This window comes from Acanthochromis polyacanthus, chromosome 14 (assembly GCF_021347895.1).
Source record: "Acanthochromis polyacanthus isolate Apoly-LR-REF ecotype Palm Island chromosome 14, KAUST_Apoly_ChrSc, whole genome shotgun sequence".
NCBI classification, from domain to species: domain Eukaryota; kingdom Metazoa; phylum Chordata; class Actinopteri; family Pomacentridae; genus Acanthochromis; species Acanthochromis polyacanthus.
In genome coordinates, this window is record NC_067126.1 from 7,930,855 (window position 1) to 8,198,039 (window position 267,185).

Sequence of the window (267,185 nt, forward strand, 5' to 3'; positions counted from 1 at the left end):
ATCGGTGTTGTTGCTGTCCACGTGTGAAAGTGTGACAGCTGAATGCAGCTCAGTGCGGCTGGATATGAAACGAACATCTGTGGAATTTATTCCTGTCTGACTGCAGCTTCGGTGTCTCCGGCTCTAAATTCATCACACAGCAAACACACAACAGACTCTCAGTGTGGACTTTTCCAAACAGGCTGCAAACAGCAAACACTGCGTCCGTCCTCGGAGCTTCCTCAGCCTACAAACGCACAAAAACGACAGCAATGACGCACAACTCAAAGTTCAAGCGACCATCAGACTCATAGAAGTTTAGCTTGTCATCTGTACAGATTCACTTCCTCATTTCCACTTCATTTAACAGTCAGACTTCAGGTAGAAACTAAACTGCTGCTACTACTGTCTTAACCCTCTGGACGTCAAGCAGTTTCTGGGTGTTTTATTATTTGCTTCTGTCACATTTTTCCTCAATTTTTTGCTGCAGTATAAAGTCCTGCACCTCTATGGAAAGAGCACAACCTTGACTAGGAGTAGAGAGAACTCAGGAATGTCTTTTGTTCAGCAGGACAAAGTTAGAATGTGATAAATCAGAATAACAGAAAAATGTGAGCTGAATTTCTTCTTTTATTGCACAAAAACGGGGTTACCAAAAAATGTGACTCTACGCACTAAAAATGTTTATAATGTCTGCAATCTCTGCATTTTTCTCTCTACTCTGTTCATCAACTCTACAAAGATGTTTCACCATGCAGGATGTATCTTCCAACAGCTTCCTTCTCTGTTTGCTGCTTTGAGCCATGCTACATTTATCTTATTGATCCAGTATGTTTTATTTTGCTTTAGTTTGTTTCCATACTTGTCTCCTCCTTTACTCTGTAAAAACACAGCCTGCAGTTCAGTTGAATAATCTTGTCACACGACTGTCGATCACAGCTGAATCACAAGTTTGTTTGTTTTTTGCAGAATTTAGTGCAAATGGTAAACTTTTGATGTTTCTTTTAAAATAAGACATGTAGAATAAATAGATTTTGTTGAAATATCATAATTTTAGTCTTAGATTTGGTTATTTTTCCAGACAGAACAGTAAACCACATATAATTAATTCAAGACTGTTGGAAAGTTTAAAATGCAGAGATTTTTTGAGTTTTTACAGTTTCTGGTTCTGATAAATGGCATAACTTTGGCGTATTTTTAATAAAATATAAAATGCCTTTCAAATCTACTGGTGTTTTTTGCAGTTTCAGAATGTTGAAGTGTTGACTCAAATCCATTTCTAATTACTACTTAGTTGCTATGAGGTATTAAATTAAATGAATATATATGCACATTTGGACATATCATTAAATAAAGTAAGTAAAAATCATAATATTTATATTTCTCTGCTCTTGTTATTTGATTTTGGGTCCTGAAATTATATAAAAGTAACATTAAAGCTACATGATTTTCATATTGTGATGCTGGGATAAGGTTAATGACTATATTTCTGAACAGTAAATGTGCCAGAATCCATTTTTAAAGCAGCACTCCAAGCTTTGTCGATACCACGTCATGATATTTTGGCTTCAGTGAGAGTAGATAAAGGTGCATCATCCATCTTTATGCACAGTGTGTGCTTCTGAACTGTTTTCTTGCATTGTGATTAGTTTTATTTCCATATTACAATGTTCTTTTTGTGCTGTGGTGTACCCACTTTGTGATTTTCAGGGCATTTCTTGGTCTTTCTCGTGGCATCTTGTTGAAAAGGTGACGTCGATGGGAGCCCACAGAGTGTGATGTGTTATAATGTTTACACTGGAAGTTGGATAAAGACTGAATGAGTTCCAGACGTGGTGGAGGGTTTTGGGTGTATGAACTCCACTGGTGGGTCCATCAGGGCGATATGAGAGTACACAGCATTAAAGCCCAACATAATGAAATACCTTTTTATTCTCTCCTGCTGCTCCGACAGACGGAGCCGGAGAGAGGAGGCTGTCAATCACACAAACAGGAGTGTGTGTGTGTGTGTGTGTGTGCGTGCATTAGAGAGAGCAAACACAACCATCTGACAGTCTGCGCTCATGTAAATCCACATCGTGAGCATGTGTGGTACAGTGTTTCTGCAGAGACTCGAGTCCGCCGGGTTTAGATGTGGCGTTTGGCTGCCGTGGCAACAGCCGCTGAGTGACACTGATTGGCTCTGATTGGCTGCTCGAATATCTGTCTGACGAGCAGGAAGCAGCTGTAATTGGCTGCGACGCGACGCCGATGGAAGCCAGACGGACTGAAAGGTCAGCTGCTCACTGGGTCTGCATGTTCTGGTGGAAGTCCATCCTTATGAGGACCAAGCTGAGCCCAGAGAGTGAGGATGTACTGTGATTTGTTGGAGGATGGCATCTTAGGAACGTTGTGATGATGCATTTTGCTGAAATACAACTGTTTATAACCGAGTGTTGTCAATAGAAGTGCAAATCATCGTAATCTCTAAACAACAGATTACCAGAAGATGGATTTATGTCAGCAATGCCTAATAATAAGGACAGAGATGAAAATTCCAAGCCTGATACAAAGATTGAGGACTGAAGTTCTTGAATTAAACCCTTTCTGGGTCCAGTCTTCATGTAGATAAAGATGGTAATTTAATTCTCTCATTATTATACCATAATGTTTGTAGCTTTAAGCCTCAGAGAAAGAGGACAAACTCCATAGATTAATTGATGAGTGCAAATATGTGTATTACACATGCAGTTTATTGGGCATTGAAGCTCACTTATTGCTATTTGTTGTACTTATTATTATAGATTCTTCCAACCTATTGAGGATTAAGCAGTGTGTAGATGAATGAATGGGTTTCTACAGCTAAATGTTTTGCACTTAACTCGTCCAGCTGTCAAGGTATCAGGGGTCTGGACCCGAGCAGAGAGCCACACAACCAGAGCTGGGTGAATGAAACAGTTTTTATTGTACGGTGAATGATTTGTGGATAAGGGGGAGTTCCAGACAGCTGACGGCAGATGAAGGAGGGAAGCCGATGGGGAGACAGATGCAGGGAAAGCGGAGCCGGGAGTCCAGGAGAGAAAAGAGTGGGTTGAAAGGGTTCCGGGGGTGTTCAGAGGTGATGGAGCTGGTGAGAGCCAGGACAGCAGGAGTCTGGGCAGAAGAGAGACAAAAACCGTTAGAAACCTCCAGATTTGCAACGTACCTTTTGTTGGCCTAGAAAGTACTGACTGGTAGTCAAGTGCGACGATCTGGCAGGGTGTGGATGGTTCAGCTGGTCTTTATTGAGGCAGGTGTAATCTTGGCAAACAGTTTCAGCTGTCCGGGTCTCCTGCTGAAGCTAATCACCTGAGTGGTAGCAGCTGTGAGGCCACACCCACTCAGGTGAAGCACTGAGGAGGGAGAGCAGAGAGAGAGAGAGAGGAGAACATGAGAGGGAGAAAAAAAAGGAGGGAAACACAGAGGAGAGAAAAAGAGGGAGAAAAACAGACAGGAGACAGATGGAATATTAGGACTGTCAGGTAGGAATCGGGTGAGGAGAGGATCCTGACACCAGCAGCTTTGAGAAAACCCATAAAAATTATATATCAGAACATGCGGCTCGATCGAGAAAGTTGTGCTATAACTTTTGTTAGCGATTCATTGTATGTTTTTTTTTTTTAACGAAATTCAGAAAAACTGCATGAAAAATTCCAGTTGAAATAAATCTTCAACTTCTAAACCCAACCGTCTTTGGAACCCTGTAGCTCTATCGTACTTTTATCATTTTATCCTTATCATTTTTACAATTTTTCATTTTTAAGTTGTATGAATATTTCAAAACTCTAGAATCTTTCTTCAGCTGGAGTCGAGCTCTAAATGTTGACTTTATTCAAAAAAAATGTGCAGTTAACCTTGTCTCCCTCTCATAATTTCTCCTCTATGTGAACAAATTATGCAAAAAAAAAAAGATATTTCCAAGCTGAAACCATGATTTTTATCCACAAGGGCAAAAAAACGTAAAGAGCAAGGACCAAATCTGCTTTGCTCCATAGAATCCAAAGCTCTGCAGTCTGTTGGAGCGTCCTCCATCAATAGGAAGCATCTAAATTCAAAAGCATAGTTAATAACTAGGTTAAACCTCAGACAGTATCTCCAGGTGCTGTAAACAGGCTTCTGGAAAGCACAGACGTCACGTTTTGTCTGTTGAACGTTTCCTCCATTTGGCTGATTTCCTCACCAGCAGCTTTCACCGGCTCCTCAGCTGAAACCCAATCTACCATCTGGAGCCATTTTGTTTCCTCCAGATAGAATCGAGCTGAATACAGATGGCCGACGGAAAAAGGTCGCCAAAGGTCAGAGCTCTTATTGAAAGTGTTGCAGCGTACAGATGATGCCATTTGATGTCGCTTTATTTTCTCATTCCTGCTTCCTGCTCCTCCGTCCACAGGAGAAACCGGTCATTTGAGATTTTCGGTGGCATTTGGAGCAAAACATGACAACACAAAGCTGACGCCAATCCTACTCTGCTGATAGTGTTTGATTTAACGGTTTGGTTTCAGCAGGAGAAGATTTTCATCGGCAGAATTCAGAAACAAGAAAACAGCTCACAGTCTCCTATGGTTCATAAATAAAAATATAGCTGGATGGACGTGTACAGGAAAAAGAACAAGAAAGATTTCTACCTAAGTGACTTAAAGTTTAATCCCATGTCAAATTAGAGTGAACAGTTTTTCAGTTTACTTCTTCAAAGGTACAAATATATTCTGCAGGTTTAAAGTCAGAAAGGAAGGGATAAAGGAATTAAAAAGGAGGCAAAGACAAAAATGGGGAGAAAAGAAGGAAGGAGCAAAGAGAAAAGAGGAAAGAAGAAGAAGGAAGGGGCAAAAGAGGAAGGAAAAAGAAGGAAGGGCCAAAGACAAAGAGGAAGGAAAAATGTGGAAGGGGCAAAGACGAAAGAGAAGCAAACATAGGGAAGGGTCAAAGACAAAAGAGGACTGGAAAAAATGGAAGGGGCAAAGATGAAAGAGGTAGGAAAATAAGGACGGGCAAGAACAAATAAGACAGGAAAAAGAAGGAAGGGGCAAAAGAGGAAAGAAAAAGGAAAGGGACAAAGACAAAAGAGGATGGAAAGAGATGAAATGAAGGAAGGAAGAGGAAATGGAGATAAAGAGCTGGCGAAAGAAGAATGAAGAGAAGAAACAGGATGAGGAAACAGAAAGAAAGAGAAAAATGAGAAAAGAAAGGCAGAATGATAGCAGTAAACAGAAAGAAATCTTTTGGTTTAGAAGTCTGATTTACGTCTCAGAGCGAGTTGGTAAATTTCAATCTGCTCAAACTGCTGGAGGAAAGTGACTGATGGAAACTGGAGTCAGATCATCCCAGAATCTACTTTTATCCCCAATTCCTCCTTAAAAGTGAAGCTGCCAGGAAGCAGAGATTCCCTGGAATTCAGGAAACACGCAACTTGCTGCGTCTGTTTTCTCTGGAAATCACCAGAGAAAAAATGCCCCCTTTAAATGCATTTAACATTTCTCAGCTTTGACCTCACTGACACAGAAAATAACAATTAAAATATGCGTAAAAACAGTTTTCAGTGTATTAAAACATGACAGCTCTACTTCAGATAGTAGAAAACCATCATCAGCACTGTCTTTGATAAACTCATAATTTAATTTGTGCCTCAGCTGTCACTTTCTTCTTGCCATTTCTCAGTGAAATTCTGCTTCATGGTGCTGCAGCATTTATTAATCACCGAACATCAGACAGAAACGTCTGCAGCAGCAGCTGGATGTTCAGTAATGACTTAAGAAGAGTATGTTGGATATAACAAGCCTCTGAGGACCAGAGTCTCTGCAGTTCATTAGGACGCTGTCAGCGTCCTTTAGACGCTCTGAAGTGAATCAGAAGGAAACAAGAGATAAACGAGGGCAGAGACAGAAGAAGAGGAAATGAACTGCTTTATTAACAGTTAGTGTTTCTTTTCACCATCTTCCATATTTCCTAGAAACTGGTCAAACACCGGCGGTTTCACATGTTTTCACGCCTTCGCAACCTCAGAAACAATCCATCACGCCAGTCGACCAAAAGGAATTCAAACCGAGCAGATGTTCGGAAATAAATTCAGTCTGGTAGCTTTTTGTGGAAAACCACGTCCGGTCGTACATTTTCTGAACCACTAATGTTACTTCATGTCTGATCTTCATATAGCTGCACACTGTTACATTTCCCTAAGAACATACCCCAAACTTATTCATCTAGGATTAAATAAAATGAATGTTTCAATGAATTTTACTGGAGAGTAATGCATCAGATATGTTGAGACAGCTCATGTTTCATTGGAATGTATGGTCTTGTTTCACAGATTAAATTGTTAACCTTCTCTTTATTTAGTGTTTCTGAGTGGAAAGCTGCTGTTTTAATCCCTGAACAGGTGGTCACGCACCTATGATAAATGATTCTAAACTCTCCTTTAACACCTCTGTTTGAAAGGCATTTTGTCTTGAAAAAAATACCTCTTTTTGCTTGTTGTATCTCTTTGCAGTCATTCTCAAGTCATTTACGTGTCTGAATTTGCATTTCGTTGTCGTTGCCGCTTCTTTTTGGTTGGTTCAGGTCGCTTAGTGGTTGTGTCACATCTACTTTGTAGTCATTTAACTCGCCTTTTTAGCATGTTTTTGTAAGTTGGTCATCAACTTTCCAGTGAGAAATGTTGAAAAGTCACTTCACACCTGTAAAGACCCCAGATTCTTTGGACTCCTGGTCCTGCTGCACCTTTTTTTAATGGGTGTCAGGGTCATGGTCTTTGTGGTCTTTTTTACATGTTGTTGTGTCATTTAAGTTCCTGTTCAGTCATATTTTGCTTTCTCTGCCTCTTTGCAGTTTCTCTTGAGTCATTTGCGTGTCTGAATTTTCATTGCTTTGTAGTTGCTTCTTTATGGTTGGTTCAAGTCACTTAACGGTTGTGTCACATCTACTTTGTAGTCATTTAATATGTCTTTTTAGTATGTTTTTGTAGGTCTGCAATTGACTTTCCAACAAGAAAAGTTTAAAAAGTCATCTCAAACCTGTAAAGACCCCTAACCTGTTAGGTCCTTCATCCTGCTGTGACTTTTTCACGAGTGTCGGGGTCAGGTTCTTTATGGTCTTTGAGGTCTTTAAAGCATGTTTTTGTTGTCATTTAAGTTCTCGTTCAGTCTCTTTTTGCTTGTTTTGCCTCTTTGCAGTCATTCTGAAGTTATATGTGTGTCCGAATTTGCATTTCTTTGTACTTCTTCTTTGTTGTTGGTTCAGATCACTTTGGACGTCTGTCACATCTACTTTGTTGTCATTGAACATGTCTTTTTAGCATGTTTGTGTAGGTCTGTAATTAACTGTACAACAAGAAATGTATCATCATTTAGTATTACAATCCTAACAGTTGTTTGGTTTATTGTAAAATGTCGAAAAAAATGTCTTGAAATATCTTGAATATCATGAAATATGATAAATCTGGGAAAGTTGTGCCAAAAGATTCCTGCTTTTGTGACCAAGTTTAACTCAAAATCTTGCACAAAAGTTGTTCTGTATACATAATCCTCACACACCCAAATTAAAGACATTTTAAGTGCAGATCTCATCAGCGCATGTATTTTTACTGACCATACAACCTAGTGGTTCTCCTGGTTCAGCTCCAAACTTCCCACAGCACTTTGATACTGTATGCATGACTTGTTTCTGCAAAGCAATAAAGACTGTTAACTTTGTCTGCAGCGAAATGTGAAATTGGAAACGAGCCTACAAATTAATTTGAAAAGCACAGTGTCAAGAAACAGAACAGTGTGAGTCACTGCAGGGAACGGGATCGGGGAAGAATAGGATTTGTGATCTGTGTGAAACTAATTCATTCATCAAAGAACAACAACTGTGAAGAGTTGAGTGGTGAAGTTGAAATCTGGACAGTTGTAAAGCAGACAATGAAAATGTAATGACACAAAGTTCTCAGCTCTTCTATTCATCGAATCTATGAACTGGATGATCACTTTTTTGATGAGATCAGTTTTAAATACTCTACTTAAATACAATTTCCACCGCATTATAGGTCATTTCAAGTGTCTTTGTAGTTGTTTTGCATCTTTAGGTAGCATCTCTGTGGCTGTTTTAAATCACTGTTGTAGTTTTCCAGAACTATTTAGTTGTTTTGCATCTCCTTGTTGTCACTTTGAGACTCTATTTTGTCATTTTGTGTTTCTTTGCATCTATTTGTTGCTATGTTGCATCGTTTTGTAGTCACTGGATTGACTACAAAACAACAAATGTTACCAGGACCAACCAATGATGATAACCAAGGAAATAATTTTTCAAACACTTTCACCTGGTCCCTTACATCCTTATTTCTAAGATGACTACCAGAGTGTCTGTTACAGCTGAAATCAAAGACTTTAAAAATACAGGCCCCATAGTAGTAACTCAATGCAACTTTTATTTTTTCATTGCTTTGTACGTCTGCCTTAATTTTTCATGAATGACTCGATCCTCATCCTCCTCAGCTTGAAGGATACCAGTGTTACGCTAATCTCTAGAGAGATGCTCTGCTTTTCTTCAGAAAGGATTTTTTTTCCAGCTGCTGTTTGCTGTAACGTTGTTCTGTCTTCCACTTTTAAACACCCCAAAAGTGGAATATTCCTTCTCAGTCAAGCTTCTGCAGCCCGGGAGTCATCTAGTCGGCCAGTGTTTTGGTTTATCCACAGACATTAAGGATGCATATGATCCATACTATCACATTCCCGCTTCTGTGCTTCACTGTCAGGACTATGTGTTCACTGTGTTGGCTTGCACCAAACTTTCTGGACTACATCCGAGTCAGACAACATTATTTTAGTCTCGTCTGACCAAAGAGTATGCTCACAATACGTGTAGTATCTGATCTGTGATGCCAGACTGTCGTTAGACGTGACTCTTATGACCTGAGACATGTGATGTTGGACGTGCTGCTAGGCATGTGCTGTATGTTAGAATGAATTGTATCTTCTTGCTGAAAGAACTCAGTGTTGTATTAGTAGTTCCTGTGTCTACGGAATTATCCTATGGATTCTGCAACAGGGTTTATCAATGAGGCTCTTGTTTTTTGGTCTTCTGATACAAATCACATGTTGTGACAATGGTTCCGCTTGTTTAAAACGTATAAAAGTGACCTCCGTTTGCTGTTCAGGGAGATTCATTTGACCAGATCCTCCCAGACAGTCTCTCTGTCTGATCGATGCTGTAATTCCTTATAATAAACTTATTATTAAGCAAGTCAGTGTCAACGGACGTTTCTTCTCCGCATGCACATCACAGACATCGCTGCAAACTACGATATAAGCATCAGGCTTTTTTTCATGGTCCTTTGCAAATTTCATCTTGCAGTTTAGCACTGAAGGGCACATAAAGGTCTTTTTCTTGGATGCTGACATTATGCACGGCCTTTGACACTGTCTTAGCTGTCACAGAAATTCTGAATTCCATTGATGTGTCAAGTCTGAAACACCTGTCCACTTGTTTAGAGCTAAATAGTACAATCAGTGCACTGTATGTGGTGTCATTTTAAGAGGACAACTACAGCCACTCAGATTAGTGGAATTATGGTTCCTTCAGTACCTCCTGATTACTGCTGCAGCCATGTTGTAACTGATTTTTCATGCTCACAAATTCTCCCTGGATCCTTTTCCAACTTTGTGAAGTCCCACCATCATTTTTTCTTTTTACATTTCTCTAATAATCCTTTATCATGTGGAGCCATGATGCAGACATGCAGGCAGACACAACTGATAGGATCAAAATCGAGAAAGTTCTGTTGTTTTGTAACCATCCATCCACCCATTCTCTATACACCGCTTTATCCCCATCAGGGTCGCGGGGGGTTAATTGGTTACTCTAAATTGCCCGTAGGTGTGAATGTGAGTGTGATTGTGTGTCTGTATATGAAGCCCTGCGACAGACTGGTGACCTGTCCAGGGTGTCCCCTGCCTTCTCCCGAGTCAGCTGGGATAGACTCCAGCACCCCCCACGACCCTAGTGAGGATAAAGCGGTGTATAGAGAATGGATAGATGGATGTTTTTGGACTGTGGGAGGAAGCTGGAGTGCCTGGACATGCACAGGGAGAACATGCAAACTCCATGCAGAAAGATCCTGGGAAAGCCGGGGCGCGAACCAGGGATCTTCTCGCTGCAAGGCGAAAGTGCTAACCACTACTGCACTGTGCAGCCCTGTTTTGTAACCATGTTCATGCAGAAACATTGATTGGAAATCACAGGGTTTTTTTCACTTTTGTTGTATTGAGTTCTACTTTGGAGCCTGAGTTCTCAATATAGTCTTGTTTTCAATAGTATACATGTATTCTGATATTCTATTTTTAAACTTAGAAAAACAAATGCAATTTCTGAGAGATGATATAACTTTGCATCACATTTAAGTCAAATTGCACAGGAGTGTTCTCACTTCTATTCTATATAAAACGCACAAATGCAGTAAATACACAGCTTGTTTGTTGACGCAGATCTTTAAAATGCTCACTGAATGACTATGTGAGTGAAAATTGTATTCCTTTTCTTCTTTTTCTTTGAAGTGATATTGTTTGGAGTCTGGAAGAAGTTATTTGATGCACTGATAGGGCAATTTCATGTCAGTGGTTTTGAAGTCACACTCATTTGGCTTTGACAGAACATACATGTCACGCTCACTGTGGTGGCTAAACCCTGCCAGAAGTATTTATAAGCTCATATATATTCATGTTCTGCCTCGTCGCAGATCCACTAGTGTGAGTTCAACCATTCACTCCAGCTGATCCCAGTGTGCACGTCCCCCTTCAACTGTTAGAAAATGTGAAAAAAAATCTAATCAAGTCAAATCAAACATCTACAGAGTAAGCATATATAAAGACGCCTTAGGGGGAATGATGACCCACTAATGTGACCAAGACATACAGCGTTTTAAAAATGGTTTATAGGGGGCCACCGATCATCTCCCAACAGCTCCAACTCCAGCGTCGCTCACATTAATCCTGTTTGTCAGCCAACTGACAGAGCTGTAATCAGTTCAAATGAGCTTCTAAGGATCGTCCTCAGCTGCTGACCTCGGGTGACACCACCGATCAATTATCTCAGCATTGATTAGAACAGACACATCGGCTCCTGTTGCATCTTATGAGGATTAACCTCCTCTTCAGCATTATAATTCATTGTCAGTCTTTTGGCAGACGAACGTGACGAAACAAATCCTCAAGACGTCATCTGCATATGTATGGAGACACGCTGGACTGTGGGTTAAAGGAGAGTTTCAAGTGTAGCTGATGGCTCCATTTGAGCCAAACAAATTCAAGACCTTGCTCCCAATAATCATCAAGCTTCTTTTCAGGTTTATTTTCAAAGTGTGGCACTATGGAACACACAAGGTTTTTTTTTTTCTGACCCATCCATCAACCCCATCCTCCTCCCTCTGCAGACTTTTAATATTTCCGTCAAAGAGCCATAATTTTTGGAGTCATCAGAGGCCATCTGTGCATAACCTTGAAGGGATTGTTTCTTGAGGACCAGTTTACTTCTACCTTCTTCTGAACTTTATTCTCAACTTATTCCCAAATAATAACTTTGGTTGTGGTTAACCACAATTTAACTTCCAATCCTGACCATGAAAGCACGACGGGAAACAAAATTCGACACGGAACTATAACATTCATGCTGGGAACTGTGCGGTTTTGTGACTCGCTCCTCCACAAAGCAGGAGTGGTTCCCAACACAGACAAAGAGAACACAGATTTTTCCAATAAATAACAACTTTGTGGAGCCTTCTGCTTCTCATACTGGGCGCAGACTTGACTGTAAACATGCCTCCACTTCAATAAATACAAAGAAAGACTACAGAAATTGACCACCAGGTGACCCTGCTATGTGGAGTGAAACTGCAGCATCCTCTACTGATTCAGCCAAGGACCTGATGAACTGTTCTTGACTGTATTTTTAGTCTGAAATATTGATGTAGCCATATTTACAAGCACTTTCTAGTGCAACAGTACCTCTGTCATTGAGAAATTTTGTGCTTTTTTCAATTTTCAAGAACCAATTATTAAAGATTTCACCTCTGACTGGGCCATTTATTAATTTAGATCTGCTGGAAACAGTTTTATCAGTGTCCTCACCAAACTTCACAGCTGTGGGAGTTCTATTTTTGGAGATATTGAAGCTTTACAATGGTTTCCAGGGAATGATGTGTTTTTAAGGGTGAGGATACAAGAATGTTCAGGTCTGAAAACATGTGAAAATCTCAAAATTAATCCAAAAAATATTTGCAGAACTTTGTTTTGTGTGCCAAATAGCAAAGTAAACCCTGAACCAAAGGTCAGACAGTGCAGCAGCATATTTTCTGAATTCTATCTGAATTTTTGTGTACTGACCTCACTGTAACCTCATCTCATACAAGAGAAAAAATGAGCTAGCATTTGTTGTGATGGTTTGAGGTTGTTTTTGGAGGACAGTTTCATTTGTCCACATCAGAATGGACAGAATTTCAGTGTTTAGAGCTCTGTAAAGTTCCTTCAGCTGGAAACAAGGTTGATGTTTTCCTGGCCCATCCATCCACCCCATCCTCCTCCCTCTGCAGACTTTTCAGAGTTCCATGTGAGAGTCGTGATTATTGGAATCATTAGAGGTCACCTGAGCATAAATTTGTAAGGACTGTTTTTTGTAAGGACATGGGGACCATTTCCCTTGTCCTTTTACCTCAACCTAATCTTCAACTTATCACCAAAAATAAGTTTACTTGTATTTAACCATTTTGTTTTAGAGACAGACAGGGATTGGGATAGGGGCAGTTGTAGTTGCTATTAGAATAGAGGTACATAACAAAAATTCCACAACAAAAAGAAGCCAGTGTTGAACATGAGTGCCGCTGGGAACAAGGTTAATGTTTTAATGACCCATCCATCAACCCCATCCTCCTCCCCCTTCATGTTTGCATAGAAGAACCATAATTATTGGAGCCATGACGGGTCATCTGAGAATAAACTTAATTTATCTTCATCTTCAGCTTATCCCCAAATAGTAATTTTGGTCATGGTAAACCACAATTAACTGGATAGCAGAAGCTGTAGTTGCTATTCAGATGTTTACCCTCTAAATAATCATGTTGTTAATACAAAGTGCTTTACAGACATGCCAAAAAAAGCAATAAAACCATAAAGACAAGGCTAAAAAACTACAATAACAATAGCAATAACAGTAAACAAGTAAATACAAAAATAAGTTAGAGAATAAAATGAACAAAAAAAATTAAATCCAATTAAATGGTAAAAATATATGATACCTAATAAATGAAAATAGAAATAGACACTTTGGATATGCCTTTATTCCAAAAAAGCTTCAGTTTGTTATTATGTTGTAACTATTAAAGTATCATTACTTTATTTATAATACTATGTAACCTTACCCTGTCTAACTAATGTGCAAAATCCTACTGTAAGTGTGAATAAAATGTATTTATGCTGCTCAAAGCTCATCCTCTTTGGTCAGCCGTCCTCTGGTCTTCATTGAAATATGAGCAGAGTTCAGATGGCCTGGGGGGAATGAAGTCAGTGATAATAGCATGTGTAGTGTCCTAATAAATGAGGCAGGTGAACATGAATGTGAAACCCTCGTCCCCTCGTTCCCCTTTGGTTCCTGCTGGCGAAGCGATAGCGCGTTATTCGATTAACATGGTGGAACATGTAATTAGCGGGCCGGGCCGAGCGCTCAGACAGGCCTCTCAATCCATTTACCATTGGCTCCAATCTGATTAGCGCCGCGTGCTGCATCGGAGGCTCGGTGACTTTACAACATGGTGACACGACGCATCCTGTTCCAGCCCAGAGCTCCAGTCATCAATCACGTCAATCCCAGTCGCCCCGATTAAAGGTTTATCTCAGAATACAGCGCTTTTTTTCCCTCCATTTTCTGCTCCCTGGTGTGGCTCAGTGACTCACATATCTCTGCAGGTCGACAAATCTAATGTTCAGTCTGGCGTTCATTATGACGTAATGTCCCCAGGATCCATGTAGGACCATCAACACCTCAGCAGCAACACACAGACCGAAGCCTGATGTGTGATTTCAAGCTGTTTTGTGGTGTTTTGTGTGTTTCTGTGGCTGTTTCATTGCACGTGTCTTTGTATTGTTTCAGTGTCACTTTACATTCATTTGTGTCACTTTGTAGTTGTTTGTATCACTTTACAGTCATTTTGAGTCTCTTTGTAGACATTTTGTGTCTCTTTTTTGTGAGTTTGTGTTGTCAGTCATTTTTATGCCCCGTTGTGGCCATTTTATGTATCTTTGCAGTCAATTTATGTCTCTTTGAAGTTATTTTGTGTCTTTGTAGTCATTTTGTGTCTCCTTGTAGTCATTTTGTGTCTCCTTGTGGTCATTTTGTATCTCTTTACATTGATTTGAGGCCATCTGTAATGTTTTTGTGCCACTTTGTAGTTGTTTGTTTCACTTTACAGTCATTCTGCATCTCTTTTGTTTTGTTGCAGATATTTTTATGCCTTGTGGCCATTTTCCGTCTCTTTGAAGTCATTACGAACTCTTTGTGGTCAGTCTGTACCCCTTTGTAGTTATTTTCTGTCTCTGTGTAATCATTTTGGATGCTTTTACGTTCATTTGTGTCTGTGTCTGTTTGTCCATTTATGTCTCTGCCCGTTGTCACTGATGGGTTTGTCTCTGCAGTTATTCTGTGAGTCTTTATAGTCTTTTGGTTCTCTTTGTAGTCATTTTGTGACTCTTAGCGCCTATTGTGCAATGCATTCTAATATTTTTGTGTGCTTTTGTGATAATTCAGAGCCTATTTGTGGTTATTCAGTGCATTTTTTGTATCAGTTTGTTATCATTTTGTGTCTCTTTGTTGTCGTTTTTCAGCATTTTGCGTCCATCATTTTGAGTTGTTTAGCATTTGTTTCTTTTTGTTTTCTCTGTGGTTGTCTTGCATCTCTTTATAATTATTTTAAATCTCTTTGTGGCTGATTAGCATCACTACCCTCTTAAATGTAAAATCTTGAGGGTGCTACTGGAATAATTAGAATCTATCACAGTGTTCGGTTATAATCAGCTAATGAAGTGATCCTGTTTTGAAGTAATTACAAACTGATTAATTACATTTGCATTTAAATGAACAAATTAAAGAGACAGTTATTAATAAATGATTTATAGACAGAGTAAGGATTTTGGCACACTTAATTATGTATTTACTTCTCATGAGTTTTTAATGTGTCATTTATATGAAAACATTTAAACAGTCGGCAGTTATTCTACATGAAGTAGAATTAAAATTAATCACAGTAATGATACCAAACAGAGCACATTAAAGGCAGTTTAAAAGCTGCAGGGACTGGATGATTTTTAGTGTTTTTGATGTGTTCTCACTTGTTTTATATTTGAGTTGTTATTGTGTTAGCATGCTGAACTAACATGATGATCCCTGATGTCTTTTAGTAGTTGTTTATGCATATCTGATGTAAACTTTTTGTCACTTTTTTGTGATTTTGTGTCTCTTTAATGTCTTTTAGTGTCACTTTGTAGTTGTTTGTATGACTTTATAGTTTTTTTGTGTTTCTTTGTCTTCATTTTATATCTCTTTACAGTAGTTTGAGTCCATATGCAGTTTTTTTGTGTCACTCTTAAGTTGTTTGTATTACTTTACACTGATATTGTGTCCATTTATAGCCATTTTGTGTGTCTTTATGGTAATTTTCTGACTCTTTATATTCATTTTGTGTCTCTTTGAAGTCATTTTTTGTCCCTTTATAGTAATTTTGTATCTCTTTATAGTCATTTTGTGTCTTTTTAGTCTTTTAGTGTCACTTTGCAGTTTCTTGTATCACTTTATAGTTATTGTATGTCCCTCTGTTGTCATTTTGCATCTTTTTACATTCATTTTTGTCATTTTGTAGTTGTTTGTATCATTTTACAGTCATTTTGTCTCCTTGAAATCATTTTGTGTTCCTTTACAGTCATTGCATGTCTCTTTATAGACAATTTGCATCTGTCTGTAGTTATTTTGTATCTCTTCATAGACATTTTAAATCTCTTTACGCTAATTTGAGCCCATATGTAGTTTTTTGTCACTTTGAAGTTGTTTGAAGGTGTACAGAGACTTTGTGTCCATTTATACTTACGTCGTGTCTCTATAGTGTCTCTATAGTGTCTCTATAGTCATTCTGTGTCTCTTTATAGTCATTTTGTGATTCTATCTAGTCTTGTTCTATCACTTTGCAGTTGTTTATATCATTTTTGCTATCATTTTGTGCCTCTTTATAGACAATTTGCCTCTGTTTGTAGTCATTTTGTATGTCTTTATAGTCATTTTGTGTCTCCTTTTCTTGTGTTTTAGTATCACTTTGTAGTTGTTTGTATCATTTTACGGTCGTTTGGTGTCAATTTCCATCTCTTTGTAGTTATTTTGTGTCTCTTCATAGTCATTTTAAATCTGTTTATGCTAGTTTGAGTCCATATGTAGTTTTCGTGTCACTTGAAGTTGTTTGAAGTTGTACAGTGATTTTGTGTCAATTTATAGTCATTTTGTGTCCCTTTGCAGTAATTTTGTATCTCTTTATAGTAATTTTGCATCTCTTCGTAGTCATTCTGTGTCTCTTTCTGGTCTTATAGTGTCACTTTGTAATTGTTTGTATCGCTTCATAGTAATTTCTGTCCCTTTGTCGTCATTTTGTATCTTTTTGCCTTCATTTTTGTCAATTTGTAATCTTTTTGTCACTTTGTAGTTGTTTGTATCATCTTACAGTAATTTTGTGTCTCTTTCTAGTCATCTTCTGTCTCCTTGATCTAAATTTGTGTCATTTTCTGGTTGTTTTGTGTCTCTATGTCACTGTTTGTGTCACTTTGTTGTAATTCTGTGTATTTTCATATTCAGTTTGTGTCTCTTTGGATTTGATTTGTGTCTGTTTACATCCATTTGTGTCCATTTGTAATCTCTATGTACCACATTTTGGTGATTTTGTGTTTCTTTGTCGTCCTTTCTGTCCCTTTGCCGTCTTTTTGTGTGACTTTGGAGTTGTCTTTTGTCATTTTGAAATGCCTTTGTGGTCTTTTGTATCTCACTGTCATACTTATTTGTCTAATTGTAGTCAGTGCTGTTTGTCACCCAGAGTCTGTGCAGTATTGTGTAAACACAGTTATGTCCCCACAAAATGTGTGATAAAAGTAAACACACATACAGTATGTGATAAATGGGAGGATTCAGTCATTAGTCTGTCAGTTCATGTCAGGACGTCGGAATTTAATCAGACTGAAGCAGAATCCAATAAGCTGCTTCAGAAAATGTGTTTATCCAGAGCAGAGAGAAGACAGGGATGGAAACAAAGTGAGAGACTGAGAGGACAACAAATTCATGTAAAATAATTTAAAAAAAGATTTATGGCATTATAATTGTGTTAGTCTGCAGGGGAGACATTTATGACACTTTATTCTGCAAATATAGAACTTATGTGTGGCTATATTCTCATAAAAACACTTTTATTCAAAAAATGCTCACCCTCTTTCTATCAAAATGTTTAATTTTTCATTAAAAAATTAAAACTTCACTCCTAATGATAAAGGCATCATAATAATCTGACTTCAGTCTCGAAATATTGCAATTATTTTCTAAATATTAAGATTTAATTTCACAAAAATATTATGAAAAAATAAGATTTTTTTTCGTATATAAAAAGCTGCAACTTTATTTTTGAATTTTTTACAGCTTTTTCTTAAAATGTTTTCTCAAAATTATGACTCTTTTTTTTCTCAGAATACTTGGCCTCCACTTCCCAAAGTGTATTAAATACAAATGTAGTAATCATAACTATTAGCAGTTATTATCCTTTTGTACATTTCAAAAGATACTCACTATGTTCTTAACATAATATGCCTTCATTCTATTTATTTAAATACATGTTGTATTGTTTGTTATATGGAATGGCTAGCAAGAGTCATTCATATAATATGAAGTCCAAATAATGTGCTTTAAATTCTAAAATATTATGCCTTAATTCTGAAAAAAATTACAGCATTCTTCAAAATAAATATTCAGGTAATACAAAGTGCAATAATTTTGTGTTTTACAAAGAGGGTGAAAAAAAAGCAAAAAAAAAAAAGAGGAAGCCAGAAAACCATAAAAACAAGGGTAAAATTAATTATAATAGCAGTAATCGTAAATAGGTGAAATAAATAAATACAAAGTAAAAGAAATAAAATAAACTCACAAAATAAAGAAATTTTAAACAATCCAGTTAAGTGATAAAATTAAATAAATATGGTTAGATAATAATATAAATAAATTAAAAAATAATAATCATAGAAATAGATGCCTTTGATATGTCTTTATTCCAAAGAAATGTCACAGTATAATGTCTTATATGTATATATCTTTTAAATTACTTTTATGTTTTTAATCCTTTTGCACATTTTAAAAGCAACATGCTATGTAACCTTACTTATTCTCAGGTGAAAAGTTTGCACATTCCTGAATACCGCAAATATTTCTTTTCCTTTTTATTATTTTAATCTTCTATCTTTATCACACAGGTTTGACTTGTGTGTAGAAAAAAAAATAAAAAACATCCATTTATTCTTTTCTACATGTCAGTGTTCACTGCAAAGCACCAAAACACCATATCAATTTCTTCCTATGTGAAAACCTTTTGTCAATAAAAAATGATTCAGATTCACAGACTGGAAGGTCATCTAGAACAGCAGCACTGGAGCAGAGCAGGTTTTTCCAACTCTACATGCTTATTATTGCTCATTATTGTCAGTTTTTTATTGTTATACTGCTCAGTAGTCTTGATATTATGAAATACCAGCGCCATTTTGCACCTTCTTTTTTCTACGAGCATGACTTGCATGTTATTTTGCACATTATAGTTCTTTTTTTCCACATAAATGTGACATTAATGAGCTGCTGGAAACCTTGAATCATTATTCTCTCTGTCTGTGCGTGCAGGGCCTCCACTGCCACCTGATGGACTGTGCAGGCCACACAACTGATGAGCAAGAAAACAGTGATGTGTGACAAATTCTCTTCTAAATGGAGTCCTCCAGCGCACATGGCTGCTTGGCTGCAGGCGGAACCATAATCATGTTGAGAGCAGGGAGTGTATTTGAGGATGCTGAGTGAATTTAATCTGTTTTTTTTTAGGGGGGTGGGCGGACGTGGGGGCGGCGGACGATTCGAAATGGTCTAATTTAGGAAGCAGCTGCAGAGACAGACAGGACACTAGTATTGCTGTACTCTGTGTGTGTTAATAAATCATTTAAAACCCAAATTGTGCTCCACAGACACGGCGAAGATTGCCTAAGATGATGAGGACAGAAAAGTAGAGGAGATGCAGACTGACAGGTGGTGTAAAAACAGAATAAAACAGAGTTATTGGAGAGAAAAGATGCATCTGCAGAAGATAAACAGTCGCAACAGGAGTGTAATTTAATTTTCCACTGTTGTATTTGCTTCACAAAGTGAGATTTTTTCTTTGGGAAGTGGTTACCAATGGTTACAGGTGACCATGTGTGAGGACAGACTGTTTCAAAACAAGAGTCCAGACACAAACAGGCCGATAATAAAGGAGGCAGGGCGGCTAACTGCAGGTTCACTTCAGGTCGACACAGACTGACTCACTGCAGGTTGGTTGGAAATATTCACCTCTGAGCAACAACATCGACCGGAGCAGGTTCTCCATGTTCTGCCCTTACCATACAGAGGTTATAGCACTTTAATTTAGTTTATTTTGACCTCATTAGTCATATTTATTTAAAAATGTATTTCAGCGTTTGTTTTGTGAAACAGTTATCAAGAGTCATGACTATAATATGACTTTATTCTCAAAATAATGTGCCTTTATTCATAAAATATTATTAAGTTACTTCTGGCAGTATGACAGATTTGCTCTCAAAATAACTATAGTAACTATAATAACGGATTTAAGCCAACAATATTACTTTAAAAAACAATATTACTTTATTCATGATATAATATGTTATTCCTAAATTATTTTCCCTTTATTCTGGTAACTGTATGACTCAAAGTAATATGTAGTTAATCTAAAAATATTATAGCTTCAAAGTGTTGTTTTATTGTTATTATTTTTATTAATGTTATTCTTAAACTAACAGGACTTTTGCTTGGAAATGTAGCAATTTTATTCTCAAAATAATATGATTTTAATGCAAATGATTCACTTTATATTTCAAAATATTATTACTTCTTTCCCAAAATTATATGATTTAAATCCTAAAATCCTATATTTACATTCTTAAAATATTTTGACTGTATTTTCAAAATACTGTTATTGTATTCATGGTTTATTATGACTTTATTCTGGAAATATTTCAGTTTTAATCTTAAAATGTTATGATTTTACTCTCAAAATATTAAATCTAAATGTGTTTAATGTCTGTTGAACAGTGAAAAGACAACCAACAAACAAAAAGACTAAGAAATATTATGTTTATTTGCACTGATCTGATCGTTTAAAATGAAAAAGGAATTTACTGTATTACAATTTCTTGCATTTTAACTTTTTATTCTATGATTAGTTTGTCTGGTTTCTCCTGTTTCACACCTCATATGTTTAGCTTTTGTTTTTATTAGATTTATTATTATTATTTATTGATTGATTTTAATTTGTGCAAATGTAACATTTGGTGTGTAAAATTTGTACATGAACTTTGATTTTTGTCTATGTGCATTCCAACTGGGGAAAAAATGAAAACAATAAAATAAAATTTATTTTTGCTTCATGCAGGATATAAAGTGATAAATAAGTAAAAAATAATTAGAATATATTATAGTTTGGCAAGGCATTTACTTGCATCAAAAGCAACGTTTTAATTGCTGGTTTGACGCTTATTTATTTAGAATTATTTATTAAGTTATTTGTTCTAACAGTAAATGTAGTCTAATTTCATATAATCTATGTTTTTGTAGAAACTGTGAAGAAACTGTTTTATTTTACTTTAACACCAGCGCCATCCTGTGTCTGATTACGTACGTTACGTCTCGTACGTAAACCCTTGAAGGGGGCCGCTCCTCTGACGTCACCACGTTTCCACTGACGCCGCTGGACTTCGGACGCTCTGTGCTGCACCAGCGGGGAAGTTAGCAAACCAGCGACAGAAACACTTTTACCCGCAAACTACAGCTATTCAGAAAGGTTTGTTCCCTGCATTACACGTTTAACTTGTCTTTTAGATTTACTAAAACGTCTAAATTCAAGCTGGCTGTCGTTAACAGCAGTTAACGGTGTGTACTATCCACATTAGCTAACTTTACTTGCTAGCCCCTGCACGCCCCCCATTTATGCTGCACGCCAAACTCTATTTTAATTTTGACACTTTTGGATTGCATGTGTTTGTGATTTATGTGCAAAGTGTGTTGAGCGTAAAAGACTGTGTATTTTTAAGGATGGAAAGCTGCTGTGTGTAATTCAGCATGTAGAAGATGCATTTTGCAGGACTTATTAGGATTAATAGGCGCACTTGTGTGTGACTCACCACTTACGGTAGCCGTAAAGAGTTGTGTGATTGTAGTCTGCAGTGTTGTGTGTGCCAGAGTGAACATATGCTGCAGGCTGTGGCTTATTTGAGGCATATTTTAAAAGACACGTAGCTGCTTTTTTTTTTTTTTTTTTTTAAAAAAGGTGAATTAGGATGTTTTTAGTAGAGTTTTGCAAATGTCAACAATGGGAGCAGCTTAATTTGAATGAATGAACATTATGTCTTGCCTCAACTGCCCCGTTATTAATGAGAGGACATTAAATGCACTAATTAAAGCATTAGTGCTGTTTAAAACATACTTAAATGATTTGTAAAATCTCTATTTGTAATAGAAAATCCCCTGCATGCGTGCATAACTTATAGATTAAAATAACTCTTTACTTTGTGAAATCATTATTGTGTTTGTGACAACTCTCCCAAAAAGGCTGATTTTTACTTCCTTTTATTTATTTACATATTCAATTTATATCTAAACTTCAACAGATCAGGTCCTGATCAAGTGACACTCTACTCAGACTTGTCAAACCCAGACGAGATATATCTGGGAGAGCATAAAAGCAGAATTAAAGATAATTTGAGAATTGTAAAACATTGGTGTAGTTTTGGGAAAGCCAAAAACACAGATTGCACTGCTTTCTTAAAACACTTAGCCCTCATCAGACCCAGTCCAAATCAGAAACTATTTGACTAGATTGTACCAGAACAGTTACAGACTGCATGACATGTTGAAATTTCTGAAGCTTTTCTTCTTTTTGTTTATTTATAGAGCACTTTTCATGCAAAAAATGCAGCCCAAAGTGCTTGAACAAAGTGATATAAAATATAACAGTTAAAAAAAACCCCGAATAAAACAAGGAATAGAACAATAAAAACATAAAACAAGAAAAATGCTAGGGCTGGCCCGAATAGTGGTTTCTGACCTCCGAATATTCGGGCCCTATTAAAGACGAGGAGGGAGGGGGGCGACGAATATTCGGGATATTTGGGTCCAGCCCTAAAAAATGCTAAAACAAAACAATAGCCGTGACAAATCAACCAGAATAAAAAGCCAAATTAAAGAAATAGGTTTTCAGTTTCTTTTTAAAAATAGCCAAGGATTTTGCTGTTCTCAGATCTGGAGGGAGAGCGTTGCATAATTTAGGGCCATAAAAAGAAAAAGCAGCTTCACCCATTCTTTTGTGGGACACCTTGGGGACCGCTAAAAGACAGGCAGTAGAAGATCTGAGAGGTCTGGTTGGGACATAAGAAGAAAGGCAGTCACTGATATAAACAGGCGATAAATTATTAAAAGCTTTGTAGACAAATAAAAGAACCTTAAAATCAATACTAAAAGAAACAGGTAACCAGTGCAGTGTTGCACTAAAGTAGTATCTGTCCAGCTTTTTTCAAGTCTAGGTCACATCAAAGACCAATTGACATAAATCTAGACTAAGTTAACTGCGTAAAGATCATCATGTATTTATTTATTTTTTGCTTGTAAACCACATAAGACCAGAAGTACGTCATATTACGTTTCATTTTATTTTCTCCGTACCTGCATGATTGGAATGTGTTAAGTGGAAACTCACATCTGCATTTTCATTCTGTTTAAAGTTCAGCTTTAGTTCCTTTTAGCTAAAAAAGCTATCCAACTTAATAATGGCTGCTTTGCTGTTGTGTGTGGATCTGAAAACTGAGTAATTTACTGATATTATATGAATATGACTGTGCAAGAAGTTTTCTACAACAGTACAGTCGATATGAACCAGTGATGTTATTTCATTAATCCAGTTTTTACCCTGCAAAAATCCACTGTAACAGGTTATTTAAGCTGCCGGATGCATGTTTGAGCTCTTTCGTATTTCATTATTTAGCTTGATTGTCCAGAATCTTGTTAAAAACTGCATTTATTTATTAAATTATTGTTCTCAGAAAGTGTCCTGAGTAACAGAAACATCAAAAAGTGCGCTGCATTTTGTTAAATAATCCACAAAGCGTTGCTTCACCTTTGCTCCTGAGATAACAGACGTGCAGATTACCGTCCTGTAACTCCTTCTCACACCGTTGGTTTCTGTGCTGTATTAAAAGTTCTGAACTATTTGAGATGTTTAAGTGGATGTTTGTTGTAACTGTATTTTAGAAATGTGACGACACAAACTGGGATAAGAAAAGTGAACCATGTGGGACAGTTTTAGTTCTAGTTGATCATAGTTTTACCAGACATGAATAGAATAGAATAGCTGTAGTGTCATCATACATGTGGGCGTGTTGAAAATATAAATAGCTGCTACTGTACAGAGCATCGATACCAAGCTAAATTAACAACTATATATAATAAAATCAAATGTACATATAAAGCAAGACTATGTTAAGAATTACAACATATTCAAAACATAAAATACAGTGTGTGAGGTAAATTAAATCTATTAAAATAGAATAATTATAGGCAGCAGATTGCATGTAATCAGCAGTAGAACCTTTAGAAATGACTGTTTTCATGACATTTAAGCATCTGAGTGTCCTCCTGATGGCAGCAGGCTGAACAGCTGCTGTCTGTCCACATCTTTAAACTGTTATGACCGTTGTGTTGACGCTGCTGTTGTCCGTCTGCAGATCAGACATGGCCCTCACTCAAGTGTCCTCCAACAAATGTGCCGGTGGCTTCCAGAAGGTTTTCGAACATGAAAGGTGAGAATCGTTTTTCAGGTCGTCCGGTGGATTAATTGCTTGATTTGTTCTCATCCACAGACAGAATGTCAAAAAAAAAAGGCTTCAGAGATGCTGTGAAACTCAAATAGTTTAACTTTTCAACACATTTTCTGTACAGTGAACATTAGTGTAATGTTATTTATTCAATGTGTGGAGGGAAAATAAGGGTCGTAATGAGCAGAAATGTTGCTGCAGCTCGAACAAAAGGCTGCATTAAACTCATCTGAAGCTACAGAATGTAAAGCTGCATCATCTGCAACTTATTTAGCAAAATAAGAGCGTACCCAGTCAGAAAGTGACATATTTGGTATTGGGTGGATTTTTAAAGCTTTTACTTCTGTGATAAAGTCAACCATTTGTTGTCAGATTTCAAAGATGGTCTAGGAAGTTTGTAGAAGGGTGTGTTACCTTGTAGAAATAACTTTCATGAAAGCCTTTATGAAAGGTGCATTCATGTGTTTCTGTGACTTGATGTGTTTGCGTTTGTTTGTGCAGCACCGAGCTGAAGTGTAAGATGAAGTTTGCCGTTTTTCTGCCTCCCAAAGCTGAGACCGACAAATGCCCCGTCATGTACTGGCTGTCTGGTGAGTCTGCAGCTGATATCAGGACGTTTGGTGATGAATGGGAGCAGGAGTGATTAAAAAAGAAAGACAGACAGAAAGACTAATGCTTCATCTTAATTTGTGTGTTTTATTGTTAATAAATCCCATTAAAAGCTGCTCTCTGTGGTGGTGGAAATCTTTAAAAAAAACACATCAATTTATTTTTAAATGATTGAAAAATAACTTTACTTTGCCTTAAAATTGTACTTTTTAGCATTTTTACCCCAAATTATTCCACTTTTCTTGCTCTACTGCAGTGATTCCTAACCACAGGTGCTTCTGCAGTATCCAAAGAGTTAATTTTTTAAAAGAACAGAAAGTCTGCATTACGCGAGCTTTTCCTGTGTTGATTATGAATGGCAACTACTTTGCAAAAAGCAGAGAAGTCTTGTAACAGCTAAAAGGAGTAAATTAAAAGCAGAATATAAGCTAAAAGGGAGCCAGGAGAAGCTCGTCTCTTAATAATCCATGAGCTCCACTGAAGATGTGATTCGTGAATTCTCCCTAGTGTTGCCCGTGTGCTGTTTTTTGTCGTGCTTTTCCATTTTTCTGTGTCTTCACCATCATGGGTCACGCACACAGTGAGGCTATTATTGGATGTGGGATTCATGCATGAGGAGTTTCATCTTCACTGCGTGCTGTTCTTGATGTCGCCATCGAATTTCACTCACTTTTACTCAGAGTTTAGAAAAAACCCCTCCAAACTTTCTTGATGCCAGAAGAACAAACTGAACGTTTTGAGAGGCATCATGCAGACAGCAGTGGCTACTTATACTAATAATGAGAAATACGGGCAATAAATGCAAAATCAAGTGCTTTCTGATTGTGATAAAAAAAATAGCAAAGAGGCAGTAGAAGCAGCAGTTAACATAGAAATGGTTGAAATGATTCACTAAATATGAGATAAATGGTCAATATATAGAGAGCTAGATGAATGGTAAAGGTAATGACTGAATGGCTGCAGTAGATATAGTATGGTTACACAATGTAAAGCAGCTGGCTGTAACAAGATATGTGATTAAAACATGGCAGTGGTTTCTATAAATGCAGACTTTTACCAAACATTCACTGTTCTGTGGTATCAAAAATATCATTTCAGGTCAGTTTCTGGTCATTCAGACGTATTAAAAACACGAAGGAATGAAATTTGTCGTGCAGCATACAGAATAAAAACATTATGATTTAAAATGCTAAAATAAAAAATAAACAGGAAGTGTAGATACACCTATACCAGCCTAGTCCTAAGAATACAGACTATTTTAATAATAATGTAAACCTTCAGTGTGAAATGAACATGGCGACTGTTTGTGATATTTTTTTGTGCATTTTTAAAAGTTTTCTGATCATAATGGAACATTCTGGGACAAATTAATGCATGTTTCTGAGGTTTATCAACACAATTAAAAATGGAAAATATTGTCTTAATCTTCAACAGATATTTGGGATGTGAGTGTGACACCAGTGCAGCACATTTTCTGCATGTTTTTCTTCATCAAAGTTCATAATCTGTTTTAATAACATTAAAATTAGGTTTTATGTGTTTTTAGCTCAGTGTCATCAGTTGTCGTCATCAGTTTATTGTCGTTTCTCTGCAGGCCTGACGTGCACGGAGCAGAACTTCATCACCAAAGCCGGCAGTCAGCTCGCCGCTGCAGAACACGGCATCATCATCGTAGCTCCAGACACCAGCCCACGTATGTGCAGACACATGAGCATGACTGATGTTACCCTTACAGAGAAATGATGAAGTCTGTGTGTCAAATAAATAAGATGTGGCAGCAGGAGAGTCAGAGCAGAAAGTTCTACAGTTAGAGGAACAATGAAAATAAACTGTGTGTTTTGTACAATAATGGAGATGCTTCAATAGTAATTTTATTCTGAATATCTTCTTATATAATAACTAATTTAATTTAAAACTCACTCAGACAGCCTGTGATTGGTTTAAAAGAGATTATTGGACATTGAGGACATTATTGAGCTACTAGAATATCTAGATATTAACTCCCCAACAATTCAGCTGTTAGCAAGTCTAGTCATAAAGATAAACTTAATTCACAGCCTAACATTTGCCTAAAACTGTCTATTTAATAGTATATTAGCACCGCCTTTCGGTACCTGGTTATATTGCATTTTTTATAGGGACTTTGGGTATCTCTCTTTTCACCACACATCTGTTTGCATCCCTGTTATTGATAACTGATTAATAAAAATAAAAAGATTTTAAAAAATCTGTCTTTATTGTGACCGATCGTACCGAGTATTAGTATCGCTAGTTTTTATCGACCAACTATCGATAAATGTAATGCCTGTCTGTCGTACCTCTGTGGTCTCACAAATGTCTCTCAAACCACAAATCAGGAAATCAGCTTCTCTCACAGCGGCTAATGCTACGCTAGCTGCTAGCAGCTAAGTTAAAAGGCTGCAACAGCTGAACCTGAAACAGAGTCTGAAAAAGAATAATTAATAAAGCTTTAAGATCTGGATCCTAGTGGTAATAAAGGTGATAAAACAGAGAAGGGTTAAGACAATAGAGGAGGAGCAGGAGACAAACTGATGAGTTGATCGCATGTAAACAGAGAAAAGCATCCTAATTTAATCACTCCTGTTTCTATTTGACTTATTCAGTTATAGTCTCCCTTATTGGTGAAGAAGTGTAGTTATTATTGTCAGGTTCTCTACTATCACGTGCTGTAAAAACATGTCGGCTCCACATATCCGTTATCGTTTTTTCTCGATGGCCAATAAACCCTGGAAAGCCCCGCATCGTTCGATCGCTACGCTTTAATCCTTTGCTCTGACCTGACCGGTCTTTGTGTATCTTTCTTCAGGCGGCTGTAACATTGAAGGTGAAGATGAAAACTGGGATTTTGGCACCGGAGCCGGTTTCTACGTCAACGCCACCCAGGACCCCTGGAAGACCAACTACCGCATGTACGCCTACGTCACTGAGGAGGTGAGACGGCTTTATGTCGCCTGCTCGCCAAAACAAACTTTACTTTCAGCTGATCGGCGTTGTTTACGATCTGCTTCCTCAGCTCCCTAAACTGATCAACGCTAACTTCCCCACCGACCCAGACAGGATGTCGGTCTCCGGTCACTCCATGGGCGGCCACGGGGCGCTTATCTGTGCCCTGAAGAACCCTGGGAAATACAAGGTATGATAGAATGTCATCGCTCTGTACAGATTAAAGAAACAAGCTGTGGCTGGTGTTCATGGGTCGTTCCACCTGAATTCCTGAACGCCTCACACCCGACAGTCCTCCATTTGACAGATTTTCTGATTTAAAGTGTTGACTGTTGATTGAGTTGACTGTGTGAAATCTGGCTCATGGGTAACGTTAGTTTGGGATTTTTTTTCTTAAAGACGGTAGGGTCGTGTCAGTTTATGCTGCGCATGGTGGTGGCGGTATCACGCTGTGGATCAGTGTTTCAAGAGCCATAACTTGAGAAATAATGTGTCTGGAGCCCTGACGTTTTGCAGGTTAATTGATATATGCGTATAGTATTTAATGGTGTAACCCTGCTTTGACAGAATAACACAAACCACAGATATGATGATGCAAATTTGGTTAAAAAATGTCAACATTTCAGCTATCAAACCTTTCTTTTTCCCCTGTTATTGGCACCAATAGGAGCTTTAAAATTGTAGAGTCAGAAGCAAGCTTTATGGGAAATAAATGATTGAAATTCAGCTTTTTTTTTTTTTTACATTAATGGCCAATATTTGAAAATGCCCTGAGCAGGTATGATGGTGGAACCACTCCAATAGTGTCCCAACTGCAGGGATTATGTAATATTATTACTGGGCTAAAAGGAAAATCATTGCTTCAAAAACTAATGCAAACTATAACACCATATTTTATGTGTTTTATTTATTATCATACGTACTACTGTTAAACTCAGTATCTCTGTGGTTAATGTACTGTTGGAGCTCATTTTCTTCAGTTTCCGTACGTACTAGAAGAAAGGTTGTAGCATCCTCTAATAGGTGAGACTTTTTCAAGAAAGTTCCAGATGATTAACAGCTGGTGTTTGTATGAAATTTGGAGTTTAAGGACTGAGTTTTTGATCTTCCAGTGAGGGTAAGTGACCAGCAGTTGATGTTTGTAGTCTGGGAGACCTGACTCACTTTTCTCTTCCCTTTCTGTCAGTAGTATGATGCTCCATTTGTAACTTGGGCTGCTGATTTTCATTTGCTCAGGCTGTTTCTGCATTCGCCCCCATCTGTAACCCGATGCAGTGCCCCTGGGGACAGAAAGCCTTCGCCGGATACCTGGGATCTGACCGGTCCACGTGGGAGGTGAGACGGCAGGAAAACCTTTGAGTTATTTAAAACCAGTTCATTTAATCAACCGATCTCAGTCTCAGTCAGACTGTGTGCTCTCGGCGACAGCATTTAGTTCCAACATATTTACAGCACACAGTCTGACCAGTGGCCTGTCTGCAGACTGAGATCGGTTGATTAAATGAGTCAGGTCTGGTGTGATGCTGCTTAGTTGGAACAAAAACCTGCAGCCACGCCGGCCCTTTGTGGAATGAGTTTGACATCCCTGATCTAAAACATGGAGCCTTGCAAAGTCCCATAGCTCTACTCCAAGCACTTTCTGAGTTGTGAATCTTTGAGAACTGAAGCATCACGACCTCTTTGTCTGTTCAGGCGTATGACGCCACCGTGCTGGCGGCTTCCTACTCCGGTCCTCAGCTCAACATCCTCATCGATCAGGGCCAGGATGACCAGTTCCTGTCAGCCAGTCAGCTGCTGCCCGACAACCTGATCGCTGTCTGCTCCGAGAAGAAGATCCCCGTCGTCTTCAGGCTGCAGCCGGTCAGTTCTTTTCAGAGTCTTCACAGAAAAACCACAGATCCTCCACGCAAAAATCACAAATCTCTAAAAGCTTATTTGTATAGATTTACAATGTACAGCACCATTCAAAAGTTTGTGGTCACCCAGATAACTTAATGTTTTCCATGAAAACTCACACTTTTATTAATGTGCTAACATAACTGCACAAGGGTTTTCTAATCATCAATGAGCCTTTCAACACCATGAGCTAACACAATGTAGCATTAGAACACAGGAGTGATGGTTGCTGGAAATGTTCCTCTGTGGAGATATTCCATTAAAAGTCAGACGTTTCCAGCTAAAATAATCATTTACCACATTAACAATGACTAGACCAATGGTCCCCGACCACCGGGCTGCACAGAAATAATAAAAACTTAGTTTTTATTTTAGTTCCTGCAGAGTCGACATTGTGTTTTATTTTGAAAATGATTAGATCGTCTTCCTGTCTGTCCATCTGTACTTGTTTCCCACATTTAACTCTGTCAGTCTAACTCCTGCCAAAATTAATAAAAAAAAAAAAAACCTGTTTGGAGAGTTACTTTGAAAAGAGGGAGAAGCTGAGACAGAAATAAGTAAGAAGTAAATACGTATTAGTAAAAAATAAAGGAATTTTATTCATTAGACTATTATATCATAATTATATTATATCATACCATTAGATCATAATGTTTTATTGGAACACTTCATCAATTTAAAAAAAAACACGATTATTATTATTTATGTGTGCGATGACCGGTCCACGGTGCAAAAACGGTTGGAGACCTCTTGTCTAGACTGTATTTATGATTCATTTAATGTTATCTTCACTGAAAAAAACGCTTTTCTTTCACAGATAAGGACATTTCTAAGTGGTCCCAAACACTTGAATGGTAGTGTAGACATTATGGAAGTGATTTAAAGGCATCGACTGAGATCTCTGTTAAGGAGACGTATTCAAGTATTTTAGGCTAACATGAACTAATTGATTATCCACAGTCAGTGTTTTAACTGCAGTAGATGGAGATCAGAAAAAGAAGCAGACAACAATTCTAGCATGAAAGTTATGAGCCACAGAGTAAAACACGTTAGTGAATGTCGTATTTAGAATATTTTCACTGCTTCGTCATCTTGTGAGACATCTCCTTCTGACAGGGAACTTTTCCGATCTGTGCTTTATTCTACACCACCAGACTCCACTGACAAAAACACAGTTTTATCTCGTAGAGCTCAGAAGTCACTGCTTCAGTTGCTTTAATGTTCAACACGTTCATTTGAATCTGAACCGATGTGATAAAACACAAAACCAGCAGCTCCTACAAGGCAAAATTCTGTTTGTTTCTCCATGAATTCCAGTGGTTTTTCAGAACAGCTGTGTACAGCTGTCTGACAGGTAAAGTGGTGAAAATGTTCTGAAAGTAGCGTACACTTAAAGTAAGGCAGATTTTAGGTTTAACTTCTGGTCTTGTTCACTGCATTTCATAATTTAGCTTTTCCAAACTGACCGTCATCGACTGTAGCTGATAAACTGACTGAATGAGGAGTTTGTACAATCCTAATGCAAAGAAACCAAACCCTTCCTTTAACTGATCCCATTTTTCTTCAAATTATTCAATCAGAATAATTATTTTTCATTCGAGGAAGTACCATTCTGGCCTAAATTTCAGGTATTTGCTGTATTTAATGTCAGATTTGAGGATCTTCTGCTTTTTCTTGTCTCCCATGAGAATAAACTGATCATTTACATTCATTTCAGCTCTAATATGTTTTTTGAAAGCCTTTATTTAAGTTATATTGTCCGTTCTCTGTACTTGTGAGGTGTGATTCTGTTTAAATTTATCGTGCTGGTTTGACTTTCTTCTGTAAAACACACACAAGTTAATTCATATAGAACATAAATGTGTTGTTTGGCTGACTAACAGTCCAAAACAAGAAGAGATTCAATTCAAGAATGTAATTTACAGTTCAATTTATAGAATGTCCTTGTGGAGATCAATCAAATTTATCTGTTTTATTTGATTTTATTCAGTTCTATTGTCAAGATTATTCATATCTCTATACATATAAAGAACCTGGATAAGGGCTAGAATTTAATGTGTCATTTATAAAAGTTGTACTTAATAACTGTTCCCTGACAAAATACCTGGATTCATGTGTATTTAAAGCTCAGTAAATTGAGATAAATGGTTGGGTTAAAGTGTGTTTTGTCCTGCAGGGCTACGACCACAGCTACTTCTTCATGTACTCCTTCATGAACGACCACATCAAGCATCACGCCAAGTACCTGAACGCCTGAAGCAGCAGCACAGCTTCACTTCCACTCGCTGCCTTCAGTCTCAGATGGAAAGTTTTGTAATGTTTCTGGGTTACAGAGATCATGTGGAGTTTCCTCAGAATAAATAAAATCAAATCTTTGGTTATTCAGTTTGGTGTTTCGTCTTCATTGAAGCTGCTTAGAAGTTCAACAACGTCTTGTTCAGTTCAGTCACTGCTCGAAGAACGTACCTGAACACATGCACAAATACTGTATGTACATCTGTAACACTTCTACTGTAGATCACCGCCTGGATCCTACTCATCATGGCATCCATGTCCAGAGCAGTGATGACATCGTACTGCTTAAAGCCGTCTTCACCAACTTTAATCTGATCTTGGGGCTTGAAGAAGTCATCCTGATGGACATGCAGCAGTTCGGCAGGTTCCTGATCAGGCGGTTGGTGAGGGTGGATTTCCCTCCATTGGTTACACCACCGATGCCGATGATGTACTTCATGTTCTCGGATTGGTGAAAGCTCGTAAAAAGGGTCAAAAACATCAACAAAAACCGGGTCTGGAGCGATCGGACGTGGAACAAAGCTGAAAAAGTAAAGGTTGCAGCTGGAAATGTCAACTACTAGAGTCCTCCATGACACTTGAGTTTAGTGAGTAAGGTAAGAGCAGAAAGGGAGCTGCTCATCGGACGCTGTTCTTCCACCCAGAGAGGACCTCTTTCTGCTGTCGCTGCTACACATACTGCCCTAGTGGAGGTTTTAGGTGGAATATTCCTTTTAACCAGCCCCTCAGGTCTCTGAGGATTTTGGATGGAATACTCGGTTAAACCAACATTTTAGGTGCATGTCCAGGGATTTTTGGTGGAATGTTACTTTAAGGTGGATGTATGAGGACCTTGTAGGTGGAATACTTCCTGAAACCAACCTTTTAGGTCAACGTTCAAAGATTGGTTTAAATCAACCTAAATTTCATATTTTGATCATTATCAAGTGAGAAACCTCAATCCAGACTCCTCATAAAGACGTTTGAGATTTATACTGCTGTTATTTGTTTAGTCCAGACTAAAGCTACATTCAGACTGCAGGGCTTAATACTCAATTCCGATTTTTTTGTTCGTTCACATTTCCAATTAAATGCGACTTGTATGTGATCTCCTGTGTGAACCTCACACGACCCAAAAGGTTCCCGCATGTGCAGAAGAGGACACAACAACGACACGCAGAGAGCGTGTTCAGTGTTTACGGAAGTAAACATGGACGCTAACAGTAGAGCATGTCTGGCCATTTTAAAGTTGCTGTCCAGCCGCAGCCAGCATATTTATAACTTAATTGTTTTTAGGAGAAGGTCAAGAAGGAAGAGAGCCAGGATTTTGGCCCTGGCATTTTGTGAGGCAGTGGCAGCAACGTCTGTCCAGAGAACTGGACAGACTGCGGAGTCGCAGCCAGGAGTGGTGGATAGTGATGTGAGAGGCTTCACCATTCAGAATTTTCGAATGACAAGGGCGACCTTTACGTACATATGTGAGCGCCTCTTTTTAACACTCTCATGGCAAGACACGTCTTCAGCAGCCCGAAAACGTGTTTTGCTTGAACGCAGAATAGTGACGTTTGTCGTGTACCAACGACGTATAGGTCGGATAAACGCGACCTGGCCGTTCAGACTGAAGTTGCATGGCAAAAGATCCGATACGTATCGGAATTAGGACCACATATCCAAGTGGCCTGGGTCGCATTTGAAAGAAATCGGATCTGTGTCGTTCAGACTGTAATGAAAAGATCAGATACAGGTCGCATAGGGACAAAAAAAATCGGATTTGGGTCACTTTAGCCTGCAGTCTGAACGTAGCCTTAATGACAGAAATCCACAACTGTAATTTTATTTCAAGACTCGGTTATTAAATGTAAAAACAACCCATGTGACTCTAAAAACTCAGCTTTACAAACTAAACTCTCCACAAGGATCCAAACGAAGTTGGACTTCTACATCAGAGCTTTAGTTATTCTTCATCTACTTCCTGAAAAGTTTGATCAATAAAAAAGACAAAAACTAATATTTTCAGCTAAACTAAAGACAGACTTTGTGATTTTTCTGCTCACATGTTGTGTTGTTGTAAACTTACTCTTTCAAACAAATACCTCCTTCCCTGGAAACCAGCATTTGTCCTGTTTTTGTGTCACTCCTCGACGACCCTAGACAGCCGGTCATAATGTTTTTTGAGCAACACACCATACTACGATGTTTTTACAGTGAAGGTTCTACTATGAAACCAGTCTGACATGTTCAGGTGTTCTATGAGTGAAAACTCAGAGATTTCAGGTATCAGAAGGTGGTTTTCAACTTTCTCTGTTAACTTTCTGCTTCAACTTTAAACTAAGGCTCCATCCACACGAAGACAAAACGCTTAACAGTTTCAAAAATGATCGCCATAAAGACGAAGGCGTCTCAGAAAAGGTTGATGCTCGAGGTACGGACCCGTACCCGTAGCATCTGTACTAGAGATACGGACCCGTTAAGGTCACTGAAGAGCTGGCGCCGGTTAACTACTATTTGCTGCACATTACAGGCAGTTTATATGAATGACTTTGACGGTGAACATTGTATAATTTAACTAAAAATACACCGTCTCCTCTCACACTTCACGTAGACAATGTAGTTTTTACGCTTTTAGACGCCGTGTCTAAATTGTTTGAAGTCCAGTTCCTATTCATTAGTTTACCGCGTTCAGTGGTGGAAGCGGCTGACGAACTCCATTGCAAATGTTCCCATTTAATTTCGGACGCTAATTTACAAGATAAAATTAAGGATGTCGAATATGAAACAAACACTCGTGAATGGTGAGAAGCAGCTCTTTAATTCGGCATGAATTAAAAAAAACACAAACTCGATTTACTGTGATATTGTCAGATTTGTTTGTGGTGATGTAAATTAGCCATTCAACAGAGTCCGCTAACATTAAAGTGACTGTGACAGGGTCTGTGTTTCCAGACGCAGAAAATACGTCAGGGTTTTGTTTAGGTTGTTAATATGTAATAGTCTGTTGCTACTTTTGAAGGTAAAAAAATACTTGTAGTTTGCTGGCTGTTAGTTCCGCCATTTGTTTTGTTTGCTGTTTGTGCTTTATTAGAACAGGGTCACGTGAATAAAAAGTTTTGCTATTTTTAATAGTAGTGCTGATTTCAACCCCAAAATGTCCGTGAAAAAGACTGACATGACAGGCTCCGCACGCAGATTCACCTCGAATCAGGAAGCGCCTTCATCAGCCTAGCCGGCTCATTAATATTTATGTCCGTCGGATTACCAGCCAATCACGAAGCGCGTTCATCAGCCGGCTCATTAATATTTATGTACGGCTCATTATTATTTATGATAAGGGAAAGTTCCGTATCCGTAGGCCACAGGCTACGGGTACGGGTCCGTATCTGTAGACACTACCCTCAGAAAATGTGTGCGTCTAGGTTGTTGCTAGAGGTACGGACCCGTACCCGTAGCCTGTGGACTACGGATACGGCACTTGCCATTTGAATGCACTCGATACACATGGAAACGCTGTAAAACACATGCCGGACCTCTCGGGGCACGGTAATGATATGACGGAAACACGCGCAAACAGAAGAAAAAACAGTGGGCATGCGCACTTGCGGCAAAAGTTGTAAACAGAGACCAAGCATGAGTGGGCCGTAATGTGTCCTCGATAATTGTTTGTTCAACTCGGTGGTGATTGAGAAGAAGGAGATTTTGCTGCAACAGGGACAGTAGGGTCACTAGCTTTGTTGCCGCGTGTGGCGCATGCGTGTCAGTGAAGATACGAAACTATGATGCAAGCGTATCTGAAAAATAGCGGATATCTTTCCACTCTGAAACCTGGTTTCAAAAATGATCGTTTACACACCCCCAAAACGCCGTCTTCGTGTGGATGATACGCAGATTCTGCAAGAAACTTAAGCGTTTAGACCTCGTTTTGTCTTCCAGTAAGCTGTATTCCTATTGGCTGTCCAGGTGGCTGCTTGGTGTTATCAGGAACACCTGAGCAGCTCAGTGTCTTCCTGCTTTATGTCTGCAGTCAAACATTTCCTCTGCTTCTCTTCACTGAACCGGGTTTGGTTCTGTTGCTTTAGTTTGTTGTTTAGGCATTGGCTTGCAGTTTCCAGCAGTAAAATCCTTTTTAATGTGTTTCTTGGTGTGTTTTAGGGCTTTGTACTGGATAGTTGTCTTGGTAAATGTGGTTCTTTAGCCACACGTAGCACATGGTGCTAATGTGTGCAGTGATTAGTGGATTTGGTGCAGCTGAGTTGTGTCTTTATCTTGGCTGTAGTGAGTCTCTAGAGGTTTTGATCAGACACATTCTGTATTCTTGTTTGTGAACCAACGTTGGTTGTCCAGAAGGTAAGAGTTCCTGTCCTCATTCTCTGTTTAAAGAGCTTCTCTGGTAGGCTGGAGGAGACTTTAGCGTTTGGGTTGTGCTAGTTTGGTTTTTGTGGTCATGAGCTCTGGGTAGTGACTAGAGGGTTGGAGTGTAGATGGGCTGGTAAATTGAGAGACCCACATGCTCCCTTCTGCACTTGCTCTGTTCCGTTGAGGTCAAAACTGGATGTTTCAACAAGATAATGCCCCTTGAACACATCTAGGACCAGAAGAACGTGACTGCAGGAGCTCAGTATCCAGAATGTCCAGTTCAATCCTTGGACATGAACCCCATTGAAAATCTGTGGTGGATTATTAAAAAGTCTGATTCAAAGCAGTAGTTTAAGAAGAATGGGATATGATTATCCCTCAACAGCGTGAAAGGCTCGTGGAGAACATCCAGCCAAGACTTGAGCTCTACTGCTGCTAATGGAAGGACTACTAAATATTAATTTGATGGTGTGATGGTTTGTTTTTGTTCAGTTCTGAACACATTCTGTTATTTACTGACTTTGACACTGACAGTGTTGAGAACTGACATGTTGGAACTGTCATGAATTTAGTTTATTTAGTTTATATGTTTGTGTCTCTCTAATGCAGCCATGCCTTTTGAAATGCAAAAAATATTTTTCCACAAATATTTCATGATAATATTTGAGATTGTTTAAAATTTTAAGGGTGTCTGAAAACTTTTTTCACCACTGTAGATGTATAGATTGGATCAAATTTGATTTGAAGTTTTATGAAAGTTGGTAATTTACTTTGATCATGCACAGATTTTCTATTTTTACTGTTTTCTTAAGTCGATTTGTCTTTAAAATTCAGATTTGTTTCAGAAACTAAAGTGCAATTTTCTAGTTTTTTTAGCAGGACTTTGACATAAATGAAGCTCTGATGACTGTAAATGTAAAAACTGAAACACAAACAGGCGAGTTGTTTTCGACAGGTGACGTCTTTACTGATAAAGTGATGAGAAATACAGTAAACTATTTACAGTATTCACAGCAGTTAAGGCGACGTTACAGAGACGCTTCATGCACATAGATTTAAGTTGCTGTACAACAAAATTACACAAAAGGTTTCACAAAGAGTTACAAAAGGGTTCCGTTACATCGAAAAAAGTCCAACAAACCCGAAAAGAATCACAGAAAAATAAAATTTGCTCCCAAAGTCAGAAAAAGTACAAAACTGTGAAATACAGGCGGGTATCTTTATACAAAAAAGGAGACATTACAAAATGACACGACACTGCTTCAGCAGGCACATTTACACAATTTACAACCAGCATCACATTTAAACTCTGTTCAAACGTTGCTTTCAGATCCTCTCAGTTGCCAAAACAAAGATATAAATAGATTAAAGTGCAGATTCTGTCTGGAAGCAGCCAGTTTGATTTTATTGCTTTTTAAAAATCTGAAACACTGTGGCGATGTGGAAACTATGAGCAAAAATCTAGAATTAAATGCACATTTATTTATCTCGCAGCACAAAAACCAACAGTTTAACCCTCAGAAATGTTATTTAATGATGTAATTTGGGATTATTTTTATAAATCTGACATCAGAGATGTGTGTATAATCATTTGTTGCTCTTTACTGAGGAATATTAATACTGTCTTGTAGAAAATACCAGCACATATACATCAGAATATGCTGCTTTTTGTTTTTTTTTCTTCTCCCAGCTGCCATAGTGTTGAAATATGTGAACATTTCTGTATTTTTTATGCGTGATTATGACGGACAGGCGCTTAAAGTTTGCTGATGTGAGTGTTTTATGGTGAATGTACAGTACAGGAACAAACAGCAAACCCTCGTGATAAATAATATGTACACAGATTAATAGTACATTTAAATAAAGCCTTTAACGCCGCAGGGAAAAGGTTTGTTTTGGCAACTGTCGAATCTCTCCAGTGGAAGCATTTCTTTATCTACTCGTTGGTTTGTTTCTTTCTTTTTTTGATCCTTTTTATTCATATTTTACTGCTGAATCTTTAAGTAGCTCAAGCTTTGGATACGAAGCTGCACAAAAACAACAACAACTTTGAACACTCATTCACACAAACCTGCAAGTTGAACACTTCATGTGGTCAAATTCTAGTTTTAAGACTTTGGCTTTAAAGAGACAATAGATTTGTGATTTAAAAAAAATACAACTACAGCAACGTTTATTAGGGGAAAATTAGTCTAAAAGTAAAGAATTTTCACTTCTTTCTGCTTCACAGTTTAACTTGTGGTGTAAAGTCCTTGTTTTCCTCTGCTCCTGTAGTTCCTCCTCGCTGCCTGTAGAGGGCGGCGTTGATTTTTTTTTTTGTATTAGTTTCAACTCAAATTGTTATTTTTTGACTTCGGTCAGTATTATTTCATTTGGGTGTTATTTCATATTAATCCTCTGAACACCAAACATGCCACAGGGTTAAAAAAAAATAATCTTTCTATAAAAAAGGCGAAAAAGCCACCATTTATCAGCAAGAAACTGTAAAAAGAGAGATTTTTTTAAAAACTTTCTGATGATCTTTGCACTAATCATGTCTGATATAAAGATCTGACACCATTTGGGGTCATCCATCCATCCATCCATCCATCCATCCATCGCTTTATCCTCACTAGGGTCGCCAGTCTGTCTCAGGGCTACATATACAGACACACAATCACACTCACATTCACACCTACGGGCAATTTAGAGTAACCAATTAATCTCAGCATATTTTTGGACTGTGGGAGGAAATGTTTATTCAATTTTTATTAAAACTTGAAGTAATTAAAAGTTTTATTTAAAGTAAAGGTGTTATTTTAAAACAAATATGGATAGATTTAGTAAAATTTCTTTTTTTTTATTACTTTCTGAACGGGATATTTTTCAAAAATCATTTATTCACATTCATTAATATGAGTTATGTCAGAATTTAATCAGTTTTTATCTTCCGTAAAGTGCAAAAACTACCTCAAGTGAGTGTAAAATATTTATTTTTGGCTATTTTCTTATGTTTTTTTGTAGTTGTATTAACTTTTCTGCTGCCAAACTTGAAAATGTTCATAAAAATGTATTTAAAACTGATCTCACAGTAGAAAAATAAAGGTGAATAACTACCTACTGTCCCTTTAAAGTCTTGGTTTGTGCCACATAATTTGAACTTTCCCGTTTTCACACACTTTCTCACACTTGCATACCAATACTGTTGACGTAGCAGGTTGGAAATGAGACATCAACAGTGGAATAAAAACCTGATCTGAGTCACATCATCTGCCACCTCACAGCCACAACGCTGGATGAAACCTCAGAGTCTGAACAGACTCAGAGGAACTTTAGCTAGAAGATAATCGGACGAGTTTTTGAAAGTCAGTTGATTTTTAAAAAAAAGTAGTTTTAAAAACGTGTAAAAGTTCCTCCTGAGTCCAGACTGATTTAGCCGGAGATGGAGCTACGTGAGTGTTTACCGACCCAACAGGCGTCATAATAATCCAGACCGACTCTGCAGGTGTTCAGGCAGAAATACAGGTGATGCATCATGAGTCATGGATGGATTCATGAACAAAGGGCTCCTGGTACCGACATGGAAGATGGACACATGTTGGTGTCAGTTTGTGATTTGTTTTTGTGGTTTACAGTAATCTTCCGTGTCTTTGTGGTCATTGTGTGTGTCTCCACGGTCCTGTTCCATTTTGATGTGGTCATGTTGAGCTTTAGGGGATGTTATGCATCTTTTTTTTGGTAATCTTGCATCTCTTTGGGGTCATTCTGAGGTTCTTTTCAATTACTTTGTCGCCACATTCAGCTCCTTTGTGGTCACTTTCTGTCTCTTCATGATACCTTTCCATCTTGTTATAGACATGTTGAGCTTCTGTGGTTGTTTTGTGTCTTTTTGTGGTAATTTACCATTTCTTTAAGGTCATGTTGAATTTCTGAGGCTATTTTGTGTCCATTTGTGGTACTTTTTGTTGAAAACTTTGTGTCTCTGAGGCCCTTTTCAATCTTTGTAGGTGAGTATCTTGTGGTTTTTTTTTTTTGGGTCTGTTTAGGGTATTTTTGTATGTCTTTGTAGTCCCTTTTGCTTTGTGGTAATTTTTCATGTCTATCATTATTTTCTATCTCCTTGTTGTCATGTTGAGTCTCTGTGGCTGTTTTTGTGTTCATTTTGTGGTAGTTCGCAATGTTTTTCCAATCAGGTTGAGTCCTGCTTTGGTAGTTTTGTGTCTTTGTGGTAATTTTTTCACGTGATTGTGGTCACAATGAGTCTTTGTCGTCATGTTGAGTCATGCTGGGGTAGTTTAGAGACTCTTTGTTGTCTTTTGTGGTCATTTAGTTTCTATACGTTTTTTTATCTCTTTGCAGTCACTTTGTGTCTCTTTGTGGCCACTGTAGTCCATCCATCATCATAGTCAAATTGAGTATCTGTTGTCGTTTTCTGTCCTTTTGTGGGATTTTTATTTCTCTCTTTTTGTGGTCATTTTCAATCTCTTTTCAATCATGTCAAGTCTTGCTTGGTAGTTTTGCGTCTTTGTGGTCATTTCCCATCTGATTGTGGTCATATTGAGTCTCTGTGGTTGTTTTCTGTCTATGTAAGATCTTTTTCTGTCTTTTTGTGGTCAGTTTGTGTCTCTGAGGTTGTTTATAGCTCTTTGTCGAGTCTTGCTGGGATAGTTTAGAGACTCTTTGAGGTCTTTCCCTTCTCTCTGTAGTTCCATTGTGTTGTTCTGTTGTCATTCTCCATCTTTGTAGTCATACTGAGTATCTGTTGTTGTTTTCTGTCCTTTTGTGGTATTTTTATCTCTTTTTGGTCATTTTGTGTTAGTATGTGGTCATTTCCAATTTCTTTGCAATCATGTTGAGTCTTGGTTTGGTCATGTGTTGGTTTGTGGCCATTTTCTGTCTGACTGTTGTCATATCGAGTCTCTGGTTGTTTTCTGTCTCTTTATGATCTTTTTCAGTTTTTTTGTGGTTCTTAGTGTTTCTGGGGTCTTTTATATTTCTTTGCTGTCATGTTGAGTATTGTTGGAGTAGTTTGGTGTTTCTTTGTTGTCTTTTTTTGTCTCTTTTTAGTAACTTTGTGTCTCTGAGATCTTCATCTCTTTGTGGTTAATTACTCATCTTTATCACCTTTGTTGAGTATCTGTGGTTGTTTTTGCAACTCTTTGTTGTATTATGTGTCTCATTGTGGTCACTTTCCATCTTTTTGTAGTCTTGTTGAGTCTGTGTGGTTTATTTTTGTGGTAATTTTGTTTCTCTGAGGTCTTTTCCATCTTGTTTTGGTCACATTGAGTCTCTGCCATTGTTTTGTATCTCTTTGTGGTCACTTTCTGTCTTTTTGGGGTCTTTTCCAACTCTTTGTAGTCAAATTTAGTATCTGTGGGTTCTCTGTGTCTCTTTTTGTCTTTTTTAGCCATTTTCCAGATCTTTGCAGTCTTTTCTTTGTCTCTTGGTGGTCGCTTAAAGTTGCTTTCAGATTTCTTGTTTGACTTATTGTCAAGAAATCTTTACCAATCACTGACCCCTTCGGCCCCTGTAGCCCCTGTTCAATCATCCATCCATGACTTTCCATGTTTAAAAGTGATATTTGCCCTTGAAACTTGGTGACTTGTGTTTTGCTTGTGTTCGCTCTTATCACCACCACACGTGTTTTGGCACATTAGCAAACTGCATCTCATACAAACATCAAGTAGAAGCTTCCCCGTGAACACCGAGTGATGGGATGCAGGTGAAAGAAACGACCAAACTAACGTTACCTGGACTGGCTTCGACCGATTACTGAGGATTAGTGTCCCCACACCGACCTGCTGCAGGGACGTGCACAGAGCTCCACACAGTCATAGCAAAACCTTAGAAAACATACAGCTCTACCTAAAATATATTAGAGAAAAATACTTCTGGGCTATTTCTTTCTGACTGTATACATCGACTCATAAATATCTTCCTGTTTAAATATAAATCGTGGTTAAAAGCCATCTACGTTAAGACTATAGTATTTTGGTTTTATTCTCTTCTGAGAGTGAAAATACTCAACACAGTCCAGAAACTCGTCACTCAGTAGAAGAAATTCTAAGATCTGCAGACAGAAAACTGACGGTTATCAAAGTTATTGTAGAGATTTGTCAAGTGTGCATAGACAGCATGAAATAAACCGGTGAAGTCGGTGCTTTTACACTGAAATAAATGGTTCAGAATGAAAAAAAAACTTCATAAACTGCATCGAATTTGGAGGAAAATCGCAGATTATTAGAGAGCCACACTTAGGGAATGAAAATATGGAGATTTTGAGAATAAAGTCGCATATTCTGAGACAGAATAAAGCTAAAATCTTTGCAAAATAAGTTATATACAACAATAAAGTTGTAATTTTACGAAAAATGTAGTTTTTACAGTGAAAGATAAAGCCCTGCTTTGTAAAATTACAACTTTGCATCATAATCTTAAAACTTTTTCAAGTAAAATCATACACATTCCCAAAATAATTCTGAATAATCCCATAAAAAGACACCATTTTATCCCATTTATCGATTTTTTTCCAGAATTATTTTGACTTTATTCTCAAAATCAGACTTCTCTTCCAGTCAGCATTTCTTTTAAATGTTTGGTACCAGCCAGTGTAAGAATTTTGGAATCAAGTCCAGAACAAAACAGTTGGATTTATGCCCTTCAGTTTGTGTTTCTTGTGTTTACCTGAATAAACAGGATCCCATCAGGCTCTCTAATGAATTAGTAAATAAATCCATTTCTGATGAGTTTTAGTTCCCTTAACACCACTTTGCACCCTTAAATATACTAAAAACACTCGAAGGAGGATGCCGTAGCGTCGTGTGAACTCAGTGTTAGGATCCAGGTGTGTTTGTTGTACGTGTCGGCCGCTGGAAGCTCCGTTTGCCGTCGCTCACGTCAGCAGGGAGAGTTTGGGTGACGCCTCGTCCACCAGAGCGTGAACCGTGACGCAAACCTTCATCAGACCTTTCTCCTCCAGGATGTGGTGAGGGAGACACAGTTTGTCCTGAAGAAAGGAAGAAGTGTGGGAGAAGACGAAGAGGCAGAAAAGAGACAAAAGCAGCAAAAGATTTAGACACAATGGATGGAAAATGGGAGGGAAGTTTCTGCAAGTGAAGTGTGTGAAGAGCAGGAGTGGTACGATCTGCTTCCAGGAAATAGTCACAGCCACAAGACCATTATGTGCAACCCACATCTCATTTTTTTCTAAATTTTGAAGCATCTTTGTTGGTAAAAACAACTTCAGGACCTGAAGATGTTTGCTGATATTTCAGTGATTTTAAAGTTTTTATATAAAACTGGACTGGAAAGATCCCCAATGCTGGTCTTGAAAAAGTCGTGCTATCATTTTACTACTCCTGATGGGAATAGAACTCGGCATAAAGGGTTGTTCTTGTTGTTTTGTATTTTACTTACAAAGTGCTCAAGCTTTCATTTTCAGTTACCAAAAGAAGAAAAAAATCAAACAAAAATCATCAAAATTAAACGATCTATCACAGGCAGAAACCATAAAAGCACGAGAATTTTCATCTTTTTTCAACTTTCCAAAAGTCTTTGAACTCATCAAGTATGTCCGACGGGTTGATTGGGGAAAATTCACCAAATCTCAGATTAAAATCTTGATATTTTCACCAAAATTCTACATGTTTCATTTATTTCACATAACATTTTCAATTTTCCAAAGGTCCTAGACTGGGGAAAATTCACCAAATCTCTTTAAAAAATTGCCAAAATTAACTACTTGCTGTGTAAAGATTCTGACTCAACGCTGGGTTCGAAAAAGCTGTACCATCAGCTCCTGATGGGAATATAAGTTGGTGTAAAGGGTTACTCCTGTGTTTTCATATTTAACTTACATAAAGTTTGTGCTTGAGTTTTCACTTGAAGCTAGGTTTAACTGACCCTCTGAATCCTAAACCCACTGGTGGGTTTCAAACATTTTTTTATTTTAAAAATCATCAAAATGACACCACCTATTATAGCCAGAAACTGCGAAAGCAGAAAAAATTGTAATATTTTCAACTTTCCAACATTCTTTATACTAATCAAGGGTGTCGTACGGGTCGATTAGGAAAATTCCCCAAATCTTACATTAAAAGCACAATATTTCATCAAAATAAACCATGTGCACTGTAATTATTCTGCAGAAAATATAAATTTGACACTCATTGGAGCAATCAAGAAGCCACGACTGACGCCGCTGCGACCAACAGTTGGCTGAACTGCAGGCTGTGTATTCAGTGGATTGGAAACAAATTAGAGAATAAAACGAAGTGGATCAATATTAGAAATGTAGCGCAGCTCAAAAACAGTAAAGAGAGGAGCAAGCTGTTGGAAGATACATTCAGCATAGTGAAACATCTTTATATGGAAAAGGTTCTAGTGGTTTTTAGAAAGCAAGCTGCAAAATAGTGCTTGTGGAGCCACATGGTGAAATATATTTAAAAAAGAATTTATTCTACATGTCTCATTTTGAAAATTTTCTGAAAAAATTGTTTTGTTTAGCTGGATGCTTTGAAAAACAAAAAGAAAATCTGCAGTCCTTGGTGCAAATGCCAAGCCATTTTTACATGAACTGCAGGCGATACTTAGATGGAGCAGATAGAAAAGTTGCATTAAAACGTCTACAGAATGTAGAGACTCCATTTTTCAGTGTTTGTACAGTTGTAGACAAAATCTGACCCTTGTTGATTCTATTTTTTCATGTTTTGTGAGATAAGTAATCAAATAAATTCAATCTTTTTATGATTTATGGCATAATAACTGACAAAACACATTTCTGAGCTCTTCCTACTTCCATTCATGGCTGTTCTGCTTCCATACAGGTGCAGGATATTAGAGTGAGAAATGAACCTACAGTGAGTAAAAATGTGACAAAGCAGGAAAAATGCCCACAAACTGCCCACCACAGAGGAGAAAACATCCCTAAACTGCATTTATTACCTCAGTCTTCAACAACAATCACACAAGTCGTAAAAATAATCCGCCTCACAGGAAAACTGTGCAGAGAATCAACAGCAGCCGACCGTCTGAATCGTTTCACAGAACATGAATAAACCATGAATGAAGTAAAAATAAAACACATCGTGGAGGCTGAATGTCAGAATACTCTAAGCACACCTCATTCCACCAGCCTTCATTCAGTTTCTGTGAATTATTCCAACAGCTGACAGGCAGAACTGTGTTTCTAAAGTAGCAGTGGGGAAGGCAAATATCCACATTCCTTTAATTCTGTTACAAACACAGCCATGTGCTAACCCCTTATATATCAAACCCTCTAAAATAAACTGCTTAAGAGGACTAACAGATACAGAATGAACTTCCTAAACTGCTCTGGTGTCTGTAGCCCTTCAGATTTTCTCCAAAAACAGTCACATTGCATATCAGGGTGCAGTGGAGGTGGATTCAAACCAAATTAAAACCAGTTTGTTCTTGCAAAATACATTGTTTCTCTCAAGTTTCCAAACATCAAGTATCCGATTTAAATAAATATTCAGGCAAATAAAGACACGAAAATACATCCAGCTGATCTGAGCGACAGTGAGATATGGCTTCCTTTATGATCACACGTTAGAAAAACGCTGTTTGTGCAGGAACCGTGTGCTTCTGCAGTTCACTCGGTTTGCTGGGTTCAAGTCTTTAACTCCGACTGTGCAGGAGATTCTAATGAAGCTGATTAAAGGGGCCTTCAGCAGAACATCTGGCAGCCATTGTGGAGGTCTGAGGAGTTTCTGAGCTTCCTCTGACTGGACGGTTTATTCTGCAAAGCGTTGTAAAATGACAAAACTCTCATCAGGCAGATTTTGGCTCAATGAATTTGCAATTTGCAGCAAAATAATATGAATGAATCCATCTGAAATCATCATCACCTTCTGCTCAACCGTCTCTGATGTACTAAAAATCTTTTTTTGTATCAAACTCTGGATATTTATAAAGATAGTTGTGAAATTATAGCTTGACATATTAAAAACTACAAGATAAATAAAAATAAAAATTATATATATGTTTATGTACATATATATTTATATGTACAAATAGATAATTCAATAATTATATATGTATAATATATATATTACACACATACATACATATATTATATGATATATTATATATAATAACTCAATATATAATAATAAATTATAGCTTGATGTATTGAAGACTACAAGATAAATATATATAAATGTGAAAAATCTACTCAGAGGAAAGTTTTTCTGCAACATTAATTTAAATATGAAGCTAAAGTTAATCTTAAAACCTGAGGACATATTATAACAAACAGGAAGCATCTTCAGCCAATGGTAGCAAAGGAACTGATTTAACTAGATTAACACATCTCTAAAAACCCGAACCCACAGCAACAGTCACTGCAGATTCTTACTTTATATTTATTTACAAATAATATTTTATTCGAATCGATTTCACACCAGACATCCATAACGGTGCCAAATGTCTGCTGAGAGGTTTTACATCCTAGTCTTAGTAACATCAGGCTGCTCTGTGCTAAATACTGCACTCTACATACAGAAATAATGTACAAATACATCATTCCCCTCGACACCAACACCGTTTTCTGAATTGGCTCCCTCACAGACTGTGGTTTTGTTCCACTCTGAGAACTCTGCGATTCCTTCGTATTCGTAAGACATCAGTGACTTTAGGAAACCTGCTGCTCCACACGTCCTGCTTCTGCTCAGAGTTTCTGCGTCGCTTTTATTGCAAAGACACAAACACGTCAACCAAGGAGAGGCGGCGAGGGGAGAGGCGTCGGCTCATGCTGGTGATGCATTTGTGTCACGTGGGACGATTAAAGAAGGGAAAGTCTCACTGAGGGTTCTTTCAGCTTGCTGCTTCATTTGTTCTGTCCACAAACTTCAGTAAAGACTCTGATCGGCCTGCAGGATTGTTGAACTTTTCTGTTTCTGCTGCTGATGCTGTTTAGTACGACACCAGGGCTGCATCATGTTGGACATAAAACTGACACTGTGGTATTAATTTGCTCTCTGTGACATAAGAAAACATGCATGGATTTAACCAGACGACTTGAATTTTGACAGAAATAATCCTTCTAGAATGAATAAATGGGCTGATTTTGTATGAGAATGCATCCGCAAAGAAAAAAAATTAATACACACTACCGCTCTAAAGTTTGGGGTCACCCAGGTAATTTCATGTTTTCCATGAAAACTCACACTTTTATCCATGTGCTAACATAACTGCACAAGGGTTTTCTAATCATCAATGAGCCTTTCAACACCATTAGCTAACACAATGTAGCATTAGAACACAGGAAATGTTCGTCTGTACCTCTATGCAGATATTCCACTTAGAAATGTCCTTAGTTTTTGAAACAAAAGCATTTTTTTAATGTAGATAACATTAAATTAGTCATAAATCCAGTCTAGACATTGTTAATGTGTTGACATGTCTGTGAAGGTTCTCAGTCGTCCAGGTCATCTTAAGGTGAAGGGTTTAGTTCAGCCAACTGGACTTATTCTTGTGATCTTGAAGTCCAAGAGTCCATAAATCCAGTTGCCTGAAATAAACCCTTCACGTTAATGTGGTAAATGACTATTTTAGCTGGAATCAGCTGATTTCTAATGGAATATCTCCATAGGGGTACAGAGGAACATTTCCAGCAACCATCACTCCTGTGTTCTAATGTACGTATGCCCAGAAAAAACATATCACAGATAGATATGAGATGGTCCGACGTCAACTTTTGAAAAATTTGGTGAGTTGAGGTGGAATGACCCTTATGCTAAGCTATGCTAACCAGCTGCTTGCCATTTAGACTGAGTCATGATGTCCAAAATGTGCATCTCTTCCTATATATCCTGGATTTACTGTACTATATGAGAAAGAAATTATTGACATTTGCATTTATGGCCAATTTTAGGACAATCATTAAGCAGGTTTGATGGTGAAACCACTCCTATAGTGTATCAAATGGAAGAGTTAGTGGGCTAAAAGGAAAATCATCCAACTCCTAGTGTTTCAAAGATTTGAGAAGTGAAATCACTGGAGCAATCTACACTGCTAAAAAAATTAAAGGAACACTTAATCATCACATTATAACAACAGCTAAATTTCTGGGATATCGATCTGTCCAGTTAGGAAGTGTAACAAGAAAGCAGTGTCCAATGTTCATTTTTACTTCATTAAGTGTATATCAATGATTTAAGTGTTCCCTTAACATTTATGAGCAGTCTATGTTCTGTCAGACAGACTTCTCTTGTAGAAGAACTATGAGTTTTCCATTTGTCGCAAAAGAAGCAAAAAAAACTCGTTGCATGATGTGCTTGACTTAATTTGCGGTTTGAATCCTATTTCCTGCAGCTTGACTGTTGGAAAAATCGCAGTATCAATGAAAAAACAAGATATTGTGCACACAGAACCACAGAGAACAACTTCACAGTTCCAAAAGGTATGACTAAACCATTACAGCCACTCAGTGAGTCATCCGAGTGCCATTTTTCCCACGTGACATAAATGCAGCACAAATAAGAGGGAGGAGCCTGGGCGTAAGGAGAGAGGGGCTGGCAGATGACTGACAGGAGGCTGTCGTCATGGTTACGTCAGCTCGCTCCAACTATAGGCCACGAACAGGAGAACCAGGCAGAGGATGTGAACCAGGCTCGAGCCAATGAGGTCCCAGATCTGCCAGGCGGGAGGCGGGGTTTGAGTGGTGACAGAGACCAATGAGGGAGTCTCTGGCGCCCTGGAGGAGGTGGGGTTTGCGGCCGGGACCGTCTCGTCCCGTTTCCTGTCGGCAGAGGTCGTATCCAAGGCAACCAGCGCCCGAACTGTGGCGCGAACTGGCTGTAGACGGCACTGGATGATGTCGTAGGGCGAACAGAGGGAAGACTGGCGGCCCCGTGAGGAAGGGAAACGAAGGAGGGAAGAAGAAGGAAACAAGGAGGGAGGAGGTGGGAATGAAAGAACAAAGGAGGAGGAGGGGAAGTAAGCAAAGAAAGGAAGGACCAAATGGAAAAAAAGAGGTGTAAAGGAAGGAAGGAAGAAGGGACAAAAAGAAACGGAAGTGGAGGTGGAAATGAAAAAAGAAAATGGAAGGGAGGGAAGCATGTCCAAATAAAGGCCAAGGTGAAAAGGAAACAAGAAAGGAAGGACAAAAACAAAGCGGAGGGAAAAGGACACAAGGAGGGAATGGAAAAAAGGAAAAGGAAGCAAAAAGGAAGTACAGAAAAGTGTAAAAGAGGAACAAAAGAAAAGAAGTGAGGAGGTAGAAAGGAAAGACAGAAACAAGAAAGGAAGGAATGAGTAGATGAAAAAGAAGGAAGGACGCAAAAGAAAAAGGAAAGTCCGAGGGGAAAAGGAAGTAAGGAAGGTGAGATAAAAGAAGAGAGGAAATAGGAAGGAAGGAAGGAAGGAAGGAAGGAAGGAAGGATAGAAGGAAGGATGGAAGGAAGGAAGGAAGAATAGAAGGCACGATGGAAGTAACAATGGAGGAAAGGATGGAAAGATGGAAGGAACAACGGAAAGAATGATGGAAGGAATGATAAAAGGAATGATGGATGGAAAGAAGGAGGGAGGGAAGGAAGGAAGGATGAATGGATGGAAGGACAGAAGGAAATAAGGATGGAAGGATGAATGGATGAAAGAAGGGAAGGAAGGAAGGAAGGATGGAACAAAGGATGGAAGGAAAGAAGGATGGAAGGGTGAATGGATGGAAGGAAGGAAGGAAGGAAGGAAGGAAGGAAGGAAGGAAGATACAAGAGAAAAATGTGAAAAGTAAGCAAAGAAGGTCAAACAAAAGGAAAAAAGAAAGAGCAAAGTGAAAATAAAGGAAGGAAGGAAGGAGAAGGGCAAGTGATGAAAGAGAAGTAATGAAAACATAATAGAGGAATGAAAGAAATGAGAAAAAAAGAAATGAAGAAACAAGGCAGCAAGTGGAGAAAAAAAGTCATGAAACGTTTGGAGAAGATGTGTACAGAGGATGATGGTGAAATATTTTCCGCAAAAGAAAGTCAAGGAAAAAAGCAAAAAAATGAGAAGGAAACGGAAAAAATAAGACGTAAAAGAATGAAGTTTAGGAAGCAAAAACAGAACATTTGAGATGGGAAGCGATGGAGGGAACACGACAAAAACCAAAAGTTCCAAAAATTGACGGGAACGAGAAGAAAAACGGGGGAGAGGAGGAAAAGGGAAAAGGAAGACGAAGTGCGATCCAGCCGGAAGAAAGTAAAAAAGAGAAAGAAAAGGCAGGAAGTTAACCAATGGACACAGAGGTCAGAGTGTAGAGGCGGTGAGGTGGAGGAGGGAGGGAGGCAGGCGGGAGTTACCATGGCAACGGGCGAGGATGCTTACTGAGAGGATGGCGATAAACAAAAAGAGAAAAAGGCCCTCTAGTCCTTCCCAGTAAGCATGAACCCGGCGATGGTGGCGGTGAGGCGGCTGCAGCAGGCCAGCACGTTAGCACAGAAGCTGTTAGCGTGTTAGCTCGGAGGGAAGCGTTGCAGGAAGCGTTGCAGAAGCGTTGTCAGTAAAAGCGTTCAGGCTGCGAGTGGGCGGCTCAGCTAGCAAACGTCCACGCAGAGGCTGGAGGCAGTCAGCAAAGCAGCGATGGAAAGTTGCAAGTCAAACAGAGAAAAAAGGCTCAGAGCAGCAATATAGGAAATAAACCTTGAAACACTTTTTCGTATAGAGAAAAGCAACCAAACAGTAAAAAAGTAACAAACAAATCAATATGACATCAAAAATCAAACAAAAGTCTAAACAAGTACAATAAAACAATCACACCTAAAGAAAAAAAACAACATCAAATAATCCCACTGGTGCTTCTGTTTTACAACATTTACCATCATTTAAGTTCTGGTTTATTGGTGGATGATAGGGGTGTAACAGTACACTTATTTGTACCGAAAGGTTCGATAAAGGCCCGTTTGGTTCGGTACAGAGCTGTACCGCGGTACGAAAATTTTAAGACTATTAAGAATGGCCAATGTACAGAATTGTTTTAATTCCAAAACCTAAAATTTCGTAGTGTCTACAGTTGTGGTGGACTTTCTCTGGCTCACAGTCACGCAGTATTGCAAAACTAAAAACAAGTAGGAGTTTCCAGGGAACCACAGGATGTGACGGATCATTATTCCTCTGCCGGCGCCTCATGGCTAATGCTAGCAACAATGAGACGAAGCTAGAGCTGGAAGACGCTCCGGCGTCATTAAAATCGCCCGTTTGGGATCACTTCGGTTTCCCAGTGAAGTACGAAAAAGTAGAAAAACAAGCGGACAAGACGAAAGCCGTATGCCGACATTGTGAAGCGGTCCTCAACTATGCATCCAGCAACACATGAAACTCAGTCACACATTCGAAAAAGCACCATCCACACGTAACTATCCCCGCTGCTAGGAAAAAACAGCGAACTGTGTAAACGACGCTCCCAACAATATTTCATCAAACCCTGCCTCGTATTTCAGAACGGGGTAAAGCAATAACCAAGTCCATTGGTGTTTTCATAGCAGCAGATCTATACTCCGTGGTTGAGAACTGAGGTTTTAAACTTATGATGAAGGTCAGCTTACATTAACTTTACATTATTGCTGTGCTCTTTGCTGTAGATAAATGACTAGATTGTGCTTTTTTTTTTGCCTATTAATACATTTATGCTGGTAAACAAGAGCCTAACTAAATGGTTTTGTTTTTTAAAAAAAGCAATTACATTTAAATATATTTCCTATTTTAGATGATAGAGCTCCGTTATAAAGTTCCTTCTCGTCCACACTTCAGCCAGAAAGTCATACCAGCTCTTATATCAGCAGATTTTTTTCCCTTAACTGCGAACCGAACCGAGATTTCCGTACCGAAATGTGTACCGTTACACCTCTAGAGGATGATGTAAACAAAATCCAACATGACTCACAAATTCCATCTTTGCCAATTAAGCTTCCATTGGCAGAATGGCAATTGCCATTGCCATTTTGAAATAAAAACACTGTCCAAACTTGTCCCACCTGGAATTCACACTTAAGTGCTTGTCGGAGGTCATTAAGCCTCAGCGAAGACCTTTGTCATGGTGCCCTTTACTACTTTACAGTGCTCTCTGCTTGCCAACATGGAACTGCCTGCCTCCTCTGGCCACTAAAACCTAAAAGGGTAGTGCAACAAGGTACTACAGCTAACCTACAGTCAATTTTCTCACTCATGTCCTGATGTGAATGTGAAATGAAAACACTGACCAAAATTGTCTCAACTTTAATTCACACTTGAGATCAGAGGTCATTAATCCTCAGAGGAGACTTTGTCATGGTGTCCCTGTACTAGCCAAAGCAAAACCATTATCTCTAACTGGTAGCAATGCCAGATTAGCTTGTAAATGCTGCATTAAAGGTCTGGTAATTTGCAGTTTTTCCCTGTTTGTGGTTTTTATGCTAAGCTAAGCAGTTGCTAGATGAGATCCTAAAGATTTGAGATCCATGTGAACATTAAGCCTCTGCCAGGAAAACAAAACATCCAAAAGCTTTTAATGTAAGACTTAAATTATTTCAGTTTTTTCCCCTCGTGGTGCTGTTTTTCCCAGAATCCACCAGTCAGAGTGTAACTGGACAGATTCAGGACACTTGTTTAGCTGCAACCAAATGCTGTATTCTTCTTTTACACAATCAGTCTGAATGCTAAAAGCCCTTAAATGCTGTGAAGTTGGAAAAATCATTTCCAGAAACATTCTGAATGTTTAATAAATGCAGTTTTTAACAAAGACACAGCAAAACCCAGCAGCTCAGTCGACTCTTCCAGACTGAAGCTGCTGATCTGACCGACTCCTGTCATGATGGAGGAAGCTGCAGGCAGCGATGACAGCGGCGATGAATTCAGCGTTAAACGTTAAAAGACCTTGTTTAAAAGCCATGAGAACAAAAATGAGGCAAGTAGGAAATTAAACCAGTCCAGGGAAGAAGGCTGAGTGGTTCTCCAGTTTAAAGTTAAAGACAGAAACATGATTTGAGAAGAATTCCTTTTAAATGCAAAAGTATCTGTAGTTAAGTGCTATAATTAATTCTGACTGCAGGAAGATGACATGACAAAGAAGAACCAGTGGCCTTCCTCCCACATCTGGTTTACAGTTTAATGTCCTGCAAAAATCAGTCAATAACTCCAGTTTTCACCTCATTAATGGGCATAAATCTGAAGAAAATGTAAGCTGCTGATGTTGTGTTGCCATAAATGTAAATAAAAAGTGCAGCTCTGTTGAAGAGAAGGTAGTTTTTGCAGGACACCTTCACAGTTCCTTTCACTTCTCTTGTCAACAACAAGTCAACAACCGAGGCAGCTGTTCCAGGCTGATATGGACTCAGCAGGGAGCTTCTCTGATGAACTGAGGCTGTTTTCAGGTTCAGAACGTCCTTCGGCAGCAGGAAGTTTGTTAATAAGCTGTACAGGCAGCTTCCTGTAGATTAAGTATATGTAATATTGTGGACCATAAACTGTCTGAAATTTCCAGTTTGTGACAGCATGTAAGAATAGTCTCAGGTTTTGAAGGACATGAGCAGAAACTTGAAATCCACGCCCAGTTCATCAAGGCCACGTTTTGTTCTCAGGACACCTACAGCTTTAGTTACCATATAAAATGATGTGTCTTACCTCTGGTACACCTATTTTTCTGCAGGCATCCAGGAAGTTCTCCACATTCCTCCGACACTTGGCCATGCTGAGTTTGGGCTGGAAGCACAAGCAAAAGACATGACACAAAAATAACAAAAGATAAGATTCGACTTTGCACAGGAAGTTGGGGTCAGAACGCTTTCAAACAACTTTTACTGCTATGAATGTCTTAACCCTAAAACCTACCACTGCAGGTGAGGGGACGTGGATGCTGGCGACGGACCGCGGGCGAATGTGATTGGCCAGATGGCAGAGGACGACGCCGTCCATCAGAGACGAGCCGAGGTCTTCAGGGAGGACGACCTTCAGTCTGCTCTCAATGCTCTGAGGAGGAATAAGTAACAGACATGTGAGCTTGACAGTGGGTTAAAGCTCAAAACCAAAAGCATCACCGAGTCCCGACGCCACACTTCTGACAGTCCACGATACTGTAATGTGTAAGACGAAGTTTTTTCTGCAAAATTCAAACCATCCGGAACAGGATTAACATCACAGACGAGGATGAAGAAAGAAAAAATAACTCTGCTTTTCTGTTACTTCATGAGAAACTACGGCCAAATCTTTGTTTACTACCATTGTAACACAAGTTGCAAACATGACTATTTCAAATGCCCCTCAGAATGAGAACATTATCCTAATCTATCCCACCTTAAATTCACACTTGAGTGCAGGTCAGAGGTCATTAAACCTTAGATAAGACTTTGCCATGGTGACCCTTTACTAGCTACAACAATAATGCTTCCTGCTTGTCAAAGAAGAACTGCTGCCTCCTCCGGTCGCTACAGAGTCAAAAGGTAAGAAGCACCACCTGGTGGTGCAAACAGGTACTACAGCTAACCTACAATGCAGTTTCTGACATGTAAGCCCTTATCTTCTGCCTAGTAGATACTTCAAGGTATACTTGAAGTGTGTCTTATCTAGGAAAATGTTATCCGATTGAAATGCAGCACAGGCAGATATTAAACATTAAATTACTCACATTAGATCAGGGTCTAAAACTGTCATGAGAAAGGCGTTTCTGAATCCATGAAAACACTTCAAAGTGCTTTTTTGCAAAATTGAGTCTGTCTTTTTTAATTCCAGTCTCCATTACCATTTAGAAAGCACAAAAAAATGAAAAAAATGTGGAAACATACTTATGTACACACAGTGTGAGTAGGTACACACACTGCTATAGTACTATAAGTATGTATTGTGTACAAAAATGTCACTGAATATTTCATTACTGATAATTGATTTAGTCGAGACATAACTAATTGCAAGTATTTGTCTGTAAATCTGCTGAGAAACTAAAGAAAAAATGGTCGATTTTACTGTATAAATTGCAGACTTTTCCCAAGAATCATCAGGTGATTCTTGGCAGTAAAGTTTTACTTAATATCACAGTAATCCAGGGGTAGCAGGTAGTACATGCATGTTTACACTGCAAACAAGAACTAGTAATAGTGAGTTTAATGGAGCTAATTTTAATTCAATAATTCTTTTGACCTTCATTTAAACTCACTGATGTATGAAGGCCTTATTTCTAATAATAGATAATTCTTGGCACTCCAATGAGAAAATCAGATACCAATTAAATAATATTTTGAGCATTTAAGTTTAAAAAAACAAATGAACTAAACTAAAACAAGAGCAGTCAATCATTCAATCAGAGGCAACATTAAAAGATAGTAATGATGTTTTGTAATGAGGTAAATAAGCCAGTAAGAGCCTAATAAATAAATAAATTCAGTGTTTTTTTGAGGCACCTGTATGCTGTTCATAGCAAGATAAGTAGAATTATTTCTGATTTCTGACATTTTCAACCAAAAGTCAGATTTAATTTGGGTTGATAGGGTGCACAAGAAGGAAAAAAGTTTCAAATTCAAGGATTCCGGATTTAAATTAGTGGAGAGGCAGCAAAAAATGTAAGTTTTTAGTCTTATTGGGTGAAAATTTTAAAGATATCTGTTCCAGAGGGGATTAAAACCAGGGAAGGAAAGCTCTCAGAGACAAAAATCCAGTCAGAAAATGGCTCAAACCCTGCTACAAGTCAGCTTCTAGTATAAAAATGAGGTTCGATGGATGTTTGGGTGACACAGTTGAAGTTTAACATCATCGTTTGAAGTCATGCCTCCAGATTTCAGGAGAGACGTGAAGTAAAATTAGCATCCAGGCCAGAGAGGAACAGCAGAGGTCTGGTCTAATCCTTCTGACAGATGAAGGTAAACAATAGATCAGAGATTCTCACGTCTCTCAGCTGCTCCATGAGCTCCAGCTCCTCTCGCAGCTGCTCCATCTTCCTCCTCATCGTGAACTGAGGATCCACCGACTCCAGACTCTTGTGGCTCCGCAGGAAAACTGCACAAAAAACAAGAAGAAGAAGAAGGCAGAGTTTCACATGAGCTCTTCTCTGACAGCGACGGCTCTCAGAGACAAGAAAAACTTTGATGAATCACGACTGCTTTGAGATCTTTTTAATTTCAGTTTGATGCTAAAAATACCTTCAATCCACGCCGAAAAAACAAGCAAAGACAGTTCCAGTGTTTAAGCTCTTAATGCTTGGGCTTCAGTGTGCAGCTAGACGTTTCTTTACACTGACATTAAGTGATTTAAATTCTGGTAACCGATAATAACAAACTGTATATCTGTAGCAGCTTTCTAAACTGGAGGCACTTTACAGCACATTCACACACATAAAGAAATAGAAAGTGTTCATAAAACATCAAGTAAAGACAGTGAAATTTTCAAAAAAGCAATGACAATCCATCATAAGAGGTTAAAATGATCAGTTCCGATTGTGTTGGAGCTACAACAGCAAAAACACGACTCTGATTCGTTTTAAACTTCGACTTTAAACAACCGATTCCCTGATCTGAGGAGTCCAAGAGGAGAAAAAAGGGGCTAAAAGTTCAGAGATTTGAGGTGGAGGCGATGTAGAAATTAAAAAATAACCAGGAGAATCTTAAATTCTCTTCTGTACAGAAAAAGGAAGCTGTATCCAGGTGACTGCTGCAATGAAAAGCAATATATGAACATAACAATAATACATACAGTGAATGAAAGTAAAGGAGTGGATCAGCTGTTTTACAGGCTTTCTGAGGAAGTTTTATTTGACTTTTGCCGTGTTTCTTATTTGTAGGTGTCAGGATCAAACCAGAGTCTTAATGTGTTGATTAAAAATGAGCTTTTGATAGAAAATGACTCCTATGACTGCTTCATGTTCACTGACAGCGGTCCAAGGTTCCTCAAAATCACAACATCAGCGCTTACTGACAAAGCAAAGCAGCTTAAACATGACTCCAAATGAGACTTTTAAGAGACAGAGTTCATATTATGCATGTGTACAGCTGAAAATTTCAATTCTGTGATCTAGCAGAAGATGTTTATATGCGTTTAATGTTCCAAATACTCATTATATTTTGGCTACAAACCAGAGGATCAAATCACTTAAATAAATAAAAAAAATCTGTATGAAAAATCTAAAAAAAACGCTAAAAAATAATGAGATACTGTAATGTTTAAAAACTGTAAATTTGTTAAAATAACAAAAAAATATCTGTAAAACAATAACATTTTTAGTAGAACTGTGGACTTGATGGCCGCACATTGTACCCAAACCCACACAAGAATAAATGATTGATGACCTCATCAAGCATTATCTGAAGGGAAAAGTTCCTCTGTGATGTGGTAAGCAGAAGTCTGAGATGTTTTCAGTGACGTACGAGGAAACTTCTGACAGGAAATCTGATCGTATGATCTCGGATTTTCCCATTAGGGGCAAAGATTGTGTTAATCTAAGAACTTTAAACAAGTTAATTTAACTTTTTGTGCCTAAAAAACACATCAGACCCAAATAGTTCAAAGTTGTTTTTAACGCATCCAGATCTTTAATTTAAAGCTTCTTGACAGATGCAAGAGAGTTTTAGAGGAATGAATACAAACAAAGAATCCGTATTTATGAACTAAATAACAGATGTGGTGAGCAGAAACACAAAGTCCAGTGTTCAGATCTTCACTGACACAGAAGAAAAACAGACTTTCTCGCGTAAAAGATGCAAAAATTTGACAAAAAAAAAAAGCAACAATCACAGGCAGTCGGAGCACTTTAGGCTCATTTACTTCATCGCAGAATTAAAACCTCCTGCAGACGAACAGCCTGAAATCTCACAAATGAAGAGTCTGCAGAAGAATGTGTGTCTCTGAAACACAGGTCAGATACTTCAGGATGTCTTATGTGCTGCACTATTTCTCCAAATCAGACAGCTTTGATGATAAGAAAACAAATGAGACATAAAATGTCATTTAACGGATTTTGACGGAGCCTTTTCAAGTCTATTTTACTGTTTGCTTGCTTTCAAATAAGCATATTTTCCTAAATGTGGAATATTTTCCTTTAAAATACTTCATGATTGCTAAATAATTTATTTGATTCATTGTTAAGCTCAAAAAATGTTCAAAAATTGTCAAAAAAAATAAATTACTTAATTAGTGGTCAACTATTTTGATGACCAGTTGACCAGTGTGAGTGAGTTTGTAAACAATAAAGTCTAAATTGTCTAGTTCCAGCTTCTTAAATGTGAATATTTTCTGGTTTCTTTCCTTGTGGTCAAAAAGAGACATTAACAACGTTATCTTGGACATTTTTCTCCATTTTCTGACATTTTATTTTACCAAACAGTTAATCAAATAATCCAGAAAATAACCAACAAGTTATTCAACAATGAAAATAGTCATTAGTTGCAGCTCTATTTGACTAAAAATTCCACAAAAAGTAAGTATTGAGGGGCTAAAATCTTCAAATATTTGCCATTTTCTGCTTGTTTTTGTAATAGAAGCCTCTTAAATTTGATTATTCTGTGGTTTCTTTCCTCCTTTATGACAGTAAAGTGAATATCTTTGGGTTGTGGACAGAACAAGACACTGAGGACGTTGTCCTGTTCTATGATACAGTGATTTTTCACCATTTTCTGACATTTTATAGACCAAGCAGCTAATTGATCAATACAGAAAATATCCAACTGATTATTCAATGATGAATATATCCAATAGTTGCAGCCCTACACGACATATTCTGAATTGTTTGACTAAAAATTCCACAAAAACTAAATATTGAGAGGGTAAAATCCTATAATATTTTCAGATTTTCCTGGAAATATGACTGCAAGGAATAATTCATGTTCAAAAATAACCATTTTTTCTTCATTCTAATTAGTTGTCAACTATTTTGAAGATCAATTGATCATTTTGAGTGATTTCATTAAGAAAAAAATGACTAAATTGTCTAATTCTAGCTTTAGAAATGTGAATATTTTCTGGCTTCTTTCCTCCTTTATGACAGTAAAGTGAGTATCTTTGAGTTGGTGACAAAACAAGACATTGAGGACATAGTCTTGGGCTTTGAGAAACAGTGATTTTTCATCATTTTCTGACATTTTATAGACCAAACAGCTAATCAATCAACACAGAAAACAACCAACAGATTATTCAGCAATGAAAAAAGCTGTTAGTTGCAGCCCTGCATGACATGTTTTGTTTCGCTGGACTAAAATACTGAGACTCTAAAATCTTCAAATATCCGGCGTTTTTTGCTTGAAGTATGACTGAAAGGAAAAAAGCAATGCTGTGTCCAGCTCTAAACAGATCTATAAATACCCATTTGTGTCTCCTACAGATCAATCAGAGCAGGAACTTGACAGAATCTGGGTTTGACGATAAGAAATGCAGATGATTTCTCGACTCTCCTCCTGACAGTGTGTAGGAGGATTCGGTGTGAAAGCTGCTTTGGCCTCTTCATGCACCCTCAATCAAAACACAAACCCACACACATGTAACACGCTGCTGAGGGCTGAATCATTCACCTCGTCACTGTGCTGTTTTCTACATGCCTAAATCGGCCTTTCATAGCTGAATGAAGCAGGTGTAGTTCCTCTGAGCGGCCACCAGAGGGAGCTACAGAACCTCTGCTGCAGGATGTTTTTACACAAACCAGCATTTTAACACCATGTTCTCCTCAGTTAACAGAACTCACTGTCCTGAAACTGAAAAAGGATCCTCACTAAACATTAGTAAGCATTAGTAAACTACTTCAACTCACATCTAAAGAATTGTTTGTCTTTTAAGAATGCTCTTTATTAAACTCATGGATCAACTACTGGACTCCAAACCCTTCAGTTAAAAGTAATAATAAATAATAATAATAATAATAACAATAATAATAATACATTTTATTTGTATAGCGCTTTTCAAAATCCTGAAATACGCGTAACTGACTTAAAGGTCCCAAATTGTTCCCCATTTCAGCAAATTAATCTAGCATGTTCCCAAGTTGTGTTTTTTTAGTTGCTTTTGTTTTTTTTCCTCAACGTACTGCAAAGTGGGCTTATTTTACCTTGACTGTCAAATCCTGGTTTTACCGCTCTTCTAAACAGGCTGTTAAGCCCTGAAAACCAAGCAGGTGCTGCTGTTCCCACCCCTTCAGGAAGAAAACTCTCCTTGTTTTTAGTTGTTCAACTCAAAATACTACAAAGACAGTCCATTTCACTATTACTGTATAAATTCTGGGTTTAGGAGTCTTTTAAATGGGCTGCCTGCCCCCTTCAGGAAGAAAACTCTCTCTGTGGTTGACCTGGGAGACTATTGGTTAGTTAGGGTTACACAGAGCCTGGGTTGAATTCTTACTGACTGGTAATGCTGGGAGGTTCATTACTTATGGTAGATCCCTTAAGTTCCTGGAGTTCCTGCAAGAAATGAGACTTTGTGCGATAAAACTGTCTCCCTGGACCTCCTTTCAGACCTCTGGTGGAATCGCAGGTAGAAGAATCGAGGTTCTCTAAAGGCTCTCAGTCTCTTTGTAAAAGTCCTTGCAGTGGAAACGGTCTTCGGCTCAGAGACACAACAGACTCTGTAATGAGCCGTTTGTCTTCCTCTCAGGATAATCCTGACTGGCGTGCCGTCTCAGCGGGAGACGCAGACAGAAAGAGCGGAGATAACGAAGGGCAAATAGTTTTATCTCCTCAGCTTTATCTTCCACGCCGAGTCGCTTTACAAGCTGCTGAATGCTGCTTCCTCTCCATCTTCTTCTTCATCTTCCGCCTTCTCTCGTGAAACATCTCACTGCCATCTGGACCGTCGGCTCTGCTGGCTTATTAAAAGGTTTCGGGTGGAATTTAAGCCCCTGCTGGCTGGTGTTTCTTCACAAATATTCTTCTCACTGAATGTAAGAACTTGCAGAACCGAAGACGAGAAGATAAACCGCTCAGCAGGTGGGAAGGGAAAGTCCTCTCTGGTCGGATTAACAAGCTGTGAGCGTCGCATGTCAGATAAATAAACTGTGGTAACTGGAGGATTAATGAAGCGAGGTTCATTAGCTTCTGTTTAATTAGACGTGAAACCTGAGTAATTAATGCAAAATGTGCCGGGATTACAGTGGAGTGAAGGATTTGGGTGCACATCATGAAGTCAACAAATATTCTCTCTGGTTTCCATTTACTGCTATTGCAGACTGTTTGAACAAATGAAAGTTTCAGATTCAGTGTTAGCCTTTATCTTCTATTAGCCACACGTTTTCAGCTGCAAACAGTCTGTTGGACTTTCAACAGGGTTTCACCGCATTTATTAATTTGTCAGACTCCCTTTTGGTGTCTTAATTGCCCCAGTCAGCTGGATGCAGGATAGAAAGTGCAAGTTGTGGTTTTTCCAGTGTACTTTTTCCAGCTGTTGGCAATGAGAGTGTTACGTTTTTACAAGATGCTTAAAAACAAGTGCTGAACAACAACGGAGAAGAGGCTAACACTGCTGTTCCTCTGTTTGTTCTAGATGACGTCCTCAACCACCAGAATATTGACATGAAAAAATGCATACAAACGTTGTTTTTCTCACAGATGTTAGAGATATATTTCTGTACATACACTGCCATTCAAAAGTGAGAGGTCACTAACTATATTTTTGAAAGAACAGCAGTCGTTTTTCCAGTGAAGAACATTAAATGAATCAGAAATCAGTCTAGACATCGTTAATGTGGTAAATGACTATTTTAGCTGGAAACAGATGATTTTTAATGGAATATCTCCATAGGGGTACAGAGGAACATTTTCATCTACATTGTGTTAGCTAATGGTGCTGAAAGGCTAAATGATGATTAGAAAACCCTTGTGCAATATGGTAGCACATGGATAAAAGTGTGGGTTTTCATGGAAAACATGAAATTGTCTGAGTGACCCCAAACTTTTGAACGATGGTGTATATTCGTAGACAATTTTCAGTTGAGATTTTTAAACATCATTTTTGCACATTACACATTTTTTTATTACATGTCTGCTATCCTACTGGGCTGCACAGTGGAGTAGTGGTTAGTACTTTCGCTTACTTACTTTTTTTTTTGGGGGGGGGGGGGGGGGGGGGTTCTTCTCACTATCACCAAGTGCTGGTCAAAAATAGAAAAAAACCTGGACTCAACTTGTTGAGCATTTTTTCAGGCACTAATAGATATTACCTAGACTGAAACAACTGTAGTTTTAATTACAATAGATATTTTACTATTTGTGTTTTTAACTTGTCTCCACACTTGCCTCCCATCTGCCAGATTTTTTGTGACATGTTTGCAGGTCGCTGATGATTGACTAATGACTTCACAGCTGATCCAAGCAGGCCAGAATTGTTTTGTTTTACACGGAATCTTGTAAGTGAAAACTGTTTATTTTTGGCAAATTTCTATATGCGATGTGAAGAATAAAGTCGTAAATTATTCTGATTTGGTTACTTTTTCAAAGTAACACTGTGTCATGGACATGTAGTTGAATCAGCATTGGAGAGTTTAAGTCATTTTTACACACTACACTTTTTACATTACATATCCTGCTCTATCCGTCCTCCACCCTCACCCCAACCGGTTGAGGCAGATGTCTGCCCTCCCTGAGCCTGGTTCTGCTGGAGGTTTTTCATTTTTGTCCTCCTAGTTTCATTTTTCTTTTTTGTCCTTTTTCACTGTTGCCAAATGCTGCTACCTTGATTCTGTTGCGTTTCTATGTATATTGAATTAAATAGCATATATTTTTTGCCTTTTTGCACACTGTATACTAATTACCCTGCATATTAAATATTAGAAATATTTTATTACTTCCTTCAGTGCAATTTAATACTACTGTGAATAGATTTTGTGCCTGAATGTTTTATGATTAGTGGTATATGTGGGGTAATTTCCTGCAAAGGATCAATGAAATATATATCTATGTATCAGCAGTTGGAGCAGCTTCTAGCAGCCAAGCTGTCTCGGCTGGAAAAGCGTCTCCAAACTCTCCCAGCTGGGCGTTTTCAGATTAATGTTTGGAGCTTTTTCAGCTTTGTGGACACGCAGCCTTAATGACCCTCAACTGAATAATGAATGCAAGCAGGAAGAACACCGACATGGGAGTTCATATTTCCTCTTAGTATAAAACTATAAAATGCACTGATGCGGTTGTGAACTAACCTGCAAAACACCATGAAAACCACTCCATAGTACAATTAAAATGCAGTACTGGAGTGGGGCACAGCGGGGGAAATGATCATAACGATGTTTATCAGTGTTTTTCCTGAAAATAAGCACGAAACTGGACATTATTTAGCATCTTTTTCCAGTGAAAACTGGATTATCACCACAGCAACACCTTGCTTCTCTACCTCCCCCCTTCCCTGCACAGCAACAGCTGACAGATAATATCTCAGATCCAGGAGCTGATCTGGCTGAAAATGAACCTGTGTGTGAGAACGAGAGGCTTTCTCACAGCGCAGACTGTTTGTTTCGACCCTGAGATCTCTGAGATATGAGTTTCTGTACGAATCTGCAGGCAGAGCAAAATGCAGCCACGGTTCAAGTCACAGGTTCAATTTCCTCCCAGACACAGCGGCCGGCAGCTTCACACATATGCTTTCTACAGTTTAAGGTAGGGCAATGTATGCAGCTTTAACATTAATTCTTCTAATATCGCATTATTTATTTGTTGTTAGGTTAAGCTTCAGTCACATTTTTATTCACTCTGGCTCATTTTTCACTGCAATATAAAGTCATGTACCTCTATGGAAACAGAAAAACAATGACTAGAAGTAGATAAAACTCTGTGGGCAGTATAAAACTCATAATGTCATAAATTCTAAAAAAGAAAACTACATTTCTTTGATTTTTTATTTTACAAAAACTGACTCAAATTGCGCATTATTTTTCCCAAGTGCTCACAGATGTTACCGATATTTGAAAAAAATGGTTCTACATACTGTGAGATAATTTAGTATTTATACACTGCTCAAAAAAATTAAGGGAACACTTTTAAAAAAACATCGTATTTCAATGTGGGGGGAAAACAAACTGGATATTAGCATTGATATGGACTGGTTAGTGTGTTAGGAATGAAAAGTGCCACATTGTTTGATGGAAATGAAAATTATCAACCCCCCAGGAGGGCTAAATTCAAGACACCCCAAAATCAAAGTGAAAAACTGATGTGGCAGGCTGGTCCATCTTGCAGAAATCCCTTGGCAGCAACTCAAAATGGTATTCAGTAGTTTGTATGTCCTCCATGTGCTTGTATGCATGACTGACGATGCCGGGACAAGCTCTGAATGAGACGATGGATGGTGTCCTGGTATTTCCTCCCAGAACTGGACCAGGGCATCGCTGAGCTCCTGGACAGTCTGAGGAGCAACCTGATGGTGTCTGATGGAACAAAACATAATGTTCCAAAGGTGTTCTATTGGATTCAGGTCAGGTGAGCATGGGGGCCAGCTAATGGTATCAGTTCCTTCATCCTCCAGGAACTGCATGAGTTCTCTTACCACATAAGACTGGGCATTGTGCACCAGAAGGAATCCAGGACCACTGCACCAATGTAGGGTCTGACAATGGATCAAAGGATTTCATCCTGATACCTAAAGGCAGTCAGAATGCCATTGTCCAGCCTGTAGAGGTCGGTGCGTCCCTCCATGGATATGCCTCCCCACACCATCACTGACCCACCACCAAACCGGTCATGCTGAACAATGTTACAGGCAGCAGAACGTTCTCCACGGCTTCTACAGACCCTTTCATGTCTGTCACATGTGCTCAGGGTGAACCTGCTCTCATCTGTGAAAAGCACAGGGCACCAGTGGTGGACTTGCAAATTCCTGTGTTCTATGGCAAATGCCAGCCGAGCTCCATGGTGCGGGTCAGCGAGCACAGCGGGCACTAGAGGACGTCAGGCCCTCAGACCACTCTCATTACATCTCTTTCTGATTGCTTGGTCAGAGACATTCACATCAGTGGTCTGCTGGAGCTCATTTTGTAGAGCTATTGCAGTGCTCATCCTGGTCCTCCATGCACAAAGGAGCAGATACCTGTCCTGCTGATCAGTTGAGGACCTTCTACGGTCCTGTCCAGCTCTCTTACACTAACTGCCTGTCTCCTGGAATCTCCTCCATGCGCTTGAGAATGTGCTGGGAGACACAGCAAACCTTCTGGCAATGGCACGCATTGATGTGCCATCCTGGAGGAGTTGGACTGTCTGTGGAACCTCTGTAGGGTCCAGGTATCGCCTCATGCTACCAGAAGTGACTCTGACCCTAGCCAAATGCAAAACTAGTGAAAAACAGTCAGAAAAGATTAGGAAGGAAAACAATGTCAGTGGCCTTCACCTGTAAACTCATTCCTGTTTTGGGGGTTGTCTCATTGTTACCCCTCTAGTGCATCTGTTGTTAATTTTATGAACACCAAAGCAGCTGAAACTGACTAAAAACCTCCTCAGTTACTTACTTGACCAGATCAGTATCCCACGTTTCACTGATTTGATGCAATACTTAGATTAAAAAGTGTTCCTTTAATTTTTTTGAGCAGTGTATTTTTAATTTATCTCTGTATTTTCCTAATTTTTGTCATGTGACCACTTGTTGGTGATGAGCCACTGATGGCTTCACAGTTGCAACAAAGAGTGAAGAATTTTTAGGTTTTTACAGAATTTCGTAAGCGCAAACTGTTCATTATTGGCAAATTTTTATATATTGTAAAGTTCTAAAACTATAAAGCACCATAGTAATGCTATTTTTGCAGCAAAAATAATGCTGCTATATGTTTAATTTTATGTTTTTTATAAAAAGCCTTAAAATGAAATATTTGCCAAATAATATAAGTTTATGACAACATTACAAAATTTATTAGAAATAGAGAATAAAGCTTCATGATGTTAACAATGCTAGAAAAAATGTTATAATTTCTCTTTATATGGACAAAAGAACCCATGGAACGTACAGGGTATATTATGTTTTTAAAAAATACACAATAAATTCAAAATTCAACTGTTTCAAATGCACTACATGTGAATGTATATGGGTTTTGAGTCATTTAGGACATGATTAAACTTATTTTGGGAAAATTCTGAGTCTTTTACGACATTGTTTCCCATTTATTACAATTCTTAGTAATTTGAGAACATGTTTCAAGTAATTCTGGATAAATTTCAAGTCATTTTGACAAATTTTAGGTATTCGTGTAGAATAAATTAATTGTGACATATCAGTGCATCACAAATGTGGAGTTCAAGGAACACTGGAAAGTTGAAACTTAGACAATCATGTGTGTTTTACAGTTTATGGTTCTAAATAGAGAAGCACGTTTGGTGATTTATTTTAAAGAAGACATGGTGTTCAGAGGGTTACCATATCTCCTGTCAGCTTCCTTGTGCTGCTACAGCATATAAAATGTCATTATTAATTAATTTCAGCTGTAGCTTTGGGAACAATATTCGATGCAACATGTTTTTTTGTCAAACAATGTGTAGATTTGTCATCTGCCTGCATCACAGCGGAGTTTTAGTGTATTTTAAAATGTTTTAATGGTGTTCATGAGCTTTAAGACACTCCTCTGAAGTATTGCAGACCAGCGTAAAACACACACAAATAAGATACTTTACATACAAAGCCCAGTAACCACATGCCTACAAATACAAACGCTGAATGACTGACCACACAGTTCGTTTCCACTCACACTCTCAGGGTGACGATTGGCTGCTAATGAGGTCAGGAGAAGTGATGATGGCGGCGTGATGTCGCTCTCCCTGAGGCCTGAACCCATTACAGACCATTAGTCATAATCGTATCACACATAAGCCGCTCATGTACAGTAGAAACACACAGCACTTCACAGGGGGAGTTTCTGTAGAACATCGAAAACGAAAAAAAAAAATCATGTTTTTATCGCTGTTTTTACCTCGGGCTGATGTGAACTGATTTATACGAGCAAAACTCTGCTCTTTACTGCAGCAGCTCAACTCTTTGTGAGTAAAAAAGTACAGCAACACTATGAGGCTGTAATGTTCCGTACAAACCAGAAAAGTTTTCAACAACAACCTGCCATATATAAGTTTAGCATCAACGCTCCGAAAATGTTTCATCACACAAACGTCAAGCTAACATACTGCTGCGCTCCCAGTTAGCTGAGCTAGCTGGAAGTCAATTAAAGTGCCCACGTTAAGCTCAGTTACAGGTTCATAATTGTATTTTTTTGGCCGTGTTGATTCTGTCAATAAAAGCGGTTATGAAAAATATTCACTGACAATCTATTTTATATGATAAAACTAACAAACTAGAGAAAAAGTCGTATTTTAAGGCAGGAGCTAAGTCGAATTGAACACATAAATCACCGTTTTTACACATTTTTTTTCCAGAGAGCTGCAGCATCCGTGGATTCATACAAGCAGATGTGGCCTTAAACTGCTCGTGTAAAAATGTCATCAATGAAAACTAGGCTAAAATTAAAGAGGCTAATTTTTTTTTATTTTTACAGAAACTGCAAATTGTTTATTCTTGACAATTTTTCTATGGGACATGAAGAAAGAAATGAAAAATAAAGTGTAATTAAGTATTACAATTTCAGGCTTAGATATGTTTTACATTTTCGTAACAGTGCATCATGTATGTGTAGTTCAGGGAACTAAACTAACTGTTTTTACAGTTTCTGGCTCAGAATAACTGACGTGATTTTTTAAAAAGTCTAAATAGATGATAAAAAATGCAAAATTTAGATTAAAGTGTCACCAACTAAAACTGGTTTTAGATTTTGTCACTAAACCTTTTTCAAAATGCACACAAAAAAAATCAGATGCTAAAATTTATACCATTTTTGGGATTTAGTAGAGTATGTTTACATTATTTAATGTTCAAAAACATATTATTTTCCTCAGACTGTACATTTGGCATTTGTCTCTTTAAAGCACCTCCTCCTACACAGCCAGGTCTGTTCTGATTGGTCAGCTGGATCAAAAAAGATGAGGTAACATTTGTTATAAACTGTTAACTCAGATCTCTGAGCAAAAGAACACAGACATAGTTCTTGAAAATGCAGCTTTAGTGAGGAATTAATGGAAACAACTTTGTCTGAGGATCAAACTAGCTGTTCAGCAGGAGTTATGGAAATGTGTGACATGATGATGTAAATAAGTGAGAGAAGTGAAGCCTGGACTTCAAACGAGGCGTTTCTGGTAGGTCGGAAACTGAATTTTTTTTTTTTTTTTTTTTTTTGGGAGAATGACTCCGGTTGGTGTGGATGTTTGCAGACATAAACATGCACAGGAAAGCCATAACACATGCTCTTTCATCTACAGGAGATTTCAAGGTAGACAAACTGAATGTTCCAGCTCTGAGGAATTACTATATGGCTGTTTGAACCAATCACTACCAAGAGTTTGACTGAAGTTCTGTCTGAAACGCTCCGTTTTAGCTTCTGTCTCTTGAAGACCACCCTTCTAAAATGCCCTGTTTGTTCTGATTAGTCAAGTAGATCGAAGAAGGTGAGATAACGTTTGTTACATAGGGTTAGGGAACCTTTGAGTCGGACATAGTTCGAGGAAAAGCAGCTTTAGTGAGGAAATAATGGAAACAACTTTGAGGGTTAAATTGCTTGGCAGGAGTTACGTAAATATATTACATGATGATGTAGGTAAGTGACAGAAGTAATGCCTGAACTTCAAACGAAGAGTTTCAGACAGAAAATACGTCCTAATGGTGTGGACTTTTGGATTTTTGAGTTTCATTTTACATTCACAGCAGAGCTAGAACATGCTAGAGGGGAAAAAGAAAAAAATAAAAGAAAAAAGAACATGGGCTCTTTAATGTTCTCGGTAACGTTGCTCTAAGGATGTTCTTTTATCTACAGCAGTTATAAAGGTGGACGCACTGAATGTTCAAGCTATTATAAGGTCATTTGAACCACTCAAGATCCAGAGTTCTGACTAGAGCTTAAACCCAAAAAGGTCAACAATGAGCCAATATTCAAAGTTAAAACAATTAACTGAACTGACAATGAACTGAGAAAGTCTGAGTGAAGTTTGTTAACATTCAGAAGTCATTACAGGGAGAGTGTGAACAGTTCAGAGCCTTTTATGGACCAACTGACTCAAGGACACTCTAGATGACATAATACATTCCCTCATTGCTTAACCCAACTTTAACCATCACAACTGAGCGAATAACCCAAACCTAAACCCTCAAAGAGCATGGTAAAAGTCAGTTTTAAGGCAGAAACAGCCTCACAAACACAGACGTACAACACACGGCTGTGATTCATCTAAAATCCTGGACTCTGCTCCAGAGGAAGTAGGATAGTCCTTTAGGGACCATTATCTAACACTTAAAATATAGCCGCTAAAAATAGACCCAAACGTGCACAGACAAAAGCCAGACTCATTCATAGTGCAGATGTTACACACAACTGGATCAGACTCTCCTAATATGGCCTTCGATGTCTCCGGCTGTCTGATGGTTGGATTTAAGACCTTCTAATGTGCAACACATGCGGGGCGTCGTGACAGTGCAGCAGGAGCAATAAAATTGATGTTTTCTGAAGTTCTGACACGACGCTGACGACGGGAAACAAGACAACAGAAGCGAGAACAAACAATTCTGAGACTGAAATACTAAAAAAAAGTACTTAAAATAGGCATATTAAAATTGGATCTGCCACATTCAAAGCACAAAAACAACTGAGCACAGGACCAGACACTCAAAACATCGAGCTTAGTTGGCTGCAGAAGTTGCTAAATAAAGACTCGGATGATAACTGAATACGGAAACAAAAAGTGTTTAAATTATCTCCTCTGTTTATGTTTCCAAAATGTCAAATTTAGATGAACTGACATAAAATTCTCTGAAATGACTCAAAACTCAAGAAGTGAGTCAAGATTCTCCATAACGACTAAAAACTTTTCTAAATTGACTGAACAAATCTTCATAATGGTGTTCTTCTGTTTTCTTAATATTTCACAGTTTTGTCATATTTATCGTTCACTAAGGTCCAGGGGCCTCATTTATAAAACATTGCGTAGGATCCATACTGAAGTTTGCGTACGCCGAAAATACGAAAAGGGCGTATGCCCCTCGCCCCTGATTTATAAAACTTTGCGTAAGCACAGCTGCATGCAATTTCTTGATAAATCACACACCAGCTGGAAGATTGCACAGGTGGATCCACCTCACATTCTGCCCACAACACACCCACATTTTACCATGAATGGTCAATGCAAAGTAACTCATGAATGTATCTGTATATAAATAAGCTGCTGATCCACGGCATTTTACGCAGCGCCGGCCGGCAGTCTTTTCAGTGCTGTGCGTCAGGATGAATGAGTCATGTGTTGACCCAGGCCATCCTGCCACTAAATTTGCTATGATCATGTCCGATGTACAAATAATTTGTACACTGATTGAATGTGCATTTTTTCGGTTCACATAGACAAATTCATTTTCACTCAGGGGTTGTGGTGTGAAGCATGTGTGCCTGCGTGCCTGTACAGGGCTGATTAATGGTTGGACGCTCATCCCATTCGGCCGCATATGGATAAATAAACAAAATTCTTTACTTTTTTTTTGCCTTTTTTACTGTGATAGTTGCAGTGAGGAGTGACAGGAAATGGGGAGAAGAGTAGGGGGAAGACATGCATAAAAGTGCCGCGGGCAGGAATCGAACCCGAGCCACTGCGTCGGAGACGACCCCTACAAATGGGTCTTCTGTTTTCCCCGATGAGCCGTACGGGCGCCGGGTGATCAATAAACAAAATTATTTAATAAAGATCACCGCACCGGTCCCAGATGTGGACCGGCCCTTCGGTCAAACGACCGAATGCAATAACGTTCAATCCGCCCCTGTTAATATTTGAACATAGTTCTGCAAATACAGTCGTCGGCCGAATGGCGCACAATATGAACATCTACAACAATGAGGGTTTATGATTATCCGACTCTACAAGTCTAATATGTGATGACAATAAAGGTTTGAGATCAATCTGGTTTCAATTCGCCACTTCATCCTCCGGCACTGCCGTTCCCTCTGTCTCCAAAATGTGCTTAAGCAAGCATCAAAGTTGGCGCACCGGTGCGCACATTCTCCCGCCAAGTTTGTTTTAGAAATCACAACGTACACAGCGTACGCCACTTTCTACGCAAAGTTTGTGATTAATGCCCTGTTTTGTGCGTAAGGAAGCATCAAGAATCAAAGTTGGCGAACCGGTGCGCACATTCTCACGCCAAGTTTGTTTTTATAAATCACAACCTTTGCATAGAAAGTGGCATACGCCACTTTCTAGCCCTGTTGTGTGCCTACGCAAGCTTTATAAATGAGGCCCCAGATCTTAAAGCTTTATTAATTATTGTTTTCCAGACTTTGTTTCAGGTTCATCTGTGACTGCCTTCTAACTTAGCCGCTAGCTGTTAGCATAGCATTAGCCACTATGAGAGAAGCTAACTTCCTGGTTTGTGTTTGTTGTTCAGAGACATTTCTGAGACCACAGAGTGACGACAGACAGAGACACCTGAAGTACTGCATTTACTTTACCAATAATTGGCCCACAAAAATACTGATAATGGGAAAAATGGCAAATAACGGCCACGATAACTGACCAGGCAAGGTCAATGACAAGGTTGCAGTTTTTAAAACATGTGATGCAGCAGGTTTGAACTGTGGTGTCAACAGGCGTCCGTTCAGGAGTAGGAACATGCAAAGATCGGAACATGCTAAAAGGTTCAGGCTGCCCTAAAACGGCCCTGGAAAGTGACTTAATGGGACCATAGGGGATCAAATCTACAGTGGAACATGCTTCGTTGAGTATACCGGTCTTTAGGGGGTGGATGCTACGCTGGAGTTGGACCCTGCAGTCAACAAATTCCACCTTAAACAAAAAGAAGCAGCACTCTAGTCCTTAAAAACATGTTCCACACTGGTTTGCATCTTTGTGCTTAAGGATTCATCCTGTGGCAGGAGTCCAAACACACCTCAAAACTTTGACTTAAAGACCAAAGAACAAAGAGTGCAGACAGTCAAGGACTTTCCTCCGCACACACCTGACCTTAACCCAAATGAAAATGTTTGGAGACACTCGAAGACCAAGTCCAGACATGACTAGAAGCTCTGTGGAACATTGTCACGTCGTGTTTTGTGGATTATCAGGTTGTGGAGTCGACACAAGTCTTACAAAAACCAAGAAATTCTGAAATGTATAGACTTTTTTAAAGGAAAATCTTGCATTAAATTCAAGATAAATGCAAAAACAGAAGTATGTATACTCGTGGTCTCAGGTTCCATTAATATTTTACAATTCTAACAGCTTGTATTATGCATTCATGCCAGTGAATATAAAGTTCAAACGAGCCATACGTTTACTCCTTTTCAGGATCTTTACACACTCACTTTATCACGTCTGGGTCGAGCTTCAACATGTGCACAGATCTAAGTTTTACCACATGGGTCTGCAGCCACCACACGCAGCTGGAGATGAAAGCAGAGTGTGGCGAAGCTGCTCTTTGATCAGAGTCTGCTGCTGCACAAAAACACACACACACATAGACACGCGCACAGAAAAAGACACACACCGCTAAGGTAAAACACTCCAACATGTGGTTGGAGGCAGAGAAAACACACACAGTGGCAGCGCCGAAGAGAAAGCTGCCAGTTAATTTCAAATTAAAAGCAGCTTGTGGTGTTGCTGTGCTCCTTCACACCAGCAGGGGGAGTTGCAGTTTAAAAGACTCCAAAGGTTCTCCAGCTAATATAAGTTGTGCTTACCAAAGAATAATTCATGCATTTCCTTCAGCTAATTGAATCTCAGCTGTAGCTTCATATTTAGCATCTAACTCAGCAAGAAAATCGAAATTAATAAAGTCACCGCTGAAACTGGTCGTCAAAGAAAGCAATAGTTAGACAGAGAAAAGCTTATGTGAGCCAGCTAGGATGAACTTTCTGATGTCAAATAGAGTGTAATTTAACACATTTCACTACTAAAGTGACGTGAAAAGAAGCAGGGGACAAAATAAACTGCAACTAGTCGTTTCAACATCATATTTCCAGCCATCTATAGTAATATTTCCCACTGATATGAGCGAAATTGATGTGAGTAAATCCAAATAAGCAGCTGAACATGGATGTGTGGATTCACCAATTTACAACACAGGAAAACATGCAAAACAAAAGTGTATGTCGCAGATATTTTTCAACCAAAAAACGATAACATTTACTCTTTTTGAAGATGTCAAATGTCTTGTGCTGTCCACAGCTTAAATATATTCAGTGTAATGTTGTAGAGGAAAGAAAACGGAAAATGTTCCCATTTAAGAAGCTGCGATCAAAGAAATTTCAATTTTTCTTTTCCAAAAAATTACTCAAACCAATGGATGATTAATTAAACATTTGTTAATTAACTGATTAATTGTTGACTCGGTTTAAGAAAATAAAGATTTTTTTAACACCTTCTAAGGTTCAGGCAAGAAGAGCTACAAAAAGTTAGAGATTAAAAATTAAAGCTAAAAATCTTTAGGGGGAGAGCAAACTGCAATTATCTTTAACTACATAAAATTTAGAATTAGATATCGTATTTCATAATATATGAATCAAACTAATGTGATGCAGACAAAAAAGCAGCAAAATGTGGATATATGGATTAGCCAAGTAACAATAATGACAAATCATCTAAGCAGACAAAATTAATTAGCAACAATTTTGAAAATAAATTCAGTCTTTCAGTCATTTTTTAAACAAATATGTTAAGCATTTGTTGATTTTGTATGCACAATGTATACATTTCTGTCATATATGATTTTATATTTTCGCAATTAATTGATTAGTTTTTGGAAAAAAGTCGATCAGTGTTTCCAAAAGGCCAGGATGCCAAATGTCTTGTTTTGTCCACAGCTTTAAGATATTCAGTTTAATGTCACAGAGGAGGAAAGAAAACAAGTAAACATTCACATTTAAGAAGCTGCAATCAGAGAAATCTTTTCTTTTTTTTTTCCAAAAAAAAGTTATTTTGACTAATTAAATATTTGGCAATGAGTTGATTAATTGTTGCAGCTCCACACGAGAAAACACTTTAGACTTTAATAAAATAAATGTAAGACTTTTTAACACCTTTTAAGGCTCAGACAGGAACATTTACAGCTCGGGATAAAAACCTTTTAAGAGAAAATGAAGTGCAGTTATTTGGAAAGTTTTATATATATATATATATATATATATATATATATATATATATATAGATGTACAAATTTATAAAGATGTGAATTAAATTAATGTGATGTAGACCTCAAAAAAAAGCAAAAAATAATAATAAAACAAATATGTTAAAAATTTGTGGATTTTGGCTAATAAATATACCAATTTTTGTCATATATGTCAGTAAATGAAGTTTGGATCACTTTCTCAATTATCTGATTGGTTGTTTGGTCAATAAAATGTTAGAAAATGGTGAAAAAATATTGATCGGTGTCTTGTTTTGTCCACAATGTAAAGATATTCAGTTTACTGCCATAAAGGAGGAAAGAAACCAGAAAACTCACATTTAAAAAGCTGCAAAGAAAATTTTTTTTTCTCCAAAAAAACCCAACTCAAACCAATGAGTAGATTGTCAAAATAGTTGCCAATAAATTTAACAGTAACGAATCGATTAATCGTTACAGCTCTACTACAGACATCTTTTTTAAAAAAAATCATCTTCTAAGGCTCAGACAACTATAATTGGAAATAAAATTTTAAAATTGGAAATTAGTTTGCTTTGCGGAGAAAACAAACTCCAGCTGCAGCAGTTTGAATCCAGATGTGAGTCATGCGGCCGGTTAGCGGGTAAAGTTTGGACCTACCGCGGCTGTTCATGCCTCCGTCGTCATGGCTACGAGCTGTATCTCTATGGAAGGGCGAGGCCTGTGGGAGGAGGGAGGGGTCGAGACAGGAAGAAGGGGGCGAGCAGGGCAGCGAGGGCGGGGCTACAACCAGGAAGTGGTCAGAGAGACGCAGGAAGTGAGGGCGTGAGGGTGGTGGTGGGAGGAGGAGGTGGAGGGAGGAGGAGGTGGAGGGAGGAGGAGGTGGGGGTGGGGTGGAGGGCACCAAGTACAGCAAGGCAAGAGTTCATTCCACGGAAACAAAAACACCCCGATAAACATCAAAAAACCACCAGGAGAACGTTCCGAAAAAAGATCGGTAGGCAGAGAATCAATGAGGCCAGTATTGATTCCAAAATATGCAGGCGGGTTTACATCAGATGTGTTTGTGATTTTGACGTCATGCAGGAGAAACGGAGAGAAAAAGAGCCGGAAAGTAAATCAGAAAGAGGTGAAAAAGGAGGAACACGATGAGATGACAACACAAAACAGCACAAAACAAAATAAAGATTAGTGGCATTTCACAGTACAGATCAACCTGACGTGCTGTTAGCATCATGTTAGCTTCATTAGCGGTTAGCAACACACTGGCAAACGGTTAGCAAAAACAAAAAGCCGGATGGTCGCCGACTGTACAAAAGCATGAAGTTTGCTACGATTCTACGACCAAAGCAGACAAGCAGAGACCATGGAGCTACTGAACACGACTGCTGCCTTCTTTTAGATCTACAATGCATATAGACACTGTTTATTTTAAAGCTAAATTACAGTTTTTGTTCCGTCAACATGATGTAAACAACAAATAAAACATTTTTAAAAGTTTATGTTTTTCCTCTGTCAGTGGAAATTCGTGAAGACAGTTGTTAATCTGTAGCTCAGCGTGTTTTTATTAACATTTTTAAGTTTTGAAAACATGTAGAATGGTCTGCTGCCCCTCACTATTATTCAATAATCATGCAGTGGAGAATGGTCTGACTGCCAAAGGGAAAATGACAAAGGTTTCTTAACCATTCAACATCTTAATTTTGTGTGCTTTGTGCTGACTCTAAATGAGCCTTTATTGGTTTAAATTGACACTGCAAAAGGTAGACATTATGCATTATTCATATTTTGAAGTTTTGGAAAAATACAGAAGGGTCTGCTGCACCTCAATATTATTCTGCAGAATTACAGAACGATAGGGAGGGTCAGCAGACCATTCTACACGATCGTTTTCTAATTCTTCAGTGTAGAATAGTCTGCTGGGCCTCACTATCAATCTGTAATTCTGTAGAATGATGGTGAGGGCCAGCAGACTATTCTACACTATCATTCTGAAGTTCTGCAGTGCACAATGATCTGATTGCAAAATGGAAGATGATACACGTTTTCTTATCCATTAAATATCCTAATTTTGTGTTGACTCTAACAGAACTTTAATTGGTTTGAACTGACACTGCAAAAGGGTATAAATGGTGCAATATTCATAGTTTGCAGATCAGTGAAATCCTGCAGCATAAAGGCAAATATTTCATCAAAATCTGATTTTTTTTTTAAAGACTTCATTCAAGTCATTTTTCCAGGTAGAAGAACTCAGTGGCTCCGTACATTCGTGATACAGTGCAGTTTTTCATCATTTTTGTGCAGCCTGAGCATGAATTTAAAAACAGTGCGTTAACCTGTAGACGTGGTGTTCCAGGTGTCCGACCCAAACTCACCTGAGCGGGGCTTCAGTCCGAACGGCGGGCTGGAGAAGGACGGATGTCCACTGCCAGGCGACCTGTCATCTCGCTGCAGCAACAGAAATGAAGCAAACATTGTAAGTTATCAGATGCTGGAGCTCTCTGCTTCATGTCAAGACACACAAATTTTTACAGAAGACCCCACAGAGATTTACACACAAACACAACTGACGAAGCTTTAAAACACCAGTTTAGTGGCCTGAGAGACACTCCACCGCCTCCTCTGTCTTCAGCCATCACTCAGCTTATATAACCAGCAGACACAGAGAAATACAACAATGATCCGGAGCCAGCGAGACACTTTAAGACTACAGAGAGCTGCAACTTGATAGTCCTCTTTCAAAGACTGTCTAATCGACTCCTGCAGAGATTTCCCTGCAGGATTATCTCATTTAAAGCTGCATTTCTTGCACGTATAGTGCAGAAATGTTGACAGAATACACTCAGATTAGAATAATATTGAATTATGAAGTCACCGTGCCACAGTGTTACGGTACAGGTTAATTTCAGCTTTGTGTATTTGACTTTAATGCTGTTATTGCGGTTGAGAATCTAGGAAACAAACATGACTTTTACATTTTACATATTTGTTAAAAAGATGTAAACTGTAGCCACAAACAAGCAGGGAAATTAGTGAACAAACTACATGTTTTTTTTTCTCTTTTTCCGAGAATCTAGTGCTATTTACTTGCTCTCTTTACTTTTTTAAACATTATAAGAGCCAATCTGGGCAAACTATTTGCTTTCTTTCCCTCTTTAATCTCTTCGTAAAACACTGAAAAATGCAGGCTGGTATTTACTGGAGGTAGTTGGCCTAGCTTAGCATAAAGACTGGAAGCCAAGGGGAAACAGCTAGGCTAGCCTTCATCTACAAATCTCTACTTCTAGTTCTTATGTTGCTGGTTTCATTTAAATACAAACACAGATTAACTTTGTGCTCTTTTACAGATGCTGCTAAATCCAAGAGCTGCCAAACCACCTTTCGCTGCGTTATGACGATAAAAATCCACCGTATTAGAGGAATATCAAAACTAAAATGCAGAAGTGTTCCTGTCATGGCTTCTATTTTTATCTGCAGAATGAGGTTACGATTGAAGCATTTGTCGGTATTATATTAAAAATTAAAGGAACACAGGAGAAGATAGCTTAAAAACAACAATCTGCTGGTAATCTTGCGACAGCTTTGAATGTAAAACAAACAAAACACAAACAGCCATGTCTGCAGATGAATCTCCACACACTGACATGCAGGACAGGAGACTGCATATTCACCAGCCACTAGTGTACGCTCGATTCAACCCAGCTTTTTTCCAAACTAGTCATTTCTGACGATGGCAGAGTGACTGGTGAAGGGTTCGGACCGACGTACAGCCATAAAGGGACACTTTTCCACCCCGTTCACATGTGAGAAACATGCGAAAAGCTCGGCGTGGTTGAACTCACAGCAAACAGACACACGAGTAAATTTAAAAAAAAAAAAAAAGAGCGTCGGTTCACCGGGAAGCACGACTGAGGCGAACTCTGAGCCTGATCCGGAGCTACGTTTACCTGCAGCGACATATGCCATTCATACTCCCGGCATGCAAGCTGGGCCTCAAACCTGGCCTTCTCTAGAATCATCTGTCTCTTCTTCTGGAACTCATAGCCTCCTTCATCCATGCGCTGCTACAGAACGCATCAGACGTTTAGGCTTTCTACACACTTACAGGCTTTACTTTACATTTCTAAGGGCACAAAAAATACTTTAGAGTTCTACCAAGCACTAAGAAACAGCTACCAGAGAGGAGAATCTCTGCAGACTGGAGGCAGCTCCTAGTTCTAGCATTAGCAGTCAGATGTACTCATCATGTTTTGTATCTTATCTTTTATTGCTCTTATAGCATTTTGTTTTGGAAATGTTGGTACTTCCTGTTTTGATGGGTGTTCAATTTATTTCTCCAAGAGAACCCGGCACAAGAATTCCTATGTGTCTTGACTGTCTGTTTGCGCATAAATGGCAAATAAAAAATCTGAAATCTTGAAGTTCTAGTCTCGACAGAAACATATTGAATCCATTGTATTAAAAGCAATTTGAGGGCCTGTTATCATAGGAGATTAGGATCATGTTATTAGGAGAAAATGTTCAGGTAATTATCAGTCGTCACTGTAAAAACAGAGGAATCATGGTGCCAGCTAAATTAGCAGCTTCATTTCCTTCTTGGTTTGAGTCACTTGGAGTTATTTTTTTCCAATTTTGGCACCAATTTTGAAGGAATTCTGCAGAACACTTGGAAATTTGCCTACAATACATAGAAAATAGATTAGGATCGTGTAAGGTGTTTATCAATCATCAAGAATTATGGTGCCACCTAAATTAGCATCTAACCATTTTTGCTATTTTTTTTTCCATTTTGCAACCAATTTTAAAGGAATTCTGCATGATATTTCAGAATTTGCTTGAAATACATACAAAAAAAGATTAGGATCACATTACTGGGAGAAAATGTTGCTTAACGGTCATCAGTGTAAAACAACAAGAATCCTGGTGCTACCTAAATTATCAGCTTAATTTCCTTCTTGGTTTGAGTCATTGGGGGTAATTAATGTCACTGAGATCTATGTTGTGAATTCTGAGCAAAGTTTTGGAATGCCAGAACATAATAACCAAAAAGATAAGTAAATTATAGATCCTTCAAAGGATGTTTTTCTTCATTATTTTATAATTACACTTTAATATCAGCTGGTATCAGTCATTTTTCTTGTCATGCTAATTTCAAATTTATTCGAATTACAAGTTTTGACTCTTTTTAAAAACTGCCTCAAGTGAGCATTTTTTGCAATTTTTTGCAATTTTTGTCACCAATTTCAAAAGAATTCGGTACGATACTTGAAAATTTGCCTGAAATACATACAAAACACATCTATTGTAAACTAAAACACATTTTTTTGCCAATATTTCTTCACATTATAGACATAAATACGCTAAATTAGCTATTACAAGTTAAATCCTGAAAACACAAAAACCTGAAGATTCCCAGGTAACTTCTAAAGTGTCTTTTTATAATCGCTTTTACATGTTTATAAGTGTATTTGTAATTTGTGTAAAGCCACTGAATCTAAAAATTATCCAGACATATCAATTGAGCCATTAAACATACTATTGAGATACAAACTGTGCTGTGTTCAGTTATTAGTACAGCTGTAAGATCTCACTTCTGTTTTCTGATAAAGACATTGCTACTTTAACCTCTTAGACTCGACTTTTAGAGGTTCACACTACTCGCTGCTGCTAACTGGTCCCACTTGGAGTCTGCTCCACTCTGCAGAGATTCATACTTGAATATGAAGCCACGATGTGCAGGATTTAAAATGTCCAACTTTGAGGCTCCAAGAAGAAGTAATTCAAAGAAAACAGACACCAGCCAACAGCAATGACTGCAGATGCTTTGCTGTACAGAAAATGCAACAATTTGATGGGATTGTCTCTAAATCTGCTATATTTTTCCTAATATATATGAATCAACTAAATAATTCTCTAAATAATTAAGGGGGAAGCTATGTGATGCTAAATGAAGTGTAAACGGACTGTTTCAAGTTCAAGCCTCCAATGCAACAAACTGAAGAAATTATTAAACATATCACATATGCTGATGACAGCCTGTTGGTTTTCTCTTTATCATTACAACCTGATGTCAGCTATTATCATGTACGCTGATGACAGTCTGCTGTTTTTTTCTGCTGTTGTCAGAGTTAGAAAAAGTTGTGCCGACTGTACCTTCGGTGTTGTGGCGCCGTCGTCGCTGTCCTGCCCACTGAGAAGACAAAGGAAATAAAATGAAGAAAGAAACAAAGGTCAATATTTAAGAAATTTAAAAAAAAATCTCGTAAATAGTGAAGGAAGTTGTCTCAAATGACAACACATAAAAGAAATGCCCTCAAAAATTTATAATTTGAAAAATAAATTCAAAAAAAGTGGGAAAAATCTACTTTGCAATTAGTATTTACACATCGATTATTATCGTACATAGAACATAATGTGGATAAAGTATAACAAATAAGCAGATCTTACAGTAAAAAAAAATCCACTTACACTTTTAAAAAAATATGTTTTTCTTGGACACTCCAACCACACGCAATTCAAGCATTTTCACCAGTAAGTTCACTGTGAACATTTTAGTCATATTTTGTAACCATTTTTGGAAATAATTCCACTAAATTTTATAACTGAATAGTAAAAAATTACAGCTGCTTGAATAAAACACTGTGAAAAACTGTCAGATGTCAAGATTCTGAGCTTTCTGAGACTGGATTTGTTGGGCAACATACACTAATGCGGATTTTACTGTATTTTATGTTCCGCTCCTACAAAATAAAAGCCTCCCTTGTCTTTGGATTAAAGCTGCCTCGGAGACTTTTAAGAGTTTCCTGCCCTCAAGAAGTAGGTGTTGGACACAGTGGGTTGTTTTTGATAATCCGGTTTGTGCAGTTGTCCGGCAGAAACTGGATTTTGCACAATCACAGTATAAAGAAATGATAATCAGGAATCTTACTTGAGCGACTCGTCCACGGTGACCATCTCCACCGGGTAGAGCTGGACTCCAGACAGATCATCCTCCGTGTTCACTCTGTTGCACAAAAGTACAGCATTAGCTTTGATTAAGAAATTAAAAATAAATAAAAATGAATTAAAAATATTACAAAATAATGACACATTCAATGAGGGTGACGATGAATAAAATAAGAGATGAAAAAAAATTGAATAAAATGTCTGCCATTAAAATAAAAGGCAGATGAAAATAGAAGTCAAACATTATTAAAATGAAATAAATACATTAAATAGATTAAAAATATATAATTAAGTGGATAAATAGAGAAATTTAAACAAAATACATGAAATCAATCAATAGCCTGACTAAAAACGTCGATCTTTTAAAATGCGTTGTTTGCTTCTCATTTTTCACTCCAATATAAAGTCCTGACTCTGACCAGTAACCAAAACCTCTGCTGCTTTATATTACTATTTTGAGCATTAACTTTATTTTATCTGCTGTTTTTTTCTCATGCAGCTGACAACAGCACAGAAAAGTGTCAATATGCAGAAATGTACGTTTGAAAGGACATTTTTGGTTTCAGATTTGTCGTCCTCATTGAAACAGTCTGACACTGGACTATGTTGTAAATTCCCGCTTTGAGTTTGCATTCTTCACCTGCTGGGGTCCTGCAGCAGCTCCACAGCCTCCTTCAGCTGGTTGATCATGTCAATGTGGAGCTCTTTGCTCCGACTCACTCTGGACCTGAAACCACAAAGACGCACAACTGTAGAAACATCCCCTAATCGATCTGCCAGAGTGCTGCAAAACCACCAGTCACAGGACATAAACACGTGGAAATCACTATTTATACAATAGAAATTAGAAAACTGGAAAAAGTAAAACACAAAGAAAGTAGAAACCGACATTTTACAGAACAAATAAGTAGATTTTGGAGAAAATCAAAGGTGATGGAGAAAAAAAATTAAAAACAAACATTCAAACATCATTTAGACCAGTTACTGTAGATGGAAGGCCAACAAGTGTCATTTTTAGTGGTTTATTAGGCTCTGATTTCCTATTACACCGCATTAATGCCGATAAAGGAATAATTTTTAATTAGTTTGAAGCTAACAGAAGAAAAGTTAATGAATAAAAAAAGCAGTAAAATAGAACAAATAGCAGATACATGCTCTGTCTGTCCTCTGAGCTCCATAGGATCTTCTAAAAATTGTGATATTATTATAAAACTGAATTAATTCACCAGAAAGTGGTGTTTTCATTCACATTTATCTGCTACTTTGGACACAAAGTACTGTTCTGATGCATCCTGGCAAGAAATAAACCACCTTTGAAACCCTAAAATCCAGGAATTAACCCTAAATTTCCTCAAAAACCTTAAATTCCTGCTTTGTTTTGCAGACATTTAGGAGCAAACTTGGATAATAAAAGCTCAAGGAACTCATCTGTCAGGTCGGAGGAAAGTAGAAAAGTTCACAACACGTTCCTTTAAAAAAAACACTCTAAACTTTGTCAGGTGTTTGACAATTTGGAGTTCAAACTGTAGTCCTTCTCAAAGTGCAAATAGGCAAAAACAGCAACGCACTTTTAATCTAAATGTTAGATGAGCTTACGTCTGTTCCGTCGGCCAGTGTGAGTCTTCTTCTATCCTGAGGGGCTCGTCGAAGTCCGTCGCCGTCCGACCCTGAAAACACAAAAGGCACACATCAGGACACAACATCTGCAGCCGTCACATGACCCCCAGACTCAATCAGTCATTGGACAGAATTCAGAGACGTTACGGTCATCTCCTCTGTACAACAAGAACACTGTGAGAGACTTTCTGTCTTTATCTGCTGCTTCCATCCTCCAATATTCACTTGTTTCTTAAAGACAATTAGATGAAAAGACACTATTTAATATTAGTTTTATGCTGTAATGACCTATCTGCTATCATGCACCAAAAAAACTGACACAAATATAAATTAATGTCGTAATTTAACACCTAAGCCATCGTTATACAGCTGTTAATATTCATTTTAAAGCAGAGTATTACAGGATATAGCAGAAAGAACCCTCCACATTTCACAAACCTTTATAGGCTTTTGATACAGAAGGTTTAATTAGGGATCAGACATGTAACATTTTCAATCTGTTGCACAACAGAAAGGCTTTTATCAGGTATTTACATTCTCAAAATATATTTAGGAGCAGAATATATGCAAATAATTACAAAAATGTGTGTAAAAAGACACAAGCTCAGGGCTTAAATATAGAAAAACATCCCATATATGACTTTATAAATGCTGTATTTTGATACAGACGAACGTGAGTCAGACATCACTGTGACATTTTCCATTCAATGCACATATCTTGAATTTTTTGATTTAGTTTGTCCTGCTGTGGGCTGTTGAATTAGATTTAACTCACAATTTCAGTTAATTAAAACTGAACTCTCAATTTTCTAATTTAGTTTTTTAAATATTTTACAAATGTTTGTCATTATTTGAAAGAAAAAATGTATATTTAGGATTGAAAAGTATTGACAAACACGACGAAATGAACCTGACAGCAGGATTAACGCTCAGGGTTGGCTGTGATTTTTATTTTTATTTGTGCGTTATTATGAGTTTGTAGTTATTATTAGTTAGTTTGCTTCAGGTCAAACTGAAAGTGAGCACGTCTGAAGTGTCAGCGCACAAGAAAACTGCAGCATTCTGTCGGTGAAAGTTGATTTAGTCTGTCTGATTTCCTTCAACGACCAGCTGTGCTCCACAGCATCAGCTGTTCACTCCTTATTTGGTCACGGTGACACGCGGGCTCGTTGTGACGTCACCGTTTCCAGCAGCTCGGTCTGTCTGCATCATAAAAACTGAACATTTAACAGCAGTTATCAGGGCTTAACTTCACCTAAACAGAACTTATAAAACACCACAGTGCTTGGTTTGATTCTGAAACAGACTTACGGAGCAGGAAGTGCAGTTCAAAGCGAAAAAATTTCAATCAAAACAGCAAAATATGGAAATCTATTAAAGCTTAGTGTAAACATAGATCTAATTGGAGCTGAGACTGATTAAGAGGATTTTCACAACTTTAAATAAAACCTGCACTTTTACTATATTATATATTATATTTAATCTACATTGTATTTACTATATATTTTAGGTTGTTTGTATTGTTATTTATTTATTTGGTAATTTATCTTTAATTTTTTCCTACTGCTTTAATTCAGGTTTTGAAATATTTGTGCCTTTAAATGTGACTTTTCTTTGTTACAGTGCAGCTGCTGGGTCTGTTTAAGTCAAACTCACTGACAATAAACTGTTAAAAGTGCATTAAAATCTTATTAGCTAACACAAAACGACAGTTAAGGTGAACAAACCACACACAGCAGGAGTCTAAGAATAATCAGCGGAGCGACTGACGCTGGAATAAAGCAGCGGAACAGTTTTATATAACTCCAGCCTGTGGATTTATTCATGAGGAGAACCATTAACGGCATCAATATTTGATCATCTCTGATTGAGGAGGAGGAGGAGGAAGGGTACTACAGAGTGGTCTTGCCTTGATGTAGTTGATGAATCGAGTGCTGAGAGCCGAGTCTCTGTAGCTGAACTGGTCCTTCAGGGCTTCCGTAGGACTCTCCTCAATCAGACGCACCGAGTCCGAGTTAGGGTCGGCTGAGATGGAGGAAAGAGGGAGCCTGAGTCGGATTCTTTGTCCAAAATTACATGAATTACATTTACTCTTTGTTGTTTTATGTGAGAGTCTTGATTCTCTGAGTGAAACTAATGAATATTCAGAGATTCAGTAAATGGAAGATTCAACAAAAACCCCACAACAGAGACATTAGTTATTATTCAGAGCAACAGAAGACGGTTTGATGTGCAGAAGCGTTAAATATTTAAGATTAAGAGACATTTACTGGTGTTTATTCTCAGCTGTTCTCCCAATAAAAACCTCACTGAACTGGAGGAAACTGAAGTATTAATCAATTAAAATAATAAAATAAATGTGTTTTTTTTTGTGCAACATCTTGCAATTTAAATGACTAGACTGCAAAATTTTGTATAACTTAAGCTTTTTATAGCTTTGTTTAATTACAGATAACAAAATATTATTTTAATCAGTTTAATTAAGGTAACCCGAAATAAATAAATAATTTAAAAAAGGTCAAAACTGTAAAAGTCCACTTTACAAAAAAATCTGTATTTGTACAAATAGTTTTAAAATATTTTACAAAGTCTGACTGTAAAATTACATAGTTTGTTTAGTATATCTTTAAAAACTCGTAATATATATAAATATTTGTAAAGTTTTTATTTGAAAAGAGAGAAAAGTATATTCAGGACTGAAAAATATTTGAAATGTTTTTAAACAGATTTTCCCTATTTTGTTAACTTATGGATAATATCTAGGAAAATCACACAAAAAAGTTTTACTGTAAATAATGTCCACCTCAAAAATCTGCATCTATCAAAAAGTTTTGGATATTTTACAAAGTTTGATGAAAAAAATACACATTATCCAGGTAGAAAAAAATAATTTTACAAATATATGTTATTATTTGAAAGAATATTTTGTACTGTTTTAAAATTTGAAAAAATATCACTAGTTTGCAAATATTTTCCTTTTTTTATCAAAGAAAATAATATGAATACTTGTGATGGGGTGGTAAAAATGTACTTTATAAAGTAGTCACATTTTATTAAAATATAGATAATATAGTACAGAAAAACTGCACTGTTTTTCTATATCTAAAGCTGCTTAAAATATTATTAATTCACAGAAAATTGTTTTCTTTTCACTTTAAAAAAAATACAATATTCAATCCTTTTTAACATAGTTTTTTCTGGCTCTCTGCTGCCAGATTTTGATATTTTTTATATATATTTTTAACTGGCTGTGTGGACAGATATGAACTTTTATTACTATGAATATTTTGGTAAATTCCAACCTAATACTGTCAATAAGCTGTTGGTGAAATCAAAGTAACCTCTTTTCCTGCTGTCAGCTCATCACTGTGACCTTCATCAGTCCGACCTCATTAAGGCTGATTGGAGTCTATTTAAACGGAGTCTGGGGAGCTGCTGCTGCTCACTGATGTAGTTCAGAGCCCACATACTGAAGGATCAGGACCAGAAATCATGGTTCTACGCTATAGATGAAATATTAGCACACTGTAGTAAATAATAAATGACTTGGATTTAAATTGGAGCAAAAACAAAAACCTGACTGGGACGTCTCTGTTTTAGTAAACTGCTTCATCTGCTGCTGGGTCAAATATTTATTATGTCAGAACATATTTAAAATATGTTTACATCATATAATAATAATAATCTTTCATGAAGGTCAATAATCCTTAAAAAAACATGACAAAACACAATAAGAAGCAAAAAATGGTGTTTTTGTTTTCTTTTGTTGCAAAATTGTTAAGTTTTGAGGAATTTTGTTTATCGGATGTAAAGCTTCAAAATGTAAATAAAAATACACAACAGGGTTTGTCTTCTTTAATCAACTGTGTGTGTTTGCATTTGTGTGTATGTGTGTGTCTGTAACTGCGTATGATTACATGTGTTTGTGTAAATGTTTGTATTCATGTGTGTTTCTATATTTGTGTATTTATGTTTAGGTGTGTTTGTGTATTTGTGCAGTTGTGTTTGTGTCTATGTGGGTATTTATGTTTCTATATTGTATTTGTGCATTTATTTACATATTTGTAATTAGGTGTGTTTGTTTACGTATATGTGTGTATTTGTGTGTTTGTGTTTATGTCAGTATTTCTGTTTGTATATTTGTATTTATGAATATGTGTATTTCTGCATTTGTATATTTGTGTTTGTGTATTTCTGTTTGTATTTGTGTATATGTGTATATTTGCGTGTATTTATGTGTTTGTGTCTGTACATATGTGTGTATATTTGTGTGTATTTGTGTATATTTGTATTTATGTGTTTGTGTCTGTACATATGTGTGTATATTTGTGTGTATTTGTGTATATTTGTATTCATGTGTTTGTGTCTGTACATACGTGTGTATTTATTTGTGTGTATTTGTGTACCTGACAGTGAGCTGATGTGTTCGCTGGAGTCGTCTTTGCTGATTCCTTCCTCCTCGGTGATGTTGCTCATCGGTACGTTCAGACTCAGACTGTCTTCATCTGACGGCTGAAACAAACAACAAACAATAAACAGCCTCAGATTGTTGATCATCAGAAAATTATTAATGAATTAAGTTTGCTGCTTTTCTCAGTTTTATATTTCTATAAAGAGACAGATTGTTGAACCGTTCATCAATGAAAGAATTCATTCTAAACTGTTTAAACATCAGAAATTGAATTTTAAAAAAAACAAAACACTCCTCTTCATTTTACAAACAAAGCCAACCACAGGAGACAGTCAGAATTAATAACTGTTTGCCTACCAGTTATTAATTACAATAAAATAAATAGTACTTCTGCATATCCAGCTGTCAAACATCACAGCTTTTCACTCAACTAAATATCAAATATGTGGCACAAAATGTTGATAAATTCCAAAAAGTCTGCTACTAACTAGACTTGTTAATTGAAAGAACTGCAGGTTCTCACTTTCATTAATCATTTTATCGAGAAAACATCACTCAGTAAAGAAAAAAGCAAGTTGGAAATTCTTCCAAGCGACACAAACGGATAAAAAAGAAGCAAATTTGCCTGTTTTATGCCAAAAACAATTAAAATCCAGAAGTTTAACTGCAATTTATTGTAGCAGATGTCAAATAAAATCATTAAATCTTCACATATTAGAATTATTTAATGATTAAGTTTGTATTAGATTTATAAATACTGATTAAATGCCTCCATCAACCAGTCAAGACTCTTTATTGTATTTAAAAATGACATATTAATCAGTCACGTTCATTGTTAGCAGTCAATTTTTTGTCATATTTATCGAAATTTTGCATAAAATAAAGAATAAAGATTATATTTTAGATTATAAGCCTCAAAACTCCAGTAACTGCAATTTTCAACAAAATTTTTCCTCATTATTATTTCTTTATATAATATATATTATATTTTATTAAATATTATTTGGTTCATTACTGTTATTTACGCATTTCTTGTGGATCGTTTCAATTGTTAAATTTTTGATTATTGTTCTGCAGAATTTCATGCTCTAAATATATTTTAAGCTGCAAAAATACCCCAACAGTTCTACTGATATCACTCACAGAACATTTATTAGTGACAATTAATAATATTGTAATTGTCCAATTAATAATAATATCGTAAAACAGTAGAAACAGCAGCTCAGACAACCACAGGCGTCCACAGAGAATTAAACAATCAATCTAAAAATAGTCTTTTAGTGACCCAGATAGAATCTGTGTGTAAAAAAAAAACCCAGAAAAATACAGTTTAAGTACAAAAAAACCAAAAAACAAGACGAGCTACAAGGAAACAAAAAGATTTTATACGGGTGACACTAAACTATGAGGACGTAGAAGATAAAAGTCAAACCGTGCTGTTCTGTCTGCAACACATGAAGGAAAAAAAACACGATGGAGATGTTCGTGAAAACAGAAACGCACAAGGACGTAACAGACAACAATGCAAAGAAACACACACACACACACACACTCTGACGGTACCTCGGTGGCCGACAGCCTCTTGTCTCCGTTGTCGCTGCCGACGCCTGAATCGCTGTCCTGCTTCTTCTGCTGCTCCATGTCCTCCACGCTGAACACACAAAACACAGGTCACACACCTGACGCACACACACTCCCTCGCTCTGTGTGTGTGTGTGTGTGTGTGGGGGCGAGCGACACAGTAAAAGAGCTTCATTTAAACAGGGAGAGAGAGTCCCTCCTTCCTCTTTCAGGCTGATGATTAAAATCCAGATTTCCTGCTCAGATCTGACATTTAACTGCTGATAAGCGTCTTATTTTGAAAATCTTCCATCTAAACTGAGTTGCCATTTTACTCTGATTAAATTTAGGTCAAATTAATGAACTATAATTCAATGTACTGCATCACCTGTACACACATCACCATGTTGGTCTGACGCTTCTACCAGACTGAAGGTCAGAAGGGCTGTCATGTGACCACCTAGTGGCCCACTAGTGACACACCCACAAAACGCCCCTGTGGACATGCACCATAATTGTTACATTTTTATTTAGGAATGTTGATATTACGGTATAAAACATAAGCATTTATTAATCCCACATTGGGGTAATTTGCAAAGACAGTGCAAAATATTTAAGAAACATTTGTAGAGAAATAAAAAAAAATAAACCAAAAATATATACAACTACTTCAGAATGTGCAAATTTCTCTGCAATATTGTAATTAATGTAATAAAAATTATTCTTTCATGAGTAGAAACGTCGACAGAGAAGTATAAATATTGCACAGATTTTATATATATATATTGCATCAATTTGTCAGAAAGTAGAAAAATACTTAAATTGCACAGATTCTTGTTCATGTACAAGACCTTATTTTGATACATAATTCCCATGTTTGGGGTTATAATAATAAGAAGTTCAAAATGAAAACGTAAACTCCACAGAACGGTTCTCTCAGGAATTTTGTAAAGTTGAGACATTTCTCAAGAAACTTCAAAGGTTGCTCCACGATGGCGATCATGAAAAACTCCAAAAGGTTCTTTTGCTTCCAAGAATTCAATGAACAAATTTAATGTTCAACATTTTACAAAAAACTAAAAAGTCAAATATAAAGATATTTGAACAACTTCAACCAGCTCTGAGCAAATGAATAATAAATTCTGCTGTAAGTGCTCAAATAAAACAATTTTCAGGACTAAATTAACTTCTAGTGATCAATTTTCAATCTTGTTTCCTTAACTCCGTCCTTTCACAATAAATTCCTTTGATCAGCTCATAATACATGTGAGATGCTCAAAAACTATTGAAGGAACTCCAGTCTGACAGCAAATTTGCTAAAAAGATGTGTAACTCTTCATCCGGTAAACTGATTCTCAGCCTCGTCTGGTTTTCTTTTAAGGTCGGTGTGTTAATGGAGTTTTAAAAATAGCACCGATCTGCTCCTGGGCTCCTCTGGAGTGACAAAGAGAACAAACTACACCCTCCAGAACCGTTTTCACTTATCCCTCAAAGACTTTTAGGTAAAAAAAAAAAAAGGAGCAGAGAGGTGAGAAATGAGCAGACAGACAGATTGTAAGAACATTTTAGATTCAGGAGTCAAGAGAAACTGATGGAAGATGGAGAGCAGCAGTGTCATAAAAGAAAGGTATTTTATGTAGTGTGCTTTTTTTTCTCCACAGGAGAACAGAAACCATTTTTCCTGCCCACATGTTGGGAGTGTTTTACGTGGGCGACGAGTTCAGAATCCTCTGAGAGCTCCACTCGTTTCTCATGTATTTTCATTTTTCATGTATTTGTGTCATTGTTCTTCTTCTCCCCCCTTCTTTCTCTTTCATTTAACCTCTTTCTGTGTCACTTTCTTCTTTACTATAACACCTCTTCTCTCATTTAACCACTTTGGAAACACCTTTCCTGTACTATACTATACATGTATAATACTCCTGTACTATACTATACATGTATAATACTCCTGTACTATACTATACATGTATAATACTCCTGTACTATACTAGATATGTATAATACTCCTGTACTATACTATACATGTATAATACTCCTGTACTATACTATACATGTATAATACTCCTGTACTGTACTATACATGTATAATACTCCTGTACTATACTAGATATGTATAATACTCCTGTACTATACTATACATGTATAATACTCCTGTACTATACTATACATCTATAATACTCCTGTACTATACTATACATGTATAATACTCCTGTACTATACTATATATGTATAATACTCCTGTACTATACTATACATCTATAATACTCCTGTACTATACTATACATGTATAATACTCCTGTACTATACTATACATCTATAATACTCCTGTACTATACTATATATGTATAATACTCCACAGATGGCTTCCTATGTTTCACCAGGACGGTTATTTCTGTTGCACAGCGTGGTCACTTCCTCGTTTGATGCTGTAACGCACATGCCAAGTGCAGAATCTGATTACTTGAGAAATCGTCAGAATAATGAATAGAACACTTGATTACTAAAATAATCGATAGCTGTAGCCCTAAAGACAAGATAAGATATGATAAACCTTGAATCTTCATTACAACAAATAAATTCATTTGCAGTGTTATAGTACCAAAGAGGATGGTGCAAAAATATAGAAAATCAGTAAAAAAAAAATGCAAAACACTGGCAAAAATATGATACTCCTGTATATAGGAATTCAAATATTGCACAGATTCCTCTGAATGTGGAAAGTACCAATACTTAACGGGGTTATTCAATATTCTATATGCAGAAAAATATCAATATTGCTTGATGTTCTTAGATGAGTAGAAAATACTGATGTTAAAAATACGAAGAATGCCCAAGTTGGTCCGTCAGTTAGACAGTAATTTAAGGAAAAACTACTTGAACTTAGTGAAGAGGCAGAGTTTTGGTGCAGATCTAGAATAATAGATGCATCCAGATGTTTTAATTTTATTTCTTGGACATTGCAAATTAGGACTTTCTTTTGTTTGTAAGCGAATTAATGCCAAACTAGCAGGCTGAATTTCATGAGCTTTGGTGAAAAGGTGGATCATGTGGATCAAGATCACTTTATTAATGATAATAAAAAATTGCAAGTTAGGGCATTTCATTCTAGCTCTGTCATGTGTTTGTTTCATCCTTTCAGCTTTTCTTCAGGTCTTCTACCCTCCTACCTCTATAATCGTTCCAACAATCGGTCCTTTGTTCTTACATTTACTCTCCTACATCTTCTTTCCTCCCTCATTCAGCTGAATTTACTCTTACTCCTCTTTCTTTTTGAGTCATCTTCCTTTTGTCCTCCACCGTTCATGTCTTCCTTTCATCCCTGCATCGATAAATAACCAGAAACATCTGATGACTGGATGTCGGAGTAACTCTTTGGTGAACTTCATCGATGGCAGACAGTCAGTGTGACCCAGCGGGGAGTCAGAGAACAGATCGGTTTCAGCCGACTAATGGAGGATTTGGCTGCAGACCGAGGAACTGACGAAGCTTAAATCAGAGACTCGGCTCCAGCAGACGGTTTCTATCCCTCCACAGCATAACGCCACTCAAAAAAACAACAACAAAAGAGATGAATTTGAAGTGACGAAATGAGATTCTAGCACCGACGTTGGAGGTCCTCGTATCAAACCACACGGAATATGATGAATTTAGAATATTTTCACCCAGAAACTAATCATTCTAACACTGAGACAAATTGTAGATTTGATTGTATACTGTGTCTGTAACTCTGTAACTAAAGTAAAGAACATTTTGGAGGTTAAATGAGTGAAATCTTCACTGGCTGTGACTTTGTTAGTGACTTTTGAAGACCGTCTTTCCCTTATTAACTAAACTATCTGCAGCACCGTTATCTTACTGCGACAACAAGTCAAACAGACAAACTTCTGTATCAGTGTGTCTGGGTTTAGTTGTCCTAACAGTGAGACAACACTGCCACCATGAGGCCAAACTGTAAATTACAACACCAGCCTGTAAGACTGTGTTTACATGGACCTGGCTATGATCTGGTTTTTGCAGTATCCAGTATTTCTGGTGCACGTAAAAGTTCACTCCTAATTTCAGAAATGAGGAAACTGTTCCGTCCAGCAAGATAACCAAACAAGTCAGGGTTACTTTAGTTAGCCTGACTTACTGTTAGGGTTATTCCAAAGCAAATTCAACATGGTTTAAGCTCAGTTTTTCTGGTAATTTGTGCTGACAAGCTAACATAACGCTCAGGCTGAGCCTGACTGCTGTGTAGCCATATTATTTTATTTTTTTTAACCAATATTACCTCAAAAACTGAAGTTAAACTCAAATAAATAATAACGAAGCAATGCAATTATAAATTTTAAGATGTAGGCCTACCAGCATGTTCAGTTACATGCTACGTTATAATAGCTACATAAATAGCTAACAGTACAACAGAAGAAACTATAAAAAATGTCTTTGTTGATATATTTACTACTTAGATACGGTCTGTCTTTGTGATATGAATTAGCAGCTTTGAGACTGACTTTTGTGTATCAACCTTTAAGTTTTCCGTTCTTACTATTTTAATGTTTCCTGCTTGACATTTAGCAACTACACTGTGTCTTACAGGGGGGCCGACTTATTTCACTTTTCGAGGTCCAAAACAGATAGGTTCCCACTTATTTTGTGGAACAGTCCCATATAAGTTTGTATCCTGGTCTGGAGAAACCTGATGACGCTAGCAAGTCATTCGGCTAAATTCAATTCAATTCAATTTTATTTATATTGTGCCAATTACAATTCAGATTGGGGCCTGAACCCCCAAAGCAATCCCTAGGTCACAGTCGCAAAAGATATTAGATGAAAAAAAAACTGCCTAAGAAGCCACTTTTTTGCATCTAAACGAAGAAACTGACTCTTTTAGTCAATTTCAATGCTTCCAAGGTGCAGCTTCAGCCAAATGACAAACAGAAACACAAACGAACTGATACTATTCCTCACAGCAGTGCAGTTTGCATAACACTGTGAACACTGTCATCTGTAACAGAAGTGATGCTCGTACTGTTTCCTCTGGTCTTGTGAATAATGCAACAGCTGTTAAAAGGCTCTGGTCATATGGAAAATTTCTCTCCACACAGAACTCCCTGAACTCCTTTATGACAAAAACTATACCATCAATCATGGCTTCATACCTTCATCCACCACTCTGTCGTTGTACACAGTGACGGTAACAATCCGACACAGTCAACAGCTTAATGTTAGCCTTTAATAGTGTTCTTAGTGGCCTAATTTTCAACAGCCAGATTGTGTCCAAAAAATTCTCTCTTCTGATCCTGATTTCATGACTAATCAAGGCAATTTTGAACTTTCACTAAGTCCAATCCTTTTTTATACCCATCTATCACATAGCTGTTGCAAATTTCAATAATTTCTTAGCAAATACACATTATAAATAAGTAATTGATCGAGTCATACAAATTGAGCATTTTAGGCCAAAACTACATGAAATAAGCTGAAAATCAAATTGATGTAAGAGGAACTGGGAATTAAAATGTGTGCTGGTCGAAGGTCATTCAGCATCACTGAAGACTTTGTCCTGGTTCCCATTTACTACCTAAACCCCAACAAAGAGTAGAAGGCTCCACCTGGTGGCCCAACCAGATATTACAGCTAATCAACAATAATTTGAGTACGTATTATTTAGGGAAATGGTGTTGGCAAATACTAAACATTAAATGACACTGATGGGATTGAGAACAAAAAAACTTGTTTGGCGCATCCCTATTTATAATGTACATGAGGATATGAATAATCAAATTTCTCTGTGCTTTATATTAACATCAAATCCTGTTTATTGTCAAAATGCAATACTAGTATTTATAATTAATTGTCCCTACTTTGATCCCAAGACCCTACGATCAAGACAGTTTTATACTTTTTAGTTTCATGAAGCACAGTGCTTTCTTTCACAAAGGATAACACAATTTTGAATGATTTTTGTAGTAAATGCAGCACTACAAAGCATCATCTAAGTAACTGAGTTATTTGGAATACAAATAAAGCATATTTGACTTTGGTCTTGCACTGATGTTGCTGTTTTGGGCCACAACTACATGAAATAAGCTGCAAATATAACTGATGTATGAGGAACTGGGAATTAAACTATGTGTGCTGGCAAGAGGTCATTAAGTGTCACAGAGACTTTGTCATGGTTCCCATTTACTACCTAAACACTCAACAATGGTCTCTGCTTGGCAACACAGAACTGTATTAAACAATGAGAGGCCAACCACGTACTACAGCTAATCCACAATACTTGGAGTGGGCATTGTTTCGGAAAATGGTATTGTCAAATACTAAATATTAAATAACTCAGATGGGATCACGAACAAATAAAAACTTTTTAGAAACTCTCATAACTGGGATATTTTTCAACAACTGTTCAAAGCTCAAGAAAGTAAAACTGTCAAACATTTCACAAAGATTAGAGTTTTTACAGGAAAGTATTGTGAAATTTGTTTATCTTCTCTTCTCTACCATTAAATTAATCTCACGGCTTGTCAGATTCACCCAGAAAGTGACAGAAGTGTCAGATTAAACTGTCACTTTGAGATGTGAACTTCATCTGAACTACCAGTCGCCAGGAAACTTGTATTTGTCATTTAACGCCAAATTCTGAATATAATAAACATTGTGATAAGCCTCATAATCAGGATCTGCTGTTTTACACCTCATTAGTGATATTATATATATTTTTAAATGGTATTTGTAGCAGGTAGAGAAGGAGTTCTTCAGCCTTAGAGGATACAGTCCACAAGGTGAAACAGCACAGGTTACCACGGTTACTGACCTGCCAGCGGTGGGCCGTGATAGGCTGAGTCGCTCGATGACGGGCAGGTAGAGCGAGTCGGGCATCTTCTCACTGCGACATGCCTCGATGCTCAGATACTTGAATATGTGAACTTTACCCTTTATACAGATCTGAGCGAAGGGAAGAGAAAGACTCAAATCAGGATGATGTCAAAGATCAACTGTGTTTTCATTTGATTTCATCTCAACCGACATTCACACAGAAATAAGCCTGAGTTCTGAAGTCTTTTATTGTGTCTTATTTTACATATAACAATCCCCAAAGTTAGCCACATACAGCTTTATACAGCTGCTGTGATACTAAGACTACTGTGGACAAAAACATCAAACTGTAATAGCAGAAAATCAGCAACTATCATAGCAATCCACTTAAATATATCTGATAGATCGATATGGCAGTGTCAGAAAAATACAATAATGAGCATAACCTGTTCGCACTTGTACAAAAATGTTGTGATATTTCAATGAGATCAAATGTAAATTATTTATATAGCACTTTTAAAAACAACCCAAGTTGACCAAAATACAGTACATGTTACATATATACATGTATAAACAAGATAAAATTGGAAAACTCCATGAAGAAGTATAAAATACTCAAGCAGACAAAAGAGCACAACAACTTATAAGATCAACATCTAAATTAAAATCATTAAAAGCAGCTAAATGTCATTAAAAACATGCACATCTTGAAGTTTTTCTTGGAAATATCAATGGAGGAGCAACATCTGATTAAAACAGATTAAACTTTTACTCATCTGAGCCACACAGAAGACCAACAATGTCTTCAAAACTGAAATCAGTGGCTGCATTTAGATATCTATACTATATAGTAGGTCAAAAAAAGATTAAGTCTGTGCCTATACATAGTATGTCAAAGAGTAGTAGGACAAAATACCTGAATGTTAAACTGCTTTTCTGGATGATTCAGGTTTTTCTGACCCACAGTCCTTTGCAGTTACATCAAAGTGTCTTGTGTGAGTATAAGCAAGCTGGCACAAAGCTTTAGGTGCTATATTATGTATGTCCCACTGTATGGTGCAAACAGTACAAACTTCCTATGGGCAGCTGTAATATGTACTGAAATTAGAAATAGAAAGTCTAGAGGGCTGTAACCTAAATACAAAGAATGGTGGGAGGTATACAGTACAGTGTGTTCTCGTACCTGTGCAGGTGGACTCTGCAGCGGGTTGTTTTCTAGCTGGAGCGACTGAAGCTGTTTCATTTTCCTGTAACACACTGGGATGGTGGAAACCTTGTTACAGGAGAAGTCGAACTTCACCAGAGGAAGGTCGGCCAGGTCTGTAAGAAAACACACACACAAACACATCGGAGAGTTAAAACAGCTTTAAACATGAGATTAATTCAGTGTAGTGGAGCTGAGTAAGCCTAAAAAAGTACATATTTAAATGAGTGCAAAAGTTAGGATTGTGTTATATTTACACCACTGTTGAAAAGTTTGAGGTCACCTAGAAATGTCCATTTTTTAAATAAATGCAGGTTTTTTTCAATGAAGGAAACATTAAATGAATCAGAAATACAGTCTAGACATTGTAAATGTAGTAAATGACGATTCTAGCTGTAAATGGCTGATTTTTAGTGGAATATCTCCATAGGGGTACAGAGGAGCATTTCTAGCAACCATCATTACTGTGTTTTAATGCTACATTGTGTTAGCTAATAGTGTTGAAAGGCTAATTGTTAATCAGAAAACCCTTGTGCAAATATGTTAGCACATGAATAAAAGTGTGAGTTTTGATGGAAAACATGAAATTGTCTGGGTGACCCCAAATGTTTGAACAGTGGTGTATGTAGTAGACAACCAGCAGTACAAATCACAACTTAATTAGCAAATTGCAAAGTCTGTGATTTAGGATTAAAGTTGTTTTTGCTGCCAAATGATCAGCGAATACACAACCCAAATATAGTGTTACTGTGGTGCTTCCACTGTTAGATGATTCTGGAAAACACAAAATTTTGCACCTGTTTTTCTCAAAAAACCTGCAGAAAGTGGGTGAGACCACTCTGCTTCCAAACCCTCAAGTTGTTTAGTTGTCAACTAATCAGTTACTCGCTTTGAGTAACTTTGTTTCAAAGAAAAAAAAGGTCTAAATTCTTTGATTCTAGCTTTTTAACTGTGTATATTTTCTGTTTCTTTGCTCCTCTGTGAGCATAAACTAAAAATCTTTGGTTTGTGGACAAAACGAGACATTTTTCATCTTCAGCTTTGGTAAACACAATTTGCAGACTAATCTAATCAAACAAATAATCAACAAATAAAATGAACCACGCAACTCTGAACCAGTAATTTCCAATTTAGAGAATAATTGGTTGGTGTTGATTTTCTCTGAGCTATGTCTTTAATCTGCGATAGAAAAAACACTTTGTTATTTTCATTCCTGACGGTTTTGGGGATAAAAAAAAAGCTCCACTTTGCTGGATGTGTGTTTTCCTGATTCATTGATGCAGCTCCTCAGACTGATGTGTGGGTTTGTGGACAGAAACCATTCAGGGATTCGTATCCTGCAGACGGCTAACGATGCGTCGCTGAGGAGTCCATCAATCCCGACCGAGTGATCATTACAGGCTCGAACTGACAGCTCGTCATGATTAAAAACACTTGTAGGCGGCACCGCAAAGAATTCCTCTGGTTCCTGGATAAAAATATACTCTGTATTAAATTATGTATAAAATTAGGTTCACTCAGGACGACATGTTTCAACCGAACCCAAAGTGTTCTGTTAAGGAGGACTGTTTCATCTGGACGCTTACATGCTAACAATGACAACGGAAAACTTTAATGTATTACATATGAGGGGGCTAGAAGCAGAGTGGTCTAACCCACAAAAAATTAAAATGAGTTTTATCTAACTTCCGTGATATTTTATGGTCTAGATTTTAGTGGCAAAGTGGTCTAACCCACAACCCAAATGTATCGTTACTGTGAATGTTAGACCATTCTTGAAAACACAAAACTTTGAACCCATTTTCATCAAAAACAACAGAAAGTGGGTTAGACCACTCTGCTTCCAAACCCTTCATACATGGATATTCTGTTCACTTCTACTTTGATTTTAAGACAAGTCAAAGGAAGTTTGTGTGGCATCAGTCAACGTTATTGCAATGTAAAGTGCTGTACATAAAAGGCAATAAGAAAATAAACATAAGACGACACAAAAAGACAGTCTAAAAGACAGCGCAATGCAAGACATGAATAAATAGTTCCAACTGTAATTTACTGATACACAGCTGAAAAGAAAAAAAGTCTGATTTAATAAACTTATATACTTCACGTCCTCTGGGAGTTTGCTCTGATACGTAGAGCATGAAAACTAAAATGCTGCAGATCCACTCAGAGAGTCTCAGACTCTGGGGACAGTAAACAGACCTGCATCAAATCACCTGAGAGGTCTGAAGTCTAAGGACAGAAAGCAAAACAGACCACCTGGAACATCTGGACTCTAGGGACATGAAGCAAACCAGCATCAAGCCGTCGGAGAGGTCTGGACTCTGAGGACAGTAGATCTGTTCCAGACTCTCTGAGAGGTCTGGACGAGTTATAAAGAAGCAGCACATCAGAGAGAATTTCACGTTTTTTACAGCAGTAGTAGTGCTTTAAAGGCAAACAGGAAGTGTAGACTTCTGAGAGCTGGACGGGTGTCATCTTCTCTTCTGGTCTGCGCTGAAACAGAAGCTCTCATTCTCTTGATGTAATCCAAAGAAGACAGTGGGCAGATTCTGTAACTGTCTTAATGTGAATGCTAGAATTAAGTCTGAGTCATCTGCAGCGAGGCATCAGGCCTGATTTGCTTCTACAACCACATAACAGGAACTTTCTTTTAAAAATCTGTTTACGTAAGACAGCTGTTGTGTTGTTTTACACATTGTGACACAAACGCAAAATCTGCTTCTTTTCTTCTTTTTTTTTTAAAAAGTGAATCTCTTGAGGAACTGTCAACATTTCAGCCTCAATAACAAGCTAAGAAGGAATCTGTCCTGAATACGTTAAGATGAATGGTACACTGAGATTAGCATGGCCAGTTTTTGGAAAACAATAATTAGCTGCGGAATATGGTGATTTATTACCTTGCTGAGCTTCAAAGTTTGATGTATTCTCAAGTTTTTTTGTCATGTCACCAGAAGGCAGCAAGATTTGCACCACATATGAAGTATATTTAGGATGAGGAGTTGTCAGCTACAGTCAGAAACTATAAAAACAGAAAGAATAGGTGGATATTTAACTCTACAAGACTCCTTGAACAACTCATCTGTGACATGTTGTTCCATCAGAAAACAAATCGAACCATAAAACTGTGATATTTCAAAGCCATTGAACTCTACATGTCTCATATATTTACAAAAAAAGAGTTTCTACGAACCAGATCCTTTAAAAAACAAAAACATTTGCATTTCTTGATGCAGCTGTGAAGCCATTAATGATGCAGCTCTGACCAACAGTCACATGACAAAAACTCTGGGATGTTTCACATGAACTGGGCTGAACTGCAGGCTGTGCAGGACAAAAGTAAGGAAAGCAATCCATTATATAAACAGTGAAGTATCTATGGTATGCAGAATGATTATCCTTTTTCCAGCATTGGTAACACACGTGGGCATCTAGAACAAGTATTTTCCGATTTTTGGGAACTAAATGATCCAAGATGAGTAACTTTTGCTGTTTCTGTTTTTATGATTTAAAGCACAAGACACAATTCTAAGTCCTCTTTCCTTCTAGTCATGGTTGTTCTGTTTCTATAGAGGTACAGGACTTGATACTGCAGTGAAAAATGAACCCATCGCGAGTGAAAATGTTGCAGGTGCAAAGGAAAAACGCCCAGAAAATATCTACATAATGCAGGGTCGGTGTTTTACTTCCAGTATTGGTAACACATGTGGGCATTTGGAAAATGGTACAACTCTTCCAAGTGTTTTACAGTTTTTGGGAACTAAATAATCCAAGAAGAGTAATTTTTCTCCTTTTATGATTTATAGCGTGATAATTTTGTCGTGCTGCACAGGAGACCTTTCTGAGTTTGGTTTACTTCTTCATAGATTTTCTGTTTCCATCGAGGTGCAGGACTTAATATTGCAGTACAATCTTAGCCCAGAGCAAGTGAAAATGTGAGAAAAGCTAAAAACGCTTACAAACTGCACAGAGTTCAGCGTGTTAATGGAAACTTTTCCATCAGCTCTGCAGCTCTGATCTAACATTTCACTTTTGCTGTCCTTCAGCTTGGCCGACCCTTTAAAAACCCTCAAAAACAGTGATGGTGGTCTCATCTCAGGGAGTCTGTCTGCTCAGGTTTAAGAGATATTAAATCAAACACAACATCCCTCCAAAATCAAAAAAACACAAAAATAGTGTAAAGCTCTGAGGTAGTCTTATATAATCAGACCATTCTTTAACACTGACTCAGTGCTGTGTAGAATGGTCTGACTGCACCTCATTGTTATTCTGCTGTAGGAGAAATAAAATGCCTTTTAGGGTTTCCACGTTATCATGAGCTATAGTCAGCTAAAGTTGTAGTTTATATAAGTTTTGTAGGGTTTAAGCCTTTAATATTTCAACTACTCAGTTAATTCACATCATATATAAGCCCAATCCCCACAACCAAAGCACCAGCACCTAAAATTCAATCCAAAAATACAAAAAAAAAAAAAATAGGTGTAAGTGCAAAGCTGTGAGGTAGTCTTGCATAGTTTAACCATTCTACACAGTACTAACTCAATGCAATGTAGAATGACCTGACTGCACTTCATTATTATTCTGCTAAAAAATGTGCTGCATGATTGTAGCCTGAACATGTATTATAGTCAGGTAAAGTTGTGTTTTACATCATTTTTGTAGGGTGAGCCAAATCACCTCAGCCAAAGCGGAGCGTAGCATTAAGGGAAACTTTTCCATCAGCTCTGCAGCTCCAATCTTCAGAATTGAGTTTGACTCCCTAACATTTCACTTTTGCCACCCCTCAGCTTGGCCGACCCTTTAAAAACCCTTAAAAACAGCGATGGTGGTCTCATCTCAGGGAGTCTGTCTGCTCAGGCTCAACAGACATTAAATCAAAAACAACATCCCTCCCTTCCTCGGGGCAGCCGTCCAATCTGCCTGCTCCGAGCCACCCTGTCGCCGTGGCATCGAGCCGCTGAGCCAGTTGAAAGCTGATCAATCAATCCAGGAGGCGACAGTAGCAGTGGAGGGACAAAGCATATGTCAGGTTAGCAAAACAGAGCGGTAAATCCAAACAGACGGGACGAGCTGAGGCGCAGGGGGTAAAACGGGATGAATCATCCAGGAAACAGTCTGCAACTGTTCATCATCTGGATCAGCTGTCTGCAGGACTAACTGGTCTGTTTATCAAAGACCCACCGCCATGTTGGACGGCTGACAACCAAGACAGAGACGGCTCGAAAGCTCCCGCTGCTTCTACTGGCTTTAAAATCTACAGTTCTTTGGCAGTTTTGGGGGATTTCTGTCTTGTTTGAAATGGGGAAAAAAGATTATTTAAGAGTACAAAGCATTGGAAGACACAGGAAAGCATCCGAGTCAGAGCTTTGGTGATCCAGAATAAGTTGCCATTTAGTTTAAATGTGTTCCTTTATATGTCTATTGAACAGAAATGCACTATTTTCCTTTAATCTGACAGGAATTGAACATATCATGTCTGAATAAGAATCTGGCTCACTTATCTGTAAGAAGTAAGAAGACCAGACTTACGATTTACGTATTTTTTTCAACTCAGCGTTAATCTGAACTGCACAAGTAAAGTACTTTGACCTTCATTGCTGTTCAAAAGTTTGGGGTCACTTAGAAATGTCCTTATTTTTTAAAGAAAAGCAGTTTTTGTGTCTTTCTAGCAGTTGTAGGTGTCTTTGTGGTTGTTTTGTGTCTTATCGGGGTTTAGTTTGTCTTTCTAGTCATTTTGTGTCTGTTTGTAGTACTGTTTTGCCTCTTTGTGGTCATAGCATATGCCTTTTAAGCTATTTTGTTGGTTTTTGTTGTTGTGGCTGCTTTAAGGTGGTAAATGGCCATTCTTGCTGGAAACGGTTGATTTTTATTGGAATATCTCCATAGGGGTACAGAGGAACATTTCCAGCAACCATCACTCCTGTGTTCTAATGCTACATTGTGTTAGCTGATGGTGTAGAAAGGCTCATTGATGATTAGAAAACCTGTGTGCAGTTATGTTAGCACATGAATGAAAGTGTGAGTTTTCATGGAGAACATGAAATTGTCTGGGTGACCCCAAACTTTTGACCAGAAATGTATGTGAAGCAATTTAGGGGAATTCGAGGACTAATACTGGACTAAAAGCATCCCAAAACAACACAGTTTGCTCCCAAAGTTATAAAACATCTCTCTCGCTCACTTTGCCTCTAATACAAACTAAAGTATCCAAAAATTAAACGGACGGAGCTTGAAAAGATTATTACTGGACCACCAGCTTACAGCCATTTGCAGAGCACTAAATTAAACTAAATTAAACACCACTTTAACTGCTGCTCATTGGAACTAATGCATCATGTTTGTTTCAGAGTGTTTAATATGAGAAAAAAAACTAATGGAAAATGACTCAACAGTGATTTCAACTGTTCAAGGAAATTGCCAAAATGCTCATATTCTACCTTCATCAATACAAACATCTGCTAGTTTTCTAAGTCTAGTGCTTGCATTGGACAAAATACACGATTTGAAGGTATCGACTTTTTGCCATTTTAGAGACACAACAGCAAAAATGAAAATAGATGCAATCGAGAAAAAGTCTTTGGTGTCACATACTGAATCCAGAGAGAGAATTCTTATTAAAAATCTTTTTTTTTTCTCGGTTGGTCTGGTGATTTGAACTGGCAGCCCTCCAGTCCCTCCACCCTCGGTCTATCAGCAGACAGTCTGGGTGGTGTCTCTCCAGATGAAGCTCCAGAGGCTCGTGGTCGTTACTCGTCTCCGTGTCACCGACTTATTTCAGACCTTCGGGGATTGGAGGTCGCCGCTCGGTCACGCTGAGCGTTAAGTGTATTTCTGGGGACTGGGACGGGTGTGGCAGTGCATTCACAGGGCTCTGTGGTCGCCCACGTCCCTCCCCATCTTCAGTATAGGAGGGATTGTTCTATTTCCGGCTTTAATTGCAAATCCTACTCAAGTAGCAGCGTCAAAAGTTGAACTGTTGACTGCACATTATGCTTTTGTAAGGGTTAGGTTTAGGTTCAATGGAAAATCTTGCCTACATGGATAAAAATGGCAATTTGGCCTAAATTACACACTTAGTCATTCATTTCCAGCCAAATCCCAATAACATGAAGGAAAACAAGACACTAGAAGTTGTTTCAGACACACAATGTACAAGAAGCATCATCTGGGATACAGTTAATGCTTCAAAAAATGAGATTTTTCCCCAAAAACTCACCTTCTGGCAGCACGCAGAGAAGGTTTCGGCGAACGTTTAGTTCTCGTAGCGCTTTGAGTCTGCCGATGTGCCGAGGAAGAGCCGTGATTTCGTTGCAGCTGATGTCCTGCAGAGGATAAAACAGCAACCACAGCTCAGGTTAACAGGTGTTAATGTGATTCTAGTGAAACTTAAATGCAAGTTCAGCAACATGTTCACAAATGAAAAGGAAAGGAAAACACTAAGAACTGATTTCATTTTCACACTTAGCTGGTTGAAAACAAGAATAACATTGGAAGAAAATCAGTTCTTCATGCAGAAAAACAGTTGAAGGACAGGCACAATGGAGCTTAAGATATTCACATAACGGCATGCAAACAAAAACACAGTGATGCACGACACGGTGTAAACAGTCCTACCAGCTCCATGAGGCTGTGCAGCTGTCCGATGGTCTCCGGCAGGCTGACCAGTTTGTTGTTGCTGGCGTTGAGGACTCTCAGAGGTAAACCACACAAACAGGCTGGCAGAGAGCCCAGCTGGTTACGACTGCAACACAAAACACAAACATCATTCGCTGACTTAATATTTATATCGCTGTTCAAGCAGGAAATCTTAAAGAAATTGTGTGCAACCTTTAGAGAACCTCTGGATGTCGTTAGAGCATCAGCAGCCCAGATTATGGACGTCCTGATCAAGAATTTTGTCATTTAATCGTAAGATATAATTTTCCTAGATAACAAACCTGTTAGCTCTTACTGTTTAGCACTGTACCAACCAAATAATGGGGGCAGTTCGACTTTGAGAACATTGTGGTGGTTTAGCTCGTAAAGAGGCACCATGACAAAGTCTTTTGTGACGCCTAATGACCTCCAACCAGCACAAACAAGTTAAATCAAACTTCGGAGCCTGTATCTGGTGTCTCTGGCTTAAAACAGCAAAATAAATGTAGGCCAAATGGTGATAATGCCCTTTGCTGCTTTGACGGTGTAATCGTTCAGTGAGCATGAGAAACCTAAGCAGGAAATAGGTTAGAAAAAATGTGAGGGCTTAAATGAGAGATGCCCAAAACCAAGCAAGCAGGGTAAACAACACCAATGAAAATAGGGAAAGATGTTCGTGGCATTTAGAAAAGCTCATTAGGTAGGCATCAACTCATTATACATGGAAAAAAGCTAACAGTTTCAATGGGAGGGACACACATGCACCAAGATGCATTAACTCCATTCACTCCACTACATCTTTACAGAGCAGAAATTTGTTTGCTGCTTTTAAAGTGCTATATTTACATTCAAAATCACTCATAAAGTACTTTACAATACAAGAAAACAACACAAAACAGCTTAAAATTTACTTCTATTAACTTGGGATAACATGTGCAAAATTATGTCATGCTAACCCTGGCACAGTTAAGAACAACATCTCTTCACTGTCACTTCTACATAAATACATGACAAAGCTTTTATTCAGACAACCAGAGAAAAATGAATGAGGAAACAGGAGGAAAAAGTCCCTCTGAAGCACACATGAATATTTCACTGGCGATCTTCTAAAGCGCCATTAAAATTAAATGTGAAGAGGTGAGTAGTGAACGCATGGCAGACTTTGATGATGTGATTTCATTGTGACTCAAGCGTTTGTCGCTGTTGGTTTTGTACCGTAAAGCCCCATGAGAGGAAATAAAACACGCCAACACTTCCCTTTTTCTCCCCACATGCATGTCTCTGAAGAAGAAGCTATTTTGAAAATGTTAACATGCAAACACACACATATTATCAACAGATGTGTCTAAAATGTGCGATTTTTTATCTTAGTGGACAAGCAGCAGGAAGCGCTTATCAAAGATTTCCTCTCAATGGGGAGTAAAACAACAGATAAAACACAGGATACAGTTTACACCCTGGAAGCCATACAATGGTTGGGCAACACTGCTCTCCATTCAGACACCACATTGACATGATACACAACCGATATTTGTCATAAACAAAAGACTGAACAGCACACTAAATGATACATAAAGCAGATTAACACAATAATAAACAAAATACTTAATCTAAACTGATAAGGTCATCAAACTGTCCCAATGAATGACCGTTTAGTTTATTCATGATTTCCTAAATGCTAAGATTTCTGTCCACGTATAATAATAATCAAAGTACTACCTAATCGACAGGAAAATGAAAGCATGCCAACTATTTAACTGATGTTTAGATCCTGATCCATCCTGTCTTCATGTCAGGGAAAAATTATAATTATAATCTGCAATAATCTGTGCAGCTTTCTGTCTTTGAAGACCATCAGATGGATCCTACTGCAGGTATTTAATAAGCTCAGAGGAAAGACTCCTAAACAGCTGGAAGCAACGAACTCAGAGAGAAGATTCTTAAACAGCTGGAAGAAATAAATTCAGAGGAAAGAATCCTAAACAGCTGGAAGTAACAAACTTAGATGGAAGACTTCTAAACAACTGGAAGTAACAAACTCAGAGGAAAGACTCCTCAACAGCTGAGAGCAACAAACTCAGAGGAAATAGTGTTAAACAGCTGGCAGCGAGAAACTCAGAGGAAAGACTCCTAAACAAGTGGAAGCAACCAACTTAGACGAAAGACTTTTAAACACCTTGAAGCTACAAATTCAGAGTACATACTCCTAAACAGCTGGATATAACAAACGCAGAGGAAAGACTCTTAAACAGCTGGAAGAAACAAACTCAGAGGAAAGACTCCTTAACATGTGGAACAAACACATTCAGGAAAAATTAATAAACAGCTGGAAGCATCAAACTAAACTTCAGCTCCTGTTCGTCAAATTCTGGATTACATTCATTACTGGTGAGTCTTAATAATCAAACCTGTTACTGATTCTGTCTCAGTCGCAGTAAAGTTGCATTTCTATAGATATTTCTGTTTGTGATTTGAGATTTTGGCAAAAACCTGTATTTTCTTCTGACATTTTCTGGCCAGTTTTGGTGCTAAAACGTGGAAAGGCTTATCTAAATCTCTTCACACAAAACATCAAAACAAAACACCAGAGTCAAGGCAGCTGAGGGTCACCACTTTATTACAAGTTTCCATCTTTTTTAATGGATATAATTTACTTTTTATTTGGAAAAAATGCCCAATGACACATGTATGTTGGATCTCATTAAATTTAGTTTTAATTCTTGTTTGTTTTACTCATTAGTCTTTCTTTTTTTAAACACAGTATAACATAACCATATGCTCCCATTTTAAAGCATTTTCAGTCCTGTTATGACAAATTTAGATCAAACTACTTCATGCATATGCTGAGCTTTACTAAATTTAGTGCGAGGCAGCCAATGAGTGAGCAAAGACAGAGAACTTCCTCATGGGTGAACTATTAGATTTTTATGCTTGTGAAGCACTATGGGCGCTCTGCATAAATAAATCTGACTGAGGAAAAGCAAACCAAACAGTGTCTGTAATCTCTGACCAGGAAAACAGAAACACAAGCACACAAAACAGACACTAACACACATAACACAGATGCATGCATCCACTGTAGAGACACACACACACACATTTTTTTACCACAAGACTGTGAAACCCCCACTGAGTCAGCTCTGAAAATAACATTCAGGAAACATACAAGTGAGCTAGTCCAGCTGTCAACACACACTCAGACAATGGAAACAATAATGTTACATGTTGTCTTTTATAGTTGAAAAGCTCCAGAGGTTGGACAGTCTGTATAACTTTCTAAAATGTGTAGTCAGAGTGCATTTAATGAAACTGCAGTATTATGAAAGACATAAAAGCAACAAGCTTGAACTAAAACGTGCTAAAATAAAACCACGGCTTCCTGTTGGGTTATTTTTCTGTTTCTGTGTTGTGTTGTTTTTGTATATAGGATGGAGAGAAAATATGAGTTTGTGTAAATGCTAATAATGCACATTGCACATATAATGTTAATCATGGTCATTAGCTTAGCATGTTAGCATGCTAATGTTTGCTAAGCAGCAGAGGGAGATGTGACTAAAACTCAACGCAAAACCTTTCAAGTTTTTCCCCTATTTAAACTGAGGGTCAAATGCAACACTATCTGTAAAAGATCACAGCTACATTTGTAATCTCTCCATTTTTTGAAAGATTACGTGCACCTAGCCACATGTTAGTGTTAAAACTCCAGCTGATATTACACCACAGCAGAAGAACAAAACAATAAAAGATTGTTTAAAGAGTTTTAGTCAAAGTTCAAACAGTGCAAAAACATGTGGAAAACATGACTCAAATATGACATTTCTGAACTCTGAAAACAGCCTACTGGTGTTACAAAGAAGCACTGATGAGTATTGTGCAAATCGAAATGAGCAATATAAGATAAAGCGTCAGTGTTTCAGACGTGACAGTGAGCTGTTTGACTTTAAAGACACTAAAAATAAAGCTGTTTTATTCCTGGAGAGGAAGGCAGAGCGTCCTTCCTGTTCCCGTGTGTGTTTGTGTGTGTGTGTGTGTGTGTGTGTGTGTGTGTGTGCATGTAACGAAGCCGAAAATTCAAGCATGATCATCTTTTCTTTCTGCAACAACATAATAAGACCTACTAGAAATCTAAAACACTGATTTTCTCTACTTGTGTCTTTGCAAGGACAGCTGTATGAATTCTAGTTGTTTTCCTGAACTTACTAATGCCATTATTCATTAAATTATTAATGCACTTGGTGGGGCGGGCCTTCAGACTGGGAGCATTTTGCAGGTAGTGGTATTTAAGGTGTGGTTTTGGTTTTTCAAAAGTTGCAATTCTCTCATAGTAAAGTTTGCACTGGAAGCTGTTTGTAGCAGTTGGTAACGAAGTCAGTGATGAAATTTACTGTTCAGTCTGACTTGGCTCCACGTCTGTGTGTAAATCTGTACAGCATTCTCTCCTTGAAGAGACTGAGATGGATCCTGCTGCAGGTATTTATAAACTCAGAGGAAAGACTCCTAAACAGCTGGAAGCAACAAACTAAACTTCAGCTCCTGTTCGTCAAAACCTGGATTACATATATTTTTGGTGATTCTTATTATTGTTACAGACTGTGTCTCTTTCGCAGTAAAGTTGTATTTTTTTTTTATAAATATCTACATTTGTAATCGATTTGACAAAGTTGGTTTGAGATTTCGGCCACAAACTGTCTTTTGCTCTGACATTATCTGACCAATTTTGGTGGTGAAAAGTGACAGACAGTGGAGCAGACAGGTGAAACAGAAAGTAGAGTAAAAGGAGGAAGTATGAGCTGTTTGTTGGCTGAAAAGCAGTAAAGAATGAATGAACTGGATGCAATGTATAAACAGCAGAATGTGGAGCCGCCGGTGCTGCAAAAAAAAGTTTGTGACAGTTTCAACAAACTGGAAAGGCAAGTTTGCAGTGACGTTTGTAGCTTCTCTTCCTTAAACCGCCAAAGATGTCTCATGCACTGGGTTTCCACTGAAACTTTCACATGAATTAAAGATTTCTCAGCACCAAACAAACCAAATTAACCAGGAAGACACTGAATTGCACTATAAGACACAACCTAAATGATGGATCACTGAATTCTAAATGCTTCATTTAAAAAAAAAAGCCAAAAATTAACCATTTGTTCTCAGCAGATTCTGTAAAAACCAAAAAATTCTGCATTCCTCAGCATAACCATCAGGCCATTAGTGACTCTGCAGCCACTAGCAGTCACATGACAAAAACTTTTATGCTGAATTGGTAGAAAATTGTTTGTTTCAGTTAATATTTATTTATTCAGTAGGTCTGACACTGTTCCAGAATGAACAATATGTGGAAATCACTTCACGTTTTTAACAAATCAAAGTGAAAATAATGTTATTTATTGAATACTCCCTGTGATACATACCGATAAAATAATAATCTGTGTTCCATCAGCTGCAGCACCGGCGATGGAAATAGACTAAGCAACAAACATACACACGTGGACAAAATTGTTGGTACCCCTCAGTTAAAGAAGGAAAAACCCACAATTCTCACTGAAATCACTTGAAACTCACAAAAGTAACAATAAATAAAAATTTATTGAAAATTAAATAATCAAAATCAGCCATCACTTTTGAATTGTTGATTAACATAATTATTCAAAAAAAAACAAACTAATGAAATAGGGCTGGACAAAAATGATGGTACCCATAACTTAATATTTTGTTGCACAACCTTTTGAGGCAATCACTGCAATTAAACGATTTCTGTATTTGTCAATGAGCGTTCTGCAGCTGTCAACAGGTATTTTGGCCCACTCCTCATGAGCAAACAGCTCCAGTTGTCTCAGGTTTGATGGGTGTCTTCTCCAAATGGCATGTTTCAGCTCCTTCCACATATGTTCAATGGGATTCAGATCTGGGCTCATAGAAGGCCACTTTAGAATAGTCCAACGCTTTTCTCTCAGCCATTCTTGGCTGTTTTTGGCTGTGTGTTTTGGATCGTTGTCCTGTTGGAAGACCCATGACCTGCGACTGAGACCAAGCTTTCTGACACTAGGCAGCACATTTCTCTCCAGAATGCCTTGATAGTCTTCAGATTTCATCGTACCTTGCACACTTTCAAGACACCCTGTGCCAGATGCAGCAAAGCAGCCCCAAAACATTACTGAGCCTCCTCCATGTTTCACCGTAGGGACAGTGTTCTTTTCTTCGTATGCTTGGTTTTTGAGTCTATGAACATAGAGTTGATGTGCCTTACCAAAAAGCTCCAGTTTGGTCTCATCTGTCCAAAGGACATTCTCCCAGAAGCTTTGTGGCTTGTCAACATGCATTTTTGCAAATTCCAGTCTGGCTTTTTTATGAGTTTTTTTCAGCAGTGGTGTCCTCCTTGGTCGTCTCCCATGAAGTCCACTTTGGCTCAAACAACGACGAATGGTGCGATCTGACACTGATGTACCTTGGCCTTGGAGTTCACCTTTAATTTCTTTGGAGGTTGCTCTGGGCTCTTTGGATACAATTCCAACGATCCGTCTCTTCAATTTGTCATCAATTTTCCTCTTGCGGCCACGTCCAGGGAGGTTGGCTACTGTCCCGTGGGTCTTGAACTTCTGAATAATATGAGCCACTGTTGTCACAGGAACTTCAAGCTGTTTAGAGATGGTCTTATAGCCTTTACCTTTAAGATGTTTGTCTATAATTTTTTTTCGGATGTCCTGGGACAATTCTCTCCTTCGCTTTCTGTTGTCCATGTTCAGTGTGGTACACACCTTTTCACCAAACAGCAGGGTGACTACTTGTCTCCCTTTAAATAGGCAGACTGACTGATTATGAGTTTGGAAACACCTGTGATGTCAATTAAATGACACACCTGAGTTAATCATGTCACTCTGGTCAAATAGTTTTCAATCTTTTGTAGAGGTACCATCATTTTTGTCCAGGCCTGTTTCATTAGTTTGTTTTTTTAAATAATTATGTTAATCAACAATTCAAAAGTGATGGCTGTTTTTGATTATTTAATTTTCAATAAATTTTTATTTATTGTTACTTTTGTGAGTTTCAAGTGATTTCAGTGAGAATTGTGGGTTTTTCCTTCTTTAACTGAGGGGTACCAACAATTTGGTCCACGTGTGTAAAAACGCATTTATGCATTTTCTGTTATATAATAAAAATACATTCCAATGATGCTTCATTATGGGCAAAATAATAATCAGGATTGTTGAAATACTATTGAGATCAGAATTGAACTTTTACATTTAAATCATAAGAGAAAAAGCGCATTTCATTTATCAATACTTAATCAATTAAAATACAGATAATCAGAAAAAAAACTAATATTGGCCATGATAATAATCAGTCTATCCCTAGTTTGCAGACAAAACTTCAGCTGAGACACTCAGTGAAAGAACTGGAGAACAGGAAACGCTTCTTACAGCTCATACAAACCCCAAACTCTGCACAGAAGCTCAGCATCAGCATCGGTTACCATGGTGATCTCACCAACTTAGCATCAAAACTCTGACTTCAGGCTCGACAAAACTCATTAATCTCGATTCGCAGTGCCGCTCTCTGAGGATTCCAGATCATTACCAACCGAGCCTAACGGGTCGGGAGCGAAAAGTCCAACATCAGGAGATGGAAATGTTTCAGGTCACCAACGGCGACGACGGAGTGGAGACAGCAGGGACACCTTGACCTTTAAACACCGCCAGCCTCAGCACAGTCGGTGTGTGAAGGTCAGCATCGGAGTGTGTGAACTAACAGTGCAGTTTGTGTTCTGAATTTAAACCCTACAGCATCACACACACACACACACACACACACACACACATGTTTGTACTTCTATCTTAGTGAGGACATCCATAAGCGTAATGCATTTCCTAGAGCCTTACCCTAACCTTAACCATCACAACTGATTGCCTAAACTTAATCCTTACCCTAACCAAACCTCAATTCATACGTGTTCTCTAAAAACAAGTCTTCACCCTCAAACATGGCTGTTTCAAAGTGAGGACCGGCCAAAATGTCCTCACTTTGTAAAAATGTCCTCACTTTGATAGTTAAAGGCAGAAAATGGTTCTCACAATGTAGCAAGTACAAGTACACACACACACACACACACACACACACACACACACACACACACACACACACACACACACACACACACACACACACACACACACACACACACACACACACACACACACACACACACACCTGCAGTGAGTCGGTGGGAGCTCTAAGCCGACACACAATACCGGAGCTTACATTAAAACACAACAGCACCGTTTTATTTTTGCTTCGTCACTCTGATTCGGTCCCATGCTGCGTTCGCCGGCGTAAACCTGACCGCAGCGTGTCTTTCTGCCTTTGTGAGGACATTCATGCTATAACGTGCAACTAAATACTGAACCCTAAAACTCTCAAACTGTTGTCTCGAAAAGCTGGTTGTCATAGAAACAGGGTGAAGTAGAAGGTGCATTTGAAAACAGTCTCATTTTAATATCCTCACTGCTTCATGAGAGACTTCTTTTGTGGTTTCACCTCTATTCCAAGAGGCCTCCTCAGTTCTGACACCTACATTCATTATAATCGTAAAATACTAAAGCAACCACAGTTTTGTGAACTAGGATTCTCATTTAACTCTCAGAATCACAAAACATGTAGGCAGGTTTGTGAGAAAATTTAACCAAATCATGATTTTAAGCTCAGATTAAGTAAAATCATAAAGTTAGGTTATTCTGCACGTATATCTATGATTCCACATGCATCATTTTAAAAAACTGCCAAAAATGTACCATTTGTTTTAAGAAGTTTTTGTAAAAAACTAAAAAAATTCTCCGTTCTTTAGTGCAACTATTAAGCCTACAGTGACTCAGCTATCAAAAGCAGTCACATGACAAAAAAATCAGTGACTTTAACGCTGAATTGAGCTGAACTACAGGTTGTGTTTACACAGAAAATGGAAACAGATTTGAAGTTTGAGGAGCAAAATATTTGTAGTATGTGGAGGCACCATTTTTCTGAGTACTGGTAAGATCTGTAGGAAACAAGCTGTACATGTTAATTCTGTTTTTTTTCCCCTTCTTTGTGAAATAAATGATCAAATAAATATATTTTTATACATATTTATGGTATGATAAGTAGAGATAGATCAATTAACGCAGCCAATATTTAGCATTTTTCAAATTATTGTTATCTGTATTTTTGTTGACCAATTATTGATAAATTAAAAGCTCTACTTCAGGTCTGATCAGCCTCCTCTCTGTCTGTTGTCACTCTGTGGTCACAGAAATGTCTCTGAACAACAAACACAAACCAGGAAGTTAGCTTCTCTCACAATGGCTAATGCTACGCTAGCAGCTAAGTTAGAAGGCAGCCACAGATTAACCTGAAACAGAGTCTGGAAAACAATAATTAATAAAGCTGTAAGGTGTGGACTTTAGTGGACAATAAAATTGATGAAACAGTACAAGATAAAGAAAATAGAGAAGAACAGCAGGAGACAAACTGATTAATCTCAGTGGATGGAGCATAAAAAGAGGAGATAATTTAATCACTTCTGTTTCTATTTTATGGAATTTGGAGAATTCTGAGTCACTTTGGAAACATTTTCAGTCATTACTATCAAATTTATGACCATTTTGAAGATTTTTTTGAGTCCCTTTGGAAAAGTTTTTAATTATTACGGAGAATATTGAACCCCTTCTAGAGGTTTGAGTCATTTCATCCAAAATTTAAGTCATTTTGGGATTTATTTTCTGACAGTCATTCCAACATAAACAGAGGAGAAGGTCCAAATTGAATCACTCCTGTTTCTATTTCTCCTTTCTATTTTCTCTTCTTACTGTCGTCACTCTGTGGTCTCAGAAATGGCTCTTAAGCAGCAAAAACTGAACAAGAGACACAAGCCAGGAAGTTAGCTTCTCTCAGAGTAGCTAATGCTAAGCTAACAGCAAATGGCTGTTGTGCATCTGCACCTTTTTTATCTGTATCTTTTCCAGTGTGTCACTCTGAATTTATTTATCTGGGATTAAAAAACCGGAACATATCCTCTATACTTGTGTTTATATTGTATCAGAGTCCTACTGCTAGTGTTTTAAGAGTTCTTTGCAAATGTAAAAACGCAAGTAAACAGTCAATAAACAGATATATTAGTCTGCTAAGCATTTAAAATATGCATAATTTACATACATTCAGCTGGCAGGAACATTTCTGCACTAAAACACAGCAGAGTTAAACCTTTGTACACAAAATCTGCGTCAGTAAAAGCGACCATCGTACCCAGAATGCAACACTCTCTTAAAACCAACAGCATCTCCCTGACAACGGACAGGCAGGGTGACGTAAAGGGTGCGAGTGTTTACCTGAGGTTTACGGAGGTGAGCGACTGCAGGCTGATGACACTGTCTGGGATGGTCCTGATGCAGTTGTGGTACAGGTTTAGTGTCTCCAAGGCGACCAGGTGGCAGACCTCTGAGGGGACGTCTGTGAGCCGGTTCTTCGACAGGTCTGCAAGGAGAACAGAGGAAATTAAGCATAAAAGAACTCAAGGACACATAATACAGACAAAGGGCAATGAAACATGGTTCACATTGAAACATTGAGAAATTTACGGACAAGTCGACCTCATTTCATCCTTTAATGGAACAACTGCAGACTTCACAGAACCACAGATAATGGCTTAAATTAAACCGTTTACGTATAAATTACAGACATTTATTAGTCTAAACTGTATTAAAATAACAGAAAGTGAAGGTAGGATTAATGATTCATCGTCATACTAGACATTTATTGGCATTTTGTTTAACTGTTGCTCTAATAGTAATTAACTTGTGCTGAAATGTAATGGAAAATGTTCAAAGACTTATGAAGAAATTAATTTCTAAATGCAGTATTCGGGTGTAATAAAAATACAAGATCAACTGAAAACTGTCTGTACTTTTTAAAAATTGTTCTGCTTTTATCAACATACACACCAGGGGGCGCTGTTACAGGGCTAAAAATATTAGCTCTTTAAAGGGGAACTTCGTTTTTTTTCAACCTGGGGTCTGTTTTCATATGTCACTTCATACATGTGAGTGATGGAGAAATGAATTTTCGACATAGCTCCAGTATTTATCCAGGCAGGCAGCTTAGCAGCTCAGCTAGCAGCTCGGCTAGCGAAAAGTATGGGGCAGCTGCCCCCCCGCATCAAAGTCCACCCTAACGTGCTTTTTTTGCCCCACACTGACCGGCTCAGATAGTCTCAACGAGTGTCCCACAACATACTAGAGATGACAAGTGAACGAAAACCTGCCTGCCTGGCTAAATACTGGAGCTATGTCGAAAATTCATTTCTCCATCACTCACATGTATGAAATGACATATGGAAACAGACCCCAGGTTGAAAAAAAACGAAGTTCCCCTTTAAATCATCAACCTTTGTTAACCAAAACATTGCTGCAGCCAAAACTACTCCCTATTTAGTACACAGTGTCAGCAGTAACCGTCTTTCCTCTGAGGTGGGAATTTATATCTGCAGTAAATACAGACATGACAATAAATCTACTAACTGACAAATCAGACGAATTTATCAGCAACTATTAGGACAATTGATTAAAGTTTCCAAAATATCTTTATTCTGAAAGTCTTTTTAATAAATGAAAACAAAAATTATTTCGATACTCGGCTGAACTGCAGGCAGTGTTCAAGCAGAGAGGGTGCAAGTATGTAAACAAACTGGAGATATTGGGAGCAAAATAAAGCAAACTGGATCCAAAAATAAATGCAGCATGGCTCAGAAACAGTGAACAGAGGAGCAAGTTGTTGGAGATACATTCAGCATGGAGAAACATCTGTCTACAGCAGATGAGCAGAGCAGCATGTTTAATAAAGGGACAAACAATAAGACAAGACAGAATATTAGGGTACAAAGTGAAGGCAAAATAACATTTAAATAAATTAAATAAAAATAAAATAAATGATAATAGAATAAAATAAAGTGAAATAAATTAAAACAATCCCCAGAGGGAAATGAAGTTGTTACAGCAGGATGGATATTCAATAAAGGGGTAATCAATAAGACAAGACAGAATATTAGGCTATAAAGTAAAGGTACGAGAAAATAATATGAATAAAAATTAAATAAAGTGACATTAAGTGAAAGTGAAATTAAATTAAATAAGATAAAAATATATCAAACAAGTAGAAAACAAGTGCATAAGGAAGGAAAACAGTCGATGGATGCAGCTCTAATATTGTCCTCAACTTTTCCAGCAGCAACTGAGAGAAAGAAGTTTACTGTGAAAGACATAAATGTGGTTTTCCATCCATACGATGTTAAATACAAGATGTTACTCCATTACAAGGAGGTAAAACGAAGGCAGTCTGGCAGTAAATCTGCCTTCATAAAGACTGAAATGTTCAGTCTGTGTTGAAACTTTCAGAAAACTTTCAAGCCTTTTCTTTTATTTATTTTATTTTAATGTTTATTTGGCAGGGACAATACACAAAAAAGGGAAAATGCGATGCATATAAGATGTCGAGCTTCAGCTAATGTGCAGTCTTTGTCCCTGGTTACACATTATAATGTTCATTAAAGGAGGATTTTCAACAAGGCTGAGATCAGAATCAAGCACTGAGGTTTTCTATTCGTCACCATAAACTTCTATTTTCCAACAGTTCGGCTTCTCGAGGCCACGGCCGGTGACTTCACATCCGGCTGCAGCTCGGCAACAACAACAACGACATCAACCTCGGTTATCAGCCACGGCCAAATAAGGCCGAGAAATGTCAGGCCAATTATTCCGCATTGTTCTGCCGAGGCCGAAACTCTCAGCCTCTTGAAAACACATTCTGTTTTGTTAGCGGAGCGAGAACAGGACAAGAGTTCATTTCCTCTGGCGGCAACAATCGCGGAAAAGGTGTGTGTCGTGCTATTGTGTTCGCCGTTCGGAGCCACGGCGTTGGATTAAAATCCGCCGTTAAAATCTCACATCAGTCTTGTTTATTTGTCATCCAGAGTCAAGAGGAAACACAAGAAACAACATCAGTCACTGCAAAGTGCTGCCAGACCAAAGAGCAGGAATGTGGAGTTCAGAGTGTTGCCAAAGCACACTCCCACGCGGAGAGAAAACCAGCACTTTTCCTGCAAATAAAGGTATTTTTGGCGCCCCCCAAGGAGGTTTAATGTCGCACCGAAGGAAAATCGGCTGAAAATAGAAATAGCACTTCAGTTTATAACCAGTCCTGGTAATAGGGGTCTATTTACTGAAGTATAATGGACATTTTTGTGCACTGAATGGTCCAAAATGACAGGAAAATGTGCAGATTACTGCCAAATAAGGCAACAGAGACTTATTGCCTTTAACTCTATACAAACCGAGCCAACAAATCCCAATCTGAGCAGGAAAAACTGCCGAACTGACACACTTATGTTGATTAAAATGTCATTAAAGATGCCTCTCAGCTTTATTCTGTGTCTGAAAGTGACTCACTGATCAAAGGAGACAGTTTTTCTCAACCAAAACTTGAAAAATAAGGCCTTTTTTTTTATCATGGATTCATTTGTTTTGGTGCATTACAATGACTTAAGGTATTCTCTGGGTGTTTTTTACCCCATTTTTACTCACTGTGGGCTCGTTTTTCCCCTGCAATATAAAGTCCTGCACCTCTATGGAAACACAAGAACCAAGACTAGAAGTAGAGAGAACTCAGAAATATATTGCCGTATGACAACGTTATGATGCCATAAAGCAACAAAAAACAAAAACTGACTGTGTTCAACAGGTACATTGTCCAAACCATGCACAGGTGTGACCAATACTGAGGGGACATCTGACTCTATGTACTGTGTTCATTTCACAAATTTTGCATTTTTTATTTGTTTCCATTCCAAACATCGTCTGTAGTTCAGCCAAGAAGTTGATGATTTTTTGCCAAATGCCAGCTGGTCACAGCACAGTCAATAATGGTTCCTCTGCTGTGCCAAAGACAGCAGATTTTTTTGTTTTTACAGAATCTGGTAACAGGAAACAGTTAGTTTTTAGCGTAATGTTTTGTGCTTTTACAGAATGCACTGCAAGCGGTTCATTTTATCTAAAATGCCGAGGTCTTTGTCTTAAGCTAATCTACAATACAGAAAATAGTTTCAGCAGATTTTAAATACCAAATGACTCGAATCAGAGCAAAAGCAGAAAATTCAATCGTTTTTTCATTTTGCTACTTTTGTTATTTTGGTACAAACATTTGCCCACCAGTCACACAACAGAAACAAACCCACATTTGACTGGATTAGTTTGAGTCCGCTCAAACTGTTCAAACTGCATCAGAGGCGAGAGCAGCGTTGCATCATGGGCCGCACAGTCACAGGAAGCGCTATTTAAAACAGCGCGACCGAGAAACAAAGAGCCAGTCAGTGCTGCTTTCATCCTGCGAGCTAACACAACTATTCCTGGCAGAGGGTTACAGCAACATCCATTAACGCTCATCAGCCTCCTCGATAAAACGGTGGAGGAATTAACTCCTACTGTACCACATCCGACACTTTAAGGACACACAGACACACATCTGTCAGGTTAGATTGGAGCACATCTGTACACGACGTCATGTGAAATGACAGATGTGATGATGAAGGCCTCAGGGTTTTTACCCCCCGACACACACGGGGCTTCTCCTTACTGCCACCAGCACTACAACTGCCCCAGAGCGACTACAGGGTCGAGAGTGTCCCAGTTGTTAGGAAATGTCCTGTTTTTGTGTTCTCATGCTAACAATATATCCTAAGGCTTTTTTATGTGAAAGAGACTGTTTCTGATGTTTCATACTTGCCTCCTATGTGTTTTATGCGTAAACACTGTCTGCAATTCAATCGAAAAAGTCCATGAATTTTTGCGACGTGATCATTAGTCACAGCAGAGTCAGTAATGGCTTCACAGCTTTGCCAAAGGCCACAGAATTTTCCGGTTTTTACAGACTTTGGTTCCAGCAAACATTTCATTTTTGATGAATTGTTGAATGAGAAAATTAATTTTACGAAATATTAAGATGTCCTGCTCTACGGAGCATGACACAGCTACCATACCATAAATCATGAGAAAAATAAAATATTTATTTTACAAAAATGTTGAAAAACCTGGAGTCAACATGATTTTTAAAGACCCTACAGGTGCTGCCAATAAAAAACAAGCAACTCTTCCTGTTAAAGATATTGTAGTATTTATGTTTTTTAACTCGTTTTTACACCTCCGTTGCTGTCATTGTAAACACTACCTGCAGTTCAGCCGAAAAGTCCCTGAATTATTGCAATGTGACCATTAGTCACAGTCAATAATGGTTTCTCAGCTTTGTCAAAAACCACTGATTTTTTTTTGTTTTTTACAGAATCTGGAGACAGTTTTAAAAAAATATTAAGACATCCTATATGGAGCATGACACAGTTACAATAGCATAAATCATGAAAAAAAAATATCATCCATTTTACAAAAATGTTTAAACAGCTGGAATCAACATGTAAAAGATTTTTAATGGGCCTACAGGTGTTCCCCATAAAAAACAGGAGACTCTTAATGCTAAACGTATTTTAGCATTTATATTTTTTAACTCGTTTGTACACCTGCCTCCTTTGCTTTCTTTGTAAACATTGCCAGCTGAAAAGTCCCAAAATTGTTGCAGCATGTTTACTAGTCACAGCAGAGTCAACAACGGCTTTCCAGCTTTGCCAAAGGCGTTTTTTATAGAATCTGGTTATTAAGAAGAATCCTGTTTTGTGTTCTTGAATACACAAAGCTGCAGCTGCAGAAGACAGTGTTTCTGAACGCTGCTGACTCTGTACAGACGTTATGATTTAAAAGGAGCTCAGACAATACATTAATAATTTACTGTATACCTTGCTATGACCAGATTCTATGAAAACCAAAAAAATTCTGCACTCCTCGGCACAACAGTGAAACCATGACTGGATCTGCAGTGACCAAAAGTCACATGACAAAAATTTGACAAAGGCTGAACTGCAGGCAGTGTTTAACCCGTAAAAAGATAAACAAGTTAAAAATGTAACGGTCAAAAATCTATAGTCCATGTTTAAATAATGCTTTACATTTTGAGTTTTTTTTAATTTTTGTAAAATAAATAATAGAAATTCCACTTTCATTTATCTTTTTTTTATTGATTTATGGCATTTTAACTGTCACACTGCACAGAGGATTCCTGACAATTTAAGCTCAAATCTGGATAGTTCAAGAAATTCTCTTTGTCTCATTTAAAAATCCAACAAAAATGTACTGTTTGCTATAGCTAGATTCTGTAAAAAATAAAAAATAAAAAAATTCTGCACTCCTTGGCAAAGCTGTGAAGCTATGACTGACTCAGTTGTGTTAAAGTGGGAGTTTTAAGGCCACATTCCCTCCAGGTTACTTGTTCCAACATGCAGAAGCGGCGATAAACCAGAGCTGCCAGCGAGCGGCTTCTCCAGCGTTGATTTCCAGCTGCTGATAAAGACGACGGCCAATGTGAATTTATCTGAAAGCACCTCGTGTTTCAGAGGTTCGGGTTCAAATAAAAAAAACATAGAACTTCATCTTTTGTAAAGCTGCAAACAGACAGGACTGGTTTCTCTAAAGGAGCTGGGATAATCTTGGATCCACTTCATGCTTTTGCATTTTAAATGAATAGGGTATTTTTTGTTTTTTTTGTGTGTAAAAATAGAGGACATTTCCGCCAATTTCATAAACGAAAGTAGATATTTTGATCACAACAATAAACCAAAGCCGCCAGTAAAAGCACCCTGCAGGCTTATTAATAGGTAAGTACCACTAATGCCCAGCAATCTCACTTTTTAGCCTGTTTTTGGTTATATTTGATCAAACTGGTGGTATTAAAAGTAAGCGGAATTAGCATCTAGCAGCTCCTGATTGTAACGGACCCATGACTGCTACCATTGGATTACTGCGATACTGGAGAAAGTTGAAAAACTTGGCTCTGTAGCACCTTTATTTCTACTATTTATGGATGGTTATGCATGTTGATGTCCCATCCGTCATTATTTACGATCAAACCACCTGCAAATTAAATCATACCTCATGTAAATGCTGGAATTCTGCTCCTTATCACTCCGCCAAGGAATGTAAGATTTATGCGATGATTAGCATACGTTTGTCTGTCTGCCTGTGCACAGCATCACTCAAAAACAGACCAAGAGATTTGGATGAAATTTTCAGTGAAGGTCAGAAATGACGCAAGGACCGAGTGATTAGATTTTGGCAGTGATGTGACTTACACTCTGGATCCACGGCTTTTTTAAAGATTTCTGTATGATTGTGAGGTAGCGGCACAGTGTCACTGTAACCATGACAAGTGAACACGACATGATTATGATCCTACTTCTGATCCTGAATACGTTCTGCTCATTAAAGCTAAACTTTCAAAAACTAAGCTCCCCTCTAAATGCTAATGGTGCTGAATGCTGTGTTCACATGACGTGGGAGATAAAAGTGCTGACAGCAAAGGTTCCCAAGCAGCTGCCAGTCTTCATATCACTAAAGATTCCAGCTGTCTTACTTAAGAAAACTAACAAAACAAACTACCCGGTGCTGGCTTGCAGGTATCCATAGGAACCTTGGAAGAGGACAACTTTCATGGGAGCTTTTAGGGGGAGAAAAAAGTACCTTGCTAAATTTTTAAGTCTCCTCTCAAATCTCGCCATCAATAACAAAATGTGCCGGTTAGGAAACACAACAAACAGGAACATAGCAACCAGAGATCTGCACTACCAAACTACTTCAACACATCCAGACTTTCTTTGTGTGAGTGGACTCGACAAAAACTAAAGCTTCAATCAGAGATATCATGGAGGTGGTTCTCAACTCTCTTTTGTCAACTTTCACGGTTGCACTGTGTACACACGTATATGACCTAATTCTTTTAAAATCTGTTTTATTTTTTAAGAGTTTTTCATATTACACTGCTATTCTTTGATGCAAGTTTCCACACAATGACAATAAAGCTTCTGTCTGTCAATTTCTGCTTCAAAGGTCTAGTTTATTAACGTGTCGTGTGACTCTTTGTTTGCACAAAATGAACCAATCATGTCCTACTTCAGTCAACAGGTTGGTATAGTAGTAGAACTACAACAAAAAACTTTAAAAAAAAACATGAAAAAGTTCAGCTACTGTAAATAAGAGGGCAGAAATACTGGTAGAAAAACGTTAATTGTGTGTGTTAATATATTGATTTTACTGATCAATGCAGCTGAACATAATATTGTATTGAAGGGTATTTAGGTCTGACACTGTCCAATAATGCAGGATGTAAATGTCATTTTTGGCCAAATCAAGATGAAACTAATGTTACTGATTGAATATTCTCTGTAATAAATACCAATAGAATAATCAATGTTCTAATCAGTGATCAATCAGCTGCAGGAAATCAACATAAAAACATGTTAATGTGATTTCTGGACGTGTAATAATGCTGATGGACATTTGTTTTACTGCAGACGTGGACTCAGGAGGATCAATGTACTCATAATATAATGTTCTTTACAAATACATGTATTTAAAATCACCATTTACAAATGTCTCTTGTTGAATTTATGAATGTAATATTGATGAGCTGCTGTCAGAATCAGGAAACCACTCTCCACCACTGTTTACGTTCTTATTCTCTGCTGCCATCAGATTCAGACTCTTATGTATATCAAGACATTTTAATTCTGTCACTTTTTCAAGGTTTGTCTCCATTCTGAGACTTCACTAAAATGATGAGGAAAAAACAGCACAAAATTTGCTCGAGTAGATGAATGTTAGTGAAGTTCTTTGTCTTTGTGCGTGTAAAAGCAGAAACCTTCACGTCCTGATGCTGTCAATACAAACAACACGTCTACCGCGCCCAGGCAGGGAGCTTCCTGTGTTAATAACAACACCCTGCCTCTCTGATGAAACAGGAAATGAGCTCAGCATGGCGATGAGGCGGGTCAAGGTGTGACCTCTGACCTCCAGAAGAGGAAAGAGAAGAACAATGCCGGAGGATGGAGAGAGCTTTCTGCACCAAAAAACTTGAATCAGCAACATTTCTGACGCAAAGAAGCCAAACTGTCTTCAAGCTACCAGTCAAAGATAAACAAACTGCAAAATGAGTAAAAAAGCGAATACATCCAACAAATAGCACCTTTTTTTCAAATGAGTCCATTTTATGGTGAAAAAAATAAAACAAAAATTCAAATTCTTACATCTTAAATGTGAAACATTTCAGGTTTCTTTTCTCCTCTGTGACAGTGAACTAAATATCTTCAGGTTTATGGCAAAACAGTAAGAGACAGAAGCGTTTAACTAAATATCAGCATACAAACATTTACAAGCAAAAGTGATCAGAATCAGAATCAGCTTTAATGACCGAGTGTGTGTGTGTGTGTGTGTGTGTATGCATAGATATATTACTTATTTATGTTTTTATTTGTTTCATCTTACACAGAAAACTGCTTCAAAGACAATAAAGGGAGTTTATTTGGGATGTAACTGACCTGATGAGGTGATGTGAACTGAGTTGTTGCACAAAGACTTTTAGTGTACAAACGGTCAGCAGGAATGTGGAGGCTGAGCAGCTGAGACACGAGAATGTTTTCATGCCCACTGATGAACACAGAAGTCTGTCAACGAACAACACAAGGATGGAAGGAAGGAAGGCTGCATAGCCCCATACGCGACAAACTACGATGTACTGTGTATTATGACAGGTTTCTATCAGAACCAGCATTAACTTCTTCATCAATCTGAGCACCAGCAGCTCATCTGTTGGATCAGACCATGCGGTCCAGCCTTCCTCTTCATCAATAAACCTTGACCTTCCATGATCCTGTCACCAGTTCACCACTGATCCTTCCATGGACCACTTTTAATAGATCCTGACCACTGCAGACCAGGAACACCCCACAAGAACTGGAGTTTTGGAGATACCGGCTGGTCTCGACTTACTTCAGAATTCCGTTCCTACAGTGCGACATAACGCAGTTTAGTCCTAACTTTGTCCGTCTTTCACTCTTTTCAAAGTGTTTTCTTGTATCTAATTTCACTTCCATTGAGATGGCTTTCCTTTTCTTTGAAGCATGTCATCAGAAGAGTCTGACATGTTTGGGAGCCATCATCAAAAAAACAACACAAATGAAAAAAAGCAGCGAATGTAGCACAATCCGATGCGGCGTACAACCGGTAAATGTAAACAAAGTCGTCTTCCTCATCTAGCGCCGCGCGACGACGTATTCATCCACTCCAATTTGTTCTAACATCACAAACGCCGTACGTCGCAATGATGGAACAAGATTTTCTTAATAAATTTATTGGAGACGGCGACTTAACCATGAAACGCCGTAGGTTGAGGACGTTGTAAACCGAGGACCTGCTGTACTCTGACCCAGTCGTCTAGTCATCACAATTTGTCCAACTCACTCAAATCCTTACGCTTGAACATTTTTCCTGCTTTTCACATCAACTTTGAGGACAAAATGTTCACTTGCTGCCTAATAAATCCAACCCACTAACAAGAGCCACGATGAAGAGATAATCAGTGCTACTACACCTGATTGGTGTGAAGAAAGAAGAAGAAAGTCAAGAACATGCATGTCAGCTCATCCCAGTATTGAGGCAAATATGGTCTTAATTGAAAATGTGTTGGCTGTGTTGTTTCTTTTTCATGTGAGACGACCAATTTATACATAGAAATGCTCATTTGTTGGGTGTATTGTCATTAAAGCGGCTCTCCCCTTGACTTTGCTCTGAAAACAACAGAGTTTCACTATGCTGTACATGCAGAATGTCAACAACACACAAGTTTAGCTGCAGACTTCTCTGAAACGTAGAAAAAGTAGCTAAGACTGCCAACCCCGACTCAGCAGTTTGCAGCGTTTTGATTGGCCGGGGACGCACAAAGCCGCTACTCGTGTTACCGGAGACCCTTCAGCTCCCGGTGGTTTAGATCTAAATCCTGCAGACTCAGGTTGTGTCTGTCTGAAGTGGGTCTGAGGGAGCGCTGCAGCTGCATCCTCTGCTGGAGACTCCTCCCTGCAGCAGTAATGACAGGCTTCAACACCAGAATAGCACCAAGCAACACAGAAACCGGAGCGTTCCACCGCAACATCTGGAGACGACGACAACGAGAAGAAACGAGGGATTAACGGGAGGGAAGGAACAATGAGGAAAAGAAAGAAAACAGAGAATAGAGGGAATAATGAGGAGGAAATGAAGAGTCAGGGATTATCCAGCTGAGAGAGCGACTCTGTGGTTTCTGCTTCACACACATTTAACTGTTCACACATGCAAGACTGCAGACGCACAAAAATGTGATGTTTCTGACAATCTGTGGTGAAATGTGCAAACGAAAAGGTCAGGATGGGATTTCAAGCACCTTTCTTGACAGTTTGAACTGTAATTTTTTTTGAACAATGTATTACTAATTCACAGACGTGCCCCTGTTCTGTTAAATTAAAGAAAGAAGTGACTTAATTGACCAGTTAGCCGGTGGGAAAAAAAGGCCAAAATTGTCACATTTATATTTTCACAAACTGTAAATCGTTCTTTACATCATTTTTACTTTGGAAAACGTGGAAACTCAGAGGTCAGAATGGGATTTCAAGCACCGATCGCTTAAAAATACAAATCTGAACTGTCATTTTTTGAGAAATTAACTGGTGTTTTACAGATATTTTTGCTTTGTTTTGTTAAATAAAGACAATAACAAGTAATATTTAGACGGTTAATTAGTGAGTTAACCATACAAAAAGCAGGCTTAATCTGTCAATAACATCAAAAATCTGTATTTACACAAGCAACAACTCATTGGCTCACAATATCTACCTACTTTAACTGTATTAGAAATAGCAAAAAGTATTACTTTACAGATGTTTTTCATTATTTGAAAAAAGTACAATATTATGCACTGTAGAAAATACCTTTTTTTCACATCTTACTAATTTTCCCAATTTTGTTTAATAAATTATAGATAATAAATGGATAATAACTTCCAAAATCACAGAAAAAAGTTTATTTACTATGCAGCCATAAATTTAACATAAATAAATAAGAGGCCAAAACTGTCTATAACATCCAAAATCTGTATTTTAGTAAATAGAAATCTGTGTGTTTACAATGTTTACATGTAGTTCTACTATTTCTACAGTATTTAAATTAGCAAAAAAAGATTATTTATTAATCTTACAGAGCCGTTATTTGAAAAAGACAGTACAACAGTTAACTATAAATTCACACTATATTCTGCACTGAAATCAGCAAAAAAATCTAAATAGAATCTACATTATCTACAGATATTTGCTGTTATTTGAAAGACAAGAAATTCTGCATATTAAGGACGATTGGAAAAAAGATATTTCTGGAAAATTAGGGCATTTCACAAAGTTTTCAGGTTCAGACAAAGCTCTTACAGGTAAAAGTCTTCTTGGTTATTTTGCTGGGTTCCTGTCAGTAATTTCCAGTCAAATCTGCTTTACAAAATTATCTGAGAGTTTGGGAACTTTGCCCCAGAATATGGTTTGAAAAGCGCTTTTCTCATCATAGATTTTAAATTTCCCCCGGGATAAAGTATCTATGTATCTATCTATCTTCTTCACGGTTTTATGGTGTTATGGTGGTCTCGATGCAGCAACTTGATTGGCAGCATGTTTCCCAGTTTGGCTGTTACAAAGCAGACAACTCAAATTTTTAGAGAGGAGTGGGACGCCTGTCATACAAGCACCATCTCTGGAATAACAGAATCCTAATATAGTTTCAAATTCACGTTTTTTTCATGCCTTGTAACGTCTCTGGTTCAGGTTGGCATCTGGTGTGACTCAGAGTTAAGATCTGGTCTGGGTTTAAACATTTAGTTGTCATGGATGAGGTTAAGATGAAATATGTCGATGAGAGTTCAGACAAAGAAGTGCAAAGCAGCTGAAGGTTTTTCTTCACATGCTGACTACGAGGGAAGCAGTCGGTTCTGAGGAGGGCAGGTCCAGGATGCTGACACTCATTGCCTCAGATGTAGTTAATGATGCTGATGCTGCTGATGATGATGAAAAGCTGCTGTGTTATGTCAGCTGCAGCTCTCACATCACACTGAAACACTAAACTAACCAATAAAACACCAAGAAATATATTATATTTTAAATAATATAAAATATCAATATTTTTCAAGTTATTTTGTTGAAATTTGAACATCTTGCCAAACTAGTATGGATTTATTTTTGTTTCCACTAACTATTTGACTGGCAGATTTGCGTTAAAATGGAGTGAAATGTCTTTAAACTGTTTGTGTTTCTCCACTTTAAACCAGTAACCTCAAACTTTTAACCATTTGTCTACATTTAATTCTGTTCCTGCTGCATCGTACAGAAGCAGAATCACGACTACGAGACTTTCAGACGCTAACAACAACATCAGAAACACTTAAAACCAATTCTCTGCCTCTAAAAATGCAGTTTTTATGGCAATTAAGTTTAAAAACAAAACAGAGCGAGACTAAAACCACGGAGAAAATCTATTAAATGTGTTTAGTTACTAATTTTTCTGCAGGAGCAACAGAAAGAAAAGGGGGCGGATGAGGACGAGAGCGAAGGAAAAGACAGAAAAATAGAAACAGAGTGAAGCGGAATAACAGCAGATGACGTCGCCATGACAACCGTGCGGGACTTTTCTGCATGGATGCAGAGTCGCATGTCCGTGCAAACATACGTGTGTGTGTGAAGCTGTACGCATCAGCGGCAGTACAGATATGTGTGTGTGTCAGTGTTTCATTTTTGTCTTGGGGCAAAAAAAAAGCATATTTGCTGCCCGTCCCACTGTTTCCAGGTCTAAACATAGATGCAGAGTGTGTGTGTGTGTGTGTGTGTGTGTGTGTGGGAATCGCTGGTCCTCCCACAGGAATCCCACATGACCTATTTCTCGACCCACGTCCATCTGCCGCAACCTCACTCGCACACATTCACAAAAAAGCGTCCATTAAAACCCATCACATTGGCTTTATAAGGTCAGTTTATGACAGAAAAATGCACAATCGCACTAACTGCCTTCCTGCCATAACTGGAACATTCCTCCTCCACAAAAATGCATTTCTGCGAGTGGCAGAGGTTTTCTGCTGTGAGCTGAAGTAACTCTGACATTTAAAAATCCTCTACAGTGACTTAATGTTTATGTTCTGCAATAATCTCTACGTCATGATTCTATATTTGCCTCGGCTATAGTCAAAACCATGCTGATAGCCGATTGTATACATCATATAATTGCTGCCTTTTATTCTTACCATTTGACATATATATTAAGCAATGAGGCAGAAGATGAAGGACACACATGTCAGAAGATTAGCTGCAGATTAGCTGTAGTACCTGGTTGTGCCACCTGGTGGAGCCTCTCATTGTGTTTTAGCTATCAGTGGGCACCATGACAAAGATTTCTGTGCCGCTTAATGACCTCCAGCTTTCCAATATTCTGTTTTAATATTCAACAGAGCTGCTTTGTGGCCTGAATCATGTGTCTGGTAACTGAAACAGCGAAATCAGCACAAGAAAATAGCTATTGTGGCACGTTAATATTGCAACAATTAACAGACAACACCAAATCACACAGCAAAATAAATACACTACATGGTAGATAAAGGCAACAGGATTGAGAATTTATGTTAAAAGAACAGCAAATACGATAAGTAGCTACAACAAAATCACTAATACAATTTTTAAAAGTTGAGACAGAAGACGGAAGACATCCGTGTCATAATATTTGCTGCAGATTCGCTGTAGTACCTGGTTGTGCCACCAAGTGGAGTCTGTTATTACGGCTCTTTTATAAGGTCCAGCTAACAATGGACACCATTAAAAAGTGACATTTAATGACCTACAGTTTCCTGTATTTTGGTTTAATATGTAACTAAAGCGTCTTTGTGGCCACATGATAACAGAAACAGCAAAATCTGCACAAGGAAATATCCACTGAGCTCACTGTGATAATAGAGGCCAAACTCCTTGTTTTTTGTTTTTTCAACTAATTAAAATATAAATTAACCAATGAGGCGGGAGACGCGGCTAACTTTCTGACTAGCTGTAGTACCTGGTTGTGCGACCAGGTGGACCTTTTTTATGCAGTTCATTTGTGTTTCACACTGTAGCAACCAGAGGAGGCAGTCGCTTACATTTCCTGGTTGACAAGGAGAGTGTATTGTGGGGGGTTTAGCTAGCAACGGGCACCATAGCAAAGATTTCTGTGATGCTTAATGACCTCCAGCTTTCCTCATATTCTGTTTTAATCTGCAACAGAGCGACCTTTGCAGCCTAAATCATGTGTCTGTTGAAAAACTCACAGTTTGTCTTATTGATTTATCTGTTATTGATGGATAATGATGCCGATTATTAATTTAGAAAATGATTCAGGATTTCCATTTCTACAAATTGTGCTCTGCCTTTACAGCACCGATGTGACAGCGGATGTAAACAAAGCATCAGGCTGAGGTTCATGCTCATATCGACCTCCAGTAAGATGCAAAATAAAAAGACAAGTTCTTGGTGGTGCTTTCAAAACCAACGGGACATTTCATATTTTAGCTTATCGTGCCAGCAAGCACAGCTCATGGAGACATGCCCCCAGTCAATATATATCTATAAATTTGTTTGAAAATCACAGAAAAAAATCTTCCAAAAGTTGCCTGAAAATCATCAAAATCACTTGTAGTTGTCAGCAAGTACACAGATCGACAGCACACAGTAGCTTCCAACAGATAATTCATGCTATCTAAGGCACTCGTTAGAAAACATGTTGACAGATATTAGCTTAGAAGAGCTAAAATTAGGAGAAGAACTCACTGAAAATACTCCAGCACTTTCTGTTTACATGCCTGAAGGCATTATGGGAACTGTACAAACTATACAAAACAACTATTTCTTTTACATTCAGTCGTTCCTATTAGTAACAACTTTTGACAAAAAGTCAAAACAGTGTCCACAGTTTCTTTTGCTGTAATGAATAAAACTACCTGTGTGCGGCTTTTTTCTCAATGACAGACAGAAAAATAGCATTAAATTTAAAGCCTGAAGTCCTTCTCAGACCAAGATAAACACTGCTGCTGTGTGCTGTCAATAAACATCCATAAATCTGCTTTGAAATCAAGTTTTATTCAGTATATCTATTGATAGTTGTGACATAAGACCTACTAACATCTCTCACTTTGTTTTCATTCTCTATTGAATAAAACTATCTTAATGTGGCTTTTTTCTCAATGACAGACAGAAACACAGCATTAACTTCAAAGCCTATAGTCCTTCTCGGAGTCAAATAAATGTTGGAAATCAAGTTTTATTCCGTTTTTAATGTGATAATTGTCACATAGGAGCTACTAACAGCTAATTCATGGTTTCAAAGGCACTAGTTTGACAAAATGTAGACAAATATCTGCTTAGAAGAGCCAAAATTAGAAGAATTCAGTGAAAACACAGCATTACTTCCTGTTTACATGCCTCAAGGCATTATGGGAACTGTATTTATGCACAAAATAAAGGTGAAGTAAACAATTACAACTGTTTATTTTTCAGCAGTTCCTGTCAATAAAGACTTCTGAATAGAGTGTCTACAAACAGTTTTGTCCCATTTTGTTTGACTCATGCTTTAATAAATAAAACTACCCTAATGTGGCTTTTATTTCACACTGACTGACACAATAAAACCCTTTTTAAAGTGAAAACAGATCCCCAGACAAAGACAAAAAACAAAACAAAACAAAAAAAACATGTTTGTGTTCTCAGCAGGACCTTTTTTCCAAATCCTCATCCCTTAAAGGGGAATTTATTTGGAGGTTTTCACTCTTCAGACGCTTCCCGTCCTGTTTCACCCCCTACTCCGCTCCGTTTGTCTCCGAATCTCTACGTCTTGTTCAGCGGAACAAACTGTCATGAAGTGCCGGTTACATAACGGACCCATTCCAGTGAACATCCACCCACGTCCACTCGCTCGGAGAACACCGAGGCTCACTGACACACACACACACACACACATCGCAGGTTTAATTCCTCGTTTGGAGCAAAACAAAAGGAAAATAAAAACAATCTGTGCGTTTGTTTTGTTGTTTTGTTGCCCCATAATTTACTCGTGACACGGCGGGGGGACATTTCGTCTTCCTGCTCGTCTGTCCCACTTTCCTTGGAAGGAAAAGTAGGCCGAGAGCAGAAAGATCCGTCTGCTGCTTTATCAGACAAACATGCACTCACACTGTGGCAGCTCCACTGTTATATAATTAAACTGTTAGAGAAACAATACTGTACATGTAGCAGCCTGAAAAAAAACACTGAAATCAACAGATATTTCCCCTAACATTCAGCTTTACATCACAGATCAACCATTTCACTCTGTTGTAGGCCAAGTGGGTTCAGCCAACACGATATTTTCCTCTGATAAGATGGTCAATGTATCAGAATTTATCATACAGCTATAAATTCTTCTCATATCTCAGCTGGGAGGTGATGAATTAGTCCCAAGAGGCGCTGAGGGCTGTGAGCAGGTTCAACACATCCAGACTTTATCAGAGATAACTGTGAACAGGAAGGTGTTTATCTCTGTTAACCAGGTTTTCTCCTTCACTCCCACAAATAAGGACGTTTAACGAGTCATGTTGCTCTTCTGCACCAAATGAACCAATCATGTCCTACTTCAGTCAACAGGTTGTTTTAATGCAGAACAACAAGGAATATCAAACATTCTGCTACTGTAAATGATGCAGGACAGGAATGCTGTTAATCATGTGTTAATACATTGATTTTACTGATCAATGCAGCTGATTATTGCTAACTTACAGCTGCACATTAGAGCTGTTAAACTTTAAACTTCATATATTTAAACACGATATTGTATTGAAGTGTATTTAGATCTGACACCGTCCCATAATGCAGGATGTAAATGTCTTTTTTGTCCAAATCAAAGTGAAATTAAGGTCACTGATTGAATATTCTCTGTAATAAATACCAATAGAATAATCAATGTTCTGATCAGTGATCAAACCAAACATAAAAACACATCAAAGTGATTTCTGCATCAACAGCTGACTACATGTCAGGTTTCCATGGCAACACAATGCATACAGTGTGTGATACTGTAACTACACGACTTCATTCAGTGGTTTTAGTAACGTTCAGATCAACAGGTTGACAGATAAAACAGAATCTGAATCACTCAGAGAGAATCATCAGGAAACCATTTGGTTAAAGAGAGACGGAACTCTGAACAGAACCTGATCTGGACCAGCATCAGTTACCATGGAGATCTAGCCCTGCAGCATCAGTTACCATGGAGATCTAGCCCTGCAGCATCAGTTACCATGGAGATCTAGCACTGCAGCATCAGTTACCATGGAGATCTAGCCCTGCAGCATTGGTTACCATGGAGATCTAGCCCTGCAGCATCAGTTACCATGGAGACCTAGCCCTGCAGCATCAGATACCATGGAGATGTAGCCTTGCAGCATCAGATACCATGGAGATGTAGCTCTGCAGCATCAGTTACCATGGAGCAGTATGACAATAAAAACTCTGACTTTAAGCTAAACCTTCCTTACCTACCAACTAATCTTACTTTGTATTGCATCCCTGAGAAGACCAAAACATCAAAACAAGAATAAAATGCAGCAGTGTCTGAAGTGGATAGTGCAGTGTTTCCCCTCCTATATGAACGACGAGGCGGGCCGCCTCGCTGGTATAGGCCACCGCCTCACTACAATTTTGCCGAAATTGCCGCCTCACTGGTCCGCAGCCAAAAAAACAAAAACAAAAACGGAAAGCACCAAGCCACCGGAGCTGTCATTTTTAACTCTGCGGGTCCACCGGCTGCTCTCCCCCAGTCTCCCCCGCTAGCTGGTCGGCTAACACCTGCCGTTGCTCGTATGCCCGTTACAAACCGCCCCCCCACCCCCCACCCCCCTGTTGGCCCTTGCCTACACCCCACCGCCTCACAGCCATTTCAACCCAGGGGAAACACTGTAGTGGACATCTTGTTTTTTGATAAGCTAAAAATAAAGAAAGACAAAAGGAACATAGCTGCATCTGCAGGTTGTACAAAGAGTCGTTAATCCTCTATCTCCCTCACTGTACACAAACAGAGTTTAACAAAATATTTATGTACACAAGAGAATGCAAAAATGAAAACAACAACAGGCATGCCGAGAATCTCCACATTAGCACAACATCTAGTACCAGAGAAGACTGACGCTAATTGTTTCTGATGGACTTTAAACTGCCGATTATTGATAAATTAAATGCACTAGTTCAGGCTTCGGGACTCTGTGGTCTCAGAAATGTCTCTCAAAGCAGCAAAAACCTAACAATAAACACAAACCAGGAAGTTAGCTTCTCTCATAGTGGCTAATGCTACACTAGTAGCTAAGTTAGAAGGCAGCCACAGATTAACTTGAAAATCAATAAAGCTTTAAAACCTGGACATCAGTGGACATTAAAAGTGAGAAAACAGTGAAAGATTAAGAAAATAAAGAAAGACAGGAGACAGAACTGCAGGAGACAAACTGTCAACTTCAGTGGATCCAACTTAAACAGAGGAAAGCGTCCTGATATATCCCTGATTCAATCACTCCTGTTTCTATTTTACAGAATTCTGAGTCACTTTGGAAACACTTTGAGTCATTTTTGTAAAATTTTAAGTCACTCTGGGTGACTTTTGTAGCCATTTTGAAGCTCTTTTTCAGCCACTTTGGAAAAGGTTTTAATCATCACAGACAATTTTGAATAATTTTTTGAGTTTTCGGTAATTTTAGAGAATTCAGAAGTCAGTTTGTCTAGATTCCAGTCATTTTAGACATACTTTTCATCAGTGGATCACACACAAGCAGTGGGAGACTCCTCATTTAATCACTCCTGTTTCTATGTTTCTTTTATTTAGTGGTAGTCATTCTTAATAATGAGTAAGTGTAGTTATGAGTGACAGATTCTCAGCTATCACATGCTGTTAAAACACTATATTTAATGTATACTGACTCAAAATATCAGTTTTCTGGCTTTCTACATCACCAATAGTGGGCATCATTATCAACCCTGGACATACACATAAACCAGATCTACACTTTAAGAGGTGCTTGAATGAATCTGTGATCTAAGAGGCCAAAAACACAGAAGAAGACGCTCATTTTGCAAAATATCTGCGATATTGGGGACGAGGTAGTCGGATTTTTTTCTGGTGATCGCACAAACAAAAGTTGAGGTGTGTACATGTTTGTGTGTTTGTGCACAAAAGACTGAAGGGGGATCCGTGTCTGACCTACTGACAAGCAGACAGTCATGGATTAGTAGTACAGTGGATTTACAGGGCCGGGGTGATTATTATGGGGTGGAGGGGGGAGAGAGCGCAAAGATACTGATTTGTAAACAAAAAAGTGCATTTTTTAATTGCAGACGGACATTCAGTGATGATTTACTGACAACTAATGTGCAGACTCAGTACACTGGGCTGAACAAGCAAATTTATAGTCCCGATTAATTACATTAATATTGAATCAGGATTTTTTAATCATGATTATTGATTCATAAAACATTTCACTGCACATCTAAATTAACCGAGCTCTGCTTTGACTCCATGTTTGCTCATTTCAGCTAATTTATAAAACTTTGCATCGAGAGAAGATTTTAAATGAACTTGAAATGAATGAAATGCTTTAGCATTAGCTAACATTATTATATATGGACTATATGCTAACCTAGCTAACGGTGGGCAATAAACAGGATACAATAAGTGTGTTTAATTTGTCTAATATTTTGTATTAAGCTGTTTTGCACAAACCATGGTGCATTTAAAGTGTTAGATTGATGACATTAAAGGCTAACATTACCATTAGCTGAGGAACATGTGACTAGCATTAGCCTGCAACTAGGTTAGTAACACTAATGTTAGTCATGTATTTCTAATGCCAAGCAGCCTCAGCTAAGTAGACAGACAACGTGAGATGACTGCTGTTTTTTTCAATTTATACTGGTGAAATTTATACTGTAATTTAACATTAGCACACATTAGCTAAGCGACCAGTGTTTTACACTACTTTCTGTTTGAACTAATGACATTTGTTGTCCTGGAGGTTAGAGTAGAAGTGCACAGAGTGTGTTTTTGTTGTGTATGTGTGTGTGTATGTGTGTGTGTTTGTATTAAAGCTTTCAGACACAAAGTGTGTTACATAAAATAAACCGAGCCAGCACTTAAAAACCAGGAGAATGAAAAGAAGCGAAAAAAAATGTCAGAGCAAAGAAGAGGATTAAACTGGTTCAAATCTAACATAAAAGCAATCAATAGGAGGAAAGTTTTCCTCTTGATTTATTAAAAAAGCTTAATGGTGAACAGACTAGAAAGAGAAAATCAGAGGGAGAGAGAGAGAGAATAAAAAGCTTAAAAATAGAACGGAGGGGAAAGGGGGAGAGAGCCGGCAGGCAGAGACGTTAACAGGATTAGAGGGGGAGTTTCCTCAAAACTGGCAACCCACCAGGCACGCCGTCAACACACGCCACACAATCATCATCATCATCATCAACAACAAACCCCCCACCACTGACCCACATCTTTCTCTGCTGTCAGCATATCACTAAACTGTGTGTGGCCGCCGGCACAAAAAAAACACCTCCCACTCCCACAGAAAACACACAACGGAGCCGCACAGACTCACAAACACAGCCAGACGAATAATAGGTAGTGGCATCTTTAAAATGCTCAATAACACGTCGTCTGCAAGAATCTCAGATCCCACATAAATGGAAATTCATTTAAAGATGTTCAGCTTGGATGTTCGTGACAGTTCCGGTACAATGTTTGTTTTTCCCCCCAGAGACTCTGGTTGTAGCAGCAGGACACCATCAACTGCTGCCACCTTCATCCACACCATGTTTGGAGAAGATCAAACGTGTCTCCATGGAAATAGCAACAGCTGATGATCTTTCTGTCCAGCTAGCTAGCTAACAGCCAATAGGAATACAAATACGGAGCAGTTTAAGCAGATAATGCACTAAATGCTGTGCAACAATAGAAGGTTATTATTTTATTTGAGGGAACATTTCTAGATTTCTATTGCAAATTTTAATTCTTTATAAGCAGTTTGCAGCCAGTTGAAGCAGCACTGATGGCATTTTTAATAGACAAATCCCCAGTCTGTTTGGTAAACCAGAAAATACTGAACCAGGGCTTTTTTAATGATTATTTTTCAATGCAGGACCTTGATAGATTTTTATTTTATTTTGATAATTAGTTTCAGAGAATATACGTTGTTTACTTATTTATTTTGTTAATTTAGCCTTTTTTATTAGTAGTAGTTTGCAGCCAATTGAAGCAGTACTGACTGTTTTTTGAAGGCACACCCATAGTCTGATTATGAATTAGTTTTTCATTTGAGAAAATTATTATAATAGATTAATTTTGCAAATGTTATTTCATTATTAGGTTACAACTAGCTGAACCAGTATTGATAGCACTGAAATACATATTTTATGATGTTTTTAAATTTATTTATTTGAGATCATTTTTTTTATTTTATGCATTGTCTGTCTCTCTTAAGTAAACCAGTGTTTAATGGAAAAAAAATGTACTTGTTTGTGCCGAAAAATACAAGAAAATGTTTTTTAATGCGACATCTTAATATATATTTTTCAAAATTTATTTTAGAGAATATTCATTTTAGTTTATCCAAATGTAATTGTATTTCATAAATATATCATTTTTTATTCTTTATTAGTAATTTTGAAGCAGCTGAAGCAGTATTATATATAGACTCTTTTTAAAGAAAGACATGGCCACAGTCTGTTCTGTAAACCAGAGTTAAATTTTAGAAAAAGACATAGCTTTATGTTTTGGATTTCTTGTTTGTTGCTGTACCAGAAGAGCACCAAAGTGGGTATTTTTTTATGCTGCACCTTAAAAGATTTCTACTTTATATATTGTTTTTTTATTTATTTGAGATTTATATATATTTATGTATTATTTATGCAGTATCGTCACATTTATTTATTATTTTATTTTAGCATTTATTTAAGAGAGCTAATTTATTTAATTTGGAAATTTTACATCATTATTAGTAGTTTGTGGCAGCAGAACTTACAGTGTCTTTAAAAACAAGAAAACAAATGTTTAATTTTTTTTAGGCAGCTAAATTTTGTTTATGTTTTCTTGCAAAGATACAGAAAATTTTACAAAATCTGCAGATTCAGACTATGAGCTGAAATCTAACTACCTGGTCCTTGTGTCATTTCTGACCTTCCCTGACAATTTCATCCAAATCCGTTCATCTGTTTTGAATAATGTTGCACACAGACAAACAGACAAACCAACAGTAATTGTCACATGGCTCAGCCAAAGCTCCGCCTCCTTAGTGGAGCAATAATAATGATAAGAAGAAGAAGATATAAACAGAGCAGAAGGAGCCAGAAGCAAAACCAGCCGTTTGTCAGCCACGGAATTATCTAGAAAAAGAAATTATGGACATCTAAAAGAGAAAAAAGCAAAGAGAAATCTTTAGGAACTGGTTTTCAACCTGGAAAGTTGTAGTTAATCAAAATATCTTTTTCATAGAGACATAGAAATTAGCATAAAGCGCTAACAGAGAAAAGTGAAAAACCACCTACAATGAGAACCAAAGCTGTTATAAATGCACATAAAATCACATTTACGGAAACAAAACTACTGTCTTGCAGTATTTGTCGGAGCCTCTCACTGTGAATCAGCTGAACAGCCTGAAACCAGCGTCCACAATGTGAATTTTATCACCTGCTTCTGAATAAACGGCAGCAGTCGTGGTCATAAACTCTGAGCAAACACACCTCGACCACACAGACACTCAAAAAAACAACACAACCCCCGCTGCAAACCTGCCAGAAATAAGAAGTGAAAGATTTCTAAATGAAACACAGCCTGGCGTCTGATTGCATCAAGCGACCGTCCGCCTCCACCGACAGCAGCAGCGCACTTTAAACACGAGTTCAGAAATAAACGCTCGTTAATATGCAGCCAGGTGAGCAGAATGCCACGGCTTTCCATCAGCCTGGATGAGGATTTGTTTTGTGTGTGTGTGTGTGTGATGTGTGTGTTTGTGGGCATATGTGAACACTTATTTATGTATGCTGGCATGTGCTTCATGGTGAATTAGGATAAGCCTAAAGGAACGAGGGGTATGGAAAGAGTCACAGTGAACCAGTTCTGGATGCCAGCAGGATGGAAGTGGGAGATGATGGAGGTCTGTGTGTAGGTGTGTGTGTTTGTGTGTGTGTGTGTGTGTGTGTTTTGGGGGTGAATTTGGCCTACATTTGGAGGATGAGAGACTGTCCCTGTTTATTTATTCAAAGGGATTCAGCGCCTGTCAGGACGGACTGAAAAGTGTACATCACAGATTTGGGAAAAACAGCCGCGATGATCTCATTTTGTTTCCCGGCAACATTACACGTGTTTATTCCACAAAGAATGAGCATATATTGAACCATTCTTTCTCCAATTAGTCGCTTCTGACTGAATATTTAAAGTGTTTTACTGTATTTATTAATCCTGTGAGCTTGAGCTGCTTTTCAGGGCAATTTTACCCTTTTAAGCTCTTATTTTGGTCATTGTAAGGCCAAGCCACGAATACAGCATCTTGTTTTTTGTTTTCACAACAGTACGAGCGTTACTGTAAAAAAATAAATAAATTTACGGTGAAATTCCTGCAGCTGTAGTAAAATTACAGTAAAACAGCTAACACAAAAGTACATCAAGTTGACCACTACAAACTGTACTTTTTAAATGAAATAAATGCAAAAACATTACTCGTTATAAATATGGAATGTTTTCGTAAACAGCACAAGAATATGTACATTTAACTGTGACAAAATTGGATTATTTCTGAGAAACAAATGCAAAAATTAAAGTACTGATGTTATACATATTACAGCATTTTCCATTACATCATGATGCAAGAGTAGGGAATCGGATTTTTTCAAGAGAAAAATGTAAAAATACTGTTTTCTCCTGAATCCAGTGGTATATAAACTGTCAAACTCTATAGAGTTTTGACAGTTTTTCACCATAAAATTTGTGAGACGTTTTTAGATCGTCCATCATTTCTTTGAATAATTTTTGCAGTTTTTTCTTTCTAAACTATTAACGAAACGTACAGCTGTGCTCATAAGTATACATACCCTGTGCACAATTAGTAAAATATGAACCAGTCTGTAATGAAAACATGAATGATTAGAGCAAATACAATTGTGTAACAGCTAACCCTAAATGAAAGAAAGTTTTTCCATGATCAAACATATTGTATTCCTGTTGGAGAGTTGCCAGTAAACTTGACAGCAAATGTCCACAATTTAAGCTAGTTGAATCTCCACGTGGAATAAAAACATCTCGACCTTATTTGCTTCAATGATAAATCGCTTATAAATTGATAACACTGCAGACTACTGGCTGAGAAAAGTTCATAATTTGCATCCCAACTACCTACAAATGTTAGTCTGAATCCCTCTACAAATAAAATGTGATTCACCATCTGAACCGACGACAAATAAACTGAATTATAGAAGGAGCTGGTTGCACAGAAGCCAGAATAGGATCTAGGTTGACGTTTAGACATTTGGTTTGAAGTGGTTTGAGCTCCAGAGGAGGTAAATTACAGCGGTGTGGGTGGACTAGCTTGTAATCGTCAGGTTACCAGATCTTTGTTCTACAAACAAGCTTGCTGAGAGCGAGCTGTCGGGGTGTAATTAGTCGGTGTGAACTTAAACAAACCAAATCTCATAGAAAGCAAAAACGTCAACCTTCCTGTTCCACTTTTGGAGGGAAGCTGCTGTTATCAAACCAGAAACAAATGTCTGTAAAGGAATACGACACAAATAAACCTGTGTTTGAAATTTTTAAAAACTAAGATAGTAAAGTAACTGCTAATGTATTAAATCTAGTGTATTTATCATTACAAATAATACATGTAACTACGGACATCCAGATCCCGATCTGAAGATCTTAAGAAAAAGATTGGGGCCTTCTGCTGACACACAGGTTGTATAATTTGAAAAGCCTTCTACATCAATCAATAGTTTAATAGATTTAGGTTCACAAATTGAGTATAATGGACCTTTGTTCTGTAGTAATATTGCTATTTGAAGCTACAGATACTTAATCCAAGCTGCTACGATAACCATTAGTCGATTCTTAGCTTGACTTAACATGTGAACTCATCATTAAGTTGTGGTGCACGTTTGCTAGCATCTCATCTGGTCACTACCTCGAGGCACAACCAGGCACTACAGCTAATCTACAATACTTCAGGTGTGTATTAATCCGAGAAAATTGTATCAGATGTCAGCACTTACTCAATGTTAAATGACTTGGATCAGATTGTGGCCAATAAATACTTGATCCGACATCCGTACACATAGAGCGGCAGAGAAGAAAAGGAGATCACGATGACCTGCAGATTCCTGAGAGCCTGAGGAGGAAATATTTTACCTCCCAAGGTTAGCCGAGGAGAAGGCAGAGACAGGCTCGCCATTGTACAAGAATGCAGGTGCTTCCTGATACAGACCAGCAGCTCAGATAATTAGCTATTTTCCTAGCAACAAGTCTAGTGATGCTTCAGCAATAGCTCAGATTTAGAGGGATCAGGTACTCCTGTAACTCTGAACCAATCAGTAACTCTGCGTGTCCACTCGAGGCCTTGTGCAGCTCAGATTTTTAGTTTGAACTGTCTGTTATCTGAAAAATAAAAACTGTGCGGCAAACAAGAAAAGTTTCTGTTCATCTTTAGAAGCCCTTTTCAGACATTGGATAGCTAACACTCTTGGCTTCGTCAACCTGTCCAAATAATAGCAATCTCTTATTCAGACAGAGGTAAAAACTGACATTATTTGACATTGTTTAACCGCAAATTAACGTATAGTCCATGGTCAAAAATACAGCTGGACAGCCACATTTCAGTGCGAGGTCGCCTGTGTTGACCTTATAGATGCTGAGGCACATTTTAAACCTCAAATAATGAGAAGATACGGTGACCATTCGAAACCTGGGGCGAGGCCTTTTCCTAGAGCTCCTCATTCGCAGCCCACATATCAAGAAAAAAATAGAAATGCCACTGCTGCTCATGTCTCCCCATTATATTGTACCCAGTCGGTTTCCATGTCAGACCTCGCTAAAGGCCAAACAGATGAAGAGAGCCAAGAGAAACTACCTGAACCCGATGTTAAAGTTTTGTAAATGAGGAATTCGTGTTTATTCTACACGAGGCTGCAGGCAAAGCATCCCATAGAACAGTCTCAGAGCAGAAAATCACAAATCATGTGAAGGTTTCTCTTACAAACAATTCTAATCTATCAGAATTGGAGACTAAACTCGCACTAGATGATGATGATCTATATTCATCTTGTAGTTCAGCTCTCTGCACAGCGTAAAAGATGACAGAACAGAACAGGAAGTCATGTAAAACACAAGATGTTAGGACATATTTCCATTACATCCTTTTAAAAGAAACACAATAATGAAATATATTTGAAATATTTGAATTAATATTTTAATCAAATGGGCTGTTTACAGAAGACAATTTACAGCATCCTTTTGAATCAGCAAAAAAGTTAAGCTACTAGATGAATTTTGAACTTTTGGGTTTTAAAATGCGTGCAAAAGTTTTAAAGGGAGGAGATAATTTTAAGGGTTTTGTTGAAAATTTCTGCACTTTTGTCGCTACTGATCTGAGATTGCAAATTACAACAAGACACTGACAAACCTGAATGACAACACACAAACTGTACCATGGACAATAGTAATCAAAAGCCAGGGGATTTATGTAGTGTTTCATAAGAATATGTGCACAGCAGCCAACCATCCTGGTGTCTGGTGAGTCCACATGCTGAGGAAGGAGATGCAGGTTTACATTAAAAACCTTTGCTAGAAGAAACTGTTTTCGACAAAGCTGGAAGAGCTACAAAAACGTGGAAACAGAGGATTTTAAAATGTATGCAAGAGTTTTAAAGGCAGGAGATAACTTTGAAGGTTTCAATGAAAAATTCAACAATGCTAATTACTTTTGTTGCTACTGTCCCGTGACCCGTGATGGAAAATTACAACAAGCCCCCGACAAACGTGAGCAATAAGTGTAATGAGAATGGGAATAATTAAAAGTCAGGGAATTTATGTAGCGTTTCATAATAATATATGCACAGCAGCCAATGGTCCAGACCCTGGTGTCTGGTGAGTTCATGTGCTGAGAAAGGTGTACATCAGAAACCTTTGCCAGGAGAAACCATTCTCTACAAAGCTGGAAGATCTTAAAGATTTTTGGAAAACAGAGGATTTTAAAGAATGTACAAGAGTTTTAAACACAGGAGATAACTTTGAGGGTTTCAATTAAAATTTCAGCATTTTTGTTGCTACTGTTTCATGATCCGAGATAGAAAATTACAACAAGACCCTGACAAACGTGCATAAACAAGTGGAATGTGGATGGCCGTAACTAAAAGTCAGGGAATTTATATAGCGTTTCATAATAATATGTCCACAGCAGCCAACCGTCCAGACCCTGGTGTCTGCTGAGTCCACGTGCTGAGGAAGGAGACGCAGGTTTACATCAGCAGATAGGAGTCTGCTCTGTGGTCCGTGGGTGTTTTTTATTTTCTGCTTCACAGAGCAGCTTCACAGAGACGGCCTGATCCAAACTGAGTGCAGCAGCAGATGAAAAACACTGATAGAACGAAGTCTCTAAAGATTTAATTTCGACACAAACACTCGACCTCAACACATCGCTGCACCACCGTGATAACGCGCAATAACACACGATAAACACAACTGCAAGATCTTCAGCTGGAGGTGAACTCAGTCCAGAGTGTGAAAGTAGAGATATGAAGACAATTAAAAAAAGCATGTTCAAAAAACATATGATGTAATCCATGACATCACTGTCACAGTGTGAGTGTGTGAAGTGATGTCGCAGCCTGAGGTCGCGGCCTGACTCACTGGTGTCAGGTATCAAAAGAAAAAACCCACATCCTGCTGTGTTCAGTGATCGGATGTCTCGCAGCAAAGTCATGACCTCCTCTGAAGTACAGAGTAAGGGCTGCAAAACACGATTCCTTTCAATACTGACTAATCTGATGGTTTTCTCCATTAATGAAATAGTTGTTTGATCTATACAGAGGCAGAAAATAGTAAAAAATATCCATCAACACTCCCTAATTCCCAAAATTGAGAATAAAAATTCACTATTCATTTTGGGAGCAGCAATTTGAGGAAACAATCTTGGGAAAGGCTTATTTGTTAGTCTTCTCCTGAGCAGTCGACTCATTTTCACATCCGTCATCAGAAGATGGGAGTTAACCGTCATCATAAAAACCTCAAAACCAAAAACCACATTCAGACAGACGGCTTGAAACTGAAGATGCAAATTTGAGACAACTCCCTTAATAGTAATACAAATAATTATAATCCATTCTATTTATAGGTGCCTTTCAAAACACACAAGAACACCGAAAGTAAAATTTGGATGTAAAAAGTTCAAAAGAAGGAAATTTAACTTGCCTTAACTGTCCAGCAGCACTAACCAATAATTAATTGATTGTTAAAGGAAATGGAGTGCAGTACATATTATTTCAATTACAGTATTTTTTAACAAATTACACAATTAAAATAGTCACTCAGCCGTAGCAACAACATCCTAGTAGATTTAGCTCCACTTGAATGTATGAGCTGTGGGCCGGAAGTCATTAACTGCCACAGAAGTCTTTGTCACGGTGCCCTTTGCTAGCTCAACTAACAATTAATCTTTAACGTCTATAGTTATAATACACCTTTACATGCTTTGATGCTTTTATAACACGATGAACCTAAAACACTGACAAATTAAGGCTTTGGATGAACTCTCCGGAAAAAACAAAGTATGTTTTGGACTATTTTTGCTGCTTTTTAGCAACATCAACACTCCAGCAGCAACAAGGCTTCTGCAGTCTGCATGACAGCTGACAACACAAAATGTTTCCATCCTTTGAGAGTCAAGAGACATTTGTTTTTAGAGCCATGTTAGCGACAAGGCACTGAGGAATGAAATGTCAGTCTGTCAGAACAGCTACTAGATGGACTGATGTGAAGTTTTGTACAACTGTTTTAGCATCCCCCCAAGGATGTATCCCACTGAGTCCTGTGACCTTGTGACTTTTCCTCTAGTATAGAAACACTTCGACATCTCCTAAGTGGATTACCATGAAATTTTGCTTGTTCACATGATCACGCTTTTTGTGAAGCATATAAAGGTCAGCATATAAATCCATCGAAGCATGCCGACTGCATTTGCCAGAAAAGGAAGTCATTATGTTTGCTTGTATGATATGTTCAACATCTTGTTTAGTGGTTGCAGACACTGTTTTATCTTTCACGTTTCCATGTTGTCATCAGTTTGTTACCATGTTTTCTAGTGTGTAAGTGAAGAACACATCTACATACGTACATATACTCCACGATCTACTAAGTAGGGATGTAAGTTTTTAAAAAGCTCCTCAACCAATAGTTCGCCATGCTAACAAACAGTAATGAAATTATCATTGAAATGAGCAAAATACACTGGATGCTTCGCCATATGCTACAAAAAAAAAAAAAGCTTTTAATCATTGACACTTAATATAGACTGCAGCTACATTCGGAATGTAAATAACAGGTAAAGCAAACACCAAGCTAAACGCTAAACAGCACATGAGCTGCGGTCTTCGACAGTAAATAACCTGTAACATTATAAATCTCTTCACAGCAGTTTGATTTCAAAATAATCCTCACAGCTGATGGAGCAATTTGTTCACTGTAGTTAATCCAGCTGCTAGAAAAAGCTGCTCGGCTGGAAGAGACGTCAACAAATAATGCTGCAGCAACTCCTGTAATCTGTCGGTATTTACTTCCACCTCTGAGATGTATGTGTACTCAGAGTCGAGCGCTGTTGATACCCTTCATCACTTTCATGTTGTTGGAAGCTCGCTGCTCCTCAGACAGACACTCAGCTCCCAGACTGTGTTAGAATTTGAAACTCCTAGCTTAGCGTTAGCATTAGCATTAGCCTCAGGTAGCGAGGTAAACCAGACAGCTGGCAAACACATTCTTACACCCAAATGCTGCAGAATTCATCAACACGACAGGCAGAGTCAGCTTGTTTTATGGGCGGTCAGCAAACACACCTGTAACTCCATCTTATTCAACAATAAGAGGCTCCACCTGGTGGAACAAGCAGGTACTGCAGCAAATCTCCAACACATTTTCTTATAGACATGTCCCTCGTCTTCAAACCAATCAATAACACCCCTTATAGTATGTATAGAAATAAGTGCAAGTCCACTGTATAGTGTTACAGATGCTTCTGAATGTGGAAATTACCTTTAGATGGTGAACTTAGCAAACATGATACCTGCTAAACATCAACATGTTAGCATTGTCACTGTGAGGATGTTAGCATGCGGGTGTTAGCATCCAGCTCAAAGCATCACTGTGCCAAAATACAGCCTCTCAGAGTTGTGGAGTTTGTATAAAAAACACCTAAAAAAACAGTCCCAGCTGCTGGTCTACTGTAGTTGTACATTCCAGTTTAGGGAGGTGAGGAGATTCTCAGTTTCCCTGACAGGAAAAAATCCGAGCCGTTGCCTCCTGAAAACAATGAAGTGAAGGAGCAGTTGCTTCCTGTTTCTGGGCTATCAGAGGACCAGCATCTCCACCTTCCAGTGTCTTTACAGATAATCAGAAGTCAACTTCAGGTTAGCTTCATTGTGTAGTGTAGTTTCTCCTCCACCACTGGAGGAAACATCTTCTTCATGGATAAAGCCAGCGGAAAAGAGGCCATTTTCAACTTCAGTTTGCTGGCACAGCCATATGTAATCAAAGACGTCTTTTGTTGCACTTCATTTGACAGATAGTCTTTTTTGTCTTATTTTTCTCTTAGAATAACAAAATAAATGGGGATACGCAACTATAAATTTATTGCAGAATTTTGCACATTTGGCCAAATAATTCCTGCACATTGTACATATTTCTATTGCTTTTTATGATTTGCTATCCCTTGGAAATGCTGCACAAGCTTCTTTTCTGTCCTGTAGCACTCATTAACTTTTTTTTTTTTTTACACAAACTTTTTTAATGCTTCTTTAAAAAGGTCCAGTGTTTAATGTTGAGCACCAAAAAGCGACGACAAATTCCTCATATGTGAAGACGTGATTGGCAATAATCCTAATTATCCTTTGACTAATGAAACGTTGGATAACCCTAACACAGCAGCCAGAGCAAAACAAAAACAAATTTAAATACAAATCAATCCCCTATAAAGGCATCAAATCAACAAAGAGAGGAAACCATTGCAACAGTGAACCTGAGAATTAATGTATCGCCTAAATTCTGCTCTGTGCTTTCCATTGCATGCAATAATGAAGGTTTCTGCCCAAATCCAGGCTGACAAGAGTCGACCTTCATCGTGATTGTGTTTTCAGCTTCAGTCCACTGTGTTCTCCTCTGATCTCCTTCTGTTCTCAGTTCTTCTCTGTAGCTGTTGGCTCCTATGAGAGAAAACCATTAGGCGCTCCATTAACTGCTTCATTCACTATGCATGAGGAAACGACCCTCCCCCTCACAGGCCTACATCAATAGGAGGAGCAGTGAGGTGAAGATTTAGGTACAGGGTGATGCTGAAGCTGTTATTCATGAGGTTCAAGGTCAGGGTTACACAAACTGTGACACTGAACCTGATGTCTGCTAGAATTCTGCAGCTATTTTTGGACAGCTTTGGGGTTTTTCTACTTAAATTTCTACAACCGAAGCAGTTTGAGCATTTTTCCTGCACCTTTATGGAAACAACAAGAACTTAAAAGTGGTCTCTGCACAATTAAACAAAATCATAATGCAGTAAATTATTTAAAAAATTAAAAAATACATAAATTGCAACTTCTATAAACTAGACATTTTCCCCACCACTCTGCATAATGGTTCCACAAAAATGTTGACTTCCTCCTCTGTTTACTGTTTTTGAGCCATACTGCATTTATTTTATTGATCAAGAACACAGTATGTCTGACTCATTTCCCTGCCTTTCATCTCTCTGCTCATTGTAAACGCTGCCTGCAGTTCAGTTGAAAATTCCCTGAATTTGTGTCATGTGACTGTTGGTCACACCTGAGTCACTCATTGCTCCTCAGTTGTAAAAAAGAGCACAGAATTTTTTGTTCTTTACAGAATGTAGTTGGAGCAAATGGTTTATTTTTTGTGAATTTTAAAATCAAAGATGAAGAATAAAGTGATTTTGATGAAATATTAGGATTTTCAGCTCAAACATGGCAAAGTTTTCTGAGAGATGTGTAGAGCAAATATCTGAAAGCTGAAAATCTGACAGTTCTTTCTGTTTTTACAGTTTCAGGCTCTGATCAAAGGTGTAATCTTGTGAATAAAAAAATATAAAATGTCTTTAAGAAAAAAGTCAGTGGGTTTTGTGGTTCAAATGGTGAGAATTGTCAGAATTTGTTGGCTAAAATTGTGCTTCTTTTAGCACCTCCTCTGAATACTGTTATTGAGCAATACTGCATTTATTGTACTGTTTACAGATGTTTTGTTTTGCTTTCAGTTTCTCTGATTTGTTTTCATACTTCTCTCCTACCTGCTTGGTGTAAAAACTGCCTGCAGTTCAGCCTAAAACTCCCTGAATTTTGGTTGCATGACTGTTGGTCACAGCTGAGAAACTCACTGCTTTTTAGAAGGAACAAAGACCAGAGCATTTTTCGATTTTTACAGAATCTAGTTACAGCAAATGCTATAATTCTTATGAATTTTTAAATGAGAGGTGTAGAATGAGGCAATGTAGGTTAAAATATGATTTCAAGCTCAAATTAACAAAAGTGTCAGAGACACGTGAAGGGCAAAGACCATCTGAAAGTTCAAAATCTGACAGTTTTTTTCTGTTTTTATAGTTCTGGCTCTGATAAATAGTGTAATCTTGGTGATTAAAATATAAAATGCCTTTAAGAAGAATGTCTTTATTGTCATTGTACATGTATGACGAAACTGAAGGTGCAATCCTGCTGTAGGTGTTGTAAAAAAGTTTAAAGACTGGGATAAAGAATTTAAAAGCTAGAATAAAATATAAAAGACACAATTAAAATAAAAAATATATAAAATGCCTTTGAAAGATGGCAGTAAGTTTTGGGTTCATAGAGTTAAAGTTGTCAGAGTTTGTTGATTAGAAACTTGTTTTTAACACCTCAGAAGCAAACACCCTGTTACAGTAAATGTGGTTAGCTTCAGTTACCTCCCTATTATAAAACCGAGGGTGTATGTCGTGTTGGTGGGTGTGCGTTTCCGTGGCAGCTGTCGTTACGTTCAGGTGTGGCGGGAAGACCGAGCGGATAGACCCTCCTCTAACCCAACACCCCAACGCATTCCTGGAAATCCACAGCTTCCTGTGCGAGTGTGTAGTAAATGAAAGGGAAGGAAGACGCCGAGGTAGAGGAAGTCAGGGGTCGTAAACTCAGGGAGATACATCAGGCCTCAGACACACATTATGCATCCATCCACACTAAAAACACACTTTATTCACATCTTAGTGTGTCTTTCAAACATTTCTCACACCCTTCCAGTGGTGCTGAAGATCTGAGCTTCTCTTTCTGACGCCCTACAGCATCACGATCAGGACAGCAGCTAGAGTTCATCCATACGAGGTTTAAAATAATCATAATCTGTCGTAGATCTCTGCATGTAATCCCAGACTGACTCCATGATGCTGACATTGGAGCTCTCTAGGCCATCTGCTGGAGACCTCCTGGCTCTTCTAGTAGCTGAAGATACATCTTTATAGCTCTTTCTGGATACGAGATACATACCATTGCTGCTTTTAGCAATCTGTTAAAGTTAGGGATGGGCCGATTATCGTTGCTGATATCTAGCATCTTTCCGATTTTTGACATCAGCATTTTAAATAACCAGTTCTTAATAAATGAAATACAGTTTTCTCTGTCTGTCTGTGGTTTCAGACAATCACTTTTACATTAAAGTTCCTTGTAGCTCCATTCAGACAAACCCACAAACCTGACATAAAGAAACATCACAATATTAGTCTTTACTTGCGAGATCAGACAGCACATCAAGTGATGTATCAAACATAGTAAATCACTAATGGAAACAGATGAACTCTAAACTGTCAGTAATTATGAGTCTCATTTATTTATGATTTGCTGTTTGACAATGCAGATATTTAATAAACTTAGACAAAAGACTTCGAAACAGCTGGAAGCAACAAAACAAACTTCAGCTCTTGGAAACTTTGTCTAAACCTGGATTACATTAATTAATGAAGAATTTCGACAATTTGATCTGTTAAAGTTAAGTTGTAGGATGAATATTGGTTCTGCAGTATGGACAAATTCTTTCCTAAATCACTTCATGGAACTAAAAGTATGTCATTTGTGCGTGCCTATCCATTAATGCAATGATTTAGCTAGCGAAGAGCCACCACGACAAAGACTCTATGTGACACTTAATGGTATCCGGTCTTAGCTCATGTCTCAGAAACCAACCAAGAAGACAGTGTGTCCCTAACCACTGATTGGTAAAACTGACAATTACCAAGAAAATTAGTCCAAATTTGCAGCCCTCGTATGTACCAAAGACACTCAGTATGTGTCATTAGAATAAATATATTGCATTCATCAAAGTGAAAGATACCTTGTTGTTTAAATCTGCATTTACACATTGGAATAACAGATCTGTGATGCAGCTACTTGCTGCAAATACTGAAGATAAGTACAAGGTTTGTTAGATTAATCATGATGGCATCACTGGAGAAGAATCAAAACATTTTAAGGGTCTGAAACATTTGCCCTTTGCTTTAGACACACACTGATGATGTTGTTTCTGTGCATATCCACACATACAGTATAAAGCTGAACTATGTGTGTGTCTGCATGTGTGCGAGTCCATTGAAAAACTGCCAAACGCTGCAGAAATGCGTATTGTCTGGGCCTGGGAACGTGGTGGGAAGCAGGCTGCTGCTGAGCTAATGCACACACATAAAACCCCACTGTGTTAATATCCGATAGCCTGTCAATTTCTGCATTGTGGAACACAACAGAGTACAGCTGAATAGTTTTTCTATTACTCCTCCGTCTCCAGGCAGCGGTTTTCTGTAGCAAAAACGGCAGAAGAACAAATAGTAAAACTGTTGTGCTGCTAAGAATGAAACTGATGAAACGCCCACGCTACCAGCACTACAGCTCAAAGTTAATCTGCAACCACACTTTCTTGTTTAAGGCATCTTTTCAGCAAAACAATCTAACAGTCCAGCTTCTTATTTGTGAGCATTTTTGCTGAGCAAAAAATGAAAACATTTTTGCTCTCCATCGTCACCATGTGCATGCTTGAGGGGAATTCTTGGGTTTCTCTCTATAATAAAACATTGTGAGGTCTTGACCTTTCTGTCTTTGAAGTGCCCTGAAATGACTCGTGTTGTGAACCGGCGCTATATAATTAGAACTGAACTGCACTGCAAGACTACGAAACATCACTGGGACTTTGCAGCAGAGTGGACGATGTTACATGAATTTACAATAAAAAGGGGTGTACACAACAATCAAGATGGCATGTCCTGCACAGAAATGTTCCTTTACTGTACAGTTACCAGGATGGCACCACCCGTTGCTGCCATCTGCCACCTTCCTCGCTACTTTCGGATCTGTTCCTGCCTGTTTGACCCACTTCAAGTCTATCGCATTAAATAAAAAGTTCAGATTAATTCCTGTAGCCATTTCTTACGCTCAAAGAAGTCCATGTCTTTATCCAGTGCATCTTCTCCTTTGTTTTCAGTGCAAATGTTGCCACGCAACAGCAACAAAAAAGGCCAAAAAAGTGCAGAAAACATGGCAAATAAAGTCCATATATGACACAAAAAAAACTATAAACTATAAAAAAAGCAATAACCCCAAGAAGTGTTGCAACAGAGAAAGCTATAAAAAACTAGAATATTTTAAAAACAAGCAAGTTCAAGGTATTGAACATAGAGACGATTATTTGGATTTTAGACTGCCGGCTACAAGAAACTCTAAAGAGGATGGAAACACAACCAACGGATTAACCAACCAACATGAATATTTATTAGTTCTTTAGACATCCATGATATTAAACTAAATATTTGTGGGTGTTGGATTGTGCTCACATGAGACAAGCCAAAAAAACAAACAAAGCGGAAGTCCAGCAAGTTCAGAGGGGACATAAAAAGCCACAAGCAAGAATCCAAACAAGTGTGGCAACAAAGAAAGCCATAAAAATGGAAAATTTCATTAAAAAACAAGCTGGAGTAAGTTCAACATGCTTAAAGTACAACAGACTATTTTGATTTTGGACTGCTGATTGGATGAAACGCAGAATTTCAAGATGTTATCTTCGACTACAGAAAACTCTATAGAGGATGGAAACATCACCAACGGAGTCCAGCCTCCCAAAATATGGATATTCACAATCTCTTAGGATATCTGTGATGTTAAAGTAAATATTTGTGGGTCCTGGATTGTTGCTCATGCAGAACAAGTCAACTAAATGTTGGAAATTGTGGTTTGCATGCAAAATATGACAAGTTAATCAAGTGAACAAACAAAATCAGTAGGAAATCAATGATGTAGATGAGCATGCATGTACAAAAATGTTAATTTTAAAGCCTCAGCTGATTGGCAGTCACACGCAGAACTATGCAACAGCAACAACAAAGAACAAAATGTGCCAACAACGTGACAAAAAATAAATAAATAACAGATCCAGCAAGTACGCGACCCTAACGAGGATAAACCGGTGTATCGATAATGGATGGAGATTCAGCAAGTCCAGAGATGACGCATAAAGTCACAGTCAATAATCTAAATTTTGGATTTTGGATTGCTGATTGGACGATGGTGTCATAAGCAACAGATTCACTGATAAAGGCCAGATTCTGATTCCAGCCTCCCAAAATGTCAACATTTACACGTTTCTTTGGACATTTATGTTATTAAATGTAACATTTGAGGGTGATGGATTGCTGGTTACACAAAACAAGACAACTGAATGTGGGAAATTGTGGTTTGCATGTAAAATATGACAGCCGTAAACCATCAGTTTGCCTCTAAACTTCATTTCTTGTTAACATGTTTTGAACAGAAATGACATAATTCATCTGGCAGTGAAATGAAACAAGGAAATACGTAGGAAATCAATGCTGTAGATGATCACAAAAGTACAAAAATGCTGATTCTCAGAACTAAACTGCACGTTTAATTTTAAATCCTCAACTGGTTGGCAGTTAAGGTACCAGATCAGGCACAGAGCCAAGCAACAACAGCAAAAAAGAACAAAAAGTTTAAACGACGCTGTGAAAAAAACAGATTGGAAGTCCAGCAAGTACAGAGATGACATAAAGTCACAAGCAGTAATCAAAATTTGGGGTTTTGGACTGTTGATTGGACAATGATGTCACCTTTGGCTACAAGAAACTCCTAAGAGGATGGAAACATAAGCTGCAGATTCATTGATAAAGGCCAGATTCTGATTCCAGCCTCACAGAATGTCAATATTTACAAGTTTTTTTGGATATCTATGATATTAAACTAAATATTTGAGGGTGATGGATTGCTGGTTTTACAAAACAGGATGACTTTATGTGGGGAAATTGTGGTTTGCATGTAAAATATGACCGCCATAAACCATCAGTTTGCCTCTAAGTTTAACTTCCTGTTAACATGTTTTGAAGAGAAATGACATAATTAATCTGGTAACAAAATACAACAAGGAAATCAGTAGGAAATCAATGCTGGAGATGATCACAAAAGTAAAAAAAAAATGTTGTTCCTCAGAAGTAAACCACATGTTTAACTTTAAAACCTCAGCTGTTTGCCAGTTAAACACCACATCAGAAACACAGAGTCGTGGTTTGGCACTTGCAGAGCAGACTGACCGGTCGGTTTGGTTTGGAAATCACCTTCCTTTGCCTTTCAGTTTCTGGACACAAGTGAAACCAACCACCTTTAAAAAGTCCCCTAAAAGACCAAGTGTTCAGCGAATCTCTCAGACCACATTAATGCTATCCACTATTAAATCAGATGTACTGCTCTTTCTTTAGCATTCACACGTGATCTGTATCCAGATAACCCCTCTGGCTTTTTCTGCTTTCTCACCAGCCACAAGATTTCTCAAGACCTTTATTTTATCGTTAACTCAACTATTTCTGTCACTTTCCCTGCTGACAACCACGTGTAATGTTATGAAAGTCTTCGGAGAAGAAACCGTCTGAAAATACGTCCCATTAAATTAATTTTTTACCCCATTCTGCAGTTGTGTGGAGGTCAGCATCTAGAGCTCGTTTACATGCAAGACACTGGCAAGTTTGAAGCAATAAACATTTGTACTGTTGTTCTGTAATTACCAAAAATATTTTCCACTCATTCTGTTAGAACCAAATGCAGCTTGCATTGATATAAAATGTAGTATCCTCAGACATCAGTGTGAATTTAGATACTTTTGTGGACAAGAAGTGTAATAGTTTGAAGCTTTCTCATTCCTATTACAACCCCTAAACCTGCTGGTAGGAATGAAAAGCATGTGGTCCTTAGCAAAGTGTCAAAATTACACCATTTATTCAAGCAAAAATCTGTAAAAACAGAAAGAACAGCCAGCTTTTCAGTTTTACGACGTTCCTTGAACTAGTCACGTTCTGTTGGGGAAATTAACCAAATTGAAGCTTAAAATTGGGATTTTTCATTTAAAATCACTTCATTCCACTCATCTCATTTTAAGTATTCACCAAAAAATAGAATAAAAACAAATTAAACGTCCCATAACTCCACTATAGTGAACTACAACCTGCAGATGCAGATCAATGTCGGCTACAGTAGTGAGCTAACTGCTGTTTTAGCGATAAATTCATATTATATTTTATATTTTTCTCAAAATTAATAATTGAAGATAGCTTTGTTCTGTGTTTGTGTTGTGATACATCGCTCAGCTTCTATTCAACATATTAATACAAATGATTATTTCTAAATTCTAATATTTCTCGCCATAACTCATGGATTTATCTCTTCCTGTTATCATTCTGACAAAGGTACACATTTAGAGAAGATAAATTCCATAGAAAACAACACAACAACACAATAAAATACATCCCTAACACCATCAATTTTGTCTTAACACCATCAAATGCATCTTAGCATGAGAAAATGTGTCTTATTACACCTTAACGATGGAAAACGTGCGTTAAATTAGAAGATACGCCTTCACAAGCTATAAAATGAATCTTAACAAGCTAGAAAACATGCCTTGATATTATAAAATACATCTTAACTCTTTAAAACATGTCTTTACAAGCTAGAAAATACATCTTAACACTAGAAAATACGTCTTAACACTTTAAAACATGTCTTTACAACATAGAAAATACATCTTTCTTAACTATATAAAATATGTCTTTACAAGCTAGAAAATACTTGTTAATATTCTAAATTATATCTTAACATTTTAAAATGTGTCTTTACAAGATAGAAAATATATCTTAACTAAAAAATAAAATATGTCTTTACAAGCTAGAAAATACATCTTACTACTCTAAAATACATCTTAACACTAGAAAATATGTCTCAACACTTTAAATTCGTCTTTACAAGATAGAAAATACGTCTTAACTATATAAAATATCTCTTTATAAGCTATAAAATACGTCTCAGTACTATAAAATACGTATTAAACCTGTAGAAATGCCACTAATCCTGACCTACTTTACTCATCCATCTGCTATTCTCTGTCACTGTATGATGCTACATACTACACATTTCCTGGTGCATTGTGGGATACTTTGAGTGACTATATAGGGAGTAATAATTCTAACATTCGAACAGCACTACGAAATAGCAAAAACATTATATAGTGAGTGATTTCAGACACAGCTGAGGTTAGTGCAAATCACATTTTTAAAAGAAAATTGAGTATTTAATGGCATAAATGTGATGTTTAGGCCTTTAACTGTGGCTCTGTGATGCTTACATTACAAGTGACTGAGCATTAAATAGAAGAATACTTGGTTTAGTGTTTTCTTTATTCACGTTATATTTCAGTTAGACCCTTTTTGGAGCGACTACCAACGTTCAGAAACCCTCGCCTTCGTACGAGGAGGCGTCGGTGGGGGGAAGGTGTAAAGAAACCAGCTCCAGTTTCAATACAAGTCGAGGCTTGTGTGCTGCTGATATGAAACTAGGCTGAAGCTCAGTGCGAGTCTTCTGTCACAGTGACTCACTCCGTTCATCTAATTTCATTTCACGGGTGTCGATCGCAGTTATCATGTGATCAGGGACGACTCTCCATCTTCACCGTTTATACACTGATGCTCTCAGAGGGATTTTTTGCTCAGGCATATGCGTGTAATGCATGAATCCTATAAGCCTCGTCACTCGCCTGTCCTGGCTGCAGGATTTGCTGCTCGTTTTTAACTCAGCGAGCTGTTAAACCAACACCGATGATGTAAATACGCCGAGTTAATCTGAAGCCTCACACACGATGCAGGGTGTGGGAGCAAACTGCAGCTACATGTTTGCCGTCAGCTGTGCAAAAAGTGCAGCGACTGGATGAAAATTAAAGTTTTTATTAGCATTGTTAGACACAGACGCCAAGCACCGAATAAAAAGTAAAACTGTGCTGAGAGTTTCCAGAGTGGTGCATCAGCAACGAGCTAAATCAATCCTTCCAACAGTTCAACACTTTACTGGCAGCAGTTTAAAAAGATCTCTACCAATTCACTAAAAATACCACCTGTCAAACACAACCGTTGAATTTTAAACTTACCCCACAGTCTTTGAACACATCTGTTTCAAGTTGTTCAGTCAAGAAACAAAACCAAATCTAAGCAATATTTTACCAAATTCACTTTATTCTACGGGTATTGTTTAAAAATTCGCCAGAAATAAATAATTTGATTGAAGTGGATTCTATAAAAAAAACTAAATATTCTGCACTCTTTGGCACAACAGGGAAGCTAAAATTGACTCCGCTACGACCAACAGTCAAATGACAAATATTCAGGGACTTTTTAGCTTAACTGCAGGCTGCGTTTTTACGAATTCTAACATTTAAGTAGTAAAATATTTATAGTTGGTGACATCCGTGGGCATTTGATTCTAGATTTCTTTCCATTTTTGCGAAATAAATAATCAAAGAAAATAGCATTTCCTTTGCAATAGATAACCACTGAATTTGAAACTTTCCGAGGGTCCTTGAACACATCTCTGACGAGTCGTTCCGTCTAGAAATGTAACCAAATCTAAGGTTAAAATCACCATATTTTACCAAATTCACTTTATTCTAAGAATCGAGTTTGAAAATTTACCAAAAATATATCGTTTGAATGAAGCAGATTCTGTAAAAAACTAAAAAATTCTGCACTCTTTTAGACAACCGTGAAGCTTTAAATGACTCAGCTACGACCAACAGTCACATGACAAATATTCAGGGATTTTTCAGCTTAACTGCAGAGCTGTGAATTGCAAATGATAATTACTAGGTAGTAAAATCAATTAGCAAATAATCACTTATGAGAAAATTATGTATGTTTTTTACTATTTTCACTATCCACAATTTATGGATAAACTGGTGACTTACTGTTAAGAATAATGATAAATGACAGTTCATCTGATAATAAAATCAATCATGTGTGTTATAATAAATATAAATACAAGAGTGTATGAAGAACATACTGGGGTCTGATTAGGGTTTCTAGTGATGGATCTTTCTGTGGTCTGTGCTGGAGCAGATTAATTAGGATCAACCTTGATCCAGATCGAAGATTCTGTGGTTATAAACAACATTTACACCAGAGCTGCAAACAGAAACCACCGACACACACGAGACAGCTAACAAATCCTGTCCCTTTGCAGGTAAATGCTGAGAAAGTGAAGCAAGTTTGTGTAAAAGTGGGACAAAAATCCAGCAGCTCGGACAGAAAAAGCTGCAGAATCATTCCTTCGCTTTCCTTCTTACTGCTCTGAGTGTTTCTGTAAACGTGATCCACTGCGGTTATGTAAGACACATTTCTTTTTTAGTGTACATAAACAAAGTTGGAGAGCGAAGTGCAGCAACGTAACGTCACCGAGACTCTCCGGTCTGACTGTAGCTCAGCTGACCTTATTTATGCAGCTTCAAGCACAGAAGACTTCAGAATTCAGACTGTGTTGCTCACAGCACTGAAGAAGAAAACTACATTTTAGAATCTACCTTAAAGAGCCCATATCAGGCACATTTAAAGGTCAATATTTGTATTTTAGGAGGCTCCTAGAACATATTTTACAAGCTTTAATGTTAAAAAAACACATATTTTCAACATCTTTTTGCTACTGTACTGTACCTTCTGTCTGAAACGCTCTGCTAAAAAAAAAAAAAGCCCTATCTGTCCTGATTGGTCAGCTGCAAGCAAGCAGGGTGACGTTAGCTACGTATTTTAAGCCCAGATATCGAAGAGTTAGGACATAGCTTTAGCAGAAGTAGCTCAAGAAAAGATGAAATACAAAGAAATGCCACATTTGTTAACCAAACTTGTCGCTAGGCAGCCATTATGCAAATACGTGACATGATGATGTAGATAAATACCAGAAGAAAAGCTAGGACTTTACCAAGCCATTCCAGGAAAGTAATCAGTGTCTTTTTTGTGGCCATACATACTTTTACAGGTTTACAACAATATACTTTCCAGGCTTTGAGAATGTTTCTTGTACTGTATGCTGCTGTAGCACTTTTTTGTAACACTCTGTTTTTGTTTCGTTTTTTTCTTTACAAAGCCAGATCTGCTTTGATTGGCCAGCTGAGCCAAGCAAGGCAATGTCAGATTCACACTACAACAACAGATATCTAAGAATTAGGCCATAGCTTTAGAAATGCTAGCTCCAGAAAAGACTAAATGCAAAGAAACTGATCATTCTTAGGTTGCTCGCCACTAGGAAGACGTTGTGCAAATGTTTTACATGATGATGCAGATAAGTAACAGAAGAAAAGCCAGGACTTTAACAAGGCCTTTCAGAACGATAAACAGCAGTTTTTTGTGCACTTTTTGCTTAATAAGTGTGCATACCTTTAACATTCATACTTTTATAGGTCTACTACAACATATTGTACAAGGTGTAAACATTTTCTACACTGTTGCACTATTGTACTTCAATGTCACTCTCTGTCTAAATGCCTGCTATAATATGCTAGAAACAGGATGATTTAACAATTCTAACAGCAAACTACATAATCCAGATAAATGACAGCAGACAGCCAATTACAAACATCTAAATCGAGAAACAAGCATGAAATCTGTAAAAATATTGTGTGAACTGAGCCTTTAAAGCGAGATACCGCCACCAGCCTGCTGCCAAGTCATCGCTGATTTCCTGCACGTTAAAGCAAATCAGCTTAACTGACCCGTTCTCCAAAATCTGTGCTGATGGATCCATATAATCGGCGCCATGCACTGAAAACGACCGTTTGAATCCAGGCAGCAGGTCAGAGCTGCTGAAATGATGAAAACCAGCCAGTTCCACAGCAAACAACCGCTTAAACCCAACAAAAAAAACAGCTTTACGATCAAAATACTGCAGAAACAGAAGCACACAAATGGATGGAGCCACCACCTGGAGGTATGAAGGTTTCTGGTCTAGAAATAATAAACTTCTGAGTAAATGTTGCTGCTGATTGTTCTGGTTCATCGAGATCCAGGCAGAGCAGAGCTGCATCAATGTTTTGAAAATCAACCAGTTTTAGTCATTTGTTAAGGAAAAAAAGTAAAAATTCTCTGATTCCAGCTTTTTAAATATTAATCTTTTCTGGTTTCTTCCCTCCTCTGTGAATATATTTAGGTTGTGGACAAAACAAGACATTTGGAGAATTTATTTAGATTTTTTATGATTTAAAATAATCATATATTTAGCCAATTTATAATATAATATAATATATAGAACAACGTGTGATTTGTACAAAAACAGACTTTCTGTGTGGATATCATTGACTGTTTCCCTGTTTGTTCTTTAAGGTTAACCTGTAAATTAATATTTTTTTCTGTGTCTTTACAAGATATTATTTGTAATTTAGCAAAACAGAAAAAATGTGTAAAAAAGTGACTTTTTTAATACATTTCAGTCTTTAATGAACCTGTTTTTCTTGCACATATCTGTAAAATAATTTGTTTTATACTTGATGATTAAAATACAGATTCTTAAAAAACGCATATTTGATGCACAAACATGTTTGCTTTTAGCCTAGCCGCTAGACCCATGTTCTGAAGGCACAAGAGTCTAGGAACGGTCGACAGGGAGGGAGGCGGGCTTAAAGGTTGTCTTTCAAATCACTCTGCAGCAATTGGGTAGGTATACAACCAATCAGCGCAACGAATAGGCTGACGTAGTTCCTAGAGCGCCGGCGGATTGTGGCTAAGTCCCATTAGCTTCCCAACCAGCGGAGCCAACTGGTATATTAAGGATTTGCCATATCCCGTCGGCATAAGTCCAAATACGTCTTTCTTCTCAATGAAACACTTCAGTGCCGTCCTTTGTTTATCTTTCAAGTTGAATTTTAGCTTCAAATCTTTAAGGGCTGTGGCCAAAGCCGAGTCGAAAGATAACTGTTTATTGTGCGCCAGTTGTTTCTGTCAGAATATTATCCATATTTAAAATTTACTTTTTTTTAAAAAATATTGTTATTTCACGGAGTTTTCCAGTTTTGCTAGTTTACATATAAGATCTATAAAAATCACAGAAAAAAAATACTGATTTATATGTTAACTCTAAAAATAATAATAAGTAAATAATATCTGTGCAAAAACAGTAATTTGGTCTTTTACGCTGTTTAACCACAGAATTAACAGTTTTACTGTATTTGAGTGAAAAAATGCAATTATTTTACAGATATACAGTCATTTAGAATAAATAAATAAATAAGTATATTATGGACTGATAAACAAGAAAAATCTAACTGCCTTTTTATCAATTGTCACTGTTTCGTTTATTTCCAAATATCTGGTAAAACAACGGAAAAAAAAATATATTAACATATATGCTAACCTTTATTGTTTTGTTTTTAGGGCTAACATGTAAATCTTTTTCCCCCAGTAATTTTCAAATACATTACCTGTCATTTTAAAAAAGAAGGAAATCTAAAATAATAACAAACTGTTTAAAAAATGACGTTGAAAACTGACAAAACTATTATTATGATTATTATTACAGAGTAGAAACTTTAGAATATTAAAGTTTAAGAAGCTGGAATCAGATTTTTTCCTTATAAAAAAAGAAATCAAATAGTTGTTTTTTAATGTAATAGTTGATTATTAATTGAGTATTGATTAATGGTTGCAGCTGTACTTTTTCTTTTTACAATGTAGAAATTTGACAATATTTAAGCAGGAATTTGAAAAATACGTCTTTCCCTGATAAAAACAGAAACTAAACAGTTGTTTCTTTATGCAATCATTGATTATTGATTGATTATTGACTAATGTTTGCAGCTGGACAGGAAACAGCCCCTGAGTGTTTCCAGCTCTGCGTGGATCACAGGGAAGTGTGGGGGATTTCCACCGGAGGCCCACTGATGCCCACTTCCACTGCAGCGGATCCCCACGGACACACAGAAACACGCGTGTCTCCCACCGACCGACCGGAGGTGAACGTGGCCGCTCAGCTGCCGTCAGCTCCGGTGAACGGAGGAGCCAAAGTTACCCACCAACCCACCGAGCAGCAGCCGGCCAGGAGGCGCGGCTTCCCGGGCAACGCTGCGGGAAGCACCGCTGGAGGTGAACCGCTGCTGGGGAGCTGCTACCGCCCCGCACCGGAGTCCGCTCTTCCTCCCTCCCTCCCCTGGAGAAGAGCCCCGGAGACCCCCTACCTGCTTCCACCGTGTCGGTCAGGTCGTGGTTGGCGGCCGTCCGGGGGAACTCCTTTAGCTTTCGGGAGCTGAGGTTGAGGACGCCGCTGGCCGCCGCCTCCTCCAGCGCCCGCTCCAAGCCCCGGTTGGGCGGCAGGTTGGCGCTGCCGAGGTGCGTCTGGACCGACGGGGAAGAACCGAGAGCTGGACGAGCCGACTCCGGTCCCAGCGTCGCCATAGTGTTCCGCCTCTCCGCTGCTCGTGTGCGTGTGTCCGGTTGTATCCGTGAGAGAACGCCGGGTTGAGCGACCGTACAGGCGGGCAGCGGGGCTCTGACTTCCCGGAGAACCGAGCGGTGCCGCGCGGTCAGATTCCTCCGTGATTGTCGCCGCCGCGTCTGGGCTGTCTGCGCGGTGCGTCAAGCGCATAACACGCAGCAGCGGCGCCGCATCCGGTGGCCAAATTTCTAAATAAAACACATGCATTACAACATGTCATTTAAAGCTGAAGATACCGTCGTTGTGCACACAACGCAGAGACATTTTGCCTTGAATTAGAAAAAAAAAACTGTAGACACTCAAAATCTGTCAGCAAGTCTGACAGAATAAATATGTTGAGTTGATAAACAGTGGAATATTGTAATGTTAAAAAAAATCACTGTAAAAATTGTGAAAATAGGCCAAATATCTCTTAAAAATGATATCTTCCATCATATTTTAATACACATCCTAAATACACTGCTCAACAAAATTAAAGGAACACTTTGAAAACACATCATATTTCAATACGGGGAAAGAACAAACTGGATATTAGCATTGATATGGACTGGATAATGTGTTAGGAATGAAAAGTGCCACATTGTTTGATGGAAATGAAAATTGTCAATCCCCCAGGAGGGCTAAATTCAAGACACCCCAAAATCAAAGTGAAAAACTGATGTGGCAGGCTGGTCCATCTTGCAGAAATCCCTTGGCAGCAACTCAAAATGGTATTCAGTAGTTTGTATGTCCTCCATGTGCTTGTATGCATGACTGACGATGTCGGGACAAGCTCTGAATGAGACGATGGATGGTGTCCTGGGGTATCTCCTCCCAGAACTGGACCAGGGCATCGCTGAGCTCCTGGACAGTCTGAGGAGCAACCTGATGGTGTCTGATGGAACAAAACATAATGTTCCAAAGGTGTTCTATTGGATTCAGGTCAGGTGAGCATGGGGGCCAGCTAATGGTATCAGTTCCTTCATCCTCCAGGAACTGCATGAGTTCTCTTACCACATAAGACTGGGCATTGTCGTGCACCAGAAGGAATCCAGGACCACTGCACCAATGTAGGGTCTGACAATGGGTCAAAGGATTTCATCCTGATACCTAAAGGCAGTCAGAATGCCGTTGTCCAGCCTGTAGAGGTCTGTGCGTCCCTCCATGGATATGCCTCCCCACACCATCACTGACCCACCACCAAACCGGTCATGCTGAACAATGTCACAGGCAGCATAATGTTCTCCACGGCTTCTCCAGACCCTTTCATGTCTGTCACATGCGCTCAGGGTGAACCTGCTCTCATCTGTGAAAAGCACAGGGCACCAGTGGTGGACGTGCAAATTCCTGTGTTCGATGGCAAATGTCAGCCGAGCTCCACGGTGCCAGTCAGCGAGCACAGCGGGCACTAGAGGACGCTGGGCCCTCAGACCACTCTCATTAAATCTCTTTCTGATTGTTTGATCAGAGACATTCACACCAGTGGTCTGCTGGAGGTCATTATGTAGAGCTATTGCACTGCTCATCCTGTTCCTCCTTGCACAAAGGAGCAGATATCTGTCCTGCTGATCGGTTGAGGACCTTCTACAGCCCTGTCCAGCTCTCTTACACTAACTGCCTGTCTCCTGGAACCTCCTCCATGCGCTTGAGAATGTGCTGGGAGACACAGCAAACCTTCTGGCAATGGCACGCATTGATGTCCCATCCTGGAGGAGTTGGACTGTCTGTGGAACCTCTGTAGGGTCCAGGTATCGCCTCATGCTACCAGAAGTGACACTGACCCTAGCCAAATGCAAAACTAGTGAAAAACAGTCAGAAAAGATTAGGAAGGAAAAAATGTCAGTGGCCAAAGCAGCTGAAACCGACTAAAAAGCCCCTCAGTTACTTACTTGACCAGATCAGTATCTGACATGTTTCACTGATTTGATGCAATACTTAGATTAAAAAGTGTTCCTTTAATTTTTTTGAGCAGTGTATATTCAGTTTACTGTCATAGATAAGTAAAGAACCAGAAAAATTTTAAAAATTTTTTAAGAGGCTGCAAAAACTACAGATCATCAAAGTAGCTGTGATTTATGTCATAGTTGGGTAATACTTATTTATTAAATTAACTGCAAGATAAATAGTCAATCTATAGCTAATATTCAAGGGTGAAGACATGGCGCTGGTTTTATTTTGTAGACAGGTCAGCTATGTTTCCGGTCTTACTGCATTTTATTGTATGATTGGGGCAGCTTGATGACTGCGGCTGCGCACTCGAGGCTGCAGCTTTAAAGACCACATTTTAAAGAAGTGAACAGCGACACCTGCTGGACTAAAACAGAAACACAGAACTCAAAATTGCAGCTTCTTAACATGTTTTAATTCAAGTCAACCAGCAATAAATAATCAGCAGTTCTGTATGTGCAAAATAAGTTTCTGTGTGGAGTGTGGCTTTATGTTCATGTGAAAGATGTCATTTGTCAGGTGCAATATTTCATGTTTAATATTTATTTTTAATGTAAAACACTGTCCATATAATGTGCAGTATTTTAATTTTAATCTATTTTTCAGGTGCAATATTTTATTTTAATGTGTTGTATTACTTATTGGCACAGTATAATTGCCAGCATTGCTTTTTACTGTTCTGTTCTGTTGCTTTATTTTAGCTTTTTATTCTATTTCAGTAATGTATCACACTGACATCTTATTGTTTTTCTATTTTTTAGGTGCTGCATTTATTACATTATTTCTTTTTTTCTGAGCAACATCTTTATTAATCCCGAAGAAAATTCGGGATTAATAAAGTTTTATCTTTTCTTATCTCATTAATATCACGGTGTAGGAATGCTGTGTTGGAAATAAAAAGCATGGATTCAAAATTTACTTTTTACAAAAGCATTAAAAATATGGATTAATAGCATTTTCTGTTTCATTTGTTTGCTCATTATTATTATTATTATCATTATTATTATTATCAAAACTCTAATTTTATTTTTTATTATTATTAGTTTATTTATTCATGGTCATTTATTTATTTACTTAAATCACCTTCTAAGTGTCACAAATATCCTCACTTGCTACAAATCCTTTGAAAATGTTGTCACCTCCAAAAAATTCCCTCATTTAACATAAATCAAAACATTTTCAACATAAGTTGTTGCAGAAAAGGCAGAAATTTGAATGTAATGTTTAATATTCTAAATTTCCTGTCAAGAACATCCTGATTTTTGCTGTTTGACGTGTCTCTGATTTTCTGACTAAATCCACACTGATGTTTGTTTGTTATTATTTTTTGCCTATGCATTTAATAAATATCACACAGGAAGTTAGAGGAAGGAGCTTTTCGTTTCTCTTAATTTACTGTAATCACATAAGATGCAGTAACTTCAAGCTCCTTCAAGTTATGCTTATTATTTTCTGATGACTTCAGAACGTTTTATTGACTTTATTTCAGAGCTGTGGCTTCTATTTTGTAGTTATAACTTGCTCTATGTCATTCATACGTGTTAAATCAAGACTATTTTGTGTCAAATTCAGAGGTCAAAGTATCTTTACTTTCTCTAAAGATTCCTACACTTCCCACAATGCTTTGCATCTTGTCATTCATTCTAGTATTCCTGGTGTTTAGCATCAAAATAATGTTTGTTTTTCTTCAAAACTCCAAAAGAAAGAGCAATGACAAAAACTAGATTCAAGTCAGCAAAAATCTGTTGAAGATCTTGTGAAAAAGTAAACACGTTTAGAATCGAAAAGAAACGAATAGAAGAGAATAATTTGTCACTGTACTTGTGCAACAAATATTTTCAAGTGCACACAATAAAGAGTATCATACATGTCAACATTTGTTTATTTGTTTTTTTGTTTATCTCTTTTATTTTTGAATATGTGCTCTGTCTGGAGCCACAAATGTTGCAAAACGCAGGTAAAAGGTGTGTGTGTGTGTGTGTGTGTGTGTGTGTGTGTGTGTGTGTGTGTGTGTGTGTGTGTGTGTTCTTGTACTTGCTACATGGTGAGTACCATTTTCTGCATTTAACTATCAAAGTGAGGACATTTTTACAAAGTGAGGACATTTTGGCCGGTCCTCACTTTGAAACAGCCATGTTTGAGGGTGAAGACTTGTTTTTAGAGAACAGGTATGAATTGAGGTTTGGTTAGGGTTAGGGTAAGGATTAAGTTTAGGCAATCAGTTGTGATGGTTAAGGTTAGGGTAAGGCTCTAGGAAATGCATTACGCCTATGGATGTCCTCACTAAGATAGAAGTACAAACGTGTGTGTGTGTGTGTGTGTGTGTGTGTGTGTGTGTGTGTGTGTGTGTGTGTGTGTGTGTGTGTGTGTGTGTGTGTACTGACTCAGCTGATTACATCATGTACTGACTGATTCAGCAGATCTGCAGCTCTGATCACTGATTACATGTGAGTCAGCTGGACTTTGACACTGGTGAGGACTGAACCGACTCTAAAGAGAACAAAGACGTTCCCCTTTAACAGTCACTTTGGAAAGTAAAGATTACACAGAATTTTCTAACAAATTTCTTTGCGTTCTCTTGTTTTCATAGAATCTTAAAAAAATCTCTCTGAAATTGTCGCCACTTTCCAAAAACATTCTCACACACTACAAATGTTCCCACTGTCTAAGGCATTCATGATCTTTAGCAATGTCTTTATTTTTCAGAAAAGAAGTCTTTGCTATTTGTCCCCAGAATCTAAAAAATGGGCTCACCTGTCTAAAAATTTCTAAAAATAAAAAATAAAAAATTCCAAAAGGCCTCTCAGGCATTACAAATGTCCTCACTTCACAAAAATGTCCTAATTTTCTGAAATTTCTCTTACTTTTTAATTTTATCCTCATTCATTACAAATGTCCACACTTACTATAAAACATCCTCACTTATTCACAGTGTCCTCTCTTCATCATTGTTTTTGTCAAAAATGTCCTCAGCTTCTGAAAATATTGGCCCTTTAAAGAAATTTTCCCATTTCCTAAAAATCCACTCAAGTTTTAAAAATGTCCAAACTTTACTAAAAAAATATCCTCAGTTTACAAAACGTGTCAGTTACTAAAAACATCCTCCAGCTGTAAAAATGTCACCAACTATTAAAAATATCCTTGGCTTCTAAAAATATTAATACTTAAAACTTCCTCATTTCTGACAAACATCCTCACTTGTCACTTCAAAAATGTTCTTAGTTACTAAAAATGTTTTTATTTACTAACAGTAACAAAAACTGTTGTTACTTTCTAAAAAGTATCTTCAGAATGTGAAAATGAGTCCACTCTTCAAATTTACAAAAATATCGTCTTTTATCAAAAATGTCCTCACTTGGTAAAAATGTTATCATTTTCTGAAATTGCCCCAAATTTCTAAAGCTGTCCTCACTCATTACAAATGTTCTCACTTTCTAAAAATGTCCTTACTTTACAAAAACATCCTTTATTTACAAAATTGTCTTCACTTTTTAAAATGTTGTCACTTTACAAAAACATTCTCAAGTTCTAAAAATGTTCTCCGTTACCTTAAACGTCCTCACTTTACAAAAATGTTGTCACTTTATAAAAACCTCTTCGCTTTCTAAAAACGTTCTCACTTTATAACCATTATCCTCACAAATCTAAAATTATGTTCAGTCTCTAAAATTTCGAAAAATATGGTCCCTTATCAAAAATGTCGTTGCTTTGCAAAAATTTTGTAGTTTTCTGAAACAGTCCTCAGTCATCACAAACGTCCTCACTTTCTAAAAATGTCCTCGTTTTACAACCATGTCCTCTCTTGTTGGTGTTCTCGTCAAAACTGTCCTCACTTTCTAAAAAAAGCCCTCAGTTTCTAAAAACCCATTTAAGTTCTAGAAATGTCCTCACTTTCTAAAAATGTTCTGACTTTTTAAGAACAAACGTCCTCACTTTCTAAAAATGTCCTCACATTACCACCGTGTCCTCTCTCTGTCGATGTTCTCGTCAAAAATGTCTTCACTTTACAATGAAGGCCTCACTTTCACTTTTAAAAAACATCCTCATGATACCAAAAACATCCTCAATTTCTAAAAATATCCTCAGTTTCTGGGAATGACCTCACTCTTAATAAGTGTCATCCCTTCATAAAAACGTCTTGATGTTCTGAAAACATCTTCATCTCTCTTTAGTGAATCTAAAAATGTGGTCACTCTCTTAAAGTGTACAAAAAATGCTGTCAAAAACGTCCTCACTTTCCAAAGAAGTCCTCATTTACTCAAAACATCCTCAAGTTCTAAAAACATCTTGAAGTTCTTTCTAAAAATGTTCTCACTTTCCCGCCGTGTCCTCTCTTCGTCGGTGTTCTCGGGTCAGTCAGAAACTACTTGATCCGAGCTGTTTCTACTTCTTTTCTTTGATTCTCAGGTTTGACTCAAACTTCCTCTTTCAGCTCAACCAGCTGCTGCTGCCAGCCGACGTGACGGATGTCTTTCTGCTTTCTGACGAGTATTTCTGCTGATCAGAGTCTTTGCAGTTTAATGTGAAGGTCGAACATGAGGAAGATGAACCGTTTGTCATGCAGCTAATGCTGTGGACTTATTGGATGTAAGTTAATAAACACATTGTCTTCTATCAAACAGCCTCAGTTTAGTCAGTTTTGATGTAATGCTGTTTGTCTTAGCTTTTATATTCTGTAGGAGATCTGACCTTTTTTGAGTTATTTTTAGATTATTGTGAAAGATGTACAAACATGGGTTGATGCAGAATGAATCAGCATCCTGACATTAGAAATATTTCCAGATTAAAGCAAGATTCATTACCTTTTGGGAGATGTGTGATAATTTTGTGTGAGAGAACGACTTGAGAAAAGTGTTTCTTACGTTCTTCTTGCATTCAGTTTTAAAGGGCAGCTCAACCACAGAAAGTAGAAACCTCTGGTAAATACAGGAAGTGCTGATAATCAGTCGCCTCTCTTCCTTTCTGCAGCTTATGGTGGATGAAGTTCTGGTTTTAGCTCGTCTTACTTTCCTCGCTGCTCCGGCTTTATTGAATTCACAACATGGTGAGTAACTAAATTGTTGATGTTTCTGCTTTTTGCTTTACTACAGTTAGCTTTTTTAGTTTTTTATGTCAATTTGCTCAAACAGGAAACTTTCAAGACGTTATCGGTCACAATCAGAGTCGACTTCTGCTCTCATACAGGAAGATCTGCTTTGGGGAGAAGCGGCTTCTTGAGGTTAAATTTAACGTTAAATCCAGTTTTACTCTCAAAAACAGAGTTTAGCTTACCTAACTGCAAGAACAACATGTAATGTAATGATTTAGATAAGTATTTTCAGTTGCAAATCTTATTTTGAAAGATCGTGTTGACGTAATAATGTCGCTAATTGCATTAATGTGTGTAAATTCAGCTATAATGTCTGTTAATTTAATGGAAAACTAAATGTAAGTTGAAGTGGCTTCATGGAATTGGAGGGATTTTTGCCCTTTTTCTACCTACGTAAGCAGCTTTAACAAATTCAGACAGTGAGGATTCAAGAGATGAATTCAAGAGGGGCGGCATGGCTCAGTGGGTAGAGAAGCCGTCTTGCAACCGGAAAGTTGCCGGTTGAATCCTCGGCCCGTCATGTCGAGGCGTCCCTGAGCAAGACACCGAACCCCTAATTGCTCCTGGTGGGTCGTGGTTAGCGCCTTGCATGGCAGCTTCCGCGTGAATGTGTGTGTGAAAGTGTGAATGTGGTGTATCTTGTAAAGCGCTTTGGGTACCTTGCAGGTGTAAAATACGGACCATTTACCATTTCAAACACACAATTGCAGTTTAAAAGTTGTTTGAAATTCCGTTGTTGAATTAAAGAATTTTCCAACAACTGTCAAGAAGAATGCAAAGTGAAATGCTGAAGAAAATCTAATTAAGGCAGATTTATTTTGTTTAAAAACGTTGCCAGCTTAAAAATTTGAGATTAGAATTGAGAAAATTAATTACATGATACTTGGCAGAGCTTAGGTTTTTTTTTTTAGAAATCAATTTGAAAGCTTGTGTTTTTGCTTTTTGTTATAAAATAAGTGAATTAATTAAGAATTTATTTTTGAAAATATGTTTGATTGTTAAAGAAAAGCTAATTTTCAAAACTCAGTGATTGGACATAATTTCATGATTTATTCAAATTTTATTTTATTTTATTAATTTATTTATCTAGTGGACTAAAACTTTGAGTATCAACACTGTTCTCGTTATTCAATGTTAAAGTCTTTTCTTGGTTTTGTTGCTGTTTTTTTCTCTTTTGGAGTAAAAAATATGTAAATACAGAGAATCACAGTTTTGCTATTGCTTGCTTACCTGATTTTTATTTTATTTTTCTTTAAATTAGCAGTGAAATACAAAAACCTGCTTTTTCATCTCTTCTCTCACAATCTGAAACCCGTTTGTTTATTTCACTTGCTGGGTTTTATGTGATGTTATTTAGTGAAAATAGACATCTGAATATTGAAAGTGGAATAAAATTTAACACTATTTTCGATGCACTGAAACTGTGAAGTAAAATAGGTGGCAGCTGTGGTTGTCAGCATTTTACTGTGTGTGAACTGATCACAGACTCTGCAGCAGAGTAGAACTGAACTACTGTTTAATTCTGCGACTAGACTTACTGCCTGTAAATCACAACAATTTCCTCTTTAAAATATAACTGAATTGCAGATATATACAATAAATAAAAATGTGCCTTTAATCTTTATTATCCAGATTATTCAGATCAACCAACATGGTTTAACATTTTTAAAAACACCTGAAACAATAAATAATGAAGTGTAAGGCAAGTTACAAGCACCAGATTTGACTGTTTATAACCATATTTTGGCAAAACAGAGCATTATTATTAGAATTTGTTTGAATTTTACAGTAATTTATTATAGTGTGAAGATGTCAGGAGGTTTAAAGACAGAAAGGAAACTTTTAAAATGTCTTTATTCACTTCAAATGCTCTCACTTTCCTTTAAAATATAACTTTGAAAAATTGTCAACATCTCCAAGCACTAAATACTCACTCTTTTCCAAAAACTTAGCAAAAATATCCCTGACTTCTCAGAAATCTGCTCACTTAAATCAAACATTTCCAACATAAAGTGATGCAGAAAAAGCAGAAACTGGAAGAGAAAAATTCACTCAAACACAGGAAATTATTCAGTCTCGACTCCAATCAGCGCAAATATGAAAACTTCTTGTTAATTCACGCTGTCAGTTCTTACAGGAGCCTGCTTGTAGCGATCAGTTTTGTTTTTGATTTCAAAGAAGCATCAGATTCTGAGTTTTAAACCACATTTTAGCAAAACAGTCCACTGCTGTTAGAATGTAGGCTTAAAGACTCACTTAAAGACAAATTTAGACCAGCTTGTGGAAAAAAAGCACAAATTTGAGGACAAAAAAAAATCACTAGAATGCAGAAATTCAATGTTTGATGCATCAGTCAAGTTTCTACTACACCATTCATTCACAGTAACCTGCTGTTAGCGGTCATTCTTGGCTTTGGCCCCCAGAAATCCATCAGATTTGACCATTTTGGACTGTATTTTGCTAAAACAGAACACTGCTGTTAGAATTTGGTTGTATTTTGAAGATAACAGGAAGTTCAAAAACTTTTTTAAAGTCAACTGTCCGTCAAAGTTCTACATTTTATATTAATTTACTGCCTCTCACTCATACTTTTATTTAAAGTTTATATAACCTGTATGACATTTTCTGACAAGATCTAACAAAAAACTGCATCTACCTTGTTGTGTAACAGATTTTACAGCTAGATTTTAAAGAGTGCAGCCAGAAACCCCCGGTCAGATCTTTGTTTTTCACAGGTGGAGGCTGGAAACCAAAAGCAGAAGCTGTTATTTTAGTCCTCCTAATTATGCAGCAACCCAAACCTGTAATCAGGAAAGATTACCTTCTTTTAAAACTTATTTAACCCCTAAAATGCACAGAACTGCATATCTCAGTGCCTACAGAAAACATTAATTTGTGCATCGGAAGCATAAAAAAAACATTTTTGTCATTTGTGAAATTAGTTTGAAGCTATATTCTGGTCAAATTATGACCTCTGAGCCATGCACTGTCTTAAACTAGTGATAAAATAAATCAAAATTTAGTCTACAGATTCACTGTTGCACAAATGTAGATCCTTGACAGTGTCACCGCCTTTGTTGGGAAAGTCGCTGATTTCGTGTTGCTCCACAGCGGCAGCTCCACTGATGCATGCTGAAAAAGCCACAATTTGTGCAAACCTTTAACTCCTACAACAAAGTAGTCTGCTCTCAAAAATGCCCCTCTCAAAACAAGAAAAAACAAATTTATTTCAAGGAACTTTTACCTTGAAATAAGTGTAAAAAATCTGCCAATAGAACAAGTGAAAAATGGCTTCATAAGATTTCTTGAAATAAGATGTGATATTGAGAATCTTTACCAGGATTGCCAAGCTTAGGTGTCTTAACCCTCCTGTTGTCCTCATTTACAGCACCAAAAAATGTTTTGCCTCGTCTGAAAAAAATCCAAAAATTCAGCAAAAAATTCCTCAAATATATAAAAATGTGCAAAATCTTCAGGAAGAAAATTGCTTAAAAGTTTCCCTTTTATTTAAAAAAATCCCCGAATTTGTCAAGAAATAAAAATTTAATAAATACATAAATAAAATTGCAAATATTTTCAAAAAATAAATAAAAATCTTCAAAAAATCCTAACAACATCTAAAGTGATTAAACATATATCAGTAAAACTTCAAATATTTTCTTTAAGAACATTAGTGGAAAAAAATCAACCAAAATCCAGCGAATTTCGCTGGATTTTGGTTGATTTTTTTCCACGAATGTTCTTAAAGAAAATATTTGTTCAACGTTTCTTTTTTCCATCAAAAAATGTTCAAAAATTCCCAAAAAAAATGTTGAAAATGTAGAAGTGTTCACTGTGAAAATATATATTTTTTCCCCGCATTTTCAAACTTTAAAACGGGTCAATTTGACCTGCAGGACGACACGAGGGTTAAACAAGATAATTTCAAAATTGTTTGACTTAACAAGATATTTAAGATGCGTTGCCTTAAAACAAGTCCCTTCATCTTGCTAGAATGTCACTTGTTAAGTGAATTTATCTTAAGTCAAGTGGGATAAGACATTTTGACTAAAAATAAGACAAATAGACTTGGTAAGATTCTGAGTTTACATTCATGTGCATATAGACTAATTTCATCAACAGTCCACAGCGTTAATGAGGGCAGTAGTTCCTCGACTTCAGACTGACCTCAAATTAGTTTTATGGCCCTTATCAGTTTGAGTAAAAGGTCACCTGTAAGTGGAGCAGCACTGATAAAAAGTGTTTAAAGTCATAAATCTCAGCAGGTGAGGACTGGTTGTGTGTATTTACGTGGCTCTTTTTTTTTATTTTCTGAGGTGATTCAACCATCAGTCATTGCCACAGCTGCTAGTTGTTTTCTCAGGAAGCTTCTGTTGCACCAGGAAGTTTGCATCGAAGTCGCCGCGGTTGGGAAACGTTCTCTTTTGTTTCTGAACAGATGGGAAGCTACGGCGGCATGTCGTCGTCCCTCTGCAGAGCCAGATACATCAGCTGGTGTTTGGACGATGGAGAGTCACCGACAGCCTCAGGAAAGATCCGGAAAACTACCAAAACAGGTTGGTAAAGCTTTGCCACCCCTGGAGGAACTCTGGTGGCTGCAACAGGAAACACCAGGGGAATGTTCATTTAGGGGACTCTGAAGCTGAAGTTCTACACCATCTGGTTACACCCCCTGTCAAAAGTTTTAGGACACTGTCTCATTCAAAAAAAGTAGAACCTGTCCTATAACTTCTGACAGGGGGTGTATTTATTTCATCATATGATGTGATCAGGGCAGGACTCTGATCATACATGTAAAGTTTCAGGCAGATTGGAGCATGTTCAGGGCATTTACACAGCATTTGAAATTTCATGGGGAAGGATCAAAATTCCAGAGTCTGCCACGGACACGCCCTTTGACTTTGGAAAAAGATTTTAATAACTTTGAATCATTAAGGCCTCCTGTATGTACTGGTCGAATTTGAGGTGAATTGGAGTTACCCCCAAGGAGGAGTTCGCTCTAGAAAAAAAAAGAAAAATGGGCAAAATCTGACACTCAACGCAAAATAGCTCACTTCCTGTTGGGTTTGGAATGTGGCTGTCACTGACTTTTTTGTTCAGCCTGATGTGCTGCATATGTGTACCAAATTTGGTAGATACACCCCCTGTCCAAAGTTGTAGGACAGGTTCTACTTTATTTGAATGAGAAAGTGTCCTAAAACTTTTGACAGGGGGTATAAAGTCAAGGGGAAAAAAATGAAAAGAAGTTCCCACTTGATATTTCTTATACATTAACTATTGAAAGTTTGCTGAATTATACCTTCATATTATCATTACTTTCCAACTTACAAGCTCTTGAAGTGCATGGGGTGGGTCAATTTGCCTTTTTTTTTCTAGCATTTCTGACCTTCATACCTTAGTAAGTACCGAAGATACACTGAAAAAAAAGACAGAGTTCTATATTATGTTCATAAACAATCTAAACCTAAAGTCTTGTTTTTGTGCTGCAACAAATTTTCTCTATAACCAACTTTGAGCATCAACATCATTGGATGTATCATAGTTTTACTCGTAAAATTGTGCCTATTTATTGTTTTTGACACAGAGTCAAAGAAGCAAGCATTAGTACCATGGATTTGTTTTCTGTTTTCTGAGAATTCACTGGAGAAAACTTTAAAAAGTGCATTTTGGGTAAACTTTGAAGCCTTATATCAGCATGTGTGACAGATGGTTGGTCAGAACAAGTTACAGCAAAAGATCAGCATCTTCCAGACATGATTCCTTCTGTGTTTAGATTCTATTTACATAAGGAATGGTTGAGACCAAGATGATACAGAGTCATTGTTGTTTACAATATAAAACAGGTCTACAACAGACAGACAACAAATCTACAGAACAAGAACTGAACACCATCAGAGAGGAACTGAAAAACATGTAAATAAACACTGAAAGCTGTAACCTGGTTTGATCAATGGGATTTTTAAAGCTATTAAATTATATCTCCATTTCACAGCCAGAAGCAGCAATCATGAGTGCTGCAATATGCGTGTACTAGAAAATAGTTTTCATACAGAATAAATCATGTCTGGAAGATAATCTTGGTATCAAACGTTGGTACAAACTAGACGAGCCCCCAGTAGAGGGCAGAACCACGCCCATGCATGATACTCTGTATCAATTTTGATCATCCTACGTGTATCCCTTCCTACTTGATCTGCTGACCTGTAACTCCACAACTGAGCAGGGGACCTTAGACTGATCTTCAGTGCCAAGTTTGATTATCCTGACTTCAGCACTTGCAGAGATATCTGACCGGACATAGCCATCCACATACATACTTACCCAGCCAGATACCGAAGCGAATGCAGTAACCCTGCTGACGTACGTCAGGCGTGGTTAATGAGACATTTCATTTGCTATAACTGGTTCTGACCAACCACCTATCACACATGCTGGTATGAGTGTTGAAGGTTTCCTCAAAATCCACTTTTTTTTTTTTAGAACTTCTTATACCAGTTCAGGCTACCAGTGCTTGTTTCTATGACTCCATGTCACCAACACTAAACTGGTGCAGTTCTGCATTTAACACTATGATTTATTTGATGATGCTGATGCTCAGGGTTGTTTTTAGAAAAAGTAAACACATGATTTCAGCTTTGGTGACTCCAAGAGTGGATGTAAAATTAATTTGGTTGCAGTTTTTTAACAGAACTCAGTTTTGTTTAAGAAACTTTAGAGTTTCACATGTCTATACATGTCTGTAACTGATGAAGTTATGAGGCTCAGAAATGATGGAAAAAGTCAATCAAATAGTGCATAATTTCAATCTATTGTAATTTGAGGGCCTGTAACTCTGAAAATATTCATACTATGAAGGTAACATTTGGCGTAGCTTCATTAAATATATTATATGTGACATTTTTGTACATAGAAAACAGCTGATGATTCAAGGGGAACTGCTGGTGGATTTTTCATGGAAGTCCTTTTGCTTCCTGGTAGGCTTTATCAGTGATTTTTTTTAAACTTATTTTCTCCAAAGCTGTGTGTGGTTCTGGTTTTAGCTTGTAAAATCTGGGTCCATCTTTTACTTTGGTGTGCATTTGTAAATATGCAGTAACTGCAGTAATGTCATTTCTCAATTAGACCGCAGTTCTTGCTACTCTGTAGTCATTTCGGTGACATCCAGGCATTTATTTTGGTTCTAAAGAGACTAAGCGCTTTCAAAAGGGTCCCCATGTGTAAAATCATAAGTCAAATATGATTTTTGTTTTTAAAATAGGTGTCTTTGGTCCAAAATAAGGCTTAAAAAATGTTGTCCCCCACAGTTATACCTCAGCACAGACATGAGTGTCTTGGTTTTTCACTGCTGGTTTGGCTGTTAAACAAGAGAAAATTAGATTTCTAAGTGTTCAGTGTTTCTTATAACAACTCTGATGTGACCTTGTTCTTTTGTTTTCCCCGTCTTGTTTCCCATAAACTCCAGATGATATGTCTAAGTCGGCTGATTCAGCTGCGGTCCCACTTCTGCTTCTGTCACAACCAGAAACCGACAGAGGTGAAGCCAAAGCAGCGTTTTCCCATCAGCTAAAGAGGAATCATCAGAAAACCTTCCTATCTTCCCAGTCGGACAGACAATCCAGCTCGAGTTTCCACAACAATGACAGAACCACTGATGGTCACCGTAATGAGGTCAGAAAGGGGAATTTGACACATCAGGACGTAGAAAGTCAAAGTAAAGAGGAACCTCAGCAGAAAGAGGATGAAAACTTCCACCTTCCCAGAAGCAGCCCAGTCATCTCCAGACGACACAAGTCTGTCACCTGGACCGGAGGAGGAACCGATAACCCCACAAGGTACGTACATCCACAATAGTGAACAAAAGTTTAAATACACCTCTGAGGTTATTATGACTCCGATAACTCTTGTTTTTCCATGATAAAATCTTTAACAGACACACGTTTTTGTCACAATAAAACAATCTTGAATTTGATAGGTTTTTTTTTAAAATAAATTAATCAGAGGCCTTATGGAAATATGATAAAACCTGCTGGGTCAAAAACATACATATAGCAACTTAAATGATCAGTTTTGGTGATGTAGAAAGGTGTGTTAATCAGATTTTCTTAGTGGTGTGACCACTTATGTTCTTATCAGTTATTACAGTCGACTACAGCTGGTGACTCCGCTGAGCCATTTTAATTAGGGCCCATTTGATCCACTCATTAGACTCAAATACAGCAGTGGGAAAGCTCAGCAAAGATCTGAAAAAGCATATTGTTGGCTTAAACAAGTCAAGAAAGTCACTTGAAGCCATTTCAAAGCAGCTTCAGATCCCCAAATCGTGTGTGCTAACAATTGTTTATAAGTACAAAACGTATGGTACGGTTGTGTTACTGCCGTGATGCAGACAGGAAGAAATTAAAAGAGAAGAGAAAGAGGCAGTAGGAAGAAGGTAGAAAAAAGGTAGGAACATTTGCAAACATGTAAAAACTACACATAAATGAAAAACCTAAATCTGGTAAAGGCATATAGTGCTATATATGCAATATGTACACTAAACAACTCTAATACAGTATGATTAAAAAAAAGAGACTGACTCTTTACTTTGACTCTTTGTCCACCAGATGGAACCACAGAAAAGCCTTCTAAAATCGTCCACATGGTGTAGTTTGGCTTTAACTGACTTCAGGGAGAAATTGTCCAACACACTTCAAAACACAAAAAAAGATTGAAAAAAACTTTTTTTTTCTGTTAAAATGTAATTACACAGCTGAATGTAAACATCGTTAGTATGTTTTGTTTCTCATGAAATCCCAGATTAAGCTGTTTATAGGCACCGCACTTCCTTAATGAAAGTCTGTGTTTGACGTTTCTGATACTTGATGCACTTGAAGAATGAGGAACTGGCATAATAAATGAAGAGAATTCGCTGGATTTAGATTTTTTGCGCTGTGGGTTTAATACTTCACTTTAAAAAGGAAGAACGGGGAATTTCAATTTCTGCTGAAAACCAGTAAGTCAAACTATTTTTAATGTCACCCTAAGCAAAACCTATGTTGTTTTTTCATCGATTTCTTTCTTATCCTTACTTAAACTTGCGACTCAGTTTAAAATGATTCTTCTCATACCATTTTCTTCACGTCATCAACATGTGGACTTTGAACTTTCATTAAATTCTCATAAAAAACCTGCAAGTCAACCAACTTTGAAGCTATGTTTGAACGACATCTCAAGAGTTATTAAAGATGAAAACTGAAATATTTACAGTTTTTGTCATCATACCATTGATTAAAAATCTGCAATATTGGATAAGTAGCTCAAAAAGTCTCTGATTATGTGTTAAATTGTGAAAAAAAGATGTAAGTCCCATTTTTGAGCAAACATTACAAAAAAATGATAATGCAGAAGTCATTAATATGAATTATTTTGTCACAAAAATTAACAAAAAAAGTTATTTTTGTTTAATTTGGGTAACTGATTGAGCATTTGTGATAAGTTCTACCACAGAAACAAAAATATTGCGAGGTAGTCTTATCAAAATACGAGATAAGATAAGATGGCCCTAAGTGAGGAAATTTGCAAATAGAAGTAGACTTTTAAAATGATTTAATGAAAGAATGACAAATAACTGTGAAACTTTTCTTATTAGTTCCTGAGATGTTGTCGTTCAAACAATGTCAAATTTCAATGTGTAAATAAAAAAGGTGCTGAAAGTGAGTTGACGGACAGTTTTTAAAGCAAAAAATATCTTGAAACGTATTTGATACATAAGAGAAAAAAATTCACAGATACCATTTTAAATAACGAGTTTATGATAAAAAAAAAAAGTCAAGCAGAAAGCCCCTTGATGACTTTGACTTTGATGTCATAACCCATATGTTCTTTTGCGACTAAAGTGTAATATTATTTCTTCTAGGTCGAATTCTCCATCTGCTGCCTCTCTGGATCATAATTTGCAAGATCCGGGATCCAAACTGAGCTCTTGTCTTCGCTCAGTTTCAGTCCAGGAGGATGAGAAGCAGCGCTGCACTTCTGTATCGTCGAATCTGAACCACCTCCTGACGGACAACTGCCTTCCCGACGGTGGACAACAGGGCTTGGAGGAGGAACGAGTAGGGCTTCAGTCACCAGGTAAAACTGATTTTATTATGACTGGTTGGTCTACTGAAACTATAATTTGCTTCCTGCGTGGTTTATGTAGGTAAAGAAACATAAAAGCTGTCGTTATTGCTGCAGAAAAGTCGGAAGTTGCCACCATGGATAGCCTGCTATCCTACAACTGTTCAGTTTTCTGTAATCGAATCATTGAAACACGTGTCTTGTCACAAAAAACAATTGTGCATTTTGGTTCTTTTATATATTTACAACAAATCCTTTTTTTAAAAAAAAAAACTTGCTGGGTCCAAAATATACATACAGCAGTTGTCACATTTGATTAAATGTTCTTCAGCCATTTTCACCACAGTTCGGTTCTTTTGGTTTCCATCAACCAGCTCCTGGTTTATCTTTGACTCCTCTAGACAGAATCAGTTCAACTAAATTTTTCATCTTTCCGACTCAGATGTTTTTCTTCATCAGTTCACAGGTTCTTAATGGGCTTAAGTCAGGACTTTGGGAAACCAGTCTAGAACCTTCATTGTAGACTGATTGAACCATTTCTTTACCACGTCTGATGTGCTTGGGCTCATTGTCTTGTAGAAACATCCAACTGCATCCAAGTCCTCCAAACTGTTTGATCAAGTCACAATCAAGCATTTGTACAGTTTAGTTTTTGTATTATGTTCAAATGAAGGTGTGATGTATGATGAGTGTGTTTAGCATTTCTGAATTTTTGGAATATTACGAGAAACGAATTTAGGTCTCTTTCAAACAGTATTCCCAACGTATCTACAATAGTTAACCAACAGAAACAACCACACAATGGTGGTTTAATTCCACAGTGCGTGCTCGCTTGAGTTTCAACGGCTGAGTCGCATTGTCTCAGTATGTTGCTTCACCGTCCATATTGTCATCACTGTCTGCAGCAAAATCTTCACCATTGTCGAAATAACTGTCAATGTAGTCATCCTGAAGAATGTGGAAGCTCCAGTTCCTCAGAGCATGATACTGCCACCACCATGCTTGGTGTGTTTGGTGTTCTTGGGGTTAAAGGCCTCATCTTCTTTCCTGCAGACATATTTCTGGTCGTTGTGGCGAAGTCAATTTTTGTTTCATCTGCTTTGTACTTCGCCAAAACTGATGGCTCCAAATGACTTTCTTCACTTGTTCAAATCAATGATTTGCTTTTTCAGATCTTTCTTTGCTCCTCAGACTTTCTCACTGTAGTGTTTGTGGCTGTGGATCTAATCAGTGATCCTTTTTAAATCAGCTTAGAGGAGTCATCAGCTGTAGTCAATTTTTTATCAATTATGAAAAAGTTAAGAGACCAAGGCACTAAAAAAATTACAAACACAACTTTCATCACTACCAGAACTTATAATTTAAGTTGATGTATATATATATATATACACACGTGGACAAAATTGTTGGTACCCCTCAGTTAAAGAAGGAAAAACCCACAATTCTCACTGAAATCACTTGAAACTCACAAAAGTAACAATAAATAAAAATTTATTGAAAATTAAATAATCAAAAACAGCCATTACTTTTGAATTGTTGATTAACAATTATTTAAAAAAACAAACTAATGAAACAGGCCTGGACAAAAATGATGGTACCTCTATAAAAGATTGAAAACTATTTGACCAGAGTGACATGATTAACTCAGGTGTGTCATTTAATTGACATCACAGGTGTTTCCAAACTCATAATCAGTCAGTCTGCCTATTTAAAGGGAGACAAGTAGTCACCCTGCTGTTTGGTGAAAAGGTGTGTACCACACTGAACATGGACAACAGAAAGCGAAGGAGAGAATTGTCCCAGGACATCCGAAAAAAAATTATAGACAAACATCTTAAAGGTAAAGGCTATAAGACCATCTCTAAACAGCTTGAAGTTCCTGTGACAACAGTGGCTCATATTATTCAGAAGTTCAAGACCCACGGGACAGTAGCCAACCTCCCTGGACGTGGCCGCAAGAGGAAAATTGATGACAAATTGAAGAGACGGATCGTTGGAATTGTATCCAAAGAGCCCAGAGCAACCTCCAAAGAAATTAAAGGTGAACTCCAAGGCCAAGGTACATCAGTGTCAGATCGCACCATTCGTCGTTGTTTGAGCCAAAGTGGACTTCATGGGAGACGACCAAGGAGGACACCACTGCTGAAAAAAACTCATGAAAAAGCCAGACTGGAATTTGCAAAAATGCATGTTGACAAGCCACAAAGCTTCTGGGAGAATGTCCTTTGGACAGATGAGACCAAACTGGAGCTTTTTGGTAAGGCACATCAACTCTATGTTCGTAGACTCAAAAACCAAGCATACGAAGAAAAGAACACTGTCCCTACGGTGAAACATGGAGGAGGCTCAGTAATGTTTTGGGGCTGCTTTGCTGCATCTGGCACAGGGTGTCTTGAAAGTGTGCAAGGTACGATGAAATCTGAAGACTATCAAGGCATTCTGGAGAGAAATGTGCTGCCTAGTGTCAGAAAGCTTGGTCTCAGTCGCAGGTCATGGGTCTTCCAACAGGACAACGATCCAAAACACACAGCCAAAAACCCCCAAGAATAGCTGAGAGAAAAGCGTTGGACTATTCTAAAGTGGCCTTCTATGAGCCCAGATCTGAATCCCATTGAACATATGTGGAAGGAGCTGAAACATGCCATTTGGAGAAGACACCCATCAAACCTGAGACAACTGGAGCTGTTTGCTCATGAGGAGTGGGCCAAAATACCTGTTGACAGCTGCAGAACGCTCATTGACAAATACAGAAATCGTTTAATTGCAGTGATTGCCTCAAAAGGTTGTGCAACAAAATATTAAGTTATGGGTACCATCATTTTTGTCCAGCCCTATTTCATTAGTTTGTTTTTTTAAATAATTATGTTAATCAACAATTCAAAAGTGATGGCTGATTTTGATTATTTAATTTTCAATAAATTTTTATTTATTGTTACTTTTGTGAGTTTCAAGTGATTTCAGTGAGAATTGTGGGTTTTTCCTTCTTTAACTGAGGGGTACCAACAATTTTGTCCATGTGTGTATATGTATATTTTTGACCCAACAGATGTAATCATTTCCAGAAGACTGATGACAATTTTCTGAAAGAACCAAAATACATGATTGTTTATTGTGAAGATTCATGTGTTTGAATATTTCCGTCATAGAAAGTTCAGAGTTCTAGGAGTCATTGGAAACTCAAGTACAGCTTATAAATACACTCTGCGATTTTTTTCATATCCAATGTTAACTGAATTAAGAAACCCAGAGGAGCATTCCACTGGAATCTTCTTGTAGACCAATTGTTTTATGCACTACTCACTAAGTTTTTTTTTTTTTCAAAAATCAGTGTATAAGTATCACCAGAAACCATTTCATTCAGCTGTACTTTTGCATGTATTTGTGTTTTCAGGCCTCTCTACCACAACACAAAACAACAAAGAATGGCGGTGCAGTGAAATCCCAGATTTCTCTGCAGACATCTTTAAGACCAGCGGTGATTTGGACAAGGTAACTTTTATCAAATAGCATTTAGCAAATGCGGTGAAACATATACTTTCATATTCTCAATGATCATTATGTTGGTGCTGGTTAAAACCTCTTTGGAGGCACCAAAACCTGCTCTATGCAGGACAAACCCTTCACTGAACACTTGGCTGTCAGGAACATGAGACATTATTAGACAGAGGAAAGGTGTTAACTGTCCTCAACAGTACTGATGATAAAGATGGCAAACTGTTTCACCACCGTTTGTACAAATGTCTGCAGGAAAATGCTCATTTCATCGTGGTGGACATGGTGCTGGAGGTGCTGGAAGGAGCCAAATGGTCTCTGAGCTTCGGTCGACGGACCTCCAACACGAATAAACACTGCGACATTTGCACACAGACTCACAAAAATTCTGCTCAGGAAACTATACCACGCAGACAGATATGTAAAATATACAGACGCACTAGAAACTACAGCGTATGGGACGCCGAAAGAGAAAACAACAAGCGGCGATGTTCAGACGAAGATGCAAAGACGGTGAAACAAATTCAGGAGGAAACAGGAAGTGAGGAGACGAAACATCCCGTAAAGACTCTCTCTGTCCTCTCCACCGACAGCGGATTTGAGGGTAAAAAGATTTTCTGTTTGTTGTTCTACTGAAAATCTCATGACATCATAAAATTACCCAAATAGTTTCTATTGTGGAAGTTCAGCGATGTCGACAGAGGATGAGGAGGCAGACACAAAGAGACACACTGGAGACTCAGACGATTTAGGTTGTGAGTAATGTTCACTGATAGAAGGAGAAATGACACGGACAGAGCAGCAGTACATGCAAGCAACACCAGCATTTCTTCTGAGGATTCGCTTTTATCTATGGGAATATATTGTAGTTGGTAGAAGGTCAGATTTAGATACAGACCAATATGGAGACAACCACTCTGCTTATGAAAAAAAATGCTCCTCTCAAAACAAGAAAAAAATTATTTATTTCAAGGAACTTTTAGCTTGAAATAAGTGAAAAAATAATCTGCTAGTAGAACAAGTGAAAATGGCTTGGTGAGATTTCTTGAAATAAGATATGATATTTAGAATATTGAGATCTTAAAATTAGCCGAAAAACTTCTTTTAAACCATATTTTACCAGGATTGTCAAGCTTAGGTGTCTTAAAATAAGTTAGACATGCTAAAAAAATGTATTTTTTCACTCAATAGGTTTTTGCTTTCATGTAACCTCCTAATTTGAGATGTAATAAACTTATTTTAAGTTTTCTTGTAAAATACAACTCAAAACAAGATTATGTCAAGATTGTTTGACTGAACAAGATATTTAAGATGCGTTGTCTTAAAACAAGTCCCTCTATGTTGCTAAATGTCACTTGTTAGGTGAATTTATCTCAAATCAAGTGGGATGAGACATTTTGACTAAAAGCAAGACAAATAGACTTGGTAAGATTCTGAGTTTTTGTAGTGTAGTCATACAGAACAGATAATGTCTGATCTCCTGCAGCGTCTGCCTGTCTAAAGGCCTTTATGACCTTAGAAAGGGGGAAGAATCATTTTTCCTTCACAAATTGCTCACCATGATCATATTCATGTTTTAGCAGCCTGTGACCAAGAAATGTAGACTTTGCTTCTCTGTCAGTGGCCTAAAACTTTAACTGAATGTGGAAAAATGGCCAAAACCAATAAAAATACCCATGTTTAGTGAACCATGGCTATTTTTATTGTAGAGTAGACACGTGGTATTTAAGTTAACCTATTTTATTAAATTAATTTAAATTTTTTTTTACAAATATTGAAAAAAAGACATTTAAACAGGTGGATAGAAATGTAAAAACACCTGCATTTTCATGTATAAGAGACTGACTGATTGGTTTTTGAGAGATTACAAACAGTGATTTGTTATTTTACATTTTGTGACCATAACATGTCTAAAATTAAAAACAAAAACAGTTATTTCATGGATATTTGCTGCCATTTTCATAATTCTTAAGCCTATTTCTTTCTGGCATCCTTGCTTTTCATGTATAAGAAACCAACTCATTGGTTTTTTGAGAGAATTTTTCTTTTTGCAGATTTTTAATGACTACAGGCGAAAATTTCACAGTTATTACTGAGTTTAAATCAGAAAAAAACATGATTTCACAGAAATTTACACAATTTAGTTTCGAAACAAAATATGTCAGTGTTTTTAAATGTTACAGATTGTTCCAGTTGTTGCAAAATTACAGATAATATCTGGTAAAATCACAGAAAAAAGTATTAAATTAAATGTTGACGTTGACCAAAGTAGCAAAAGTCAACATTTTTACAAACAGTACTTTCTTCTTCTCCATTTTGCTTCTATAATATGACTGTAATTAGCGAAGAAAAATCATTGTTACAGATATTTGCAGTTATTTTCATAATTCTGAAGTGTACTTCCTTCTAGCATCCTCGTGTTTCATGTATATGAAACTGGCTTATTGGTTTTTCAAGAGAATCTTTCTTTTTTGTCTTTAATTTAATAGATTTTTAACCACTACATGTGATATATTTGGATTCAAGTGTTCAAAATGTTCCCATCTTTTTGAAAAGCTCATACAGAAACGCATTAAGACTCGCTGTATTCTCTTAAAGTTTCATTTTGTATTTTCAGACTGTGGAGTCGATGCCACACTGATGCACAGAGATTCAGTCATAAAGTAAGAAAAACAACCATTTTTAGTTACTGCAGATCTGTATGTTTCTGCAGAGTTGAGTTAATCCACAGTTTCCCATAATGCAGTGCAGAGTTTCTGGCCCAGCAGCTGGTGTTGGAGTTCAAGAGGAGCTGGCTTCCCTCCAAGGAGCTTCAACGAGGACGTCAGAGCCTTCGCAGTTCACTTCAGGAGGTCAGAAAACACAGATCACCTCTCAAAGCTGCATTTATCCAACATGTGGGAGACACAGCTGGGACAAATCTAAAAAAGAAAAAAACAGACAGATGAAAGCAGCTGATGATAAAGAGGATTTATTGGAGGATCCTGTGGATAATGTTTACCTCACAGGTTAAAATGACATGTTTCTGACTGTAGACTGGAGAGTCTTTTTTTTTTGGAGTAAAAAATGAGCTCAGAGTGAAGAAAAATGACCCATATAATCTTCTCGGGGCTCAAAGTACTACTGAAGATGACATTGTACAAAAATCACAGAAAAACTAAACTAATTGACATGTTTGCTCAGACAAAAAAAAACAACATTTTACATAGTTTACCCTCTTTTTTGACATAAAATTACAAATAATATCTCATAAAGCTACAGTAAAGCTGTATTAATTGCTCCTGCTGACAGGTTTTGAAAAATTGACAATATTTTGTCGATGAAGTTCAACATAATAGGGATGTCAGACGTCGTCTTTAACAGCTGTTAATATGAATAAACATCCTGGATATAAACACAAACATTTCTCTTCCTGGTGATGCTGCCAGTTGCCGGGTAACGGAGGCGTGGCGGTGAGCAGCGGCAGCCTGACGGAGGAGATCCGGATGAGGACCAGGATGAGAGGATCCCTGAACTGGGCTCCACCTCGATTCCAGATCATCTTCACCGTCCAGCCGACACACAGGTCAGAAATACAAAACACCAAGCACCGACCCAGGCAGCAGAAACATGTCTCCCTGCTGCTCATTAAAGCAGCTCGTCGTGTCTTTTCCAGACGCAGTGAAGTTGTGGCTTTGCAGCACTTCCTGTGTGCAGGTTGTGGGACGGAAGTGGAGCCCAGTGAGTATCTGATAAATGACATCATTATGAAATGTCTCAACCTTAAATTTTTAAATGAGTCACATAATTTGATATATCTAATCTGCCTATGAACACTCCCTGAATCCCTGTAACGCTAAATAATCATCACACAATTAAGAAAATTCTAAAATATATGAGGAGTCGGTGATTGTCCGTTTAATTTCATATTGTAAAACACATGAAATAAAATGCTTAGAATGAACTCAAATAGAGAAAAAATGAAAGCATTTAAAGGAAAACATAAAAATTGTTTATTGGAAATGGAAAGTGAACTTGAAACTGGAGAAAATACGTTTGTTCTTCAGGTACAGACTAATAAAAAGTGTCTTTCCCTGCTGACAGGATACATCAAGAAGCTGCGATACTGTGACTACCTCGGCAGGTACGCAGAATAATGTGTTACTGCATCAATAATATTACATGAATACAGATACTGTGACCTGATAATCAGCTGATTTCATTTAATTTGTCAGGTATTTCTGTGACTGCTGCCACAGCGGCTCTGAGGCGGTGATTCCTGCTCGAGTTCTGTCCTGCTGGGACTTTGGCAGGTAACAAAATCCCAGAAAAAACACAGATTTACAACCATGGAGACGAACGGCACAGTGATAGAGCCACAGAATGATGATTCCTGCTTGAAATTATAACATTTCTGCCCAAAACATCGATAAAATGACCACAGAAGGCACAAAAGGAACAGAAAAAGATGGAAACTGGAGACAGAAATGACTAAAAAGAGATTCACACCCAGATGCCAAAGACTGAAAAGACACAGGAATTATCACAAAAAGATACAATAATAACCAGAAAGAGATGAGAACAATTCATTACGAATGGTAAAGACTAAAATGAGTGTAATGTGAACAGAAATAGATATAAAATAGTTGAAAGCAGACACTAAACAACCATAAAAAGGTACTAAATAACCAGAGAGAAGCAAACAAACCACAAAATGTGGAACTCCATCGATACTGTATTCTGTTTATATATTATATTTCCTTTCTATTAAATTAGAAAAATGTACTTTAGTGTTGCAGTATACAAAGTTCAGATTTAAAGGCAACATTTCTGCAGTAGAGAGATTATTATGATCTTAAATTACACAATTTTAATTATTAAATATTAATATATTTACAGTATTTTCCTGTCTTTGTTACATTACTTGCCTGTCAATTATTATTATTATTATTATTATTATTATTATCATCATCAATAATAATAAACTTTTCATGAAAAGGATTTGACTTTCGACTTGAATCTTGTAGTATTTAAAAATGACCACATTTTTACAGGTATTTCACGGAAACATTTCTGTAGTGGAAATTTTTATCATATTAAATTACAGAAGTTTCATTATAAATAATAATATATTTACAGTATTTTTGTCCATTTTTTGTTGATTTAGAAGAATATTATGTTTATATATTTATATCTTTTTAAAAAACTTTTTTATGAAAATGATTTTCTCGAATTTTGCAGTATTTAAAATATCACATTTTGCATGTTTTTCAGTCCAACATTTCCAGAATAGATAGATTTTATCATATTAAATTACACAATTTTCATTACAAATACTGCTATATTTACAGTATTCTTTTGTTTTTGCTAATAAAGATATAACATTTATATATTTGTCCTCTGTTTTAATAATAATGATAATATATGAATAGTATTTCCTATTGTTTTTAATTGATATAGTTTCAAACATTTTTCATATATTTTAAAGATAATTTTTCATGAAATTTCACTAATAAGAGGCTCTAGTTGTTTATTAGCTATAATGTGTAATGTCGTTGCTTGTGTTCTTTTTTGATTTCCAAAAATCCTCATTTTAAGCGTTGCTTTATCAAATAAACATTTTTTTCCAGCAAGCAAACCCGACAGATTTTTTAAAAACATTTTTTTACATGTTACAGTATTTTTATGTATTACTATTATTATTTTTATAGTTATTATTTTTATTTTATTATTTTTTTTTTTACAGCTTATAGTCACATTAGAGTCTGCTCCACATTATATCTTATTAATTTAAACACTAATATTACTGACATTTATACAGTCGGAGGGCTTGTTATTCTTCTACTACAACTAGCCACTTGTTGTTATTTTGGATAAATATATCATAAAAAAATATGTTTTTACACAATAGCTAAGGTTGCAATTGTATTAAAATAGAGTCAGTTATTTGCATTCTGATGCTAAAAAGAAGAAAATAAAAAATATATAAATTTTGATATTATTCACTGTAGCAGATGTTTTCATTGCTGTCTAGTAATACTCGTGTTGTTATTAGATACTCGGTGAGCGACTTCTCCAAGCAGCTGCTGGATTCAGTCTGGAATCAGCCGCTGTTTGACCTGAACTGTGTCGGTAAAACGCTGTACAGCCGAGTGAAGGAGCTGGACAAGTTCAGGGTGAGTTGAAGCCGGATTTTTTGGACTTTACAATAACTATTCATGCACATATATATAAGCATTAGGTTCATATATTGTGCTATTATAACATCACTCATAAACACACAAGTACAGATGCATGCAGAGAAAACATAAAATAATCACCAGAAAGGACGAAATGAAAGCTTAAAATCAAAACATCCAAACAATAAATGAACATTACCAGAGTGTGAAGGTTTTTCTATTCTGAAAGTAGCATTATTTACACAGTACCTTTAATAAACAGGTTACAGAACACTTCAGAAAGACAAAAAGCAATGGAGACAAATACTGACTGATGTAGGAGTATTTCTGACTAGTTTCTGGCCTGTTTTTGACGTGTTTTGGATCCAGTTTAGGTCGGGTTTAGAAACTGGTTTTTGACCTGTTTCCACCCTGTGTTGCATCTGGTTTAGACTGGCTTCAGATCAAGTTTAGGTGTGTTTTAAGATCTTTTTCAGACCTAGTTTAAGATCTTATTTCCGGCCTTTACTGACTTGGTTTTTCAGAACTGGCTCAGACTGATTCTAGACCTGGCTTTGAACAGATTTAGGACCTTTTTTGACTGTTTTCTGGCCTGTTTCTGACTTGCTTTTGGACCTGATTTAGACTGGTTTCAGACCCAGTTTAGGTGTTATTTAGAAGCTTTGTTTACCAGGTTTTCAATCTGATTTCAGACCTGTATTGGGCCTAGTTTAGATTGGTTTCAGACCAGGTTTAGGTCTGCTTTAAGGTTTGTTTAAAGGACTAGATGTTGCAGTCCCTGGTGTTTGCACCACTTCTAATTTGGGAGTTCTGGATGGCTGCCATGTCTGTGAAACACTAGAATGCATTGCAGTCTTACACACACAAAATTTGACTGACTTTGACCTTGTATTTGACCTGGTTTAAGAACCAGGCTATGATCTTATTTCAGACCTTTTTGGACTTTTTCGTTGACCTGGTTTCAGACCTGAGTTAGAGTATTTTCAGGCCCGGCTTGGGACTGATTCTGGGCCTTATTTGACTGGTTTTTGGCCGTTATTGGCCTGGTTTTAGTTCTGTTTTGGACCTGATTGAAATTGGTTGCAGACATGTTTTATTTAGGACCTTTGCTTGACTGGTTTTTGGCCTGTTTTAGACCAGGGTTAAACTGAATTCCGACCCGACTTAAACTTTGAACTTGTGTAAGATATTTTTAGGCTGGCTTCAGACCTAGTTAAAGTCTGATTTAAGATCTTATTTTTATAGCTTTCTGGCCTGGTGTTTGACCTTTTATAGGCTAATTTTAGGCCTGGTTATGGACGGATTTAGGAGCGTTTTTGACTGGTACCTGGTCTGGATTTTGAACTGGTTTCAGACCAGGTTTAGGTCTAAGATCTTTTTTGACTGACTTTTGGCCTGGTATCTGACCTGGTTTATGACCCAGGCTAAGATCTTATTTCAGACCTCTTTTATCTGGTTTTTGACCTGATTTCAAACCTGGTGTGAAACTGATTTACAGTGTTTTTTTATTTTATTTAATTAATTTATTTATTTACTAGTTTCTGGCCTCTTTTTGGCCCGTTTTAGCCCAGTTTTGGACATGTTTTAGACAGTTTCAGACCAAATTTCGGTCGGATTTAAGATCTTTTTTGCTGGATTTTTCTGACCTGGTTGTAAACCTGCTTTCAGGCTGGGATTGGACCTGGTTTAGACTGGTTCCAACCAGGTTAAGGTCTGATTTATTGATCTTATTTGATTGACTTTTGACCTGGCTTTTGACATAGTTTCAGCCTTGGACTGATATAGGATCTTGTATGACTGGTTTCTGCCCTGGCTTTGACCTGCTATTAGACGTGTTTGAGCCTGATTTAAAGTGGTTTCAGACCCAGTTAAGGTCTGAGTTAGAATCTCTGATTTTAGACTCAGGTTAAGATCTTATTTTAGACCTCTTTTCTCTGGTGTTTGACTAGATTGCAGACCTGGTGTGGGACTGATTTAAGATGGTTTTTGATTGACTTTTGACCTGGCTTTTGACATAGTTTCAGCTTGGGACTGATATAGGATCTTTTATGACTGGCTTTTGGACTGGATTTTGAACTGGTCTCATTGCTGGTATAAGATTTATGCTAGTTTCAAACCCAGTTTAAGTCTGATTTAGGACATTTTTTAAACTGAAGATACAGTTCTTTCTGAGTCTGGTTGCACATATTGTAAAGATATGTTGATAGACTACAGCATGGAGAGAAAAAAAGATCACATACAAGCTGATAGACAACAAAAAGAAAGAAAAATAAATGAAGAAATACGTATAAAAGGACCAAGTGGAAGACAAACGCAGTGGCACACACTGTGAACTCTTTAGTCTGGAGTCTGTCTTGTTAACTTTTCTTTGTTCTGTCTTTTCCCTCTTTACACAAATGTTGAACTCGTCTCTTCATGTTTCCATCAGGAGCTGCAGGAACAATTGTTGTGCATCAAGAAGCTGCTGAAAAGCTGCAGATTATCTGAAAGGTACAACCCTCTGTTATCTTTAAAACATGGAATATGTCCTGGAATCATCTAAACTATCACCCCGTGAACATGAAATATTACTGTTTCTCGCAGAAAATATTATATTACTCTATCTTCTGTGAAAACATCAGGTGATTGTATGAGAATCTGTGCATTAACCTGCAGGCAAATGACAGTAAATTGATATTTTCATGGTAATTTTACAACATTTATGTCGGACTTGTCTCTGTGATAGTGTTGTTCCTAATTCCACCACGAGTCGGTGCCAGACTGCAATGCATGCTGGTGTTTCACAGACAAAGATGCTATCATGACATTAAAGCTCGTGTCCGGAGTTTCTGTTTGTTTTCAATTTATGTATCATTGTTTAACAAAGCTTAAATGTGTTAGTCTAGTTCGATACTATAATATAATGTTAGTATGACGCGATATGAAAATTTATTCCTGAACTCCGCCTTCCTCTCATAGACCCCCATGTTATTCCAAAAAGCGCCGGTTGCTGCCGACCAATCAAGTTCGAGCTTCAGCTTTGTCATGCTGTCAATCAACGGTTACGCGCACAGCAAGCAAGCCCATGCAGAGGTGGGCGAGCTACGCACTACGCAACCGCGCACACATTTGTTTTTCTGGTGGAGGAGAGAGCATCAGGGATCAGCAACTTCCAGAAAAGTTACCAATCTCACGGCTTGTCAGGCCAAGAGACTGCAGGATGTTTTTTGGCTCGGGGTGCTCGCGTCGCTCCCCGACCACGGCCCTCCATAGCCCGCCTGACGGCTTCGTTTAGATGCCCGACCTCTGGAGGAAGATGTTGGGGCGTCTGGGACATACTCTTCGTCAGAGGAGTCATGCAATTCTGAACTCTAGATAGAAATAAATAAACAATGTAACACATATACACGCGTAAATGCACTAAGTTTGATAAACAACGTCATCGAGAGGGAGTGTAATCACATATTGAAACTTTACTCGTTCGTCCTAGATTCATGTTATTTTGGTATTAGGACAAGTTAGACTCAATACAGAATTCTAACATAATTCCTTTATTATTTACTAAATGTAGAGGAGTGGAAACAGCAAAACAGGCAAGATGCTGCAGCACTTCTGTCATGTACTGCGCGCGTGCACAAATAAAGGGGCGAAATCAGAGGGAGGGACCAACAGTGTTTTGGGAGACGCTGCGATTCAAACTCCGGACACGAGCTTTAACTATCCAAGCTGAGAAGCCGTAAGCAGATTTAATATTAGTTTAGTTATTAATTATCAGAAGTATAAAACTGTATACTTAATACAAATAAAGTTTACTGAGATTTATCTGTTAAATCGGACGCTTTGACAAGTATCCAGACATCTCAGAGGATCATTCATCATTTGAGCCACAGTTCAAATATTTTTATTTTGCAGAAACACAGAACTTCATTTCTCTGAAACAATAAAAAAAAAAAAAAAGAAGAAGAGATGGAGGATGATGAGCGGTTGAAAAGAAGCAGGAACACAGAACACATGTGGTTCAGAGTGACTAAAGCAGTTGGTAATAAAAAAATACAAAGTCCAAGAGTTAAAGTACACAATAGATAGAAATGTGTTTCCGATAGGAGACTCTCACTGTAAAGTGATAGTATTGGGAGAATAGAGAATAAATTCATATATTAAACTACCCTGTCACCAGTGTTTCTTGCTGGAAAGTTAAAGAAAATGACCCCAAATTTCATAAAATGTCTAGAAAAAAGTGAAAGCAGATCACACAGAGCCAGGACTGACTAAAAAGAGGCGAAGAACAACAACAAGGTGCAAAACCAGAGCAAAAAGAGGCAAAAGACACAAAAAGGAACACTAAAACAAACTTGATGTCAGACCAAGTTTAGAGTCTAAGAACTTTTCTGGTTTCTTTCCTGCTCTTGACCTATTTTAGACCTATTTTTAGAGCTGGTATCTGACCTGGTTTGGACTGGTTTCAGACCCAGTTTATCTCTAATTTAGGACCTTTTATTACTAGTTTATGACTTGTATATGACTTTGTATCAGACCTAGTTTAGATCTGATTTAAGAATGATTTTGATGGTTTCTATCCTATTTTTTGACCTGTTTTACATCTCATTTTAGACCTGGTATCTGACCTGGTTTCAGACCCAGTTCAGGTGTAATTTAGGACCTTTTCTTACTACACTGACAGTCATTAAAAACTTTGAGACCATATTTTTCAACATAATTTTTATTTTGAAGTCCGAAACTGGACTTTCTTCATATGAATCATTTGTTTAGCATATTGGCATACAGAAACAAAAATCTAAAGTTTCAAGAATGATTTCAAAATAAAGAATTTCACAAAAGAAAACAGCACCTGCCAAACACAAAGTCACAACAGTCAATACCGAGTATGGCCTCCATTTGCTTCGATGCAGGCAGCAATCCGTCGGCGCATGCTTTGGACCAGGCTTCTGATTGTGGGTTGGGAACAGCCCATACGCCTGGCTACATCACTGCAGCTCAAACCGGCCTCCACCATACCCAGTGCCCGGAGACGTTGTTCATGTGATAGACGCGGCATGATGCTGTTCACTGGACTAACAATGGTGGCCTTTTTTGGGCCTTTATATAGGCCTTCAAAACCCATTCTCAAATTGTGCAGATACTCACTGAGTATTGCTTGGTGTGTATTTGGTTCAAAGTGACCAACCCATGTGCAATGAATCATGACAAAATGACAACTCATCATTATCTCAACTACCAGGGCACTAGATCATCAGTAAATCCACCATGAATAATTACAACCCCCCTACAAGTAGAGTTCTGTGTACATTTCTACCTCAAAGTTTCTATTGACTGTCAGTATAGTTTCTGACTTTGTTTTTTTTACATGGGATCAGACCTAGTTTAGACCTGATTTAGGGACTTTGTTGATTGGTTTCTGACCTGTTTTTGACCTGGTTTCAGACCCAGTTTAGACTAGTCTGAGACCTATGTTACATCTATTTTAAGAACTTTTATATCCTGCTTTAAATTTTTTTTTTTACCTGTCATAGACTGCATTATAGACCTGGTATCTGACCTGGTTTGGACTGGTTCAGACCTACTTCAGACATGATTTAAAAACTTTTTTGACTGCTTTCTGGCCTGCTTTTGATCCATTTAGTACCAGATTTCATACCCAGTTTCATTCCCACCTGGCTTCTGCCCATGTTTTTGACCTGGATTGGACTTGGTACACCTGGTTTAGGTCTGAAAAGTGATCAAATTGTGAACCGCTGCTATCTGAACCCTCTGTAACTGTAGACCTGCCTCTGTGGAAACAACAAAATCCATTAAATCTGAACTTCTGTCCACTGACCTCAGATTTAACGCGACTGTCTTCATGTTTCAGTGCTTTGTCCGAGTTCGAGCAGCTTCCTGTTCACCTGGTGGAGCAGCTTCACCTGTTCTCCATGGACGACCTGCTCAGGGTGAAGAAGGGTCAGCTGGTGGTTCAGGCCAGAAACCTGCTGCACTCCGCCATCGATCACGTAGAAAACTGCCAGGTGAGTCTGAAACTTTACAAGTCAGAATATCCACAATACGCAGTTAGCCCCCAGAACAATTGAAGCTAGATTTGGATTTATGATGATGTTTTATTTGGCAAGTTACTGGAAATCACAGAAACTAAAGACAGAAGACTCTCTAGCTTGGATTTTGTTCCTGTTTCATGTCAATCTCCAGCTCATATAATATCAATTATGTAAATAATAACAAATAACAAGCTGTAAAATCACAGAAAAATTAGGAAAAAACCAGGCCAAATTATAAATACTATCCATCAGAAAATTTAAGCATAGAATTTATATAATTTTATAAATAGTAATTTGTTCTTTTATGATTTTTTTCTGTATTTACATCAGCAAAAAATAAAAAATACATAAATATTTGCTGTTATTCTAAAGAAAAAATATGTTAAGGATTTTAAAATAGTGAAAAAATTTTAATCTGTTATTTTACAGATTTTCCAACTTTTGTTAAATTACAGATAATATTTAGGAAAATTACAAATAAACCATAAAAAACAAAAAATTAAAAGTGTATTTACAATCAAGATAAAAAAAAGTGGTTTTATAAATGATAATTTCTTCCTTCACAGCATTTGACTGAAAATTTAGACCATTATTATTATTATTTTTATTGTATTTAAATATGAATAAATTATGTATATTGAGGACTGAAAAGTGGTGAATAATTTTGAAAAAGATATTTTAGAGATTTTCCGTTTAGTTGAATAATAGGTAATATTCAGTAAAATCACACACAAAAAATGTCAATTCACATGTTGATTGAAAAAAAGAAAACTGGAAAATAACGTCCACATCGAAAATCTGTATTTATTTTTTAACAATGTGACCATAAAATTATAATTTTACTGTATTTGAATCAACTAAAAATCTATTATTTTACACTCATTTGCTGTTATTATCACAACTTGTACAGTCTTTGAATGCTTTTTTTTCTGGCATTTTGCTCCTAGTTTTTCACCATTTCTTTTACAAAATGTGTTTTTTCATCGCAGGACAGGTTTGTATAAAGTTCTAAAACATCAGGGGGTTAAAACGACTCCTGCTTTGACATCTTTTCTTCCTGCTTTCACACAGCTGTGTTTGGCTCGAGGCTTCATCTGCGAGTTCTGCAGAGAGAGAGACGTCATCTTTCCTTTTCAGAGCGACATTTGTAAACGCTGCACAGGTGAACGAGCACACACACAAAAAAACTCATTTCCAAACCTAAGTATGACATTACAGTCAGAGATGTGAGGCTAAAAATATGATACCTAATGGGACTGACTCTAAATGAATTCTTTTGCCTCTATTAGTGTCCTCATATATTCACCGGTATAAGGTGTTGTTATTAGTGTTTACTGCTTCTTCCCACCCTGAAGTAGCCAAAAAATAAGAGTCATAGCAGAAGGAATGCCTCTGATTTAGTCTGTTTCTGAATTAAATGTTGGATTTCCTTTTTTACTGTGAAGCTACTATGATGTTTCACTTGTCAGATGGAGTTTTTTGATAGAAAAAAAGATGACCTTTTCATACACAAACACACAGAAGTTGCTTAATGATGGAAACATTTCAGATAAACTACAAGGAAACTGCTTTGACTGCTTTCTGACCTGTTTTACGCCTAATTTTAGGCCTGGTATCTGACCTGGTTTGGTTCGGTTCCGACTCAATTCAGGCTTAATTTTGGACCATTTCTTACTGGTTTCTGATCTGATTTTGACTTGATGTCAGATCTGGTTTAGACTAGTTTCAGACCTATTTTAGATCTGATTTTACAAACTTTTTTTGACTGATTTTTATCCTACTTTTGGCCTGTTTTAGACCTAATTTTGGACTTGGTATCTGACTGGTATAGACTAGTTTCAGACCTAGTGTGACCCTAGTTAGGATCTGATTTCAGAACATTTTGGCCATTTCTGACCTGACTTTGACCTGGTATCAGTCCCAGTTTAGACAACTTTCAGACCAGGTTTAGATCTCATTTAATTACTTTTTTTTATTTTTTACTAATTTCTGATCTGTTTTAGACCTAATTTTGGACCTAATATCTGACCTGGTTTGGTGTGGTTTCAGACCCAGTTCAGATCTAATTTAGGGCCTTTTCTTATTAGTTTCTGATTTGGTTTTGATGTTGATACCAGGTATGGTTTTTAATGTAGTTTCCGACCTTATTTTGATCTTATTTGGGAACTTTGTTGAGTGGTTTCTGACCTACTTTTAGTCCATTTAGGATCAGTTTAGGTCTAATTTAGGACCTTTTCTACCCGGTTTGTTACCTGGTTTCAGACCTAGTTTGGATCTGATTTGACAAAATTTTTTGACCTGTTTTAGACTTCATTTCAGACCTGGTATCTGACCCGATCTGGACTGATTCAGACCTAGTTCAGACATGAATTAAGAACATTTTTGACTGGTTTCTAATCTAATCTAATCTAATCTAATCTAATCTAATCTAATCTAATCTAATCTAATCTAATCTAATCTAATATTGAGGTTTTTGATCTGCAATCAGACCTGGTTTAGATCTGATTTAAGAACTTTATACCGACCATACCGTGTGATTAGATTGATGTAGTCTCTGAGTCATCGTGGAAACCTTCAGTCAAACAGCCAGCAGGGGGCGACTCTACTGGTAGCCAAAATAGGCCAGATTGTATAGAAATCTATGATAATATGACCTTACTTCTGCCTTGATTTATTACCTCAGTAAGCATTTTCCTACCGAGTGTATGGTCTGAATTACTAGTTTGAAGATTTTTTGAGAACAGCATGACATACATCTGGTAAGTTATGCCCCCATTCAGAGTTAAACAGATGAAAAAGCTGCTGTATTACTGACTGTAGTGTCTTCGTGCTTACTCAATATGCGCACTTTTAAAATGCCATGATGGCGATGACCGTATTCCAAACTCCAATGGATTTCGTCACGGTTACTACATCTATCTTTAATATACAATCTGTCCATACCTGCAAGTCACAGGAATAGCATCCACTCATCCTGTCATAGACAGGACTGCTGCATCTCACAGTTTCACAGCTTTAATTGATATTCACACTGTTGGGAACTAAATATGACAGTTAATATAGAACCGCTGTAACTAGAATCTCTTGTCTTTCACAGTGTGCAAAGCCTGCTTCCACAAACACTGTTTTGCGGAGAAAAAATGTCCGAAATGTGCACGAATCCAGTCACGGAAAAAAAGTCCAGGTGGATCCACGAAGTGCGACATGTGACCAGCTTCAGCTCATGACTCATTTAATAACTTAATAATTCTGCTGCATTGTTTTTACTGTCGCTTTTAAGTGAAAATACAGTTGAAACATAATAATTTCTGTTTCCTGTGTAACTTACACTGCTAAACATCTGAGCTCCTGTCAAAATATGTTTCCTGTGGAAATAAATGAGCATGAGAGTGATTCTACCTGAAGCCATCCAGACATGGATGTACTTCTGTGTAAAACTTTATAAAACGTCTGCTGTCATTTTGTGTTATTCTATCCATTTGTTTGCATGTATGGAGGTGAACGGTTTGCACAGTGTTTCACCAGGTGAGTATTATTGATACTCAATATTGAGTTTCACTAACCCACAGTCATATTTTTGGGTTTTCTGAACATATTTCAACTAGGCTGTCCAAATATTTATCATATGAACAATGTTTTATATATTTCTGACACCTTAGAACTTGTCTCTGGCAACAGAACCTAATTTAACAGCCTCTACAAACCTCTTGATTAACTGTAGTTGGAACCCTATGCTTATACGAACACTAGATTGCCATGCATTAACACACCCAAGGCCAGAGTGGGACTCATTTTCAGCCCTGGACTTTCATGCCTCAGACCGGCCCACTTTAGATCATGACCTATTACTATTAAAGTCATGTAATTCTAGCCTTATCTTGTAATTCAGTGTGTTTTTCTACAATATTTCCAATTCAGTGCAGTAAAGGTTGCTTCACAATGAGGATTTATTCCAACATGAGTGCACATCTCCAACATTATTCTTTACAACAATATCAGAATCTACATTCTGCTCAAGTAAGTGTTCAAGGATATCCAAACCTTAAAGGGGGCATATTATGCAAACCTCACTTTGTGAAAGTGTTCTTACAGTAGTGTGTGTTGCAGTAGCTCATTATGAGGTTCGAATTTGAAAACTGTCTGTTTCCTCCCTGCCTTGCTACACCACATTTTGTGAAAATGCCTGCTCGAATGTCCGATTTTGATTTGGGTCCGCTTATGATGAAATAAGCGGATTTAACTCCTCCCCCTGACTGCCCCCGCCCCCCCATCGCCACTCTTCTCTCGTTTCCTGGAGCTCGGGCAGTCTCGTGCGAAGTGACCAGGCTCATGGCACCGGTAGCAGCCGTCTGGAGAGCGGCGGCGATGTAGGCGGCACGGTCTCTCGCTCCTCTTCTTCCCCGGGCCCGCCCTCAGTCAGCCATCCTGACCTGCGGCTTGAACGCGGAAGTCGTGGGGGGCCGGGACGTGAGTGCGCGTTCCGCTCTCTCAGCTTCTTGTACTGCCTCGCTGAGTGTTTGCTTTCCGCATATCCATCAATGATGTTGACATTGATGGACATTCCAGCCAGGAACAAAGTAAAAGATCATCAGTATGAAAAAAAACCTCTTCCTTATTCACCTCTTAAAACTCCAAAACACACCACAGTAGCACCCTAAACTAAAACTACCAATGAGTTCCCTGTTTTAATAATAATAATGGATTAGATTTATATAGCGCTTTTTTGGCCACTCAAAGCGCTTCACAATGGATCCATTATTCATTCACTCACACATTCTGACTCTGGTGGTGGTAAGCTACATTTGTAGCCACAGCTGCCCTGGGGCAGACTGATGGAAGCGTGGCTGCCAACCTGTTCTTGGAAAAAAGCACAATAAGGCGGATTGTGTCTCGAGTTTTAGTTATAGTTTGGTTAGCTGCTTGGATGACCACGTCCTGCTTGTGACATTTCAGTGTTTTTACCCTTTAATTAACCACCAAAGGTCAGGAAACCCATGAACAACTGAAATCGCTATGAAGATGTTTGACTGAAAATGTAAATAGAAACAATAGCAAGCTGCCTCTTGCAGACAATCTCATCCCTCCACCATCCATGCTTTCCAGATAGCCACATTCACAAATCACCAATCTCACAGTGAATATCCTTAGCAAGTCTGCAGAAACACAACCCTAGAGATATGGTGCATAAGTGGACAAAACCATTGTTGTCTGGATGTTTTCAGAGTTACAAAGGTAGAAATATCCCACATTCACTGAGAGGAATACACAACATGTCACTGAAATAATAATAATATAAATGTATGACAAGTGTTTGGCCATACAAAGGCCAAACATTTGTCATATGTTTCTACTCTGGAATCTTGAGGTGGTGAGTCTCTCCTTTACAGAGTGTCTGGCTCTACTGGAGTAGATCAGAGGAGGGACAGTCTGAGAAATTATACAGTTGATACAGTTGTTTGTTTCCATTTTTGTTGTAGATTTGGTTTAATGCACAGACATGGACAAACCCTCACTCATAGATTTCCTGAGTAGCGGTCTTGAAGCTCCAGCCTTTACTATCTTGATGATGCTAACACAGAAAGTAATGACAAAGTGGACGAAGAGTGGAGCTGAGGTGGACCACAGACAGTCCTGTGACATGAGTCACTTGCACAAGTATGCATAACTTGAGACCTCAATACAATTTTATTGGATGAATTCTTCAGAAAATCCCCTCCTGTACAGTTGTCCTGATGGGGTAATTAGTAACAGAGACTAAAACCTTTTCTTGCATCAGGCTATGAATGTGTTATTTCTGCTGTAAAGCTGGACATTTTAACATGGGGATCCATGGAGATGGATTCCCTTCTGTAGGCTGCCATAAGTGGACATTTGAGAAACTGCAGTTTTTGGAACTTTGTTGCATGCTGGCTTCAATTTCTGTCCCTGTTTTGTGAAATGATGTCAGTATCTCAATATCTTATGTGATATGTTGATAATTGTGGGTCAGTGTACGATCTGTTGACTGTGGAGGCCATATCTTGTGAGTTACATCATCTTTCATACCGATTACACCATTGATTGACCCCCAATGACCTCCATGTAAGCATCAGGAAGAGATAGGTTGGATAGAGCAAAGGAGGAAGGACAACAGTGTTCTTCAGAGACTGAAAGAGAGAAAGGGAGTGATGGTAGAACGAGATAAATGAGCTGTATGACAGAGAGTTCTGGTCAGAGGATGGAGGTCCAGGACGGAGCAGAACTCTGTTTTCCTCAACTCCTCAACACCTCCTGCAGGAAGCCGACATCTCACCGGTTTCAAGATGTATTTGTGCACGTTGTGCTGTCTTCAATATCTGTTCTCACTGTTGTTCTCAACCTGCTCGTCATCATCTCAGTCTCCTACTTCAGGCAGAGATTAACTTCTCATTTTGGGAAATACAAGTGTCTCGTATCATCAATGTTTTCTTTGTGTATTTCATGTTTAATGTTGCAACTGTCTGAACTGAACCATGCATTTACAATTGATTTATTCACAGGAAAGAATTTTACATGTCATGCTGATACATACATAGAGCAGTTGTTAAAAATGAAATACTCATGAAACAAGATTTCTATTTCAGAGTCCATGTATTGTACATGTTGGCTCACTATGGCCATCTTGTGGCTGATTTGGAAACTTGAACAGTTCTAATGATAATGTAATTGTGAATATTTGTGCTTTTTCTGCAATGACATGTCAGCTCTGAAAAGAACATCTGACATTGTAGATCAAGCCCTCTGTCATCATTGAAATATGATGTTTTAGTGAGTTAACAATGCTTTTCTTTCTCTTTCCAGGCAACTCCACACACCCACTAACATCCTCCTGCTCTCTCTAGCTGTCTCTGACTTTTTTGTGGGCATCGTGTTGCTGCCGTCAGATATTTACGTACAAACCCAGTGCTGGTTTCTCGGCGATGTGATGTGTTCTCTTATTAATTATGTGATCTACATTGTTTTGAGTGCGTCAGTAGGAAACATGGTGCTTATTTCAATTGACCGTTATGTTGCTATTTGTCATCCTCTGCATTATCCCATCAGAGTCACTCTGACAAAAGCCAAACTGTGTGTTCTTTTGTGTTGGTTCTGTTCTGCTTTCTATGTTGGTATTGTATTTAGGGATGTGCTGAATCAACCAAGCATAACTAATTCCTGCGATGGAGAATGTGTTGTTGTTTTCAGCAAAACTGCATTTGTGACGGACCTTGTCGTAAGCTTTATTGCTCCAGTTACGGCCATTATACTTCTATATATGAGAGTGTTTGTGGTGGCTGTGTCTCAGGCTCATGCCATGCGCTCTCACACTGCAGCTGTCACACATCAGCATTCAGTGACACGAAGTACAAAGAAATCTGAGCTGAAAGCAGCCAGGACTCTGGGTGTTATCATATTTGTGTTTCTGATATGTTTCTCCCCATTTTACTGTGTCTCCATTGTAGGGGCCAGCCCTTATTCTGTAACTCTTGCGTCTATAATGTTTTATTTGAACTCCTGTCTAAACCCTCTGATCTATGCCCTGTTTTATCCCTGGTTTAGAAAGGCTGTGAAACATATTGTCACTCTGCAGATACTGCAGCCTGGCTCCTCTGAGGTCAGCATGTTGTAGTAAAACTGTGGAGTGACTGAAATAACAGCAGCTATACAAAGTTCATTAATCAGTGAAATGAGCAATTCAATGATCTGGAAAGAGTAAATGTACATTGTACGTGAAATGAAACATTTACACAATTTGTACAAAACTTACAAGATTTTTATACGAGCTTTAATACTCAGTGTATTAAAGCTCACATAAAACTTTCTTTTTGTATAGTTGGGGTTTAAATGTCAATCATTTCATGTGCACTGAACTCAGAGCCCTTCCAGTCTGAACTGTACCTCTCATATGAAAATACAGCATGTTTCAGTATGAATGTGCATCAAACAAATCTGTTAAAACTGTGAGATGTAATGTTGTCAATATAAACTGTTGATGAGCAGTGTAACCATGAAAAAAGTTCTATTAAAGAGCAACAGTCCAGTACAGTGTGTGAATTATTACTGCAAACAACAGTCAACACGTCTTTCACATTTTCAAACACAAGTTAATGAGTGAAATAAATAAACATGGTGCTGACCCTCATCTGTGCCACTTCACACTTGACTAGAAATCACCACTAGGTGTCATTTTAACAAAACCAAATTTAAATGATCTGCAGAGAAGAAGAAATTCAAAGAATAAACATGCAAGTGGATGAAACAACACTTGGATTTTATCTTTCCCATTAAAATAGAGGCAACAGTTTGACTGCATAAGTTCAAAATGCCTCAAGACTTATATAAAACTATGTTAAAAGTCATGTTTTTTTTATTTATTCAGATGCCGCACGACTCCAATTCAGTTATGTGAAAATAAAGAACAACAGTTTGCTGTGGTAACATGAGTGTGCTGAACCAAAGTACTGTTGTGGTTAGACTCTGCTGAGAGACAACATCATAGAGTGGAACCCCAGATGAAGTTAATGGATGAAGACAGGGTCCCCAAAATGAAAATAAATCAAACAATCTCACCATGGAGAGGAGGTTTTGACAAAATGCAGCATCAGACAGATGAAATTATGATGTGAAACGTCACCAAAAAAAGACAGATGAAAAGAAGAATCCCAACAGATCTGAACAAATCCAACAACAGAGGCTACAGCCAGAGAGGCGTGATAAAAACAGTTAAGGTGTGTGATTGATTAAAGAAATATAGAGTTTGGAGGCCAAAGGGAAAATCAGAGACATTGATTAGCTTTGGGTGATTTTGGGGTCAGAAAGACTGTAAGAGAGATGTTGATTGAGAAGAAAAAAAAGAATTTGATTGGCAAAAGAATTTTAGAGCTGAGATGTAATTTAATAAGAGCCTGTGACTGAGTAAAGAAAATCGGAATTTTCAACTGACTTGAGACTCTTGGTGTTCATATTGAGTATAATGATACAATGACAGCTTGACAGCTTTATTAGTGAGACAAAATAAAAGCTTCTTGTAGTTGTGTGGCAAAATGAAAGAACAAAAGGAGCCACAAATGGGATAAACTGTAGTCTAAACTAAGGAACACCAGAATTACAGCATTTTCTCTGCTACTATCATGGGAATAAATGAAGCAGAGCATTACTCAGAGACACAACAATACAGACAGATGCAGAAAAAACAACAATTGCAAATCAAAAATCATGAAAATATAGGGAATGAAGCAATATATCCAGAATTTCAGATTCCCAATGTCCGAAAACAAAACCTTTATGGATTGCAGTTCAGCACCACCACTATATATATTATTTATCCACCACATTATAATATCTACAGCATATTTTATTCACATAATTACCACTCTGTTCACTCTGTTAATACTGTATACACCTAAACTGCACGTACAACTTCATGCTGCTCATACTGTATATATCTTAGCGTGTTTATAAAGCTCTTCTACTTGAACATTTTTCATTGTATTGTATTTTTACTACTTCCTTTACGCATCTATTAAGATGCTAAACTGCATTTCATTGTCTTAGATTCTCAAATGCATTCAGTCTTTTAGTGGTAAAACAAAACACTGGATTAGAAGGGAAAGTTTTAATAAAAGTTTTATTAAATGGGACAAAGTTCATCATGTGTCTGTGTGAACTTAATGAGCACCATTACAATGAGGTGAAAAAACTCATCTCTCCATAGATGAGTGTTTTTAGGTGGCAGTGAACTTCATTATCACCTTTTGTTTTGTGGCCATTAGCAGACCCACAACATGAAAACACACACAGAAGTCCACTGAGATTGCAATTGCTTTTCTGTGAACTGTAGCCCATTAGCTGCTCTAATGGCAGAACGCTGAAGCCCGGCGGACAGGAAGTTTGTTCACAACTGCATGAACCAGAGTCAGGTGACGACATCTTCAACCTCTGAGGTGTCGCTGCAATCAGAGGTGTGAAGAAAAACACATGATGAAGCTGCACAACATCAACATGTGATGCAACCATTACGAACAGTGACACAATCTGTTTTTCAAGTAATAGAGCAAAAGCTTTAGCATTTAACGATTCTCATTGTCAAATATTTAATGAATCATCAGATTTTTTCCACTAATAATGGATTTAGATTAAATCGAATGACTCTCTTTGTGAAAATACTCCACAAACATACAAAACATCACCTGCCTGCCACCAAACATCAGACAGACACTGATACTGAACACAGAAGAGCATCTGAAGAGCCAAAGATTTCCTCTGGACTCGCTGCAAAGCAAAGACAGAACTACAGAATAATAATAGGATTTGTTATGGGGCTAAAATCTGGACTCTCAGTGAATGTTAGTGTTTCTGTGCTCTGGATGTGTAAATGTGAGCTTCAAAAAGTGATAATAATCTTTCTGCTGCCCCAGTGTGGCTCCTCTAAAACCATCAGTCACAGCTGTGAACCACCCTAAGCTGAAAATGTATGTTTTTCACATTTTTACATGCCAGCAATTAAAGATATGTCCTCTGCTGGAGCCATTTGATCTGTTCGATCTACTGCAAACTATTTTTGTGTCATCCTCAGTAAATTTCCTGGTTATGGCAGTTATCAAACCTTAAAATGCTTTTTGAATTTAGATTTTTTTTTTCTTTTTTGAGGGTGAAAATACAGAGAAATCCCACAAAATATCTTAAATTCTCAAATTCAGCTGAAACATTTCACAGAGTTTAGTTTTGGGTCTTAAATAACAAACGAGCAAACTCATGTCAGACAGCAGTGTTTCTCCAGAATAAAGCCTGGCTCTCCCCTCGGCTCGATGCTGGGTCATTGCTCGCGGTTCCTCTGTCACGACCACACCAACCTGTTCAAGCTCAGCTCCACGTCTATCTGGAATCCCCCATCTGGTCCGTCGCGCCCCCCCGCTCTGGACTTCCCCCGGTCTGCTCTGGTTCTCCCTGCCCCGCTGCCTCTGCCACAATCCTGCCACCGGCTTCCATCAGCTCCATCCCCACCTCGCCTCCCGACCCCCCCTGGACAATGTGAGTCACCTTCTCCCTTTTAGTTCTGTTAAGCTCCCGTAGAGCCGTCGCCCTTAGTTTTGTTTTCAATCCCTGTTCCGTTCATTCCCTGTGCCTCCCGTTTTGATTATTTCTCTGCTCAGTAATATATTAAACCTTTTCATAAATCACCCACCTGTCTGTTTGGCTGCTGCTTGGGTTCTAAACGCCCCAGTTTCCTAACGCACACTTTATGAATGTCTCAGTTTTTTGCTCTCCAGAAGGAAGAAAGACTGTGTTTAATAAATGGACACCTTCGTTTTTATTGCATCACACATGTCATAACTGTTTTCTTTGCTAAAATAGAGGTTTATTAGCACTATTATTGTTGCTAAAGGTACTGCATAGGTGTAAACATTATTAGTTTAGCAAGAGATGGTACTTCTATATCCTGAGAAAGTACCAGAAATGTGCAGAAAGTAGCTTTAAATGCATTTTTGAAGAGAAATAAGTGTACTGTACACTGCACAGGGGAATGTAAAACTGCAAAATGAAAGTCTTGTTCCCACTCACAAGGTACATAATAATAAGAATAAAATGAAATAATAGATGTCAACAAAAATATGAAGAACATATTAAGCTCTAAATAGCATATGTCGGACAGCATACAGGTGTGTGGCATGGACTTTGCAAATGTATTTCTCATATATGCAGCACACAGTATTTGTTTTACAGTCCTTCTAGTTACTCCTGGATGTCTGAAAAAAATCTGACGTGCTATGACCTGCTTGGTACTGAAAGTGTTCAGTAGTGTAGTGCAGTTAGACTTATGGCTTCAGCAAAGAGAGGTGATCGTGGTGCTGCCATCTGCAGCACCTTTATAGCGTCTGGACTCATTCCCCGTTAGTAAACGACGCTTTCAATAAATGTTTCATTTGTTTGGACTTGTTAAAACTCGAGATTTGTTGTGGCTGGCTGATGTGGCACCTGCACAAAAAAGTTTTACTTTTTCTGAGATCAATTAGTAGCACACTCATCCTCCGTTTCTGTCTGTGTGTGTGCAAGCGCGTGTGTGTATTTTGTCTGAACTTGAGTTGTGTGGGGTCGTGGATGGGCAATGATGCACCTGCACATAGTTTATCTAAGATCAATCAGAAGCACATAATCAAAATTTGTGTGTGTGTGTGTGTACGTGTGTGTGTGTGTGTGTGTGTGTGTGTGTGTGTGTGTGTGTGTGTGTGTGTGTGGGGACCAAATGTCCCCACAACTGTCGGAAAACCGAAAACTATGTCACTTGTGGGGACCTCATTTCGGTCCCCACAAGTTTAAACAGTGTTTTCTTGGCCATGTTGTTGTTACTGAAAAAAGTAAAAATGCAAAAACGTTTCTTTAGGGTTAGTCATTGTTTTGGTCTGGGTTAAGGTTAGGGTAAGGGTTAGGGGTTAGATATGAATGGGAGTCAATGGTAAGTCCCCACAATGATAGGAAAACACAGTGTGTGTGTGTGTGTGTGTGTGTGTGTGTGTGTGTGTGTGTGTGTGTGTGTGTGTGTGTGTGTGTGTGTGTGTGTCTTCATATGTCGTGGTTTTGAGGTGTGTGTGTGTGATGTGGGTGTTTGCTTTAGTTCACTGTGATTGTGACTTTTAACTGTAGGGTCATAAAGACCCTAAGACGATCTTTGTTCACTGCTGATGTGCAGCTTTCGTGAAAATATAAACAAAAACAATGTTTCACTTTTTCTTATGATGGGGCCACTTGAGGAAAAGCCATCGAATTTCAAGTTGATAAAAGGTCATTTAGGGGGTTGTCTATGCTCTTAAACATGTTTTCGGGTCAAAAATGACTCAGACAACACAAAGGTTAACATGCTGTCATGACGATACCGTGTGATCAAAAAGAATCCAAAAAACTAAAAGTGCAATCATTTTCATCAGCACTGTATCTTTGACAGAATCAGTTGTTTTTGAAACTTCTTTAATGTGAATGTTCATGTGTAATGCTGAGGACTTAGTGACACTCCCAAGACCATAATAGACTTTGAATTATCAAAGTTTGATTAAACAATACTTGAATGCAGTTAGAGCCCCATGAATATTACATCATTACATTGCTACTTGATTTTTTTAAGTGCAAAACTTGCTGTGTGCAAGTAATGGTGGTAAAATGTGTAAAGTTTTTCACGTTACATTCCATCTATTTCGACACCAAAACCAAACAATCACACCACAAGGTGGGCAGTAAGGCAAATAATTCTGAAAGAACGGAGAACTGAGACAATAATGGAGCTCAGACTGCATGAAAACAGTTCTGAACCCAACAGATGATCAGGGAAACCTGAGCAGGAAAGGCAGGTGAGCAGGTTCATATACTGAAGGACTGATAAGCTGATGAGGGGCAGCTGTGTGAGCAGGAAGTAATGAGATGTCCAGAGGAGGGTGGCTAACAGTGACAACTGCTGTCTGGATGAGGAGTAAGCTGACACAATGTGGAAATAAGAGTGTTTAACCTGAACCCTCACACAGTTAACTGGCATCATGGCAGCAGGAATGAATGTGTGACCTGATGAGTGCTCCAAATGCTATAAAATGAGGAAAGGGACATACTATTGTTATAGCACATGAAGTTTCTTGGAATAAAGCACAATAAGGTGGATTGTGTCTTGAGTTTTAGTTATAGTTTGGTTAGCTGCTTGGATGACCACGTCCTGCTTGTGACATTTCAGTGTTTTTACCCTTTAATTAACCACCAAAGGTCAGGAAACCCATGAACAACTGAAATCGCTATGAAGATGTTAGACTAAAAATGTAAATAGAAACAACAACGAGCTGCCTCTTGTAGACAATCTCATCCCTCCACCATCCATGCTTTCCAGATAACCACATTTACACATCACTAATGTCACAATGAATATCCTCAGCAAGTCTGCAGAAACACAAACCAAGAGAAATGGTGCATAACTGGACAAAACCATTGTTGTCTGGATGTTTTTAGAGTTACAAAGGTAGAAATCGCCCGCATTCACTGAGAGGAATACACAACATGTCACTGAAATAATAATAATACTATAAATGTATGACAAATGTTTGGCCATACAAAGGCCAAACATTTGTCATATGTTTCTACTCTGGAATCTTGAGGTGGTGAGTCTCTCCTTTACAGAGTGTCTGGCTCTACTGGAGTAGATCAGAGGAGGGACAGTCTGAGAAATTATACAGTTGATACAGTTGTTTGTTTCCATTTTTGTTGTAGATTTGGTTTAATGCACAGACATGGACAAACCCTCACTCATAGATTTCCTGAGTAGCGGTCTTGAAGCTCCAGCCTTTACTATCTTGATGATGCTAACACAGAAAGTAATGACAAAGTGGACTAAGAGTGGAGCTGAGGTGGACCACAGACAGTCCTGTGACATGAGTCACTTGCACAAGTATGCATAAATTGAGGCCTCATTACAATTTCATTGGATGAGTTCTTCAAAAACTACCTGGAACTGCTCTTCGTTCCCCACTGAAACACATTCCCCGGCTCTGTGCTCACCACTTCCATCTTTCCCCTGTATAATAAATCCTTTCTACTACACTTAGACCTCAGTAGCGTGGCTTTCTGCTCGGGTCCTCTACCCCGGACCGTGACAATATCTTGTGAGTTGCATCATCTTTCATACCGATTACACCATTGATTGACCCCCAATGACCTCCATGTAAGCATCAGGAAGAGATAAGTTGGATAGAGCAAATGAGGAAGGACAACAGTGTTCTTCAGAGACTGAAAGGGAGTGATGATAGAAAGAGATAAATCAGCTGCATGACAGAGAGCTGTGGTCAGAGGATGGAGGTCCAGGACGGAGCAGAACTCTGTTTTCCTCAACTCGTCAACACCTCCTGCAGGAAGCCGACATCTCACCGGTTTCAAGATGTATTTGTGCACGTTGTGCTGTCTTCAATATCTGTTCCCACTGTTGTTCTCAACCTGCTCGTCATCATCTCAGTCTCCCACTTCAGGCAGAGATTAACTTCTCATTTTGGGAAATACAAGTGTCTCGTATCAGCAATGTTTTCTTTGTGTATTTCATGTTTAATGTTGCAACTGTCTGAACTGAATCATGCATTTACAATTGATTTATTCATGAGAAAAAAATTCCATGTCCAACCCATACAGTAGGTCTTAAAAATCAAGTTATAGCTGAATCCATTACGCTTAGTTTTGATGTCAGATCTCTTGTATTGTACATGTTTGCTCACTTTCACACTGTCATGGTTCCTTTAGAAATGTAGCTTGATCCATTCTAATGACAATGTGATTAGGAATATTTGTGCTTTTTCTGCAATGACATGTCAGCTCTGAAAAGACCATCTGACATTTTAGATCATTCCCTCTGTCATCATTGAGATATGATGTTTTAGTGAGTTAACAATGCTTTTCTTTCTCTTTCCAGGCAACTCCACACACCCACTAACATCCTCCTGCTCTCTCTAGCTGTCTCTGACTTTCTTGTGGGCATCGTGTTGCTGCCAGGAGAAATTTACTTACAAACTCAGTGCTGGTTTCTTGGGGATGCGATCTGTTCTCTTTATTTTTATTTGGGGTACATTGTCTTGTGTACGTCAGTGGGAAACATGGTGCTTATATCAATTGATCGATATGTTGCTATTTGTCATCCTCTGCATTATCCCACCAGAGTCACTGTGACAAAAGCCAAACTGTGTGTTTTTTTGTGTTGGTTCTGTTCTGTTTTCTACAGTAGTGTTGTTTTTAAGGATATCTTGAATCAACCAGGCATCAATGATTCCTGTGATGGAGAATGTATCGTTGTTATCAGCTATATTGCAATAGTTAGTGACCTGGTTTTAAGTTTTATTGCTCCAGTTATGGCCATTATACTTCTATATATGAGAATATTTGTGGTGGCTGTGTCTCAGGCTCATGCCATGCGCTCTCACACTGCAGCTGTCACACATCAGCATTCTGTGACACTAAGTAAAAGGAAATCTGAGTTGAAAGCAGCCAGGACTCTGGGTGTTCTCATATTTGTGTTTCTGATATGTTTTTGTCCATATTACTGTGTCTCCCTGGCAAGGGCCAGCCCTTATTCTGTAACTCTTGCGTCTATAATGTTTTATTTGAACTCCTGTCTAAACCCTCTGATCTATGCCCTGTTTTATCCCTGGTTTAGAAAGGCTGTGAAACATATTGTCACTCTGCAGATACTGCAGCCTGGCTCCTGTGAGGTCAGTATGTTGTAGTAAAACTGTGGAGTGACTGAAATAACAGCAGCTATGCAAAGTTCATTAATCAGTGAAATGAGCAATTCAATGATCTGGAAAGAGTAAATGTACATTGCACGTGAAATGAAACATTTACATAAACTGCACAAAACGTACAAGATAAGAGTTTTATACTAGCTTTAATACTCAGTGTATTAAAGCTCATATAAAACTTTGATTTTGGAACAGTGGGTTTTAAATGTCATTAGAGTCAATCATTGCATGTGCACTGAACTCAGAGCCCTGCCAGTCTGCACTGTACCTCTCATGAAAATTCAGCATGTTGTAGAGTGAATGTGCATCTAACAAATCTGTCAAAACTATGAGATTTAATGTTGTCAATATAAACTGTCGTTGATGAACAGTGTAACCATGAACATGTTCTATTAAAGAAAGGGTCATTACCCTTCCACAGCAACAGTCCAGCACAGCGTGTGAATTATTATTGGAAACAACAGTCAACACGTCTTTCACATTTTCTAACATAATTTAATAAGTGAAATGAATAAATATAATGCTGACCCTCATCTGTGTCACTTTACACTCAACTGAAAATCACCACGAGGTGTCAATATAACAAACCAATTTTAAATGATCTGCAGAGAAGAAGAAATTCAAAAAACATGGAAGTGGATGAAACAACACTTGGATTGGATCTTTCCAATTAAAATAGAGGCAATAGTGTGACTGCATAAGTTCAAAATGCCTCAAGATTGGATTATTTAAGATAAGATTGGACTTTATTTCAATTATGTCAAAGCAAGAACAACAGTTTGCTGTGGGAATATTAGTGTGCTGAATCAAAGTACTGTTGTGGTTAGACTCTGCTTAGAGACATGATAGAGTGGAATCCCAGATGAAGTTAGGGGATGAAGACAGGGTCCTTAAATGAAAATAACTCAAACCATCTCACCATCTGGAGGAGGTTTTGACAACATGTAGAATCAGACAGATAAAAATATGACGTGAAACATGACAGACAAATAGAAAATCAACAGATATGGAGGAAATCAACAACAGAAGCTACAGGGCAGAGAGGACTGCTAAAGACAATTAGGGTCTGTGATCAATGAAAGAAATATGGAGTTTGGAGGCTGAAAGGAAAATCAGAGCCTTTGATTGACTTTGGGACTCTTGAGGGTCAGATTGAGTGTCATGAGCGGTTGTTACTGTCAAGAGAAATCGACAGCATTTGATTGACGAGGCCAAATTTGAACTTTTAAATGACAAGATAAAATGAGAGTTTTCTGGCTGCAGAGTTTTAGAGCTCAGATGTAGTTTACTATGAGCCTGTGATTGACTGGTGAAAATTAGAATGTTTGACTGACTTGAGAGTCTAGGTTGTGATATTAAGCGTAATGAGATTAGTTCGACAAAATAAGAGTTTTTGACCTACTTAAGACAATCAAACCCTTTGTTTAGGTCAGAAAATATAACAATTTCATTATATTGAACTTATTTGAAATCAGAAGGGGAGAGGAGAGGCTGTGATTGGTGAGATAAAAAAAGCCTTTACTTGCATTAAGGCTGTTTTTTGTAATTTGCTGAAAGCCCAAAGTGCCGACGCTGATGAGGACTAGAGGCTCAGTGAAAAAGTTATTCAGTAACATTATGTGAAATAATGAGATGATCTTCTCAATACAAAGACCAATGACAGAAAATCCAAATCATCCTGAGATGATCTCCGCTCCAGTCCCTGCCTGGCTCCCTCTGTTTCTCGCTTATCCTCTCTCTCTCCTGTCAGTCCTGTCCTGCCTGCAACCCACTGATTGTGAAGATTGGAGTCAGCTGTGGTGATCGGCTCACCTGCCCATAATCACCTTCCTCTATAAAAGCCCAGCTCATTCATCTACTCTCCACCAGACCAGAGACTCTCATACCACGCATTCTTGCCAGTCCCCAATCTGTGTCCAACCTGCCTGCTTTTCACCATTCCTGCCAGTCTGCATTGTGTCAGCGACACACTTGCTGCTCTGATACTGCACACAACCAGCCTTCTCTACCACCTTCTCTGGATGTGTCTGCTATCAGTTTTCCTGCCTGCCTTGGTAAAGTTCTCACCGGCTTGATCCTGACTCACCTGGCACCACTTCCGCTCCGGCTTCTCACTGGCCATGCATCGATGACACATTGGTACACCAGACATTGCCGCTCCCCATTGCCGACGAGGTCCCGCTGCCGAGCCCTGCTGAGGTCCTACCAGTCCTACACCCTGGCCATCTCTGAGGAGACCTATGCTCACCTATCACCGAGGGGGTCCTCGCCGCCTCTGCTACTCCCGAGCGGATCAACAGTGTCTCTACTAATCCCGAGCACGTCAATGCCACTTCATCTGTCTCTGCTACTCCTGAACGTGTCGATGCCTCTATACACTGGGATCAGCCTGAATCAGCTGACAAATCCCCCAGCAAAGAGTGTGCTGTCATGGTCAGCTGACAAACCCCCTGGCCAAGAGACCGTTTTGCCAGAGTCTACTGACGAATCCCTTGATTTTCAGACTTTTCTGTCAAACTCAATTGGCAAGTACCCTGACAAAGTGAACTCCTGCGGATGAAAGTCTCCACTTGCAGTGGCCAACTCTGAAACTGAGCCTCTTTCCGCAGTGGCCACACCTTCTCCTGAGGAACTCTGCATTTGCTGGTTCCCATGTCCTTTTGCCAGATCCCGGCCTGCAGAGGGGTCTCGCCTTCACCAGGTCCCAGTCTGGCCTTCAGAGGAGTCCCGCTTTTGCTGGTTCCAAGTCCCACCTCCAGAGGGGTCCCACTATCACCAGCCTGGAGCCTGCTCACCAGAGGAGTTCCTCTGTTGCTGGCCTCCCACGGGGTCCCATCTCTTGCATAGCTGTCCTCCTGAGGGGTTCCACCTCCTTTGACAACAGCCTCACAACACTGCCTGGCCTTTTGAAGGCCTCTATCCTTTGGTCCTGCCTGTCTGACCTGCCTCTGGGCCATCCACTGGAGTGGTCCTGCCTGACTTTGAAACTATTTGGTTCTTGAACTAGGTTCTGGATTTCTGTCCTGAGTGACACCACCTGCCATTGAAACTACAGTGTGGTGAAAAAGTATTTTCCCCCTTACCACATTCTTATTTCTTTTGAATATTTTCCCCAATAAATGTTTAAGATCATCAAACAAATTTAAATATTAGACAAAGATGACCAAAGTAAACTCAAAATGCAGTGTTGAAATGACGATTTAACATTTTAAGGGAAAAAGCTCTGTCCAAACCTTCCTGCCCTGTGTGAAAAAGTACCCCCCCCCCCGTTAAATCATAAATTAACTGTGGTTTATCACATTTTTGGAAAACGAGTTCAATTTCACTGACCACACCCAAGCCTGACTACCTCCAGACCTGTTCAATCAAGAAGTCACTTAAATAGAACCTGTCTGACAAAATGAAATCGGTCAAAGGATCTTAAAATGCTGCAAAAAAAAAAAAAAGAGAGGGAAAAAAGCTGTAATCCAAAGAAATTCAGGAAGAGATGAGAAATAAAATAAGTGACATCTCTCATTTTGAAAAGGGTTACAAAGCCATTTGTAAAGCTTTAGGACTCCAGCAAACCACAGGGAGACTCCTTATCCACAAATGGAGAAAACATGGAACAGTGATGAATCTTGTCAGGAGCGGTTGGCCTACATAAATTATCCCAGCGACATCTCATCCAGGAGGTCACAAAGGAACCCAGGACAACATCTAAAGAACTGCTTCCTTGCCTCAGTTAAGGTCAGTGTTCATGACTCAACAATAAGGAAGAGACTGGGCAAAAATGGCATCCATGGCAGAATTCCAAGGCAAAAACCACTACTGACCAAAAGAACAGAAAGGCTCATCTTTCTTTTGCAAACAAACAGCTGAATGACTTCCAAGACTTTTGGGAGAGCATTCTATAAACTGACGAGATGAAACTTCAACTTTTTGGAAGGTATGTGTCTCGCTACATCTGGCATAAAAGTAAGATGGCATTTCAGAAAAAGAACATCATACCAACAGTTGTAGATGATGGTAAAATAGCCACCCTTTGCTTTGATTACTGCTTTGCACACTATTAGCATTCTCTTGATGAGATTCACGAGGTAGTCACTTTAAAAGGCTTTTCAACAGTCTTGAAGGAGTTCCCAGAGATGCTGAGCACTTTTTGGCCCTTTGTTTACTAGAGAGGCTCAGGTGCAGGATATGAGAAACGACACAAGCAGGTAAAAAGTGTAAAAGCTTTTCTTTACACCACCAATGAAGGTAGCAATAAAGAACTATAAAACTACCAAAAGCACTCCAACTGGAAATGATAGTGTCACAACAAAACTGTGTACAGACCTGCCAACCTTGGCGAAATATTTTGCGTACCACTTAACCTCACACGCACGCGCAAGCACGCGCGCACGCACACACACACACACACACACACACACACACACACACACACACACACACACACACACACACACACACACACACACACACACACACACACACATAGCCTAGCCATGCTACACCCATGTTTCTGACGGCACCCTGGCAGAGAATTAAATTCGTTGCCGTGGGTTGTCTAGCGCGGCTAGGCTAACACACACACACAGCTCGCGCTCATGTCGATAGGAAAAAAAAACTCTCGGTGCTTATTTCCCCGATATGACATCGTATTTTCAATGTGAAAGTAACATTATTAACAGTATATATTTGCCAAAAGACACACACGTACACTCACGCGTGCACACACACACACAGACACACACACCATTTTACCATTTTAACCGCCAGCTGCTGCGGGTGGGGGCACAGGGAACGGGGAGAGAGGCGGAGGGAGGCAGAGGACAGGAGAGAGCGGGCCAACAAGGGTTCGGCAGACTCGTTATTCTCCGCTACTCTATGATGATTGGTTGAAATTGCACCACTACACTGCTGCATCATGTTGTCAGGCATGAATATTGCACGTCCACATTTCTAACAGCACTCACAGATGTCTGCAGCTTTTTGCGTAGTTTAATGAGGCGGAGCGTACCAGCGTATTTTGTTGTCAAATTGCGTACCTGCTACGCAAAATGCATACAGGTTGGCAGGTCTGTGTGTAAGGTGGAACGGGTAAACTAAACCTTCTGGCAGGCTGTCGGAGAATCGACACTTGAATTAGAAGGTGTAACAGAAACACGAACCCATGGAAGGTAAAACCCCGGCAGGAATGAACTACACTAAACACACTGCATAAACAACTCAAACTATACTAACCTGTGAACATCCTAGGGAATGTACACTAAATAAAGCAAGTACTACGCCAACATTCCAATTTACAAAATAAAAAGACAATATGAATACAAACCTATGAAGAAATATTATAACTGCCAGTCTGGTTCAGGAGTAAGGGAACGTAACCGAGAGGGAACAGAGTGGGGGAAGAACGAAGCTGGAATCAAGGGTCCATGGCTGGTGGCAGACGGTGACGGTAGCATGATGCTTGGCAGGGCGGAGGCTGGTGATGGCATGGGGAAGGATGTGGTGGCCAAAATCAAGAGTGTGGGTGAATGACCCGGAGACAGAGGTGAGGGTGTGACACAGTTTTACCTTCACTCTGCAGTCCATCCCATCCCAAACCATCTCGATTAGGTTTAGGTCAGGTGACTGTGGAGGCCAGATCATCTGACAAAGCACGCCATCACCCTCCTTCTTGGTCAAATTTCCCTTATACAGCCTGGATGTATGTTTGGGGTTACTGTCCTGTGGAAAAATAAGTGATGGTCCAACAAAATGCAAACCGGATGAAATGGCATGTCGCTGCAGGATGCTGTGGTCGCTGTGCTAGTTCAGTGCACCTTCAAACTTCAGTAAATCCTCAACAGTGTTATCAGCAGTGGGAACCATGCATGGAAAGACCATCCGTTCACCTTTTCGGCGTCGTACAAAGACATGGCAGATGGAACCAAAGATCTCTAATTTGGACTCATCAGACAAAAGCACACATTTCCATTGATCTAATGTCCATTTCCTGTGTTTCTTGACCCAAACAAATCTCTTCTGCTTGTTGCTTTTCCTTTGAAGTGGTTTCTTAGCAGCTCTTTGACCACAAAGGCCTGACTGGCACGGGCTGCTATGAACGGTTGATGTAGAGATGTGTCTGCTACTAGAACTCAGTGTGGAATTTATCTGGGCTCTAATCTGAGGTGCTGTTAACTTTCAATTTCTGATGCCGGTGGCTCGGATGAACTTGTCCTCAGCAGCAGAGTTTATTCTTGGTTTTCCTTTCCTGGGGCGGTCCTCATGTGAGCCAGTTTCGTGCTTGATGGTTTTTGCGACTGCACTTGGGGATACATTGAAATTTTTGTAATTTTCCGGACTGACTGACCTTCGGTTCTTAAAGTAATAATTGACTGTCATTTTTCTTTACTCAGGTGAATGGTTCTTGCCATAATGTTGACTAGAACAGTTGTCAAATAGGGCTGTCATCTGTGTACCAACCTGACTTCTGCACAACACAACTGATGGTCCCAACTCCATTCAGAAGGCAAGAAATTCATCAGCTGAACCTTGACAAGGCACACCTGTGAATTGAAAACCATTTGAGGTGACTACCTCATGAAGGTCATCGAGAGAAGGCCAAGAGTGTGCAAAGCAGCAATCACAGCTAAGGGTGGCTATTTTGAAGAATCTAAAATATAAAACATGTTTTGATTTATTTCACACTTTTTTCTGTGCTACATAATTCCTTCTATCTGGTATCATAGTTTTGATGTAATCATAGAGAGAAGTAGTGAAAATAAAGAAAAATCATCGAATGAGAATGTGTGTCCAAATTTTTGACTGGTAGTGTACATAGCTGCTGTTTGTCCTCAAACATCCAGAGGTTTCTAGTCTGACAGGTGCACAAACATCACTGCACTTTAATGTGATTGCCAGCACTTCTCCTGTATGCACTGAACATCAATTAATGATAGAATATTTCATGTTGGCTGCTTTATTCAGAACCTGAACACTAGTGAGATTTTCCTCTGCCTGCCAAGTAGAGAAAACAGAAACCCTTTCAAACATAAGCAGTGTCTGATCAAACAGGTCTGATGTTAGAGGAAAGTTTAATTGTGGCTTCAACAACTCAATTCATTTTTTGAATACAGCAGGGAGATATTTAATTGCAATATGCTTAAAGACATTGAAGCATTTTATATCCTTCAGTTTCCATAAACAGCATCATGCTGGTCCAGATGCTGCTGCTGAAGTTCCACAGATGAATGCTGGTGTTCTGTCTGTGGAGCCTTTTGATAAATTCACCACGGAGTTGATGTTTATACAACTATTTTCTCAAATAAGATAATCTTTACATTATCCATCCATCCATCCCTTTTCTTCCACTTATCCAGGGTCGGGTCAGGTCATTCCAGATGTCTCTCCCCTCGGTGACACTGTACAGCTTTTACTGGGAGATCCCAATGCATTCTCAGGCCAGACGAGATGTATAATCCCTTCAGCGGGTTCTGGGAGCTTCAGGGAATGGGTTTCCATGGCCGAGCAGCTGCATCCAAGTCATACATCACCAAGTGCAATGCAATGCGTCGGATGCAGTGGTGTAAAGCACGCCGCCACTAGACTCTAGAGCAGTGGAGACGCGTTCTCTGGAGTGACCAATCGCACTTCTCCAACTGGCAATCTGATGGACGAGTTTGGGTTTTGCAGTTGTCAGGAGAACCATATTTGTCAGATTGCATTGTGCCAAGTGTAAAGTTTGGTGGAGGGGGGAATATGGTGTGGGCTTTTCTTTCAGGAGCTGGGCTTGGCCCCTTAGTTACAGTGAAAGAAACTCTGAATGCTTCAGCATACCAAGACATTTTGGACAATTCCATGCTCCCAACTTTGTGGGAACAGTTTGGAGCTGGCCCCTTCCTCCTCCAACATGACTGTGCACCAGTGCTCAAAGCAAGGTCCAAAAAGACATGGATGACAGAGTCTGGTGTGGATGAATTTGACTGGCCTGCACAGAGTCCTGACCTCATCCCGATAGAACAACTTTGGGATGAATTAGAGCGGAGACTGAGAGCCAGGCCTTCTGGTCCAACATCAGTGTGTGACCTCACAAATGCGCTTCCGGAAGAATGGTCAAAAATTCCCATAAACACACTCCTAAACCTTGTGGACAGCCTTCCCAGAAGAGTTGAAGCTGTTATAGCTGCAAAGGGTGGACCGACGTCATATTGAACCCTGTCACGCCCCTCTGGCTGCAGCGAGCCGGTGTTCTGTCAGATTTTCCTACCCATCAAAAATTGCTACTTTGCGGCTATATGCATGCATTCCACGTCATTAACATCACGCCCATAATTATTTGCTCCCTGTTGGAGTTCGCTCCCTTTCAGAGTGAGCATCGTGAGCGGGACAGGAGAGCTCTCAGAGAACTGGTAAGTTCACTTGCACCCATCAAATAATGCTCCCAGTACTCAGTGCACAAATAAATCATTAGTATTCATCCCAATAGCCTTGTATTATTAATCCCAACAGTTAGTTTTGACGTGTTTTATATGTACTTCGGGGCGGGAGCGTATTTTGATAGTTCAATTGTTCTGTCTCATTTAAGCAGGAGCATATTTTGACAGTTCACTTGCACCCATCAAATAATGCTCCCAGTACTCAGTGCACAAATAAATCATTAGTATTCATCCCAATAGCCTTGTGTCATTCAATTCAATTCAATTTTATTTATATAGCGTCAATTACAGTCAAATCGTCTCAAAACGCTTTACAGAACCCATATGCCTGACCCCCAGAGCAAGCCCAAAGGCGACAGTGGCAAGGAAAAACACCCTTTTAACAGGGAAGAAACCTCGAGCAGAACCCGGCTCTATATAGGGGGGACCCATCTGCCTGCTGGCCGGGCGGGTTGAGAGGGACAGAGGAGGGCAAGGGGGAGGGGTGGGAAAACACAAATGGTCTGTATTTATATAGCGCTTCACTACTAGGATCAAACCGGCAACCCTTCGGTTGCAAGACGGCCACTCTACCCACTGAGCCATGCCGCCCACAACACAACACACATTTGGATACATGCATGACAGGATATGTGACACAGACAAAGTATAAGCTAACATTGAAAACTGACTCATAGTTTACTCTTATGATATATGGCTCTGACATTAAACATACTCCATATATAGCTAGCAGTAAAATTCAAACAGTATGTAAGTTAGCATAACAAGTATAGTGAAGGCGATGCAGAGTTGACTGGTGGAAAAAGGGGAGTTGGAAGCAGAAGGCTGGAGGAAGGTCAGCAGCAGTATCCCACAGTGGACATGATGGAGACTAGACCAGCTGGTGGAACATCGACTGCAGATCTGAAGCATCCAGCTCTGGGACCAGGGACACTCGGAGAAATAGCACAGGGGGAAACAGAGTGAATGTAATGCAATAACGGTGTACATATGAAATGTAAAGGTAGATAGAGAAGGGCTCAGTGCGTCAAGAGAAGTCCCCCAGCAGCCTAGGCCTATAGCAGCATGACTAGGGGCAGAACGAAGGGACGTCCAAGAGGGAGTCAGCTGTGCAAGTGAAGACACAGGCCGAACCCCTCTGGGTCACCCAGTCAGCCCCAACTATAAGATTTGTCAAAAAGGAACGTTTTAAGCCTGGTCTTAAAAATAGAGAGGGTATCTGCCTCCCGAACCCAAACTGGGAGCAGGTTCCACAGGAGAGGAGCTGATAACTGAAGGCTCTGCCTCCCATTCTACTTTTAGAAATTCTAGGAACAACAAGTAAGCCTGCAGTTTGAGAGCAAAGAGTTCTACTAGGATAATATGGTACTATCAGATCTTTAAGATATGATGGAGATTGGTTACTAAGAGCTTTATATGTCAGAAGAAGGATTTTAAATTCTATTCTGGATTTAACAGGAAGCCAGTGAAGAGAAGCAAGTATAGGGGAAATATGATCTCTTTTGCTAACTCCTGTCAGTACTCTCGCAGCAGCGTTTTGGATCAACTGTAGATGTTTGAGAGAGCTATTTGGACAACCCGATAATAAGGAATTGCAATAGTCAAGCCTGGAAGTAACAAAAGCATGAACTAATTTTTCTGCATCACTCTGAGACAGGATGTTCCTGATCATCAATCCCAGCTAGTTTTGATGTGTTTTATATGTACTTCAGGGTGGTAGTATATTTTGATAGTTCACTTGCACTGTCAAATGAGTTGAATTAAGTGCAACTGAACTTCTTTTTTGGATTCCTTTTGTGAAGCCTATTGTCAAGTACTTTTCCCTCATCATCCTGTAGGATTGAAGGTCAATAACCAATTGGTTTCAATACAAGCACTCTTCTTTGTTTCCTTACAGTTTGAAAAATGGAGAATAAGTGGGAGGAAGTGTTCAATTTGCTTGGCAAAGGAGCATACCCTTCTGGGTTTGACAAATCTCAAAAACAAAACCTCCGAAGGTACTCAGACAAATTCACTGTAAAGGGTGAGTATCTGAAGTGCATTGCAGTGTAATCTGCCATCGGTAGGTAGGCCAAATGTACAAAGATTTAATTTCTTTCATGAACTGTTATTGTAGGTGGTGAGCTCTTTGTTGGAGGGCGAAGGGCAATTAAAAAAAGGAGGATGCCAGGAAACTTTTCAGTGAGTTTCATAACACCCCAATGGGTGGACACTCTGGCATCATGAAAACGAGGAACGCTATTTCCTCGAGGTTTTATTGGAAAGGCATGAGTACAGACATTGAGAACTGGGTATGTTTTTTTTAAGGTCTTTATGTCTTAATGTTTTCTCTCTGGTTGTATTCTCTATTTCTTGTCTTACAACAGATATTAAAGCTATATAATTTTCTTTTTTTTTTAGGTTCTGGAATGTGACAAGTGCCAGCGGGTTGGCAAACCTTTGGCAGCCTCAGAGCCACTCCAGTGCATAAAGGTAAATATGTAGGCCTGCACTGACACTCCGTCATGAAACCTCAATTGTAAGACTATTTTTAATAATTTGCAAATGAGTAAGTGTAGAGAAGAATACAATAAGACTCAAGACTCTGTTTTTGAAACTGGACTCCTCAGTCATACAATCCATTATTTTTTATAATTTTAATACTATTGTGAATATTTTCTGCTTTGCTTCAAGAGCACATTGAATTTCATAAATGTTGAGCCAATTAAAGAACCTCTTTAATTTCTTTTTAATTTATAGGTGTCTGATGTTTGGGAGCTGGTGGGGATTGACCTCACGGGACCTTTTACAGAAACCAGCAATGGTTTTCTGTACATCCTCACAGCCACCGATTACTTTTCAAAATGGGTGGAAGCCTTCCGATTAAAAACTAAAACCGCACAAGAAGCTGGCATCCATATTTGTTCATTAGTCTACAGACATGGATGTTCACAAAGAATCTTGTCGGATCAGGGCAGGGAGTTTGTCAATGATGTATGTGGGCTTTCATGAACTAATGTGGATGTAAAGTACGGCGGCCCGCGGGCGGGCCGTTTTTTTATCGGTATACGCTTTTTTTAAAATAGAAGGACACTGCAAACACGATTATACAAACACTATACACACATAGAAAGCTGAGATTCTCATGAATCCGCCGGTATAAACCACTTTCAGATGTGATTACCACAGCGGGTAATATAAACACATTTATCCAACAAACAACAAGTCATGTAAACGTGCACAGCTCACCTGTCGACGCAGTTTGGACGCTCGTTTCTGGTCATAAAAGAAGATAATCCACAAAAACCGGCCAGAACCCAAGCTTAGCCATCCAGAGGAAACAATCCAGTATAATACTTTGGCCAAAACATGTCTCGAAATAGGTAAAAAATCCAGAAAACGATCGGCTCCGTGCGCGTGCACGCGGCGCGTGGTGGCGCTGTGCGTTTCATATTCACTGCATCTTTCTATTATAACTTTATCATACACGGTCCTATTTTCTTTGTTCGCGATTCAAAATGGATACTGGAGGCTTCTCGACCGCTTCAAACCGGACTTCAACCAATCAGGTGACTCGTTTCCGCCTACTTCGGCAATATAGCCAACCATGGCCGAGTCTGACAGATATCGATTACATCACTTGATTGACTTGTTTCTCAGCAAATCACGCCGGAGGAAACGTTAGATTGACAGGCCTGGTAGCCAATGAGCTTGCTGAATGGCTTGAATATAAATCCCGCCTCTGCCAGCGGCTTTATATGATATTTCATTCGTGAGCTCCGGGCTCCACCTGCTGTTTCTCTGTATTCCTCTCAATCTGTGTGTGTGATCGACACTGAAGCCTATCTGAAGTGATTTTTTGAGTTCTTTATGAGTTTTTGGAATGAAAATGAAGTGGAAAATGAAGTGAAAATGAATTTATACCATTCTGTAGAGAGTGTGCACAGTGTATAAAGAGTGTATCCAACATTGACAGGGGCGGAGCATATCAGTACAAATACATGTGTGAAACACTCATTTCTTGTAGTATTGCTCTGAAATTTTGACCTGAACTATGTAAGACCCCAGGCTTTTGCAATATTGTGTTTTCAAGCTGTTGCAGTGCTGCCACACTGATTTTCAGGTGTTTTATTAGGGAAAAAATGTAGGCGAGAAAAAAAATTCATCCTAATTCAGTGTGTGCCAACATGAAATACTCTGTGCCAGTAGCACCTAGAGTAATTCTGACTGCACTGGGTGAAAATTCAGGTTGTCAGCTTTCAAATGAGACCCCAACCATGCATGTACTCCAAACAGTTCAAGAACAGCATTCAATTTACTTTCTGTAAATCTCAGTAGAAATTTCGGGCGGAAATTGACCAAACCTTAAAGGGTTAATCCAGAATTTTCAACATTGTGGGTATTATTTTAACATTAAATTCTTTTCTTTTCTTTTCTTTTTCAGCTCAACAACAACCTTTGTCAGATGCTGGGCATTGAAAGAAGTGTAACAGCAGCCTATCATCCCCAGACAAATGGCCTGGATGAAAAAACCAATCATAACATTAAGCGGCAAGTTTCATTTCTGCAACTTTTTTGACAGAGAGTCAGTGACTCTTAGAATTAGCTGGTGCAGTTGTTTGAAGATGACAAGTAATGCAGTCAGCCATCATTACTAATATGCACATTTAGCATGCAAGTGGTTAGATGCTTTCAATTAATCTTTGTCACTGACATAATATCTGATATCAATAATTTATGCACTGCAAAAGAACAATACAAATGGACCTGCTTATTTTGTTTTTTTTTTACACCTTAGAGCCCTCACAAAATTGGTGAATGACAGGCAGGACAACTGGGATGTGTACTTGGAGGTTACAGTCTTTTCCTTGAGGTCAAAGGTCCATACCACAACAAAATTCACACCGTTTAAGCTGATGTATGGGAGGGAGGCAGTGTTTCCCAGCCAGGTTCCTGTTGACATCCCGGTAAGTTTCTTTGAATTGAATGGGGGAAACTCATGATGCCATGATCTTATTCTTTCTTTTTAATGCTTTACATCAGCTTTCCAGCATAGTTTTCCCAGATGGGACAACTTATGGACTGGTAGTGGATGAAAAGAAGAGGGCAATGGACCAAAGGAAAGACGAAGCTTCACGTCATATTGCATTGAGCCAGGACTACCAGAAGCAGGCATATGCCAGGAGATGCCTCAAAAAGCACAAGAACACCATCTACCACACTGGGGATGAGGTTCTGCTGTTTAACATGAGGAAACGGGGGAGGAAAGGAGGGAGAATCCAGCCTGACTTCTCTGGTCCTTATGTAATTAAGGATGTAACTGGCAAACTTGTCTCGCTCTCTGGTCCTGATGGCAAAGCTCTGAAAACAAAGTACAGCATCAGCCACATTAAGCCGTACCGACGCAGTCAGACATCTAAGGTAGGCCAAGTCCCTTGTAGGGATGACAATACCACTACTTCATGTGCCTCACACAGTTGTGTTCAAAATAATAGCAGTGTGATTAAAAAAATACGAATAAAGCTTAAAATCCTTCCAAAAGCTTCTGAATTAATACATGGCAACACACAGGGAAGACTGTACATTCTTTTCCAAATCAAAAAATAAAAATGATCAAATCAACTTTGACCCTATGCCTGAGCAGCTGGAAGCCTCCACTGAGCCACATCCCGGATGCAGCATGGAGACGACTGAAGACGTGCCCTCACAACAGAGACCTTCTGTCATCCATTTGGCCCCAAGGGCGTGCCTTGAGACTGAAACAATGAAGGTGAGGAAGCAAAGACAGCAGTGGCTTTGAGAAGTGTAATTTTAATAATTATTTACAGAAATCAGTTTTTTCTTTCATGATCCATAAGACTTTTTTGTTGCAGCAGCAACAAACCCAGGATGGACAGCACAGCCAGCATGGCCAACAACACACCGGGAACCAGCAGCATGGAGGTGGACAGCAGTCAGCAGCAGCACCCTGCTCAGGCCCAGCAGACCTGCCTGCAAGTCGGGACAGAAGGGGGACTCAAGTGTGGGGCTTGTGGACACGATATCTCCCACCTGGCAAACCCACATGAACATCAGTGCATGGTGAGTCAGGACAGGTCATTCCAGTGCACCCAGTGCATGAAGATTTTCCACCAGGCAACAGACTTGCTTGAGCACCAGTGTGTTCAGGTGGATCATTTTGTCAAATTTTCAACACATTTAAAGACTGTCTTTGATTGATAGGCCAAGATCATACCATAGGACAAGATCATGTGCTTAAGTTTTCTTCCTCCTACTCCCTTAAGTTTTCTTCCTCCTACTCCCTTAAGTTTTCTTCCTCCTACTCCCTTAAGTTTTCGTCCTCCTACTCCCTTTTCAGGCATTCTATGCATGTTACCATATTGGAATGTTTGTTTTTTGCATTGTTATTGAAATCGCCTGAAATGAATGAATTTTTAAAAAAAATACAATTGTGCATGTATGGAAAACAATATTTATTAAATGATTTCTATGTTTGAGATGCCACAGGAATCTTCAAATCGAGAAGACAGCATTGAAGACAGAGGTTGCAATCTGTAAACTGTTTGCGTTCAAGTTTGACCTGTTGGTCATTTTTCAGCTCACTCCAGTTCTTGTTTGCATGAGGGGGTGTTGACTTGTTCAAATTGTTAAAGCAGTTCCAGTTTGATCTGTTGGTTATTTTTTAGGAAAAAAGAGATAATAGCATAAAAACTGCAGATAACACTGCAATTAACTGCAAGGCGTGTGTATGCATGTGTGTATGCTTGTGTGTGTATGTGGGGATGTGTGCATGCATGTGTATTTGCGGGGGAGAGGTGATGATATGAAAACAGTCTACAGAGACCTGTTCAGTACCCTGACAGCTTCGGGGAAGAAGCTGTTTCTCATAAAGTTCACTCTCTAATGCTCTACCTTAAACATTTGTGCTTGCAGTTCAAAGGATGTGGGCTGCAGTGGATTGTGGCCAGGTGGAAGCTGTTGTCGGCCCTTTCAAACTGTTCGACACGTCACTGCGCACCCTGCATGGGACCAATTGGCTGGCCGATGATGTAAGAAAATGGAGTGTTGAATGTAATGTCATGCGATGCAATGGCATAAAAATGTAATCTTTCATGTTTTTTCTCTATTGCAGATTATTGATGCGTACTTGCATGTACTACATAGAAGACAACAGGCAAGTTAAAAAAAAAATACTCCATTGTAGTGCTGTGTTTGTACTGTGGATGATGTGCAGGATGACATTCATTTCAAAACTGAATCTCAACAATGGCTACAACAATTTGTATTTGACAGAAACCTATTAAGTTGCTCACTGCTACTGTGGCCAGTTCACTGTTTTCTGGTAGATTCCAGCCCCTCCAAAAGGTAACGATATTTGATATTATGTCAGCATTTTCAATGTAAAAATAATGTATTTAATTCCATGTTGAATTATTGTCATTATTTCCCCAGATGAAGTTTCCGACAGAGGATGTATGGATGTGCCCTGTAAATTTCTCCAATCACTGGATCTTAGTGGTTTGTTTTAAAAAATAATTTGTTCTATGCAAAATTTGCAATACCATTTGTTTTGCATGTATGATGTGTGCTGACCTATCATGATACCAGACAGATGTTGTGCACCTTGTCCAGGGTCTTTGAACAGGTGTACCACCTATTTATTTACAACCAAGGCTCTTAAGTTGCTGCTGCACATCCAACGCTTTTCACCAAGTGCTGGCAATTTGCCAAATCTCCCTAATCTGTCCCTATTCACCTCTGTTAGCTACACTTAACACTGTGATTAGCAACCAGGCTTTTGGTTCCTCCTGTTTAAACATTTTGTTTAACCCACCCCATATCAAAATATGCTCCCCTACAGTTTTGGTAAAAACATAGAGGAAGACGCAAGAAGATTCGGTTTTTTTTTTACATGGTAACGTCATTGTAATTAGATAAACAACTGTAATGGACAAAGCTATAGGAAAAAACAGCGGCAGCAAAATCTGACAAGGCAGCAAAATCTGACAGAACACCGGCTCGTCAGATGAATGACTTACGGCTGTGTGGAGCAACACAGCCGGAGCTAATCATTAATCAGTGCAGCATAAAGCCTGGCACTCTCCACCACTCTGACGCTGCATTATTATTCCATACTCGCTACCACGCCATGCATCCTGCTATCTGCTCCACGTCGTTTGCCGTCTCTGAGACGTCACTCCCCTGGACTCTGCTTTCTTTCGATAATCAACGCTGCGCCCCCGCTCCTCGGACCCCGTCGCCCCTCCCGGATGAAATTCCCTGCTTCCCCGCCTTCGTCTCATTCCTTGCCGGCTCAGTCTGCCCTGTCCATTCCTGTCCTCCATAACCCGGATTCAGTAAGCCACCTTCCACTTTGATTTAAATTCGGTTTTATGTTCTGATTTTCCTCGGCCTTCGGGTCCGCCCTTGTTTAGTTAGTTCTGTTTATTTATAGGTTTTTACCTCGGCCCCTGGTCCTCCTCTAGTTAGTTAGATTCTGTTTAGTTCTCCCTTCTGCTTAAACTGTGATGAGTTTCTGTTTTGGCTACCTTTTCTTTTAATTAAAACATTATTTAATCCATCTTTCTGTTTGCACCTGCTGCTTGGGTTCTCCTGTCTGGTTTCCGTGACAGAACCCTATGGATTAGGAATGGGATGCCATTTACATTCATTAGTGAGTCAAGGCAGGAGAGCGAATACTATGAAGGTATTTCAGGTGCAAAATGTTTGAGCACCTGTAACATTGAATTTGTATGTGTATCAGCAAATCTGATTTCCCACACTCTGAGTTGTGTACTTGTAAAATAATTTCTTGTATGTGTCGATTTTTTTTTTCTTCCCACAAATGCAACACAAAAATACATTCACAAAATCGTAATTCCAGGTGCACAAATCACATTTACAGGTGCACAAATCCTTCTCTACAAGTCACATATTTCAACACTGACACGCTCACATTTTGCACCTATTGTCGCAGCACACTAAGTGCAAAACATACTTGTGCACCTGTATTGTACGAAGTGAAGTTGAGGTGAGAATTTGAATATGTGTAAATCTGAATGTGAACTTGTGGAATAATTTACCACAAAAATAGCTGTGTCCTCTAACACATGAACACAAATTACTACTTACAACCACTCGAGTCCTCCCCACGAGTCACACATTCTGTTTTCTACAGGTGCAAATCAGAACTCATACTTCCGGTCCCGCTGAGCTATTTGGTGCAAAACTACAAAACGATCCGATCTGTGCATAAATTCTATGCTCTGAGATTGACAGACTTTTCGGCCAGTCAGAGAGACGCTTTGCCCACCCAGCCAATCAGAGGTCGCTTTACCGACTTCCAGGTGTGGAATTTTACGATGGAGAGAGTGTAGGGAGTTCTTGTTTTGGACGGCTGGTCTGCTCTAATCTCTATAATGCGCATTTCCCAATGACTCAAATAACTTATCCATTCCTCTTAGTATATTGAAATCAAAGCCTACACTCTCTCCATCGTGAAATTCCACACCTGGAAGTCAGTAAAGCGACCTGAGAGGAAAACACAACATGTGACTAAACTAATCTCCTTTAGAGTAGAAACATCAAAAAATACATTTCCAGAGTAGAAATGTATGAAAAATGTTTGGTCCCATACAAAGGCCAAACATTTGTCGTACATTTCTACTCTGGAATCTTGAGGTGGTGAGCCTCTCTTTCGCAACGTGTCTAGACTCGAGTAGATCAGAGGAGGGACAGTCTGAAAAATTATACAAGGGAGGTTAATTGTTTGCTTCCATTTTTGTTGTAGATTTGGTTTGATGCACAGACATTGACAAACCCTCACTCATACGTTTTCTGAGGAGCGGTCTTGAAGCTTGAAACGTTACTATCTTGACTATATTAACACAGAAAGTAATGACAAAGTGGACGAAGAGTGGAGCTGAGGTGGACCACAGACAGTCCTGTGACATGACCCACCTGCACAAGTATGCATAAATTGAGGTTTCATTACAATGTCAATGGATGAATTCTTCAGAAAATCCCCACCTGTACAGTTGTCCTGAAAGGGGTATTTAGTAATAGAGACTGAAACCTTTTCTTGCATCAGGCTGTGAATGTGTTATTTCTGTGTAAAGCTGGACATTTTAACATGGGGATCCATGGAGATGGATTCCCTTCTGTAGGCTGCCATAAGTGGACATTTGAGAAACTGCAGTTTTTGGAACTTTGTTGCATGCTGGCTTCAATTTCTGTCCCTGTTTTGTGAAATGATGTCAGTATCTCAATATCTCATGTGATATGTTGATAATTGTGGGTCAGTGTAAGATCTGGTGACTGTGGAGGCCATATCTTGTGAGTTACATCATCTTTCATACCGATTACACCATTGATTGACCCCCAATGACCTCCATGTAAGCATCAGGAAGAGATAGGTTGGATAGAGCAAAGGAGGAAGGACAACAGTGTTCTTCAGAGACTGAAAGAGAGAAAGGGAGTGATGGTAGAAAGAGATAAATGAGCTGTATGACAGAGAGTTCTGGTCAGAGGATGGAGGTCCAGGACAGAGCAGAGCTCTGCTTTCCTCAACTCCTCAACACCTCCTGCAGGAAGCCGACATCTCACCGGTTTCAAGATGTATTTGTGCACGTTGTGCTGTCTTCAATATCTGTGCTCACTATTGTTCTCAACCTGCTCGTCATCATCTCAGTCTCCTACTTCAGGCAGAGATTAACTTCTCATTTTGGGAAATACAAGTGCCTCGTATCATCAATGTTTTCTTTGTGTATTTCATGTTTAATGTTGCAACTGTCTGAACTGAACCATGCATTTACAATTGATTTATTCACAGGAAAGAATTTTACATGTCATGCTGATACATACATAGAGCAGTTGTTAAAAATGAAATACTCATGAAACAAGATTTCTATTTCAGAGTCCATGTATTGTACATGTTGACTCACTATGGCCATCTTGTGGCTGATTTAGAAACTTGAACAGTTCTAATGATAATGTGATTGTGAATATTTGTGCTTTTTCTGCAATGACATGTCAGCTCTGAAAAGACCATCTGACATTTTAGATCAAGCCCTCTGTCATCATTGAAATATGATGTTTTAGTGAGTTAACAATGCTTTTCTTTCTCTTTCCAGGCAACTCCACACACCCACTAACATCCTCCTGCTCTCTCTAGCTGTCTCTGACTTTTTTGTGGGCACCGTGTTGCTGCCGTCAGATATTTACGTACAAACCCAGTGCTGGTTGCTCGGCGATGTGATGTGTTCTCTTATTAATTATGTGATCTTCATTGTTTTGAGTGCTTCAGTAGGAAACATGGTGCTTATTTCAATTGACCGATACGTTGCTATTTGTCATCCTCTGCATTATCCCACCAGAGTCAATGTGTCAAAAGCCAAACTGTATGTTTTTTTGTGTTGGTTCTGTTCTGCTTTCTATGTTGGTATTGTATTTAGGGATATGCTGAATCAACCAAGCATAACTAATTCCTGCGATGGAGAATGTGTTGTTGTTTTCAGCAAAACTGCATTTGTGACTGACCTTGTCGTAAGCTTTATTGCTCCAGTTATAGCCATTATACTTCTATATATGAGAATATTCGTGGTGGCTGTGTCGCAGGCCCATGCCATGCGCTCTCACACTGCAGCTGTCACACATCAGCATTCAGTGGCACGAAGTACAAAGAAATCTGAGTTGAAAGCAGCCAGGACTCTGGGTGTTCTCGTACTTGTGTTTCTGATATGTTTCTGCCCATCGTACTGTGTCGCCATTGTAGGGGCCAGCCCTTATTCTATAAATCTTGCGTCTATAATGTTTTATTTGAACTCCTGTCTAAACCCTCTGATCTATGCCCTGTTTTATCCCTGGTTTAGAAAGGCTGTGAAACATATTGTCACTCTGCAGATACTGCAGCCTGGCTCCTCTGAGGTCAGCATGTCGTAGTGAAACTGTGGAGTGACTGAAATAACAGCAGCTATAAAAAGTTTATTAATCAGTGAAATGAGCAATTCAATGATCTGGAAAGAGTAAATGTACATTGTACGTGAAATGAAACATTTACACAATTTGTACAAAACTTACAAGATTTTTATATTAGCTTTAATACTCAGTGTATTAAAGCTCACATAAAACTTTCTTTTTGTATAGTTGGGGTTTAAATGTCAATCATTTCATGTGTACTGAACTCAGAGCCCTTCCAGTCTGAACTGTACCTCTCATATGAAAATACAGCATGTTTCAGTATGACTGTGCATCAAACAAATCTGTTAAAACTGTGAGATGTAATGTTGTCAATATAAACTGTTGATGATGAGCAGTGTAACCATGAAAAAAGTTCTATTAAAGAGCAACAGTCCAGTACAGTGTGTGAATTATTACTGCAAACAACAGTCAACACGTCTTTCACATTTTCTATTATAATTTAATGAGTGAAATAAATAAACATGGTGCTGACCCTCATCTGTGCCACTTCACACTCAACCGGAAACCACCACTGGGTGTGTCATTTTAACAAAACCAATTTTTAATGATCAGCAAAAAAGAAGAAACTCAAAGAATAAACATGCAAGTGGATGAAACAACATTTGGATTTTATCTTTCCCATTAAAATAGAGGCAACAGTGTGACTCAAGATTGGTATAAAACTATGTTAAATGTAATATTTTGTCATTTATTCAGATACTGCATGACTCCAATTCAAATTTGAAAGTAAAGAACAACAGTTTGCTGTGGTAACATGAGTGTACTGAATCAAAATACTGTTGTGGTTAGACTCTGCTGAGAGATAACATCATAGAGTGGAACCCCAGATGAAGTTAGAGGATGAAGACAGGGTCCCCAAAATGAAATACATAAAATAATCTCATCCTGGAGAGGACAGTTTGACAACATGTAGCATTAGACAGATGAAATTATGATGTGAAATGTCACTAAAAAAAACAAAACAAAACAAAACAGAATCCCAACAGATATGAACAAATCCAACAACAGAGGCTACAGCCAGAGAGGCGTGATAAAAACAATTAGGGTCTGTGATTGATGAAAGAAATGTCGAGTCTGGAGGCCAAAGGGAAAATCAGAGCCATTGATTAGCTTTGAGGGTGTAAGAGAGACTTTGACTGGAAAGAGAAAAAAAGAACATTTGATTAGCAAGGCACAATCTGAGTCTATGATTGACAACATAAAATGAGAGCTTCAGAACTTAGATGTACTTTAATAAGAGTCTGTGATTTATTAAAAAAATAAATTTAATTGACTTGAGACTCTTGGTGTTCATATTGACTATAATGATATAATGACAGCTTGACAGCATCATTAGTGAGACAAAATAAGAGCTTCTTGTGCTTGTGTGACAAAATGAAAGAACAAAAGCAGTCACAAATTGGGTAAACTGTAGTCTAAACTGAGGAACACCAGAATTACAGAATTTTCTCTGCTACTATCATGGGAATAGAAGTAGCAGAACATTACTCAGAGACACAACAATACAGACAGATGCAGAAAAAACATCAACTGGAACTCAAAAATCACCAAAATATGAGGAATGAAACAATTGATGGCCAGAATTTGAGACTCCCAGTGTCCAAAAACAAAACCTACATTGATTGTAATCCAGCAACACCACTATATATTATTTATCCAACACATTATAATATCTACAGCATTTTTTATTCAGGATAAAGCAGTATATAGAGAATGGATGTATGTATGTTTTATTCACATAATTACCACTCTGTTCAATCTGTTAATGCTGTGTACACCTAAACTGCACATACTACTTCATGCTGCTCATACTGCAGTGACGTGTGGTCAGGGGAGGCAAGTGAGGCACTGCCTCACCTGTCATCATGACAAAAAAAAGAAAAAAGAAAGTGTACATAAATAAATATTAATATTTTCCACTGATCTGTGTTAAAAATGCATTTGCAGTATGACTACACATTTCTGACACTTTATTGAGTAAAAATTGCCGAATTTGAGTTTTTCCGATCAAATCCAGGGCAGAAACTGTCACGGGTTGGCTTGGCGAACCCAAACAGAGAGCCACTACTACCACAACCGGAGATGGTGAAAAGGGTTTTATTGTACAGGGATGAAATATGGCAGGAGTGCAGGAACGGGGATGCTGGAGGAGGGAGGATGTGGCCGGGTGGGTCTGGGGCCGGGGATCGGCGGTCGTCTCTGGTCCGGGAAGGACCGGAGTGTCGCAGGTGGCGGTGGGGGATCCCTGGCGGCCAGACGTCAAAGGGGGTCAGAGTTCGGTGGAAGAGGAGGGGTTTGGAGGGAACGAGACGTCGTACTCTGACGATCCGGGGGGCCCGAGGTGTTGGGTCGGCTGGACAGTGACGGACGTCTCGCCTGTGATGTTCCGGGAAGGGCTCCGGGAGGCCGGGAGCAGCTGGTTGGCTGCTGTAGTTCCAGTGGCTGGGAGGGAAACCGTTCGGGGCTCCAGGAGGGGGGGTCCGAATAGGGAGGGGACCGGTGCCGAATGGGTTGGAGGGTTCAGGTGGGGGGATCAGGTGGGGAGGTTCCCGGGCAGCTGGGTAGCGAAGTCTATTTCAACAATCTGGCAGGGTGTGGAGGGTTGAGCCGGTACTTATTGCTTTTTGAGTAATCAGGATGATTTCTTCCAGCTGCCCGGGACTCGTGGAGGAGCTTGATTACCTGAGTGGAGATGGCTGTGAAGCCAAACTCCACTCAGGTGCCGTGCTGTAAGGGAAAACAGAGGAAGAGGGATGGACGAGAGACAGGAGGTGAGACAGGGAGGAAAAGGATAAGGAAGGGGGTTTTGTTTGGGATGCCAGGTGGGGAGTGAATGAGGAGAGGGCCCTGACAGAAACCCCGAGTGAGGCAGGGGAGAACTGTCAGGGCTCCAGACTAACTTTTTTTCCTAGAAGCACAGTGGCCCCTAACTTCAAATTTTAGGAGTACAAGCAGAAAATTTCGGGGCGCACACCAAAATTGACTTGCAAATTAAATATTCACATTTCCTCTCATTTTAACGATGCTTTTATTAAGCCAGGACAGAACAGGTTACTGTCAGGTTACTGTCGGCTGTAACCACGCCACGAACAGCAGGAAATCAGTCTCCGGGCAAAACCAACATTCCTCTCACTAGTCCTCAGCATAGTCACACACACATGCACATGCACGCACCCTCAAACACGGTCTCTCCCGTCACTCGCTCTCAGCCCGTCCCCCTACCTCAGCACCTCAGCCATGTCACCAGCACAATAACACATCGAACAGGTATTTGCATCGAACACAGAACATTGAACATACAACACTGAACATTAGGGGTTATAACACTGCTCTCCCCTCAAGAAGTCCCTCGACCCAAGGGACGGCACAAAAAGTCTCTGAAACGGCCTGGGGTCGTCTCTGTCTCTGAGGCCGCTGTGGAGGGGGCACAGGCAGCTGCGCCTGTGGAACACAGTCAACTTGCTGAGTCTCTGAGCTCTGGCTGTGGGGCAGAGGGGAAACAGTCATTGGACTTAGGGGAACCTCAGCAGAGTCTCCCCGTGGGGGTGTCACTGGTCCATAGTTGCGATGGCCGTGCGTCGCCTCTGTACGGAGCCAGCCGGTCCCTGTGGAGGACCACTCGTCACCCCCTAGGCGGGAGCTGAACCCTGTATACAAGCCCCCCCACCCTTTCCAGCACTTCACAAGGCCCTACCCAGTGGCAGTCCAGTTTAGGGCATCTGTCCGTCTTCCTTTTTGGGCTATACACCCACACAAGGTCCCCAGCTTTGAAATCCTTTCCGCGGGATCGTACTCACATCGTAGTTCCTTTTTTGCCTCAGGCCCGCTTTCTGCAGCTGTTCGCGGGCAAAAGCATGTGCAGAGTTCAGCCGGTCCTGGAGCCTCCTGGTGTATTCTGGCCCCGGCGGAACAGCTGGTGCGTCTGGGGGCCTGCCGAAAACCATCTCTGCAGGTGTTCGGGGCTTCCGCCACAACATGAGCAGGGCAGGGGTGCAAGAGGTGGATTCCTGCACAGCTGACCTATAAGCTAGCAGGATGAGCGGCAAGTGCATGTCCCAGTCCCGCTGGTGTTCTGCAGTGAGGATGCCTAGTTGTTCCGAGTGGGTCCTGTAAAACCTTTCAACAAGCCCACCGATCTGGGGATGCAATGGTGTTGTCCATGTCTTATCCATGCCTAGCCCATCACACATCGCAGCAAAAACACGTGACTCAAAATTCCAGCCCTGATCGCTGTGGATGGACTCTGCTGCCCCAAACCTTGCAAACATGCCCTCAACCAGCACATCTGCCACAGTCTCCGCCTCCTGGTCAGGAATGGCATAGGTCTCTTTGCCACTTCGTGAAGTAGTCCATGGCAGCCAACACAAAACGATTTCCCCTTTCTGTGCGGGGAAATGGACCCATCAAGTCAACTGCCACCCTCTCCATCGGGGCCCCTACTGCCTGCTGTTGGAGCTGGGCATGAGACTGATCTGGGGGACCCTTATGCGCCGTGCAGAGGTCACAGCGACGGCAGAAGTCCTCAACGTCTCTCCTGGCCTGGCCCCAGTAAAAACTCTGCCAGAGCCGGCGGAGGGTCTTCGAGGCCCCAAAGTGTTCCTACCCAGTGGCCCCATGAGAAGCCTTCAGCACAGCCTCCCTCAGGGACCTGGGGACCACCACCTGCCACCTCTCTTCCCCCGTAGCTGGCTGTTTCCAGGCCCTCTGGAGCACCCCATCACTCAGCCTTAGAGCCCCGAACTTGGCAAACAGTCTTTAGTGGCTGGCGAGCACCCAGTAACGGCACTCCACTGCGGCTTCTGCCCCACCCCCACCCACTGCAGCACTGGTTGCAGGTCAGCATCCTGCTCTTGCTGTGCTCTCCAATCCTGGGGGCCAATAACCTGAATCTCCCTGCAAACTGGGCCATCAATGTCGTGTGAGGACCCCCCTTCCTCTAGACGAAGCTCACTCTCTCTGGCATCCCTCTTTTCACAGTAACGACAGCCGATGGAAGCACAGGGACGCCGAGACATCGCGTCTGCATTAGTGTGGAGAGCCCCAGGTCTGTACTCCACTGTGAAACTGTATGGCACCAGTTCTTCGAGCCAGCATGCTATCTGTCCCTCTGGCTCTTTAAACGACATCAACCACTGCAAGGCGGAGTGATCAGTCCGAACTGTGAATGGTAAGCCACACAGATAGTACCTGAAGTGGCTTATTGCCCTCACAAAAGCCAACAGCTCTCTGCGTGTCACGAAGTAGCGCCGCTTGGCCTTGTTGAATGTTTTGCTGAAATATGCCACAACTTTCTCTCCCTCTGGCCCCACCTGGCTCAACACTGCCCCCATTCCTACATTGCTGGTATCGGTGTCTAAGACAAAAGGCAGGCTGGGGTTTGGGGGGGGGGGGGTAAAGATGGGAGAATCTGTCAGGGCCTTCTTCAAAGTGACAAAGGCCTGCTAACACTCAGCTGACCAAGACAAATCAATGTCCATCTGCTGCAGGTGGAACAGTGGTGCAGCTATGCAAGAAAAGCCACGCACAAACCGCCGGTAGTAGGATGCCAGGCTAATGAAGCTTTTCAGCTCCTGCAGGTTGGTGGGGGTTGGCCAGTCTCTAACCGCCTGCACCTTCTCCTCGGCTGTGCAGATGCCCTCCCCACCAATCTTATGCCCCAGGAACTCCAGTTCCCTCTTCATAAGACAACACTTTTCTGGATGGAGCTTAAGGTCAGCCACTGCCACCCTCTGTAGCACCCGCCACAGGGATCCCAGTGCTGCCTGAAAAGAGTCCCCATGGACCAAGATATCGTCCAGGTAGACCAGGCATTCCTGTCGGGGAATGTCAGACAAAACCTTCTCCATCAGCCTCTCGAATGTAGCTGGCGCGTTACAGAGGCCAAAACTGAGGACACGGAACTGCCACAACCCTCTGCCTATGCAGAAAGCTGTCTTTGGTCTGGCATCTGGGCTGAGGGGCAACTGCCAGTATCCGCTACGCAGGTCCAACGAGGAGAACCATGACGAGCCAGACACTAGGTCCAGGGACTCGTCAATGCATGGCAGCGGATACGAGTCCTTTTTAGTCACACTGTTCAGCGGTCTGTAGTCCACACAGAACCTCATCTCAGGACTCTTTTTCTTGCCGACCAACACAACCCCCGAAGCCCAGGGGCTGTCAGACGGCTCAATGATGCCAGCCCTATGCATCTTCTCGATCGCGCTGTCGCAGCTGCCTGGTGTGCCAAGGGAAGGCGACGGGGGCGTGTCTTGATGGGGCGCGCATCCCCAGTGTCTATGTCATGCTGCACCAGGTGTGTCAAGCCCACCTCATCGTCTGTCAAAGCAAAAATGTCCTTAAACTCCCCCAACAGCCGCCACAGCTCCTCCTGCTGCCAGGGTTCCAGGCCTTCGCTATTGTGTCTCCATATTTCTCTCACCACTGCCACTCCGTCTACCCCCTCAGCTGCGGGCCGCTGGTTCGGTGTAAGGGGCTCTGAGCTGCCAGCAGGCGGTGAGGCTGGAGGAGAAGGCATAGAAGTCAATAGCATATGTGGGGAAGCAGAACCGGGAGGTTGAGGGTGTTGCTCATGACATGGGTCTGCTGCTCTCAGAACTATTGGGTGTGAGGGCCTCAAGTCCTGAACAGTGTGCACCATTTCAACCGTGGGACCCCCAGGAAAAATCAGTGTGTTCTCACCCAAGTCTAACACACAACGAGCAAAGCGCAGGAAGTCTAGGCCTAATATACAGGGGTCCTACACCTCTGCCACCCACACCTTAAAGTTCACAGACAGTCCACCAACATTTATGGTCACCATTCCCCTGCCAAGCATAGGGGCCAGCTCACCAGTCACAGTCCATAGCTTAACTGACGTAGGCTCCAGCTGTGTCCCAGCCGGAACGACATCAGGTCTCATCAATGTAGCAGTGGAGCCAGTATCTATGAGGGCTGTGCATGGGGTTCCCGCCAAGGTGATGGGGACGTGGCAAAAATCCCCCACATGGGTCCAGCCGACCACCCTCACCGACTCCAAGCTGTCATCTGCTTCTGGGGGGAGTGGAGCCACGCTCCCCCGCGTGCACCGCTGGGCTCCAGCCGCTGGGCTCCAGCCGCTGGTCTGGAAGACGCGATGCCGTCTGGTTCTGGGGGAAGTGGAGCCATGCTCCCCCGCATGCACCGCTGGACTCCAGTCGCTGGTGTGGTACAGTGGGATGTAGGTGCAGGGGTCTGCATTGCCCCATCTATACAGACCCTGGTGTGTTTCCCCGCACACTTGAGAGCCTGGGACAATGCCTGTGGATGTGTCCAGCCTGGCCACACTCCCAACACACGAATGAGGCCCGGCGAGGACGTGCGCCACTGTGTGGCGATTGCAGTGATGCAGCACGGATCAGTTCAGACAACTCAGCCACCCACGCCGGTCTCTCCTGCTCCAGACCATCTCGAACAACAACTCTCACCACTGGGCTGTCTCTGTCCTGGTTGCTTCCTGATGACGATTTCTCTCTCCAAAGCCAGCTCCAGCGCCTCCTGCAGCGTGCGGGGATGAGCCAGCTGAGTTTGAATGCGCAGCTCTCTAGGATCTATGGCTTGGATGAACTGGTCTCTGGCGAGTTCACTCTGCACGTCCGTGGGCATGTGGGCATAGGCTCTTCTAGTTAGCGTCTCAATGTCATTAGCCAATAGCCGGAGCGGCTCCCCGCTCTGCCTGCGTCGACTTGACAGTTCTGATCTCAATACACTCGGCTGGTTACATTGTCCAAAACGGTGCTGTAGCGCCCCCACTAAAGCCCCATAGTCATCCCTCTCAGCCAGGCTAAGCAATAGCAGGCAGGAGAGCACTTCGTCGGTAAGGCACAAAGCCAGCCGCAGGGCTTTAACGTCCTCTGGCCAGCCCGTGGACCGTGCTAGCAGTTCGAATTGGGCATGGAAAGCTTCCCAGCTCACCTTACCGGAGTATTTCGGCGTCTTCACCTGAAGCTGGTTACCCTGGGCACTGCCATCTTTGTTTACAACCAGTCTTGTGTTGCTCCTAGTGACGTCCGGAGTGACGTCAAGGCATCCCTCGTTTCACGGGAAACCAAGACCCGCGTCCGCAGCTAGCTTCCTAGCAGTCTCTCTCAGACGCTCTTTGTGCACCGAAGCTCTTTCAAACTCCTGTCAACCCGGCGTCAAAGCATAATCACCTCCTGACGCTTCTACATTGACTCTCATGGGAGCTCCTGGTCCGTCTCATCCTGCTGCCATCCCGTCTGCAGGTCACCGCAATCAACAGCCTTCTCGGCTAACTGCAGCACGGACGTTAGCAATAGCCGGCACCGTTCACTTTCACTTCTTACACCAGTTGTAGCGATCCTCACAGACGTGATGAGCGGATGACTTCTCCTTGTGAACGATGCTTTTATTAAGCCAGGACAGAACAGGTTACTGTCAGGTTACTGTCGGCTGTAACCACGCCACGAACGGCAGTAAATCAGTCTCCGGGCAAAACCAACACTCCTCTCACTACTCCTCAGCATAGTCACACACACATGCGCACGCACGCACCCTCAAACACGGTCTCTCCCGTCACTCGCTCTCAGCCCGCCCCCCTACCTCAGCACCTCAGCCATGTCACCAGCACAATAACACATCGAACAGGTATTTGCATCGAACACAGAACATTGAACATAGAACACTGAACATTAGGGGTCATTACAGTATCATTTCCGACGGATGAAATCTGTAACTAGAAGTTTTACCAAACTTGGACCGCCCGGCGACAAAGATGACCCCTGTGACCTTGAAAATGAGGTCACGGTCACCAAATGCGAACTTGACCTGTGTCTTATTATGGTAGACCTGTGTACCAAATATGGTGAGGCTACATCAATATTTTATGGAGTTATCGCGCGGAAACCAAAGTGTTACAGACAAACACGCAAGCAAGCAAGACCATGCAGGTGAAAACAATACCTTCCGGCAAACGCAGTTTTGCCGGGCGGTAATAATAATGACCTTGTGCTGAGTACAGGCATGTGTTATGCATGTGCACGTTATGTATTTATACCGAATCACATGTAAATTACTCTCATAAAGCTCTGTTGATCAGTTCATCAATTCTGGAAAGCCTTTGTTTTGCTAGTGTTAAAATAACCGTTCCCTTCAGGCTTTTATTTTGAATGGGAATTTTTAAGGCTACGGGCTTTTATTTTGTGACCAATTCAGCAGCACAGGAAGTGATTCTCTAAGAAGAGGTTTCTTGACATCACAGAGACGCTGCAGAAAACTCCGAAAATCGACATAAAGATGAAAGAAAATGGTTCCATGCTGTTGCTGTCTAGCAAAGGATGTGTCTAAACTTAGAAGCAGCTGGAATGGGGACAAGAAAGCAGTGAAGGACAGAAAGGTGAATTTGTGTTCATAATAAGGCTGAACGTAAACGGTATTGTGAAACATCAGAAGCTTCACCGTCATTTGTCCCCCTGCTCTCACACACATTGGCCCGCCTTCTTCTTCATTGGTGTTCGTCTCCTTTCTTCTTTTGGAGTTTATGTCGGTTAAACCAGCTCATTTGCGCATGACTGTCTACTGGACTGAAGTGTGGAGCAGAAGTTTGTCAGCACCAAAAAATATTCAATAGTGATTTAAAAAGTTGGCAAATTTACTGGTTGCATATGCACGAGTAGATGAAGAATTTACTCGCACTCGCTCAAATTTTGGTCACAAAATGCAACCATTTAGTCGCAGTCTGGAGCCCTGACTGTGCCTCACGTCTGACTGCATGATCCAATACAAAGTGGGTTGCATGACGCGTGCCCATTTCTGTTCCTCAGCATATCGCCAATATGAACTTTACAAAAATATTCGTTATACACAATGACTTTCTGCAGTCTGTGTAATGTCTTTTATGTATGTGTGAGAGATGCTGATCGCACAACAAAGTGCAGAGAAAAGTCAGCAGGTGAGGCAGGCAGTACTCTGCCTCAACTCAAGGGGGCGTACGCAAGCTGGCAGGTGCTTTCTCGCTGCAGTGCTGGCTTCAACAGAGGAAATCCAAAGTCGGCACCAAGCTAAAGCCAGTAGGTCTGCACACATCTCTGTAATTTAATTTGTTTACAGTATATATGAATTGCTTAAGGGCTGCACAGTGGCGTAGTGGTTAGCACTTTCACCTTGCAGCAAGAAGATCCCCGGTTCAAATCCCGGCCTGGGCCTGGGATCTTTCTGCATGGAGTTTGCATGTTCTCCCTGTGCATGCGTGGGTTTTCTCCGGGCACTCCGGCTTCCTCCCACAGTCCAAAATATGCTGAGGTTAATAGATGACTCTAAATTGTCCGTAGGTGTGAATGTGAGTGTGATTGTCTGCATACGTAGCCCTGAGACAGACTGGCGACCTGTCCAGGGTGTCCCCAGCCTTCGCCCGAGTCATCGGGGATGCGCTCCAGCACCCCCCGTAACCCTAGTGAGGATAAAGTGGTGTATAGAGGATAGATGGATGGATTGATGAATTGCTTAAAACACAAGATGGGTGCTCTATCCATAGTTCTTTGTAGGACAAATATGTTCCTGTGTATATGTTTGTGTTGGTTTGTGAGTGTAATTGAAAGAGGAATGCTGATGGGATATGAAGCATTATCAGAAGTTGCATGCTGTTGGATGAATAGTGAAATAAGATGCTTTTTTTAGTTCTTACAATCGTAAATCTGACTCTTGAGGAGTCAGTGCCTCACCAGCCATGAACCTCACCGCACGTCACTGTCATACTGTATATAGCTTATCTATATATTTATTTTTTTATGGTATTGCATTTTTACTGCTTCTTTTGCATTTCTATTTAGATGCTGCATTTCATTGCCTTAGATTCTCAAATGCATTCAGTCTTTTAGTGGTAAAACAAAACACTGGATTAAAAGGGAAAGTTTTATTAAATGGGACAAAGTTCATCATGTCTCTGTGTGAACTTAATGAGCACCATTACAATTAGGTGAAAAAAAACTCATCTCTCCATAGATGAGTGTTTTTAGGTGGCAGTGAACTTCATTATCACCTTTTGTTTTGTGGCCATTAGCAGACCCACAACATGAACACACACACAGAAGTCCACTGAGATTGAAATTGCTTTTCTGTGAACTGTAGCCCATTAGTTGCTCTAATGGCAGAACGCTGAAGCCCGGCGGACAGGAAGTTTGTTCACAACTGCATGAATCAGAGTCGGGTAACGACATCTTCAACCTCTGAGGTGTCGCTGCAATCAGAGGTGTGAAGAAAAACACATGATGAAGCTGCACAACATCAACATGTGATGCAACCATTACGAACAGTGACACAATCTGTTTTTTCAAGTAATAGATCAAAAGTGTACGTTTAACTTCTCATTGTCAAATATTTAATGAATTGTCAGATTTTTTTTCACTAATAATGGATTTAGATTAAATTGATTGACTCTCTTTTTGAAAATATTCCACAAACATACAAAACATCACCTGCCTGCCACCAAACATCAGCCAGACACTGATACTGAACACAGATGAGCATCTGAAGAGCCAAAGATTTCCTCTGGACTCATTACAGAGCAAAGACAGAACTAAAGGATAAAAATAAGATTTGTTACGTGGCTAAAATCTGGACTCGCAGTGAATGTTAGTGTTTCTGTGCTCTGGATGTGTAAATGTGAGCTTTAAAAAGTGGTAACAGTCTTTCTGCTGCCCAGTGTGGCTCCTCCAAAACCATCAGTCACTGCTGTGAACCACCCTAAGCTGAAATTGTATGTTTTTCACATTTTTATATGCCATCAATTAAAGATATGTCCTCTGCTGGAGCCATTTGATCTGTTCGATCTACTGCAAATTATTTTGTTGTATCCTCAGTAAATTTCCTGGTTATGGTAGTTATCAAACCCTTAAAACACCTTTTCAATTGAAACTTTTTTTATTTTTTGAGGGTGAAAATACAAACAAGTCCCAGAAAACATGAGATTCTCATATTCAGTTGAATTACTTCACAGAGTTTAGTTTTGGGTCTCAAATAACAAACGAGCAAACTCATGTCAGACAGCAGTGTTGCTCCACGTCCTCAGACTTTGTTCTGATTGACCTTGATAGGTGGATTTAGGCTGTCCAGGTGTGACTGACTCCACAATGTTAACGTCAGACCTCCTTGTTTTTCTTGTGGCTGATAATAGTCGTGACTACAGCTGGATGTTTGGATTCTGCAGAATTAAGTGAAGGGGCCGTCATGACAATACCATGTGATCAATAATATTCCAAAATCTAAGAGTGCAATCATTTTCATCAGCACTGTGTATCTTTGGTATATCTACTGACAGAACCAGGTGTTTATTAAACGTCTTTTATGTGATTGTTCAGGTGTAATGCTGAGGACTTAGTGATACTTCCACGACCATAATAGACTTTGAATTATCAAAGTTTGATGAAACAATACTTTACTGCAGTTAGAGCCCCATGCATATTACATCATTACATTGCTACTTGATTTTTTCAAGTGCAAAAATTGCTATCTGTGTGCAAGTAATGGTGGTAAAATGTGAAAAGTTGGATTTTTCACGCTACATTCCATCGATTTCGATACCAAAACCAAACAATCACACCACAAGGTGGGCAGTGAGGCAAATAATTCTGAAAGAAAGGAAAACTGAGACACTAATGGAGCTCAGACTGCAGGAAAACACCACTGAACCCAACAGATGATCAGGAAAACTTGAGCAGGAAAGGCAGGTGAGCAGGTTCATATACTGAAGGACTGATAGGCTGATGAGGGGCAGCTGTGTGAGCAGGAAGTAATGAGATGTCCAGAGGAGGGTGGTTAACAATGACAACTGGGCTGAATTCCAAACTGCCCCCTACACACTATCCCTACACACTACCCCTCCGTTTGCGCGTTCCCGTGGAGGGTCCTCCATATTAAGGGCCGTCCCAAACCACGTAGTGCGGAGGGGGAGTGGACTGTTCAGCCCTTAAATAGCGAGTCTGCATCGATGCTCACTCTGGACAACTTTTTCAGGAAGTGCAACGTCGAAATGGAGGAGGAAACAACATATTGATGTGAGTTCCACATGCGTCCATTATTTCTCCCACGCCTTTTTCACTGACAGAACATCACAAAAAGAGTGGTGAAAAAAGATAAATCAAAAGAAACAAATCTTCTTCTCTGCTGACGTTTGATTTAATTGTGCACCCCCTGACACCTTAAAATTTTAACACAACTGACAGAATTCATTTATTCATTCATTTGTTGGATTTGAAATGCCAGATAATAGGATTGGAAAACATGTGAGTGAAAAAAAAGGGGGATGCTTTTGTCTTCTGGAAGCAGCAGCGATCCTTGTTAGTTGCAACCTGTGCCACAGCGCAACAGCCATGCACAGTAGGTGTCTTTGTGTTACCATGGCGATGACGTCTTCTGTTTTCCGGTGAGGCAACAGGGCGTCCCATTCCTGACGATCGTATTTATACCCTCCCCCTTCAATAATAGGTGCCCTCCACAGCTGCGAGCGTGACTTCTTTTGGAGTGACACTCGGTAGTGGAGGGGGAATGTGTAGGGGGCGGTTTGGGATTCAGCCCTGCTGTCTGGATGAGGAGTAAGCTGACAGGATGTGGAAATAAGAGTGTTTAACCTGAACCCTCACACAGTTAACTGGCATCATGGCAGCAGGAATGAATGTGTGACCTGATAAGGGCTCAAAATGGTATCAAAATGAGGAATGGGACATAGTATTGTTATAGCACATGAAGTTTCTTGGAATAAAGCACAATAAGGTGGATTGTGTCTTGAGTTGTAGTTATAATTTGGTTAGCTGCTTGGATGACCATGTCCTGCTCGTGACATTTCAGTGTTTATACCCTTTAATGAATCACCAAAGGTCAGGAAACCCATGAACATCTGAAATCCCGATGAAGATGTTTGACTGAAAATGTAAATAGAAACAACAACGAGCCCCCTTTTGCAGACAATCTCATCCCTCCACCGTCCATGCTTTCCAGATAACCACATTTACACATCACTAATCTCATAATGAACTTCCTCAGCAAAGTCTGCAGAAACTCAAACCTGGAGAAATGGTGCGTAAGTGGACAAAACCATTGTTGTCTGGATGTTTTGGGTGTTACAAAGGTAGAAATATCCCACATTCACTGAGAGGAATACACAACATGTGACTGAAATAATAATAATATAAATGTATGACGAATGTGTTTGGCCCCATACAAAGGCCAAACATTTGTCATATGTTTCTACTCTGGAATCTTGAGGTGGTGAGTCTCTCCTTTATAGAGTGTCTGGCTCTACTGGAGTAGATCAGAGGAGGGACAGTCTGAGAAATTATACAAGGTATGTTAGTTGACTGTTTCCATTTTTGTTGTAGATTTGGTTTAATGCACAGACATGGACAAACCCTCACTCATAGGTTTCCTGAGTAGCGGTCTTGAAGCTCCAGCCTTTACTATCTTGACGATGCTAACACAGAAAGTAATGACAAAGTGGACGAAGAGTGGAGCTGAGGTGGACCACAGACAGTCCTGTGACATGAGCCACCTGCACAAGTATGCATAACTTGAGACCTCATTACAATTTCATTGGATGAATTCTTCAGAAAATCCCCTCCTGTACAGTTGTCCTGATGGGGTAATTAGTAACAGAGACTAAAACATTTTCTTGCACCAGGTTGTGAATGTGTTATTTCTGCTGTAAAGCTGGACATTTTAACATTGGGTTCCATGGAGACGGATTCCCTTCTGTAGGCTGCCATAAGTGGACATTTGAGGAACTGCAGTTTTTGGAACTTTGTTGCATGCTGGCTTCAATTTCTGGCCCTGTTTTGTGAAATGATGTCAGTATCTCAATATCTTATGTGATATGTTGATAATTGTGGGTCAGTGTAAGATCTGTTGACTGTGGAGGCCATATCTTGTGAGTTGCATCATCTTTCATACCAATTACACCATTGATTGACACCCAATGACCTCCATGTAAGCATCAGGAAGAGATAGGTTGGATAGAACAAAGGAGGAAGGACAACAGTGTTCTTCAGAGACTGAAAGAGAGAAAGGGAGTGATGGTAGAAAGAGATAAATGAGCTGTATGACAGAGAGTTCTGGATCAGAGGATGGAGGTCCAGGACGGAGCAGAGCTCTGTTTTCCTCAACTCCTCAACACCTCCTGCAGGAAGCCGACATCTCACCAGCTTGACTTTGTATTTCTGCATGTTGTGATGTCGTCCATATCTGTGCTCATTATTGTTCTCAACCTGCTCGTCATCATCTCAGTCTCCTACTTCAGGTAGAGATTAACTTCTCATTTTGGGAAATACAAGTGCCTCGTATCATCAATGTTTTCTTTGTGTATTTCATGTGTAATGTTGCAACTGTCTGAACTGAACTACATTTTTATCAGTTTCTTTATTCGCAGGAAAGATTTTTACATGTCAGGCTAGTACATGCATAGAATAGGTGTTAAAAATGAAATAATAGTTGAAGTGAAATTTCAATTTCAGGGTCCATGTATTGTACATGTTGGTTCATTATGACCATCTTGTGGCTGATTTGGAAACTTGAACAGTTCTGATGATAATGTGATTGTGAATATTTGTGCTTTTTCTGCAATGACATGTCAGCTCTGAAAAGACCATCTGACATTTTAGATCAAGCCCTCTGTCATCATTGAAATATGATGTTTTGTTAAGTTAACAATGCTTTTCTTTCTCCTTCCAGGCAACTCCACACACCCACTAACATCCTCCTGCTCTCTCTTGCTGTCTCTGACTTTCTTGTGGGCTTCGTGTTGCTGCCAGGTGAAATTTACGTACAAACCCACTGCTGGTTTCATGGGGACATGATGTGTTGTGTTTATCATTATTTAGGTTACATTGTTTTCAGTACTTCAGTAGGAAACATGGTGCTTATATCAATTGACCGTTATGTTGCTATTTGTCATCCTCTGCATTATCCCACCAGAGTCACTGTGACAAAAGCCAAACTGTGTGTTCTTTTGTGTTGGTTCTGTTCTATTTTCTATATTAGTGTTGTTTTCAAGGATTTCTTGGCTCAGCCAGGCATAAATAATTCCTGTGATGGACAATGTATAGTTGTTATCAGCTATAGTGCAATCGTAAGTGGCCTCATTGTAACCTTTATTGCGCCAGTTACGGCCATTATACTTCAATATATGAGAATATTTGTGGTGGCTGTGTCTCAGGCTCGTGCCATGCGCTCTCACACTGCAGCTGTCACACATCAACATTCAGTGACACGAAGTAAAAGGAAATCTGAGTTGAAAGCAGCCAGGACTCTGGGTGTTCTCATATTTGTGTTTCTGATATGTTTCTGCCCATATTACTGTGTCTCCATTGTAGGGGCCAGCCCTTCTGCTGTAAAGTTTGTGATTTCAATGTATTATTCAAATTCCTGTCTAAACCCTCTGATCTATGCCCTGTTTTATCCCTGGTTTAGAAAGGCTGTGAAACATATTGTCACTCTGCAGATACTGCAGCCTGGCTCCTCTGAGGTCAGCATGTTGAAGTAAAACTGTGGAGTGACTGAAGTAACAGCAGCTATACAAAGTTCATTAATCAGTGAAATGAATAATTCTATAATCTGGAAAAAACAAAAATTACACTGTACACATCGCACAAAAATGACAACATACAAGGAACGTAAAAGGAATGAAACATTTCCACAAATTGCACAAAAATGACAAGACAAAAGTTTTATATTAGCTTCAAGAATCAGTGTATTAAAGCTAATATAAAATCGTTATTCAGTAAAGCTGGGCTTCAGAGGTCATCAGATGCTAATCACTGCATGTGTACTGAACACTAGGAATTGTACCTCTCATATGAAAATACAGTGTGTTGCAATATAAATGTGTAGCTGAGAAACCTGTTCAAACTATGAGATTTAATGTTGTCAATATAAACTGTCGTTGATGAGCAGTTCAACCATGAACATGTTCTATTAAAGAAAGGGTCATTACCCTTCCACAACACTGACAGTGTCTGAATTATTATTGCAAACAATATTCAATGTGTCTTTCACATTTTCTAACATAATTTACTGGGTGATATGAATTAGTATGGTGCTGACCCTCATCTATGCTACTTCACACTCAACTGGAAATCACCACTGGGTGTCATTAAAAAAAAAAACAGTTTTAATTAAAGCTGCAAGCAGCGATGGACGGGTCCTCGCATCCTTGCTGGTCGGCGAATCCACGCATGTCCACCAGGTGGCGCTTTGACAGAGTGTATGTCGGTCTATGAATTCCAACACAGAAGTTTACTGTACCTTGGTAAATCACGAAACACAAAGTCACATACCGTGCTGACATTCCAATCTGAAATCCCTGTCTTGCCACTACCGGAAGTCAGATCCTATTTGCCGTCTCTCAGTGGCCAGTGAGCGGTCTAGCTATATATATACGTCATTGCATGCGTCACTCCCATGAAATATCGAAATTTTCGCCAGTCCTGATGAAGTTTCACAACTTTCGGGGTATGATAAGGCCGCCAAAAAAGCAATTAATTTGCCGGGAAAAGAAAGAATAATAATAAATTAAAGCTGCAAGCAGCGATGGATGGGTCCTAGTATCCATGCTGGTCGGCGAATCCACGCACGTCCACCAGGCGGCGCTGTGACTGAGAGTGTATGTCAGCCTCTGAATCGCATCTGGACCAGAGTCTGATCACACATGTAAAATTTCAGCCAGATTGGAACATGTTCAGAGCAGTTATTAAGCATTTCCTGTCCATCCACCAGGTGGCGCTGTGACTGAGAGTGTATTTCAAACAGTGGTTGTGATCAGGGTTGGACTCTGATCAGTCATGTAAAGTTTCAGGCTGATTTGAACATGTACAGGGTACTTATAAAGCATTTCCTGTCCATCCAACAGGTGGCGCTGCGACTGAGAGTGTATGTTGGCCTATGGATGTGATCAGGATTGGAGTCTGATTACACATGTAAAGTTTCAGGCTGATTGGAACATGTACAGGCTACTTATAAAGCATTTCCTGTCCATCCAATAGGTGGCGCTGCGACTGAGAGTGTATGTTGCCTATAGATGTGATCAGGATTGGACTCTGATCACAAATGGAAAGTTTGAAGCAGATTAGAGCATGCAGAGGATAGTTATACAGCAGCTGATGTTTCATGGCGAAGCATCAAAACTCTGATGGTCGCCATGGCCACGCCATTTGGCTTCTGGTTAAACTTTTGATAACTTTTCATCACCAAGTCCTGCTGTATGGAATAACAAAATTTCAGGTCTCCTGGAATTATCCCCTAGAAGGTATTCACTCTCAAAAATGACAAAAATCATCAAAAATGTCACAATTAATCCAAGATGGCTGACTTCCTGTTGGGTTTAGGGCATGGCTCCAAGAGGCTTTTTTGTGCATCCTGATGTGCTCTATAGGCGTCCCAAATTTTATGGATGTAGGTGAAACGTGCTGGGGGGGCTGTTTGTTAAAAATTCTGCAGGGGGCGCTATAGCATGTGCAGTGCCGAGATGCATCCAGTGTCGTATCTTGGGTCGATGGTGACGTGTGTGGTAATTTTAGTGAGCGTTGGAGTATTCTTAACCTGTCAAACAGCACTTTGTTTTACATGGCGATACTTGGTTGCTACGGCAACAGCGTTGCCTGAAATGTCACAGCCTTCACAGTGTGGGATTGTCAAGAGGTGAAGACTTGGTTGACCAATTTCCAGCTTGATATCACCAAGTTTGGGGCCACTGTACCTGAAAATAAAAGGCCTTAAAGTTACTATTACCAACAGGTGGTGCATTGACTTTTGCAGAATTTATGAGTGTGGATGTGTTCAGACTGGACCTGGTGTCCATCATGTGAAGTTTGGGGCAGATAGGATCTTGTTCAGCTGAGATATGAATCGTTAAATTTTCATGGTGAAACATCAAAATTCGTTTTGCCGCCACAGATACTATGGAGTAAGATTACTGTCAAAAGTATTCATCCACGATTCTAACCATTCGTATTCGTAATGTTAAACATTTGTATGTTAATAAAAAACTTGTACACAAAATTCTGCTGTCATATGCATGAGTTTGATAAATTAAGGGTTAGGATTGTTTTTACGAGTATGAACCTAAAAGTTGTGAGTGCAACTCTAATTTCTACGACTACGAAGTCTTCCCTGTGAGGACGAATTCAAGTTTATGGGTACGAGTAGAAAAATACTGGAATGACGTCACATAGGTCACAGGGGAAGGTAATCGAACACCGATTGCTCCAAACACGCATGCGCCATTTATAAAGAGTAGACGCCGGGTGGACCCGGTGGACCTACCGGGGCAGGTGACGCCTCACAGGTCAAGTAAATAACACATCCAACTTCTTGTAATTTATTTATTTCATGAAACTGTACTGTTTTAATTGATATACAGTTTATGGACGAAAGACGGTACTGCTCAGCTTGCACGCTAACGAGCCGGGCCGGTGACACATTAGCCTTCTAATGCAAGGAGGCTAATGAGGAGGCTAAGGAGGCTTAATAACAAAACAAACATAATTTGAGATTATGAATCGTGGCAATTGGTGTATGAATCAGCCCATTGTACCGCCTAAATTGCTGTAAATTAAGTCCAGTTTTAGTTCTTTGCAAACTCAGACACGTGCATTAGTTTAGTTTACAATGAATCTGGCGGAGTTCGGTAAAGTTGGAAAGATATTCACAGATTCAGACTTCCGGCATCAATAACTCATGAGATATATGTTGTCAAAACATGAACGATGCCTCTTTCAAATCGTTGTAAGGAAGACAATGTGCTACAAGGCCAATTTTATCAGAAGTCGCTGTCTTTCAAGCTACAGAAATAACATTGGCGTCTATGAGCAGCTGGCGGTGCAACGAGTGAACAGGGACCATCTGCAAATAGCAAAACCGCTGCAACAGCGAAAAGAGACACTACACATTTATTCAATAACTTTACTCTTGTACCCTGTAGAGCCACTAAAATCACTGGAGCCATGAATCGGCTGCAGGATCAGTTTTTTGAGGAGCCGCCATGGCCACACCTTTTGGCTTCTGGCCAACATTTTTGATAACTTTTCATCAGGAAGGTCTGGTGCATGTATTAGCCAAACTTCACGTCTCTCAGACCTACCCCCTAGGACAGGGGTGTCAAGATCCGTTCCTGGAGGGCCACTATCCTGCATGTTTGAGATGTTTCCCTCTTCCAACACACCTGATTCAAATGATCAGGCTCGTTATCAGGCTTCTGCTGAGCTTGATGATAAGCTGATCATTTGAATAAGGTGTGTTGAAAGAGGGAAACATCTAAAACATGCAGGATAGTGGCCCTCCAGGAACTGAGTTTGACACCCCTGCCCTCGGAGTTATTAATTTTCAAAAATTTACAGCAAATTCAAGATGGCCGACTTCCTGTTGGGTTTAGGGCGTGGCTGTAATTGACTTTTTTGTGTGTCCTGATGTGCTGCATATGCCAACCAAATATTGTAGCTGTAAATGAAACATTGTGGCAGTTGGCCTAATGACCCCTTTTTGAATTTTGCATGGGGCGCTATAGAGCCATTTTGCCATCCAACTCCCATAAAATATCAAATTTTCACCAGTCCTGATGTGCATGCCAACTTTCACGCGTTTTGGGGTATGATAAGGCTGCCAAAAAGGCAATTCATTTGCCAGGAGAAAAAATAAAAATAAAAATAAAAAAAACCCTAGGGCAGTGGTCGGCAACTGGCGGCCTGCAGGCCAAAACTGGCCTGTCAGGAATAATATCTGGCCCGCCAGATGATTTTGAAAATTTGATTTGGCACGGAGCCAAACCAGACCGTCACCGCAACATGAAACTCGCGTGGTCGGCTGCTGCCGGGCATTTCCGTGTTTGCGCTACTGGTCGGACACGGTTGTACCAGCCAGATGTCACTGAGCAACAGTGTGTGCAAAACATGTGTGTGTCTCGGGAGTCACTTTTAATATATCTGTGATCAGAATTGAGACGTCTTGTCCCAAGCAGCGGCGATCAGCTGTAGAAGCTCCGCTGCTCGCAGTATCAGTATCCCCCCACCTTCCCCCGCTCGCGGAATTGGAGCGCACCCCCCCCCCCGCAGGTTGGCCTGCTGTTCGATTGTTTACAAACATTTTGGCCCGAAGCCACATCTACTTGCCGACCCCTGCCCTCGGGTTTCAATAGGGTCCTAGGCACCGCTGGTGCCTTGGACAGTCAGTGCCCTTGCACCGCCTGTCCTCGGCACCCTCGGTGCTCGGACCCTAATAAACCCTCGGGTTTCAATAGGGTCCTAGGCACCGCTGGTGCCTTGGATTGTCGGTGTCCTTGCACCGCCTGTCCTCGGCACCCTCGAGAAAAATGTAAAAATAATAATAATAATAATAATAAACCCTAGGGGTTCAATAGGGTCCTCCTAGGCACCGATGGTGCCTTGGACAGTCGGTGCCCTTGTACTGCCTGTGCTCGGCACCCTCGGTGTTCAGACCCTAAATATTCAGCAGAGATGAAGAAATTCAAACACACTGTATAAGTTCAAAATGCCTCAAGATTGGTATCAAACTATCCATCCATCCATCCATCCTCTATACACCGCTTTATCCTCACTAGGGTCGCAGGGGGTGCTGGAGCCTATCTCAGCTGACCCAGGTGAAGGCAGGGGACACCCTGGACAGGTCGCCAGTCTGTCACAGGGCTACATATACAAACAATCACACCTACGGACAATTTAGAGTAACCAATTAACCTCAGCATATTTTTGGACTGTGGGAGGAAGCTGGAGTGCCCGGAAAAAACCCACGCATGCATAGGGAGAACATGCAAACTCCATGCAGAATGACAAAGGGCTGGCCGGTCTGGTCCAACCCAGCTTGGTTGATCTCAGCTGATGCAGAAAGATCCCAGGCCCAGGCCGGGATTTGAACCAGGGATCTTCTTGCTGCAAGGTGAAAGTGCTAACCACTACCCACTGTGCAGCCCTTAAGCAATTCATATATACTGTAAACAAATTAAAGTACAGAGATGTGTGCAGACCTACTGGCTTTAGCTTGACGCCGACTTTGGATTTCCTCTGTTGAAGCCAGAACTGCAGTGAGAAAGCACCTGCCAGTATGCATACATGTTTCTGCCCATATTACTGTGTCTCCATTGTAGGGGCCAGCCCTTCTGCTGTAAAGTTTGTGATTTCAAGGTATTATTCAAATTCCTGTCTAAACCCTCTGGTCTATGCCCTGTTTTATCCCTGGTCTAGAAAGGCTGTGAAATATATTGTCACTCTGCAGATACTGCAGCCTGGCTCCTCTGAGGTCAGCATGTTGTAGTAAAACTGTGGAGTGACTGAAATAACAGCAGCTATACAAAGTTCATTAATCAGTGAAATGAATAATTCTGTAATCTGGAAAAAACAAAAATTACACTGTACACATTGCACAAAAATGACAGAAACAGAAACGGGCACACGTCATGCAACCCACTTTGTATTGAATCATGCAGTCAGACGTGAGGCACAGTTCGCCTCTGCCTCACCCGGGGTTTCTGCCATGGATTTGATCGGAAAAACTCAAATTCGGCAATTTTTACTCAATAAAATGTCAGAAATGTGTAGTCATACTGCAAATGCATTTTTAACACAGATCAATGGAAAATATTAATATTTATTTATGTACACTTTCTTTTTTCTTTTTTTTTTGTCATGATGACAGGTGAGGCCGAGCCTCACTTGCCTCCCCTGACCGCACGTCACTGCTGTGAAACATATTGTCACTCTGCAGATACTGCAGCCTGGCTCCTGTGAGTTCAGCATGTTGAAGTAAAACTGTGGAGGGACTGAAATGACATCTGATATACAAAGTTCATTAATCAGTGAAATGAATAATTCTGTAATCTGGAAAAAGAAAAATTACACTGTACGTATTGCACAAAAATGACAACAAAAAACTTTTATATTAGCTATAATATTCAGTGTCTTGAAGCAAATATAAAAGTCTCATTTCATATAGTTGGGTTTCAAAGGTCATCAGATGTCAATCACTGCATGTGTACTGAGCTCAGAGCCCTGCCAGTCTGAACTGTACCTGTCATATGAAAATACAGCATGTTGTAGTGTGAATGTGCTGCTGAAAAAACTGTTTTAACTACAAGATGTAATGTTGTCACTATAAACTGTCGTTGATGAACAGTGTAACCAGGAACATGTTCTATTAAAGAAAGGGTCATTACCGTTCCACAGCAACAGTCCAGTACAGTGTGTGAATTATTATTGGAAACAACAGTCAACATGTCTTTCACATTTTCTAACATAATTTACTGAGTGAAATGAATTAACATGGGGCTGACCCTCATCTGTAAATGGTAAATGCTTGTATTTATATAGCACTTTTATCCAAAGCGTTTTACATGATACATCACATTCACCCATTCACACACTGATGGCGGAAGCTGCCATGCAAGGCGCTAACCATGACCCACCAGGAGCAATTAGGGATCGGTGTCTTGCTCAGGGACAACTCGACATGAGCTCGACGGGTCGAGGATCGAACCGGCAACTCTACCCACTGATCCATGCCGTCCCATCTGTGCCATTTCACACTCAACTGGAAACCACCACTAGGTGTGTCATTAAAAAAAATGTTTTAAATGATGAGTAGAGATGAAGAAATTCAAAGAATAAACATGCAAGTGCATGAACCAACATTTGGATTTTATCATTCCCATTAAAATAGAGGCAACAGTGTGATTGCATGAGTTCAAAACATCTCAAGATTGATATAAAACTATGTTAGATGTAATATTTTATTATTTATTCAGATGCTTAATCATTTCATTTCTGTTATGTGAAAGTAAGGAACAACAGTCCTGAAATGATAATAACTCAAACAACCTCACCATGGAGAGGAATCCAGCATCATTATCGTTAAAAATACGATGTGAAACATGAGACAAATAAAAAGTCAACAGATATGAAAAAAACCGACAGAAGCTACAGGGCAGAGAGGCCTAATAAAGACAATTAGGGTCTGTGATCGATGAAAGAAATATAGAGTTTGGAGGCCGAAAGGAAAATCAGAGCCTTTGATCAGCTCTGGGGCTCTTGAAAGTCAGACAGAGTGTAATGAGAAGTCGTAATTGTCATGAGAAATTGACAGCATTTGATTGACGAGGCCAAATTTGAGCCTTTATTTGACAACAGAAAATGACGGATGTCTGACTGGAGAGTTTTAGAGCTTTGATGATTTTTAATAAGAGCCTGTGATTGACTGGTGAAAATTAGAATGTTTGACTGACTTGAGACTCTGTATTGTGATATTGAGTGTAATGAGATTAGTGTGACAAAGTAAGACTTTTTGACCTACTTCAGAAAATCACATCCTTTGAGTAAGAAAATATAATGATTTCATTATATTGAAGACATTTTAAATCAGAAGGGGGGAGGACAGGCTCTGATTGGTGAAAGGAAAAAGCCTTTACTTGCAGTGAGGCTGTTTTTCATGATTTGCTGAAAGCCCAAAGTGCCGACGCTGATGAGGACTAGAGGCTCAGTGAATAAGTTATTCAGTAACATTATGTGAAATAATGAGATGATCTTCTCTATACAAAGACCAATGACAGAAAATCCAAATCATCCTGAGATGATCTCCGCTCCAGTCCCTGCCTGGCTCCCTCTCTTTCTCGCTTATCCTCTCTCTCTCTCTCTCCTGTCAGTCCTGTCCTGCCTGCAACCCACTGATTGTGAAGATTGGAGTCAGCTACAGTGATTGGCTCACCTGCCCATAATCACCTTCTTCTATAAAAGCCCAGCTCATTCATCTACTCTCCACCAGACCAGAGACTCTCATACCATGCATTCTTGCCAGTCCCCAATCTGTGTCCAACCTGCCTGCTTTTCACCATTCCTGCCAATCCGCCTTGTGTCAGCGACACACTCACTGCTCTGATACTGCCCACAGCCAGCCTTCTCTACCACCTTCTCTGGACCTGTCTGCTGTCAGCTTTCCTGTTCTCACCGGCTTGATCCTGAATAACCTGGCACCGGTTCTTTTTTTTTTTGTCTGCATATCTGCTCACCAATGACACCAACCACCCATGGTGTCATTGCTTAAGCTTCATGCAATTTTTTTTCTTATTTGTGACTGTGACCATCACCTGCCCTCATGGCAAATTAACCTATCATGTTTATTTCAAACTGTTTCCTACATTATGCCATTGAGGGCTGTGCACACCCAAGTGAAACATAAAGTAAACAGGACAGACAGAAAGGTGAGGCATAGACAGTGTTCTGAGAGAAAAGGTGCATTCTATTTATTTGTGCTCTTTAATTCACACCTTGAAACCAGTTACAAATCTAAGACCCTTCACAAACACCAAATACGACAGAATCCCAACAGGCTCAATCATTAAGATGTCAGTTTGTTTATTGTTTATTTCACAATTTTATTTACATTCATATTATATGTTGTTTTTTAAGTTGTGAAAAATGAACTCCCAAAAAGCTCACGCTTACAGACAGGGGTCCATGTCCACCCTTCCACCAGTTAACAGTCTCTGTGAAATGAGGAACAGCTTGTCAACACCAAAGTGCACCCATAAACCATAATTAAATAACACAAAATTAAATATATATACATATACACATATTCGTATGCACATATACATAAAATATAGAAGCAATACATGAAGACAGCGTGTCCTGCTTTTAGTTAGATGTAATAAACACAAATGTTTATAATGATAAGACTTTTGAGGTGAATCCTAAACAAAGTAAACACTTATTAGTTTTTTTTATTTATTTAGTATTCATTTAGTGATATATCTCCCCAATAGTTGATTTTTGAGTTGCCTTTTAAATATTGACAATGTAGAGGATTGTGTTAGATTGTTATCCAACTCATTCCATATTTGTGGACCATTGTAACATATACTGTATTTAGTACAGGTCATTGTTCTATCCTTACCATGTAAAAGATGCTTATTTCTGGTTTCATATGGGTGAGAGGATGAGTGAATGGGAATGAGTTTACATAAATCAGTGTTCAATCCATGGACAACATTATACATTGTGCAAGCAATGCTATAGATGTTACGTTCAGAAAGCTTCAATAGGCCACATCTATGGAAGAGAGGATTTGAGGGACAATTTCGCATAGACCATGTAATTGCTCTTACAGCTTTCTTTTGCAATATTAGGAGTTTGTATGTATAGGTAGGATGTGTATTATTCCAGATAAAGTTACAGTAAATCAAATGAGACTCAAACAAAGATATATACAATGATAAAAGAGCATCAAAAGGAAGTAAGTGTCTAATTTTGAAAAAAATACCAGCAATTTTTGATAATTTTTTAACAAGTTCATTTATATGTGTTTTAAATTTTATAAATTGGTCAATATAAACTCCCAAGAATTTAATGGAATCAACTTTAGCAATAGCTCTGCCGTCAATAGTTATGTTCATGTCATAATCTTCTACTCGACTGCTAGAACGGAAGACAATGTGAAAGGTCTTACTAACATTTAATGATAACTTATTACATTTAAACCAGGTGTTAACCTTCGCTAATTCCCTATTTAAATTATTTTCAAGCTGGTCAATGTCCTCATGTGACACAAAAAGATTTGTGTCGTCTGCAAAAAGGATTTTATGAATATCAGTTGAGCAGTTTACAAAATCGTTAACGTAAGCAATAAACAATAAAGGTCCCAGAATGGAGCCCTGAGGGACACCATATTCTATATTTGCCATTTTAGAGTTAGTATCTTCTAAGTTTACATATTGCTGTCTTCCATAGACATAGTCCTTGAACCACTGAAGAGCAATACCCCTGACACCATAGTGCGATAATTTACCGAGTAAAATTGAAAAATCTATAGTGTCAAATGCCTTTGAGAGATCGAGAAATACACCAACACCAACTTCGCCTCTCTCTAAAGCATCATTAATTTTTTCAACAAGATCTAAAATAGCCATGCTTGTGTTTCTGTTTTTCCTAAAGCCGTATTGTGAGGAAGTTAATATACTATATTTATCAAGGTAACTTACAAGTCTGGAGTATACCACTCTTTCAAGTACCTTTGACATGGTTGGCAAAATTGATATTGGTCTATAATTTTGAATGTCGTTTTTATCCCCAGACTTGTATATTGGTATAATTTTTGCCACTTTGGCCTGAGTAGGAACAATACCATGTTGTAATGATAAATTAATAATGTGTGCTAGTGGCTCGGCTATGATGTTCACAATGGCTTTAAGAATCATGCTACTGATTCCATCGGCACCAGCCGTGTAGGAACTCTTCATTTTTGTAATGATGTTTATTATCTCATATTTGCAAGTGGGTTTAAGGTAGCAAGAGCCAGAATAAGAATTTTGCAAGTAATCTCTATAGGTTCCTCCTCTAGGTTGCTGAATTTGTTGGGATAGTTTTTTTCCAACCGTAGCAAAGAAATTATTGAAGTCATTTGCTATGTAGTCTAACTTATTGTAATTATCTGTTTGGGGTTGCTCTACAATGTCAGAGATAAGAGGCAATTTGTTATTACGGCCAAGAACTTCATTCAACACCTTCCACGATTTCTTCTGATCCCCAGATGCTTTTTGAGTTGGTAAGTGAAATAGTTTTGTTTACTAGATCTTATTAAACTTGTTAGTTTATTCTTGTATTTTGTATATGTCATTTTATTAATGGAGTTTGGATCCATCCTATATTGTTTGTACAGTTTGTCCTTGTGTTTGATAGATTTTAGAATTCCTTTTGTAATCCATGGATGTTTTTTCTTGTTTTGCTTAATATTCTTTTCAGGAATAATTATGTTTATAGAGTCAATGATTTCATCAATTAAATAATCATAAGCATAATTGGGGTCAGTAGTATTATATATTGCATCCCAACTTTTTGTTAGAAGATGTTGATTTAAGTTTGTCAGGATTTTATTATTAAGAATTTTTACTTTCCTCTTTACACGTGGATTCTGGACTCTTTTAGCCCAATTTGTAAAAAATACAATAGGGTAGTGATCTGAAGTGTCAGATATAATGACACCTGATTCACAACCAATGTTTTCAATATTAGTTATTATGTTATCAATGACTGACTTACTTTTTCCTTTAACACGTGTATATTTATCAACTGTTAGATGAAATGAAGAAGAGTAAAGGACGTTTAAAAAGTCCTTAACTCTTGTATCCTTTTTTGAAATGTCGATGTTAAAGTCACCCATAATAACACAAGTTTTACTGTTCTGATTTATAGTGAGGAGAAGATTATCAAAATGGACTTTAAAGGTTTCATAACTGGAGCTGGGTGGTCGGTATATTACTCCAATGAGAACATTTTGGAATTACCTGTTATTACTTCTAAGAACAATGAATCGGATTCACCATCATTTATCATAATATCATTTCTCTCTTTTACTTGATAATTAGTTTTTACATAAAGGCATACTCCTCCTCCAGTTTTCCCCAACCTGTTTTTTGAATACATTGAATACCCCTTTAAATTGTAAATATCAGTATATGTTTGTTCATTCAACCAAGTTTCACTGCACCCAATTATGTCAAAACTGTCACCTATGGAAGCAAGTAAAGAAACAAAGTCATCAAAATGTTTCTTAAGACTATAAACACTTAGGTGCATTAGGAAAAATGAAAAATCATTCTTTAATTTCAGGTCTTCTGGACTAAAATAACTACAAGTTATGTTGGTAGACATATGAAGGTTTTGTTTAAATACCTCATACTCCTTACTGCAATTTACATCAATTATTCCCATTTATTCATTGTAATATTATGTATTAGATTGTACAGGTCATTAACGTATATCAAACCACGGACAATATTGTCTTCCTTAACAAAAACACCTAGTGAATGAAAAGAAATAAAGAAAATAAAACGAGTAGCACTGCCACTCATACCAATCAGGAGGCCACAGGAAGGATAGATGAAGCAGAGTAAGATCCACAGACACTAATCCAGCAGCCTCCACTGACTCAGCGACCAGAGGAACAAACTCTATTGAGTTTTGGTAGATGCCAGTGTGGTGGGTCTGGCATGCATGAAAACCTCCACCAAAAGGAGGGAACTGTCTCCTCCAGCCCAAGGAGGCCCACACCGCCCCCCCACAGGAGCTACCGAGCGGAGACCCAGCCCAGGAGCCCGGAGCGACCCCCCGACACAGCCAGAGCCCCAAGGCCCGCGCAGCAGAACGGGCCATAGCAGACCCCCACGGCCCCCACCGGCCCACAGCCCCACCTCCCCATGACCACCCGCCCCTGACCCCCCACCACCCGACCCCCCCAGCTGAGACCTGCTGAGATCCCACCAGTCCTATGCCCTGGCCATCTCTGAGGAGACCAACGATGTTTCACCTGGTCCGAGGGGGTCGACAATGCCTCACCTGTTTCCGAGGGGGTCCACGCCACCTCTGCTATTCCCGAGCAAATCGACACCGTCTCTTTTAATCCTGAGTGGGTCAACACCACCTCATCTGTCTCTGCTACTCCCGAGTGGGTCGACGCCTCCATACACTGGGATCAGTGGGAGTCAGCTGACAAATCACCCGGCAAAGACACTGTGCTGTCATGGTCAGCTGACAAACCCACTGACCACGAGACTGTTTGGCCAGAGTCTGCTGTTGAATCCTTTGGCTTTGAGACTTTTTGTCAGTCAATTGACAAATCCCCTGACAAAGTGGACTCCTCTTTAATAAAGTCTTCACTTTCAGTGGCCATTCTGCACCTGAGTCTCTGACTGCAGTGGCCACACCTGCTACAGAGGAACTCTGCATTTGCTGGTTCCCAGTCCTTTCACCAGATCCCGGCCTGGTGTCCACAGGGGCTCCGCCTTGGCTGGTTCCCTGTCTGACCTTCAGAGGGGTCCCATCTTCACCAGCCTGCAGCCCGTTCATCAGAGGGGTTCCTCTGCTGCTGACCTTCCAAGGGGTTCCACCTCCTACATCACTGGCATCCTGAGGGGGTTCCACCTCCTCTGTCGCCTCACCAGGGCTTCTGCCTCCACTGCTGTAGGCCACAGCCTGGCCTTTTGGAAGGCTTTATCCTTGGTCTTGCCTGTCTGACCTGCCTCTGGGCCATCCACTGGAGTGGTCCTGCCTGACTTTGAAACTATTTAGTTCTTTGACGAGGCTCTGGATTGCTGTTTGGAGTGGCCCCGCCTGCCCTTGAAACTAAAGTGTGGCGAAAAAGTATTTGCCCTCTTCCTGAATTTCCTATTTTATTGAATATTTTACCCACTGAAATGTTTAAGACCATCAATCAAATTTAAACATTAGACAAAGATGACCAAAGTAAACTCAAAATGCAGTGTTGAAATGATGATTTAATATTTTCAGGGAAAAAGCTGAATCTTCCTGGCCCTTTGTGAAAAGTAATTGCCCCCTCTTGTTAAATCATGAATTCACTGTGGTTTATCACATTTTTTGAAAAGCAAGTTCAATTTCACTGACCACACCCAAGCCTGACTACCTCCAGACCTGTTCAATCAAGAAGTCACTTAAATAGAACCAGTCTGACAAAATGAAGTCTGCCAAAGGATCTTAAAGAAGCTGTAAAATATTGCTGCACTCCAAAGAAATTCAGGAAAAGATGAGAAACAAAAGTCATTGACATGTCTCATTCTGAAAAGGGTTACAAAGCCATTTCTAAAGCTTTAGGACTCCAGCGAACCACACTGACACTCCTTATCCACAAATGGAGAAAACATGGAGCAGTGATGAACCTTCCCAGGAGCAGTTGGCCTACATAAATTCCCTCAAGAGCACAGTGACGACTCGTCAAAGAAGTCACAAAAGAACCCAGGACAACATCTAAAAAACTGCAAGCCTTCCTTGCCTCAGTTAAGGTCACAGTTCATGACTCAACAATAAGGAAGAGACTGGGCAAAAATGGCATGCATGACAGAGTTCCAAGGCAAAAACCACTGCTACCCAAAAACCACAGAAAGGCTCATCTTTCTTTTGCAAACAAACACATGAATGACTTCCAAGACTTTTGGGAGAGCATTTTATAAACTGACAAGATGAAACTTGAACTTTTTGGAAGGTATGTGTCTCATTACATCTAGCATAAAAGTAACACAGTATTTCAGAAAATGAACATCACACCAACAGTTAAATATGGTAGTGAAATAGCCACCCTTTGCTTTGATTACTGTTTTGCACACAATTAGCATACTTTTGATGAGATTCATGAGGTGGTAGCTTTAAAAGGTTTTACAGCTGTCTTGAACTGGTTCCCAGAGATGCTGAGCACTTGTTAGTCTATTGTTCAATAGAGAGGCTCAGGCGCAGGGTATGAGAAACGATACAAGCAGGTAAAAAGTGTAAAAGCTTTTCTTTACACCACCAATGAAGGTAGCAATAAAGAACTATAAAACTAGTAAAAGTACTATAACCGGAAATGACAGAGGGTCGCAACAAAACTGTGTAAGGCGGAACGGGTAAACTAAACCTTCTGGCAGGCTGTCAGAGAATCAACACTTGAATTAGAAGGTGTAACAGAAACACGAACCCATGGAGGGTAAAACCCCGGCAGGAATGAACTACACTAAACACACTGCATAAACAACTCAAACTATACTAACCTGTGAACATCCTAGGGAATGTACACTAAATAAAGCAAGTACTACACCAACATTCCAATTTACAAAATACAAAAGACAATACAAACTTATGAAGAAATATTATAACTGTCTGTCCCGGGGAACGTAACGGAGAGGGAACAGAGTGGGGGAAGAATGATGCTGGAGTCAAGGGTCCATGGCTGGTGGCAGACAGTGACGGTGGCATGATGCTTGGCAGAGTGGAAGCTGGTGATGGCATGGGGAAGGATGTGGTGGCCAAAATCAAGAGTGTAGGTGAATGACTCGGAGACAGAGGTGAGGGTGTGACACACTTTTGCCTTCACTCTGCAGTCCATCCTATCCCAAACCATCTCGATTAGGTTTTGGTCAGGTGACTGTGGAGACGAGATCATCTGACAAAGCACTCCATCACTCTCCTTCTTGGTCTCTTGGATCTCTAATTTGGACTCATCAGACCAAAGCACACATTTCCATTGGTCTAATGTCCATTCCCTGTGTTTCTTGACCCAATCAAATCTCTTCTGCTTGCTGCTTTTCCTTAGTAGTGGTTTCTTAGCAGCTCTTTGACCACAAAGACCTGACTGGCACGGTCTGCTATGAACAGTTGATGTAGAGATGTGTCTGCTACTAGAACTCAGTGTGGAATTTATCTGGGCTCTAATCTGAGGAGCTGTTAACTTTCAATTTCTGACGCTGGTGGCTCAGATGAACTTGTCCTCAGCAGCAGAGTTTATTCTTGGTTTTCCTTTCCTGGGGCGGTCCTCATGTGAGCCAGTTTCGTGCTTGATGGTTTTTGCGACTGCACTTGGGGATACATTGAAAGTTTTTGCAATTTTCCGGACTGACTGACCTTCAGTTCTTAAAGTCATGATTGACTGTCATTATTCTGTACTCAGCTAATTGGTTCTTGCCATAATATTGACTTGAACAGTTGTCAAATAGGGCTTCTGCACAACACAACTGATGGTCCCAACTCCATTCAGAGGGCAAGAAATTCATCAGATGAACCTTGACAAGGCACGCCTGTGACTTGAAAACCATTTGAGGTGACTACCTCATGAAGGTCATCGAGAGAAGGCCAAGAGTGTGCAAAGCAGCAATCACAGCTAATGGTGGCTATTTTGAAGAATCTAAAATATAAAACATGTTTTGATTTATTTCACACTTTTTTCTTTGCTACATAATTCCTTCTATCTGGTATCATAGTTTTGATGTAATCATTGAGAGAAGTAGTGAAAATAAAGAAAAATCATCGAATGAGAATGTGTGTCAAAATTTTTGACTGTTAGTGTACATAGCTGCTGTTTATCCTCAAACATCCAGAGGTTTCTAGTCTGACAGGTGCACAAACATCACTGCACTTTAATGTGATTACCAGCACTTCTCCTGTATGTACTGAACATCATCACCAATTAATGATAGAATATTTCATGTTGGCTGCTTTACTCAGAACCTGAACACTAGTGAGATTTTCCTCTGCCAGGTAGAGAAAACAGAAACCCTTTCAAACATAAGCAGTGTCTGATCAAACAGGTCTGATGTTAGAGGAAAGTTTAATTGTGGCTTCAACTATTCAATTAATTTTTTGAATACCACTGAGAAATATTTAATTGCAATATGCTTAAAAACATTTAAACATTTTAAATCCTTCAGTTTCCATAAACGGCATCATGCTGGTCCAGATGCTGCTGCTGAAGTTCCATGGATGAATGCTGGTGTTCTGTCTGTGGAGCCTCTTGATACATTGACCACACATTTGATGTTTATACAACTATTTTCTCAAACAAAATCTTTAAACTACATTATCCATCCATCCATCCATCCATCCATCCATCCATCCATCCATTCATTTTCTTCCACTTATCCAGGTTCGGGTCAGGTGATTCCAGATGTCTCTCCCCTTGGTGACAGTGTACAGCTTTTACTGGGAGATCCCAATACATTCCCAGGCCAGACGAGCTGTATAATCCCTTCAGTGGGTTCTGGAAGCTTCATGTAATGGGTTTTCATGGCTGAGCAGCTGCATCCAAGCCATACATCACCAAGTGCAATGCAATGCGTTAAATGCAGTGGTGTAAAGGACCCTGCCACTGGACTCTAGAGCAGTGAAGACGCGTTCTCTGGAGTAACCAATCACGCTTCTCCATCTGGCAATCTGATGGATGAGTCTGGGTTTTGCGGTTGCCAGGAGAATGGTACTTGTCGGACTGCATTGTGCCAAGTGTAAAGTTTGGTGGAGGGGGGAACATGGTGTGGGCTTGTTTTTCAGGAGCTGGGCTTGGCCCCTTAGTTCCAGTGAAAGGAACTCTGAATGCTTCAGCATACCAAGACATTTTGGACAATTCAGTGCTCCCAACTTTGTGGGAACAGTTTGGAGCTGGCCCCTTCCTCCTTCAACATGACTGTGCACCAGTGCACAACGCTAGGTCCAAAAAGACATGGATGACAGAGTCTGGTGTGGATGAATTTGACTGGCCTGCACAGAGTCCTCACCTCAACCCAGTAGAACACCTTTGGGATGAATTAGAGAGGAGACTGAGAGCCAGGCCTTCTGGTCCAACATCAGTGTGTGACCTCACAAATGTGATTCTGGAAGAATGGTCAAAAATTCCCATAAACACACTCCTAAACCTTGTGGACAGCCTTCCCAGAAGAGATGAAGCTGTTATAGCTGCAAAGGGTGGACTGACGTCATATTGAACCCTATGGATTCGGAATGATGTCACTTACGTTCATTTGTGAGTCAAGGCAGGAGAGCGAATATTTTTGGCAATATAGTGTAGCTTCTTCTGGACGTCTGAGCTACTCACCCTATCTCTAAGGCTGAGTCCAGCTACCCTGCAGAGGAAGCTCATTTCGGCCGCTTGAATCAGAGATCTTGTTCTTTCGGTCACGACCCAGAGCTCATGACCATAGGTGAGGGTTGGAACGTGGATGGACTGGTAGCAAACCGCTCCAGTGACGAGCTGATTGTCCCGGTCTGAGGAAGCCAACAGAACCACATCATGTGCAAAAAGGAAAGGTGTGATCCTGAGGTCCCCAGATCAGACACCCTCCTCACCTCAGGTGGGTCTTGAGCTCTTGTCCATGAACACCACAAGCAGGATCAGAGACAAGGGACAGTCCTGGTGGAGTCCAATGCCCACTGAAAATGTGTCTCATTTTGTGCCGATTATGCGGATACACCTGTCACTTTGATTGTTGTACAGGGACGAAATGGCTCATATCAGCCCTATACTCCCGTAATACCCCCCACAGAGCCCTCTGGGGGACATTGTCGTAGGTGTTAGGGAATTCTGTGATGTTGAAAAAAGAATCATGAGGCAAACTCAGAGACACTCTGGAGACTCAGATGGCTTATGTTGAGAATAAGGTTTACTGATATGAGGTTTACTGAGAGGGCAGCATAGTTCAGTGGGTAGAGTGGCCGTCTCGGAACCGGAGGGTTGCGGTTCAATCCCCTGGCATCGTCGTGCTCATGTCGAGGTGTCCTTGAGCAAGACACCTAACCCCTAATTGCTCCTGATGGGTCGTGGTTAGCACCTTGCATGGCAGCTCCCGCCATCAGTGTGTGAATGCGTGAATGTGATGTAACATGTAAAGCGCTTTGGATAAAAGCGCTATATAAATACAACCACTTACTCTTACTTATATCAGGAGAAATGATAGAACACATTGATGTGAGCACTGGCAGCATTAGTTCTGAGGATTCTCTCTGGCCTTGGATTTATATACAGTTGGAAGGCATACCATGCTAAGGTCACAATCCAAATATGGTGACAGGAATACAACAATATAACCTTGTTATTCTTATGTCGTCAGCCAAATAGTTGCCTTTCATCCCTATGTTATCTTTATCAATCGTCTGTCTGTCTTGGGGTCATATGAGGGAGTGAGTGAGCATAAACAGGTTTGTATCCTAAATTTAGGAGAAACATGGATCAAGGTTGACATCCTGTAGCGTAATCTGGGGTGACTTGGTACCTACACTTGATTTAGGGTGACTGCAGTTGGCAGACATTCCGGCCTTTAGGATGTCACAAACTAACAACAATGAGGAATGACCAATGAACATCTCAGTTGTGAGAAAATGAGTAATTTTTCCTCAACAGTAGGCCTTCTCCAGATTCACAAAGCACATGTGGACCGGCAGGTGGAACTCCCATGATCCTCTCAGCAGCTCCACAAGAGTAAAGATCTGGTCCACGGTTCCACAACCAGGACAGAATCCACACTGCTCCTCATGAATCCGAGGTTCGACAATCGGTTGGAGCTTTCCTTCCAGCACCGTGAAGTAAACTGGCTCTGCCTTCTCCACAGAGGACATGTTTACCGGATTCAGGAGTTCCTCGAAGTGTTCTTTTCACCACCCAACAATATCCCCAGTACGGGTCAGCAGTTCTTCCCCTGGACTGTACACAGCCTAAGCAAAGCCTTGCCTCCCCTTTCTGAAGCATCAAACGGTTTGCCAGAACTTCCTTAAGGCCAACCAAAAGTCCTTCTCCATAGCCTCTCAGAAGTCCACCCAACCCGAGTTTTAGCTTCCACAACTGCCACAGTTGCAGACCTTTTGGCCAACCGGCAGCTATCGGCTGCTTCAGGAGGCCCCCGAGCCAGCCAGGCCCAAAAAGCTTCCTTTCTTAGCCTGACAGCATCAGCATCCCTCACCGCTGATGTCCATCAGCGGGTTTTTGGATTGCCACCAGGACACT

At 39.1% G+C, this 267,185-nt stretch overlaps 7 protein-coding genes across 14 annotated transcripts; 6 read left to right on the forward strand and 1 right to left on the reverse strand.

Annotated features, from left to right (window-relative positions):
- Window positions 1-20,979: 20,979 nt before the first annotated feature.
- Window positions 20,980-32,000, forward strand: esd (esterase D/formylglutathione hydrolase). The gene is made up of 9 exons (XM_022215143.2): window positions 20,980-21,121; window positions 24,057-24,131; window positions 24,648-24,736; window positions 26,350-26,448; window positions 27,583-27,707; window positions 27,790-27,909; window positions 28,956-29,054; window positions 29,412-29,579; window positions 31,792-32,000. Exons 2-9 carry the CDS (start codon window positions 24,064-24,066, stop codon window positions 31,870-31,872), a joined length of 849 nt encoding a protein of 282 aa, XP_022070835.1. The 5' UTR covers window positions 20,980-21,121; window positions 24,057-24,063; the 3' UTR covers window positions 31,873-32,000.
- Window positions 32,001-37,181: 5,181 nt separating this feature from the next.
- Window positions 37,182-161,677, reverse strand: lrch1 (leucine-rich repeats and calponin homology (CH) domain containing 1). Of its 7 annotated transcripts, none has more exons than XM_051958834.1 (20): window positions 161,272-161,677; window positions 114,799-114,943; window positions 104,435-104,561; window positions 104,037-104,142; window positions 96,800-96,936; window positions 95,615-95,745; window positions 88,813-88,900; window positions 87,245-87,350; window positions 84,748-84,863; window positions 82,818-82,888; window positions 81,862-81,948; window positions 81,205-81,279; window positions 80,430-80,466; window positions 78,224-78,340; window positions 76,652-76,724; window positions 74,937-75,059; window positions 56,065-56,174; window positions 54,021-54,158; window positions 53,814-53,891; window positions 37,182-43,224 (listed from the first exon to the last, which is right to left on the reverse strand). In XM_051958834.1, exons 1-20 carry the CDS (start codon window positions 161,486-161,488, stop codon window positions 43,111-43,113), a joined length of 2,196 nt encoding a protein of 731 aa, XP_051814794.1. In that variant the 5' UTR covers window positions 161,489-161,677; the 3' UTR covers window positions 37,182-43,110. The 7 variants fall into 7 exon arrangements, with proteins under 7 accessions (XP_051814794.1, XP_051814796.1, XP_051814791.1 ...); XM_051958831.1 differs by lacking the exon at window positions 37,182-43,224 and adding an exon at window positions 45,141-49,082 and having other exon boundaries at window positions 78,224-78,337; window positions 161,272-161,676; XM_051958830.1 differs by lacking the exon at window positions 37,182-43,224 and adding an exon at window positions 45,141-49,082 and having other exon boundaries at window positions 161,272-161,676.
- Window positions 161,678-167,921: 6,244 nt separating this feature from the next.
- On the forward strand, window positions 167,922-197,759 carry rubcnl (rubicon like autophagy enhancer). Its single transcript, XM_022216924.2, has 18 exons — window positions 167,922-168,041; window positions 168,423-168,498; window positions 172,982-173,099; window positions 176,006-176,375; window positions 178,439-178,653; window positions 182,033-182,130; window positions 182,389-182,737; window positions 184,751-184,796; window positions 184,880-184,985; window positions 185,562-185,698; window positions 185,789-185,853; window positions 186,217-186,256; window positions 186,348-186,425; window positions 188,168-188,288; window positions 190,720-190,781; window positions 194,140-194,293; window positions 195,392-195,482; window positions 197,418-197,759. Exons 2-18 carry the CDS (start codon window positions 168,496-168,498, stop codon window positions 197,528-197,530), a joined length of 2,166 nt encoding a protein of 721 aa, XP_022072616.2. The 5' UTR covers window positions 167,922-168,041; window positions 168,423-168,495; the 3' UTR covers window positions 197,531-197,759.
- A 1,027-nt stretch (window positions 197,760-198,786) lies between these two features.
- Window positions 198,787-202,340, forward strand: LOC110967353 (trace amine-associated receptor 13c-like). The gene is made up of 2 exons (XM_051958858.1): window positions 198,787-200,710; window positions 201,140-202,340. The coding sequence occupies exons 1-2, from the start codon at window positions 200,505-200,507 to the stop codon at window positions 201,945-201,947; spliced, it is 1,014 nt and encodes a 337-aa protein (XP_051814818.1). The 5' UTR covers window positions 198,787-200,504; the 3' UTR covers window positions 201,948-202,340.
- Window positions 202,341-209,134: 6,794 nt separating this feature from the next.
- Window positions 209,135-210,549, forward strand: LOC110972555 (trace amine-associated receptor 13c-like). Its single transcript, XM_022222936.2, has 2 exons — window positions 209,135-209,307; window positions 209,742-210,549. The coding sequence occupies exons 1-2, from the start codon at window positions 209,135-209,137 to the stop codon at window positions 210,547-210,549; spliced, it is 981 nt and encodes a 326-aa protein (XP_022078628.2).
- Window positions 210,550-226,926: 16,377 nt separating this feature from the next.
- Window positions 226,927-231,302, forward strand: LOC127537105 (trace amine-associated receptor 13c-like). Of its 2 annotated transcripts, none has more exons than XR_007946583.1 (2): window positions 226,927-227,302; window positions 230,078-230,198. XR_007946583.1 is itself a non-coding variant. In XM_051958857.1 (2 exons), the coding sequence occupies exons 1-2, from the start codon at window positions 229,443-229,445 to the stop codon at window positions 230,883-230,885; spliced, it is 1,014 nt and encodes a 337-aa protein (XP_051814817.1). In that variant the 5' UTR covers window positions 227,477-229,442; the 3' UTR covers window positions 230,886-231,302. The 2 variants fall into 2 exon arrangements, 1 of the variants encoding a protein (XP_051814817.1); XM_051958857.1 differs by lacking the exon at window positions 226,927-227,302 and adding an exon at window positions 227,477-229,648 and having other exon boundaries at window positions 230,078-231,302.
- A 14,711-nt stretch (window positions 231,303-246,013) lies between these two features.
- On the forward strand, window positions 246,014-247,585 carry LOC110957089 (trace amine-associated receptor 13c-like). Its single transcript, XM_051958849.1, has 2 exons — window positions 246,014-246,186; window positions 246,618-247,585. The coding sequence occupies exons 1-2, from the start codon at window positions 246,014-246,016 to the stop codon at window positions 247,426-247,428; spliced, it is 984 nt and encodes a 327-aa protein (XP_051814809.1). The 3' UTR covers window positions 247,429-247,585.
- Window positions 247,586-267,185: the final 19,600 nt, after the last annotated feature.

What these genes read in the sequence shown, in the direction of transcription:
- esd (XM_022215143.2), top strand. Translation starts at nt 24,064, where the DNA reads ATGGCCCTCACTCAAGTGTCCTCCAACAAATGTGCCGGTGGCTTCCAG. An exon ending in AAGGTTTTCGAACATGAAAG is followed by an intron (nt 24,132 to 24,647) that starts GTGAGAATCGTT and finishes TTGTTTGTGCAG; the next exon opens with CACCGAGCTGAAGTGTAAGA. An exon ending in AGCTCCAGACACCAGCCCAC is followed by an intron (nt 26,449 to 27,582) that starts GTATGTGCAGAC and finishes ATCTTTCTTCAG; the next exon opens with GCGGCTGTAACATTGAAGGT.
- lrch1 (XM_051958830.1), bottom strand. Translation starts at nt 161,488, where the DNA reads ATGGCGACGCTGGGACCGGAGTCGGCTCGTCCAGCTCTCGGTTCTTCC. An exon ending in TCACGGCCCACCGCTGGCAG is followed by an intron (nt 88,901 to 95,614) that starts GTCAGTAACCGT and finishes TTGTGTGTTCAG; the next exon opens with CGTGGAGGACATGGAGCAGC. An exon ending in GATTCATCAACTACATCAAG is followed by an intron (nt 82,889 to 84,747) that starts GCAAGACCACTC and finishes TTGTGTTTTCAG; the next exon opens with GGTCGGACGGCGACGGACTT.
- rubcnl (XM_022216924.2), top strand. An exon ending in AGTAGGGCTTCAGTCACCAG is followed by an intron (nt 178,654 to 182,032) that starts GTAAAACTGATT and finishes TTGTGTTTTCAG; the next exon opens with GCCTCTCTACCACAACACAA. An exon ending in AGGAGCTGGACAAGTTCAGG is followed by an intron (nt 188,289 to 190,719) that starts GTGAGTTGAAGC and finishes TGTTTCCATCAG; the next exon opens with GAGCTGCAGGAACAATTGTT.
- LOC110967353 (XM_051958858.1), top strand. Translation starts at nt 200,505, where the DNA reads ATGAGCTGTATGACAGAGAGTTCTGGTCAGAGGATGGAGGTCCAGGAC. An exon ending in ATCTCAGTCTCCTACTTCAG is followed by an intron (nt 200,711 to 201,139) that starts GCAGAGATTAAC and finishes TTCTCTTTCCAG; the next exon opens with GCAACTCCACACACCCACTA.
- LOC110972555 (XM_022222936.2), top strand. Translation starts at nt 209,135, where the DNA reads ATGGAGGTCCAGGACGGAGCAGAACTCTGTTTTCCTCAACTCGTCAAC. An exon ending in ATCTCAGTCTCCCACTTCAG is followed by an intron (nt 209,308 to 209,741) that starts GCAGAGATTAAC and finishes TTCTCTTTCCAG; the next exon opens with GCAACTCCACACACCCACTA.
- LOC127537105 (XM_051958857.1), top strand. Translation starts at nt 229,443, where the DNA reads ATGAGCTGTATGACAGAGAGTTCTGGTCAGAGGATGGAGGTCCAGGAC. An exon ending in ATCTCAGTCTCCTACTTCAG is followed by an intron (nt 229,649 to 230,077) that starts GCAGAGATTAAC and finishes TTCTCTTTCCAG; the next exon opens with GCAACTCCACACACCCACTA.
- LOC110957089 (XM_051958849.1), top strand. Translation starts at nt 246,014, where the DNA reads ATGGAGGTCCAGGACGGAGCAGAGCTCTGTTTTCCTCAACTCCTCAAC. An exon ending in ATCTCAGTCTCCTACTTCAG is followed by an intron (nt 246,187 to 246,617) that starts GTAGAGATTAAC and finishes TTCTCCTTCCAG; the next exon opens with GCAACTCCACACACCCACTA.